At 41.8% G+C, this 288,358-nt stretch overlaps 4 protein-coding genes and 1 non-coding gene across 8 annotated transcripts in view; 2 read left to right on the forward strand and 3 right to left on the reverse strand.

Annotated features, from left to right (window-relative positions):
* The first annotated feature begins 46,966 nt into the window (after positions 1–46,966).
* CD40LG (CD40 ligand) lies at positions 46,967–58,315 on the forward strand. The gene is made up of 5 exons (XM_007183678.2): positions 46,967–47,122; positions 48,957–49,088; positions 53,148–53,205; positions 55,140–55,202; positions 57,939–58,315. The coding sequence occupies exons 1-5, from the start codon at positions 46,967–46,969 to the stop codon at positions 58,313–58,315; spliced, it is 786 nt and encodes a 261-aa protein (XP_007183740.2).
* An 11,057-nt stretch (positions 58,316–69,372) lies between these two features.
* On the reverse strand, positions 69,373–180,563 carry ARHGEF6 (Rac/Cdc42 guanine nucleotide exchange factor 6). 4 transcript variants are annotated; one of them, XM_057538400.1, is made up of 22 exons: positions 180,384–180,563; positions 179,189–179,272; positions 151,483–151,567; positions 149,188–149,312; positions 147,623–147,824; positions 132,872–132,942; positions 116,262–116,356; positions 113,167–113,262; positions 111,759–111,881; positions 92,042–92,180; positions 89,235–89,294; positions 87,113–87,259; positions 84,317–84,403; positions 83,431–83,509; positions 82,258–82,403; positions 81,064–81,189; positions 79,485–79,505; positions 78,209–78,302; positions 76,983–77,072; positions 74,677–74,776; positions 72,917–72,971; positions 69,373–71,791 (listed from the first exon to the last, which is right to left on the reverse strand). In XM_057538400.1, exons 1-22 carry the CDS (start codon positions 180,546–180,548, stop codon positions 71,651–71,653), a joined length of 2,331 nt encoding a protein of 776 aa, XP_057394383.1. In that variant the 5' UTR covers positions 180,549–180,563; the 3' UTR covers positions 69,373–71,650. The 4 variants fall into 4 exon arrangements, with proteins under 4 accessions (XP_057394383.1, XP_057394386.1, XP_057394385.1 ...); XM_057538403.1 differs by lacking the exons at positions 179,189–179,272; positions 180,384–180,563 and adding an exon at positions 170,469–170,524 and having other exon boundaries at positions 81,064–81,201; XM_057538402.1 differs by lacking the exons at positions 179,189–179,272; positions 180,384–180,563 and adding an exon at positions 169,343–170,058 and having other exon boundaries at positions 81,064–81,201.
* Positions 180,564–237,351: 56,788 nt separating this feature from the next.
* Positions 237,352–246,199, reverse strand: RBMX (RNA binding motif protein X-linked). The gene is made up of 11 exons (XM_007183679.3): positions 246,044–246,199; positions 244,681–244,809; positions 244,372–244,478; positions 243,724–243,895; positions 242,960–243,112; positions 242,587–242,701; positions 242,360–242,485; positions 242,172–242,254; positions 240,319–241,544; positions 239,355–239,444; positions 237,352–238,650 (listed from the first exon to the last, which is right to left on the reverse strand). Exons 2-9 carry the CDS (start codon positions 244,787–244,789, stop codon positions 241,234–241,236), a joined length of 1,176 nt encoding a protein of 391 aa, XP_007183741.2. The 5' UTR covers positions 244,790–244,809; positions 246,044–246,199; the 3' UTR covers positions 237,352–238,650; positions 239,355–239,444; positions 240,319–241,233.
* On the reverse strand, positions 244,557–244,628 carry LOC114238120 (small nucleolar RNA SNORD61). The gene has a single exon (XR_003623538.1). It is a non-coding gene; the product is annotated as a small nucleolar RNA SNORD61 (small nucleolar RNA).
* Positions 246,200–270,934: 24,735 nt separating the features above from the next.
* The window catches only part of LOC130706313 (transmembrane 9 superfamily member 2-like), an 81,735-nt gene continuing 64,311 nt past the window's right edge, over positions 270,935–288,358 (forward strand). The window contains 6 exon segments of the mRNA XM_057537704.1: positions 270,935–271,197; positions 271,335–271,435; positions 283,951–284,018; positions 285,150–285,243; positions 286,962–286,992; positions 288,322–288,358. The exon segment at positions 288,322–288,358 is cut by the window's right edge and continues 16 nt beyond it. Of these exon segments, the coding sequence (XP_057393687.1) occupies positions 270,981–271,197; positions 271,335–271,435; positions 283,951–284,018; positions 285,150–285,243; positions 286,962–286,992; positions 288,322–288,358 (548 nt within the window). The 5' untranslated portion in view covers positions 270,935–270,980.

Consider the following 288,358-nt stretch of genomic DNA (forward strand, 5'->3'; position numbering starts at 1 on the left):
AAACATTTAACATTGATGAAATATTAATAACAAACAGTCCAAACTAAGATTTCCTAAATTGTCTCATAATACTTTTTCTTACCTTTTCACTCTGATATCCAGTCGAGAATCATGTATTGCATTTAGTTGTCTCTTTTGTCTCCTATAAAATGGTGTCTACCCCCTTTCATCCCCTACCTTTGAGTTCCATATTTTGGGAAGAACTACCTGCTCTACAGCCAGAGTTCTTGTTACATTTTTCCCTCTCATTCTACTCTTTTTCTCTTTTTCTAGTGTTTGCAAAAATAAGTCTCCAATTTCTGCCATGATTCTCTATTGAACCCACCAAGATCAGGCTTTTGCTCCCACATTCCATATTCCTATCAAGGTCATCAATGACCTCCATGCTCCCCCATGGCCTCCACATTCCCCACTGACCTCAATGTTTCCAAATCCAATCATCATTTTCAAGCCTTATCTTCCTTGACCCATCAGTGCCATTTGACACAGTGAATTACTCCACTTCCTTGATAGACTTTCTTCCCTTAGCTTCCAAATCAACATTCCGCCCCTCTCCCCTTGGCTTTTTTTTCCCTACCTCACTGGCCATGCCTTAGTCTCCTTAGCTGGCTCCTCCTCACCTTCTCACCTTTAAACATTGGAGTGCCCCCAGCCTCAGACCTCTGTTTCTACCTTTACTCACTTGTCTGCTTCTACTCTAATCTCATACAGTCTATTCTCAAAACAGTAGCTGGAGTGAGCCTTTAAAACGCTTAAGTTAGACCATGTTCCTCCTCTTTTCTCCTCAAAACCCTACAGAGGCTGCTATCACAGGGTCCTTCCTCCATAGTTCCAGCTCTCATGGGGCTCCTGTAATGCTGTTTCCTCTCTTTGCCTCTTCAGGCCTAGGGTCACCTGCCCCTACCCCATCCCTGTGGTCTCTGTGACCTTGTCTCCTATTACCCTCCCCCTTGGGTCATTCTATTCCGGCCAGCAAGTCCCCTTGATGTTTCTCAAGTCTGTTTCTGCTTCAGATCTTCACTCTTGCCCCAGATAACCACATCGGTTGCCCCCACTTAATTAAGGGCCCTTCCCAAGTGTCACCTTCTCTGAGAAACTTGCTCCTCCACTGTCTGTAAACTAGCGACCCACCTCCACCCTGCTGGGCACTCCCCAGCTCTCTTATCCTGTCTTACTTTCTCCATATCATCACCTTGCCTATTATGAATTCATTGTTAATTTGTTTACTGCCTGTCTGCCTGCACTAAAATGCAAGCTCCAAAAGGAAGAGATTTTGTTTTTTTCACAGCTCCAAGCCCAGTGTCTAATCTGGCATATAGGAGGCCCTAAAGAAACATTTTTATGAATGAGTCATGTATGTATATAAAGGCATAGAAGAAAATCTGTGTGAATACACACTGAACTGATCATAGTGGTACCTCTGGGGAGTGGGATTATGGAAGGGGGACTTTCACGTCTGACTTCATACGCTTCTCTATTGTTTGAATTTTTATAGCCAGGACATATTATCTTTGTAATTAGAAAAATACAAACAATTGGCGCTTTAAAAAGAACAAGAGCTTTAAAAAGCCAAAAAGCTGCTTAGGAGAACGGGTTGGGCAGCAGGTGGCAGGGTTGTTTCAACTTTTTCTTCTCTCTGCCAGGCTTTTGTACATCAGAGCCCACAGACGTGCTGGGCTGCTCCTGGCAGAATGCCAGTAAGAGTGGTGTGAATATAGGAAAAAAAGGCTGCAATTACCATACAGCATAATGTGACCAGTGGCTATATCTGTGTGTGGGGTTACCACAGATATTTTTTTAAATCTTCTTTACGTTTTTGTGTATGTTTTGATTTTTTTCCATATGGACATGTAGTACTTCTGGAATATGAAAAAGAAAAGCACTTCGGTGTTTTTGTTTGTTTGTTTGTTTAATTAATTTATTTATTTATTTTTGGCTGCGTTGGGTCTTTGTTGCTGCGTGTGGGCTTTGTCTAGTTGTGTCGAGCGGGGGCTGCTCTTCATTGCAGTGCACGGGCTTCTCATTGCGGTGGCTTCTCTTGTTGTGGAGCATGGATTCTAAGTGCGTGGGCTCAGTAGTTGTGGCTTGCGGGCTCTAGATCGCAGGCTCAGTAGTTGTGGCGCACGGGCTTAGTTGCTCCGTGGCATGTGGGATCTTCCCGGACCAGGGCTCGAACCCGTGTCCCCTGCATTGGCAGGTGGATTCTTAACCACTGCACCACCAGGGAAGCCCTAGCACTTCGTTTTTTAAAAGAAAAAATTTAAAGGATGTCAAGTCCTGCCTCCACAAGCAGGAGACTTCCCCAGGCCCAGATTTTCGACACTTCTACTGCATTGCCCTGCCCATGAGAGCACCAAGGATGTGTCTTCAGCTAACTTCAGAACAATAAGCCAGGTGTTCAAAGTTATCAATGTCAGTAGATTGGGGAATCACCTCTGCTTCCAGTCACTATAAATTTCCCAGGACTTAGCTGAGGAGTTTGGAGTTATTGTTTTGAAGCCTTAGTAGTCTCACAACTACAGCCTGTGTACATCTCCATAGATACATATCTAAAGAAGAAAATCTAGGAAAATGTTTTCATCAGACACTTTTCCCTTACCCTTCTCCCCAAGCTTTTCTCTGCTTTAGAACAGCTGTTCTCACCAGAGGCAGTTCTAAGCAGCGTGGTTTTGTCCCTGCTAACATCAACCAATGATTAAATGAAACGTGCAGCTCTTCGTGGCTGAGGCGAGAGGCAGGAGGGCCAGGCAGTGCTCATGCTGCCAGCTGAGTGTGACCGTCACTTGTATCACTGGACTTCCAGGATCTACATGCTTATTTCACCTTCGGGTTAAGATTTTGTTGTTAGTGCCCCACCCCAGCCCCTGTACACATTAATGTCCACCAACAGAGGAATGGATAAAGAAGATGTGGTACGTATATACAGTGGAATACTACTCAGCCATAAAAAAGAATGAAATAATGCCATTTACAGCAACGTGGATGGACCTAGAGACTGTCATACTGAGTGAAGTAAGTCAGACAGAGAAAGACAAGTACCATATGATATCACTTATATGTGGAATCTAAAATATGACACAAATCTGTCTATGTAACAGAAACAGACTCACAGATATGGAGAACAGACTAAGTAGAATTTAATCCAAGAACATAAAGTTGATTCAAATTCAAAGACCAATGGATAAAGAAGATGTGGTATGTATATATATATATATATATATATATATATATATATATACACACACACACACACACACACAATGGAATATTACTCAGCCATAAAAAAGAATGAACTAATGCCATTTGCAGCAACATGGATGGACTTAGAGATTATCATACGAAGTGAAGTAAGTCAGACAGAGAAAGACAAATATCATGTGATATCACTTATATGTGGAATCTAAAATATGACACAAATGAACCTATCTACAAAACAGAAATATAGTTACAGATGTAGAAAGTAAATTTATGGTTACCGGGGAATAATGGAGCAGGGAGGGACAAATTGGAAGATTGGGATTGACACATACACACTACTATATATAAAATAGATAACTAATAAGGACCTACTGTATAGCACAGGGAACTTTACTCAATACTCTGTAATGACCAATATGGGAAAAGAATCTAAAAAAGAGTGGATATATGTATACGTATAACTGAATCACTTTGCTGTACACTTGAAACTAACACAACATTGTAAGTCAGCTATACGCCAACATAAAATAAAAATTAAACTAAAAAAAAGATTTTGCTGTTAGTGCCCCACCCCCGTACACCTACCACACACAGACATGCACACATGTGTACACACATGCAAGTGCACAAACACGTAGCTCTGGACAGGAAGCACATGAGGCACCTCTGCCCCTCTGTATTTTCACCTGTTACCAGGCACCTCTTTCATCTCCCAACTCATGCTGCCGGATCTCCCCAGGGCTTCCTGGCTAATGTCCATCATCCTATTGAACTTCTACGGCCCCAACCCTCCTCCATTCCCACTCCCAGCCCCTCACTCTATCTATACCATTCTGCATGTATTAATATTTCAGTCAGAGCTCCTTTGGATGCAAGGAACAGAGACCCACTCAAGCAGGTTCAACAACAAAGTGTGTGAGGGAGCAGGAAGGTGGGCACAAGTTATTGTGAAGAGACAAAGATCTCATGGTGCTCCCAAGAGAGCTGCCACAGTGGGACCTGGGATAGGAAATGAGGCAGCTGCAATTTTTGGCTCTCCTTCCAGAGGCCCACATTCTCTCTCCTGGTGTCTCTGCTCCTCTCCGCATATCTGTTCCATTCTTCTCTTTCTCTTGACTTGCTTCCTCCTAACTTTTGCTCAGGGATGGTCCCTCACATTTGGTCCAGCTCCAAGTCTGTCTTACAGCCTTTAGGTACCATCTTAGATGATGGCTCAGACTCTCGGCTCCCCAATACCATATTCACAAGAGGGGAATCTGATTGCTCAAGTTCATCTTCTTCAGCCAGGCCACAGGAGTCCTGCATAGGGCACTAACCTGCCTATGAAGGGGCCATCATTGCTCAAATGCCCACCAATCCAGCTGCAATCAGACAAGACTGGGAAGGGTTGGGTCTCATGGACATTTAGGGTCACAGGAGCGATGGGCTGGGCAGATTCCCTGTGGGTTGGCAGGCAAATTATTAACATCTCTAGTACAGCAAGCCTGGAAACTGTGCTCTGATGATAACCTAGACCAAAGGGCTCTGTCCATCTGCAAGGACTTGCAAATCCTGCATGATATTCTTGTGCCCAGTCTATTTTCAGAGACTCTTACAATTGTCTGGTCCTAAGGTCCATCAGACCTACTAATACCTGTCCTAGCCCCTGTCACCAGTCCCACACTGCCTCTATTTAAGTATCTTTGTTGAAACAAAATGTGGTATATTCCTACAATGGAATATAATTCAGCCATACAAAGGAATGAAGTAATGACCTGTGCAAAAACAGGGAGGAACCTTGAAAACATTATGCTAAGGAAAAGACACCCATCACAAAAGACCACATACTATATGATTCCATTCATATGAAAGTCCAGAATAGAGACATCTATAGAGACAGAAAGATTAGTGGTGGCCCAGGACTGGGAGTGGGGGTGGGGTAGGGGAGTGATAGCTAAACGGTATGGAGTTTCTTTTTGAGGTCTTGAAACTTCTAAAATTCTAGAATTTACTGTGAGGATAGTAGCCCATATCTGTGAATCTACTAAAATTCACATTTCCCCAAAACTCAAAGTGGCAGAACTGCAGAAAGACTTTTTCTTGGACTAATGAGAAATTGTTCAAGTGAAGGAAAAATATTAGACACCCTAACTTTCAGTTAACTTTGCCTCATCATGAGATGAGTCATGAAACACACAAAGATACAAATCCCAGCAAAAGATAGTCAAGCGTGGTAGTGAAATTCCATCCCAGAGCGCTCGGTCTTCCCACACGAGTTTGAAGAATGAAAGCATAAGGGGATACATGCGTGGATGATGGCATTAGATTCTGCCAAGGAGTCGCTAGAGTTTAACAGAGCAATTTCTGTTGCTTGTGGGAAGTGGCACATTTAGATGTGGGACAGGCTGTGGCCAGTAAGTCAGAACTCGTTTTGGAAACTCGAAAGTGGCCCAGCTTGTTTGACGGGCCCACGAGTGATGTTCCGTATCACAGCTGCATTTGTAGAACTTGTAGGATACTATCTCAAAGTATTTTTAAGGGTAAACAGAGCAGTAATATGTTTCCAAAACGAATAGCATAAAGAAACATAGGGAAAAGACCAGTGTAGCCATATAGGAAAGAACCAATGGTAGGGCAAGCTTTATCAAGGCTGACCTTCATAGAAGCTAATTTATATTATTCAGCTCTCCTTTTGAAAGTTCAGTGTCTCCTTTAGAAGTTTTCAAATGTATTTAACCATTAAATATTTTGAAAATTATAACCTATAGCTAGCACTCCAACATGGGCTTACGGATCACTCATGCAAATAGTAGAAAACATTACGTGGTTTACACAATTAGTTGGTGCTAAAAAAAATGATTTATATTAAGAATATGATTTATATGGTTTATATGCTGATTTAGCCATTATTACAAAATTTGAAAATGGAGAAACTAAATCACTCTACTTGCCACTAAAAAGTACAACATATAACAAGAAAAAGCAATACTTATTTACATTTTTGTACAAAATATGATATATATCACATGATATTTAAACATGAGAACAGTGAGGTATTCTTTTAAAGACATTCCCCACAACACTCACTTTATATTAGGAATGAAGTCCCATGATCCCTGTGTTAGGTATATTAATGTTAATAATAAAATATTAAGTTTCTTCTTGAACTTGTTTTCTTGCCTGGTGTTGTGAAAATCCTGTTTTACAAAGGTCTGCCTAGCAAAAGAAAGAGCACAAATTGGCAGCATTTGGAAACGCTTAGAATAGACTGCTCTGAAATTCATGAATTATTTGGTATTCTATAGTTGTTTCCCTCCGATTTTTAGAAATTGGGTTGGGATGGGCCATCCTCACTTTGAGGTATTCTGGCTTCTTATTTGCTTGATGCAGATACAGTTTGAAGACATAAATCTCTGCTTCTGGTGTCAAACTTCCTTCTTTCTGTCACAAGCTCACAGGAAATGAGTGGATGAAATAGACACATCGAATAGATAAGATATAATAAACAACAATATCACAAATACGTGCCACCAGAAGGACAGACACTGCCCGGTCTGTCACCTCTACACCCCAGAAGAATTAGTAAATCCTCACCCAGTTTCCCTTTTCAGAGACTGCAGGAGGTAGCCCTGCCCTGGAATTTGACCCAGCCTCCAAAATAAAGAAAAAAACTTTCCATTTCAAAGCTTCTGCCAGCTCTTGGAGTAGGTGGGTCTGTGATAGGTTTGCACAGTCTGAAAGCAGAAGGAGAAACAAAACACAGGCACTCGCTTTGGGTGACAGTGGAAGTTGGCAGGGCCAGCTGGACAGGTTTCGAGAACCTTTGGAAAATGTTCCTCTTCCTTAGTTTGAATTAGACTGGACCGTCCTTGATAATTAATGGAGACCTATGTTGATCCCAAGAGGGGCAGATCACCTCCTAAAGGTATAGGCTTTTTTTTTTTTTAAACAAGCATCTGCCTTTTTTTAAAAAAAATAAATTTATTTATTTATTTTTGGCTGTGTTGGGTCTTCGTTTCTGTGCGAGGGCTTTCTGTAGTTGTGGCAAGCGGGGGCCACTCTTCATTGCGGTGCGCGGGCCTCTCACTATCGCGGCCTCTCTTGTTGCAGAGCACAGGCTCCAGACGCGCAGGCTCAGTAGTTGTGGCTCACGGGCCTAGTTGCTCTGCGGCATGTGGGATCCTCCCAGACCAGGGCTCGAACCCGTGTCCCCTGCATTGGCAGGCAGATTCTCAACCACTGTGCCACCAGGGAAGCCCCAAGGTATAGGCTTCTGAACCCACTTGCCTAGGTTCACAATTGCCATTCACTAGCTGTGTGACTTGGAGCCTCAAATATGTCACCTGTATAATGTTGATAAAAATAGTCCTTACATGATGCAGTCATTGTGAGGATTAAATTTCCATATCTCACTGAGACTGAGACATCATCATTTGTAGGATAGACCATTATTTTATGTGCTACTAAAAGAGAAAAAAACAAACTACCCCTTAAACTCCATACGTCACTGATTTTGAGACATCCTGGTGGCAGAAATGTTAAAGTGTGAAATGTGCACATTTCCTAATTGTTGAAGCACAGCAGTTAATACTGATAAGGTGCTTAGAGCAGTGCTTGGCCTATAGGAGGTGCTCAAAGTTTGCTCTCATGGGGTGGAACGTCCCTCCAGGAAGATAGCCATTCCCGTCTTGAAAATGGGGGCCTTATTTAGAAAGGAAGCCCACAGCCTTCAATAGGGCAGAGTGAGACGAGGAACCGGGACGTGTCCACAGTGGACCCTTACGGAGGGGTTAATTCTTTCACGCTTTTCTGTTGAACACCACAAAGGCAAAAGCCACTTTTAGTGTGCAGTTTTGCATCCTCTCTCCGTCACTGTAATCTGTCTAGTCGCCCTCATCCCCAGCCTTCCAATACTCCTACAGAACTCTGCACGGTGGAGCCAGTGAGGAATAGAAGGGGAACAGGGCCAGCTCCACTTTCAGCTCTGAGCTCGGGCCCAGGCAGAAGAGTGGCAGCACACCGGGAAGGGCCATTGTCCAAGAGCCCCACGTGGTGACAGGCTAAGCAGTGAGCAGTGGCCTATGTGGGAGAGTGGCTGAGAGCGCACAGGCGGCCCCACGCCCAGAGAAGCGGCTGCTCAGTGGACATCCGACTGAAGAGCCAATGTGGGGGGGCAAACCTTCTTCCTCGGACTTTAGGAAAAAAGTGATCCTGGGGGTGGCAGAAGCGACTAATGCTTAGGACACATAGCTGATGAAATTAGAAGACGTCTTACACAATCCATAGCAGCAGTCACTGAATCAGATCAATAGCTTTACTCTATTTTCTCACTTTTAAAAAGTACATTTACACATTTCATTATTTCTGAAATCAGAATGTGTGATTATGATGATGGTGAGGTGACGATGATGATGATGATGATAATAATGATAGGGGGCTTCCCTGGTGGCGCAGTGGTTGAGAATCCGCCTGCCAATGCAGGGGACACGGGTTCGAGCCCTGGTCTGGGAAGGTCCCACATGCTGCGGAGCAACTAGGCCCGTGAGCCACAATTGCTGAGCCTGCGCGTCCGGAGCCTGTGCTCCGCAGCAAGAGAGGCCGCGATAATGAGAGGCCCCGCGCACTGCAATGAAGAGTGGCACCCACTTGCCACAACTAGAGAGAGCCCTCGCACAGAAACGAAGACCCAACACAGCCATAAATGAATAAAATAAATAAATAAAAATAGTGTTAAAAAAATCTGTTAAAAAAAAATAATGATAGCTAACACTTATATACAACTTAATGTGTGCCAGGTGTTATTCTAAGTGCTTTATCTATATCAACTCATTTATAACCCTAGGGATTAGATTACCCCCTCTTTGACAGTTGAGGAATCTGAGGCACAAAAAGGTGAAGTCGATTCTCCAAGATGTCTCACAGGCACACCTACTAAGTGGTAGAGTCATGACCCTAACCTGTCATGCAATTGACCAAAACCGTGGGATTTATGTTCTTTCCCCAAAGCTCTTTCTAAACCAATGGTGCCTCTTAAGATACCCAATAGTATCTTAGAATCGAGGAAATCCAAGTGGTGGTTAAATGGTCCCATTGGACTATGGTGGTTAAATAGTCCAATTCCAATCCCAGCTTCATGCACTGGGGACCTCTGAGGGGCAGTGTAGGGCAGCGCCAGAAGGCACAGCTAGTGGCCTCTCCCTGCATTTGAGCCCCCTATGCCACTTTTAAGCTAAGTGAGCTTGGGAGAGTTTTTAAATCCCTCTGATCCTCGGTTTCTTATAAAATGAGGACAATCATAACATTTTCTACCTCGCAGAGCTGCTGTGATGATAAAAAGAGCTAATCCATGTGAAGTTCCTCGAACACAGCAAGTGCTCCTTAAATGGAGACCATTTTCATCTTTCATTTGACATCTTGGTGTGCTCAGATGAGGGGCCTTCCCCTCAGTGTTCAGTGAAGGGAGTGGTTCTTACTCAGTGAAGACTAGCATCTTTAACTAATGCCACCCTTCAGTCAGCCCAGGCTCTATAGACTCTTCCAGTGGTTTAGAGGGTGCAGCAGTGGAAAGGGCTCCCTGCGAAGGCCACGAGGCACCCGGGGAACCGCTGCTACCACATGCCAGGTACCACTTCGTTCCAGATGGGAATGCATAAACTTTGCTTACTTAAACTCGAAAACAACTCCTCTAGATTTTTGTTTCACGTCGTTCACCTTTTGCGAATGTTTCAAACCTGACTTAGGTCTGTGAGACGCCCCAGAGGGCTTTGTTAGGAAACACAAATACTCAAGTCAACGGAAAACAGACACTGAAAAAAGACATCTTGAAGCAATGGGTGACCATGCCAAGAAATACACTCGAAATTAGTGATCCACGTGCTGAAGTGACACCGAATTAAGGACCAGAGGGGATGTTGGGAGTGAGCCCGTGGTAATCAGACAAACCCCCTTCTCCCAAGCTTATTTCCTCCTGTTCTCTCCGTGGAATAGAAGACAAGGCTTTAATCCTCCCCAAGGTAAAAACCCTTTTTATGGGTTACTATCATGGAATCAGTGAATTTTAAGAAGGGGTTGGAGAAGAAAAGTGTGGTCAAGAATGGAGAGAAAAAGGTGCCGGACGGCCCTAGTGGTAGGACATCTCTGTGGAAGAAGGGGAAATAGAATTCAAGGTTGCACTGTTGTTGCATTTTCTTTTATAGGAGACATCTTGAAATTGACCTGCGGATTATTGTAAATAAGTACAAGTTTGGCACCTAGCTCCCAGAGACTATCTCATCCCATTTTGCTACAAAGGTCAGTTAGGATGTGCCTCTCTGGTTTCTATTTTCACTTTGACCTACTCCTCTGGGAATGTACTTGGATCTTTGGTTTGAAGATTTCAGATTCTCCCCCTCAGCAAATGTCTCTAGGAGCAAGACCCAAACCACACCCAGCCATCATATCTTTGCCCCTAGTAGCAAACTCATGACCCTATCATTATCAGCACACTGCTTCAACCAGCTAACCAGGTACAACTAAGCCAACAAAGGCATCAACACAGCTAAGCCAACTAAGGCATCAAATCCTGCCTAAGAGCCCCAGGTAGGATTTCTTCCTCTATAGAATAGCTGAACTCTGGGATCTCATCCCAGTATTCAGCAAAATTTTGCTTTGGCTCAGCTTTTCTGAAAATGAAATCAGTCATCTCTGAAAGGTAGAGTGTCTGCTAGGGCCACCTCTGGGCATGGTGCCCACCCAACTCATAGTTTCCAGATAGTACTATGGTGCTCATTTGGCCTTCAGAAGTTCACAGCCCTGATTCTCTGAGGAAGAGGCAGGTATGAAAAACACTTGGGGGAAATGTGTGGGTGGGTAACAAATAATTATAAGCCAGACATTTCGTGAACTATTGTTCTAGGTGGGTTGAATCCTTAGAGGCTAAGTCACCACCTCCAATCTTTTCTGAAAGTAGTTGGGGAGAAGATAAATAATACATGAAATGAGCATCACAGGTAGAGTTTAACAAAAACACACAAGAGCAGCTAGAAACACTGAGAGCTGGGTAACACTTGTCACAGACAGTGGGAGAAACAAGAATAGCATAATGATTAAGAGATAGGCAGTGGAAGGGGGCTGCCTAGGTTTAGATCTTGCCTTGCTAGCCATAGGTCAGTAAGTTAGTTAACGTCCTTGGGCCTCAGTTTCCCAATCTGTAAAATGGGTATAGTAACAGGAGAGCTACCTTATGGAATTATTGGAAGATTAAAAGTGTTATTATATAGAAAATGATTCCAACACAGCTAAGCATATGATAAGTGCTCTATATCATTGTTTCTGAGTTCCAAATGTTTCTAGAGTGTTCAACTGACTTTGGCTGCTATGCCAGTTTAGCGAGCAGCCATTACAAGCAGAGCAATTCAAAGGCGGATGAGAGGAGAGCTGCTGTGAGTAAAACTTCCAAATTCAGGTCACCAATTACCGCCCGCAAAGTCTTATTCTTCTACACACCCACATTTTGGGGGCAGGGGAGAGTGGGGAGTGTTTCCACATGGAAATTAAAGATTGAAATTGCTTATTTCAGGAAAAGCAAAATTAAACAACATGGAGATACAACTGGGGCCGTCCCCCACCTACTTCCTAGGCAGCTTCATAGGAAGCTGGCATTGGCCCTTTGAGCAGTGCGGGGTCATTTGGGTCTGGTTCTGTCACACACCTACTCTTTTCTATTCCACCATGTAACAAAGAACCAAGTCACCATTCTTCGGTTGCCGATCACTTTGATGAGTGCAACTCTTCATTTCCTAGTAACCGTTTCCTTCCTCATTACTAAGCCCTACCACCCGAAGGCCTCTGAGCTCTTCCACTCTGACTCAGAACAAGAAGCCCGCATGGCAAGCCCAACGCCATGAATCAGAGCTTTTCCAGTGTTTGTTGATAGGAAGGGAAGAATGCAGATATGGCAACAGTGATCACAATGTCGACGGCTTTGGAAAACTCTCAAACCAATTTCTAGTTGCTCGTCATCTAAAGATTGTTCCTGAGGGGTAAAGCACCTTGATGTGAAGGCGGAAATGATGATGCAGAGACTACGAAGGGCTCCCTCTCTACCCCACCTCATCCTATGCCCCACTCACTCCCCTGGCCCATGTGTGCTTCATCCCTCTGGACAGGAGGAAAGGATTTGACACCAAATTCGCGTGAAGGTATTGGTGGTCCTAAGTGTGACTCCCTTAGGTAGAATTTACAAATTTGTTTTGGCCTCACCATGCAGCTTGTGGGATCTTAGTTCCCCGACCAGGGATGGAACCCGGCCCCCAGCAGTGGAAGCGTGGAATCCTAACCACTGGACCACCAGGGAATCTGCTGTATTTACAATTTGAAGGGAATCCCAGCTAGACTAAGGAATCTCTAGTGGTGGACACCCAAGCCTTTGTGACCTCTAGTTCCCAAACCCCAGAACGATATGAGCTAGTCTAGATGAGACCTTTCTCAATTATCCCAACTAAACCATTTCCCCCACCCTGGTCATTCTCTAACCAATGACCCCTTTTCATTTTCTTCATAAAAGTCTCATTACTATCTAAAATCGTCTTAATAATTTATCTATTTATTTGATTACTGTTTGTCTATCCTCTCAAGTATGGTTTGTTCAATCCTGTATCCTTTAGGGCCCAAAACAGTGTCTGTCACATAATAGGTGCTCCATAAATATTTGGAAAGTGAGTGAAAGAATAATGAACTGAAATGATTTTAAAACAAGTTCTCCTGAAAATAAATTGTTCACCTCCCCATAGCCTTTGGTAATTCAGACTCCGTACATTTTTTTATGGGGCAAACAAGACTACCCTCTGTCCCACCTGTACATTAAATTGCACATGGCTATGGCCATGATAAGGAGCACCTGTTATATTGTCGCCATCGTCACTCAAGGTACTTTTGGCGAGAGGTAAGCTGGAGTACTGGCTGCCAGAGGCCAGAACACTCTCCTGGATCTGTACACACCAACTTGGGGCTGGAAGGTAACACTTCACTTCTAACGTAACTGAAAGGCTGAAGAGGAGTTTGAAAGATGAAGATAACAGGTCTCTGCACGACAACCCCACAGAGCTGAAAGTTCAAAGGTTTCCACTTTGTTAGATGTACATCTTCTAATGATCCCCCGCTCTCTATGGCCTTTGCCTACAATAACCCTCACAATAGCAATAAAGTGTGTAGGTGGCGAGTATTATTAGGCCCATGTGCAGGTGGAGAAAGTGAGGCACGGCCAAGGCGGGGTGAAGTGAATCAACAAGCTGGCTTCTTGCGTACTCCATTCAAGTCACCGCTCACTGAGTGCCTGCCTTGTACAAGGCATGATTCTCCAGCCATGTTAACCAATAACCCATGTTATTGCTCCCTTTCAGACAGACCCAGGCTTGCTTGTCTCAGGACTGGAAGAGGCTTTTCTGACAACCTACGAGCTGAGCATACAGCCAGAAACCTACAGAGCTGGGAAGACCAGAGCCCCTGAGATGACACCCAGTGCTTAAGAGTGGTGGGTTTCCTGTGTAGAATGAAAGGAAGCTTCTGATTGGTTCATAAACACAAGGCTCACTCTGGAGCCAGGCACTGTGCTTCCCCTGCATTATCTCACTGGGTTCTCACAACCCTGAAGATATAAAGTATCTTTATCCCCCTTTTACAGATGAGGAAACTGAAGTTTACTGACTTGCCCAAGATCACAGAGCTAGTAAGTGGCAGAGCCACTTGAACATGAATCACCGTGTCTCCCTGATTCTGGAGCCATCCTTAAGGCATCTGTGTTTCCAGCTGAAGACATGCCAACCAGTTTGCTACAGCATTCGGGCAGAGCACTGGGAATCTGTCATCCTACACAGACCAGAAAGCTCATTCAGCTGGAGCTCCACACCATCACTGCTGGCTTCAATGGCTGCATCAACAGCACAAGCGCTCAAATGAGGAGCGAATGCATGAATCATGTTGGTCTTGAATTTAATCTTTGAGAAGATGAAACCACATATTTAGAGTCTTCTGCTGGAAAGTAACATTTTACGAAGATTTCTAGCCAACAGCAGGTATAATTTGTAAGTTCCCACACATAAAGGGCTGGCCTTCAGCTATGTGATAAATGAGCCTCTCTAGGAAAGTTTTCCCCCAATGGTTCTGGAAAGTTGGGATTGCTTGCCTCCACTGTCCTTCTTTTGTATGCAGTGACTAAGCAGGAGTAAGTTGCAGTGATCATGAGAAAAAGCTCTGAAGTCAGGCTGCCTGGATTCTATTCTTGGCTCTGATTCTTGTTAGCACTATAATCTTAGGCAAGTTACTTCATCTTTGGGTACCTCCATTTCCTCCTCTGTCTCATGGATTAACTGAGTTATTATCTGTAAAGCACTTAGAACCTGGCATGTAGCAACACTCCATAAGTTATCGTGCTGCTTCAAGTAAGAAATGATCCTGTGATGAAAAACTGGCCCGCCGACAGACCACCACATAAAAAAAGCAGAAGCAGCAAGTTGAAGTTTAAGCCTACAAGTTAAAACTTCCGTGCACCAAGTATTTCTCTTTTGCCTTTGCAGTGTTTGTTGTTGAATTCCAGAGTAGTAGTTAGATTGTGCCCCACCAGAAGCCATACTCTGTGACACCAAAACTCAGAATTGCCCACCTCCGTCTTCTAGCAACTCTGCATAGGTGACTCAGCACTCACTTTCTAATTCCCCCATAGAACTCTAAACCCGAGGCTAGCCTGAACCACAACAGTGGGTGACATTGGCAGTGTATTTTGGGTGGCCCCTCTCACTCCTTCCTTCAGCAACTTCCTCCTCCAATTCTCCCTGATACTCTGTGCTCTTGTAATGACCCTGCCTGGGCAGGGCTCCTTGCAAAGAGACACCCATCAGGCTATTGGTCTAGGGCTCCAGACCTTACCCAAATGGGATTCTGGTTGAGCAAAGCCTACATCCCCAGTAGCTAGTTGGATTCAAATAGCCTAACCCCACATTCATGAAACAAATAGACTCCACCTAAAATTGCTTCCTAGGGACTTCCCTGGTGGTCCAGTGGGTAAAACTCCACGCTCCCAATGCAGGGGGCCCGGGTTCAATCCCTGGTTGGGGAAGTAGGTCCCACATGCGTGCCGCAACTAAGGAGTCTGAAAGCTGCAACTAAGGATCCTGCAGGCCACAACTAAGACCTGGCACAGCCTAAATAAATAAATACTAAAAAAAAAATAAAATAGCTTCCTAATCTTTGTGAACTGCAGGACTGATCCAAGACAATTTTGTCATCACCAAGTTCTTTCTCTCCATCACCCCCTCATGATGGACTCCTTCCTCTTGCCAGGCCACCCTTGATAGGTATGACCTCTATTTTTTCAAGGTCAGCCATAGCAAACCACATCTTAGGAGCATCTGAATAGGAGGTCTATAACATCTCTATTATGTTCTCAGTGGTGAAATGTTTGATGCCGTTATATCTTTTTTTTTAATTTCTGAGATAATCTGTTACCATTTTTTCCCTGAAAGTTAAGAAATTTGGGGAATTTTATATTGGAAAGCTCTAAAAGATTGAAAAAAATTAAAAGGCATGATTATCTTTTTCTGGATTCAGAAAAGCACAAATTTTCAGTAAAATATAATATCAATTCATGCATGTGGAGAGTTTTCATGAAACGTTCATCTATTCTTATGAAATGTTGGGTTTTGTGCGAATAAAACTATATGGTGCATGATTTTAGTACTGAATTGATGGATTTCCTCCCTGAGATCTGAGTTGTCTTACTTAACAAACACTTCTCCCTTCACTCAGCAGCCCTATACTTGGATTTGTTTGCACTCTTCCGCTCCTCTACACTGCTCCCATCCCACTGCACTATCAGTTGCTCGTTCCTGTTTATTGTAGAAACAAAGAAAGATGGGACTTCCCTGGTGGTCCAGTGGGTAAGACACCACGCTCCCAATGCAGGGGCCCCGGGTTCGATCCCTGGTCGGGGAACTAGATCCTGCATGCATGCCACATCTAAGATCCAGAGCAGCCAGAATAAATAAATAAATATTTTTTAAAAAAAGAAATAAACAAAGACAACATGCTATGGGGTGAATTATGTCCCTCAAAATTCATATGTTGAAGTCCTAACCCCCAGTACTTATGACTGTATTTGGAGATGGGGGTCTTTAAAGAAGTAGTTAAGTTAAAAAAGGTCATGGGTGTGGGCCCTGATCCAATATGACTGGTGTTCCCTATAAGAAGAGATTAGGACACAGACGCACACAGAGGGAAGACTACGTGGAGACACAAGAGAAGATGGTCATCTACAAGCCACGAGGATAATCCTCAGAAGAAACCAACCCTGCAGACACCTTGATTTTGTATGTCTAGCCTCCAGAACTGTTAGATAATAAATTTATGTTGTTTAAGCACCCAGTCTGTGGTACTTTGTTACGGCAGTCTAGCAAACTACTACACTACATATACAGTCAAATAATATTATTCTTTTTGGATAGGTAAGGTGATCAAATATGCAAGTTTTTAATGACCTGTATATGCCAAGGGGCCAGGTATCCTGGGGCAAGTCCTCAAGAGGACAGATATATTCCAGGGCTCAGGGTCACTGATGTGAAATAGCTGTCTGGTTCAACCAACGGTGACTACAGAGCTCAGCACTTTGTCCTCACAGCCTGGCACTCTGGCCCCAGGAAAGTCTATGTTGTGATTCACTCCGTTTATGGGGAACAGTGAAGCTCAGGGGGACACATCCATTCTGTGGATGCCCGTCCCTTCCCAGCACAGCCCACCTCGTCTGAGGCATGTAGTGAAAAGAGGTACCAGCCGCAACTGGAAACAATAGGCCTGATTGCCTCGGCCATTGACATAGACTCAGGTGAAGAGCCCAGAATAAAGGAAAAGAACTCACTCTAGGACCACAGCAGAGAGGCAAAGGCCCTGGACTGAGAAACCTGGCTTCTTAATCTTGCTCTCAAGGACCTTGAGCAAATTACCCAACCTCTCAGGGCCTCTTTTTCCTTATCTGTAAAAATGGATGGGTTGTACCCCCTTCCTGCTAAGGCAGGATTTCTCAAAGTGGGATCAGCATGAACCAGCTGCAGCCCAATCATCTGGGATACTTGTTCCCAATAGCATCCTGGGCCCTAACCCAGACAAACTGAATCAGGATCTCCTGTGTTGGAATCTGCATTTTAACCCATTGCTCCAAGGTCTCTTTCAACCCAGTATGTCATGAGTCTATGACCTGTTACCTACTCCACCCCATCCCCATCATCCGTTTAGAAACAGGATGACTTTCTCCCCTGGACCCTTCGCTGCTCTTAGCTTCTGGTTTGATCCTTAGTGCAGCTAGTATTGTGCTTTCTGGCTCTAAAAGCCATATTTCTCCTTCCAGCAAAGGATGGCCCAGAGCAAGGAGAAAAGCAAAAATAAAAGTTTGGTGGGAAATAATTTCGAAACTTCTAAGTTAACATAAACTTTTGATATTGTCTGGCTTTTAATTTTCCAGAACTTGTTTGTCCTTCATGAACACAAATAATCAGTAGGTAGCCTCACTAAAAATTTCCTTGAACTGGTTCCTTTGACTGAAAAAACAACGGAGAGAAGGGTAGGTTCGCTAATCATTTGAGTTCTACCTCGCGTAATTGTTTTGCATATCAGTATTTTGGCCTTTCCTGCTAAAGTTCTTTCCTTGGGTTTGCAAACAGGAGTTTGAGAAGAGTCCTGGTACTGACTGAGCTTTCTTGGTAATGTCACAAAATTTCCAACCACAAAGTCAATTTTCATTTGAGTCAGAGCAATTAGAGGAAGACAATGGCTGTGGACAAAACGACTGAAATATTTTATCGAGGACGCCAAATAGGTAATTCGAATGGGAAAACGTCCTTTTTACAATGATGGGGTACAATCTGCCACCTTTTAGCAGCAAGATGCCCAGAAGATGTTCTTAAAGAAGAGGAGAAAATATGAGTATTCAAGACTCACTCTCCATAGGTTGTAGGGAATGGCATTGAAGGCTGCTTTCCTGGGTCCTTCTGTAACATCTGTTTTTCACAATGTTTCTATAATTCAAAGTTGAAACCTTGATTTCCAGTTGATTTAGCACTGCCCGTATTCCAGTGCCTGGGTTGGTGCCTCAGGGAAAGATGTTTATTTCAACTGGTCTAGCATACTATTGACCAGAGTCCCAAGATCACTAATACACATGATCTTGGCCTCAGTATAAAAACATACTGTAGAGTTAGCTAGAAGAATGCAGAAAAGTCATTTTTAGCCAAGCTGAGCTTTAACTAAAGGAGTGGTACGCTGTTTAGAAGTCAGAATAGCTAAAGCCACCAAACGTTCAAATGGCTCTTTTCACTTGAGAATTTATTCCTGAATAAATTTATTTCCTGAATCTGGGCAGCCAGCGATGAAGAATTCTTTGGCTGAAGGTCATGCTTTATTCATGAAATTCAGGATACTTTAGAGGGTCCATACTTTTTCCAGGAGGCCCACAATGCAAATGATTTGCATTGATAATGTTTGTGGAAATCAACAAACACAAATTATAGATAGCAAGAACGTCTAAACATTTACTGGTCTCTAAGTAAAAGGTAGGGTTGGACGTTTTCAGCGACATGACAAAATGCAGTAACCCTTATCAGAACTACAGAGTCTGGGTGACACCTCCATCAGCTGAGCCACTTAGAGTCAGGGAGTTTCCGCTTCTCACCTTAAGATGTAATGTGATACCCTTCAAGAGGCTAGCGTCTTCTCACTTGGTTACCACAGAGGAGGTAGGATATAAACCCATCAGGCCACCTTCTCCATCAAACCCACCAACCAGATTAAAAGGTGTGGGAGAAGCGTCCACATATACAAGCCCCACATCAAGGCCATCGAAACAGCTCTTTAGCTGGGAGTAGGTCATATAGGTGCCAATGCAGAATCGAACTTTGAGGATGGCAGATGTGGGTCACTGAAAATGACTCATCCCTTGGCACTCACATGTATTCCATTGCTCATGGAGGGGTACCTGTGTAGACGATCCTGAACCTGACGCTACTCAGGCCTTGGAGCTCCAACTTAAGGGTCTTTGCAGAAATAACTACCTCCACCAGAAAGAATAGAAACGGGCTTCCCTGGTGGCACAGTGGTTAAGAATCTGCCTGCCAATGCAGGGGACATGGGTTCGATCCCTTGTCCTGGAAGATCCCACATGCCGTGGAGCAACTAAGCCCGTGCGCCACAACTACTGAGCCTGCGCTCTAGAGCCCGCGTGCCTAGAGCCTGTGCTCCACAACAAGAGAAGCCACCACAATGAGGGGCCTGTGCACCGCAACGAAGAGTAGCCCCGCTCGCTGCAACTGGAGAAGGCCCGCGCACAGCAATGAAGATCCAACACAGCCAAAAATAAATAAATAAATTAAAACAAAAAAAGAAAAGAAAGAAGAGAAACGCTTTGAGAGCAGCAGCCATGTCTTAAACCTCTTAACTCTGCACTTACTGCAGAGCAATAGGAGAAAAACCACAGTCTCACAGTGGTGCGATGTTACTAAAAGAAGCATTCTATTATGTTGCCTTTTAAAACGGTGGTTATTAAAATGTGGGGTAACATAGAAAAATGCTTATTAGGAAAGGGTAAGTAAAGATAAACACATGAGGTGATGGAGGTGTTAATCTACTAGCTGGGGGAATCCTTTCACAAGGTATACATATATCAAATCATCACAACATATACTGTCAATATCTTACAACATTGTCAATGATACCTCAATAAAGCTTAAAAAGCAAAGGTAAGTTTACAAAAGCAGGATACAAACATGTGGCTTCTATAATTACAGTGAACATTTTTATGTGAAGAAAAGACGAAGGAACTATGACAACAGTGGCTATGCTAGAAAGGTAGGTTTGTGATTCATTTTATTCCTTTTCTCTTTCTTTTCTTTGGCAATATCATTAAAGAATGTGTTTTCAACATTTTAAGAGAAGGGTTTCTGTCCAGTTATTGTAAAGCTAAGTTCCCAGGCTGACAGCATGAGTTGATTTTTTCCCTTGCCTAACTCAGTCTTCCAGAAACGGAGAATCTCAGCGGGGTGAGCAATGCTTCATCCTAAAAAGGTTGCCTAGGAGAGGGGCTCAGCTGGGCTCTTGGCTGGCAATGAGTAGGCTCAGAGAAACTCGGAGTCACCCCAGAATGAGACCATCAGCCTCAGTCCCGTCAGTTTCTCTAAATTGAGGTCACGGTGCAGCCCATCCTTCTGTGCGCCTGCCGGTGCAGTCTCAGCTGAGCCAAAGGACGAGGATAAGGAACAGACGGAGGCCCCTGATTTCAGCTCCAAGGGGATGGGCCTGAAGTAGAGAAAAGGGACATGGGGCCTGTTGGGTGCGAGCTGGTGCTTCCATTTCTCGGGAAGGAATATGACCCTTGTGGCTAAGACTTGCCACTTAGAGCTTCCCCCGGTCCCCACAGATCATCCAGTGAATCACTAGGTTCACCAAAATATTTTGTGAGGGCTGTTCACTACATTGACAAAAAAGAAATCTCGAAAATACATTTGAATCAATCCAGCAATTGTTTATTGCAAAAAATGAGGGGTGGAGGAACAGGGCACCCAAGAAGCTTAATACCTAGTGCTTGCTGAGGACAAAAGAAACAGTTAAGTGCCAGTGCCTGGTGCTACAGAATTAAGTGCCACACGAATGGAAGAGAACTCCAAGGCTACCATGACAGCCTCCAAATTTCTCTGCTACCCGCTGGGCACTGGAGCTGATTTCATTTGATTATTAGGCTTTGGTATTTGATAGTTAATGGAATTTGCCTCTGAGAGCCAGGGCCCTCCACTTATGATTTACAAAACCAGTTCCTCATAGGGACAAATTGGGAAACAACTTAAATAGAAAGATGCTCACGCCCACACAGTGTTCAGGGGAAAAAGGGGTCATAAACTTACGTATTCAGTTGGAGTCCAGTGATGCATTATGTATGCATATTTATTTCTTTATTGAGAGAGAGAGCATGCAAGCTGGTGAGCCTAGAAGGAAATACTCCAAAATGTTATCAGTGGTTATCTTTGGGTTGTGGGTGCTTTTTGTTTCCTCCTTTATATTTTTCTGCATTTTAAAGTTTCCCACAATGAGCACTTATCACTTTTCTCATCAGAAAACCAGAGCTCCATCAGGCATCGGTGGGTGAAGCATTCTAAAATGTAGAGGTGTCTGTGAAAAATAATAAAATGGGTTTAAGAACAATTTTAAAGAAATCCCTGGCTAACTGAAAATGAATTCTTAATTAAGCCTTTAATTTAAGCCGTATCTGAGCATCTTGACAGATGGCCCAGGGCCTGAGCAAACAGGAGCTGAGGGCCTACTGTGTGCCCAGCAGTGCATGCGGAGGGCTGGGGCTGCCGTTTCTGCTCTCCATTGTCAGTGAACTCAACGCCCACTACTTAGAGGAGGAATTTGCATTTTATCTGACTACATCCCTTTCAGCATCCTCTACTGTAGTGAGAGCCATCATAGCACAGAGGTTAAAAGCACAAACCCAGGAATCAGACAGATTTGGATTTTCATCTGCTTTGGGCTGCTTACTAGCTTGGCCAATTAACTGGACCCTTCCCGGCTTGGATTCTTTTCACAAGTGGCTGCTGGGAGCTTCTAATGAGGTAAAGCACATCAACTCCTTAGCATGGTCTGGGCATGTAGTAAGTCGTCAGCCCATGTTCGTCCCATCCTATTTCCTCCCCACTCTCACCCCAAGTTCTGAAGTATTGCGGTATCTTGCCAAGGGTCAAAGAGGAAAGAATCTCAAAAACATAGCAATACAAGGCACCAGGTGAAGAAAGAGGATGGCAATGTGGGATGCAGTGAAAATATTTGATACCGTTTCCCAGCCATCCACACGAAGCACAGATTTTCTCTGTGTAAGGAAGGGCCAAGTTGTGTGGTAGATGATTCAGTTGCCATAGGAGTTTAGAGAAAAGAGAGCTTCCTGGAGGAGCAACTGCTGGGGTTGGCTCTTGGAGGGAGGGGTATGAAGGAGGTGTGAAAGGAGAGGGGGATCTGGCAGGTAAGGTGAATGAAAGTGAAGGCACAATGGGGGCAAGAAGGATGCTGGGCTGTCGGCCTAAATAAACAGCTTACTTACAGCAGCAGTTGGTGGGTAGAATATAGGAACAGCAGAGACCCTCGGGGAACATTCTGTGGTCCAAACTTCTCATTTTACATCAAGAAAAACTGAGACCCAGAAAGGGAAGGCCATGCGGTGATACAACTGGTCAGGAGCACAGCCAGGACAAGAAGCTTGGACTGGGAAAGCCTTGGGGGGCAGGGCCCCTGCCTTAGTCAAAACTGAGTGGGGGGGAATAGAGGGAAAATGGGGCATGACTGCTAAAGGGAATGTTCTAGAATTTGAGTGTGGTGATGGTTGCACAATTTGTGAATATACTAAAAAGCACTGAACTACACACTTTAAATGCACCCGATTATATGCTATGGGAATTATATCTGAATCAAGGTGTTATAAAAAATACTGAAACCCCAGGGCCCATCCTGGGTCGTGGCCCAGGACAGGGGTTCAGCTGCTGGGAGAGGAATGGGGCAGGTGAACGGCAGGACAGCAGAGTGCAGTACAGTTCAGACCATTTCGCCACTGCGAAACAATTCACACCAAGCAGAAAAGCCTGGGTGCCTCCTAGGTGAGGTATTGAATTCATTCTCTGAAGTTCTCAGGTTTGGCCTTAGATGCCATTTCTCCCCCTCCTTCCCTTGCTCAGGATGCCCTTGATCTCTTCATAAACACTTGAGATCAGAGGGTGCCCTGATCTTAGGGGCACCAGGTGTTAGGTTCCGGGTGCTGGCAGGGAGCTAGCTGGGGCTGTGGAGACCCTGGGGTTTGGGAACTACTTGGGCCAGCAGAAGCCCCAGGCAGCTCCCCCATGGCCTCTGGCAACACAACAAACCCCAAAGAGGGGTTCAGCCTTGATGTTCACCTGGGTTATACAGCTTTGCAGCTTTCCACAACTTTTTGTGAAGTTATAAGGGCTCCCTCTTGACCATAGTGGTAAGGTTTTTGGTGAATCAAATCACGTATCCCCACAACTATTTTTCCTTAGTTCTCTTTCATTCACTCACTCATCCCCCCAAACAGAAATGGCCCCTGCCCTTGTGGACTTTAGGATCTAGTGGAAGAAAGATCAATCAAATCATCATGGTGGTAGGCAGAATTCTAAGATGGCCCCCCCAAGATTCCCATGCCCTGGTGTACATGCCTTCTATAAATCCCCTTCCCTTGCACGTCAGCAGGATCTGTGACTACGATGGGACATCACTCCTGTGATTAGGTTACATTATACTGCAGAGGTGAAGGGATTTTGCAAATGTAATTAAAGTCCCAAATCAGTTGGCTTTCAGTTATTCAAAAGAGAGTTTATCCTGGTGGACCTGACAATGCATCACCAAAAGAAATTGTAAGATGACAATTGGGACAAATGCTACAGGAGGGGAACGCATGGTGCTATGAGGGTCTACAATGGGGATATTTGAAACAACAATCTAACATTCAGCATATTATGTTCTGTTTTCCAGGTGCTGTTCTTGGTGCCCTGTTTAGGGCTCACAATAGCCCTAGGAGCAGAGACCATTGTTGTCCCATTTCACAGGTGATGAGATGACGGCATAGAGAGTTTAGTAACTTGTCCAATGTTGTGTGCTTAGAGAATGATGGAGTTGGGATTTGAAGCCAGGAAGTGTGGCTCTTGTTCTGAGGGTCAAACCAAGCTGCTTAGCTCAGAAAACCATTCCTTGGGTGGGCAGGTGGGCAGTGCTTGAGGGGAAACAAGAAGTTTGAGCTTAATCTTTCCTGCATCTTTTCCCCTCTTTGGTTTCTATGGTACTGCCCAATCCTGATTCTCTATTCTTTGACCCTGCCTTGCTTCTCTTCTTTCTTGTACCTAATTTTGAGATTCCTCCAAGTTATGGTTACTTGCTCTCTGCCCTCTCTTTTTTTAAGTTTTCTTTCTTTCTGAAAGTGCATTCACTCTAATGATCTTTTAGGTACTGTGAGTCATTCAGTTAATTTTTAGTAATGAATCAAAGCTGATTTCAGAATCAAATGACGTACAGTCGGCCCTCTGTATCCTCATCCGTGGAATCCGCAGGGTTCCACACCTGCGGATTCAACCAGCCGCTGACAGAATATTGACCCTCTCTATCCGCAGATGCAGAACCACAGATCATCCACGGATACAGAGGGGGATCACTGTAAAGGACTTGAGCATCTGTGGGTTTTGGTATCCGAGGGGGGTTCTGGAACAAATACCCTGTGGATACTGAAGAGTGACTGTATATGTCAATTTGTGTAGAGGTAGTAAAAGTAACTTGGAGTGAAATGACTACTACACCAGTTTGCAATTCTAGCTACTCAGTAGAATCATGTGGGGAAGCTGTCCAGGTGATTCTAATGTGCAAACAGGGCTGGGAACCAATGGTTAATACAACCAGTGAAGCCAATCAGCACAATCTTCCTAAAGACCTTCTTAAAAGAGGGCCTAGGAGTTAGCATGGAGGGATAGTCAGGAAGTGTTACTTTGTTTACAAGACCATGCATGAACAAACAAGCTAGAGCAGCAGTAAAAACATTCTACATCCAATGGTACAACTGAAAAAAACAGGAAAACTGAAAATTGACAGTATATCACTTACCTTAGTGTGCTGCACACAGTGTTAATGAGTGTTTCACAGGTGAGAAAAAAGGCAGTAAGAGATGGGGGGGAGCTGAATCGTCAGACACTGAGAAGTATATATTATTATCACTATTTAAAATATTAGGAAACTGAAGCACATAGAGTGTGTGACATGCCCAAAGTTAGAGATAGTAAGACTGAAATATAAATTAACTTATGAATGAAGACTGTCACTATTCTTTCTCTTCTAAAAGCATTATCGGGGGGACTTCCCTGGTGGTCCAGTGGTTAAGACTCCACGCTCCCAATGCAGGGGGCACAGGTTCAATCCCTGGTCGGGGAACTAAGATCCGGCATGCCGCATGGTGAGGCATAAAAATAAATAAATAAATAAAATAAATAAAAACATTATCAGAAATTGATGTTGAATTTTTTTGCTTCTTCACCATTTATCACAATAGTGTTCTGTTACTAAAGGGAATTCGAATAATAGATATTCTAATATTAAGCTATTTTTGCATCACTTGAATGAGTCCCTCTTGGTGAAGGTATGAGTATATTAACATACTGCTAGATTCCATTTACTAATATTTTACTTAGCATAGTTTCAGAAAATATTTATGTGTGAAACTGATAGGCAGTTTAATTTTCCATGTTCTTTGTGAGGTTTTTAAAATTTTATTTTAACACAACACTGTTAATCAACTATGCTCCAATATAAAATAAATTTTTTTAAAATTAATTAAAAATATTTTATTTTATTGTGGTAAGAACACCTAACATGAGATTTACCCTCTTAACAATTTTTTAAGTGTACACAATTTTTAAAGTGTACCTATTGTGAGTATAGGTACAATATTTTACAGCAGATCTCTAGAGCTTATTCATCTTGCTTAACTGAAACTTTTGCCCATTGATTAGTAACTCCCCATTTCCCCCACCCCAACTCCTGGCAAACACCATTCCACTCTTTGATTCTATGATTTTAACTATTTTAGATACTGTATATAAGTGGACTCATGCAGTATTTGTCTGTCTTTCTGTGACTGACTTACTTCCACTTAGCATAATTTCCTCAAGGTTCATCCATGTTGTCCCATATTGCAGAAGTTCCTTCTTTTTTAAGGATGCATAGTATTCCGTTATATGTCTATACCACATTTTCTTTATCCAGTTGTCTGTCAGTGGACATTTAAGTTGTCTCCACATCTTGGCTATTGCTGCAATGAACATAGGAGTCCTAATATCTCTCTGAGATCCTTATTTCAATTCTTTTGGTTATATACCCAGAAGTGGAATTGCTGGATCATATGGTAGTTCTATTTTTAGGTTTTTGAGGAATTTTCATACTGTTTTCCATAGTGGCTGCACCATTTTGTATTCCCATCAACATGTGCAAGGGTTCCATTTTCTCCACATCTTCATCAACACTTGTTGCCTTTTATTTTTTTTTGAGAATAGCAATTGTGACAGGTGTGAAGTGATGGCTCATTGTGGTTTTGATTTGCATTTCCCTGATGATTAGTGACATTGAGCATTTTTTATGTATCTGTTGGCTTTTGTATGTCCTCTTTGGAGAAATGTCTATTCAAGTCTTTAGCCCTTTTTAAAATTGAGTTGTTACTTTTTTTTTCTTTTTTGGTAATAATTCCTTATATATTTTGGAGACTAACCCCTTATCAGATATATGGTTTGAAAATATTTTATCCCATTCTGTAGCTTGCCTTTTCATTCTTTTGAATGTTTTCTTTACTGTACAGAAGCTTTTTAGTTTGATATAGTCCCACTTGTCTACTTTTGTATTTGTTGCCTGTGCTTTTGGTGTCATATCCAAGAAATCATTACCAAGACCAATGTTGTGAAGATTTTCCCCTATGTGTTCTTCTAGGAGTTTTATAGTTTCAGGTCTTCTGTTTAAGTTTTGAATTCATCTTGAGTTGATTTTTGTGTATGGTGTAAGATAAGGGTCCAATTTCATTCTTTTGCTTGTGGCTATCCAGTTTTCCCAACATCATTTGTTGAAAAGACTATCCTTTCACTGTTGTGTATTCTTGGCACCCTTGTCAAAGAGAGTAGACAGTATATATGTGGATTTATGTCTGGGCTCTCTGGTCAGTTCCATTTATCTATATGTCTGTTTTTAGGCCAGTGCCATACTGTTTTGATTATTGTAGCTCTGTAATATATTTTGAAATAAGGAAGTATGAGGCCTCCAGCTTTATTCTTCTTTCTCAAGATTATTTTGTCTATTCAGGGTCCTTTGTGGTTCCATATGATATTTAGGGGTTTTTTTCTTCTACTGCTGTAAATAAGTCCATCAGGATTTTGATAAGGATACATTAGATCTGTTGATCACTTTGGGTATATGGACATTTTAATATTAAGTCTTTCAATCCATGAACATGCAATGTCTTTCCATTTGTGTCTTGTTTAATTTTTTTATTAATGTTTTCTAGTTTCAATAGACAAGTCTTTTACCTCCTTAGTTAAAGGTATTTTATTCTTTTCAGGGCTATTATAAATGGGATTGTTTTCCTAATTTCCTTTTCCAATAGTTTCTTGTTAGTGTTTAGAAATGCAACTGATTTTTGTGTGTTATGGGTCATGAAACTTTACTGAATTTGCTTATTAGTTCTAACAGTTATTTTTTTTTAACATCTCTATTGGAGGATAATTGCTTTACAATGGTGTGTTAGTTTCTGCTTTATAACAAAGTGAATCAGCTATACATATACATATATCCCCATATCTCTTCCCTCTTACATCTCCCTCCCTCCCACCCTCCCTATCCCACCCCTCTAGGTGGTCACAAAGCACCGAGCTGATCTCCCTGTGCTATGTGGCTGCTTCCCACTAGCTATCTATTTTACATTTGGTAGCATATATATGTCCATGCCACTCTCTCACTTCGTCCCAGCTTACCCTTCCCCCTCCCCGTGTCCTCAAGTCCATTCTCTACATCTGCATCTTTATTCCTGTCCTGCCCCTAGGTTCTACATAACCTCTTTTTTTTTTCTTAGATTCCATATATATGTGTTAGCATACGGTATTTGTTTTTCTCTTTCTGACTTACTTCACTCTGTATGACAGACTCTAGGTCCATCCACCTCAGTACAAATAGCTCAATTTCGTTTTTTTTATGGCTGAGTAATATTCCATTGTATATATGTGCCACATCTTCTTTATCCATTCATCTGTCGATGGACACTTAGGTTGCTTCCGTGTCCTGGCTATTGTAAATAGAGCTGCAATGAACATTTTGGTACACGACTCTTTTTGAATTATGGTTTTCTCAGGGTATATGCCCAGTAGTGGGATTGCTGGGTCGTATGGTAGTTCTATTTTTAGTTTTTTAAGGAACCTCCATACTGTTCTCCATAGTAGCTGTATCAATTTACATTCCCACCAGCAGTGTGAGAGTGTTCCCTTTTCTCCACACCCTCTCCAGCATTTATTGTTTGTAGATATTTTGATGATGGCCATTCTGACTGGTGTGAGGTGATACCTCATTGTAGTTTTGATTTGCATTTCTCTAATGATTAGAGATGTTGAGCATTCTTTCATGTGTTTGTTGGCAATCTGTATATCTTCTTTGGAGAAATGTCTGTTTAGGTCTTCTGCCCATTTTTGGATTGGGTTGCTTCTAACAGTTATTTTTAATGGAATTTTTAGGGTTTTCTATATATAAGATTATGTCATCTGAAAACAGGGATAATTTTACTTCTTCTTTTCTGATTTGGATGCTTTTTATTTATTTTTCTTGCCTAATTACTCTGGCTACTTCTAGTTCTATGTTGAATAGAAGTAACAATAGTGGGTTCCCTTGTCTTGTTCCTGATCTTAGAGGAAATGCTTTCAGCTTTCCACCATTGAGTATGGTGTTAGCTTTGGGCTCATCTTATATGGCCTTTATTATGGTGAGGTACTTTTCTTCTATTCCTAGTTTGTTGAGAGTTTTTAATCATGAAAAGGTGTTGAATGTTATCAAATATTTTTTTCTGCATCTACTGAGATGCTCATGTGATTTTTATCCTTTCTTCTGTTAATGTGGAGCATCACTGATTGAGTTTTGTTTGTTCAACCATTTTTGCATCCTGGGTATAAAGCTCACTTGGTCATGGTGTTTGATCCTTTTAATGTGCTGTTGGATTTGGTTTGCTAATTTTTTTGTTCTTTTTTTAATTTTTATTTTAACAATGTTGTGTTAGTTTCAGGTGTACAACAGAGTGATTCAGTTATATATACACATATATCTCTTCTTTTTCAAATTCTTTTCCCATTTAGGTTACAGAGCATTGAGCAGAGTTCCCTGTGCTATACGGTAGGTCCATGTTGATTATCTATTTTAAATATAGCAGTGTGTACATGTCAACCCCAAACTTCTAATCTATCCCTCCCTCCCCCATCCTTCCCCCTGCTAATATTTTTTTTGAGGACTTTTGCATCTATGTTCATTAGGGACATTGGCCTATAGTTTTCTTTTCTTGTGGTGTCTTTGGCTTTAGTATCAGGTATCATTATCCTGGCCTCAAAAAATGAGTTTGGAAGTATTTCTTTCTCTTCAATTTTTTGAAAGAGTTTGAGAATGAATGGTATTTACCAGTGAAGCCATCTGGTTCTGGGCTTTTCTTTTTTGGGAGATTTATCACATCTTCTTTATCCATTCATCAATCAACAGACACTTAAGTTGTTTCTATATCTTGGCTATTGTAAATAATGTTGCAATGAACATGAGGGTGCATATATCTTTTTGAATTATTGTTTTTGTTTTCTTTGGATAAATACCCAGAAGTGGATCATGTGATATAGTTCTATTTTTAACTTTCTGAGGAACCTCCATACTGTTTTCCATGGTGGCTGCACCAATTTACATTCTAACCAACAGTGCACAAGGGTCCCCTTTTCTCCACATCCTCACCAACACTTATTATTTCTTGTTTTTTGATAACAGCCATTCTAACAAGTGTGAGATGATGGCTTATTGTGGTTTGATTTACATTTCCCTGATGGTTAGTGATGTTGACCATCTTTCATGTGCTTGTTGGACATATTTGGAAAAATATCTATTCAGATCCTCTGCCCATTTTTTAATCAGATTGTTCCTTTTTTTCTTTATTGAGAGGTTTTTGATTATCAATTCAATCTCCTTACTCATATTCAGATTTTCTGTTTCTTAATGATTCAGTCTTAGTAGGTTGTATGTGTCTACGAATGTATCCATTTTTCTAGGTTATCCAGTTTGTTGGTGTATAATTCTTCATACTAGTCTCTTATGATCCTTTTTATTTCTGTGGCATCAGTTGTAATGTCCTTTCTTTCTTTTCTGACTTTATTTATTTGAGTCTTCTCCTTTTTTTCTTAGTCTAGCTAAGAGTCAGTCAATTTTGTTTCTTGTTTCAAAAAACCAACTTAGTTTTGTTGATTTTTTCTATTTATTTTTAATTTCATTTATATCATCTCTAACCTTTGTTATTTCCTTCATTCTGCTAACTTTGGACTTAGTTTTTCTTCTTTTTCTAATTCCTTGAAGTGTGAAATTAGGTTTTTCCTTTGTCAGAACTCAATATTAATATTATGCTGGCTTTGGTTTAAAAATGGAGATCTTATATTTCACTGTTCTAGAACACTTTTTTTTAAAGTAACAAGATTACCTGTTCCGGGCTTCCCTGGTGGCAATGTGGTTAAGAATCTGCCTGCCAATGCAGGGGACACGGGTTTGAGCCCTGGTCTGGGAAGATCCCACATGCCACGGAGCAGCTAAGCCCATGTGCCACAACTACTGAGCCTGCGCTCTAGAGCCACAACTACTGAGCCCGTGCACCACAACTGCTGAAGCCTGCGTGCCTAGAGCCCGTGCTCCACAACAAGAGAAGCCACCGCAATGAGAAGCCCACACACTGCAACAAAGAGTAGCCTCTGCTCACTGTAACTAGAGAAAGCCCGTGCACAGCAACGAAGACCCAATGCAGCCAAAAATAAATAAATAAAATAAATTTATTAAAAACAGAAAAAAGATTACCTGCTCCTTGAAAGTTAGAAAGAATTCATTTATGAAGCTGTCTGGGCCTAACGCTGTTTTTTTTTTTTAATTAATTAATTAATTAATTAATTTTTGGCTGTGTTGGGTCTTCGTTGCTGCATGCGGGCTTTCTCTAGTTGCGGTGAGTGGGGGCTACTCTTCATTGCAGTGTGCAGGCTTCTCATTGCGGTGGCTTCTCTTGTTGCAGAGCATAGGCTCTAGGCATGTGGGCTTCTGTAGTTGTGGCACGTGGGCTCAGTAGTTGTGGCTTGCAGGCTCTAGAACGCAGGCTCAGTAGTTGTGGTGCATGGGCTTAGTTGCTCTGCGGCATGTGGGATCTTCCCGGACCAGGGCTTGAACCCATGTCCCCTGCATTGGCAGGTGGATTCTTAACCACTGTGCCACCAGGGAAGCCCTCTAATGCTGTTTAGAAGAGTTAGCTAATTAAAACATTCCTGGTTCTTCCCTGCAGGTCCAGTGGTTAAGACTCCGTGCTTCCACTGCAAGGAGCAACGGCCAAAAAACCCCCAAAATATTCCTAGTTTATCCTATAGGGCTTAAGTCAGCCCAAGGAACCCCATGAGGGACAGAAGAAATTTATTCTACTCTATCAGGCCAAGTCTTTGCTCTTCCTGTTCACTTATTTACTCATTAGTGATATCCTTCTGTTCACCTGGTAAAACTTCTCTCTTCTTCTTATCCAAATATGGATTAGTTCTAAAATAATATTTACTGTGAAGCGTTTTTCCAGGGCTACATCTAGGGACATGATATACTTAGGGGCACTCCCAGTACAATGGGTTTGTGATGCAGATTCTTTATATATGCAGGCAACTTTTGAGTTAAAAATGTTCTGGACTTCCTGAGATTGACATTAATTTTTCTTCTCTGTTTCCTCTACATCCTTTTCCCAGCTATTGAATCAGATCCCCTGTGCTAGAGGAGACTGCTATAAGAAGAGGCACAGACCTAGGTGAGGGGGTGGGGAGAGAGTGGAAAACTATCAGAAACCTAATTGGGAATTATATTTTCCCTGCCTCTCCCCCTCCCACCCAAAAAGGCCTACAGTTCTTCCGGGCCATGGTTTGAGCCTGCCATTCTAGAATGTTCCATAATGCAACGATTACTTTCCTGCAGAGGTCATGAAACGTAGACTTTTGGCTTTCCGGTCTTGCTCAGAGATCTTCTTCATTTCAGTGAAATACCAGTCCAGAAGCTGCTTTGAAAGGTGTCATATGCTGTCCCCAGCCTCGGTTTAGGAATAACTTGTGCAAAAGCCACAATTGCTCTTCTTCACAAAACCTCTACTGTGGTTTTTGCACATCACTGCTACCTTGCACACAGCCTTTCCTCTTTCTTACAGGAGTAAGAGAAAGTCTTAGCACTAAGTCAGCTCTGTTCACATTTCCGGTTTCAGAGGAGCTAACTCTGAAAATGCAGTAATTTTCCTTGTTCACCAACTGTGTGGATACGCACCCCACAGCTGGAAAAGTCTTATGCGTCCTAAGCTGCAAATGACAATTTTGCTCCCAGTTGGGAGTAGATTTTGAGACAAGTCTTTTGTTCAGAAGTATGAAAATAGGAGCATAGGTAATTGACATTTTGTACCTGGTGGCTACTAATGATGTAAACCTTGGAATGCTGGGGGCAGAAGTATCCAGTGTCAGAGAAGAAGACAAATATTCTCTCGACTGTCCTCCCATAGAGCTCCAAAGCCTGGAAGACTTCCTTTCCCAGAATACACGTGGTTTGACCTGGACACAGAAATGTGTGATCTCTCGAAACACTTTTGCTAGACAAGAGAGATCACAAATGTGTGAACTCTCTTGTGTAGCAAATTAGCCAGGAATGGTCTTTAATTAAGACAGTGGTGCAGGGGTGTGAGAGTTCCTTTTTAAGGCAACTTCCTTACCTTCAGTTAATTGGCCCATAATTCTTTTTTTTTAAAAACCTTGCTCTTTTTAAAAATAATTAATTAATTAATTTTTATTTTTGGCTGTGTTGGGTCGTTGTTGCTGTGCATGGGCTTTCTCTAGTTTCAGTGAGCAGGGGCTACTCTTCGTTGCGGTGCGCGGGCTTCTCATTGCAGTGGCTTCTCTTGTTGCAGAGCACGGGCTCTAGGCACGCGGGCTTCAGTAGTTGTGGCACACAGGCTCAGTAGTTGTGACTCGCGGGCTCTAGAGCGCAGGCTCAGTACTTGTGGCACGCGGGCTCAGTAGTTGTGGCTCGTGGGCTCTAGAGTGCAGGTTCAGTAGTTGTGGCGCATGGGCTTAGTGGCTCCGTGGCATGTGGGATCTTCCCGGACCAGGGCTCAAACCCGTGTCCCCTGCATTGGCAGGCGGATTCTTAACCACTGCGCCACCAGGGAATTCCCCATAATTCTTTTTAAGCTTCCTTTTCTTGTCCTGGCTGTGTGGGAAAAGGTCAGGGAAGGGGAGAATTGTGAAAGCCTATGGGGTCCCCAGAGCTCTGCTCCTTGACCCCAGTGCTCAGAAGACCCCACGCCCTCCCTTCTCCAATTTCTTTGCTGGCTTCTGGGCTTCCGGAAACCCAGTCCTTCTCAGCCCTGAGAGTGGCCACACCCACACCCTGTCAGGCAGGGCAGGGAGCAGCCTGCCCTCTGGGAGCCCCCCCCCAACACACACACACAAGGCCTTGTGGGAAGGTGTCACCTGTGTGGAGGGCGGTGGGAGGGGATGTGAGAACTGGGGGTTGGGCTACAATGACAGGCAGCGGTGGGAGTGTTTTCTGCCTGCCTCACCCCACTTCCTTTTTCCCATTTGTTTCAAGAAGTCTTCCTTCTTGACTCACTTTTGGACATTTTCTGTACTTCTCATGTTCTCTTTCTGAACTGTGACCCTTCTCCATCCACCTTGCTGCCATCTCCTCTGTGTGAGCATGTCTCTCTCTGTGTCAATATTTCTTTTTTTTCCTTCAGTTTAATTTTTATTGGTATACAATTTTTAAAGGTTACTTTCCATTTACAGTTGTTACAAAATATTGGCTATAGTCCCCGTGTTGTGTGTTTATCTTTTCTAATTTTTTTTTTTTGGCTGCACAATATGTGGGATCTTAGTTCCCCATCCAGGGATGGAACCCACACCCCCTGCAGTGGAAGTGCAGAGTCTTAACCACTGGACCACCAGGGAAGTCCCTTGTGTGTCAGTATTTCTTTATGTGTCTTATTCCTTGTCCCAGTCCTATTTCTTGTCCCAGAACCAAATAAATCATTCTGAGGCTGACAAACCCACCCATCAGCAAAACCTGCCCTCCCCTTGACCCTGGATCTTTATGTTGAGTGGCATTTTTTTTGGACAAGGAGCCCTTTACAGACTGACCTTGAATGATATCCCTTAGGGGCCACCCTGTAGGTGATGTGAGAGGCCAGCCCTGGAAATTAGCTACCCTTTACTGGGGGTAGGGGTCAGAGGAGTAGGTTGTGTGGAAGGACAGAGATTGAGGAGAGAGTGGGGCCTCTCCAGCAGCCCTGCTGCCGTCTGCAGAGCACAACAGCTTGGTCTGAACAAAAATGCTCCTAGTAGCAGAAAATGCTTCTAGGGAGGAGCTTGCTTTGTTACATCCATTCACTAAAAAGGTACTGATCACCTACCATATACCCAGCACCATTCTAAGTGCTGGAGATACAAGGGCTAGGAGAACAAGACAGACAGACAGCATTGTCTTTATAGATCTTACATTCTAGAAACTGCTGCTGGACCAGTTGTCAGGACCATGAGTGCTAGTCACAGGCCCATGAGTTATTAGCTATGAAACCTTGGACAATTCTCTGAGTCTCAGATTCTTTATCAACCAGAGGGCTATGCAGTTGAACGGGTTGAATGTGTTGATGGAGATGGAGGTGTGCTCTTTGAAGAGTATCAAATACCACACAAATACAGGGTTTTATTATTGTCTACCCTCCCCACTGCCAGGGCTTTTCAGGAGTATTTCCTAGCCTTGGATCTACAAGAAATGAAGGTACTCTGGGGCTATTTAACTTGGAAAGATTCTGTGAGTGTACAAGCATACTAGTAATTAAAGATAGGTAGATGGATAAATAGATGACAGGTATATATAGATATATACCTGTTTTTTTTTTACCACGTGGGATACTTAGAAAATATTTTTTACCACGTGGGATACTTAGAAAATATAGACAAGTTAAAGCAAAAGGATAAAAATCTCCCAGAATTTATCACCCAAAGACAAATCTTGGGGTGCCTTCCAGACTTATTTCTCTACGCACATATAGACCACTGTAGAGCATAACCAGAGGGACCACATAGTCCCCAGGCTTAACAGTGTGTCCTCTGTTGATGAGCATCTTTCTCCTAATGTCTCAACTGGAGCAGCATTTCAGAAGGTGGGGCCATTTTTTTCTTCCATAAAAGTGTCATGTTAGTTTCCAATGGCCTCTGTAACACAGTGCCACAAACTGGGTGGCTTAAAACAACAGAAATGTATTCACTCACAGTTCTGGAGGCTGGAAGTCTGAGATCAAGGTGTTGGCAGGGACATGCTCCCTCCAAAGGCTCCTTTTTGGCCTCTTCCAGCTTCTGGTGACAGCCAGCAATCACTGATGTTCCTTGGCTTGTGGCCGCATCACTCCAACCTCCACCTCCATCTTCATATGGCCAGCTTTCCTCAATTTGAGTCCAAATTTTCCTCTTCATGTAAAGACATCAGTCATTGGATTAGGGCCCATCTTAATTCAGTATGGCCTCATCTTAATTTAACTAATATCTGCAAAGATTCTATTTCCAACTAAGGTCACCTTCACAGATTCCAGGTGGACAAGAATGTGAGGGGGACACTATTCAACCCAGTACAAGGGTCAATCCTGTTGCTTATTTAAACATGCTTCAGATATGGTTGGGTCCCCCATGTCAAGAGAGAGGTCTCCAGGCATCAGTGACCCTGTGACAATAGGAGGCCCCAGGGCTTCCTGCTCCTCCCAGTCAGAAAACATCTTGATGTCAAAATCCCTGACTGGATTAGCCGTTGCATTAGATGTAGATGTGCTCTGGTGGGAGCCGTTCTAAATCCACACTGGACAAGATGGCACCGTTCACTGTGGGACATTGTGAAGGAGGAAAGTTCTCAGCTCCATTTATTTGCAGGTGAACGCCTGTGTCGCAGCAGCTCTCCAAGGTTGTGGTCATTGTCAATTATTAATTTCTGGGCAAAAATTAACATGCAGAGAGTGGAGGGGAACACAGAGCTAATTGCTAACTACCACTCATAGGCACTTTGGAGACACTCTCAACTTACTTTTACACAAGTAGAACTATGGGAACATTCTATTTTTGCCATGATATTTGCACTAACCTTGTATCACAGCGGTCCTTCTAAGTCAGTAAATATATTTCTGTACCCAAATGGATTTCACTAGGAATCCTAAATCTTTTGCTACAACCCTTCCACCTCCCACCCCACCCCCGTGGGCCCTGACATCTTACCATTTCACTGACTCTCCCCGCCTTCTTTTGCACCCTCCACCCTGCCAGAGGAAAAAGTAGGCTTCCTACCCCTGGTGTCTCCTTAATCAGATGCAGACATGGCTGGATGTTCTTTGCTGGGCTGCTGAGTCAGAAGCCTGGACGGGTCAACTTCAGTCTTAGTGAAGTGGCTCAGGAAGGAAGTACTGAGAGAGATGGGTGCCCGGTGCAGTCCGTGGATGGGAGCTGACGGCAGCGAGAAGACCTGAGCCTTCTGAGAGGCAACCTGATTCCTGGGAAAGAGCATTGGCTGGAAGTCTGGAGGCCTGGGGTGGTCTCTGCTCTGTCACTAACTTGCCGCCTGCTGACCCTCGTAAGTCATCCCCTTTCTTTGAGCCTCAGTTTCCCCGTTTCGGAAACCTTGAGGCTGGCCCCAGGAGACACGGTGGGAGAACTAGAGGGCTCCTGAGTCAGTCCCCATGAAGAAGACAGTCTTCTGTGAGGAGACCTAGGACATGAGTCAGGACCAGAAGTGCTCATTTCAGAAATAGCCCCAATGGGTTGTCAGTACGGACCACAGGAGGGATCAGGGAGGGACTGCCCTAGTCTGGGGTCAGAGCTGAAGAAGGTAGCTTGGAGGACAGCAGTTAGAAGCTGGGGGAGGGGGAGAGAGAAGAGAGAACCCTGAACAAGTTAAGTCAAGAAGAAGGTTTAGGGTAGGGGTAGATTAGGGGCCCCAGGGAGAGGCTATGCGGAAGGGTTTGGGGCATAGGAGCTAGGAGCCAGCCTATTGAAGTCGTGGACTCTGGAGGAAATGCAGAAGGCAGTCTGAGATTGCAGTGAGGGAGGTAAGAAATGAGCTAGAACCACACAGACAAATATCATACATTCAAGCATATCAGGCTGATTTCTGAAGAAAGATGGGTGCCAAAAATGTACACGCTTGTACAGCACTTGATCCCTGAGACCCTTCAACCTGGAACAAAGGGGATGTTTTTACTATAAAGTCTTCATAAGGTGATGCTCCACCTTAAGGGCACATTGGAAAAACCTGGGGTGCTGTGCAGAGCCCAGAACAAGGCTGTGGTCCCAAGAATGCAGCCTCAAGAAGAGAAAGAGCCCCTGGTCTCCAGCCTCTGGGGCCTTGTACATGCTATTCCCTGTACCTGGAATGCATTCTTCCCTCACTCAGAAAATTCCTTCAGGGCTCTGATGTCACCTCTTCCAGGAACCTTCCTGGACCCTCTGGTGCCATCACCTTCCTTCTCTGTACACCCGCAACCCCCTGAACTCTCTCTATTGAGGTGCTTCCCCAATGCACTGTGGTTGACGCCATGCTTTTCTATCTCCTTAACTAGCAGTCCTTTCTTTCTCATTTTGGTTTCCCCAGACATAGCAGAGAGCCTAGTGCTTGCTAAGTGTTGGGCAAATATTTGCTGAACAGACACTGACTGCTTGATATCAGGCACAAGGGCCTCGTGCAGTCTTGCCATAGGAAACATCAAGGGGAAACCTTTGGGAATTATACAGAAAGATGCCATGGGGCTTGTGTCTTTCTGCTAGACACACAGCAGTAGGTGTTTAAATCATACAAGGGACGCAGTAGCATCTGAGAACCCAGTTATGACTAGAATTTCTTCTAGAATTTCCTTCAAAGCAGGCTTCTCCTGCTGTTTGGTGGTGGGGGGGCAGCAGGAAGTGAGGGCACAAAATGCTACCTCCAGGACACAACTCTAGAGTTTTTTCCCTTAGACCTAGAGAAAGAGGAATCATTCATCCATTCTCCCTCAGATACTAAGCCGTTGACTGCCTCAAGGACAACCTTCTCTTTCATGCCTTCTTTCCAGGCTTTGCCAAAAGGGCAGAGAGACACTGATGAACACTGACTCTGTCAGGCATGGAGCAGAGAGCCTTGCATAATTTTCTCATCTAATAATCCTCAGGCCAACCCTATGAAGCAAGAACTATTATTATCCCTGCTTTATAGACAAAGCAACCGAGGCACAAAGAAGTTCAATAATTTGCCCAAGATCCTACAACAAGTAGAGTAGTCTGAAACATCTGCTACCCAAATCTGGCTATTTCCACCACCCTAATCTGCCTCTCAGAAGAATTGTTACACCCAAAGAATATCCCCTAGTCTGGTTAATGGTGTTATTATCTTCAAACAATTTTCTTAAATGATTATGTTCTATATTTATGGAAGATTTTAGCATCCAAGAGGACATGGATAGCAAGTGAGCACATGCAGAGATTATCAACATCATTAGCCACTAGCAAAATGCAAATCAAAACTACAATGAGACAATACTACAGACCTATTAGAATGGCTAAGATAAATAATACTGATGATACCAAGTGCTAGTGAGGATAAGGAGCAACTGGAACTCTTAGTCAAAACCATTCTTTGGTGATAGAAGGCAGAATAGTGGTTACCTTTGTGAGAAGTGGAGGTGATTGGAAGGAGACAAGAGGTGGGCTTCCAAGATACTATTAAAAATCTACAAGTCTACAATTTGGGTGATGATTACAATGGGTGTATTTACTTTATGAAAATTCATTAAGCTTATGATTTGTGCACTTTTTCTGTATGTAAAAGTTTACTTCCATAAGAAGTTTATTTTAGGGACTTCCCTGGCGGCGCAGTGGTTAAGACTCTGTGCTCCCAATGCAGGGGATGCAGGTTCTCTCCCTGGTCAGGAAACTAGGTCCCATATGCATGCCACAACTTAAAGTTTGCGTGCCACAACTAAGGAGCCCACGAGCTGCAACTAAGGAGCCCGCCTGCTGCAACTAAGACCCAGTGCAACCAAATAAATATTTTTTTAAGTTTATTTTAAAAATTACAAAAGTAAAATATGCTCATTATAAAAATAATGCAGGGACTTCCCTGGTGGTCCAGTAGTTGACTCCATGCTTCCAATGCAGGGGATGGGGGTTCTATCCCTGGTTGGGGAACTAGGATCCCACATGCCACATGGTGTGGCCAAAAAATTTTTTTTTAATTTTTTAACAAATAAAAATAATGCAAAGGGCACAGAGGTATAGATTAAAAAGTAAAACTTGCTCCCCATAAAACTCCATTGTATTCCCAGTGGTAACCACTGTTACCTGTGTTTCTTGTCTATTTAAACACATAAACAAATACAGCTTTTTTCTTACACTAATGGAGAGTGGAGTCATGGTGCCTACAAGTTAGAAACAAAGAGTAGACATTTGCCAAGAAAATTCACCTTGGAGACATGGGATGGAGGTAGGCAGCTAGAGATTGAGGATCCTGATCATACTCTCAAAACTAATATCTGAAACCAGGCCAACACTCCAATTATCCCCATCTCCAACCACATTCATCTATGCTGGAAATGATTATCACCAACCCCCTCCTACTTTACTCCTCCTAAGCCTTTGGCATGTCAGAGTGAATACAGCTGACTAGAAAGATAACTGTAGAAGGAAAAGGGGTGGAAGATTCCAGACTAGAAAAGCCAAGGACAGTAGACAATGAACATGGGGATTTGTCAGTGGGGTGCTAGAAGTCAGGATACAAAGTTATGACAGGTGTATTTTCTTCTAGGAAGCCTTCCTGGACATTCTCTCTATCCTACTTCCCTGCTGGGTAGATACTCTTCCTTAACACTCCCACAGCATTCTGTGTTCACCTCTACTGTGGCACTTCTCACATTGTTTCATGGTTGTCTGCTCATGTATTGATTGGCTTCTCTTGACTGGGAGCTCCTGACAGGGTAGGGACTATCATTTTTATCTTTGTATCCCCAGCATCCAGCTCAGCACCTGGGCCACAGTAGGCACTCCGTGAATGTTAATTTGAGCAAATAAACTGATTGAAGGCAATGTCTCCTGAAAATGCTTCTTACCAATCTCGCCTGCAAGTGCAGCATCTGGATGGAAGCAGCAGAGATCACGTCATCTCTGGCTTTCTGCTGCAGACCTGCATGGAGAATCCTACATGGTGCAACCAAAATCGGCAAGGCCAGACAGGACTTTGCATTGGAAGCTTTAAAATGTAAGGCCTGGCTTGGAAGAGGGTGCATAACACAGACAATTTACTATGCATTGATCTGACTAATGGAAAGTAAACAATAGCTTTTATTTATTTTATTATTTTTTTATGTCTTTATTGGAGTATAATTGCTTTACAATGTTGTGTTAGTTTCTGCTGTACAACAAAGTGAATCAGCTATATGTATACATATATCCCCATGTCCTCTCCATCCCACCCTCCTTATGCCACCCCTCTAGGTCATCACAAAGCATCGAGCTGATCTCCCTGTGCTATGCAGCAGCTTCCCACAAGCCATCCATTTTACATTTGGTAGTGTATATATGTCAATACTACTCTCTCACTTCGTCCCAGCTTCCCCATCCCCCCCAAGTCCTCATGTCCATTCTCTACATCTGCGTCTTTATTCCTGCCCTGCCACTAGGTCCATCAGTACCATTTTTTTAGATTCCATATATATGCGTTTGTTTTTCTCTTTCTGACTTACTTCACTCTGTATGACAGACTCTTGGTCTGTCCACCTCATTACAAATAACTCAATTTTGCTCCTTTTTATGGCTGAGTAATATTCCATTGTATATATGTGCCACAGCAATAGCTTTTAAATTATCTTCCTTTGAGTGTGATGTGTTCGGGTTAACATGTTGATTGGTCAATGTTAAAAAGCATATATATATATGTGATTTTTAGCCTTCCAGATCCCACAGATATGCCTGAAAAGAAACTTTAAAAAGTGAATAAGTATAACTAAATCACTTTGCTGTACAACTGAAACTAACACAACACTGTAAATCAAATATACTCTAATATAAAATTTAAAAAATAAAAACAAAAAAAGTGAATAAGGACTTCCCTGGTGGCACAGTGGTTAAGAATCCACCTGCCAATGCAGGGGACACAGGTCCGAGCCCTGGTCTGGGAAGATTTCACGTGGTACAGAGCAGCTAAGCCCATGCACCACAACTACTGAGCCTGCGCTCTAAAGCCCGCGAGCCACATCTACTGAGTCCACATGCCACAACTACTGAAACCTGCACACCTAGAGCCCATGCTCCACAACAAGAGAAGCCACCACAATGAGAAGCCCACACACCACAACAAAGAGTAGCCCCCACTTGCCGCAACTAGAAAAAGCCCACGCGTAGCAACAAAAACCCAATGCAGCCAAAAATAAATAAATAAATTTATATAAATAAATAAATAAATAATAAACAAATAAAACCCCCAAATTCATGGGTCCAGCCCAGACCCCTACCCCCAAACTCCAGACTCATAAAAAGAAAAGTGAATAAGTATAGGGTTATTTGTTGCAACATTGTTTAATATCATATGACTGGAAACAACCTAAATGTTCATCAAGAGGAGACTAGTTAAATTATGGTGTGTCATTCATACATGGAATACTATGCAGTTGTGTAAAAAAAAAGGGAGCACTTTGCTGACGTGCAATAATCTCCAAGGTATAGTGTTAAATGAAAAAAGAAAGATGTAGACAGTATATTGTATACTACTGTGTGTAAAAAAGAGTGTCAGAGAATATCTATGTATTTGCTTGAAGGTGCATAAAAGCATCTCTGGGAGGTACATAAGAAACTGACAACACTGGTTGCCAATGAAAAACCGGGAGGAAAAGGCAGAAGGAAGACTCTACATTGCACACTCTTTTCTATCACTTACATATTTAACCATGTGAATGTATTACTCAGTCACAAATAAATGTAAACAAGAAAAGGTGACATCAATGTGAAATAAATTTTGAGGGATACCAGGAAGCAAGAAAGCCAATGAATTTGGGCTAACAGAGAAATCAGAGCAGAAAACATTGCAATTCAAGAAATCAGAAGTAACAGCGGGTTCTCTCAAGGAGGCAGCAATCTCAGAGTTGGTAAATGCAAAGAGCAGGGGTGGGCAGGGAAGGAATCATTATGGCAACTCAATAAAGAGCTGCAGTGGAACAGCTAGGACAGGTGGACCCCTTTTCTCCCTCTCTCCCTTCCCCAGTGGACCCTTTGTCAGCAGCAACATTGGGCCTTTGCCCTCAGGCTAACTTTGCCCGAGGAGGACTCTAGGGAGTGTGCTGAGACCTCCACAACGAATAGGCAAAAGAAAACAAAAGGAAAACCAGCCTCAGTCAAGAGCGAAACCCTCTAAAGGGCTCCACCCCCAGAGAAAAGCCCTCCTTACTTTATCAGTTGTGGGGGTCCCGGCCTTCCTGCTTCTCCACCCACATAACCTAAAGGGAAACCTGCCTGTTGACAAGCTCTACCCACTTAAACAGAACCCACAGTCGGCCCTCCCATTCCGGGGAGAGGTTTGTGGGGGAAACAGATCAATGCAATTGTAGAGGAAACCCATGCCATCCACCCATAAAAACTAACATAGATCTTCATTCATAAATATGACCAGACAACTAAGGGTCACCAGACGTTTGAGGAAAACTATCAACATGAAGGAGAAGGACCAAAATAAACAAATGGAACTGACCCCAGAGGAAAGAGAGATAATTAAGGGAATAGAAGAAAACGTAAAACAAATATATTGTGATTCGTATCGCCAGAGAGCCTGGCCAGTGCTGTTCTACCAGATTAGAATATTTTACAACTTCCCCTTCTATCCCCTGAAAAGAAAACTTAGTAATTGGGCAAAGATTTACTAATTCCTTACAATGTGTCAGGAAGCAAGGATTCTGAGATTTTTAATTGTCTTTCCTCTAGAAGCTAATGGTAGGGAAATCTGACAAGTCAGTTATGATGTAATGTGTCAAATTCTATGATAGACTGAGCACAGAAGAGGGCACCTTGTCAGCTGGAAGGGCACGTTTCACAGAGCGGGTATCTCTTCAACATTAGTGGATAAGAAAGGAGGGAGTCATGATGTTCATAGGGGACAGCTTGAACAAACACAGCACATTTGGGGAAATAAGCTTAGCCGGACATGGGTGATGCTCAAGTCTGAGCATGGGTGAGTGGTGGGGGATGAAGACAGAAAGGTGGGCAGGGGTCGGAACCTGTGCTGTGCTTACAATGGAAACACTATCCTCTAGGCTAGGGTTTTCCAGACATGTTCAGGGAAAAGAGTCCTTGAGAGGCCCTTTGTAGAACAAACAAAATGCTGATATATTTAACTCTTTCTTATGTACTGGAAATAACTTTCCTAGCAGAAACTCTGACTGTGTTCTAGGTTATCAATATAAAATCACAACCACAAGCCTAGTCACATCAGAATGCGTGCGATCCATTGTTTTTTTAGTTTTTTCCTTGATGCTTATTTGTTGCAGATCAATCACCAGCTAGAAGAAAATCAGTAGTAGAAAAGGGTGACAGAGATTTGAGAAAATTTTATGCAAGAAAAACTGAAAAATGAAACAATTCAATCCATTCACTTAATTCTTTCTGTGAAGTAAGAAAAAGATAGTCAATATTTGACTTTAGCTGCAGGCACTTTCCTGTACTCCCCAGGTCTACAGATTTCTTGGTAACCTAGTTTAAAAATCACTTCTGAATGCAATAGGCAACTGAAGATTTTTAAAGGGGACCCAACACCAGGGCCAGGCCACTCCTTGTTGGGGGAGAGACAGGTATGGGAGGTCCTGACACAAAGGACATCTGATACAGAATCAGAAAGTAGAGCTAAAATGTGGAAGCTGGATAGGTAGCCAATATTGTGGCAATCTAGAGGACCAGGCAGAAGAAGGATGGGAGAAAGAGGAGGCTTCAAGGATTACAGGACCATCAGGCTATTCCGGAGCTAATCCCATTCACATTGAACATGCCAGGAAACTGTCAATCTGCTTCCCTGGGTCTAATGCATAGTCTTAGGGGGGTAAAATCAGGTTAGATAATATGGTCACTTACAAGATTTAGAGTTAACATTCTTCTGGTGGTATGGAGGATGGATGGGGTGGGGCAGGAAGGGAAGCAAGGCAATCAATTAGGAACGTACAATTCAGTCATGCAGGAGAGAGGGGATGAGGGCCTAGACTAGGATGTTGCCCAGGGGGATAGAAAGGTGGCAATCGAGAAGCTTTGAGGAAGCCACTGGGATTGGGGAGTAATCTGGGCAAGAGAGAGGAAGGAATCCTTGATGACTCCCAAGTCTTGGACAATTATGTGGGTGTAGTAGTACCATTCACTGAGATGGGGAGAGCCTGGAGGGAGAACAAGTCTGGGTTGGAAGTGGAGTGAGGAGATGAGTTAAGTTTGAGGCATGCCAAATGTGGGGTGGCTTTGGGGTATCCAAGTGGACATATTCAGAGGTAGCTGCACTTAAAATCCACAGTTCAGGGCTGCAGTTATACATTTGAGGTTTATTACTATGAAGGTGATAGTGAAAACCATGAAAATGGATGGGAATCATCCAAGGCAAACATGTAGAATGAGAAGAGGGGAGGGGAGGAGCGTGAGGATGGGAGATACCAAAGTTTTAAGGGGTACAAGGGAAAATGGAATCACGTGAAGAAGGATTCTGAGAGGCAAGAGGGGAGAGGTTTCAGAAGGATGACAACAAAATAATAGGTCAACGGACTACTGGAAAGGTCACTAAAAATTAACTCTAAAAAGTATTCAGCCCAAGTGAGAGAGTGGCATGGACATATATACACTACCAAATGTAAAATCGATAGCTAGTGGGAAGCAGCCGCATAGCACACGGAGATCGGCTGGATGTTTGTGACCACCTAGAGGGGTGGGATGGGGAGGGTGGGAGGGAGACGCAAGAGGGAGGAGATATGGGGATATATGTATATGTACAGCTGATTCACTTTGCTATAAAGCAGAAACTAACACACCATTGTGAAGCAATTATAGTCCAATAAAGATGTTTAAAAAAAAAGAAATAAAAAGTATTCAGCCCAAACTATTGTGCTAATAATGGTGGAAGCAGTTTCAGGGGGATATTGTAAGCAGAAGTCAGGAAGTGGAGGCAGGGAGATTGGACAATTCTCTCTTGAAGTTGGTCACGTGAACAAACGTGGCATTGTCGGCAACTCTGGTCCCTTCAGCGACCTCTCCCTCGGGGCTTGACTGAGCTGATGGTCACAGGGTCCTTGCAGCTCTGGCATGCTGTCACGGTATGAAGCTGCTCCTGGAGAAGTCCTCGAGCCCCTTTTAGCTCTTGTGATAATTTTCCTTTAGTGGAACTAAGGTTCCTTGTCTAAGAACTGAAGCCTCTAACTTGACTGATCAAAGTTTATCACATGCATTGAAGCCACCTACTTGGCAGATGTAGTGAGATCTGCGCCCAGGACAGGATGCTGGGGCGTGGGAGGGGAAGACAGCAGGTGGTAACTATGCAGATAGCATGCCTATCAGAGGAGTTTGTTACATTTCCTATTTGTGTCTCAAAACAATCTTATAGGAATCACCAAAGCAATCTTATCATGGTTTCTAGACCAGGTTGGGATGTGGGGTAGGGATTTCCACAGCTACTTTTATTTCGAAGGCGATCTGATAAGACCATCAAAAGCCATTCAGAAATGCATAATTCTACACACTTCAATAATTCAATTCATTGTCAAGACGCTGGGTGTTTTTGATGTTGATCATTTGTTTTTTGCTAGTATGTAAGGAGTTGGCAATTATTTGGAAAACTCATATCATAGGCTAAACAAATAGCAAAAAACTCAAAGTGAGAGTGTTTTTCTATAGCTTAACGTGTTTCAACCATCTTTCATGCACATCTTTACTTGATTTCATAACAACCTAGAGGATAAGCAAGGTGGGTACAACTGCCCATTTGGATATGAGGAAACTGAGATCTGGAGAGGGAAAGTGATAGGCTCGAGGTCCACAGCAATTTATTGGTACACCAAGGACTAGAATTCAGGTCTCTTAACTGCAGCCTATTTTCCCTAGTCCAAATGGATACATTGGCATCAACAATTATCTGATGGATTGGAACAGTATAGACAGACAACTTGGCTAAATCTAGCTAATATTCCTACTTTAACTTCAATCCCAGAGTTTTGGCCTGAATTACCCCAAGACCCTACTTCTCTTGGCCTTGGAAAAGTGTATTTTTCTTGAATTATCTTTCCAGCTAAATTTTCTTTACTAATTGTCAGCACTCCTTTTTGCTTTACGCCATGTAGACTTGCCTTGAAAAGCCGCCGGGACTTCGTTGGGTTTAAAGATGAAAGAAATGTTAACAAGCAGTTAGCCAGTGGCAAGTCAGTCACAAAATCAATCCAAACTTTTGTTGATGTTTCTTTCTTTCCCCATCTACCAGGTTCCCGCTTTATATTAGTAAGATTGAAATTGAACTAATTCTATTGCTGGTGGATTCATTTGTCACTTTCCTTGAAACTGGTGAACCCCAAACGTTAGACAGCGATAGGAAAGTACTGCCATTGTCTGTTATGAAGTCTATGACATTTCAAGGCAAGAATGAATGTATGGAAGAAGAAACTTGTTTCTTCTTTACTAACGAAAGGGAAAGCCTGGAAGTGAATGATATGGGTAGGTAAAAAAAAAAAGAAAGAAAAAAAAAAAAAACCTTTACGTAACTTTTTTTGCTGGGAGAGAAGACTGCGAAGCACATTTTCCAGGAAGTGTGGGCTGCGACGATTGTGCGCTCTTAACTAATCCTGAGTAAGGTGGCCACTTTGACAGTCTTCTCATGCTGCCTCTGTCACCTTCTCGGTCAGAAGACATCATTTCAACTCGAACGCAGCATGATCGAAACATACAGCCAACCTTCTCCCCGCTCTGTGGCCACTGGACCACCCGTCAGTATGAAAATTTTTATGTATTTACTTACTGTTTTTCTTATCACCCAAATGATTGGGTCAGCGCTTTTTGCTGTGTATCTTCACAGAAGATTGGACAAGGTAAGTTGAACCGTAGGCCTTTATTAACTAAATTTGGGGTTCTTATTGATGTGTGTGTTGGTTGGTTTTAGTTCTACCCAAATGATGGACAATGGTAAGAACCCAAATAGATAAGTGGTCTTGTGGCATGGTGGTCGTGGTCTAGTTAGTGAGATGTTCTACTCTTTTCTCTGGTCAAGAGCCTTGGCTCTGGAGTCAGACTGCTGGGTTCAAATATTGACTCGGTCCCCTACTAGTTCTGTGATCCCGGGCAAGTTATTTGCCATTTCTATGCCTCAGTTTCTACATTTGAGAAATGGGGATGTTAATGGTACCCACCTCATAGATTAAATTCAAGCTAAGACCAGAGCCAGGCACAAAGTAAGCACTACGTAGACATTAGCTATAATGATTTGCTAAGGTTTCGCTTAAAAAGTGAACTATTTTTTTTTCTGATGGAGACAACTGTTTTTCTTCTAAATATCCAACTAGACAAGGAGAGCATCAATCTGAGCTGAAAATGCATAGTGCTTCAGGTTAGCATAGACATGGGTAAGTCCCTGAAAGTGGCATTCTCTGTATAATTCAAATGCTGATTGTAGTTGCAAGCTGCTCAGTTTCCCTCTGAGATGTCTTACGTTCTTAAATAGTTGGACATACAGAACAAAAGAGTGGAGTAAGTTAGCAGGTTGTTCTGCGTTCTTAAGAAAAATAACCATTAGGATTTATCCTGTTTCCATGCGTTTACGCACCTCCACTGATAAGAATTATTGGCTGTGTTGAAAAAATACCAATCATAGATGAAAAGGATAAATTTCGTCCAATATTTGACTGTTCCTAAAAGTCTAGATGTGGGAACTGTGGATGCACAGCATCTGGAGACTGCGTTTTCTCAGGGATGTGCGAGTGGCCATTATTGGGATGCCAATCTTGAATTAAGACCATGAGGTTTTCTATCAGGATAAGGTGGAGTAGGAGCAATTGAGGCAATTCTTGGGTTACCCAAATTTTAGGTTTCACTGCTGAGAAAAGAGCAGGGCTCTGGGTCTGGTTGTTTGTTTGTTTGTGTTTGGCCTGGTGGGCTCTGCCAATCAAATGCCTGGACATAAGCCTAGCCTCTATAGGGGAAATACTGACCTGGGTAGACTCAAATTTACCCTGGCACTTGGGTGTTCTCTTAATGACAGTGAAAGCCACCGGCTAGCTGGATCTTGTTTTGAATCTAAAAATGTAATCTGAATATAAGAAAACGGCACAGAATTAGTTGATTAAACAAGTGAATTTCATATATTTACTTATTCTAAGACATCGGAAAAGAAAATATCTCATTACCTTTGGGAATGAAAGATGATTTCTTTAAAAATGAAAATGTTTTCTGCAAATACTAAACTTAAAAAGAGAGAGATGTAATTAGAACTCAAGTCATTGACACACATTGCAAATTACCTTTTCCAAAGCACTGCAACACAAACACTAAAACTAAGTGGGCAAATTAGCTCAGCAGAAAACTATTTTATAGACTGTGTTTATAATGACCAATCATTACTGAAGCAATGGGAAATATGACCTTTAGAGAATGTTGCTGCTACAATACACAGGAAAACGTACACTTTGTGAAATTTCATTAGAATAGCTGTGATTTCTACCTAGCATTGCAGACCACATGACATTTTCTTTGCTGGCTTTTGTAGATTTTTTAAACTGCTAATACCGAATATCAGTAATCCAGTATACTAACTTGTTATTATGCCCCATTTATATCTGCAAAGTCCTCCTTGTGTCATTGAGGCCATGGAAGTGATTGTAGAGGCAGACAGAATTACAATGTCTCATGTCCCTGTTATTTCATAAATAGATAGAAGATGAAAGGAATCTTCATGAAGATTTTGTGTTCATGAAAACGATACAGCGATGCAGCAAAGGAGAGGGGTCCTTATCATTACTGAACTGTGAGGAAATTAGAAGCCGGTTTGAAGACTTGGTCAAGGTAAGGACCTCAGTTGTTGGGAAAAGTGTCATTGAAAAGTTTTGGTTGGGAAACCTGCTAGGTTGGGACACTAAAACGTGACTATGTAAAATTTAAACATGTGTTATATATATACTATAGATACATATCGCCATACATATGTACACACATGTATGTATGGGTATGTGTATCAGAAAAGCAAAAATGAAGCCAAAATCCTATGGTTAAAAGGGAAAGGAAAGTTGGAAGTGTGCTCGTTGATAGGAATGCCCTTCAGAAGAACAAAAGAGACTCTCTCTGGGGGAAAATACATACTCTCATGGACACATTCACACATGCACATGAGCTCAGACATGCAGATGCCTCAGGGAAAAGGATGAAGTCTACCAAGTTTGTTTTTTGCATTTTCTTATCTTTCCATCCAAACCTTGATGCCTTCCCACTGTGGACCCAGGGTCTGGTCCCCATTTCCCAGGGAAGCGATAACCATTGGCCACTGCAGCGTTGGCAGGCCACAGGTTAAGGGTTTGCCTTTACTGGGGGCGGTGGGGACTTCTGAACACTGATAGACTCTAACATAGGAAGGAACGCTTCTCTCATGATGGGATTTCAGGTGCCATGTAAGTGAGATCTTTTCCTTTTACTGTGAGGAGAGGTGTGGGCAATTGGCGATGGACCGTCTCAGTACCGCTCGAACCAGACCCCGTATCGTACCACCTGCTCATGGAGTCAGCCCCCTCTAGGGCCAATCAAGACCTGAGGCAGAAAGTCTGAAGCCTTCTAGCCCAACAGACTGGTGCCCAGCATGAAGTAACTGCAGTGGCCTATGATAGGTACCTAAAGCAGGAGTTTCTAGACCGTTTACTGAGGACATGCCCACAACATTAATTCCACCGCTGTAGACAAGGGGTCTAGGAGCTCTTTCTTCAGAAGAAGAACAGCAAGAAGCCTTTCTGCCTGTTTCCCCCTCAGAACACTGAGTCAAATACCTCGGGCCCTCAGGGGACTTGGGGGCCGTGGCTAGGAGGCCGCATCCAGGCTGAGGGCAGCGCTGTGCCAGATGGGTGGGTATCTGGAGAAACCAACAGGAGTTAGCTCTCACATGTGGATAATGTGTAATTAACCTGGGAGTGAAGGACCTGAGATCTTATTTCTGAGCTTATTTCTGTCCTCCTGTACTGTCCCCGGTGTGTCATTTAATCCAGTAGTGAGGACTCTGAAAGCTTATTCCTGGGTCACCTACGGGGATCAGAATGCAGCTCAGATCTGTTGCTGGCTTTTAGGTTCTTTACACCAATCTAGGTTTTAGAGAAAGACTCCTAACTCTTTATTTGCAAGGCCTGAAAATGATTTGAGTTTCTCTGGTTCTTCAAGGCTTCTGGCCAGTATTACAGGGTATTGGAAGGTGTTGCAAATTTAAATGGGAATAAAGCCACTTTGAGAACAACGCTTAAAAATCCAAATAGCATATTTAATGTGCTGGGCTGTGTGACCTTGGGCAAATGACTTCACCTCTCTGGGCCTCATTTTTCTCATCTATCCAATGAGAGGGCTGAGATGATCTGCCAGGGCACTACCAGCTCTGACATCCTGTAATTATGTGGTCAGCCTTCAGTTACCCCCAAAGGCAGTGAGAGTGGCTGTTGGTTTCTTTCCTCCCTCCCTCTTTCTTACTGAGAGTTTTACAGTTGTACTGCCAATTCCTCACGGCTGTATTTCAGGTTGGGTATGTAAAGCTTCCCAAATCAGCTACCCAGGACAAAAGTAAGGAAGAAAGTCAGTTTGACCTCTTTGCTTATGCTTGCATGAAAAAAGTGACAGCTCCCAAGTTTCATACTCTGGAAAGGCAGACCTTCTCAGGCATGTCCGCCAGGGCTCCTTCCGTGCAACAGAGGAAGCCCCTTGTCTCCAGTGCTGCGGGGTGGAGTCCGAGTCAACGTCATCTGCACCAACGATGCGCACGACAGTCAGACACAAAGTACTCCAGCTCCCCAGTCCTGCTCCAACGATTGACCCCCGTTCCAATATCCATTCCCCGAAACTTCTCATTCTAAAACAATATTTTGGACTTTTTTTTTTAACCCAACAGGCCAACTACAAAATAACCCCCAAGCTGGATTATTTATATTCTTAGCTAATGTTAGCAGCCTTTCTTTCTGGGTCACAGTCTGATTGGTTCAGAGCAACCCAAGGTCTGAATCACAGGAATGGGTCTTTTTGAAATCATCAGATCCAATTATTAACCCAGAGCTGCTTCTTCTCCCCACAGCCACTACCCAGTGGTCACTCAATCTCTGTTTGAACACCTCTAGTGACGGGGAACTCATTATTTCCTGAGGCAGGTCGCACCAAGCTGTCACTCTGGGTGCAAGATGGGATTCGGGGCTGATGTTAGCCTAGATGAAGGCAGCATTTTAAATAGTATAATTGCACATTAAAGCTTTCTCCCTCCCCCCGGCTCCCTGCTAGAATGATCAGTTCCATGATTGTCTGCTCGCCCATGCCCGAGGTGTCTTTGATAAGGTCAAAGCATCTCCTTTTCGAGTTAAAGGTCAAGCTATCCAACCCTGCCACATGGAGTCCCCACTAAGAGAGAAATAACTAATTCCAGATTTTCTGAAAGTCAACTTTCAAAAGTCTTTCAGTTGAGGTAGGGAGTGAAGCAAGAGGGGTAAAAAAGGCTCTGGGGAGTGTGGCTGGGGGAAAGTTCACAGAAAGGCAAGGCCGGGCGCATAAAGGACAAACTTTGCTGACTTCACGTTTTCATGTTGGCCAAGCCCTGACACCAATGCAACCACCTAGCCTAAAAGTATCTCACCCTCGATCACCACACTCCATCCTTTGAAAAGACACGAAATATTCACTTGTTTGCTTGTTATCTCACAAACATTTTCCTGTTGCAGCACTTTCACACTGCCACACTTCGGCTCAAGTGGAAAGTTGAAGCTCTGGGCCCCCATGAGAGTTTTGAGGCACGGGCTCCCGGTTAGGCTCTGTGACTTACACCCTCACATCTGGCACTCGAGCCGAGCGTACGAGGAACCCCTCAGCAGTAACAACACTAATTCCTTCTTGGGGAGGAACGAAAAGGAAGGGCGCTGTAGAAGTGGAAGGCACACAGGACTTTGATTATCAGAAGATGTGAAAATACTATTGTCTTCCTCATCTGTGTTCAGAGCACAGCGTTAAGCCCAGCCTCGAATGTGATCTCAGTTTCTACTGTCGGCTTCAGCCTCAGATTCCTTGGGTGACCTCATGCCTGCCAGTTAAGCCCACCGTGCCTTTTATTCAGTATCTTTAAATCTTTAAAATGGCAACAGCAGCCTTTATTACCTTCCAATCTGTGTAGATGGCACTCTCTGCTAGCTTCTTTAAGTGCCTCTAGCCTTCCTGCCGTTGCTAATGAGAAGAAACCCCTTAAGAAGTGCTGCGTTTGGCTTGGAATATCAGCCGCATTGGGAGATTACCTGAGTTTCCTATACGCTGATGATTCTGAGTAAGAACGGGCCACACAAGGCAACCAGCAACAAGAGAATCTCTTCAGCCCACTGACAGGGACAACAAAATTTTTTTTAAAAGTCTGAGGATCTTTTCATCGTCTGGGATTTCTTCTCAAGGTCAAACTTACTATTTCCATTTCCTAAGAGATTTCAGACCAATTTTATTCTAATAGATACACACCATGCTTTATGTTAATAATATTCTATAGACCAGTTCCTAGGGTAGAATCTGCTCCCCATTCAGCATTATTTGTCAATACTCGTCAAAGCCAGGGAGGTTGGGGTCATACGAGGGGTCAGGATGGCAGTCATTGGTCTGGACAGAGCACTGGAAGATAATAAAGCCCAGATTCTGTTTCCAGGTTCACCCCTGGGCTTTCTGGGCTGTCAGCTCATCTGTCAAAGCCATGGGCTCCTAATCGGTAGGATGGAATTAATGACAGGATCTGAGTCTACATGATAATCTTCACCAGAAACAGGCAACAGAGTAATGGCAGGTGCCAAATGAATGAAACCTCCTTCTAAAGCCCCCCGCCAGAGTTCCTGTCAAAATGACCTTTTGCCATGATTCTTATTTTAGGGTATGATGCAAAGCAAAGAAGTGAAGAAGAAAGAAAAAAACTTTGAAATGCACAAAGGTAGGTTGCTCTTTACCATTTCTACGAATACTTAAAAACTAAAAGGAAGCTTTAGGCCGATCATACTGAACAACCCAGTGTTGGATCAGGGAACTTGTAGCCCTGGAAATAAAACAGGAACACAATTGCCAAATCAATACCTTCTCTGGTGCCTGTGATTTAGAAAGGAGTCGTATGGACATATTTATAGGGAAGGCTGTGTTCCTTTAGTGCTGACAATACCAAGTATGAAGAAATCACATTATTTTCAACACCTTAATCAAAGCAAGCATACAGCCTAGTACCACCTACAGAGGATAAGATGACAAGTCGGTCAGCATTTGGTAGCGGTGTCATTCATCACTCAGTGATAACAGCTTTTTCATGGGGAAACACGGCCAGTGGAGCCTCAGAGACCCAGGAGTAATTCAGTGTGACAGCGCTGTTCTTTGCCCTGTTCTTGATGTCAGAGCATCTCAAACATCCCAGGGTTGGAAGGGACCTTGACGGTTCTCAAATCCCGCACCATCCCCGGATCACAAATCTCCTTCACAACAGCACTGACCATTGACTCTCTGATCAAACATGCCTAGACACCTTCTAGCTCATAAAGCAGCCTGGGCCATCTTTGAACGGCCCTAATAATTATAATAATAAGATTACTCTGTACTCGAGAGAAGGCTTTTCTCCTCTGGAGTTGAAATTTGTTCCTATAATCTCCACTCACTGAATCGAGTTCTGCTATTTGGAGCCGTACTAAACAAAGTATATAATTCCCCTTCTGCACAGTAGCTGTCCACATGTTGAAAACAGCAGTCATGGCCCCTGAGCCTTTTCTTCTCCAGGGTAAACCTCCTCAGTGTCTCCCACTGTTCCTCCTGTGACCCTTTCCAGGCTTTTTCCTGTCCTCATTTAGGTCCTTTTCTGGACACACTAACTTTCTCTGTTCTTTTAAGAATGTAGCACCCCAAACCAAATACAATAATGCCTGGAGTGACCCGAGCAGCTGAGTATGGGGAAAATGGAGTGTTGGTAGATGGGTGTTGTTAGACAAACTGCTATATCACAAAGTCAGTGTAAAAGATGGCATGGCTTGTGTAAATTTAATACACACACAGAAATACATACATACATACAGAGATACAGATACTGTTTTCTGAGGCAAAGAGCTTGCTTTAACCATTGGTCTGGATGCAAAGGGTCACCTGATTTTCATGAAGGCTTTGCTTTCAGAATGACTGTAAAATATGTTGAGTGGTACCATGTTGTCTGTTAATTGCTGTGAAATTTGAGGAAACAGTTCATGTGGGTGCGGCCTAGCAGTCTTTGGGAAAATGATACACTTAACAAAGCTGGTCATTTAGGTCATGCAGCTTGACTCGTTATTCATAGGACACCTACAAAGTGTCCAGCTCCAGGCTCATTACCGAAAAAAAAAAAAAAGAACTTCCACACCATGTCTGCACTTAGGAGATCAGCGCATCTAATTAAGGAGCAAACCTTTTACATGAGCAACAATTAGAGGTAGATATAATACTGTGGCCAGTGCTTGACCAAATCAGACACCATAAGCATTTTACTAGTTAAGTGTGCAGACACGACCTTTGGGCCCACTGAGATGACCAGTGGATGGGAGTTGTTCTTAAAATCAAGATTCAAAATGTGTTTAAGGAAGATCATTTTCTTTAGCCTGTGTCAATCTATGTAAAGCGGAGTCAAGTGCTGAATGACGCTTGGGAGAATGGGCTCGGTGGAAATAGCCAACTCAGTTGTTCAGATTTTAGAAACCAACATTTCCCTCTGGTTTCAAGGGATTTCAAGGCCATCTTACCCTTCCTTTCACATAACCTATTTAAGTACAGTCTCTATGACCCAGCTGCAGAACTAGACCAAATCGTTCTGTGGCCAGTTTTGTGTTTCTTTGGCCTGACAGTTGGTCTTTGGTTTCATTTCAGGTGATCAGGACCCTCAAATCGCGGCACATGTCATCAGCGAGGCCAGTGGTAAAACAGCATCTGGTAAGAGTCCAAAGCATCTGGGCATCAGCCACCCGAGGGGGAAGGCCAGGAGGCTAAAGCAAGGCAGCCTAACAATTAGGCGCCTCTCTTCCTCTGGGGGCCAATTTACAAAGCTACCCAGACATGCTTCATGCACTTGCCTTTGTCTTCAAAGTAGGCTCAAATGCACAGATGGGACTTGAAGGGACAAAAGGAGGTGGGAAGCAATCCCGATGTTCTCATTAGGTTCTTGCTCTGTGGCTGATTCTAAATGATGAATCACTGGGTGGAGGGACCATTATTCTGATAACACAGAAGAGATGGCACGTAGTGACCTCCTAACTGGGAGCATCCCTCATCCTAACCCCTCTTCCCTATATGCAAATGGGCCTCAAGGGGTATTTCCTGCCATCTGCCAATCCCTGTATGATTAACCCCAGCCTCGCTGGGGCCAACCTCAGGGAAATTAAAGGTAAAATCATTCTGCAAAGATCAATAGGTGCCAGGATGTTAGATTTTCCAATGAAGTAACAACAGACGACATACTGTAATCTTTTCAACTCTCAATGATTTTCTTTCCGTATACGTTCTGCCATGACTCTAGCCCTCAGATTTTTTTTTTCCCAAATCTGTACCTCACGATAGCTGGTGTTGGACAATATGGCACATGTGATAAATGGATGGAAACATTCACACTAGCATAAAATCCCCTATCTACATAAATGCAGGCCAAGCGCATCAGAGCAGTCTTTGAAAACTTTAACACAGCGCTCTGGAATGGAGTTCTAAGCAGTGTGTGTGTGTGTGTGTGTGTGTGTGTGTGTGCGCGCATGCGCGCGCGTGTGTGTGTAAGACACAGACAGAGATAGAGAGAGAGACAGAGAGAGAGAGAAGAAAGGAGATAGGACCTCATCTTGGAGGTGGTTTGGGCTTCTCAGTGGGCATAATGCATACGTGGTAATCCTGGATCATGGTACAGGAGTAAGGAGCACTGGATAGAAAGTTGTTGAACACTGAGATTTAAGAACCATGACTACCACTTGCTGGGTGACCTTGGGCAAGTCCCTTTACCTTCGCAGCAGTTTCCTGTCTCACTTACTTCACGGGGTGACTCTGAGCATCAAATCAGCTAATATAGAAGAAAGTTATTCTGTCAAGCGCTATACAAATGTAAGGTGTCATTCCTTAGCTACTTCACTGCAGTTTAGCTGTCAGAAGAGTAACATAAAGCCCTTTTTAATAACACTTACCCCACAATATTTAATAATTCTGCCAAGTACCCCTTTCTCATAAAATCCACTTATGGGAGAATATCACAACCATATCGGGTATGTCCAGGGTGGTCATCCACGTGACACAGTCTCATCCGGATTGGATGGATGCCAGCAACAGAGACACCTCCTAGAAGAATAGTTTGCCTTGCATAGAGTTCACAGTGCTCACATGTTCTGCCAAAAGGCCCATGATGGCTGTTGGTCCTAGCACGGTTAACAGTCCGCATCACAGTAGGTCTGCAGGGGATCAGGTGAGAAGAAAGTCACATTTCTTACCCCACAAGCCTCTCAGACCTACTTGGTCACGCTGCTCCAAACTTGACCTACATCTCACAGCAAGGACGAAAATTAGGTAAGGACTTACAAAGATCAACTTTGTGGACTCAAAGGTAGGGAACCTGCCCATGTTTTCTCAATCAGATGGTCCAAAAGTGAAAACATCATAATGAAGCATTTCTAGAGTGATCTGGAGGCCCAAGAAATGTCAGGCATTTCAGGATGCCTTTCCTAATTACTAAAGGATGAGTCTTAACAGGTGGGGTCTTGCACCCTGATAGGCCTAAGACCACCAAATAGGAGTTTTAAAAAAAAGCTCAAGGAAGCAAATGCATCAATACTTTCACTTCTCCCCACCCTCCACCCCCGGCAGTCTAGCTCTCTGTGGGAGCTGAGATTTGAAATCGGCTGCACACACTACTTTGAACCCACTCAACATCTCAGCCGAGAAAAATGGCACATTGTTGGTGGGTACTTCGGCTCAGCCACAAGAATACAGGCACTTTCAAGTTGGTGGCGCCCACTACAATGGGAGATCAAAACACACAGTGAAATGACAGGTTTATTTTCATACTTCCTCGCCTAATTTTAGTCCTTGCTGTGGGAGGCGGATCGGGTTTGCAAGAGCACGATCAGGTAGGAAGAAAGGGGGTCTTTTCCGTGTGCTGAGGCTGAGCAAGAGAGATCGGCAAGTCTATGACTCTGGAAAATTCAAGGAAAGCAAGATACGAGTTAGTCTTAGCAAGGACTTGGAGTATTTTGGCAGGCGTAATTTATGACCTGGGATTTCTAAGTCATTCACATTCTTTTAAGTTCAAGGGCAAATTGGCTTTAGAGCTCTTAAAGGGAGAAGGAAACTCGCTGTGCTCTGTTACTTGAGTTAATCTTCACAACAAGTCTCTGAAATAGGCTGTAATATTAGCCCCGTGTTACAGGTAAGGAACTGAGAGGCTCAGGGAGATTGACTTGCCCAAGCTTGAATAAGGCCTGGGTGGGAGCCCAGCTCCGTCTGACTGTGCAACCCATGCTGATTGGTCAGCCGCAGCTCCTCCATAGACTGAGGGCTGGATGGGTCCTTTCAAATCCCTGACGACCCAAACTTCCACTCCTACGTGAAGCCAGTACCCGACACGAAACCATGTTGTCTGTTAGAATCTGAATCATGTATGTTCCATCTCACCACGGATTTGTCCCCTCTCCATTACAGTTCTGCAGTGGGCCCCCAAAGGATACTACACCCTAAGCACCAACTTGGTAACCCTCGAAAACGGGAAACAGCTGGCCGTGAAAAGACAAGGACTCTATTACATCTACGCCCAAGTCACCTTCTGTTCCAATCGGGAAACTTCGAGTCAAGCTCCATTTATAGCCAGCCTCTGCCTAAAGTCCCCAAGTGGATCGGAGAGAATCTTACTGAGAGCTGCAAATACCCACAGTTCCTCCAAACCGTGCGGGCAGCAATCCATTCACTTGGGAGGCGTCTTTGAATTGCCACTGGGCGCTTCGGTGTTTGTCAACGTGACTGATCCAAGCCAAGTGAGCCACGAGACTGGCTTCACGTCGTTTGGCTTACTCAAGCTCTGAACGCTGTAAGCTGGCAGGTTGCGGCTGGGCTGATGCTGGCGGTCTTCACAATCCAGCAGAGCAGTTAAGACCACCCCACCCCACCCCGTTGAACTGCCTATTTATAACCCTAGGATCCTCCTCATGGAGAACTATTTATTATACATCCCGAGGCACGTAGGGCTGCAATGAGTGAATTACCGGGCGGAGGAAACCCCTGTCCCATAAGAGCTTATATTCTGAAGCAGCAACCCCACTGATGCAGACATCCAGAGCGTCTTAAGAAAAGACAAAGCCATTACGCACAGCTCGAATTCTGAGTAAGCAGCAGAAAATTAGCCAAGTTTAGTTTTGTTTCTTTGCGTTCAGTGTCCTTCAGTGGAGAATGTATTTGATTTCTCAGTGAAGATGCCGGAGGGAAACGGGGAGCCTCAGCTCACATTCAGTTACGGTGGATTCTGGGTCCCTGCGGCCGCGATGGAGGTGGGGCAGACTTTAGAAAATATAATGCAGTGGAGAACCGAAAACCCTGCCCCCGCCAATCACCCTGACACTCATTCTCATCCTTTCTTTCTCTCCTACACACACACACACAGAGTCAGGCTGTTGCTAATCAAGTATCTTATTTCAACCCTGTTCCTATCTCCACCACTGTCGATGGGGTAGGCGGGCAGAGAGGGCAGCTCTGAGGCTGCCCACTCCTTCCAGAGAAATGACTGGATTTAAAGGAAATCTATTGTATCTACCTGCAGTCCCCATTGTTTCCAGAGTGAACTGGTGATTATCTTGTTATTTATTTTTTGAATAATAAAGATCTCTTAACATTATTGTGGTTGTTTAGCATCTGAAGCCCCAGGCCAGGTTGGGGGGAGGGGGGATCATTTGGAGGGAATGTTCCCAACCCTTGTGATGCTTTCAGAAACTTGGTTCTGAAGCTTGTGGCACCACGAAATATCTTGGTGACAGCACACTCCCTGGAAGGCTGCGATAGCCTTTGATGGATGACAGGAAAGCGTATCTGGTGAAAAGCTTGCTCAGGAAAGGTTGCAGAGGATTGAAAAAAGGCTGGGTTTTTTTCTTGATTAATCACAGCTAAGCGAAGCTTAAACAAGAAGCAGTTGCTTATCTTTTTAATAGCTGTCAAGGCGGTTCCACCTTAGGTAAGAGGACGTGGAACTGGGACAAACTGAAGGGAAGCATTGGCCTCTCGGTCTTGTCACTTCCGGTCGAGGGGTTTTTCATGTAAGAAGCCCAGAGTGGCTTCGTCATCCTTATCGGTAGGGGGCCCTTCTTAAGGCAAATACCACGTGTCCAGGCAGAAAAATATGACTGTAGCAATAAGACAGGGGCGTGAGGAGAGTTGGGGGCAGCTCTTGGCCGCTGGCCCTGCTCTTCGGTCCTCTGGATGGCACAGTCCCTTCCTGGCTGAGTGACTTGGAAGGCCTTAGAGCATGAATTTCTAACACAAGGCTGGAGTCGTGCTAGACAGACTTGCTGGGTTGTGTATGGATACTTTCTCCAACAAGAGAACTTTGGTCTGAGCCCTCGTGACATTTGTGGATTCGGGGATTCAGTCAGGGATGTGTCCACAGTGCGATCTTGTCCTCTGGAGCAAAGATCCTTCTTCAGCGTTGCCCTCGGCACGGGAGACTTGAAGGAAGGGGGCAGCGAGCAGACACTGCTCATGATATTCTCACAGGTAGGCCAGGACCCAGTCTAGCTGATGGGAGGGCCTGGCCCAGTCCCGAGGGAAGAAGACAATACATGGGCCATCAATGTCCCTCCCTCAGGGTAGCTGAGCGCCCACTTTGGAGCACAGCCATGGGTGGGCAAGAGGGTCATAAGGGAACTCATGTCCAGCCTGGACAAACCTTTTATAGTCTTTATACACTCACATCCTCTGTTTAAACCTTGCCCCTGCACTTCACGCCCCCTTCTTCTTCTTCTTTGGAAATCATTATCTTCCAGACTATCTCTACCTCTAGTAACCAAGTGGCTATGGCTAACAATATCTGTTATCAGAAGGAATGCTATAGACACAGAAACTCGAATTTTCTAGGCGATCTCCTGTGCTCCCATGCTTTCTGCTGCCCTCTAAATGCCAGTTCCCGCAGCCCCAGCCCAGAACTTTCTCCTAAGCTTCAGCTTCACATAGCCAAGTGCCTTCAACCTCTCAGACGGCTTCCTCCTAACGTCACCCTTGCCCTTCCCAAGAACTCCAGGGCCCACCCCTCCCCTCTCCTCCTCCTGTCCTACCTGATCACAGGGGGCTGTCTCTCCCAGCGCATGGGTTGAATGACCCCCTTCGTGCTACTGACATTATGCCTTTAGTCCTGACCTGCCCCCTAGAGTGTGTCCCCTTCTGCCCGCATTTCCGAATGGTGGGCGCAGGAGTCAAATCCAAGGCATCCAAATGGAACCCTTGATCTTCCCCCCGCCCGCGATGGGACCCACTTTCTGTGTTGCCCATTCCAGTGAAGGGCAGCCTCATCCGCGCTGCTTCCTGAGCCAGAACCCAGGCTTGACTCCTCACTGCCCTCACTCCCACGTCCAATCCTACCAGCCCAACGCATCAACCTTATTTCTTAAATACCTCTGAAGCTACTTCTTTCTGTCTCTCCTGTCACGATCCTAGTCCAAACTCCTGTCATCTCTCTTCTGGAAGATTACAACAGCCTCCTAGACTCTCTGCCTCCACCCCTGTTCCCTCTCATCCATTCTCCATGTGCGGCCAGAGGCGAGAGCGAATTCTTTTTCTTTTTGGCTGTACCACGCGGCATACGGAACCATAGTTCCCTAAGCAGGGATCGAACCCGCGCCCCCTGCAGTGGAAGCAAATTCTTTTTTTTTTTTTTTTTTTAAGCAAATTCTTAAATACAATTCTGATGTCACCACTCCCCTACTTCTTAACGACCTCAGAATAAAGACCCAAATAATTAACTTATTCCTTCTCCTGCCGATACCTCTCTCAGTGTGTTAAGTTCCAACCCTCAGTTCCTCTAAGCAAGGCTACAAACGCCTTCCTGCCTTAGGAGAGATGGGAATGCTATTTTCTCTGCTTGTGGCTCCCCTCCCCTCCCCGCTGCCCCCCCCCCACCCCGCACTTAGGCTCACAGCACTTACAGGGTGGAGGTGTTTCCTCTGATGCCGGGAGCTGCTTCTAACCCAGGAGTCCATGAAATCATTCTGTGTGTTGGTTAAAGCAAGAATTTGCACCGCCTTAGGCCTTTAAAGCAGTCTGAAGTACTTGGAGACACAAAAAGGGAACATGATTTTTATTATGTTCTTTTTTTCTGTGAAGCACATCTAGGCTCCACAGACAAGTCATTTCCTCTCTTCTGGGCCTCAGCGTCCTCATCTGTAAAGTGGGGATGCTAAGAATACATGCTTTGCAAAGCTTAGGAGGATTTGATGAGACCGTTCCCAGAAAGCCCCCAGCAGAGTCTGCTCTCTGGAACACATTATCCTATAAAGAGCACTAAGGTGGGTCTCCACGCGGTCCCCAGCACACCAGCCTGCACCCAGTGGCATAGGTAAACAGGATGGCATCTTAAAATGATTGAAACCTCTGAGACCAAGGCGAATGAATGCCTGGCGGCCCAGGTACACATGAAAGGCCTTGCCCATGTAGTAGACCAAAGACCACACCCACTTTGAAGCAAAGTGAAAGCAAAAAAAAAGAAAAGAAAAAAGGCAAGATTAGAGTACATACCGAACACTAGAGCAGGTCTGTGTGTAGCAAAGACTCTTTCCTATAGTTTCCTTGTCAAAAACGATTAACCATCGGAGGCTGGGGGTTGCCAAATTTTTCAGTAGGCTTGAGCAGTTCCATCTTTACGACATTTAGGAAGGTTTAAAAACAAAACTACGAGCACTAATTCTCAATCTAGAGGATATCAGCTTATAAACTTCCCCCTTCCAAGATAAACAACAAGGTCCTACCGTATAGCACAGGGAACTATATTCCCGATACACCATAATGGAAAAGAATATGAAAAAGAATATGTATATGTATGTATAACTGAATCACTCTGCTGTACACCAGACACTAATACAACATTGTAAATCAACTATACTTCAATAAAATAAATTAAAAAAAAAAACTTCCCCCTTCCATACCACACTTCTCTGAGTAACCCCAAGAGGCAATTCAGCAACTTTCAAGAAAACCAGTTAAATATATAGTTGCTTTCCATTCCCCATTCCTGAAGTTCCACTGAGTTATCTGTCATATTTTTCCTGCTAATGTAACCCCACTTAAAGTCCAATAATTTTTGGTCACTAATTCTTTATCTTCTGTACCTCTCTGATGGTAAACCTCTTTGAAATCCAACATGAAACCTTTAACACATCTTCGATCTGATTCACATTATTTATTTATTTATTTATTTATTTATTTATTTATTTATTTATTTTTATTTTTTTATTTTGGCTGCGCTGGGTCTTAGTTATGGCACGTGGACTGTTAGTTGCAGCATGCAGGATCTAGTTCCCTGACCAGGGATCGAACCCCGGCCCCCTGTGCTGGGAGCGTGGAGTCTTACCCACTGGACCACCAGGGAAGTCCCTGATTCACATTTCTTATTACTAGGAGTTAAAGACTTGGTTTTTTATCCATTCACCCACCCATCCAACACTGACTGGGATGATACGTTCTGTGCTATGCACTCGATGGATATGATCCAGTCCCTGCCCTCAAGTAGCTTATGGAATTTTGCATCACAGGTGTGCAAATGTTGAAAGCCCAGCGTGAATGCTGCAGCGGGGGTCAGGACCAGTGTAACAGGGAAAACACGGGAAGGATATGTAACTCGGACAAGCGGGGCAAGGTAGGTGTCAGGAAAGGCTTTCCAGGACAGGTGGCACACACTGAGTCTTGAGGGATGTTGGGGGGGAGGAGGGGCCACAGGGAGGAAAGGAGGACCAGAGGGAGAGCACAGAACATACGAAAGCAGAGATTGTGAAGACGGATAAGAGGTTCAGGGGAGCAGCGAGGGCCTTGTGTGAGAAAGAATCTTGGTGTACAGGCCAAACAGCACCTGCTGAAGCCCAATCTAGGAAGAGCCTTTGTGCTCATCTGGCAGACAGAAACTTCCCTCCGAGCTGCTTGCCCAGAGGGGCTGGCTCTACAGCTTGGCCGAGGTCGCCTGCATGCCAAGAGCTGGGTCAGACTGGACCCTGCAGGCTTGGAGATTGCTGAAAGCTTAGAACCCCAGTGGCCTTCTGCTATTGGCACCAAGGCAAGTCTTCACAATTCTTCCAGACAAACAGTGGAGACCTCAAATTATGGGGAAAGTTGGCTCATTCAACAAATATTCTTGAGTAGGTTCTATGGGCTTGACCCTGTATTAGGCCCCGAATTTACATGGATGAAAGGAGCCTATTCCCCCCTTTTAAGGTAATTAACATTTAGTGTGGAAAAAGACACAAGCAAATAAAGTGCAGCGTGATGGAGTCTGGATTCCCTGAGGAGGCGATGCTTGAGCTTTTTTTTTTTTTAATTTATTTGAAAATTATTTCAAACTTACAGAAAATTTGCAAAAATAAGAATAGTACAAATAAAAAGTGATTTCTGAATCACTTGAGAGTAAGTTGTGTACCTCACGGCCTTCACCCCTAAATACTTCAGCGTGTATTTCCTAAGAATAACGATATTCTTGTTTATAATCACAGGTACAGTTATCAACTTCAGTCGATTTAACATTGATATTGATCTTCCATTTGTATTCCAATTCAGCTAAGTCATCCAATAATATCTTTTTTTTTTTTTATTGCTTGTTGTGCTTTTTTTTTTTAAACAAAGCAGTTTTTTGTGTGTGTTTCTTTTCAATTTTATTTATTTATTTATTTATTTATTTTTGGCTGTGTTGGGTCTTCGTTTCTGTGCGAGGGCTTTCTCTAGTTGGGGCAAGCGGGGGCCACTCTTCATCGCTGTGTGCGGGCCTCTCACTATCGCGGCCTCTCTTGTTGCAGAGCACAGGCTCCAGACGCGCAGGCTCAGTCATTGTGGCTCACGGGCCCAGCTGCTCCGCGGCATGTGGGATCTTCCCAGACCAGGGCTCGAACCCGTGTCCCCTGCATTGGCAGGCAGACTCTCAACCACCACGCCACCAGGGAAGCCCCAATAATATCTTTTATAGCATTTTCCCCTCCAGCACGGGATTCAGTCTAGGGTCGGTATTGCATTTAGTTGTCATGTCTCTTTAGTCACCTTTAATCTGGAACATTTCCACAATCTTTGTCTTTTTTTTTTTTTATAAATTTATTCATTTACTTCTGGCTGCATTGGATCTTCGTTGCTGTGTCCGGGCTTTCTCTAGTTGCAGCGAGTGGGGGCTACTCTTCATTGCAGTGCGCAGGCTTCTCATTATGGTGGCTTCTCTTGCTGCGGAGCACAGGCTCTAGGCACGCGGGCTTCAGTAGTTGTGGCACGTGGGCTCAGTAGTTGTGGCTCACACGCTCTAGAGCGCAGGCTCAGTAGTTGTGGCGTGCGGGCTTAGTTGCTCCATGGCATGTGGGATCTTCCTGGACCAGGGCTCAAACCCATGTCCCCTGCATTGGCAGGCGGATTCTTAACCACTGAGCAGGGAAGCCCACAATCTTTGTCTTTAATGACATTGACTTTTTAGACTAATATAGTAACAATCTGTCCCCTTTAAAAAATTTTTTTTTAAAAAGTGTTCCTTATTTTGAGTTTGTCTGATGCTTCCTCATGATTAAATTCAGGTTATGCTTTCCTGGATGGAAAACTACATAAATGATGTTCTGTCCTTTGCAGCATATCACATCTGGAGGCACATGACGGCCGTTTGCCTCCCACTGTTTTTTTTTTAAATTAATTACTTAATTAATTTATCTATTTTTGGCTGTGTTGGTTTTTTGTTGCTGCTTGCGGGCTTTCTCTAGTTGCAGTGAGCGGGGACTACTCTTTGTTGCAGCGCACAGGCTTCTCATTGTACTGGTTTCTCTTGTTGTGGAGCATGGGCTCTAGGTGCACAGGCTTCACTAGCTGTGGCATGTGGGCTCAGTAGTTGTGGCTCATGGGCTCTAGAGTGCAGGCTCAGTAGTTGTGGTGCACGGGCTTAGTTGCTCTGCGGCATGTGGGATCTTCCCAGACCAGGGCTCAAATCCATGTTCCCTGCATTGGCAGGCAGATTCTTAACCACTGCGCCACCAGGGAAGTCCCTGCCTCTCATTGTTGATGTGAATTTTGATCACTCAGTTAAAGTGCTGTCCAATTTCCCCACTCTATCTAGAGTTACTATTTTCCACCTTGCAACTAGTAAGCACTCTTTGGGGAAACACTTTAAGACCATACAAGTAACTTGCTCGTCATCAAAGTTTCCCTCTATATTTAGCACCCAATGATAATTTTTGCCTGAATCGGTCTTTGCTATGATGGCTGCAAAACGGGGATTTTCCAACTCCAGAGTTCGTTCCACGTTTACCAGTCAACCCTCAGCATGGTACTGTAAACAAGAGCCTTCCCCTTCTCCCCACTTATTTATTTATCGATATGGACACATAGATTTCTACTTTTTCCAATGTTTTCAAATTCATTACTGTATTTTCGTGCTCAAATTTTCCCTTATTTGGCCAGTAAGAGCCTCTTCAAGTTTGCATCTGTGTCTTTGTAACATGCCCCTATCATATTTCTGAGCATTACTTTCTGGCAGAACAAGCTGTTCCAGGCTCATCTTGTACCTTTCCTGCCTCAGCCGTAGAATCGGCCATTTCTCCAAGAAGCCCTCGTTCCTTTCAGTGCATAGTATAGTGTTTAGAAACCAAGTTCTGGGCACAGCTGTGTTCATTGCTATTAGGATGTCACTTCTTCTAGGAAATGTATGCGTTTAGATGCCTATGTATACGCATGTAGGTACTAAAGCTGTCAGCCTTAGCAAATAAAATTTCAGGGTAGGGACCTCCCTGGTGGCGCAACGGTTAAGAATAAGCCTGCCAATGCAGGGGACACAGGTTCAATCCCTGGTCCGGGAAGATCCCACATGCCACAGAGCAACTAAGCCCACGTGCCACAACTACTGAGCCTGCGCTCTAGAGCCCGCGAGCCACAACTACTGAGCCCGCATGCCGCAACTACTGAGCCCACGTGCCACAACTACTGAAGCCTGTGCACTCTAGGGCCCATGCTCTGCAACAAGAGAAGCCACTGCAATGAGAAGCCCGCACACCTCAAAGAAGAGTAGCCCCCGCTCACCGCAACTAGAGAAAGCCCGTGCACAGCAACAAAGACCCAACGCAGCCAATAAATAAATAAATAAATAAATAAAAATTCAGGATACCCAGTTATATTTGGATTTCAGGTAAACATTGAAAAACTTAGTATAAATATATCCCATGCAATATTTGGGACATGATCTATACCAAAACATTATTTGATGTACAGCTGAAACTCCGACGTAACTGAGCATCTTGTATTTTATCTGGCAACCCTAATTCATACAAACATACACACTACATACATATAAATGTACACATATACATGCAGAGATACATATGTACATGCATTTTAGAAATCAGGAGTTCACATAGATACTTGAGCTGACTCTAAATGGAAAGGAATGAATTTGCTTGATGGACAGGGATGGGAAAGGGATTCTAGGCAGGGCAAATGGCATATTATGGGACTTAAGAGAAATTCAAGGAGATCCAACTTTACTGAGTGTGGTGGGGAGTAGCAAGAGATCAAATTTTTAAACAGGTGAATGACATAGATCTTTTAGATAATCATTCTACTGGCACCAAAGAGGCCAGACTATTGGCACCAAAGAGGCTAGACTACAAGAGGCAAAGAGATGCATTAGTCCGAGGGAGAGATGATAAGCATCAAAAATAGGCAACGGAGGATGGGGAGAAGTTCAGGGGTTACAACAGAGTTAAAAATGGTAAGACTTGATGACTAGATGTATAAAGGGTTAATGTATAAATTTATACAGGGTTGAGGGAGAGGAAGGAATAAAGGACAATACTTGTTTTTCCGGTTCAGGCAACTAAGTGGCCAGGGGTGCTATGTACTGGGATAGGAAACATTGGAAGAGCAGATCTATGACTACAAATGAGGAGTACAGTTTGGGACATGCTGAGTTTGAGGTGCTGTAGGACATCCAAGCTGAGATGTCCACAAGGTAGCTGCATCCACGGGTCTGGACCTCAGGAGAAAAGGTCAGGATAGAAAAATATGGACCAGGGAGTCATCTACACTTTGATGAATAAAGTTATAGGAATAGACAAGGTTGTCCAGGAAGAGGCTATAGAAAGGAAGAGAAGAGGCAAAGAGCGTCAAGGATCAGCAACATTCAGGGAACAGGCAGGAGGCAGATCCAGCGAAGGAGACTTTGGGGTGGTCAGAAAGGTTGAATGAACGCCAGGAAAGCTGGGATCATGAAAGCCCAGGAAGGAGAGATTTATCAAGGAGGCAAGGGTCAGAAACTGCAGAGAGGTCAAGATGGGTATTGAAAAGCGTTCCCTGGATTTGTCAATAAGAGCTCATCAGTGACTTCAGGAGAGTAGATGGCCGAGGTAGAAGCTGACTTGGCAAGTATCAAGTGCAGAGGAGGAGATGCAGTAACAAGAGCATGGATTCGAGAGGCAGACAGACCAGGGTTTCAAATCCCTGCTCCACACATACTAGCATATTGTTCAAACACTGTACCTTTGTTCACTTGTAAGATGGGGATAACAATAGTGAATACCTCATAGGGTTGTTGCAAGGGTTACAGGAGCTTAACTATGTAAAAGAGTGCAGAGCCTAGCACATGGGGGGTGCCATGTTACAGCTATTGCTTCGGCTTCCTACACTGAGGCGATCTCAAGCAGAAAGGTAATATCAGGTGCCTATAAAATTGATGGCTACAGGGGCTTCCCTGGTGGCGCAGTGGTTAAGAATCCGCCTGCCAATGCAGGGGACACGGGTTTGAGCCCTGGTCCGGGAAGATCCCACATGCCACGGAGCAACTAAGCCCGTGAGCCACAACTACTGAGCCTGTGCTCTAGAGCCCGTGAGCCACAACTACTGAGCCTGTGTGCCACAACTACTGAAGCCCTCATGCCTAGAGCCCGCACTCCACAACAAGAGAAGCCACTGCAATGAGAAGCCCGCGCCCCGCAATGAAGAGTAGCCCCCTGCTCGCCACAAATAGAGAAAGCCCACACGCAGCAACAAAGACCCAATGCAGCCAAAAAAACAAAAAACAAAACAAAAAAAAACAGACGGCTACAGAAGTGGAAGTCAGGGGGCTTCCACTGACTATGGCTTCAAGGTCATAACACGGTAGCTGTGATCCAAATCCAGTTTCAGAAGATGCTGCTGCCACTACAGTCTGTCACCCATAGGTAGTACAGAAGCCACGAACATATCCTTGGAACCTCCTGCCAGCCAACAAGCCCTAGGAAGATAGCCTCTGCCTAACTGAAGCCTTTCAAGCATTGCACAAAGGCATCTCATTGGCAGAAGTGAAAATGTATCAGAACCCACACTGTATCGGAACCCTAGCTGCAAGGGAGTCTGGGCTAGGTGCTTTTTTAGCCTTGGGGTTGCGGGTGGGGGGAGGAATGGATGCTGAGTAGCAACAGATAATATCCAGTGCATCTATCTTGAGGGGGGAGCAAATATTTTCATCCTGACCGCTGACACCAGCATTCCACCTGTGGGCAAAATAGAGCAAAATTGACAAAATCCTGCAAAATATAAAGAGGGATGGAAACAAGACTAAAGATCAAGGGATAAGCTTGAACAAGAAAGTGAATATCTCTTTCTCTTATATTGGAAGGAAAATGGTGAGAAGAGGTACAGACAGTTTATAGGTTGTGGGCAGGAGGAGAGGGGTGGAGAAGTTACAGAAGATTCTCTCTCAAGAGATGTATTATCTTTTTAAAGTGGGGAACAAATATCATCTGCCCTGAGTGAAAAAGGTAGAAGGTGGTTCAGGGGCCTGATGAGCATGGATAGCTAATGAGGGAAACAGAAGAGGAAGCTGACACAGCATGAGAAATCTTTCTGCACACCAGCTAGCAAAAAAAAAAAAAAAAAAGAAAAAGAAAATGAAGAAGAAACACAGGACTTATTTTATAAAGCATTGTTATTCTTATTTATTGAAAATGTCCATTTTAAAAGTCTTCAAAATAAAAACAAGTTAGAAAATTTCAGCTGTGTAAGAAGGGACATGACAGAAGAGGAACTGAAAGGCCTCGAAGGGCAGCGGTATGACTACAGAGTAACAGGGACCCATTTATAGAGTACACAACTATGGAGACACTGCCGTCAGGTTACCATGGCTTCATTTCCCATATGGGATTATTGAGTGTGAGCGTGGACACCACTCTGCACAAGCTACGTTACCCAGAGTACTCAGGGCCTCTCATCAGAAGGGCCACATCCCCAAAACATGCATATGGACACGTCGCTTTAAAATAAAGACCTTTCAATATTTTAAGCAATCCTATATACCTTATCAACTAAAGTACTTTGTATTCACAAAAATGTTTCCTATGGATATAGTTTGCACATTTATTGCAAGCCATTGACTAACCACAGACAGGGCAGATGCTGTGATCTGTGCTGCTGTTATTGTTGTTTTCCATTTGGAGATGAAGGACGGCATCTCTAAACTGTTGGGCTAAAAACAGAACAACAGCCATTCCTAGCAATCTTGTTCGGTCTTCAGCTTCCAAAGACAGCTGTGTGTGGTTGGCTGAGATTGATCTGCGGGAACAGTCCATTTCCCGTGGATGGTGTAATTTCTGCTGTGCAGCAAGCAGTCAACAGCCCCGTACCATGTAGCTATGGGAATTGAGACCCACCCTGTACTAGAAAGGAAAAGGGCTTAACAAGCTGGGGAGTTCAAGCTTCAAGTTTGGTTCCTAAACAACATTCGCAAAACCCACATTTATAGGCACCCATCAAATGTATCTGGGAGACAACTTTGATCAGTCCACTGGTCCTTGGCCTCTCTTTCCAGCGATCTCCTCCACCTGGCCAAACTTCCCGTCTTTGGGACAGACAGGGGCAGGTTGCACTGCTCTGTCCTACAGCCCCAGGCCAACTTTCAACTGTGCTGAATTTGGATGTGTGTTGCCCTCTTGTGACCCTCTTCTAAACCTGGTTTATCACAGTTCTAATTTCTCAGATACTTACAAAGGCGAGGGTTTGATTCAACGAGCAACTTGAGTAAACCAGTTCCAAATAATCAGCTTCACTAGTAACCAGCACACAGCTACTAGAGGGGCCCTTTCTTTCCGGCTATACAAACTGGACCAACAGCACATTTCTGCAAATAATGCTTAGAGTCCTACTCGAAGAGGCCGATGACTATTTACAGCTTCTCACAGCATATATGGGAGAGCAATCAAGGGAATTAAAGCTGTCTGCTAGGGCACAACATCTCCTCAAGTGTAGACTGAAGGATGAGAAGTCGCAATTTGAATATGTGATGGAGAAAAAAGTAACTGCTCACAGTCTATATTTTTAAAAAGCAAAGCACACACATACCAGTTGACACACCACTTGGTATGCTTGGCTAAAAGCACTGGGGAAATAGAAAACTTACACACAAGGCAGAAGCTTAGGGACAAAACCTATCATGCACTGGCAAGAGATGGGCAACTCTGCTACTGAAGGGGAGGACTGTCCAGTGCAATTTGCTAATGGATTTGGTGTTGGCATGGGTGACCAGAGCTTCTGTCCCACAGAGTTAAAATGTAAACCAACACGAAAGGAGGGAGGGCACTACAGTTTTCTTGGTCTTCTAGACAAAATAGGGTAGTCATTAAAAAAAGTGTGCATTGAGGACGGCCCAGGGAAGGGCAGCTGGATCACTGGGCAAACGTGTCAGCCTTTCACCCTACGCCAGTCAGAGTTCCAGAAGTGTCGCCTTCAGTAAATCACGTACTGAGGGGCTGCCAGGCACAGGAAAGCACTGGGGGGAAAGTCAAGTTCACATTTAATAAGCCATGGCGGGCCACTTTGGGACAGCAGCCAGCCCAAAAAGAGTGACCCAAGATAATGGCTGGTAAAGAGGCACTATGAATTGAAAGCCATCTGAAGACCATGTAAGTCATTTGCCTACATGAGCTTCCCTTTGCTTACTGAATGGAAAAGACTCTGGGGAGACATTCACCCCCTCTTGCTTTGACCTCTGTCAAAAAAAATAAACAACCAACCAATAACCAAACAACAACAAACACTGAACCAAACACACACACAGGGAGAGAGAAAGAGAGAGAGAGAGAGAGACTAAGATACAAAATAAAAACCAGAGAAGTGAGCAAACTGAGTCAGATCACTCAGCTGGACATTTCCCGATGCCCTGCGGGCACCCTCTGCCAGCCGCACTGTGATGGTTATGGGAGAATGGAGGTCTTGCTACTGGACTCGGCCCGAATACACTCATCAGTTTGCTTCAACAGCCTCCGGACCAACTTTTCTAGGTCCCTTCTTGATTTCAACTCTTCCTCCAGGCACTGCTTCATTCTTTTATTCTCCTATGATGGGAAAAGGTTGGTTGGTTACCAGACAAAGGGACGCCACCTCAGGGCTCCTCCTGCCCAGTCTCTTGGCAGCCTTCACCACTGACAACACTTTCCTGCCTCAAGCGCCTCTCCCTCAGCTTCTAAGACAAGGCAGCCTCTTGATTGTTCTACTTCTCGCTGACCATCCCTTGAAATACAATACAAGCATTCTCTAGGGCTCTGGCCCTGGCCCTCTTCTAATTCAACACACTTTTCACTTAGTGTCTCTTCTCTTTCAACTCAAATAACTACATAGGGGCCTCCCCAGCCTCTCTGGTACTGACCTCATCTCAGCTCATGAGCACCAGGTCCACAGTCCCCAATGCCAACATAGATGTGTTACAAGCACCTTGGACTCATTATGTCCTAAAGTGAACTCATTATCTCCCCCACCACCCAAACTTCTCTTCCTCCTGTGGCTCTTGATTTCCGCGAAGGGCACCACCATATCAAAGTAGATACCCAGGTGAAAAGACTCATCTTCCATCCCTGGCTCTTTCTTAATCCCCACATCATGGCGCCATTTTCCAAAGGCTCTAACTCTGTGATGTGCCTTCCTTTACATCTGTGTCCCTCCTCCGCAGCTCAGGACTTTATCATGTCTCACCCTGAGTTTTATAATAACCTCCTAAGTGGTCTTCCAGCCTCTGGTCTCTCTCCCTTCAATCCATCCTTAACCCTGTCACCAGGTACAGTCACTCCTCAAACCCAAGGAAGAGTGTCCTTCATGGAGCACTGGATCAGATCTGCAGAGGAGCCCACAAATCATGATTTATGGTTCTGTTTACGCTTACATGCTCATGAATGACTTATCTTTTCTTAAATTCTGTTTGCAAAAGTCAGGGACCATGGAAGTTGTAACTAAGTTTGTGATCCTATTGTAAATCCCTAAATAGGTATAGAAGCAAGCCTCGGAAATTGAAACCCAAGGCCACGTGGTAAAATCAACAAAACCCACCTGGATGACACAAGGGAACTAAGAATTCCCACCTCACCACCTTGTTCCTGGCCTTCTCCTGAGGGCATATACCAGTGCACAGCAGGGAAGAGGGAGCAGGCCCGTTAGGACCTGAGAAAACGACTTTCGAATTTCATTACCTGTTTCAGCTCTTTGACCTCATCCTTCAAGGCATAAACAGTATCGACAAGGCTCCTAGGACACAAAGATAAAGTTGATAGATTAATAGATGGCACTGAAGTATTGTTAAGTGATACTTAAGAAGAAAAGCAGCTTTCTAGAAATACAGATCCTGAAAAGCGGTGGCCTTTCTGGTGGATAGGAAGAGATACTGCTATGAATGGTCCTTGTGTTTCTCATTTTTATGGGCTAACAACCGGCATCACACAAGCTCTTTCTAACACCGTGTCACCGCACATTTTCTATACTTCCCTCCTCCTCTGCTGCTCGCTTCCCAGCTTAGGCAAGTCCAAAAAAAAAATAAAACAGACTAGTGTATTGTACACCTGTAACTTATATAATATAGTACATCAACTCTACTTCAATTTTTTAAAAATAAATAAAAATAAAAGTCAAGAAAAAAAAGAGACTAGGGCTCCTCATAAGGTTTTGATTTCTCTCTCAGGGGCAGGAAGGACCATCACCTGACATATTGTAATGAGAGGTGTCACCAGGCCCTGCCTATCCCACACTATCTGTGCTATGGCATTGCCCTTCTCACCTATCTGACCCTACACCATCGTACATGACACAAACACAAAGTCAGGGGCATTATTTCTAAAAGATTCCATATATTCCAAAAAAGGATAAAGTGCCTTGGCAGAACTGTGGAAGAGTCACTTCCTCTCTGGCTCTCTCCCTGGACAAGGACATTGGAGATCTGGGCTCCAGTTCTGACCCTATGACTTACCAGGCCTCTAACCTTAGGTAACCAGTTTTCTTCTCATCCTCTCTTGGTCTTATTTTCTTCACATACAAAATGGGGATAATACCACATTCCCTGAAAACCTCATAAAGTCATTGTAGGGGTTAATATAGCTATAATAATAGTAATTATAACGATCATCATTTATTGAGTAATTATCATGTGCTAGCCTTTGTACTTCTTATTCCATTTAACCTCACAAAAACCCTGAAAGTATTACTATCATACCCATTTTACAGATGAGGAAACGGAGGCACAGAGAGGTGACGGAACTTGCTCCAGGTCACACGGCTAACAAGTACCAGAATCTGGAGTTGAACCAGGGCTGTTATTCTCTTGAGCCCAAGTGCTTTACCATTTGGTCGTATCACTTCATACACCAGATGGAAAAATACATTGACGATGCCAAGCACTGTGAAACACGCTGTCCTATGCAAATTTAGGCCTGACTTCAGAAATGACTCAAGTATAAACAAGTACTTAACCTGATTTTCCCCCGTTAGGTCACCCTCACTACTGTGCAAAGCTAGGTCAGGGACATAATTTCCCTGAATCTCAGTTTCCTCATCTGTAACAGTGGTGAAAGTAACGTTTATCTCCCAGGATTGCGGTAGGAGTTTAAATGAGGTCAAGTATGTGAAAGTCCAGTGCCTGAGTCAATAAATGTGAGAGGCATCCCTCTGGGCAAGGGAATTGGTGCTATGGCCTTCCCAATGCCTCCAAAACCCATGTGGAGTGGTATTCTTGCATGCCCTGAAGTCCCATCCTGACCTCTTCTGCCTCTCCTTCCCCCTTCCCTTTGTTGGGGGGCAGCACCCCCGAGGCTCCCAACTGCACAGTCAGCCAAGAGGGCCACATTCTCAGATGAGGAGGGACTGTCCTTCCGTGCAGGCTTGGCCAAAGCCACGTTGCCCTGCCAGAACTTTCTTTCCAGCCCCCAGAAAAATCAGAAAAGGTTTAGCCCACTCTACGCACTTTTCTTCAATGATGGTCTGGCCGTTGCTTCTGGTTTCTTCAATGATGAGTTTCTCTTCCTCGGGGAGTAAGACTTGAGGAACGGAATCCTTGCGAGCACCTACAGACAAGGGCGGCAAGAGGTGAGGGAGGGAGTTTACTAGGGGAGACTATTTGTTGGGGCTTAGTTCCTTTCTACTGTTGTTTTTGAGGGGTCTTTGTTGACGGCATCTGGCTACCTGGCACCCCGAGAATAGTCATCCAACATTTGCTGACGAAATCCTCCTGACATGAGAAATTCGAAATGGCCAAATACACTGATTCAATCCTGGGGGCGGGGGGCACATTTTGTATTCAGAAACACAATGTGAAAAGGCCACTGTGAGAACTGTCCTCAACTAGGACCCCATCCTTTCCTGTTTTGCCTCTTCCGGAGCAAAGAGCTGGCCAGTGACCATTCCTCCCTGTACATCTCTGGGGAATGGCACGCCACACCCTGTGGGTTTTGTATTTGAGTAAAGATCATGCAGAACGTAGCACTGCACTGGGACGCAGCATGCTTAAAGGGCCAGAAGCATCATTCACTCCCACTTGTTCTCTTCACCGTCCTACAGGGTGAAGCAGGGTCAGTGAAGACCACTTTGATGGAGGGTAGAGGGGGCGTTGGGGAGATAATCACAACAGCAGCAAAGATGCAGGCGTCCTCACTGCTCTCTGCTCACCATCTCCAGGCTCTGGGATGGAAGAGGTGACAGAGCAGCCATGGGACCTGACCAGACAGCTCTCCTGCACCTGCAACCTCCCCTTCCCTTCTGGATCCTTCTCTCAGAGCCACTGGCTTCCTCTCTTCTAAGCCAAGTTCCTTCAAGTTGTGAACACTCAGTGCCTTCACTCAACCTCCATCCCTTTCCCGAGGTGGATGTGTCTCTGCCTTCCTCGGGGGCCCAGTACTTCGTAGGTGCTTAATAAGTGCATAGCAGACTGGCCGACTAACCAACTGACTGGATGCAGCGAGAAACAATAGCGGCCGCTTCTAGGGGTGCAGGACTTCTGGCTGGAGAGGGATGGAGGGTATCGGTCACCAGGATGCGAAAACGTTTACCACGTGCCAAGCACTATGCTAGACACTTTCCACACATAAAAGGGAGGCCAGGGAGGACGGGGGGAAATGAGACTCTTGAGTCCAGAATGCCTGCCCGCACCTCTGAGCAAATCTCCCGTTCTATCAGTGTGAGGACAGAAGGCAGCAGGAGGTGAGGTCAGATTTCCTATGAGGGCTGCTGCTTCTGGCGTCTCCTTGCCCCCCTCTCTTTCCTAGTTTTTGCGATAAAAACTGCTCTCACTTTCTTTTCCTGACTCCTCGAACCTTGTTATCAGGGCTGGGCATGCCCAAAGCCAGAGGCAGGTTTGGTCTGAGAAGCAGAAGGTGTGACAGTCCCCCCTTCAGAGTCAAGTGTGTCAACTTCCACATAGAATGCTTTCCCCATGACGACCTGAGAGACATGTTACTTTGGAAGCATCGGTCAGGGCAGTCCACTGAGGAAGCCCTGCCCACGCTCAAGCCAGGGCTCAGTGGCTGTCCAGATGGAACATTATGGAGAGCTTATCTCTTACACAGATGCAAGACCCTCACCCCAGGTATCCTGAATGTCTATAATAATGAAAGGCCAAGGACATAAGCGATGTGACCTGGCTTTTCTAAAAGCACAGGGATGAATCAGAAAGTATTATCTCGCTTTCAGTTTGTAGCCTGAAAGTTGGTGGGGGAAATACCCTCACCTAATGGCTCCCTGATAAATTGTAGACATTCTCAACAGGGCCTGCTAAGCAGCTACATTTCCAGATTTTCAGAGCAACTCTGAAACTTGAGTTTGGTGAAGCTCTGTTTGCTTAAATATGCAGCTGATCAAAGATAGTATTTTGACTTCCTTTCCAAATCTGCCTATAAGAAGAGATTAGCATCAGTTCACAGACACAGGAACTCTCTGGGCTCTTTAATTCCTAACTAGTGTTGGTGAAGGTATCTGCGTACTTCAAAGGAGAGTGACTTTAAAAAAAAATTTTATTTTCATTTCTATCACCTCCAACTTTTTTACTCTTGCATCTCTCTTTGTCTCTGGGTGAAAAGAAACAGTGGGTAAACAAACCGCTTGGTAGCTAAAACCAGCTTATCTGAAAGATGCAGCCCTGTGCCCGCCCCCCTGCTGCAAGTCACCTGCTTTACACACCCTGCAGCCCGTCTGGGTTGCTTTTCTCTTTTTCTAAGCGGCGGTGAGCAGTAGCAAAGAAACATCGCTCATTAGAGAAAGTGGTTTGGGGGAACCTACTCGAGCCGTGGCCTTGTTGAAAGCTGGCACTGGTACAGTAGGCTTCGATCACTTTCAGAATCTGAGCGTCCTCTTCCAGAGCAGCCGTACCTGTCAAGTGTAATGAATCGTGACTCCTCAGGGAGATACATGCCTCTGGACCCCCGAAATGATGCAGTGCGCTCGGGTGCTAGGCACTGGCTTCTCTGACCAATGGTCTCAATGAAAGGCAGGAGACAAAGCTGACCGGCTGGCCTGGTGGAGGGGAGTGGCGCTGTCCCCAAGGAGCTCTGGGGTGAGCACCAGTGACTTCAGCACCGAGAGTGGCCTGCTCCGGAAGCCACCCGGAGTTCGAAATTGGAGGGTCCTGTCAGTGTCTCAGAGGCTACAAGGCCAGCACTGGGCTTGGCGCTGGCCTCAGTTCTCATCCCATACACCACACCCTTCCTCTCCATCAAATTTCAAGGCTCACTTTCTCTAGGAAGCTTTCCACCATTAATCCCACCCATTTTTTTCCCCAACCAGCCAGCCTAGTCACTGATTCTCCCTCTCATTCCCCCAACCCCCTCCAACTCATCCTAGAAATGACTGTTAACATGCTGATGTGCACATCCAGGGGTGAGGTGAGGGGTAGGGGAAGCAGAAGCTAGAGTCCAGCAAAGATTTATCCAGACTGTATTTCGGACTGATACACACAGCTCTGTCACCCCTTTGTGATACATCACTTACTCCTTCATGTGTGTCCCAGAGCACCTCGTTCCCAGAGAGGCAAATGTGTACATATCGATTGGCTGACCGACTTTGCAGCCGGCCTCTAAACCCAGCCCTGTTTCTATATGCCAGCAGGCTGCTTCCTTGACTAACTGAGAACATCACTGAACATTAAGATTCCAGAGGATCTCAGGTTTCGGGCCTATTTAGTCGATCTCAGTAAAGGCAAATATCTCAGGTGTCAGAAACTAAGAGGGAAGAAAAAAATGTATCCATAGCAAATGGGTCCCTTTAGTGGTTCTAAACCAGGTAGATCCAAATATTCAACATGAAAACTATATAGATGGTTTGTCTGCCTAAGACGACATGAAAAGCAGCGGGAGACAGCTTATTCCAAAATCTGAGAGGTGGCGGCCAAGCCTTCCCATGCATTTTTCTTCATGTCACAGGTGATGCTGAGAACACACTGCTTGAATCCTCTTCTTTCAAAAAATTCCTCATCCATAACCGACTTTCTAAAAGCACGGAACACGTACTTTTGCGGATGACATATTCCTCCTCCGATGGCTTTCTTTCGGTCTTTCTTTTGTGAAGAAACTTCTTCATCGTTTTGGGGCTTTTACCAGATTCCTGTAAGGATAGAGGTTTCTTTATGAATTAAAAATTTCCCCAAAAAACAAATTAGAAAAGCAAATGAAATTAAATAGAATGGCTCTCTCTTATTTTTGACAGTCTCACTTAGGAGGGTATCAAGATTTAATACTATACACAATAAAAATGGCTCCAATAAACTCTAAAAGGTTAAATAAAACCGAGGCAATGCTATTATCCTCTCAATTGCCATAGAGATGGGAATAAGAATGGTGTGGGCCTACTGCAGATACGGCTGCTTCTCTGGGAGGCCAAATGCCTTTAGGGTACCATCTGCAGAGAAAGTAATGGATGGCAATCCTAGAGAAATAACAGTATTCCTAACTTGGTTTATATTCCCCACTGATACAGCTTCAAGGGAATGAAATAACAATTGTAACTATTAATGGGGTATAGACCGCTTTTTGAAGAGCTTCAAAACTATTTAAATAAATTCTCCTTAGCGACAGTCCCACAAAGAAGAATATCAATTTCCATTTGTGAGACAGGAAAATTAAGGCAGAGAGACTAAGTAAATTCCCTGTAGTCAGAGAGAAGAGCCAAATGAAGGATTTCCTGATAAATAATTTGGGGTTAGGCATAACGTACCTACAGCAAGCTTAAACGTACATCTATAAAGTCATATTTTTAATTAGTAGATAAAAGAGAGATGAATTATTGGATTTGCCTTTGCCATATGAATAACCAGCAGGTCTAAAAAAGTGCTCATTAAGTACCTGAGTAAACAGCGATCATCTTATTCCAATCTCCCATGCAATGTATATACAGGATGCATGGATAACAATTACTACCTTAAAAATAACTGCAACAAAGAATTTAATTTCTTCCACTTAGCCTCAGTGATCCACTTAGACTTGAAAACAGACAGACATGAAAAACTCACATGTGACAAAAATAACAGGAAAAATAGAAACAGCATACAAAAAAACCCCACGGAAAACAGACATCTTAGAGGCATTATAAGATGACATTTTCGTACATATTTCACAAGAGCCTACTTTTTTAAAGAAAGTACTTACATGTCAGAATTGTATCTTCATATTTTAGCCACCAATTGTAACAAGGGACAAAACAAGCATAAAGGAAAGCTTCATTCATCAAAGGTTACAGCACAGCATTATATGATGTCACTGTACGCCAAAGATATCGTTCTACCCTTACCTTTAAGATATAAGACATCCTCTAAAGTGAATATGTAAAGAAAGAGAAGATGAGCGTGAGAGGTCGATGGTTATAATGACCAAATCCATTTATCAATAATTCTAAAACAACATTTGAAATGTTAGTGTTATCATAAATTACACAGAGAGAATATCATCATGTTTCCCACATTAGTTTCAGATGCAATATCATCATGCAAAAGCCCAAGGAATACAGTTCTGTGCAGAAAAACAAATGCTGAAAATAACTGAAATACACATCTCCCAGCAGAAACAAAGTGATCATGCCTTAGTTTTAATGGATTAGTTCTGTGAAGAATTAAGTCAACTTTACCCTTCAAAGCTCACCTTAATTTGAACTTAGTAACTGACAATTACAAAATATCCATCATTAAAAATGGGGCTTAGGTAACTATGAAGTGGCACTCCTGGTTTAGGTAATCAGAGGAGAAAATTGGATGACTGCAGGAATCACCCGGTCAATTTCCAAAGCCAACCTGTGGGGCTGTTTCCTGGCCAAATTCTGAATAGAGGTACATAATAAAGATTCAGCTCAAGGATTATTTCTCCTATCATGTCAGGTTGAAAGGATCAAAAAATCCTCCTATATCCAAATATTGTCCTACTTTTACTGCACTAAGAATTGGAGGCAACAATTAAGTGAAACAATTAAGTGAAGCATGGTGTTTTAAATCAAAAACTCAAAATTGAGCTAAGTCTGCGTCACTCATCAAAACACACATTTGACACAAAAATATATGCTGCCTTTGCACCATAATTCTAACACGCGTCTCATAATTGTCACAGGCTTAAATCTTCACTCGGTAAGACCTATTTAAAGAATAGTTACTAATAAATGAGGATCTTTTCCGAAAGCTGAAATGATGAGAAACTTGTTAGGGTAAAAAAAAAACCACCGTTTGGATGGAAAAGGTAACACTCCGCACAGTTACAGAAGATAGTGACTGACATTTCCTGACTACCGCTTCTAGACAAAAAAAAAAAAGAAAACCTTGAAATCTGCATTCTACCCAAATATCAGATGTCCTCTAGGGTTGTCGCTTAAAAGCCTCTTTTTAAAAGACACTCCTTTCATTAAATTCTTTTTCTCTTTCCAACTGCAGCAAATAATTCAGACTTTCATAGTTCAGACCCATGGCTTGGTCCCACAAGACTTTTACTGATTTGGTTTAAGAGATCAAAATGATTCAAAATGCAGAATTGGGACTGCTTGGTGAGCAATTCAATGGTAATGAGGTGGTATTTGTTTGAGATGTGTGTACATCATGACCTGTTTATAGAATTATCATATAATCATAAAGGCAAGCCAGAGGCACTCCAGGGGGAGACCTGGGAAACTCAGGCAGTGCACAGAAACCTTGTGGATATTCAAGAAATATGTGTAGATGGACAATGCGGAAATGGAAAATTAATTTAAAAAAATCACTGAGTCTGGCAATTCAAGATTGACTGACGTGTATCACCTATCATCAATTCTAGCACATTCCCACAGAACTCTTTGTAATAAGCTACGAAATCAGCTTGTCAGAAGCATTTTATACCATATGTAGCAAAATTACCTCTTTATAACCTAGCGCTGCTGATGGTCTAAGTGGAGGCGCAGGTCGCAGACAACTTAAGCTCCACGGTTTTATAATTTGAGGAGGCTCCAAGGGTCCTCGGGGCTGTCCGGTAGAGCTAAAAGACTGGGAAAATGTCTGATGAGATGCTGGCAATCTGCCATCTGAACCCGATCCTTGGGCCACACACTGAGAGAACAACAATAGCTTCGTTGCATCCGCAAAGGCAGCCCCAGAAAGGAAAAGATGGGAAAACAAGTCTCCAATTGGAGAACTGGCGTTTTCCAGTCAAGACTCTGGGGTCCCTAAGGAACAGCACAAAACTCACTCCACATCCCATGATCCTGCCTTCCCTCTGTCCTGGAATTTCACTCAAGTCAGGTGTTTTCTCCCCTCTAAGGGAGGAAAGTGGAGTAACAGTCAACATTTAATGAGTTTGGTCATGTGTGTGGCACTCAATTAGGCACTTAAATAGGTTATTTCCCGAGAAAACCTTAAGACAAACGTTAGCAAAGTGAAGTAACCAGCCAGCAATTGGCAAAGCCAAGATTTGAACCCAGATCGGGTGCCAAAAGCCCTTGTTCTTTCCACCACACACTGTGCTCAAAACTGGAATTTGGGCATCACAGGTTTGAGTGTTAACAGACAACACAGCACATCTTCAATACTCGGCAAGTACAGTAAAATCTCATCAATTCAAATTCCGTGAACTCTAAATTTATGATAAAATGGAAGGAGACGACGCTCAAAGTTCACCCTTAAAGGTTATTGAGGGAACGTGATGCATAAATGAGACTGCGTGGAGACGTTCAAGTACTTACGAAGGTAAACTCTTTCCTTTGACTTAGCACATTATTAACATGAACATAATGGTTGCTGATTAAAATAAATGCCGTTTATCATTAAAACATCTTAGCAGGACTTCTGGCTAGAAGAACTTTGCTAGCAGTTAGTTGGAGTACCTTAATACTGTCAAACAAAGCTGCACACCTCTTAAGTCAAACTCCGTTCATTGGGATGGGTCTCCCTCCATAACAAGAAACCAGAATTAGTGAGGTTTGACTGTACTTCAAACCCTATAAATACAGACTATCCAAAGGCTAAGGGCATGCTCACCACTTCTTGTAAGTCCTCAGCAGGCAGGATTTGACAAGAGACTCAATGATCCCTGGACAGGACAGACGGACTACTTACGGAATGAGCGCTACAAGATGACGACGATGTTTTGGATAACGAACTGCAAGAGGCGGGTCCTCTGATCAGCCTGTACAGATGCTCTAGCCAGTCCTGGAAGTCCTGGTTGTTGCCGCAGTGGACCACAATTCTCTCTACCATGTTACCTGCATCACCCAATTAGGAGCATTTGGAAACAGAAGGCAAGGAGGAGCTTGAGCTTGCCTCATTCATAAACACACTTCATTGCAGCTAGGACTTGGGTGTCTATTTTCAGGCATTTTCATACCTATGAGCTAACCCTGTTGAAACTTGTCTATCAGGAACAGATAAGCTCTGATGATAAAGACAAGACATAAATGCCCATATCGGATTTATAAAACCATCCTGGATTTCTACTGCTTACAGAATCTTGGAAGGAGTATAAAACTTCACTCTAAACAAACTCACAATCCAAAAATGTAAGCACAGGGTCCAGCCAGTTCATAGTCTAAAATGAGAATATTGTATTGCTTTACCCAATATCAAAGATGAAGCAAGATCCAACTAAGACTGGTTCCAATCTCTGGGCCAACACCAAATCTCGGGCTCCCTATTGGGAAAGAAGGGGGTAAAGCCTGCGGCCAGCATCCCAGTGTTAGCCATCGTGTCGTGTCAGTGCAAAAAGTGCAGCCATCAGGTGGATATCACACAGGTTTGGCAAAAGGGACAAGAGGCCAAAGTGTCACGGAGCATTATGGAGGTGTGGCATTTTGCTCAATTTGTGAACAAAGTTTCATGGCTTTTCAGCACTTTTTAAAAAGATGCCCGAATCTTGCTAATTCATAGGCTGGTGATAAAATGGCTGATAAAAGTCCACATCTTTGGCTCCTCTGCCACCAGGGAACAGATGACAGAAGAGAGAGAAAATTACATTTACATCGGTCCATTTTGTTATTTCTTAGCTCTAACAAGTAGCTCTTATGAAAGAGAAGACTGAAACCAATGGCGAAGCCGAGGCTTTTGAATGACCAGGAGGTTTCCCTGCTATCGCTGTAGCCTAATTAAGCCAGAAAATGGAATATGCTTTGCCATGCCCATGTAAAACTTGCTCATGGACTATAGAACAGAAAATAATAGCACTTATTTATTTAAACCCCATTGCATTTCAAAAAGAATTTGAAGTAGCTACATGAAGAAGAGAAAATTACCTACCAGTGATTTCAAGTGTGTAGTCATTCCCTTCAATTTCATCTAATCTAGTCACCACCATTCCTGCTATTGGTATTTTTCCCTACCAGAAAAAGAACATCCCCATTAATTCTGTGGTTATACATGTCTCTGCTTATTTATTAGATTTTCTGACCCTCTGAGGAATCACTGGTGAATTATGGAGAGACATATTTCTTTGGTCTGTCAATAGATAATATGTTTCCCGACTTTAAATTTTAATCAGACAAGAAAGCAAGGGGAAAATGTGGGTTGTGTTTTGCCAACACACCCTAAACCATAAGGTCAGGATTTAATCACAGTTTACTTTTCTAACGCATTTTCCTGAGAATCAGAAAACAAAGTAGAAACTCGAATTTCATGAAAATTAGTAATTGCTAGGCCAAGATAGGATAGGCAACAGTAAATTATAATACTCCGCGTTTTGGGAGCAGACTAAAGGAAGTTGAATTTCCTAAGGAGCTGAATGACTTCCAGCTCAGAAACTTTAGTCACGTGATGTGACTGTAATAAGACAACCATAGGGGCAAGTCTCAACTTTATATTTTCTCAGCAATAATGATATGATATGGGCCTGGAAAATGCTGTTGCTAATTCATCTAGTTGCAGACTTCAATTTCTATTTACACATTCATAACCTAGCTTATAACCAGAGCAGTGGACATTCAGGATAAACTCATTATGCTAACACATACGCCTCTGAGAGAAGGAACATCTGCTCTTATAAACTGTTTAATTACATGAAGGGTCAGACAGAACATTCTGTCTTTTCTGGCTGGAGCTTTTAATGCCGGAGTGGAAATATTGCATCTGGATGGAAACCTGTTTTCATTACGGGTCTTGCTATTTGCTTTATATGAAATCTACTAACCTGATAGATAAAGCCACTCATCCGAGGACTTGCAGATAACATTATCAAGACACTTGAAAATAACATGAGGTACCGCTCTTCTTTTTCCTGAAGTGGAAGGAAAAAGATTAAATGAAAAATATAAATTGCACATTTTGTTTATTAAGAATTTCTGGAATCATTTTTGTAACATAGATCTTATATAAGGCAATGAAACACAGTGATTTTTTTTAAAAAAGGATACCCAACTTAAAAGTACAAAACGCATTTAATTTTACTTTGAAAATGGATATAGGCCCCCAGTTTATCTGTGTCCTTCCTATACATAAGAGTTAAATACAAACAACCATGCTTGTTTCCCAAGCATGTAAGCCTGAAAAGTCACGCAGTTAATGCCTTCCTGCCCAAGTTGCAACCAGAGCACAATGTAAGTCTCAATGTTCCCAAAGTGGAAATGATTTTACTTTGAAAAGTGGCCCAATAAAGGGGTTTTCAGGTGATAGGAAATTTATTATGCCCTAACATGTATGGTAAACTCTTCCTAAAATTACCGTTAATCAATGACTACACAATAATTATTATACCCATATAAAACAAAGAAGGAAACACTTTTTAAAATGGCACTAAAGGAAATTTTACACACGAAGGCTCCTCTGAACCCCTTAAACAGATATGCAATGAGTAGATGCCAAAGATTGCGCTGGGCTCGCGCGTCCAGCCGTCTTAGCTACAATTATCCTCATGTCTGGCTCCGTCTCCTTTCTCCCGCTTGACAAGAGCAAGCTTTCAAGGCTAATTTTTCTAACAAGTGTTCTGCGTTCTCTCACATCTTTCTCTTGCTTGGTCTCATCTCCTGCTCTTGCTTCCAGCTGCCTCTCCTGTCTAACTGGCTTCTTCTGCTGCCTTTAGCATATGCACATCTCTTGTCCGTTTCATAAGCGTTCACTTGCCCCTGTGGCCCCTTAGACATAACACCCTATTTCTTGACATTTTATTGCCAAATTACTTGCTGCCTTCGTTTTCTCCCCATTGATCCCTCTCTAACTGCACCTCTGCTGCTCTCTCAAAGTCTTCAATCACTGCCTTCTAGAGAAATCCAATGGCTTCTTCCCGGTCTCCATACTCTTTGACCTCTGACCCTTCTACAGCACTCAGCAGGCTGACCATTTTCAAATGCTCCTCCTAGAATTTCCATGACACACCACACTCCCCTGATTCTCCTCTATCTTCTGCTTTGTCTTTGTTTCTTTTTTTAATCTTTTGGCCTCGTCGCGCAGCATGTGGGATCTTAGTTCCCCGACCAGGGATCGAACCGCAGCCTCCTGCACTGGAAGCGTGCAGTCTTAACCACTGGACTGCCAGGGAAGTCCCTGCTTTGTCTTCTTTTTCCGGCACTGATTCGTCCTTGCTTTACCCAAGAGGTTTATCCCAAAGGTATGAAAGACTGTTAGAGTCACTGCATTAACCTTCCCCAGGGTATCTGCATTTTAAATGAGATTGCTTTTTTTTCCAATTTTTTAATTGAAGTATAGTTGATTTACAATGTTGCAAGTGTACAGCAAAGTGATTCAGATACATATTCTTTTGCAGATTCTTTTCATTTTAGGTTATTACAAGATATTGAATATAGTTCCCTGTGCTATATAGTAGGTTCTTGTTGTTTATCTATTTTATGTATAGTAGTTTGAATCTGTTAATCCCAAACTCCTAATTTATCCCTCCCCGCTTTCTCCTTTGGTAACCACATTAACCCACAGTAATGAATCTCTGACAGAGACCTGTCAGGGAGTAGAGGAAGATGTCTGGGGAGGGAGAAGACGATTGTAATACCCCATAAATCACACCAGGTGATGTAATCAACCTTCTTCCCCTACCCCGCTCCCTTCCTAAAAGACATAATCCATCTTCAGGCTTCCGTGCTTCTCTCTGGATATTTACTTCCCAAGAAGGCACATCTGTCAGGGGCATGCCAGAGAACCTCTGCCTCTAACTCTGACCTCCTACCCACATTTCTATACTGTTTCAACAGCTGCCTACAAGTCATCTCCTCCTGGATACCCACCATCACTTGAAAGTTACCAGGTCTGCAGTGACATCCGTCATCTCCGCTAGCCTCTGGCTCACCACTTCCTATAGGCTTTCCCTTCTAAACAGGTCTCATATTTGCCCCTTAAGTTTCATTCTCTCTGCCACCACCTTCCTGGGGGGGGTACTTACCACTTTCCAACCCAGCTGGCCTGTCTCTAGCCTCATCCCCTCCAGTTTAGCTGACATATACAGCTGCCAGGTTGTCAGAAACACCCCTTTCGTTTCACCCCTGTTTCTCTACTACTCAGGCCTCGCATGGTTTCCTGCTGCGTCCAGCTGAACTATCCTTGCCTGACATCCGAGGTTCTTCACAAGGCCACATTCCTGCTCTCTCCTGAGATAAGAATGACCTCTCTCTTACAAAATCTTCCCCCTCTCTCTTCACGGCCCCCTCCTCAAGTCCTATCTGCATACAGTCTTTTCTTGGTCTCTCCCTTCTCTGAACTTCTATGGAATCTATTGTAGGGATGGCATGATGTGGCATTGACTATTTTGGTTGGTTTTTTAGTTGCAGCTTGGGTTTTAATCTGTCTCCAATGAGTTCTTTGAAGGCAGAGATCATGGCTGTCCCTGGTGATGGGACCCTGCTTGGTGCTGTGGGCTGGGCAAAGAACAGGTGCTCAGTTTCTGATGCAAAAAGTTTGCGCATTTGACCTTGATGGAAGAAGAAATAAAGGAAGAAATATACAAAAGACGGAAGAAAGGGTGTTGAGATTTGAAACCTCTTACCTCACATGTTCCATACTGCACCATTACTTGTGACATAAAGATCACATTTCCCAAGGTTTTAATATCCTCCCCTTCCCATGCCTGAATAGGTTCCGAAAGTATCTGCAACTCCAGCTGTTTTCTCTTTCTGAGATCTTGGCACTGCCCCTACAGAACCAAAGCAGAACATACTGAAATAGGAATTCTTCTGAAACAGACCTAAAACAAGGCTAAAGTAAGAAGTGGCTCTTGTCTATCAGATTTCCGCTGAGTCCCTATTCCTCATCACGAGTCCCATCACCAGGTCCGTTCGGGACAGACGGAAAGATCCACTACCTTAAATCTCTAGCCTTCAGCCCCTAAACATTTTGTAAGGAAGAGCCACTTCTCATTTTGCAAAACATCAAGATAAAGTGGTAGAAGGGGGTTGCCTCTCCCTCCCCACAAGGAGTAAGGGAAGACAAGTAGCAGAATCACATCCAGCAGGACCAGTAGGCTCAGATCTGGTGCTTGATGTCCCTGCTCGCTCCAGCTCCTCTCCATCTTGTCTACCTTTGCATAAATCGTGCTTTGTTACAAAGCAATTTTATTTTTCTAACTCAGTTTCCAACCAAGTGACATCTTAATTTACAAAATGACTCCAGGAGTTATCGAAAAAGAGAAAAAGTAAACTCCTTATGCCACAGTGAATCAAACTGATCTTATAATGAAACATACGCACTGCCCTATACTTTGTTTTGGGACCAGTAGTAGATTGCTATGAAAAAGTACTAAGTTAATTTTTATCCCTAAAAGGATTGGAAAAAGAGATACAACTGAATTTCACAAATACAAACTGGAAATACAAGCCAAGAAATAATATGTGGGGTATGACTACTATGTATTTGTATACAGTATATACTATGTACATATATATCTCACTGCTTCAGAAAATGTGAGGTTATCTTAAAATAATTTAACAGTATTCACTCCAAATCGAATATGAAAATAAGCATATGGTTAGTTATGTTCCTGTTTCCAAATGACTATCATAGTGTTTTGGGGCGTGTTTTCTATAAAATCTCTGCTGCCCCTTTTAGGTAAATGGAAACTTGAGGAAATAAATTCATTGTACACATATTTTTGAGGCCTAGAATGGGAATAAGTATACTATAAGCACCAAAGCAAGTTTTACAACATGTAAAATGATTAGAATGAAATATCATTTTTCAAATGAGACATTTTATATTCAGTTTACATAGGAAAAAAGAGAAGGGACACAAATAATTATAAATGCCATGGGTCTCAGCGGGCTGTTCCATTAGGCTGAACCATGTCAAACTGCCAATATTCCACCATTTTTTACCTACAACAGCAATTTTAACCTGATACCTTACACTCTGGTCTTCAACTTGCTGTTTAACTGTGGACACGTCAGGTACAGATCTTTTGACAGCAATAAAAACGAGGTGATGGTGAATGTTGCATCACAACCTTACAGCAAGAATCAATAACTGAGCGGTGATCCCCATCACTTGGAGTACTACAGAAATGTCTAAAATTAAGCTCGACTTAATCAATCACCCCAAATAACGTTTTCTTTCCTCCTAAAATGCCACCAAGCAGTTTTACATCAGTGGGTTCAAGAGGACATTAAGCCATTGTGCTCGAGATTCAAGATAAAAGGTAACTTTGATAGCACTCTATATACAGCAATTGTATTTTAGTCGGGTTTCTTTTTCCTTTTAGATTTGATGAAGGATTTCTTTTTCATATGCAAAGAATAGACTCACACCTTTCGGCCTAAGTAGATGAATCCGGTATTGATGCCAATCAGTGAAGGACGAGTTGCACAGACATAAGGTGAGTAACACGGGGGTGAAGACAAAGAGACAAAAGGAAACCCCCCACCTACACAGCCATGCTTAATGTGGCAGAGACTTCAAATGTGAGTGCTTTACACCCTCAGCCTGGCAACCTTTCACAGGTAAGCATGATGTTTGGAAAACAACATTAAATGAAACAATCACTGCGATACGGTCACTAGAGCTTATTGTTTCCACTCTAGAGACCTTTGCAGAAGGAAAGAAACATTACACACAAGTCACTCTTTTAGGAACAAAGCATACAAAATGGAGAATTATAATTTTAGAGCATCACCTACCATGAGAGTTTTGAATGCTATGATTGCTTTCAGAATATCCTGGTGATCTGGATGCGTATCCTATTAAAGGAATACATTTTAAAACAATATTAAAGGAGAACAGAGCAGTGATTGCAGGGGTTAGGGGTGGGAGGAGGGTGTGGCTGCAAAGAGATCCAAAGAGGACATTTTGAGGGATGATGGAATGATCATGATCAGAACAATGATCAGGATGATTGTTCTGTATCGAGACATTAGTGGTGGCAACTCGAATCTATACACATGTTAAAAGTCATAGACCTGTACCCCAAAAGAAAAAAGTCAGTTTTACCATATGCTAACTTGAAGATTAAAAAATCAAACAGCATTTGAGCATTTGGAATCTCAGCACCTCTAATGGTTAGGTGATGAAGAAATTAAGATGGCTGGGAACACATATATTTGGTAACAACATACTAGGTACAGTTATCGAGGCAAGAGCTCCCATTTGCCTTTTTGCTGTTATATCGTGGATAATAAATAATAATTATGTGGGGGGGCATCATTAGGTCATGTTGTTAGTAAATGACAAGAGATAGGGAATTGTAGAAACAAAGTGGTGGTTAGAGAGAAATCAATCCAATCTCATTTCCTACACCGCCTCCATTTTCTTTCAGCAGACTCAACATGGCAGACGGGAAAACATTCCAGGTCTCATACCATGTGCTCCGTCTTAAGCAAGCTGATTATATTTGGTCTGCAATTCCACGGTACTCACAACCCTGAAAAGTGAACAGGTTCAAAAATGGCTTTGAGGAATCCACATCTGCGTAACTGTTTATGAAGGGAAAGTAGGGCTCCTTGCGGGAGATGCCCAGCTAACCTCTGGAATTCAGCTGCAGTAACAGGAAGACAAAATCTGCTGTTCAATCAGCTTTGGGTGATAAAATACAGAGCTGAGTAGACCAAGGGTCTGACCCAAGCCAAGAACAGCATTGCTTATGAAAAGAAAGGTTGTACTCCTTTATAAATGTATCCTTCTGCAAATCGGTTGATCATTGAGGAGTTCAAGTTCTACTCTGCCATGAGCCAGCAGCCATACTCAATGATCAGAAAGCTGGATAAAGTGTCTCACCAGATGGTGAACTTGTACTCAGTGTACGTATTATCTGATGGTGGGAAACGAAAGGCAGCCAAAGGCAGGTGACCACCAGCACGTGGAGCAGGATGGAAACGGGCTCTGAGACAAGAAGGGCCAAGACAGAGGATCCAGGCAGTAGGAGCTCCTGGGATTTTATTTCCTCAAATGAAGTGTCTATTTGCACTTCAGCACTGAGCAGTTACAGAAACCGGGGCCACTCGTTTCTGGATTTTTGTGATAAACAAGGAGGGGCAAACCTCAAACGGTTCAGTGAACAGGTTTAGCTTTTGGAAAGCCATCCAGAGGTCAACACCGTCCTGGGCCCTAACTGAAATTTCATTCCGGCAGGCCAAAGAACTTGAGAACGTGCTTTCGCTCAGAGTACACGCTTTCAATCCTTACAAATGCTGACAAGACCGGCAGCGTGCAACCTTTTTCTTTAAAGATAATCAAACCCTTTCAAACCTCAAAACCTTTCCCCAGACACAGGAAGAACAAGTAGGGTAAATGCAGCTTCACCCCTCGGGCCCTCCTCATCCGCCCCCATCCCCTATGCTCCATCACACAAGAATGGCTCAAGAAGCTACCCCTGCTGATTGGCTTTTAATAAAGAGGATTTGGGCTCTTGAGGCAAAAATATTCAATTCTCAGGCCTCATTGCAAATCTGAATATTTAGAAAAGGTGATAGCTATGCTACAGCTGTTGCAAGTAAACTGTACATTTATAAACAAAAATGTGAGGGGGCTTTGATGGAGATGTATGGCTGCATAAAGAGAGAAACTGAGAGTGGACCCATTTATTCATCTTTAAAGAAATACCAGAATCTTCCATTGTAATCCAGAGTCAGAAAGCTGAATGACCACAGTGCTCTAGGGATAAACATTCCTGTCTATAATGAAAAATGTTCTGTACATTTTCTGATGCTGTTTTGCTTTGTTTAGCTCCCACAAGAAAGCTGGTTCATATATCAGAGCAACAGAAGATTTCTTGGTGGAAGATTTCTCTGTAGAACTCTACAGATGAGAGGGCAGAAGAAAACCTAAGTCAACCAGTGAGCAGAGACTTGAGGAAGCAACAGGACGGGGGCTGAGAGAAGAGAGGGGAGGGAGAATGATCATGAATATTTAATAGTAAAGTATGGGTATCTTTCAGTTATTAGATGAATAAGTCCTGGGGATCTAATGTACAGCATGGTGACTATAGTTGATAATACTGTATTGTATACTTCAAAGTTGCTTAAAAAAAAAAAAGAAAAGAAAAGATCTTGAAAGTTCTCAGTAAAAAAAAAAGGTAGGTATGTGAGGTGGTGGATGTATTAATTAACGTGACTGTGCTCATGATTTTACAATGTATGTGTATATTAAATCATCACGTTGTACACCTTTAAAAAAATCACGTTGTACAACGTAAATATATACAATTTTTATTGGCCAATCATACCTCAATAAAGCTGGAAAAAATAAGTAAAAATAAGTTTAAAAAAGTCTTCAGAGGGGGAAAAAAAAAAGAATGTCCCCTTCTTATTTTGCTGCATAAAGAGGAAAACTAAAAGCCTGGGAAGAGGGAAGACTGGATCAAGTAAATTTTGGAACCCAGGTTTTTTCTGAACTCCTCAGTAAGGCTAGTTTGGAGGTGGTACTGGCTGCTTCCTCCAGAGCAGAGGCTCACTCTTTGTACAGGAGCTTAAAATAGCTCGCCTTCCCTTACCTCCATATGCCGTTCCAACTCTTGCAAGAGAGTAACATACTTTTCCAGTCGCATGAAAGGTTTGCTGAGACTTGTTGTTAAAATGAGGATACCTGGGCTAGATGCACCTTGACTTTCCATAAATCGTTCCAGATCATCACTGGCAAAAGAACGAATATAGTTTTGTTACTGCTTAATATTCCATGTAAAGAGTTACCATCTGAACATGATTTTCCTGCATTTCACAGCATAGAAAACCAAATAAATTTTGTATCACCAACACAAATGCTGCCCAACGCACTTCAACTCAATTCAACCAGCATGGCGCACAGCACTGGGCTACAGCAGTGAACCAGGCACTTATGATCCTTGGCTTTATTTTCTCATCCAACAATTATTTATTGAGCATCTACTAAGTGACAGGCTCTGTTCTCTGTTGGGAATACAGCCGTGAAGAAAACCAAAACCCCTGCCCTTAAGAAGCCTGCACCCAGAGGCATGGGGCATACAATCTATCATACGACCTCAACGTCAGGTTTGAAAAAATCTTGTCTTAGTCACTGCAAACATTCTAGTTATTGGCTGATGAGATGCCAAGGGGAGTAACTCACCAAGTGCTCCCTATCACTGGGACACCCACTTGTAATGTGCCAGAATCAAGTCCTAAATTCAGATAGCAGCATGTTTGCATGACTAATCACTTAGCCTAGGATCTGAAAGCAGTGCAGCAGCCTACCCAAATAACTCAGCTTTAAAAAAAAAAAAAAAGACTGTAGGGAATTCCCTGGCGGTCCAGTGGTTGGGACTCTGAGCTTTCACTGCCGTGGGCCCGGGTTCAATCCCTGGTAGGGGAACTAAGATCTCACAAGCCGCGAGGTGTGGCCAAAAAAAAAAGACTGTATTAATATCTTAGGAACCATGTTGTGCAAATGTCTAAGTATAAGCCTCGGTTTTCTCTGCCCTTCAGCACCCCCTGGATTGTCTCCTTTCCACCAATAGGATACTGAGTCCTGGGGCTGCAAGATCATTTTAGTTTATATTTCTGCAAAATAGAATTAAAGAAGGAAACCTGCTTTATCTCTTGACCCCTCCCCCTCCTTGCTCACCCATGCATATCTAATCCGTCACAAGCCTTCTTGTGCCTGTTTATTCCTTTCCATTCCCACTGCCACTGACTCGGCTCAGGTCTTCATCTCTCCGGTCTGGTTCACTGCAATAGTCCAATGGACCCCCCAGCTTCCAGGCTTTCTGGCTTCTGAACCACCCTGCAAACCACCACTTTACTCCTGTTGCTTTCCTACTCAGGAACCTCCAACTGCCTGCAAGATCAAGTCTTAACTTTTTGGATTCCTACTGGCCCCACCAATCTCCTCATCCCTCTCCAAGAGGAACCCTCTACTACCAAATGACCTACTTATTCTCCTAGAATACATCTTCGACAGCGGTTCCCAACTGTGGCATGTTGCAAAAAGTTGTGCTGTGTTCAAAGAAACTTGCTATCAGTGATAACCTACTAGGGGGTTTGGGGGTGTGGTGGGTTGCAGGTTACCCCTACTATAGATACTCTCCCTCTGCTTGGCTTTTGCGAGCAGGAGAGAAAAAGACATTGTTTCAGCTGCTACACAGCAACCTTGAGTCACGCAGAATCACAGGGATGTCACGGAAGCTAGATCTCATCTGAGTGGTCACATCTAACCATCAATGCTACCTGTTTTATCAGATTTTGCAGTCTTGCTCCAGAAGCAGCCAAGGGGAGGGAAGTGCCCTGGACTTGAAATCATAAAACAGATTCAGTGACCCTGATCAGTTACCAACCTCAGCTGACTCATTTGTAAAGCAGAGATAAAACCTACTTCCTACTAAAATTGTGAACCTTAAATATTGGGGTTTATAAGACTAAAATCTTTCATGCTAAGATCTCTGCATGCATTTGTTCTTGTTTAATATTCACAACAACATTTCAACACAGGTGTTATCTTCATTTTACAGACGAGAAACATGAGACTCAGAAAGGGTGAGTGAAAGCAAGTAAATAGCTAAGTTAAGGTTCATACCCAGGTCTGTTGGAAATCACTACTGTCTGATGCTTGATGTGGAACACAGCAGTGGCATGGACCATCTCTGAGGTCTAAACCATGAAAAAAAGGAGGGTGGGAGCTGAGTTGACTTGAATAATGCAGGGAGAACTTCTAGAAGAAATAGTGTTTTGGACCTAGAGATTATCATACTAAGTGAAGTAAGTCAGACAGAGAAAGACAAATATCATATGATATCACTTACATGTGGAATCTGAAATATGACACAAATGAACTTATTTACAAAACAGAAACAGACTCACAGACATAGAAAACAAATTTATGGTTACCAAAGTGGAAAGGGGGTAGGGAAGGGATAAATTAAGAGTTTGGGATTAACAGATACAGACTACTATATATAAAATAGAGAAACAACAAGGTCCTACTATATAGCACAGGGAACTATATTCAATATCCTGTAATAAATCATAATGGAAAAGAATATGAAAAAGAATATATATCTATATGTATAACTGAATTACTTTGCTGTATACCTGAAACTAACACAACATTGTAAATCAACTAGATTTCAATAAAAATTTTTGAAAAAGAAATAGTGCTTAATGCAAGCGACTAGGGAAATACAGGTTAACCTGCCTCTGGGTCAGATTTGGCTTAGACTAAAAAATAATCATCACATATAAAATATAATTAGGAAAATAACTCGAAGTTGGAGAGTGCATTTGAGTATGTAATTTTGAGAAAATCACTTTCCTAATTTCTTTTCAATTTGGTAAACAAGTCTTATTTTTTCCTTTCCGTGAGTAAATCACTACCTGCATCCTCAACTTTCTACTCTAATTGATACAAGGGTTACAACAATTACAAGCAAATGCTAATGTGTACTTTATTACTTTCCATGCAGCATTCTAACTTCTAGGCTTGTTAAATATTACAAAAGAATTTAAAATTTTTTTTCAATATAACGTGAGATCACTATCTCAGAATAAAACACTGGCTATTGGGGAAAAAGTAACATTAGACTAGTGCAACAAAAGAACAAAACTGCCTTATAAAGCCACTGCCCATTATGATAAATAGATCCTCAAAGACACATTTTACTTAGCCAAATAAATTTAATGCACAAATTAATATCATACACAAATATAACATGCAAATATATATCATTATACCAAAACACAATCTGTCTTTCAAATGCAGCTTTTACGTTTTATACAGCCTGTTTGAAGTGCTTTTCAAGTTTAACAGGTTCTGTCTATGTGATGTGATACAATAGAAGCAGTTTTCAATGTATGAATGTTGTTTGAAACTCAACATACCCTTATAGAATGCATGGTGGATGGGGCTCTGGTATATTCTAGGTTGGGCTGGAAAACTGAAGAAAAGTATCATACATTATAATAACACTACAGGGCTTAACCATCTCATATAACAGTGTTTCTGTAGAATCTTTGCATAGATTTCCACTTTGAACGATGGTAACTCTAACTAGAGCAGCTAGAAAAGGACCAGATTTTCCCCCCTTTTCGCCTCACTCTCTCGCCACCAGCCTTTCGTGGGAATCACTGTGGTCTGGAAAGGGGAGGTGAGGCATGAGGAGCTGGGGGGCTGGGCGTGGCCAGTGGAAAATCCCCGGGGTTGCCGCTCACACTGGGTTGGGTGGATCTCACTCAGCCCTTTTTTCACTGATCCAGTCCCAGAAACTAGGCTGCCTGCTTCTTCCCCACCACTTTTTGTTTGTGGTCAGTCTCACTTGCTCCCTTCCCTGGTTCCTCAAAGACAGAACAGAATCTAGTCTCAGAATTTTTCCTATGTGCTTCGTCCCGGAAGCAAGTACACAGCTCTGAGTTTTTCTCAAAGTCTTCGTTGCTGACAACAGTGGTAAACAGAGAGTGAATAAAACTAACAAGAGGAAAAGAACACGTGGTGTTTGTGGTAGTCGCCGCAATAGAGCCGGAAGTGAGGTCCAGATCTGCCTGGGTGCTAACTCTCTCCTCCTCTCCCCCCTCTGTCTTTTCACGCTGCTGGGTTCCTCTCCCTTGTGAAAAGGATGGATGCCACAACGAAGCACGGGAGAGAAGTGGGTATTTTTGTAAGGGTGAAGTTACTCCCAGGAAGAAATAAGAGCCACAATAGCAAGCCAGAAGGGGAGAGAGAGGGGAAATCCCGAAAGACCTCACCCAGGGCCGAGCAAAAGACTGGGGCAGTCATTCAAATATATGTAAATATGGGGAACAAACATATCAAGATTGGGGTCTGCTTATATCTCCAAATTCAGATAATGCATCACTGCACTTTTCACAAGGCACCAACACACAGTCATACAATTTTCAGGCTGCGTCTGGTCTCATTGTCAATCGTCACAAGCATTTCTAGTATGATACTGCTACCTGCCGGCCGAAATGAAGAAGTTCACCTAACTGGCTTGCTCTGACTCAAGAGATTTTCCTGCTTCTAAGCATCTACAGCTTTAGCAGAAATCCACCAATGTCCCTATTTCAGCTGAAATCTTCATATAAAACAGGATTTTAATCTGAATTTTCTGAGAATTTCACTCAACTATGCTTTGCCTCTAGTATGTCAGCATAAATTACGACAAGATGCCTAGAAAATAGCTGAGATTATATTAGAAGCACCTCTGAGGATAACCCCAAGTATTTTAATTTAATTTTCATTCCTTACATGTAAATAAACCACTAAGATAAAAATTCAGTTCTATGGGACTCCAGTGAGTCTTCCATCATTTCAAGGGATATTATAAAATTCTCCAAAAAAATCACTAATCATTTATAAAATAGATAAACAAGGACCTACTGTATAGCACAGGGAACTATATTCAATATCTTGTAATAACTTATAATGGAAAAGAATCTGAAAAAGAATATATATCTATATCTATACATAGATATATGTACACTGAATCACTTTGCTGTACACCTGAAACATTGTAAATAACTATACTTCGATTAAAAAAAATCACTAACCAAAATCAAGCGAACAGGATATAATAATTTCCCCCCAAAGTTGAGAATCTTTCAATTAACTGTGCAACAAACTTTAAATCATAATGTTTGAAGGAATCTCTACTGTCATTTATACTTTAAACTCCTAACATGGGTAAATACCGAGTCAGTAGTATTTTAGCACACAGAATTACAACAGAAAATTCTCTAAACACTACAAAAGTCTGCCATCTGAGGTACACCGTTTCTTTCTGGTATTTATCCAGAATTGCTGTTCTCAGATCAGAAGAAAAAGAATACGTGCTCATATAAATGGCAAGCTAACATGATGGGATCTCTTTTCATTGGCATTAAGAAATTTACCCTTATCCACACAGGATGTTTACATAGCCATCACAGGAAAAATGCCTCTGAACCATATTTTTCTTTATTGAAGATAAGTAGTGAAGTATGAAAACATTCCTGGAAATAATAAAAACAAATTCAGGACTGAGGTTCCCTCGGGGGAGGGAGGGAGGAGAAGGAAATATTGGAAAGTATACACAGGACTCCAATTGCAGCTATAATTTGATTCTTAAGCTGAATGGTGGGTACGTGGGTGTACTTTATTTTATCTCTGTTCTTTGTATGCTTGAAATATTGCATAATTTTTTTTCTAAAAAACAACGAGAAGCTGGTAGAAGATGAATAAAGCAGACATGGGAGGTGGCAGCAAGTAGCTTGTGCTATACGCCGGGTACTTGGTACACATTATTTCATTGAATCCTCACACCAACCCTGCAAGGTAGGTGATTTTATCCTCATTTTACAAGTGAGGAAACTAAGGCTTAAATATTAAGTGAATCACCCTGGGTAACACAGCTTCTAAGTGGCAGAACTGTAAACTGAGACAATATAAAAGTGGGAAAAAGTTTTTAGGCTGACATCAAGGAGTGGCATGATGGGGATGGTGGCATGAGATGCTACGTGGACCCATCCCCCGGGGAAACAAGCAGAGCTAGTGGAACCTATAAAAACAACCATTTAAAGTCTCTAGAAAGTGTTCCAATGACATCTGGTAAATGAAGAAAACATTTATTCAAGAAAATATTCTAAAACTCAGTAAGAACAGGGAGAGCTTGGTATTTGAGCCATGACCTGCTCTCTCCCTCCTCCCTCCTCCCTCCTCCTGGCTCAGTTTGCCAGAAGGCACTCCAGGCAAGTGTGGACAAGAAGAGAGGGCTCCCTCTGCCCTCAACTCCCAACCCAAGGACACAATATCTCACTAGCGTATCTCAACTGCTCCAGCTCTGAGTTGAAGATGCTGAATGCCTAGTGAATGTGGCTGAGAGGTTGGATGGAGAGGGAGGACACAGGCTGAAAATACTGGCACCAAATTACCCTCACCCCAGCTCGCTTGTAGGGTAGAGGTTCTGTGCTGGGAAAGGTAAACAGAGAAGACCAGAGGCTACTGCCCTGCCCAGCACCCAGAGTAGTGGCTCAAAGATTTTGCCCAGGGGAGAGGCAGACAGACTATAGGAACAGAGAGCTTTCCTCAAAGGAATTGGTTCTAGTTGAAAAACAGTGTGGGGAAATTCAAGCCTAAGGTCTCTTGCAAAAGCAATGAAGATTTTGGTGGTAAGCAAATGAGAGAAGGCTGGTCCTCTTAATTAAGAACAACAAGCTACACAAGAGGCCAGCTAGGTCAGTAGAGAGAACGAGCAAATTTCAAAGACTGGTCTCAAAAAACTACCCCTAGAATGAAGAGCCCAGAAATAAACCCACAGGCCTACGGTCAATTAATCTTCGACAAAGGAGGCAATAATATACAGTGGAGAAAAGACAGTCTCTTCTATAAGTGGTGTTGGGAAAGCTGGACAGCCACATGTAAATCAATGAAGTCAGAACACTCCCTCACACCCTACAGAAAAATAAACTCAAAATGGCTTAAAGACTTAAATGTAAGACAGGACATCATAAAACTCCTAGAAGAGAACATAGGCAAAACATTCTCTGACATAAATTGTACTAATGTTTCCTTAGGTCAGTCTCCCAAGGCAATAGAAATAAAAGCAAAAATAAACAAATGGGACCTAATCAAACTTTAACCTTTTGCACAGCAAAGGAAACCATTAACAAAATGAAAAGACAACCTACAGAGAAAATATTTGCAAACAATGTGACTGACAAGGGCTTAATTTCCAAAATATACAAACAGCTTATACAACTCAATATCAAAAAAACAAACAACCCAATCCAAAAATGGGCAGAAGACCTAAGTAGACACTTCTCCAAAGAAGACATACAGATAGCCAACAGGCACATGGAAAGATGCTCAACATCACTAATTATTAGAGAAATGCAAATCAAAACTACAATGAGGTATCACCTCACACAAACAGTAAATAAGAATGTTAATAAAACAAATGCTATAAATATATCCTCACTCTCCTTTCTTCTCTCAGTTTCATTAATAGAAAATTATATTAATAATAACGATGGCAGGCTTCCCTGGTGGTGGAGTGGTTGTGAATCCACCTGCCAATGCAGGGGACATGGGTTCAAGCCCTGGTCCGGGAGGATCCCACGTGCCGCGGAGCAACTAAGCCCACGAGCCACAACTACTGAGCCTGCGCTCTAGAGCCTGCGAGCCACAACTACTGAAGCCTGTGAGCCACAACTACTGAAGCCCGTGCGCCTAGAGCCTGTGCTCTGCAGCAAGAGAAGCCACCTCAATGAGAAGCCTGCGCACCACAACAAAGAGTAGCCCCTGCTCTCAGCGACTAGAGAAAACCCACGTGCAGCAGCAAAGACCCAATGCAGCCAAAAATTAAATAAATGAATAAATAAATAAATTTAAAATAATAATAACGATGGCAATGTATTATTGGGTTCATAACATATAGACATAACATGTATAACAACAGTAGCACAAAAAGGGAAGTGGAAATACAGGTATACTAGGAGTAACATTTTTATATCTCACTAGAATTAAGTTACTGTAAACATGAAGCAGATTCAGACAAGTTAAGATATATATATGGAAAGCCTCAAAGCAAACACTAAAAAAATAATTCATGGGGGTGGGAGCAGGGATTGACTGCAATAGGCATAAGGGATCTTCTGTGACAGAAATGTTCTTAAATTGGATTGTGGTGATGGTTGCACAACTCTATACATTTACTAAATGTAAGTTAAACAAATTGGTTAAAAAAGCAAAATAAAATAAAATAATTCAAAAACCCATAAAAGGACATTGGGTTTCAGCTCTGACATCCAAAGAGCTTAGAAGTTATCATTACCATCCTCGCAACAAGAAAAACACTGAACAAACTGAAAATCAATTACTTTTCTTAGATCCACTGAGAATTGAGATCACAGGGAAAACCACCACCCCCAAATCTAGAAAGACAGGCAAACACAAAGAATTAGAACTGAGATCAACTTCCCTGAGGAGAAGCCACTGGAGCCAGTAACTGGCAGGACCACTCAAATGGAAATTGTGATGAACTGCACAAAGGGATTTTTCTGTGATCTTCTCCATGAGAACCTGCTTGGGTTCCTGGATGCAAAACCCACAAAAATTTTGGTCTCCCCAAGACTGGGTCCCTGGGAGTTTTTAATTGTCAAGCTAGTCCATGCTCATACAGAGTGAAGTAAGTCAGAAAGAGAAAAACAAATACCGTATGCTAACACATATATATGGAATCAAAAAAAAAATGGTTCTGAAGAATGGTCTTGAGGGCACGGGGAGGGGAAAGGGTAAGCTGGGACGAAGTGAGAGAGTTGCACTGACATATACACAGTACCAAATGTAAAATAGATAGCTAGTGGGAAGCAGCCACATAGCACAGGGAGATCAGCTCGGTGCTTGGTGACCACCTAGAGGGGTGGGATAGGGAGGGTGGGAGGAAGACCCAAGAGGGAGGGGATATGGGGATATACATATACATAGAGCTGATTCACTTTGTCATACAGCAGAAACTAACACACCAGTGTAAAGCAATTATACTCCAATAAAGATGTAAAAAAAAAAAAAAACGAATCCGCCTGCCAATGCACAGGACATGGGTTCAAGCCCTGGTCCGGGAAGATCCCACATGCCGCAGAGCAACTAAGCTTGTGCGCCACAACCACTGAGCCTGCGCTCTAGAGCCCGTGAGCCACAACTACTGAGCCCACGTGCTGCAGCTACTGAAGCCCGCAGGCCTAGAGCCCAGGCTCCGCAACGAGAGAAGCCACCGCGATAAGAAGCCCGCGCATCACAACAAAGAGTAGCCCCTGCTCGTCTCAACTAGAGAAAGCCCACGCATAGCAATGAAGACCCAACGCAGACAAAAAAACAACAACTCACAAACAAACAATGATGCCACAACTAAGACGTGGCACAGTCAAAATAAACAAACAAATAAATATTTTTAAAAAGTGATAGAACTGCAAAGGGAAATAGATAGATCCAGTATTGTGATCCATCCGTCTATCAGTAATCAAGAAATCCAGCAGGTCGAAAATTAGTAACGATGTAGTTGAACTGAACATTATCAATTCTGTGACATAAAACACAATGTAACAAATTTATAAGAATAGAAATCAACAAATGGTGCTGGGACAATTGGATATACACATGCAAAAGAATGAAGTTGGACCCCTACTGCATATCATATGTAAAAATTAACTCAAGAAGGATTAAAGAGCTAAACTTGAGTTAACAATATTAAATTCTTAGATAGGCATAAGTCTTCACAACCTAGATTAGGCAACAATTTTTTAGATATAACACCAAAAATATAAGCAAAATAGATAAAATAGATACATTGGATGTCATCAAAATTAAACTTAAAATTAAAACTTTTGTGCTTCAAAAGATACCAAGCAAACCCAGAAAATGAAGTTTTTTGCAAATCACACGTCTGATAAGAGTATATAAAGAAGAATATATAAAGAAATGTTGCCACTCAACAATGAAAAGATGAATAACCCACCTAAAAAAACGGACAAAGGGTTTGAGAGAAAAAATGTTCAACATCATTAGCCCTTAGAGAAACGGAGAGTGACTGCTACTGGGTAAGGGGTTTCTTTGTGGGGTGATGAAAATGTTCTGGACCTAAATAGTGGTGATGGTTGCACAACCTAATATATTAGCAACCACTGAGTTCTACACTTTAAAATGGTGGATTTATGGTATGTGAATCATATCTCAGTAATGAATCAAGTAACCCAATTTAACAATAGGCGAAGGATCTGAATAGACGTTTCCCCAAATGAAGGTACACCAATTGCCAATAAAGCCCATGAAAGATGCTCAACATCATTAGTCATTAGGGAAATGCAAATCAATATCAAAATGAGATATCGTCACTTCATACCCTCTAGAATGGCTATAATCAAAAAGACTGATGATAACAAATGTTGGTGAGGATGTGGAGAAAGTGAAACCGTCATAAACTGCTAGTAGGAATATAAGTTGGTGCAGCCACTTTGGAAAACAGTCTCACAGTTCCTCTAAAAGTGAAATATAGAGTTACCGTATGACCCAGCAATTTCACTCCTACGTATCTACCCAAGAGAAATGAAAACATAGGTCTACACAACGACTTGTACATGAATCTTCATAGTAGCACCATTCACAATCCATATGTCCACAAACTGGTGAATGGAAGAACAATATACAGTATCCATACAATGAAATATTTTTCACTGTATGTATGGCAATTTAAAAAAACAATGTACTGTTAAGTGCAACAACATGGATGAACCTTGAAAACATTATGCTGAGTGAAAGAAGCCAGACACAAAAGGCCATATGTTGTGTGATTCCACTTAAATGAAATGTTCAGAATAAGCAAATCCATAGTCACATAAAGTATTTTAGTGGTTGCCTTGGGCTGGCAATGGGGAGTGACAGCTAATGAGTATAGGTTTGTTTGGAGAATGAAGACAACCTTCTAAAATTGATCGTGGTGATGGTTGCACAACTCTGAATATACTAAAAATAATTTAACTGTACACTTTAAATGGGTGAATTGTATGGTATGTGAATTATATCTCAATAAAGTTATTATATTAAAAAAGAAACGGTAAAATTTTATTTCTTAAGCTGGGTGGTGGGTACATGGGTGCTCATTTTATGATAATTCTTTAAGTTTGCATTTAGATTATTCACTTTGTAGGTGAAATACATGTCTTAATAAAAACATTTCTTTAGAAGTCTGACAGACTTGGATTCTAATTCTGGCTCAATCACTTAACAGCTATGAGTACTTGGGCAGATTACTTAACCTTCTAATGTCTTATCTGTAAAGCAGAGATGGTAATAATAGTAACTCCCTCATAGGCTTTTACATCATGTGCCTGGCACATTGTCAGTGTTATTATTAGCTCTAAGCAGTTGAGCCACTTGCCTAAATAATCCAGAGTCATGGCTTCTCTTTCTTTAAACTCCAACTTCCATATTTGCTATTCCACAAGAGTTCACAACTTTCATCAGGGAAGTAAAATTCACCTTCAAGTAGGACCTACTGAATTCTACCTTCAAAATGCCCTTACATAACAGCTCTATAAAGCCAATCAAGCTCCTAATGAACCAGGACAAAGCCAAAGTTTCCATCACTTCTGAGGGTTGTTGTCACCTACTGTTCCAGCCTGGGTCTGGGAGTACAAGTCAAATTAAGAGAAGAATAATCTTTTCAGTCTTGAGCAGCCTCCAGAATCATGTCGGTTCTGAATCTAGTCTCCGAGTTCAGTCATAAGAGCCTCTGTGTGGGGAGATTAACCAAGATGGCGGAGTAGAAGGACGTGCACTCACTCCCTCTTGCGAGAGCTCCAGAATCACAACTGGCTGCTGGACAATCATTGACAGGAAGACCCTGGACTTCACCAAGGAGGATACCCCATGTCCAAGGACAGAGGAGAAGCCACAGTGAGACGGTAGGAGGGGCGCAATCAAAGTAAAATCAAATCCCATAACTGCTGGGTGGGTGACTCACAGACTGGCGAACACTTATACCACAGAAGTCCACCCACTGGAGTGAAGGTTCTGAGCCCCACGTCAGGCTTCCCAACCTGGGGGTCCGGCAACGGGAGGAGGAATTCCTAGAGAATCAGACTTTGAAGTCTAGTGGGAATTGATTGCAGGACTGTGACAGGACTGGGGGAAACAGAGACCCCACTCTTGGAGGGCACACACAAAGTAATGTGTGCATCGGGACCCAGGGGAAGGAGCAGTGACCCTGGGGGAGACTGAACCAGACGTACCTGCTGGTGTTGGGGGGTCTCCTGCCGAGGCAAGTGGTGGCTCTGTTTCACCGTGGGGATAAGGACACTGGCAGCAGAGGTCCTGGGAAGTTCTCCTTGGCGTGAGCCCTCCCAGAGTCTGCCATTAACCCCACCAAAGAGCACGGGTAGGCTCCAGTGTTGGGTTGCCTCAGGCAAAACAACCAACAGGGAGGGAACCCAGCCCCACCCATCAACAGTCAAGTGGATTAAGGTTTTACTGAGCTCTGACCGCCACAGCAACAGGGAGGGAACCCAGCCCCACCCATCAACAGTCAAGTGGATTAAGGTTTTACTGAGCTCTGACCGCCACAGCAACAGTCAGCTCTACCCACCACCAGAGCCTCCCATCAAGCCTCTTAGATAGCCTCAACCACCAGAGGGCAGACAACAGAAGCAAGAAAAACTACAATCCTGCAGCCTGTGGTCCAAAAACCACAGTTACAGAAAGACAGAGAAGATGAAAAGGCAGAGGGCTATGTACCAGATGAAGGAACAAGAAAAAACCCCAGAAAAACAACTAAATGAAGTGGAGATAGGCAACCTTCCAGAAAAAGAATTCAGAATAATGATAGTGAAGATGATCCAGGACCTCGGAATAAGAATGGAGGCAAAGATTGAGAAGATGCAAGAAATGATTAACAAAGACCTAGAAGAATTAAAGAACAAACAAACAGAGATGACCAATACAATAACTGAAATGAAAACTACACTAGAAGGAATCAATAGCAGAATAACTGAGGCAGAAGAACGGATAAGTGACCTGGAAGACAGAATGGTGGAATTCACTGCTGCAGAACAGACTAAAGAAAAAAGAATGAAAAGAAATGAAGACAGCCTAAGAGACCTCTGGGACAACATTAAACGCAACAACATTCGCATTATAGGGGTCCCAGAAGGAGAAGAGAGAGAGAAAGGACCAGAGAAAATATTTGAAGAGATTATAGTCGAAAACTTCCCTAACATGGGAAAGGAAATAGCCACCCAAGTCCAGGAAGCGCAGAGAGTCCCATACAGAATAAACCCAAGGAGAAACACGCCGAGACACATAGTAATCAAAGTGGCAAAAATTAAAGACAAAGAAAAATTACTGAAAGCAGCAAGGGAAAAACGACAAATAACATACAAGGGAACTCCCATAAGGTTAACAGCTGATTTCTCAGCAGAAACTCTGCAAGCCAGAAGGGAGTGGCATGATATACTTAAAGTGATGAAAGGGAAGAACCTACAACCAAGATTACTCTACCCTGCAAGGATCTCATTCAGATTCGATGGAGAAATCAAAAGCTTTACAGACAAGCAAAAGCTAAGAGAATTCAGCACCACCAAACCAGCTCTACAACAAATGCTAAAGGAACTTCTCTAAGTGGGAAACACAAGAGAAGAAAAGGACCTACAAAAACAAACCCAAAACAATTAAGAAAATGGTCATAGGAACATACATATCGATAATTACCTTAAATGTGAATGGATTAAATGCCCCAACCAAAAGACATAGACTGGCTGAATGGATACAAAAACAAGACCCATATATATGCTGTCTACAAGAGACCCACTTCAGACCTAGGGACACATACAGACTGAAAGTGAGGGGATGGAAAAAGATATTCCATGCAAATGGAAATCAAAAGAAAGCTGGAGTAGCTATACTCATATCAGATAAAATAGACTTTAAAATAAAGAATGTTACAAGAGACAAGGAAGGACACTACATAATGATCCAGGGATCAATCCAAGAAGAAGATATAACAATTATAAATATATATGCACCCAACATAGGAGCACCTCAATACATAAGGCAACTGCTAACAGCTATAAAAGAGGAAATCGACAGTAACACAATAATAGTGGGGGACTTTAACACCTCACTTACACCAATGGACAGATCATCCAAAATGAAAATAAATAAGGAAACACAAGCTTTAAATGACACAATAGACCAGATAGATTTAATTGATATATATAGGACATTCCATCCAAAAACGGCAGATTACACGTTCTTCTCAAGTGCGCACGGAACATTCTCCAGGATAGATCACATCTTGGGTCACAAATCAAGCCTCAGTAAATTTAAGAAAATTGAAATCATATCAAGCATCTTTTCTGACCACAACGCTATGAGATTAGAAATGAATTACAGGGAACAAAACGTAAAAAAGACAAACACATGGAGGCTAAACAATACGTTACTAAATAACCAAGAGATCACTGAAGAAATCAAACAGGAAATAAAAAAATACCTAGAGACAAATGACAATGAAAACACGACGACCCAAAACCTATGGGATGCAGCAAAAGCGGTTCTAAGAGGGAAGTTTATAGCTATACAAGCCTACCTAAAGAAACAAGAAAAATCTCAAGTAAACAATCTAACCTTACACCTAAAGAAACTAGAGAAAGAAGAACAAACAAAACCCAAAGTTAGCAGAAGGAAAGAAATCATAAAGATCAGAGCAGAAATAAATGAAATAGAAACAAAGAAAACAATAGCAAAGATCAATAAAACTAAAAGTTGGTTCTTTGAGAAGATAAACAAAATTGATAAGCCATTAGCCAGACTCATCAAGAAAAAGAGGGAGAGGACTCAAATCAATAAAATCAGAAACGAAAAAGGAGAAGTTACAACAGACACCGCAGAAATACAAAACATCCTAAGAGACTACTACAAGCAACTTTATGCCAATAAAATGGACAACCTGGAAGAAATGGACAAATTCTTAGAAAGGTATAAACTTCCAAGACTGAATAAGGAAGAAACAGAAAATATCAACAGACCAATCACAAGTAATGAAATTGAAACTGTGATTAAAAATCTTCCAACAAACAAAAGTCCAGGACCAGATGGCTTCACAGGTGAATTCTATCAAACATTTAGAGAAGAGCTAACACCCATCCTTCTCAAACTCTTCCAAAAAATTGCAGAAGAAGGAACACTCCCAAACTCATTCTATGAGGCCACCATCACCCTGATACCAAAACCAGACAAAGACACTACAAAAAAAGAAAATTACAGACCAATATCACTGATGAATATAGATGCAAAAATCCTCAACAAAATACTAGCAAACAGAATCCAACAACACATTAAAAGGATCATACACCACGATCAAGTGGGATTTATCCCAGGGATGCAAGGATTCTTCAATATACGCAAATCAATCAATGTGATACACCATATTAACAAATTGAAGAATAAAAACCATATGATCATCTCAATAGATGCAGAAAAAGCTTTTGACAAAATTCAACACCCATTTCTGATAAAAACTCTCCAGAAAGTGGGCATAGAGGGAACCTACCTCAACATAATAAAGGCCATATATGACAAACCCACAGCAAACATCATTCTCAATGGTGAAAAACTGAAAGCATTTCCTCTAAGATCAGGAACGAGACAAGGATGTCCACTCTCACCACTATTATTCAACATAGTTCTGGAAGTCCTAGCCACGGCAATCAGAGAAGAAAAAGAAATAAAAGAATACAAATTGGAAAAGAAGAAGTAAAACTGTCACTGTTTGCGGATGACATGATACTATACATAGAGAATCCTAAAACTGCCACCAGAAAACTGCTAGAGCTAATTAATGAATATGGTAAAGTTGCAGGTTACAAAATTAATGCACAGAAATCTCTTGCATTCCTATACACTAATGATGAAAAATCTGAAAGAGAAATTATGGAAACACTCCCATTTACCATTGCAACAAAAAAAATAAAATACCTAGGAATAAACCTACCTAGGGAGACAAAAGACCTGTATGCAGAAAACTATAAGACACTGATGAAAGAAATTAAAGATGATACAAATAGATGGAGAGATATACCATGTTCTTGGATTGGAAGAATCAACATTGTGAAAATGAGTATACTACCCAAAGCAATCTACAGATTCAATGCAATCCCTATCAAATTACCAATGGCATTTTTTACGGAGCTAGAACAAATCATCTTAAAATTTGTATGGAGACACAAAAGACCCCGAATAGCCAAAGCAGTCTTGAGGCAAAAAAATGGAGCTGGAGGAATCAGACTCCCTGACTTCAGACTATACTACAAAGCTACAGTAATCAAGACAATATGGTACTGGCACAAAAACAGAAACATAGATCAATGGAACAAGATAGAAAGCCCAGAGATTAACCCACGCACCTATGGTCAACTAATCTATGACAAAGGAGGCAAAGATATACAATGGAGAAAAGACAGTCTCTTCAATAAGTGGTGCTGGGAAAACTGGACAGCTACATGTAAAAGAATGAAATTAGAATACTCCCTAACACCATACACAAAAATAAACTCAAAATGGATTAGAGACCTAAATATAAGACTGGACACTATAAAACTCTTAGAGGAAAACATAGGAAGAACACTCTTTGACATAAATCACAGCAAGATCTTTTTTGATCCACCTCCTAGAGTAATGGAAATAAAAACAAAAATAAACAAGTGGGACCTAATGAAACTACAAAGCTTTTGCACAGCAAAGGAAACCATAAACAAGACAAAAAGACAACCCTCAGAATGGGAGAAAATATTTGCAAATGAATCAACTGACAAAGGATTAATCTCCAAAATATATAAACAGCTCATTCAGCTCAATATCAAAGAAACAAACACCCCAATCCAAAAATGGGCAGAAGACCTAAATAGACATTTCTCCAAAGAAGACATACAGACGGCCACGAAGCACATGAAAAGATGCTCAACATCACTAATTATTAGAGAAATGCAAATCAAAACTACAATGAGGTATCACCTCACTCCTGTTAGAATGGGCATCATCAGAAAATCTACAAACAACAAATGCTGGAGAGGGTGTGGAGAAAAGGGAACCCTCTGGCACTGTTGGTGGGAATGTAAATTGATACAGCCACTATGGAGAACAATATGGAGGTTCCTTAAAAAACTAAAAATAGAATTACCATATGACCCAGCAATCCCACTACTGGGCATATACCCAGAGAAAACCATAATTCAAAAGGACACATGCACCCGAATGTTCATTGCAGCACTATTTACAATAGCCAGGTCATGGAAGCAACCTAAATGCCCATCAACAGACGAATGGATAAAGAAGTTGTGGTACATATATACAATGGAATATTACTCAGCCATAAAAAGGAACGAAATTGAGTCATTTGTTGAGACGTGGATGGATCTAGAGACTGTCATACAGAGTGAAGTAAGTCAGAAAGAGAAAAACAAATATCGTATATTAATGCATGTATGTGGAACCTAGAAAAATGGTACAGATGAGCCAGTTTGCAGGGCAGAAGTTGAGACACAGATGTAGAGAATGGACATATGGACACCAAGGGGGGAAAACTGCGGTGAGGTGGGGATGGTGGTGTGCTGAATTGGGCGATTGGGATTGACATGTATACACTGATGTGTATAAAACTGATGCCTAATAAGAACCTGCAGTATAAAAAAACAAACAAAACAACTAATACTAAACTTTCATTGGGTTATTTGTATGGAAATATGTTAATATAAATGTTTCAGACATTACATGAAATTTCTAAAAATGTTATATTTGTATTTGTATGGAAATATGTATGGAAATATGTTAATATAAATGTTTCAGACATTACAGGAAACTTCTAAAAATCTTATATGTTCTGGTATAAGGTTATAAGTAATAATCCTAGTTATTACTTTAAAATGTATATCTCAGAAATAACTAATTTTCTTGTCAACTGCATTATTATGAACTTTCATCAAATCTTTAACCATGGTCATTTTTAAGTCTTCTGTCATTTACAGACAGTTCTGGGTGTACTCTGATGATTTTGCAAGTATGTTCCTATAAAAGGGTTTCATCTTCAAGAAATTCATGGAAAAGACTCTGACAAGTACAGGTTTCTGGTAACTGACTGTACTGCTGAACTGAATGACTAAGCATTTTCAGAACTCTAATGAAAAACTGATGAACTCATAAAAGTGCTAACAAAAGATCAAGATGAAAAAAAAAATTAATTACATGGGACTGAGTGAACTGATGAGGATGAGTATAATTTTTGTGACTTTCTGTCTGAATTAAAAAAAAAAAATCCCACAAGGACTCAGAGGCAAAGAATATACAAATCAATTTTCACTGCAAAGTAAAGGAGCTGTTACAGTGGAGGATTACTGGACTGAATGTCAATATTATGACATAGTATGAGTGTGTTTCATGTTTGGTAATTGCAATCATTGTTGCTTTTGTTGTGGTCATCCATGTACAATGCTTGGTGTCAGTCTATTTATCTCTTGTAAAAATAAAATACAGTGTGTGTGTGTGGAAAAAAAAAAATAAAATGAATGTATAACTGCAAAAAAAAAATCGCTCATGGTGTAACAACTTGTGAATAATACTTGTTTTATAATGAACTTAAGGGACACAGAATTTGCCAGATTCTCTATCTTTATTCCCTAAAGACACCAAGGCCATAGGTGGCCTTTTATTCCTTTGTCTCACTTGAAGGTATTGAACAGTATCCCTATCAAATATTTGATGAGTCACTGAAAATGTTTACCTATCTACAAAAACAACACTAATGCATACTAATAAAGGCAATGAAGAGAAAAAAAAAAAAAAAAAAGAGCCTCTGTGTGTTGTTCTTGCTATTGTCCCACCTGGATTCCTAGCACATGGCTTCAAAGTCCAAACTGTGTCTTCAAGCCTATCCTACAGAATTCTGGCCCAGATGAATGTATCAGTGAATGTGTCAAGGGTGAGTCATCAGAGGGTAAGGAAGGGTAGGAGAGATGTGAGCTTATCTGGGTCCCTTGCAAGGACTCTTAAAGGAGATACTGTGCTGCTGTTCCCCATGAATCTGAAACAATTTATATTCGTGTGTAATTGTCATCAGAGACCTTTGCTTAGAGTACCTGACACCCAGTTCACAGGCTTAGTTTCCTTCCACCTTTCCCTGCTGATACCTGCCTTTTAGCCATATTACTACTTGAGACTTCCTCTACCAGACAAAGGGAGAGTGAAAAAGAGATGAATCTAGGCAGCTTCCTCTGCAGCAACTTGGATAAAACATTCACTGGGATGGGGAAGGCTAAACCATTGGCTCTAAATAGAATTTTACTTCAAGAAAGCCTTCCCTGACCCTTCCTTCACTCCACACTTTGATACCATGTTCAAAGTCTCACAGCTTCCTTTTAATTACCCTTTTCTAATACAACATGTTTACAACATTTAATTTCATGTCTATTTCTCTCAAGAGTCTATGCCCCATGAGGGAAGGGACCTTCTCTTCCTTGTTCACTACTGTATCCCCATCAACTACTATAGGACCTTGCACATAGTAGGTGCTCAATAAATTATTTGTTACATGAATGGACAATAAATCCATATAACAATGAATCAATTTCTGGTATGATGAATGGGGATAATCAAGAGTTCAGTGGGAGATCTTGGATTTCCAAATGAGGTAGTCCTGGGAAAGGATATCATTGCAAAACAGCTTTTTGGGGGAAATGTTAATGATTTACCTGTGCTGGGTGAGTACATTTACAGCTGAAGGATGATTTGCACAGTAAGCCAGGTACATAGATTTAAAATGAGGCATGAGGTTCAGTAGACAACCACCTACTTTGTGTTGGTTTTCTGGAAACCTGTAAGCAAAACAGGTGAAACACAGAATGTAAAATAGGAAATGGGATAAAGGAAGATGATTCCAATTAAACCTGGCAACATGCAAACCTTATGAATTCTTTTGCCAAAGTTAAAAAGAAACTTCTATATTATAACCACTTTATCTATGAAATGCAAGTTCCTGGCCACTGTTTTAAACTCTAGCCACCAAACATAGCTCCAATATATAGGGTCAGATACTTATTTGGAATTACTAGGGTTTTTTAAGTTGCTTATTCAAATTATAATATTCAAATTTAGCCGGGCACACTAAAAATACTCTTGATTAATTTGCATGAAGTTCAAGTACAGACAAAACTAACTGAATCCAAAAATGACACATCACAAAGGAGTTTTATGTAGTCTTGGTGGCCTGGTGTTGCTAGGCAAGGTGACATCCAGATGTTTAGAATTACATGGCACCCATTTTAGTTTGCAGAAAAATCAAAAAAACACAAGAAAGAAAAAAAATTACTCGGAATTCCACCATTCAGAGATATCTATTATAACAATGTTGGCATATTCCTTGGACTCTCTTCTACAGGTTTCTATATAAAATGAAAAGCAAAGATTACAAATCTAAATAGTAATCTGCTCTTCTCACTTAGTCACCATCTTTTCATACCAGTAATATGGATCCCTATCAGCATTTGCAGCGGCTCCTCGGGTCTCTTTAGAGGGGGTTCTCACCAGCTTCGTCCCTGGACAACCACCCGTGTCTCATTAAGCTCAAGAAGCAGGCAATTGCCCCAAGTTCCCTATAGACGATGAAAGTCACCAGTTCTCCGTGATCCAGAAAACGAATCTTGCTCCAGAAACATATTGCCTGATGATCATCACAGGTCATTCTGCAGTATGAAGTTGAACACTTCAACGAGCTAGCTAGCCATCAATGATGCGTTGTGGTTCACATAAAGATATTACTTGGAAAAGTAATTCGCAATGTACAAAAGAAAAATATCTAATCGATGACAAAAGCATCATCCATGGTCAATTTAGACCTTATTTGTCAATATGATTTTTAAATAAAGTGAGAAATAACTGACCAGATGTAGAGTCCTGATAAGCAACTAGTGGGTTGACTCTGTGAATACCACCAGCTAGTAGATTTTCTCTGTACTGGGGCAATTTATCAAAGTTGTAATAAATGTATAAATGCATAATAAATATAAAGGGCCCCTATCTAAGACAACAGTTAAAAGAAAACAAAACACACCAAAAAACCCAATGTTGCTAGCTATCCTGATGGCGACGTGCGACACTTACTTTGAACATTCTTCCAAGGCTTGGCAGAGCGTCTGTTGAAACGTGCATACTTCCTCGAAGTTTCCCAATAAAGATGTAAATTCCACAGTACTCAGACTGAAAATATATATATATATGTAGTTTCAGTGAAGAGAACTTGGGGATGACTCTAGTTATCTATCTCTAGTCTAGTTAGCTGATAGTTTGCTAGTAACTGGCAAATGGGAGAAGGGAAGCAATCCCTATATTTTAACTTCTGTTTTTTAATTGACACCAACTCTGTGATCTCAAGCAACTTTCTAAAGCTTCTTTCCTTGATTTCCCTTTTCCATAACAAGAATAATGATCTTAAAGAAAATGAGTGTTTATAAGGGACATTTAGGTATTTTACAAAGCAAGGAGTAAATGAATAACAAGTGCTTGACATCTAAGCATCTACAGAGAACAGATTGGTGGTCGCCAAAGGGGGGGGTGGAATGGGGGTCAAAAGGTTCAAGCTTCTAGTTATAAAATAAGTAAGTCATAGGGACGTAATGTACAGCATGGTGACCATAGTTAATAATACTGTACTGCATAGTGGAAAGAGTTGCTGAGAGAGTAGATCTTAAAAGGTCTCATCACAAGAAAAAAAATTTTGTAACTGTGTGTGATGATGAATGTTAACTAGATGTATTGTGGTGATCATTTCACAATATATACAAATATTGAATCATTACACCGTACACCTGAAACTAATATAAAGTTATATGTCAATATATCTCAATAAAAAAATATCTAAGTATCTAAATGGGTAGAATACATCATAGCTGGGAATAAGTGTAAAAACTTTTGAATACTCTCCTCTAGAGGAGCTGGGAAAGTAATTGAAAGACATTACATATGCCATTCATAAATCAACTAAAGGAAATCTTGAGCGGAAATAGGAGGGAAGAAAATAGTACTGATGTGTTTGTTTGCTTTTGGAACGGAATGGAGTCAAACACAAACTGAACCATTTTAATCCAGTGCCTCTGTATTAAGAATTTTCTCATCCTTTCTTCCCCTACCAAATAATAGGTGATAAAAACAAGAGCCAGCACGAATACAGCGCTTAACACTGAGGTAAGCATTTTACAAATAACAACTCGTCTTAACCTTACAACAACTTTATGAGGTAGGTACTATTGCTGTCTCTGTTTTACACGTAAGGAAATCCAGGCACAGAGAGGTTAAAGCAAATCAGCCAAAGTCCCAAAGCCAGTGAATGGTGAAGCCAGAATTTGAACCCAAACATTCTAGCTCCAGAGTCCATGCTCCTAACCACTTTTCAAGAGAAAACTTTTCTGAAGATTTACTTAAAAGGCCAATGTCTGCCACATGTTCTTTCTCCTTAATATAATAATACAAGGGGAGGGTTTCCAGGAGAGTAATTTTTGCTGACAAAGAAAAGGAAGACCCAAACAGACGTTACCAGTAACCCCTAGGGTATAAAAAGCACCCAGTTCCTCTGCTCTGATGCCCTCCTGAACCACAAGCTGGAAAACCCCTCTCACGGGTGTCAAAAGCGAAACCCTTTAGCCAGCTTCCCTGGCTGCCGTCCCCCATAGCAGCAAGAACCTGACTGGGGGCTTATCTGGACCTTTCAGGATCAAACAATAAACAGTCCCCTTTGCTCAAATCACTTTGGGGTCTACGAGGCAGAACCAATGGAAAGTGACCAGAACTGCATTTTGAATTTCCTTGGGAACAGTGCAGTTCTGACTCGGGTCTCTCACCTCCTCTGCCGTGGCTCTTTTCTTTTCCTTTGACTATTTCTTGATTGCTAATCAGTCACTCCTTCATTTGAAATCTTACCATCTCCGCTGCCAGGGTTACCACTTCAGTTTCCCTCTCCTCCTCTGCCTGTCACTTCTAGAACACGGTACCACGTTTCACTCGGTGGCAGGAGACGCAGTGGGTTGAGTCTGGCCACTGACTGACCGTGTGATGGGCAGGACCGTGAGCCTCTCTGGACTTTGTGGGTTTTTTTATTTATTCAATGAGGATAGTCATTTCCTCCAGGGCGCTAGACCCAGTGATTCACTGAGGTTCCATTCAGCTCTAAGGGCTATGATTCACAGAGCACTTCATGTTTTACATAATAATAACAAAAGCCACTTTGTTGTTGATCATTTAAACTCTTACAAAACACAGGAATACAAAATCCTTTCATACTGAAGTAAGATTCCCATAGTGCCATGAAAATAACCGAGTAGGAAATTTAACAGGACATCATGCCTAAGCAAGCGTGATTTAGAAAAAGGGAGAAAATAGTGAAATACATTAAACTTATTTAAGCCTGAAGCCAACAGTTTAGGCAATTGTTTGGCAAAAATAAACTCTTAAACTGAGGTACAAGAAGAGGTTTCTGTCCTCCATTCTATGTATCGACTGCTAAATTTACCATTTGACTTATAGATCATAATCTCCAGTAAAGTTTAATCCATTAAAATAAAAAACACACATAAATGCAGTTAGCTACTATTTGTTACATACGCCAGGCCTACAAGCACTAAAAAATGAACAGCCAATATTTTTCTTTTGTGAAAAGTAAGTTTTCAGTTCAGGCCTTCAGATTTCTAAGACCAGGATAAGGTTTGAATATTTTTAACACCTCTTTCTCATTCACTTTTGCCTGGGTGAAATACTGGCTTGAATTGCTCTTAGGAACATTCACAAAATGCCACACTTTTTCCACTCTGGGAGCATGGGAAAGAGTTTCTGCCCTGGCAAGCCAAGGTCAGAGCGAGCACAAGAATTTCCCGTGTCTGTGCTTTCTGCATAAAAACACCAGCAAGTCCTTTTTCTGGAAGGTAAAACTAGATGTATCACTTCTAAAACGTACAAGATAAAAATGGTGACAGACAGAAAGGCAGATCGGCTCATTCCCTCCACAGCCAGAAGAGAAAGAAAGCCAAGCTCTCCAAAAGCTACATCTTGCATAATTTCTGTTGCCTTGACCATGTTCTTGGCAACCTGTGATCTGTGGAAATTCTTCTAAAGGGCAAAATCAATTATTCAGTGACATAAGAGTAATGACTCCATCTACTGATATTATCTTGCTTTGCTTAGCGAGGGGTTTAAAATATAAATCTTACTTGTTATTGGACTGCAGGGGTCTTAAGTAAGTAACAAGAAGAGACTGAAGTTCTTTAGCATAATCTTTTTCAGTGTCCAAGATATTCTGTAACACCTATGGAGAAACAAAGGTCAAGGTATTGTAACTGTCAGAAAAGTCCAAGGTAAAATAGAGTTTTAGATGTTTTAACCAAATTATCAGAAAAAGAAAGTCCTATTTACTCAGCTAGCACTGTAAGTAAGGAGCACAAAATCTGAATGCACTTTGTTTCATTCTAGTAAACTACTCTAATAATTGCATGACAACTGGTTATACTGCATAACTCATACGAACACATTTTTTCAGAATTACCCATAATTGGAGGGGCCTTGCCATTTACACAGTACTGCTCAGAATGCTTTCACGTGCTTTAAATCATTTTATCCTCAGCAAAGGTCTCAGCTAACAAAGGATCATCATTCCCATTTTACGGATGAGGAAATTGAGACCAGCTACCTCAAGACATAGAGATTCAGTGTCAGGATAATTTCATGATAACTGATGTCAAACATCAAAAAAGATTTTTTAAAATTACGTTCTTGAGAAAATCTTTAGGTGACAAAATCTGAGGACACTGAATTTTTAAGCAGTTAAAACTGGTTTTTTAATAAAGGTAAAAAGTGCTAGTATGAACATTTCAAAGAGAAAAAGAAGCTGAAATGTGAGGAATTTAACAAAGAAAATGATGCTTACTAGTATTATTAATGATAGCCAAATGAAAATCCTATCGGCAAAACAACCAATGTACAGGTCCACAACTTCTCTGCCCCCACCAGCCCTGGGGTCACACCTCATTTCCCAGCCTCTTCTGGAGGCAGCTGTAACCTTAATTCTAAGCTCCTAGAGATCACCAAGTTAACATTTTGGTGTATTTTCTCTCATATCTCCTAATCCATTCAACACAAATTTACTGAGTGCCTCCTTGGTGCCAAAGGCCATGCCTGTCCTCAGGGAGTTTCTACTCTGTCTTCAGAGGGAGACATTAAACACGGGCTCACAAGACAATGTGAAGCATTCTTAGCCAGGAGAAGCCCCTTAGCCTACCAATATGCCAGACATATACTCACAAAACAGTGCATGATGATCTGCTATTGACAGGTGGAGTGGACAAAGCAATTGGAGGTCCAGGTAGCTGTGGGTTTTTTGGGAAACAATTGGACTGGAGGGTGGTCGTCCAGGCTCTGCTACCAACGGACAGGTTGCTTCAGTTTTAAGGCTCATCTCAGATTGTGACATTTCACCTACCTCAGGGACCATTGTGAAGAGGTAAGTGTGAGACACTGTACAGGTAGGTGCTGGGTGAGTTGGGAAACAGTCCCTCCAATTTAAGGGGTTAAAAAAAGGTTTCTCAATGGCAGCACTATTGATATTTCACAGCAGATAGCTCTTTGTTGTGAGCAGATGCCCTGTGCACTGTAGGATGTTTAACAACATCCCTGGCATCTACCCACCAGATGTCAGTTGCATGCCACCCCCTACCCCAGTATGAAAACCAAAAATGTGTCCAGACATTGCCAGATGTCACCTGAAGGGCAATATCACTCCTAGTTGACAAGGACATAGACCACAGGGTGGCTTCAAAAGCTAGGGCTTAAGTTGTAGCCCCTCCTCCCAGCCACTCATGTCTACTTTCAGTTTCTCTATTCCTCAGGGAGGAATGCCTACTCTCTAAAGGTGTAAGTGTAAATTTAAGGGCCTGGAGGTACCAGTGCTCTGTGAAATTAATCCAGGGATGGAACAGAGATGTTCCCCTATAGAAAGTCGAAGCACAACAAAGGAAATTAGAAACTAACTTGAGATGAATAAAAAAGAAAACACAACATCAAAACTTATGGGATGAAGTTAAAGCAGTTCTTAGAGACTGTAAATAGCTGTAAATGCCTACATCAGAAAGAAGAAAGAGGACTTCTGGTTTCCAGTCCAGCATTTAAGGCATTTGGAAGTCATCACTCCATCCTAAAAACAAGTAAATAGTTGAACAACTAGAAAAAAACTTTGCTTACATCTGTAAGGGAATTGAGTTCACAGGCAAAAATGGTACACTTAAAATTGGAGAGACAGACAGGCAGATAGAGAATCATAACTTGCTGGACCAGAAGACCATGAGCAGAAGCCTCCATGGGAAGTGGTATCAGGGTAGGAAAACCTGAACTGTAATTGATGAATTGCTGGGGGCTCAGTGCAGAAACATCTGAGAGTTAAGAACTCTAGGGGGTCCAGTCACAGAGGAGCACACCCACACTTCTGTGAGTTTTACCTCCAGAAGCTGTACCAGGTTATCACAATGAAGATAGGAAGAAAATCTCCCTTGTGCTTCAGGAGAGGGAAGGGAAAAGTAGCCATTTTGAAATTTACCAGAGCATTCTGTTCTTCATAACAAGGTCTGCCCTCAAGAGAGAAAGTATTTTACCAAACCCTAACCTATTGGGGTTTTATCAGAGCCTAATATACCTAGGGGAAGAGAAATACCCTACTCCAGCTCCCTCTAGCCTTCCTGTCCTATCTAAGGGAGGGAAGAAAAAGACAGAGAAACACTGCTGAAGTTCACAATCTAGGGACATAAGCTCACCAAAAGACTGAGACCTAATCATAGGACTTGAGAACACTTCCCCTGACCCCATAACTTACCGCCATATTACTAAAGGCCTATTTACTGCAGTTCCTCTTACCTAGTACATCACATCTGGCTTCCAACAAAAAATTACAAGGCATATGAAACGGTAAAAAAAAACACAGTTTGAAGAGACAGAGCAAACATTAGAACCAGAATCAGATATGGTAGGAACATTGGAATTATCAGACCAGGATTTTAATATAACAATGATTAATATGCTATGGGCTCCAAAGGAAAAAGTAGACAACATGCAAGAACAGATGGGTACTGCAAGCAGGAATAAATACTGAGAAGGAATAAAAATGAAATGCTAGAGATCAAAAACACTCTAATAGAAATGAAGAATGCCTTTGATGGGCTTGTTAGTAAACTGGACCACTGAGGATAGAAGCTCTGGGCTTGAGGATGTGCCAATAGAAACTTTCAAAACTGAAAAGCAAACAGAAAAAACACCTGAAAAATGGAACAAAATATCTAAGAACTGTGGGACAACATCTAAAGGTGTAACCTATGTGTGATGAGAATACCAGAAGGAGAATAAAGAGAGGAAGGTACAGAAGAAATATTTGAAACAACAGTGACTAAGAATTTCCCCAAATTAATGTCAGACACCAAGCCACAGATCCAGGAAGCTCAGAGAAAACCCAGCAGGATAAATGCCCCCCCTGCAAAATGCCCCCTAAGCACACCATATTCAAACTCCAGAAAAATCAAAGATAAAGAAAAAAATCTTGAAAAAAGCCAGAGGATAAAAATACTTTACCTATAGAGAAGCTAAGATAAGAATTATACCTGACTTGTCAGAAAGCATACAAGCAAGAGGAGAGTGGAGTAAAATATTTAAAGTGTTGGGGAAAAAAACCCCCACCAACCTGGAATTCTGTATCTTGTGAAATTTTCCTTCAAAAGTCAAGCAAAAATAGACTTTCTAGGACAAACAAAAATTGAGGGAATATTCTTGCCAGCAGACCTGCTTTGCAAAAAGTGGGTTTTTTTTTAAAGTTCAGAGAGGGACTTCCCTGGTGGTCCAGTGGCTAAGACTCCGTGCTCCCAATGCAGGGGGCCCAGGTTTGATCCCTGGTCAGGGAACTAGATCCCCCATGCCGCAACTAAGAGTTCGCATGCCACAACGAAGATCCCACCTGCTGCAACTAAGACCCAGTGCAGCCAAATAAATAAATATTTAAAATTTTTAAAAATTAAAAAAATAAAGTTCGGGTGGGATAGGGAGGGTGGGAGGGAGACACAAGAGGGAGGGGATATGGGGATATAAGTATACATATAGCTGATTCACTTTGTTATACAGCAGAAACTAACACAACAATGTAAAGCAATTACACTCCAATAAAGATGTTAAAAAAAAATAAAATAAAAACTAAAGATCAGAGAGAAAGAAAATGTTATAGGTTAGAAACAGATCTACATAAATAAAGCATGAAAGAAGGAATAAGTGAAGATAAAATTAAAACTTATTTTTCTGTAAATCAACTATACCTCAATAAAAAAACTTTTATTTTTCGTCTTAATTGATCTAACAGATAACAGTTTGTTCAAAGGAATAATAGAAACAATGTATTATATATATATATATATATATATATATATATATATATATATATATAATGCTTATGTGTGCTTATGTATAAGTGAAATGAATGACAGCAATGATACAAGGGATAGGAAGGAGGAATTAGGAACACTTTGTTATTATAAAGTATTTGTACTTGTACCTGTGAAGCAATACAGTGTTATTTGAAAGTGGACTTGGACTAGTTCTAAATGTATATTGCAAACTCTAGGGCAATCACTAAAAAAGTTTAAAAAAAATTCTAAAAAGACACAAGCTACCAAAACTGACTCACAAAGAAGTAGAAAATCTGAATATCTCTATAACAAGTAAAGAGATTGAATTAATATTCAAAACAACTTCCCATAAGTTAAAGCCCAGGATGAGATTGCTTTATTGATTAATTCTACCAAAAAATTAAAGAATTCATATCAATCCTTCACAAACACTTAAAATCCTGGAAAAGAAGAGTGTACAAAGTTAGAGTGTATACTTCTCAATTTCAAAACTTACTAAAAAGCTTCAGTAACAAGACAGTTTAGTACTGGTATAAAATAGATATATAGACCAATGGAATAGAATTGAGAGTCCAGAAATGAACTCATGGTGAATTGATTTTTGACAAGAGTGCTGTGAACTTCCAATAAGGAAAGAATAGTCTTTTCAAAAAATGGTGCTGGCTAAATGGGAAAAGAATTTGATAAAGAATAGATACATGTATATGTATAACTGAATCACTTTGCTGTACCCTTGAAACTAACACAACATTGTTAATCAACTATACTCCAATATAAAATAAAAAGTTAAAAACAAAGGTATATAGGGCTTCCCTGGTGGTGCAGTGGTTGAGAATCTGCCTGCCAATGCAGGGGACACGGGTTTGAGCCCTGGTTTGGGAAGATCCCACATGCCGCGGAGCGGCTGGGCCCGTGAGCCACAATTACTGAGCCTGCATGTCTACAGCCTGTGCTCCACAACAGGAAAGCCTGCGATAGTGAGAGGCCCGTGCACCGCGATGAAGAGTGGCCCCCACTTGCCACAACTAGAGAAAGCCCTCGCACAGAAACGAAGACCCAACACAGCCATAAATAAAATAAATAAATAAATAAATAAATAAATAAAAATTAAAAACAAAAACAAAAAGAAAAAAAACAAAGGTATATAAAAAGTGGTGCTGGGACTTCCCTGGTGGCGCAGTGGTTGGGAATCCACCTGCCAATGCAGGGGACACGGGTTCGATCCCCGGTCCAGGAAGATCTCACATGCTGCGGAGCAACTAAGCCCATGCGCCACAACTACTGAGCCTGTGCTCTAGAGCCTGTGAGCCACAACTACTGAGCCCATGTGCCACAACTACTGAAGCCTGCGTGCCTAGAGCCTGTGCTCCGCAACAAGAGAAGCCACCGCAATGAGAAGCCCAGGCACCGCAATGAAGAGTAGCCTGCACTCTCTGCAACTAAAGAAGGCCCGTGCACAGCAACAAAGACCCAACGCAGCCAAAATAAAATAAAATAAATAAATAAATAAAAACAACAAAAAAACAAAAACAGAAAACACATGTACCCTTTGATTGTGCAATCCCTCTTTAAAGAAAAAAAAGTGGTGCTGGGACCACTGAATAACTACATACAAAGAAAGAATTTGCACTCCTACTTCACACCATATACAAAAATTAACTCAAAATGGATTCAAGAGTTAAAACTACAAAACTCTTAGAAGAAAACAGAGGAGGAAATCTTTCTGATCTTGAATTCGGCAATGGATTCTTGGATGACACCAAAAGCACAAACAACAAGAGAAAAAATAGATAAACTGAAATTCATGAAAATTGAAAACTTTTATGTATCAAAGGACATTATCAAGAAAGTAAAAAGACAACCCACAGAATGGGGAAAATATCTACAAATCATATATTTGAAAAGGTTCTACTATTCAGAATATATAAAGGACTCTTACAACTCAACAATAAAAATAATCAGTTAAAAGTTGGCAAAAGATTTAAATAGATATTTCTCCAAAGAAGATATACAAATGGCCAATAAGTGCATAAAAAGATACTCAACATAGTTAACCATTAGGGAAATGCTAATCAAAACCACAATACTACTTCACACTCATTAGGGTGGCTATAATAAAAAGAAAAAATAGAAAGAACAAGTGTTGGTAAGGGTGTGGAGAAACTGGAACCCTCATACATTGCTGGTGGGAAAGTCAAAAATTGTAACTGCTGTGGAAAAGTTTGGCAGTGCCTCAAAAAGTTAGACATAGAGTTATTACATGACCCAGTAATTCTACTCCTAGAGAAATGAAAACATATGTCTGTGCAAAAATTTGCACATCAATTTTCACAGCAGCATTATAAATAATAACCAAAAAGTGGAAATAATCCAAAGGTCCATAAACAAAACCTGGTATATATCCATAATATGGAAGATTTATTCTGTCATAAAAAGCAATGAAGGGGGCTTCCCTGGTGGCGCAGTGGTTGAGAATCTGCCTGCCAATGCAGGGGACACGGGTTCGGGCCCTGGTCTGGGAGGATCCCACATGCCACGGAGCAACTGGGCCCGTGGGCCACAACTACTGGGCCTGCGTGTCTGGAGCCTGTGCTCCGCAACGAGAGGCCGCGACAGTGAGAGGCCTGCGCACCGCGATGACGAGTGGCCCCCGCTCGCTGCAACTGGAGAAAGCCCTCGCACAGAAATAAAGACCCAACATAGCCAAAAATAAAATAAATAAATAAATAAATTTTAAAAAAAAATTATAAAAAAAAAAAAAAAAAAAAGCAATGAAGGGACTTCCCTGGTGGTCCAGTGGTAAAGAATCCGCCTTCCAATGCAGGGGACACAGGTTCGATCCCTGGTCGGGAAACTAAGATCCCACATTCTGCGGGGCAGCTAAGCCTGTGCACTCTAGAGCTTGCGTGCCACAACTAAAGAGCCCGCGCACTGCAACTACGAGCCCGCATACCACAACGAAGATCCTGCGTGCCGCAACTAAAACCCGACGCAGCCAAATAAATTAATTAATTTTAAAAAATACTTTCCTTCTTTAAGAAAAAAAAACAATGAAGTACTGATACATTCTACAACATGGATGAACCTTGAAAATACTATGCTAAGAAAGAAGTCAAACACAAAAGAACAAATATTGTATGATTCAATTTATATGAAACATCCAGAATAGGGAAAACCCATAGAGACAGAAAGTCGATTAGTGGTTGTCAAATTACTCTGAACGGGTACAGGGTTTCTTATTGGGGTGATGAAAATGCTGGAAAGTGAGATGGTGGTGATCATCACACAACTCTGTTAATTTACTAAAAATCAGTGAATTGTACACTTTAAAGTGGTGATATTTGTGGTATGTGAATTATGTGTCATTATAGTTGTTATTTTAAAGTCAAAGCACAAATTTCTCATCTGTTAATAGAAACTTTTCTGTTTTTTCTCTGACTCCAAGTCCTCATCCAGTAGTGTCCTTCCAAACTCAAATGTGTCCATCGTTAGCGGTCTCTGCCCAGCTGGGCTGCTGTTCACTGCAATGTGTTAAATAATCATTTATACTCATGCTCAGCACTAGGATTCATTTTTTTATTCTTAAAAATGGAGAGAGCTGCACTAGAATTCAACAGTACCACATTTTATTAAGAGGTAAAACTCATACGCAGACTACCGTTTTAGCAACATTTGTCTATAGTATTTGTATTGGAGGAAAAAGAGGATGGTGGCCTGGCTTCCCACTTATATTCAGGAGAGAATGAAGTCATCTCATCATCTCCTTTGTTCACATTTTTCTAAAGAGACCATGTCTGGTAATGAGCCATCTCACATCCTCAACCTTGCTTTCAAGCACTGTTGTCTGTAACTGTCACACTACCCAAAGTATAGTGTCCATTGAAAAAAAAGAAAAACAAAGTAAAAAAGAAAACAAAACAAAACACAGTCATTGCCTGAGGGAATTTTTAAATTAGAAAATTCACGGATATTATTTACATCATAAAATGTGATTTTTAAGATAATTAAACATCACTGCTTTAATCCCATGGTTGCTATAATTCAACATTCCTTCCCTCATTGAAACAGTTTTATTATTTTAACTTCCTTTAAAATGCTATCACAGGTAGTTCCTTTAAGAGAAAGCACTAAGATGTTGCAAGAAAGGCGCCAACTGTCCTGCTCCAGTGGATTTATCTGCTAGGCGAAGCAGCACACTTTCTAAGGGTTCCATCTGTGCTGGAACCAGTCACATGGGACAAACGGAGGTAGGAAGGCAGACACTCCCTGCTGCCTTTGAGTAAGTTCTGGAGAGCTGAATGGAAACATACACTAAACTCATATTGTTGCAAGTCTTGAGGGTGCCTGAATGCTGACTTTACAAGCTAAATTGACACAGGTGATTAATGAGTCCTTCATTAAATAATGCAAAATGTGTTTGAATGATGATGTACTAAATAGCATTGCCCTTGCTGTGGTTTGATTAGTAGAAATGCTCATCAGGGTGGATGCCTGGGATTCTCTCCCAAATTCACTTGGATTTTTATTGCTTTCCTCAATCTCAGAAGACCAACTGATGAACTGCGGAGACTGGTTCTTTATTTTTCAGGCCACAGGGCATCTACTGTAAAAGGATAAAAAGGGAAGCAGACAGAGAAGGCTATGTGTTCCCAAACAGAAGGCCTCAGTGGTGAGTCAGAACGCAAACAGTTTGGCAGGCCAACCAACTTCAGAGCAGTACAATCTGATCGAGATGAAATCCACTCAAATACTAAAATGGACTGTGTCCAGACATTGCCTTTGCCTCTCTGACTCCATCTTCACAAGGACAACAGAGTATCCTTTTGCTCAATTAACCTCTGACTAAATTCAGAATAAAACAGATGGTGAGAAGCCATAGAAAAAAGAGGTGGAGGCCTTTTGTACCTCCATCCTGGGCTATTGATTTTCCAGTAAAATATATTTCCTCCATTTCCTGGAAAGGCTTTAGAATGAGTTCATTTTTATAACTCTGTTTTCCATAAGGGAACAAGTCATATAAGTCTGAAGAAATTATTTTAAGAGGCTAAAATGCATAAACAAAAGCTGGAAACAGAGATACATCCCATGATAAAGGAAGATTATAATGGCCCCAGGAAACCTTAATCTAAGCAAAACCATCATATTATAGGAATTCTGAGATAAGTATGATGCCTGCAAAAACGGGTTCATGTTGGTAAAGTCCTAGGAGATGGGAAAAGGCAATACACTACTGTATTTATGTCATATTTGACGTATATGGCAGAAGAGCCCGCCTGTTTACATTCAAGTGCAGTGATCAGTTTCACTCCTCCAGGTCCTTGGTTTCCACAAAACAAGCAGCACTCTTGCCCTGTTATGGACAGATTCTGCAAAACAGAGATGGATTCTGAAAACTCTTGTCACCTCCCTGACCTCAGATGGAAGATATGGATGAGTTAGGCAGGAAATGGGTAGGTAAAAAACAATAGGGGATATGGAGAAGGAATAACTGGACAGATGTGTAAGGTAGTTTAGGCTGATGGTTTTAAAAAAGGGAGGGTGCACAGAGGTTTTTTAGGGCTGTGAAATTACTCTGAACAACACTGTAACGGTGGATACGTGTCATTATACATTTGTCCAAACCCATAGAATGCCCAACACCAAGAGTGAATGGTAATGTAAACTCTGGACTTTGGTGCTAATGACGGGTCAATGTAGGTTCATCAATTGTCACAAATGTCCCACGCTGGTGGGAGATGCTGATCCTGGGGGAGCCTGTGCATGTGTGTGGGTAGGTGGTATACAGGACATCTCTAATCTTTGGATCAATTTTGCTGTGAACCTAGAACTGCTCTAAAAAATAAAGTTTTTTTTAGAAGGGTAGATAAGCACTAGAAACGGGTAGAAAGCACTAGATAAGCACTAGAAACGGGTAAACAGAAGATGGGTGGCAGGAGCAAGAACTACAGGAGGCTTCCTGGGATTCTGATGTGATTGAACGGGTCTCAGATTTCTTCCCACCTTTCCGACTGCACGGAGGTTCTGGTAAGACATCTGCCACACGTTACAATAAAGGAGAAGAAAGTTAGAAAAAATAAATAATACTGGCCCTTACTGATTATATTTTCCTATTTGGATGTAGGGAAATGTCATCTCTCACTCTGCAGACAGATGCTCATCCCCAGAGTTTAGTACAGGCAGACCTCGTTTTATTGCGTTTTGCTTTACTGCGCTTCACGGATATTGTGGTTTTTCCACAAATGGAAGGTTTGTGGCAACCCTGCATCAAGCAAGTCTATTGGCGCCGTTTTTCCAACAGCATTTGCTCACTTCATGTCTCTGTGTCACTTTTGGTAATTCTCGCAATAGCCCAAACTTTTTCATTATTATTATATTTGTTATGTGACCAGTGATCTTTGATGTGACTATTGCAAAAAGATTACAACTCGCTGATGGCTCAGATGTTGGCGAGCATTTTTTGCAATAAAATGTTTTTAAATGAGGTGTGTACATTGTTTTTTAAGACAATGCCATTGCACACTTAACAGACTACAGTAAAGTGTAAACATAACTTTTATATGCACTGGGAAAACAAACAACTCATGTAACTCGCTTTACTGTGATGGTCTGGAACTGAACTGGCAATATCTTTGAGGTGTGCCTATATTAGGATTACTGTGAGTCTGGCCTATTTGTGGCAGCACGAGGGACCGCATTCTTACATTGGGCTGCACCAGTTGCAATAAATAAGGAATTTCACCCTCCGAGAGGCATTTTGATGGGGAGAGAAGAGAGCGCAGTCCATTCTGTGACCTGCAGGCACGCACATTCTTGCCTGGATGAACGTGCTCACAGGGTTCCCCCTGCCTGAATTCCCTTCCAGCTCTTCTCTGCTTATCTAAGTCCTGACATGCCGTCAATCCTCTCTCCCATTCAACCTTTCCCTTTATTGGTTCTCAAATTTTAGTTTAGTGAGTATCAGCATCACCTAGGGGGGATGGAGAGAAGGGGGCTGAGGGGGTGTTAAAATGCTGTTTCCTGGGACCTATGGCCAGAGATTCTGATGTAACAAGCCAGATGTGGAGAACAGATATCTGCAGTTTTAACAATCTCCCTGGGGGCCTTCAAATGCAAAAGATCCCCCAACCACATTTGGAGCAACTCATTTTAGGACAGTTTATAACTTGACATCATTGTCTGCCATGTGGCTTATACTATCATGTCTGTCCCGTCTTCCCAGTGAGACCATGGGGGCCAAGACCTAAGCACTGCATGCAAATTAAGCCTGACAACTAAGCTACATAGATTCCTCTTTCTTTTCTTTTCTTTTTTTTAGTTTTATTGAGGTCTAATTGACAAATAAAAATTGTATATATTCAAGGTATACAACTTGATATTTTGATATATATACACATTGTGAAATGATCACCACAATCAAGCTAATTAACACATCCATCACCTCTCATAGGTACCATTTTCTATTGTTGTGTTTATTATTTATTTTTTAATCCCTCCTGGCATGTAACATCAACTTACAATAGGCAAAGAGAGCCAATGAGCAGAAGATTATTAGAAAAATAATTCATAGAAAATGATATGCTTTTTCTCAGTAGTGAGAGAAGTTTAACAAATGGCAGTGAATTCTGAGGACAATGAAGGAACCGAGGTCAGGTGCAGCAAATGCCTCCTCTAGGCTGCCATGTCCCTAAAGGATGAGCTAAACTCTCATTCACAACAACGGGCCAGGAGAGGCCAAGCCTCAGTTAGATGCATTAAGCATGCCCCTCTGAAGAAGGTAGGAAGGGAGGAAACTACTTTTTGACATGTACTGTTTACATTATCATTCAGTGCTAAATCTCTTGTATTTCGTTGATGACTTCCTTTTAATCCAAGGTTTTTTGAGCTTTAAAAAAAAATGCCTCATGGCAGATGCAGGTCTGAGTTGGGTACCCCATGCCACTTGTGATGACACCGGAGAACTTCTAAACATTTCAAAACTGATGTGCCGCCAGAAGCATACCGAGGCCTAAATGGGGCTGAAATCAGCAGACAATCCCTTGGAAACTGAAAAAGGGGAGAGAACGTCTGCAGACTTGCAAATTCCAAGAGGTCTCTATCCTGCCCAAGTTTACAGGATGCGACAGTTAATTTTATGTGTCAACTTGTCTGGGTCACGAGGTGCCCAGATTAAATAATATTTCTGGGCATGTCTGTGAGGGTGTTTCCAGATGAGATGAGCCTTTGAATCAGTAGCCTGAGTAAAGCAGATGGTCCTCCCCAATATGTGTAGGGCATCATCCAATCTGTTGAGGGCCCATATAGAACAAAAAGGTGGAGGAAGGGAGAATTTGCTCACTCTGCCTGACTTCTTGAGCTGGGACATCAGTCTTCTGCCCAAGGACTGGAATTTACACCATTAGCTCTCCTGGTTCTCAGGCCTTTGGACTCGTACTGAACTACACCGCCATCTGTCCTGGGTCTTCAGCTTACAGATGGTAGATCGTGGGACTTCTCAGCCTCCATAATCACGTGAGCCAATTACTTACAGTAAATCTCTTTATATCGATCCTATTGGTTCTGTCTCTCTGGAGAACCCTGACTAATACACATGACCAAAATAAAGGAAGCATTTGGACTAGAAAGGACTCGCTGAATGCAAGAGCATAAGAACAGGTCTGGTCAGCGACAGTATTGTCAGGGTCTGAGAATAGAAAAATCTCCATGAAGGAGAAATAATGAAGAATACATAATTCCTGTTTAAAATATACACACACACACACACACGTCATAGGCTATATATATGTATATATGTGCACACGTGTGCACACACGCGCACACACGCACACACCCATACACATCTACCTCAAAGGAAGATTGTCATGCGATTCACCAAGATGTTAATAGTGATCATCTCTGAGTGGTGGGATTACAGGTGATATTTATTTTCTTCTTTATACTTTTCCTGAACTGTCTGATTTTTTTAAAAAAATCATTGTTTACATAATGTTATGTAGTCAGAAAAGAAATACTTCCCGTTTTAAAAAAAAATGAGGGGCTTCCCTGGTGGCGCAGTGGTTGAGAATCTGCCTGCTAATGCAGGGGACACGGGTTCGAGCCCTGGTCTGGGAAGATCCCACATGCCACGGAGCAGCTGGGCCCGTGAGCCACAATTGCTGAGCCTGCGCGTCTGGAGCCTGTGCCCCGCGACGGGAGGGGCCGCGATAGAGAAAGGCCCGCGCACCGCGATGAAGAGCGGTCCCCGCACCGCGATGAAGAGTGGCCCCCGCTTGCCGCAACTGGAGAAAGCCCTCGCACGAACCGAAGACCCAACACAGCCAAAAATAAATAAATAAATAAATAAATAAAATCAAGTAAAAAAAAAAAACTTTAAAAAAAAAAAAAAAAATGAAGTAAAAATCAGTCACTAGTGCCCTTATAGTACTAGCAACAGAAAATGTCTACAATTAATCACTCTTAGAGAGGATAAGAGTTAATATAAGATCATATGGGAAATAAAATTTGTTACATTTTTACCAAAAAAAAAAGATCAGATGGGGACACCTTACATGTGGGTGAACTTGATTTTCCAGGTCTCCAAATACTGTGCGTGAGCTAGAATTATTTTGGTTTGTCTAAGGTATTCAACACAGATTGGGAGGACAATCAGAACACTCAGAACATATTTTGAATTAGTTGCTGCTAAAAATTTGCCTAAATACTCAAAAATGTAAATTAGAAAAAAACACCAACAATCAACCCAAATCCCTTCACATGCCTATCTAGTTACAACAACATGTCTAACTGGTCTCAATAATTCAGCAATATTTACACCACAGCTCTACAGTTCCTTCCCAGGCCATCATGGGCTCTCCAAGACCTTCTGTTTTATTAAGTTTGGTTTGAGACAAAATCTATCAAAGTTTAAATACATATATATTTTTTTGGCTTAACAATTTAACTTCTAGGAATCCACCTCACAGATCTTTATATACTTTGCCAAAGTTACACATATAGGATGTTCACTGCAGAATTGTTTATAATAGTGAGGAACTGGAAATAATGTACATGAACTCCAACAGGAGATGGGTGATAGAAACTACAGTACAGGGGCTTCCCTGGTGGCACAGTGGTTGAGAATCCGCCTGCCAATGCAGGGGACACGGGTTCGAGCCCTGGTCCGGGAAGATCCTACATGCCGCAGAGCAACTAAGCCCGTGCGCCACGACTACTGAGCCTGCACTCTAGAGCCCACAAGGCACAACTAATGAGCCCGCGTGCCACAACTACTGAAGCCCGCACGCCCTAGAGCCCATGCCCCACAACAAGAGAAGCCACCGCAATGAGAAGCCCGTGCACCGCAACAAAGAGTAGCCCCCACTCACCGCAGCTACAGAAAGCCCGCGGGCAGCAAAAAGACTCAACGCAGCCAAAAATAAAATTAATTAAAAAAAAAAAGAAACTACAGTACATCCAGAGTTGGTATATAGTATATATGGGGTTTACATAACGCCCATAAGAATCACAGAGGTTAGTCTGCCTTGGATAATCCCAGCATTTTAAATTGGTAGACTCAGCAGAGGCAGAGAGAGACTGAAAGCAGAGCGATGGTGTGCTCAAGGTCCGCAGAGAGAAGCAGCTACGGTAACACTTTCACCCACCATTTGACTGTACCCTTCCATTAAAAATTAAATCCTTGGGGGTCGCCTGGAAGCTAAAAGTGGTCAGGACCAGAGACAGAGGGGAATTATGTGAAGGTGGTCAAAAGGTACAAACTTGCACTTATAAGATAAATAAGTACTAGGGATGTAATGTACAACATGATAAATATAATTGACACTGTTGTATGCTCTTTAAGACAGTTGTTGAGAGTAAATCCTGAGGAGTTCTCATCACAAGGAAAACATATTTTTTTTTATTTTTTAAATTTTGTAACTCTATGAGATGATGGATATTCAATGACTGATTGGGGTCATCATTTCATGATGTATGTAAGTCACATCATTATGCTGTACACCTTAAACTTACACAGTGCTGCATGTCAATTATATGTCAATAAAACTGGAAGAAAAAAGGAAATAGAAGGTAAATAAATAATTGAAAATGATATAATGTTAAGTGACAACTCAGGACACAAATTGTATATATAGTATGATTGTAACTATGTAATGATATATAGCTACATAGGTATAGGAAAAAAAGGCATCAAAATATTGCCAGTTTAAAAAGAAAAAGTGGTCAGGGATGAATGGAGAAGGGAGCCTAGCTCTGTTGGGTAACGTTTTAACCTCGGAAATGTAAGAGGAAGAACAGTGTCAAAATTATCCCCTATGATTATTGTCCAGGTTACCTATGAAGCTCCTACTTGATTTTTCATACCAACTACTGTTTACATCATCATTACGGAGCAAATTCACTGAAGAATGAAATTCCATTTTTTGAAACCAAATGTATAGAGAGATTTAAAAATTGTTTAGAGACTTCCCTGTCAGTCCAGTGATTAGGACTCCACACTTCCACTGCAGGGGGCATGGGTTCGATCCCTGGTCGGGGAACTAAGATCCCGCAAGCCGCGTGGTGCGGGCAAAAATAAAATAAAATTTAAAAATAAAAATAAAAACTGTTTATCCATGGACACGATGAAAGGAGCACGTAGTACAAATGCACATAGAGCATTGGGTGAAAAGTGAAACTGTATTTCAGCTGTGATGGGGAAGATGACAGGACTACCAGACAGGGAGACTTAGAGGTCATGATGACTTGACCTTTTCATTGCTGACTGGGCCAAGTCTGGAAAGGAGACATGGAGGAAAGCAGAGAGTAGATTAAGGAAAAGGATACGATTTCTTTTTCAAACGGGAACTTATCTTGAGTATTGCACATGCCCTATTTATAGCTAATATATTTTGACATATCTGTGTTCAAGCCAGAGCCATCTCATTCCTCCCTCTGTGCCAAAGGGCAGTCTTGCCTTTGGGCTCTCCTCAAGAACAAGGTTGATAATATTTCAGAGGCTATCATAACTGGTTGATTGATTCTAAAATAAAATCACAGTATGCAATCACTTAAAACGTATTGCATTAGAGGAACTTGGGAATTCACCTCCTAACTATCTGGTAAGGCTAGATCTAACTGCTAAAGTTCCCCATAATGTCTACATATTAGCTGATTTCTCTTTTGCTGCAGTTTAGTAGACCTTGCTCTGAACCTTCGTGCTACCCTTGAATTTCTCAGTACAGTGGTTGTAAAACTTCTAGACGTCTGTAACAAGCCTACAAATAAAAGAGCTCCACTGTCATTAGTGGAGACCCTTGCAATGCAACTTTCTCCAGTCTTCCACTGGTGTCACCTCAACACATCAGTGGTTCTCCATGTAGAGAATCAAGAAAATTTTTGTTCATCATCTGAACACTCACCACAGTATAATAATTCTTGGTAAGTGGAGTAGTTTCAAATCCTTTGACAGCCTTGGGGGAGAGAGGTCTCTCTGTGAAAAAGACATTTAAATTATGTTAATATTATACAGGTGTAAGATGAACAGTTTGTAACATAGGGCAACTAACATACTATAAATATTGTCAAGTAGAAGGCTCAATGGAGATGTACATTCCCAAATAAGTGAAAGTATAATCTTACTATAAACTACAGCTGGTCAAGCTAGAGTTTCTTAATGACAGGGTCAAGGCAAGAATTTCAGTTCCAGTTTAGGCTGTTTCTTCACTCCAGTCTGCCTCTCCATTCAACTTATTCAAAACAGATAAGCAAAGCCAATGCTAACCAAATATGTATATTTGTATCTTGCAACTTACTATACAAGAATAATAGCAGCCATCCTTTCTTAGGGCTGTCTATTGCACCAAAAACAAATAATCAGAATCCTTAATACACTGAAAACTAGCAGAAAATTCTTCTTTTATGTATCATTTTAATATCATTATGCTGTGCTATAAAAAGATGCCTTTCTTTTACAAAGTTCGTCTTACCCATATATACCCTAATATGTATAAAATAGATAACTAATAAGAACCTGCTGTATAAAAAATAAATAAAATAAAATTCAAAACTTCAAAAACAAGAAGCCATTTAGGTTATAGGTTCTCACTACACCTAATACCCTCTCTGAATTTTGCAAAGTGGTATTACTCAGGTACCAAGGGCCTACAGAAGAAAGAAGATTTGGGAGAATATGCAGCATGTCCCTGCCTCTATATAAGACTTCTTGGTTTCATAGCCAAACACTAAGCTGCTTTAAGACCCCCTAAGATTTTATTAGATAATTCAAATAATTTTAGTGCCACATCTCTATATGTGGTTTCTGATGAGTTCTATGAGTAAGTAAACACACACTTCTGTCATACAGTAGTTAAAGAAATACAGTTTATATAATAAATACTATATCTAGTGCAATAACCCACAATTTTTTTTTAAGATGAAAATAATGTTTTTATATGAAGACCACAATTTTATTAGAACTGAAAATCCTAAACAGACCTGACTGGTTTTCATAATATCATATACTATCCCCTCTTAAACACCACAGTACTCTGTGGCATATATTTACACTCTAAATGAAATAAATTTAGGGGCTTCCCTGGTGGTGCAGTGGTTAAGAATCCTCCTGCCAATGCAAGGGACACAGGTCCGAGCCCTGGTCCAGGAAGATCCCACATGCCGCGGAGCAACTAAGCCCGTGCACCACAACTACTGAGCCTGTGCTCTAGAGCTCGTGAGTCACAACTACTGAGCCCCCGTGCCACAACTACTGAAGCCCATGCGCCTAGAGCCCTGCTACACAACAAGAGAAGCCAATGCAATGAGAAGCCCGCGCACCGCAACGAAGAGTAGCCCCCACTAGCTGCAACTAGAGAAAGCCCGCGTGCAGCAACGAAGACCCAACACAGCCAAAAATAAATAAATAAATAAATAAAATCTATTAAAAAAAAGAAACCACTTAATAAAAATACAAGACAGTGATCATAAATGTTTAACAGTGTCACTACAGACCGTCTTCCCTACCCTCATTTTCTCCTTTGCTTCATTTTGTTTCCTATTCCATTTTTACCTTGCTATATCATATGCTGCTTTAAATTCTTTCTGGGGACTTCCCTGGTGGCGCAGTGGTTAAGAATCCACCTGCTGGGCTTCCCTGGTGGCGCAGTGGTTGAGAGTCTGCCTGCTAATGCAGAGGACACGGGTTCGCGCCCTGGTCTGGGAGGATCCCACATGCCGTGGAGCAACTAGGCCCCTGAGCCACAACTACTGAGCCTGCGCCTCTGGAGCCTGTGCTCCGCAACAAGAGAGGCCGCGATAGTGAGAGGCCCGTGCACGACGATGAAGAGTGGCCCCCACTTGCCGCAACTAGAGAAAGCCGTCGCACAGAAACGAAGACCCAACATAGCAATCAATCAATCAATAAATCTTTAAAAAAAAAACACACACAGAAATTATCTTAAAAAAAAAAAAAAAAGAATCCACCTGCCAATGCAGGCGACATGGGTTCGAGCCCTGGTCTGGGAAGATCCCACATGCCACAGAGCAACTAAGCCCATGCACCACAACTCCTGAGCCTGCACTCTAGAGGTCGCAAGCCACAACTACCAAGCCCGTGCGCCACAACTACTGAAGTCCATGTGCATAGAGCCCGTGCTCTGCAACAAGAGAAGCCACTGCAATGAGAAGCCCACGCTCCACAACGAAGAGAAGCCCCCCGCTCGCTGCAACTGGAGAGAGCCCACATGCAGCAACGAAGAACCAATGCAGCCAAATAAATAAATAAAATTAATTAATTAATTAATTTTAAAAAAACAACTCTTTCTGATGTATGGTGGAGTATAAATAACCAAATATTATCATCAGGACTTGATTTTTTTTCTTTTTAAAAACAATATTTTCTAGTTTTATATCTATTACATTCCTACCCTAAAAAATGCAAAATATAGAAAAGAAAAACCAACAGTTAACCCATCATCCAGAGCTAACCATCATCCAGAGTAACATTTTGAAGTACGTCTTCCCATTCTTTTTTTTTTTGCTATTAAAATAGATTTTTTCTTATTGGGGTATAGTTGTTTTACAATGTTGTGTTAGTTTCTACTGTACAGCGAAGTGAAGTAGAGTTCCCTGTGCTATACAGCGGGTTCTCATTAGTTATCTATTTTATACATATTAGTGTTCCCATTCTTTTTATACATGTGTTTGTGAACACACACACACAAACACACATAGATCTTTCTTATTTCACCTACAGCTTTGTAATCTCCTATTACAACATTATTTCACAAACATTTTCCCATTTAATCTTAATTTCTAATCATTATTATATTTAAAATATCCCTTATGTTTATTTGGCACTTAACTGCTTTTAAGACATTTTATTTGATCTTTACAACTACCCTGTAAGGCAGAAATGATCTCGTTTTGTAGAGGAGGTCACTAGGGTGCAGGAAAGTGATGTCAGCTGTTTAAGGGCATGAATTTGGGAAATGGCAGAGCCAAGACTGAAGCCCTGGTGTGTCTTGACAAAAGCCTGTGCTCCTAACCAACAGGACGTCCAGAGATGAAGCTACTGAAGGGCCCAGTCGATGGCATGAGCAGTGGTTTCCCCCGGAGTTCAGAGGGATCATCAGTTTGATCTGGGATGGTCAGAGAAGACTTTACTGGGCAGAGGGTACTTGATGTGTCCCTGGAGGGGAGCTAGAATTCAAATAGGCAGAGAAGACAGTAGAGAGTTTTCTAGGCAGGGAAGATTCCAGAAGCACAGCTCTAGAAATGGCAATGCTCAAGGCAGGACTGTTCCTGTGACAGTGAACTGTCCAGCTGGGCCGGGCTGGGTAAAGTGTAAATAAAACAAAAAGGCAACAATGAGGGCCAAATCTGGCACTCCTCAATGCCCCAAAACTGGGGCATAACCAGGTTTGGAAAGCTTTATGCAACTTCAGGGTCTGCCTGGATCCACATGGTGGCTTCACAAGGCTTTACTGGGTAAATGTGAGCACTGCAGAGCCACCCAGCCTATTACTTGAGATTGCAAATGGCGGAGTCAGGAATTGAACCCAAGTATTGTACTGCCCAGCCTGGTGTTCCCCCCAGCACACCATGGTTTTGCACTCGTAGGCATATTCAAAATCGACAGTTACCAAATTCTTTCAGTTTTTTATTAGGCAAGTTTTCTACAATGTACCCTTAATGCTACTTAGAACTCGGTTGTTTTGTGCAATTATGAAATTATGTAAACCAGTCTTGATAAAAATGAAACGTTCTAGAGAAACAAGCAAGATGTGACCACCTTTTGAAAGCAAGGCCAAAAGGAAGGCTAAACAGTAATGGAGAGCCCTCCAAGACAGAAGAGGAAAGGAAAGGCCACAGAAACTGGTCACTGTAACTGAAAAAAAATGTTAACTATGTGAAGTAGAACAGAGAAACATGAATTGAAAGAAAACAGTGGCTGCCATGGACATTCCTGGGTGGCTGAACAAGATGCAAAAAGAGCTGGTGCTTTGATAAGATCAATAAAATTGTTAACAAGGATTTACTGTAGGACTTCCCTGGTGGCGCAGTGGTTAAGAATCCGCCTGCCAATGCAGGGGACAAGGGTTTGAGCCCTGGTCCGAGAAGATCCCACATGCCACGGAGCAACTAAGCCAGTGCGCCACAACTACTGAGCCTGCGTGCTGCAACTACTGAAGACTGCAAGAGAAGCCACTGCAATGAGAAGCCCACACACCGCAAGGAAGAGTAGCCCCCGCTCGCCGCAACTAGAGAAAGCTTGAGCGCAGCAGCAACAAAGACCCAACACAGCCATAAATAAATAAACAAATAAAATATATATTAAAAAAAGGATTTACTGTATAGCACAGGGGACTATATTCAATATATTGTAATAACCTATAACAGAAAAGAATCGAAAAAAAAGAATATAGATATATACATATAACCAAATCACTTTGCTGTACACCTGAAACTAACACAATACTGTAAATCAACTACACTTCAATAAAAAAATATTACAGCAAAAAAAAATTTTAATAAAATAAAATTGTCAAACCTCTAGCAAGACTGACAGAGGAAAAAAGAGAGAAGACACAAATTACCAATAGGAGGAGTGAAGTAGGGGATATCATTATAGACTCTGGAGATGCCCAAAAGATAATAAAGAAATACCATGAACAACTTAAAACACATAAATTTGATAATTAGGTATGAAATGGAGCAATTCCTCAGAAAACCAAAACTACCACAGTTCACCCAATATTAAATACACCATTTGAATAGCCTTATAATTATTCTGGAAATTGAAGTTATAAATTTAAAACTGTGGAAAAAAGAAATCTCCAGGCCCATATGGTTTCAGTGGAGAGTTCCACCAAATGTTTAACGAAGAAGCCATAGCAATTATTCCCAATCTCTTACAGAAAATAAAGAGAAGGGATCACTTTCCAGTTCATTTTATAAAGTCACTATTAATTACACTGACACCAAAACCAGACAAAGACAGTACAAAAAAGAAAACCGCAGACCCATACCCCTCATGAATTTCTATGCAAAAAACGTTAACAAAGAATTAGCAAATAGAATGCAGTGATATTTTAAAAGAATGGTATACCATAGAATTCATCTCATGGATGTTGGTTAAATATTCAAAAATCAATCAATGAAACCCATGGTATTAATAGTCTAAAAAGAAAAATCACATGATAATAGCAATCGATGCAGCAAAAGCACAGGACAAAATTCAACACCCATTCAAGAAAAAAAAAACTTCCAGAAAAAAAAAGGAATAAAGAGGAACTTCTCCAACTCAATAAAGAGCATCTACGAAAACCCTACAGCTAGCATCTTAACTAGCAGTGAAAGACCTAAGGCTGAATACTTTCCCCCTAAGATCAGGAACAAGACAAGGATGCCTGCTCTCACCACTCTCACTCAGCGTAGTGCTGGAAGGTCTGGCTGTCCCTGCAGTCTTGGTGTAGGATGGGGAATCAATACCAAGATAAGAAGGAAGTCAGATTTGGAAGGACAACCTTGGAAAGTCTTCAAAAATGTAGTCCTTGCAAACAACTGGCCCCGTGAAAAAAATTCAAGAGGTGGATGCAAAGAGAAAAACACCAGCACTAGGTTTCAGTGACAGTTTTTTGCCTCTTGTACCTACTTTGCCCTCCACCACTGCCTACTCCCGCCACGTGCAGTTCTAGCTGAAACCCACCCTCGGCAACAGGCAGAGAAGGAATAAGAATGTGGACGTGCAGAGGAGACAAGTCCAGTCCCTGGGGGTGGTTCAAAGTGATGGGAGGGGAGCAAAATTTGCCACCCCAAAATGTCTCTTTGGCATGTGGACTATTTCGAGCTGAAAACAATCAAGGCTCTAAAGACTCAGGAAGTCTTTCTTTTCACCACCCCCTTAGCTGCCTAGAGAATTTAGGTAGAGGGCCTGTTTCTGGAACAGAGCTATCAGCAGAGACATATGCAAAGAACATGTGCTGGATGTGAGGGGGCAACTCTCAGAGATCAGAGTCCACTCTGTGTCCCACTGTCTCTGTCTGGCCCGGCAAACGTTTATTTACCAAACATTTGCTTTTCCATCTCTATGTCAATTGCCTTCCCGCCCCTTTGAAGTCCCAAACCCCTACCCCCAACATCCTCTTTTGTCTTTAGCTGAAGTTGGTATTTAAGGTGAGGGTTTCACCATTTTGGCGACTTATTCAATTCTCCTGGGTCTCTCCCATGTATACATGTTATTAAACTTGGATTTCCTCCTGTTAATATCTCATATTGGCTTAGTTCTCAGACCAGACAGAAGAACCAAGAAGGGTTAGAGGAAAATTTCTTCCTCTCCGATATGACCTAACATGAAAACATAAACCTTTTACATGGTGTTTCTAAGGCCATTAAAAAACTGGTCAATTCAATTCAATCAGTGGAAAAAAAAATAAGTCAATGTAGTGAAGAATTCAAACGGGTTATTTAGCATAACTCAAACAACAACAGTGTCACACAGGTATAGCCATAAGAAACCTTCCTAGGGCATTATGCTAAGTGAAATAAGTCAGACAGAGAAAGACAAATACTGTATGATATGACTTATATGTGGAATCTAAAAAATATAACAAACTAGTGAATATAACAAAAAAGAAGCAGACTCACAAGTATAGAGAACTAGTGGTTACCAGTGAGGAGAGGGGGTGGAGGGGCAAGATAGGAGTAGGGGATTAAAAGGTACAAACTATTAGGTATAAAATAAGCTACAAGGATATATTGTACAACATGAGGAATACAGCGAATATTTTATAACTATAAATGGAGTATAACCTTTAAAAATTGTGGATCACTATATTGTACACCTGTACAATATAGGTGTATAGGTATATAATATTATACATCAACTATATATTATATGATACAATTATAGGTATAATAATATTATATATATTATTAATATAATAATATTAACAATGTTATTAATATATTATACCTATCATTATAATACTATATAGTAATATAATATTATACATCAACTATATAATATATAATATTATACATCAACTTATATAATATATACAACTATACTTCAATAAAAAAATGTTACAAATGTCCAAAAAAAAAGAGAAACCCTCCTAATTTTTTCTTCTTTTTTTTTTTTTTGGCTGCGTTGGGTCTTCATTGCTGCATGCAGGCTTTTTCTAATTGTGGCGAGCAGGGGTTTGGGGCTACTCTTCGTTGCGGTGCACGGGCTTATTGTGGTGGCCTCTCCCGTTGCAGAGCACAGGCTCTAGGTGCGCAGGCCTCAGCAGCTGTGGCACATGGGCTCAGTAGTTGTGGCACACGGGCTTAGTTGCTCCGTGGCATGTGGGATTTTCCCGGACCAGGGCTCAAACCCGTGTCCCCTGCATTGGCAGGCGGATTCTCAACTACTGTGCCACCAGGGAAGCCCAACCCTCCTAATTCTGATGTAAAGATCCCTTTCCCATTAACTCTCAATTCATTCCCCTCCCTTGCTGAGGTACAGATTCCTATGCCTGTTGGTGGTGACAGGTCAAAAAGAAATCTAGTGATAACTAGCTTTCTCTGGACATGAAGCATCTATGTGATACACCCAGAGGATTAAAACAGGAAGTCTAAATATAAAGCCCAATCCTAGTTTTGGATTTTAATAAGTAGGAAGAGTCATTTCTTAATCTGCCTTAGTACAAATTTAATTAGCCATCTACCTAATCCCCTCACTTGACATCTATATTTACCTGAGAAGAAGAAGTTTTAGAAGGATTTAATGATCCCTTAACTGAATTAGTTGCAGAAAACAGAACTTGCTTAAAATATCTGATCCAATCATACTTGCCTCAATATTTTCTTGGCATGGACATTTTGCCAGGAAAATTTTAATGCAAAGTCCTGACAAAACATGTAGCCTCTCTCGGTAACAAAGACACAAATAAAAAAAGAGATATAGGGACTTCCCTGGTGGCGCAGTGGTTAAGAATCTGCCTGCCAATGCAGGGGACACAGGTTTGAACCCTGGTTCGAGAAGATCCCACATGCCGCGGAGTCCCTAAGCCCATACGCCACAACTACTGAGCCTGTGCTCTAGAGACCGTGAGCCACAACTACTGAGCCTGCGTGCCACAACTACTGAAGCCCGTGCACCTAGAGCCTGTGCTCCACAACAAGAGAAGCCACCACAACGAGAAGCCTGCGCACCGCAACAAAGAGTAGCCCCTGCTCACTGCAACTAGAGAAAGCCCGTATGCAGCAACGAAGACCCAACACAGCCAAAAATATTAATTAATTAAATTTTTTTAAAAAGAGAGATATAATTTACTACCTTACTGATGTAGTGGCACACATGACTTTGATGTATAAACAAGTTAATTTACAAGTTACCACTGATTTTGAAGAAAAGGACTGAAAATTGGATAAATGGCTAATTTTCTTATTTATAATGTATCTGACTCAAATGAAATAAAGGAGCAAGGGCCCTTAATATATCTTCTGTAGTTTATATAATGACTAAGTTATTCATACAGGTATTTTTCATGAAGATCCTTGAAAAAATATTTTTAGTCAAAATAGGGTTTATTTTTCTCATGTAACAAGAAATTGACTGGTAACAAGGGCTTCCTAATGTCACCAGTGTCCGGGTTCCATCATCCTTGGTGAGAGGCTTTTATCATCATGGTCATAAAAACCTACTCTATCTTCAGTCTTAAGCTCATGTTGAAAGGTTTGTTTGTGTGTGTGTGTGTGTGTGTGTGTGTGTGTGTGTGTGTGTAAAACATTATACTCAAATATTCTATTTCTTAACTTTCTACACTATTACACTGGTGGTTCTGTAGGTCCTCAGAAATCAACCTCCTCCTGAAGAGAGGAAGAAGCTGTCCCCAGGGCTTCGGCCATAATTATCTCTAGACAAAAGTTACAGTAGAATCTAAAGCGCAAAAGGCCACTCCCCAAGGGCAAACTTCCAGAGCATGAAATGCTCTTGTCAAGGGAAGAAAACACTGCACAGCTCTCCATGGCACAGGCATCTGCAGGGTTAAGGGCTGTCTGGGGCTAGGGTTGCTTCATTTGGTTTCTAAGACAATCCTAAAGAACCTGTAGTATCAGCCTGAATGGTACCCCAGGCTACCATGAACAAGTATGTCAGAATTCCTGACTACTTGAGTGACCTCAGTGTTACACATCTGCCCCAATAGTAAGCAAATGGTTCCATGCCTGATTCAACTTCATAAAGGACCCAGAAGTTGTATGGCAGAGGGGTTTAAAACTCCAAACTGAAGGTTTCGTTTCTTTGAGCTAGGCATTTAACTTAGAAATCATTTTTTTTAACTCTTTAAAAATAAATTTTCTTTCCTGAGCTTACATAGCAGTATGGACTTCGTGGAAAGAAATTCCAAAGTTGACAAGTATTTTCTAGACCAAGCATAAAACAGCACAACATTGAATTTATATTGTCCTTTAGCAGCATCCTAGGTAGGTTTTGGCCTGCTTACTGTTTTGTGGAGGCAAGACTTGGGTGGGAAAGAATTCAAGTCAGCAAAGACCTGACACCTACTTTCCCAGCAAGACCTTTGCATTACACCTAGCTCATCTCTTCCACGGTCCCCTAAACTCGCTCTGCTCACCTACCACAGCTCCTTCATGGTTTCTGATCTCCCCAACCAATCACTACAACTTAGATTGTCCTTCTGGGCCTATCCACACAGTCTCCATGTCTTTGAGGGTTCAGCTCAAGCCCTATCTCCTCCAGGAAGCCTCTCCCGACCTCTCCAGCCACAGTGTTCTCTGTCCACTGATGATCTGCTATGTATTTGAAGCTTCATCAGCCACCACTTCATACTGTCCATGGTCGGTTTCATCTGCAGCTCTTCGCACGCACACACACACACACACACCCTTCTCCTACCTTCTCTATTAATGGAGTTCAGCATGTATGTCTAAAGCACTGCATTAGGCGCTATGGAGATAGGAAGGTATACAAAGATGAATAATTTCCCTTTGACCTACATGTCAGGATGAGTTAGGCACCCCTCTTCTACTCACCACTCTCCAGAGTACCCTGTATTTGGAAGTTATCATTCAATATGCTAATGAGATCTTCCCCTCACTAGACTATGAACACCATGAGGGCAAGAGGCATGCCTTAGGTTTCTATGCCTGACCGGTGCCCAGGTCGGAGACCGATATCCTAGTCCTCTGCTGGCTGGCTAGGTGGATGACATCGCATGCCCTTAAGGAGCTCACCATCACCTGGACCCCGAGACTTGGCGTTATGCTCACCTCTTCCCTTTTCCTCATAGCTGATTATCAGCCAGTTTTCTTGATTCTATTTTCACAATATCTACTGCATCCATCCACTTTCTCTTCCTCTCCACTGTCGCCAAAGTCACCCACGCCACTATCTGGATTGCTGGGACCTCAGCAGTAGTCTTAATTCGTTTCCCCACATCCTCATTGGTTATCCCCACCACTTCCCTGCCATCCAGCCCCAACACCACCACTAGAAAGATCTCCCTAAACCACATGCAATCCCCTGCTTACAGCTTGTCATTGATACCATTCTTAATGTAGCTCCAGCTCAAGGCCCCACCCCTTCTCTTCACTCACCAGACCCTCAGCCCAAATCCTCCTACCACCCACTACATGCTTCCCTACTTCCCGGCTTTAACTTAGTGACTCCTTCTAACCTTCTGCCCATCATAAGCCTCTTTTCATCATTCAAGACCCAAATCAAGTGCTTTTTTCCTCTGAGGTTATTGTTAATCACATCGTTTCTTTACTCCTCCAACAGCTTCGTACGTAGAGCTTTGTCTGTGTGACTCTGTCCTATCCTGTCACGGTTGGCTGTGTACACACCTATCTTGACTACTAGACTGTAAGCTCCTTGGGGGCAGGGTCCATGAGGACAGATTTTTATAGTCCCCTCCCCACCAAGTACCCAGGAGATGCTCAATGAACAAGCTAAACAGAATTGAATGACCTTTTGATCCCTGGTCCGGGAAGATCCCACATGCCTCAGTGCCGCTAAGCCCGTGCGCCACAACTACTGAGCCTGCGAGCCACAACTACTGACCTGCATGTCACAACTACTGAAGCCCACATGCCTAGAGCCCATACTCTGCAACGAAGAGTAGCCCCCACTCGCCTCAACAAGAGAAAGCCCGCGCATAGCAACAAAGACCCAATGCAGCAGAAAATAAATAAATAAATAAATTTATTTTTAAAAAAAAGAATTGAATGACCTGCCCCACAATATTCATTGATTTTACAAATATTTACTGAGCCCAACAACACAGAAGAAACATCTCTGCCCTTGTGGTACTTACATTCTAATGGTCGGATACAGATGGTAAATGAAATAAATAAGTAAATGTACACTATGTTAGATAGAAAGAAATGGTAAACAAAAACCTACAAAAGGGAAGGAGGATAGGGGCAATGGGAATAGGGTTCAATTTTCTCCTGGGTGACCGGGGAAGGTGCTACCATGAAGCCAACGAGTGAGCAAAGACCTGAAGTAGGTAAGGGAACCAGCCGTGCTGATATCTGGGGAGAGTGTTCCAGGTGGAGGGACAGCAGGTGAGGCAGAAGCCTGTCTGGAACAGGCAACCAGGAGGCCAGTGTGGTTGAAGTGGGATGAGTGAGGGGGAGAGAGGTCAAAGAGAAGGCCAGAGGGGCCACCAGAGGCCAAATCCTGGAGGGCCTTGTAGGCTATTGGGAATGACCTTGACCTTTACTCTTTTTGAGATGGGGAGCCATTATATTACTCAAGTTACACTTTGAAAGGATCATTCTGGATCTACTGAGTTTAAATTAGATTACAGGGGTGGCAAGGACAGGAGCAGGGATGCCAGTTAGGAAGCTACTGCAATAAACTAGGTGAGAGATGGTCCATATTCTTCCAGTCTGAGGCCTTCCCTGACGAGCAGGCTTCCTGGCCCCAGCTAGCCAGACCTATCCTTGACAGTTGCATAGGATGCTTCTAAGGGTTAGGTTCCCTAGGTGCTCAAACCAGAGCCAGAAAGCTGCCAGGTGAGTTCTTAACTGAGTTGTAAACCAAAGAGAGTATAGGAAAAGCTCTAAGGGAAGGGGCCAAAGACCAGGACAAACAGCTCAGGGCAGTAGGTCCACAAGGCAGGGGCCAGACTATACGCTACAAGGCTACAAGGCATCTCAATACGGGACACTATAAGGAGTGCGTGCTGTCTGTCTGCCCCCCACAACCCCTCAAACAATGCTTGGGACTCCCAGGCCAGGAAGCAAGAGCTGTTCCTTTTAGTTTTACAGATGAAGCCAAGTTAGAGTGAATCTGTAAAATTATTTAGAGATCCTAACAACGAGATTACAGCAATTGAAAGATGCAGCAAGGGGTAAAAATTGGCTGTGAAAATCATCAAAACCAAGGAAATTTCAAGCACAGCCTGTGAAAATACTTCCGGGCTCAACAGAAACGTCTCGATTCCCAGTAATATTGCATTAGCCAAAAAGTTCGTTCAGGTTTTTCGTAACAGCTTAACGGAAAAACCCGAACGAACTTTTTGGCCAAGCGAATTAAAAACTGCTAAGACGGGCTTCCCTGGTGGCGCAGTGGTTGGGAGTCTGCCTGCCAGTGCAGGGTACACAGGTTCGAGCCCTGCTCTGGGAGAATCCCACATGCCGCGGAGCAACTAAGCCCGTGAGCCACAACTACTGAGCTTGCGCGTCTGGAGCCTGTGCTCCGCAACGGGAGAGGCCACGACAGTGAGAGGCCCGCGCACCGCGATGAAGAGAGGCCCCCGCTCGCCACAACTGGAGAAGGCCCTCGCACAGAAACGAAGACCCAACACAGCCAAAATAAATAAATAAATAAATAAATAAATTTATAAAAAAAATTAAAAAACTGCTAAGACATCTACACATACATATATAATTACAAATCTGTTACTAAACACTTATTCCATTAAAGGAAATGCCCCACCTTCACCCAACACACAACACAGAAAAGCGTGAAACTAAATTTTATCTCAAATGCTTTAGGGATAAGCTCCTCACAGTGGTTATCTGGGGGAGGAGGTGAAGGAGAGGGGAATTTTTATTATCTACATTATCTATTTCTATAAGTTTTAACTTATTTACAGTGAGCCTATAATTTTATTAAATAATAGTATCAATTTTGAGGCATTAAAAAAAGCAATAAAGGGACTTCCCTGGTGGCGCAGTGGTTAAGAATCTGCCTGCCAATGCAGGAGACATGGGTTCGATCCCTGGTCCGGGAAGATCCCACATGCCGCGTAGCAACTAAGCCCGTGTGCCACAACTACTGAGCCTGCGCTCTAGAGCCCGCGAGCCACAACTACTGAGCCCACATGCCACAACTACTGAAGCCCGCACGCCTAGAGCCCGTGCTCCGCAACAAGAGAAGCCACCTCAACAAAGAGTAGCCCCCCCTCGTCGCAACTAGAGAAAGCCCGCACACAGCAACAAAGACCCAACGCAGCCAAAAATAAATGAATAAAAATAAATAAATAAATAAATAAATAAATTTATTTTTTTAAAAAAGCAATAAAGACATTAACCAAAGGAAAAAATATACTGAGGCGCTAACTACTTAAAAGGAGCCCTTGGGTAAATAGCTTTGAAGAGTGAAGAGATTTAATAATGTGAATAACTGAACCTTATTTTATCTGTGTCGTGACATTTTTATAATGCTAGGGATTTTTTTTTAAATATAGGCAGGACCTAGTTTCTTCCTTTTTTTTAATTAATTAATTTATTTTATTTATTTATTTTTGGCTGTGGTGGGTCTTCGTTGCTGCGCGCAGGCTTTCTCTAGTTGTGGCGAGCGGGGGCTACTCTTCATTGCGGTGCACGGGCTTCTCATTGCGGTGGCTTCTCTTGTTGCGGAGCATGGGCTCTAGGCACGCGGGCTTCCGTAGTTGTGGCTCGTGGGCTCTAGAGCGCAGGCTCAGTAGTTGTGGTGCACGGGCTTAGTTGCTCCGCGGCATGTGGGATCTTCCCGGACCAGGGCTTGAACCCATGTCCCCTGCATCGGCAGGTGGACTCTTAACCACTGCGCCACCAGGGAAGCCCAGGACCTAGTTTCTTAAATAATAAGAGGCAAGTACGTTACCCAAGAACGTTCTAGAAAGATTACTGATGAGTGATTAGATTGCATTCTCTGGGTATCATTAATGAGTTAAGGGCAATCTTTTTCAGAATCAAAGTGGCCAGACAGCTTCCTGCAGTCCTATGATTATTATTTCTCCTACACATCTCTGAGACATTTAGACTTAGGTCTGCTCAAAGAGCTTAGGGCTAAAAAAGGAAGTTAGCACATGGCCTCTCTTATTGTTGTATTCTGCCATGGTGATTCTTAGAGTAGCGGGAAGGGCTTTGTACTATGTTACACGGGCTAGAATTAGTAGACAGAAGGGGACATAGTTAAGGTGGAACAGTTGTCTGAGCTTTGAATTCTTTTGCTTTTTTAGGTTTTGCTGCCTCGATGTAGTCTAAGTACAACTTGGTTTCAAGATATCTAATCATAGATTTTTTTCCCAGTTCTGTTCTCGTCTTATTTTTGACATACACATACAAGTACAAACAATTCTGTTAACCGAAGAAAACTACAAGATTTTTGGTCCGAAGACCAAGAAAGTACAAGAGTCGCAGTCAAAAAAGCTTTGAAAAGATTGACTTACCACTGGATTTAATTTCTCGGACATAATTACTAGGGAACCAGCCTGTTCTCCCATTTAATGTGCCTTCCCACCAGCCTCCTTCTTCAACTCTAGTGACATAAATGATGTCCCCTTTACAGACAGACAGTTCATCTTCATTAGTCTGCTTAAAGTTGAATCTCGCCTTTACTATCAATTGGTGACTTCCATTTTCCGTCATCTCCTGGAGAAACAAAAGTCACACCAGATTAGGCGCTCATCTCAATGAGGCAGGGGCAGATATTCTATGAATTTAGGCAAATAAAGTAGGGTGACCAAGGATAAAACCCCAGGTCCATATCAGTCTTGAGTTTTTAACTTAGGAATGGGCCTAACATGGGTAGGCCTTGGGGGAATGAGGGGAAGGGGATTAATAAAGCCCTCAAAATTGTAGGCAAACTTTTGCATTTGTGAGAATGTGTATTTTGGAGGGGGTCATAGCTTTTATTTCCTTCTCCCCCACCAATTATCTAAAGATACTTCTTTTTTTTTTTTGGCCACGCCGCTCGGCTTGCAGGGATCTTAGTTCCCCGACCAGGGATCGAACCCAGGCCCCTTGCAGTGGAAGCTCAGAGTCCTAACCACTGGATTGCCAGGGAAGTCCCAAAAGATACTTATTTAAATGAGCCAGGAAACAAAGTAGAGTCATAAACTATCCCACTCTGCCTCTACCCAACACCCGAAGTCTTACATAATTATGTGACCAAGATTAGGTACCAACCTCCTCTCATAAAATCTGCCTCCCCCTTCCAATTACTAAGAATATCTTAAATTGTCTAAGACTTAGTCATATGCAAAGATCAAATATCCCACAGTTACCTAAGTCTGGAGTTCTTAACCTGTCACATGTCCCTTTGAGAAGCTGATAGCACAATAAGCCTTGACCCAAAACACAGACCAGTTAAGTTCACATACAGGAGATTTTGCATACAATTTGAGAGGGCCCAAGGGGTATGGAACCATAAAGTGTTCATCAGCTTCTGAAAGAGATCTGCAATCTCAAAAGATTAAGTGCTTTGGAAGTAATTAAAGTACTTTGGAAGTAATAGCTCATGATGGCTTAAAGCAAGTGGGTGGATTTTGACAAGGAATAAAGGTCTCAAAAGAGCAGAAGCTAGGGCGCTCCCTCCCAAATGAAAGCTCCCATTAAGACCAAATGCAAAGATAACCGAGCTATCCCAATATAGGAGCTCGTCCTGGGCTCAATAGGAATGCAAAGAGAAAAAGAAAATGACAGTGGCAATGATGAGAGCAAGTAATATACATTGATTGCCTTCTATGTGCCAGGCACTATTTAGTTCTCCTAATAAGCCGGGGCGGGGTGGAGGGGAGAGGGGAAATAACAGCAAACTTCCCTCCGGAAGTCGCCCTAATGACTGACATTTGAATTAGCATTCTCAGTTGCTCAGTTCCAGAAAGGGACAGGACTTTGGGGCTTCAACCCCAATTTTCAGACTCTCTGCCCCACATGCCTTTGATTTGTGCCCATGGGCCAGCCTGAATTACAAATTTTAAAACAGGCAGGGGGAATTGGGGACCAGACTTACCACTGGCTTTGACTGCCTTTGCAGCCCTGGAGCTGTGCTAGAAACTGCTCCCTGTGGGTTTGTCTGAGAACTATTAGCAGCGCTAAGAGAAGAGGAACGTCCACATGGCCTTTCTGAGAGCTGATCTGTGAAAAGAGGAAAAGGCACCGTAAAGAGAACCTCTTGTGTCAGAAAAACATCTACAGCTTAATATTATCTTTCACGGGACATTATCAAAGGCACCCTGATCATAATTCTAACTGTTTTATGATGAACATGCCGAGCTTATTTCATTCCCACCCCCTCCCTTTTTGGTGGCCAACTTCTTTTTCTTAACCTTACTGGCCATTGCTCTCCAGTAGAATGAAAAACAGCGACAGAACCACATTTTCTCTTAACCCATTTCCCTACAACTCTTCCCTCCTGAACCCGTTGCAACAGTATGCCCTGTTAGCCCAGGCAGAACTATATTGGGTACCAAACAGCTGTTTGTGGCTCTTATTACTTTGAAATATTTCAAATTTCTCGCTTTGTTTTTTGGCCTATAACTGAGTGGTTCTTTTCTTCCTCACATGGAACAGTCTGTGTGGCACATATAATGTAAAATCCCTCTTATGCCTGGGGGAAGGGGTGGGGAGAATGAGAATGAGAGAGAATGTGTGTTTGAGAAAGATGCAATCTTGATACTGGAATTATTTCTTTAAAAAAATCAAACTCAAGAGTCTTCTCTTGCTTGAAACCTTGTGAAATTCGATCAGCCCAGTGCCGAGCTGGGTGTTTTCAGTATGCCAAGAGCCGTACTAAAGGCAGCAGCTGGCTTCCTGACAAATTCAAATGAGGGTTCTTTTCCTCTCCATTTATTTTTAAAAGATATAAACTGCAAAAGTCTAAAGCCCAAACATTCCCGAGGCGACAAGCTCAGTATCCAAGTAATTTCCTTGATGCTGTGGGTTTTAACTTTCACCTCCTTGTATTTTATAAATATCTATGGCAAGGGAAGAGACTGTAAAACTTGCTAGGAGAGTTTGGCAAAGGAACATATAATTTGTATGGCATAATGTTCGAATTATACGATCCTCCCTGCCCAGAACTGGATAGTTGTCATGTGTGTTAAATATAGTTACTTGAATTAGCTGTACTTTCTGCTATACGCCTTGCAATAGCTCCAAAGCATTTTCTTCCAGAGAGCAAAAGAACAACTTCAGAGAAGTATTTTTACATTTATTGCTATTATATACAGCTCTTTTGACTAAAACTATAATTACTCGATAGCTTCCTAGATGCTCCAGCCTATTTGGCACTTGATTATATTGTCTGTTCTTGTTCTCTCATTGTTCCACGTGGGTAAGTTGAGTCTCCCTAAATAGACGGTAATTTTCTCCAGGGCAGGGACCAAGTCTTACACTTCCTTTGTAGCACCTGGCAGTGCTGGGCATACAGCCTGTTGACTCTCCAACGGTTTGAGCATCAGGACCCGTGATGGAGCATCAGGGCTCTGGAGTGGGTCAGATGTGGGTCTGAATCCCAGGTCTGCTGCTTACTTTCTACTTGGGCCACTATGGGCCTGACTTTCCTTATCTGTAATACGGACCTAATACTAACACCTACTCCCAGGCTTGTTTCAAAGATTGAATGAGACCACCGATGACTCTTAGGACAGCCGAGACCCATGGTAAGGGCTCAACACATTTTAACTATGGTTATTCCTGCCCAGCTGTAGGTAAGATACTATATCACGGAAGGAATGAAGTTATACTTTAAGGTTGTCATCATTTGGTTCGCATTTACTAGGATTTATATTCCATTCCGCCAACGTGATGGATACTAAACATTTAAGTAAATGATGTTCTTTTCACTCACTATGAACCTGAGGTTTCATTTCCAGTGCAAGGTTACTGAAGGGTTCCTTAACATGGACAAAGACATACAGAAAACTATGAGAAAAAATATGTCTCTGGTGGGCAAAGGGAAGTAACGGCTGCATTTTGTAAACTTTATGAAAAAGGGAACTGATCTTTTTTCCTTTTTATTTTCTGTCTTGTTATACTCCGTTGCCTATTCAATAGCGTTGAAAGAAATTGTTTCTTGGTTCTTATTATATTAAGGGCATTAGAATAACCTCTGTGACAGTTATGTTTAAATCCTAAACTATGACAGATTAAAGTATCTGGCACCCATCAGTGTTTCTTTAGGGGGAGGAGAGAAGTCTGCCCCAATCACACAATCCTGGCCATAGATAGTTGGCTCCTAGGGTAATCAGAGACATGTGAACCCAAATGTGTCACCCAGAACCCATCTGTCCCAAGCCCTACTTACCTTCTGTTGCTTTGTTGACAGCTAAAAGAGTGCTCAGAACCTTGGAGAAATTGACCCCTGCATGAAGGTCATCAGGATCAAATACCTATGAGAAAGGAAATTGAAACTGTTAAGACACTGTAAGTATTCAACTCAACAAACCAAACTATCAGAAGGCCACTTCCTCTAGCTCTCAGGAGAAAAAAAAAATGTAAAAGCCAAGACCCAAACCTCTGTATACCTTTGGGGAGAAATGAAAGCAGCAGCTGAGCCGCCTAATGACATGTGGCGGGCCATCAGTGAGTAAGAGAGAAGCAGTAATGGGAAATGAGAGCCACGCCGAGTCCAGGGCCCACTAGGAAATGCACAGACCTGCTCTTCTGACCTGAGCCCATCAATACTTTCAGCCCAGTTACTGGAAACTCTGTGCTGGGTTACAGTCAATGCCCATCACCTACAGAAGGAGGGGAAGCCTTTGCGACACGCTTTCCTCTGTACAGTTTATTCACTGTTCTCAGCCAGGGCACTGTCTTCAGGGCCTTCCTCTCTGCTGCCCATCCTCCCCAAGGCCACCCACTGGGTCCCAACTCCATGTCGCCCAACTTTCTGCCCAGGCCTGCCTCTTACTCCCAGCCTCAATGCCCGTTTTCTGCCCCTTGACCTTGCCCCTCTCAGCTCATCTTCATGGATTTGACCCTTGGATGGCCTGAGCCTATAGGTTCTTCCTGGCCTTAGGTGACTTTTCCAGATACGACCTCTGACCTTCCTGGTATTACTCAACTGCCAGCAGCAAAACGTTAAAGAAATACAATATTTCACTTGGCCTGTCACAACCATCATTCTGGTATCCCACTGTCCCTAGGGAAGATACCAAGCAGTTGTTATTTGAAAGACAATTGTAAGTTTAAAAATGTATTCAGGGCTTCCCTGGTGGCGCAGTGGTTAAGAATCCGCCTGCCAATGCAGGGGACACGGGTTCGAGCCTGATCCGGGAAGATCCCACATGCTGCAGAGCAACTAAGCCCGCGCGCCACAACTACTGAGCCTGCACTCTAGAGCCCGCGAGCCACAACGACTGAGCCCACGTGCCACAACTACTGAAGCCCCCGTGCCTAGAGCCCGTGCTCCCAACAAGAGAAGCCACCACAATGCGAAGCCTGCGCACCGCAATGAGAGTAGTCCCCGCTCACCAAACCAGAGAAAAGCCCTCATGCAGCAATGAAGACCCAACGCAGCCAAAAATAAAATAAATAAAATAAAAATAAATAAATTAAAAAAATAAAATAAATGTTAAAAATAAATAAATAAAATGTATTCAATATCTTGTAATAACCTATAATGGAAAAGAATCTGAAAAAGAATAGATATATAGATATATAACTGAATCACTTTGCTGTACACCTGAAACACTGTAAATCAACTACACTTCAGTAAAAAAAATTAAAATTTTTAAAAATATAAAAATTAAAATGTATTCAATGTTTTAAAACGTATGGAGGTGTCTTCTAGTCTCATAAACGTGTATTTGAAACGAGAAGTATGCTCAAGCACAGGCACAACCTATTAATCTGCCAGCCAATGATGCCAATCTATATATATCTATAGGTAACCAGATGCCCACCTTCTGGATGGAAATACACCTTCAAAAAACATTTCATTCCAGGATGTCTAGAAGTTTGCATCCTTTTTTTCCCCCAATGTGGTGATGGGAATAAAATGTACCTTTGCACATGGGACTTGGTTGGTAATGAGCCTAAGATTTTGAAGGATTTGTCTTCCCATCAGGTAGAGACATTTGTTCCATTTCTAATCCTCATGTTTTCTGGGAGCCGCGTCAAGACTCAATTTTATCTTCTTTGTGTACATATTCTAGAAGACCTAAAATCTGTCTCTCGAATGAAAATATAGAGTATCTATTTTTTTTCAAATTTAGGGGGGGCATCAGTATAAACAATATATGCAAATGTGTGCCCCTTCTGAGACTTACAACTCTTTTTTTTTTTTAATAAATTTATTTATTTATTTATTTTTGGCTGTGTTGGGTCTTTGTTGCCGCACGAGGGCTTTCTCTATTTGCGGCGAGCCGGGGTTGTTCTTGGTTGCGGTGCGCGGGCTTCTCATTGCGGTGGCTTCTCTTGTTGCAGAGCACGGGCTCTAGGCATGTGCGGGCTTCAGTAGTTGTGGCACACGGGCTTCAGTAGTTGTGGCACACGGGCTTCAGTAGTTGTGGCTCGCAGGCTCTAGAGTGCAGGCTCAGTAGTTGTGGCGCACGGGCTTAGTTGTTCCACGGCATGTGGGATCTTCCCGGACCAGGGCTCGAACCCGTGTCTCCTGCATTGGCAGGCGGATTCTTAACCACTGCGCCACCAGGGAAGTCCCCACACTCTTTATTCATTTAATCAATGAATGCTTTGCATTCAAACTTAAAATGACTGAAGAGCCCAATCACATCTAAAAATGAAACACTAATACACTTCTAGCAAAGGGGGAATGTCGATATTACTAAAGAGTTAAATGACACTACAATCCAAATATGTTCCTGAACGCTACAATCTAAAATGCAAACGTTGGACTTCCCTGGTGTTCAGTTGTATTGGTACTTGGCTGAATTTGAGAACAAATAAACTGATCAGAAAATGAAACGTGCATCAACAAGAGGCACTGTGTCTGCTTGAGGGAAGTTGCCTGCACTATACACAGTTCCCTTTTTAGAAAACCTCAATACACTAGAATTTACCCACAGATGCTGTTCTGAAGCACTCGGAACTACATAGGAAGAAGTTGGAAGAGGCCTCTCGGGACTAGCAGAGAAGGCAATGCCTGAGGGTTATGATTTCCGAGCAGATGGAAGGTTAGATAGAACCATGAACGCCCTCTACGGCACTCCACCCTCACAAGCCTCACATGGAACGGTACCGAACATTCCACCCCAGACCTTTCTTCCATGCACTTGAGATTGGTCACCTACTAAAATGGAAATATTATTTGGAGAGAGTGCAATACTTTCAGCTGTTATCAGTCTTTTACATCTTAGTGGAAACGAGAGGTGTGAGACCAAGTTTAGAGACGATGATGTGGAGAAAAACTAAGGGCACTGGCGCCCAACTGGGAAAAAGCAAGGGAGATTCCCCCAGCATGGAGAGGGTGCGGGGAGAGCAAAGAGAAGTAGATTCCAATACAAGCCACTTGCCTAGGCCTAATCCCAATCATTTATACGTGCAAAATGGAGAACCAATTCCCCTTTTCTATCTGCAAAGCAGTGGGATGGTTAAAAGGTAATGCAAATTTGTACTTTGACGCAGTTAGGCGATTTCACAATACAAAGTCCCGATGACACTCATCTCCCTATACTCTGTGCAAGCCTCACTCGCTTGTTTAGTGTCTCTGGTATGAAACTGAGTCCCAGATTAGCTGAACTTTCTTGATTCCTATTTTGGTGCAGAAATTAGCTGCTTAGTTCCAGTTGGATCTGTGAAGGTCAGATGAACAGCAGGATTCCCTCCCTCCATTTACCACTACTGTGAGGCAGACAGGAAAGAAAGGATTGCTTCTTAGACTACAGCTCGATGGTTTCAAGGTCCCACGCCTGCAGTGGGATGAGGCAAGGTTCAAGTATAACAACGACAAAAAAACATTTACTTTACATTGGGTAAGCAATAGGAGAGACAAGGATTAAAGTTCATTCAAGATTTTTTTTGTTTAAGTATTTACATAGAGCCAGCCTAAGGTCTAATCCTACATCGGCAGCTGAAATCAGACAAGGCATTTCATTTTTAAACGTATCCCCACATTTTTCCATTTTGGAGATCCACAATGACAGCAAAACCTATTTTCCATCCACTAAACACCAGGTGTTAATTCTGAACCGTTGGGGATCTGCCAGTATAAGCTGCACAGAAGTTAATATTTATATGGCTTTACAAATAGATCCTTTTTGGAGGAGTTTTCAGTTTCAACATGTATGCTATTTTATGACATTTTCCCTAAACTGAGAAAAGCAAGGAAGCACAGGAGAAGACACTCCCCCCAGCCACTTGGTAATCTTACAGCTACGATTTCCTGACTTACCGAGCGCTTGCTATGCGCTACATGCTGACACCATGCTTGGAGTCTTCATTGCCCTTGATTCTCCAAGCAAGCCTGTAATGTGGGTACAATTATTTCCCCCATTTTATAGATAAGTAAACAGTGACTCAGAGTAAGTAGTTAAGTCACAAAGCAAGAAAGTGATGGAACCAATAAAAATACACAAGAAAGTGCTCCAAGAGGCATTTTAGCCCTGTATGCATACTTTTATGTTTTCATGAGACATGAAAGAGATGAGAAAGAAATCTGTGAGTTTGTACACAAAAAGAAATCCCTTGCCTCTGTCGATATGGAATCCCTTGCAGCATCTGTACCATACGCAGCAAGTTTGTTACAACCTCTAAGATGACTTAATTCAACTAATTGTGACAAAGAGAAAATGGCCTATATGAGAAAGCCCCTGTCTCCCCAGGGGCTTTGCCTAACTCATGTGCTGTCCTTCTCATTTCAAGGGGCAGCCCTGACCCAGCAGGCACCTGGTCATGTTTGCCAGAAGGGGGTTAGGGCTGCCCTGAGTTACTTCTATTTGTTCATCTGGTTCCATCGTCCACATAAGTGAGGTGTTAGCTGGTGGGGGGGGGGGGGCAGGGGGAGGGCGGCATCCAGCCCATGGTTATAGGACCAAGCGAAACCATTCCTTGGCATCATGCTCTCAGCACCGGAGGTAACCAGTCACGACCCCAGCCACATCCTTGTTAAGAGAAGAAGCCATACCGCATGCTAGTTCGGATGCCTAGTGATGGCTCTAATGTCACGTGGCTTCAGTACCACTCAGCGAACTTCATTTAAAGTTAATTTAGGGTTTGAAGTGATCACAATAGGCTCCATCACTCAACTATTAAAGTCTAATCAACTGCAAAGCAAGTGATTCATTGGGACCACATGGACATAGCTTATGTTTCAGGCCCAGTTTTTAAAAAAATTCCAAATACTTCAGGAACATTCCATCTCTTCCTTGTTCTTACTGAATAAGATCTTAAATTAACTTAGCCCGTCTTGAATCACATTCTCTTATCCTCACAGCTGAGCACGCTGCCTCTGTTAACCCCTGAACTTGGAAGGAAATGTCATTACGTCGTGCAACAGAGCAAGCAAATCTGAGTTGCTTAGTCATATTTCACCGGGTGGCAGTGCTCCTGGCTCTGTGGACACGACCTGGGACGCTTCTGCTCAGCTCCTACTAAAAGCAGTCACCAAGTCAGCGACAAATAATGCTCTCAGCTCAGAAGCTGGACTCAATTCGCCACTGGAATTCCACTTACTAGAATACAGTGGATGGCATTTGTACCCTGCCTGGTTTTAAATAATAACTGTTCCAATTTGATATGGAGCAAACCCTGCTCTCTACTTCTCTCTTATTTCCTTCCTTTCTCTCCATTTCAGCAATTTAGGGAACAAGATCTGACTTATGCATGCAGTTGCAATAACATCAGTATACTGAAAAGAGCCCTGATGTGAGGGTCAGGAGACCTTGACTCCAATCCCAGATTTGTCACTGCCGAGCAGTTGTGAGGACCTAAGGAAAGCAACACTACTTTCTTTGTGGCTCTGTTTCCCATCAGGACAGTGAGAGATGTCTTTGACCAAAGGAGCGCAGGAAAAGGCCTGCTGGTCCATCATCTGAATAGGGGCTCCCAAAGGCAGCATCTTGGCTGGGTCTCCAAGGTCCAGAATCTGGCCTTCAGTTCTCAAGGCTCTTGAAAATGGACTCATATTAACCACGTTCACAAAAGGCCAATGCATAAGCCAAAATGCCAATTTACTAATTTAAAAAAAAAAGAACCATGAAGAGGATTGGATACTCCCATTTTATGGGCCAGATCACTCTCTCCCAATAGAGAAATTTACATAGTAAGCCAAATTACAATTAGAAAGTTGTCGGATAATACAGAATCAAAGCAAAGGGAGTCTGGGGTATCACGGCCTAACATAATTATTACCTGTTTATAGTTGATTTTTTCAAAATGTCATTTTTTAAATGGCCTATTTATAAATTCTGGCTTTATCTTGCCACCACTGCCTCGTGGGACTCGGATTGCAATTGTGGACAGCTTTGACCATCTATGTCCTTTTGTCTCTGTGGATTTATATAGAGTCACTTTAGATAACTAATACGGGCTTCTAGATGACTTGGACCTCATCTCATCCAGAGCTAGGAAGTCCAGCTCCACAGAGCTCCTGTAATAGGAGCAAAGATCTGAGCGTAATTGTCACTGCTCACACCTCATCGAGAAGTTTCCAAATCCACTCCGGGAGGCTTCCTCAGCATCACCGACATCAACGTATCCCACCTTATGATCGCCATCTTCCTTGTTAGCACTCACCTAGGGCAAGAACCTCTTTCTCCACAACAGAGATCTATCTTCAGTTGAGTAGCAAGTGTTGAGGAAAGTGGCGAATGAATGAGGAATGATACAGGCATCTTGGTGGGGATGGTCCCAGGATTAAAAAGAGAAAGAACAACTGGCTTCGGAATAATCTCACCGAAAAGAGAGTAGGCACGAAGGAAAGGGAAAGATGAAATCTCTCTTGTCAATAGCGTTTGCCAAGCCAAGGGTGGGAAGCCAGAGGCTTAGAACCAGCTGCCTCTCAGCCCGCCGGCCGCTGTGGCCCTCCCCCCACCCCCACCCCCCCGTGCCTCTGTCACTAGAGCCACACTGGCTGCCAGTTTTGAGGGATGCGGGCGGATGGGTGATGCCCCAGCTGCTGGACCGCCTGTGCACCAGAGCTGGGGGTGTCCTTCCCAAGCCCCAAGCCACCACCGTGTCGGAGAAGGGGACTTACTTCTTAGTTGTGCAAACTGGAATGAGGAACACATTTTCCCGGGGACACAGTGTCACCTGCGCCACCTAGTTTCTATGACATCCATAGTTCAGCCACATTAGTTATGAAACTAGCCGCTGTGGGCCAGCCAGAAAACAGAATCACCACGTAGCACCTTGGTTCTATGGGAAAATGTGTTCTGTGTTCCTAACAATAACTTAAAAACAAATATTTGGAAAATAATCCATTTTTATACTGAAGAATGCCTGAACGTGGGGTCACAGATCAACGTCCTCATCCTTTATATTTCTTCCTTGTCCTTTCACGTAAAGGATGAATTAAAAAAGGAGGAATTGGGCTTCCCTGGTGGCGCAGTGGTTGAGAATCTGCCTGCCAATGCAGGGGACACGGGTTCGAGCCCTGGTCTGGGAAGATCCCACATGCCGCGGAGCAACTAGGCCCGTGAGCCACAACTACTGAGCCTGTGCGTCTGGAGTCTGTGCTCCGCAACAAGAGAGGCCGCGATGGTGAGAGGCCCGCGCACCGCGATGAAGAGTGGCCCCCGCTTGCCACAACTACAGAAAGCCCTCGCACAGAAACGAAGACCCAACACAGCCATAAATAAATAAACAAATACTTTAAAAAATAATGACTCCCTTCTTTAAAAAAAAAAGAAGGAATTAAAAAGAAAAAAATACCCTAGACACTCGAGTACTATTTATTTTCGAACTCCCCGTGATGAGTCCAGCGACACGTGTGAAGACCATGAAAATAAGCTCAGAAAGTGTAAGAGCCGCTCCTGCCTGTTTAACCGTCCAGGCGGTTAAGGAGGAGACTCTCCTGTGAAGATAGGGTTCCTGCAGCCCCTGTTTTCCTAGGAGCCTCCTGTGATTTAGGGTTGGAGTCCGAGAACCTAGCAGAAGCAGCTGCTTCAGGACAAATTCCATGCACAGGAGAGACTGGTGTTAAATGAGCCCCACCCAAAGCTGAGGGAGGGAGGAGGGCAATGGACACAGGAGCCCCTCCTCCAGCGGTCTCATCCGCTGCCTTCCTTAAAGTCCTCCACCACCTCACCCTCACCTCTCTTTCTTCCAAACAGCTACAGCCTTGCAGTCTGGGTAGATGTTGCACACATGCACTCTCAATCACCTCCCACTGTAATATTCTCTATTTATTCTGTGAGGGTTAAGATTAGCCCTGGCTTTCCCATTGGAAAGCCAACTCTTTGCAGTGTAAAGGGCCCCCCAGCCCTGGTCCAGCATTCAACACATGAGACACTCAATAAATAGTCATTCATTGGTGGCTTGACGGGATGGACTGTCAGAGAGACTTAAATATAAATTGCACCTAGAATGTAAGCCCCATGAAGCCAGTTCTTTCCAACCTTTTTCATGGCTGGATCCTCAACATCTAGAAGAGTGCCTGTCACACAGTAGGCGCTCGATAAATGTTTGATGAGTTAATGAAAGTTTAGAAGCTCTCGCCAATTGGTGATTAATTATAATTGAGGAAAAGGCATTGCCGAAATTACAGTAAAGGCAAAAAGAAATATCATTAAGGAAGAAAAAAAAATCCATTTCCATGTGACTTTTCAGGAAACATCTGTTATCTAAAATAATATACACCTGTGCTCATCTGCAAACTGAAGCCCTGTGACCATGACGTGACCAAAGATGCTTCAAACTCCATGGTGGTGGATTTCATTAACTCGTCTGCCAATGCGATTACTGGCCTGTCCCAGGTAGTACAGGTTCCTTTTAAATCTCTTCCCAAAGCACCATGATGTGAGCACTATAGAGAAGGGACACTGGAAAGAACTGTGAGATTTTACTGTCTGGCTGGGCTGGGCTATCTTTTTTTTTTTTTTTAACTGTTTATTGTAAAATAGCTTAAATGACAGCCACTAAGAGCCACATTCACCTGTTCATCCCTTGCTCTAAAAGAGGCTCTGAGTCCCAGCAGGGCACAGTGGGATGTGGCAAAACACGGCAAAGTAACCCACGAGAAGCAAGAAGAGGTGATAGGCAATTGGCAAGACTACAAATCACACACCTGAAGTCCCTCTTCCACCAGCTAATCCGGGTGGGAAGGATGTTGTACCAAAGTTTCTCCTACTTTCTTTCAAGATCACCTTCAACCATTCATTTGGCACTTTTGGTGCACTTTGCTTACGTCTCTATGTGAGTCACTTTTTCAAGTCTGCCCTTTTTAGAGATGCCCATCAATGCCTAACAGACATCAATCAACCAATTAATTAACTAATTAATTAATTAATTAATTTTCCTCCACCTGACCCCAAACAGGATCTGTGCCTAGGAAACCATCCAAACACAGGAAGGTGGGTGTACAGGAGCTCAGATAGCCAAGCCATCAGGAATGGTGCTTTCAGTTAAAATCCACGTCTCTCAGCCTAAGGTAACCCAGCCTGTAACTGCCTACAAGGTCAAGTCCACGCTCTTCGAGCCAGCATTCAAAGCCCTTCTCAAGCTGGTCCCATACCTAGCAAGCCCATCGTTTCTCATCATCACCTCCTCGTATGCCCCAGAATCCTTTGCTTCCTTCACTGTGCCTCTCTCTGCTATGCACACTTCTCCTTATGAAAAAGTTCCCTCAACCGTCTGAATCCTAGCGGTCCTTAGGAGCCCATCCTCCATCACTCTCCTCCACGGGGTCTTCCCCCAACACTACACCTCAGTACACAAAGGGCTTCTCTTTCTCGCAACTCTGTATTATGCTCTAGATTCTGGAAGCTTGGCTACCTAGCCATCCACTTCTACACGCTGCGAAACTCCACTATTTCCCATACACATGCTGCTTTTTTCCACAATTCTCAGTACTCACCATGTAGACGGTGCCCAAGCACTTGCTGACTATTCCTCTTTCCTTTCAACCAAAAACTTAAGCAGCCATTTCTTCCACCAGAAACACCTGTCCTTTGGTCATACCTTCCCCAGAAGGAAAGACAGGGAGAAGGTAATTTTTTTCTGGTAGAACTTGATAAATCAGGGCTCATATATTTTCCATCACTTGGGAAGATAGATGCTTCTTTTTGAAGAATATGATTGAGAGAAGCGAAGAATGCTGACAAAGCATTTACCTCACCCAAAGGAAGTGAAGTTACTACCTGGGCTCACTTGGGAGAATCAAAGTTACGGAGTCCTGGATGTGCAAATCTCACACGTGGACAGCCCAGTGAAATCGAGAGAGTTTGGGTAACATAAGGAATAAGAAGTGACCTGAGCACTGAAAAGGCAGAGAAGGTCTTCCAAATGACATCGTGGCACCTAATCTCTCATACCTTTCATTTTCTTTTTTTTTTTTTAACTTTTAAAAACATGAAACAGTTGCTCCAGCTTGACATAAAGAAACTGAGTAATACTGTATTAGGAAGGACCCGGCTTTCGTTTTAGCCTTATTTTCATCCACTAAAGAGTCATTTCTATGAATAAAGTCAGCTGTTGATAATCTACATATAGACTGTTAGATATTCAATCTATCTAAAATAAATTTTTAAAAATTCATCCACTCATTACCCATTCAACAAATATTTACTGAACACCTGGTATATGCCAGGCACTAATACATAAATTTGTTTTAAGATAAGAAATAAATAGGATGCTATATAAAATCTAGCAAATAAAATCACCCACAGGTATACCAACTGTCAAACATTGTTGTTCATTCTGTTCTCTTTGCTTGAAGATGATTTTTTAATCCCCAATCAGGATTTTCCCCAATCCATTCCCAAATACCAGCATATCATCAAAGAATGCAAACTGGTCATTTTACAGTAAAAATGCTGATTTACACTATCACAACACACATTTCTCCAAAGAAGTGGCTAAATTTCTTTTGTTAGTAAAATACCGCATTCTCTTGGTTTGCAAACATTTCTCAGGAATTATTGGTAAGTAGCCCCAGTTTGCTGGAAACCTAGCCATGAAGAACAGACAAATTACAAGACAGAATGTTCCTCAGTGTTGAGACCTGCTTCACAGGCCGGGCTCTTCATAAAAGCTGTTAAGAGCTTGACCCCTTCGAGATGCCTCTTAAAGTAATATCCATGTGCTTCCAAAGCATAAGGAAACCTGTATGTTATTGTCTAGGGTGAGAAGTCCTTATAACACTTTCACTCACTGCTTTGCAAACTGCTGCATTTCCTCCCACCTTAATTTAATTCCTTCTCTTCCCTATTGCCCTATTCAATCCCTCAATTGACATGTCTGATCTCTGTAATAATATTCAAGTCCCCAAGAAAGTATAAAGCTGGGATTTTACTCTCTTTCTCTAAGCAGAACTAAGTTAGGAAGGTAAATCTTCTGCCAAGAAGTCAATAAAAATGACACGTGACTATTATGTCATCTGGGCTGATCCACAGCTCTGAACCCACACGCCCCTCTGTGTGGAAGGGTCCAGTTTGCCAGGGGATGACAAAGCGGGGAGCTAATTAGACAGATGTCTGGTGTTGTAAGTCTATCTTCCAGATGACAACAGAGGAAGTGGCAATGCCAAGGTTGAAATGCAGATATGGAGCAGCTTCTGGACTGAGTGGACATACACTTCCTCTAAAAACATAGGTAAGCAAAGGCCCTAAGCAATAGGCAAGTGCCCTCACTCTTCTTCATTTGCAATTCAAAGGCCAGACCTTGTACTTCCTTTTGGTACTAACCCCAAGGTCATCACCAATGGCTCTGCATACCTTATGCTGTGCTGGCAATGTCTTCACCTCTCAGATTGATCCTCGGGGGTCGCCTCAGTGATAACATATGACCAAATTAGAATGGGGCTGGAGTAGGGGAGAGTGGCCAAGATTGCGTGATTTGAATAAAGGGCTGTATTGTGCTCTGTTGCCCCCAGAAACAGCCTGGATTAGAATCAACATTAAAACCAAATTAAAGGGGCTTCCCTGGTGGTGCAATGGCTAAGAATCTGCCTGCCAGTGCAGGGGACACAGGTTCGATCCCTGGTCCGGGAAGATCCCACATGCCGCGGACCAACTAAGCCCGTGCGTGCGCCACGACTACTGAGCCTGCGCTCTGGAGCCTGTGAGCCACAACTACTGAGCCCACGTGCTGCAATACTGAAGCTCGCGTGCCTAGAGCCCGTGCTCCACAATGAGAGAAGCCACCGCAATGAGAAGCCCGCTCGCCGCAACTAGAGAAAGCCCGCGCGCAGCAACGAAGACCCAACGCAGCCATAAATAAATAAATAAATAAATTTAATTTTAAAAAACAAATTAGAGTTGAGTTAGATTTAAAACAAGATAACTTTGACATCTCCCATCAGGAAGATTCAATTGATCAAATTTTGTAATAAAATGCCTTCCTTTTGGTATTATCAGCATACATTCAATCCAATTCAGAAACTATATTTTTCCCTTTTAAATATTACATATCGTGGGGTTTTTTTGTTTCTTTTTGTTTTGTTTTTGTACAGAGGCAATTGATTTTTATTTTCTCCCCTCGACTATGCCCAAATCAACAGGTTTATTACTTATTTCCTGGGAGCAAGGGGGAAAGTTTTTGTCAGTCATAACCAAAAACAAAAAACCATTTGTTGAATTGTTTAATTCAACTAAAACAAGAAGCATCTTGCTCTGGGGTGGATTTTTAAATTTCAAGCTATCGTAGTTATAAAACAAATGCATTTGTTTTAAAAGACACACCAACCATTTCATCCAGGTAAACAAGAGAAACTGAAAATATCCTTTTTACACATTCTCCTAGTTTATGCATAGACTAGAAAAGAGTGAAAGGCTTTCCTGATTTTTCAATTCCAAGAGGAATCCGTCCAAACCGTTTCTATTATTAGCACACAAAATGGTAGCTAAAGAAGTTACTGTGGTTAACAACTGAATAATTCATAGTCTCAGAAGAATTCAGTCGCTTTGTCTTCTCCAGTTCCTCTTTAGAACTGGATCCCCAAACATATTTCTTATCCTGAGTTGTTATAAAGGCAACCATATACAAATTCTTCTCAGCACTTAAAAATTGGCCACACTAAGCACTGAGAACTACAGCAAGACATTAAGCTGGAGACTTAACAGGAACTCTTATAACCAGTTCATGAAACTCTTAAGATTACACATACATTGTCAGAAATTAGAGTCACAGGTTCCAGTCTGTGTCCCATGGATATCACTGGGCTATAACATCACTGAAATTTAAACTGCCTTTATGCAGTCTTCCAAATAAAATATGTAAACACAGTAAATATGACCTACAAATAATTTTAAACACATTTCAACACCCTCTAATCTAAATTCAAATTATTTTCTATGAAGTGAGGCACTGAGAATCTCAAGTCTAGAAAAAGAAAAAAAAAACGCTTCAATTAGTGAGTCAAAGAGGTTAATAATGTTGACAGGATGAACATTTCTGCTGTTCACCATGAGAACAGAGGTCAAGCCCGCCACCACTCTTCATCTAAAATTCCCAGAAACGGTCAACTTTATTTTGTCTTCAGAAGAGAGATGTTAAGAATTAGAAAATATGTGGGGATTTTAACCTTTGACTTTATTTTCCAAAAACGTTTTTCCAAAAACAAGCGATCTTTGCCAAATAAAGCACAGACCTGAGAAACAAAATGGCTGGATTTTTTTTTCCTGGTTTAAGTTTCATCCCCGTCTAAATTCTCAATGTGGGAATTCCCTGGCAGTCCAGTGGTTAGGACTCCGTGCTTTCACTGCCAAGGGCCCCGGTTCTATCCCTGGTCGGGGAGCTAAGATCCCACAAGCCGCATGGCGCGGCCAAAAGTTTAAAATATATATATTTACATTTTATATATATAAATTCTCAATGTAACTAGTGTAAAACCTCAGGACCCCTGGAGAAGCCATCATTCCCCAGAGCCCACAGTTTACCTTCTCCTGTATCCAAGGTTGTTTAATGTTAAGATTCCTAAAGGAAATCTTTCTATAAAGCACGACTCACTTCTTAAACGGAGTTTGCCTAACGTAACTGTCAACAAAAAAGTGAACTTTTTTTTTGGTAATGCAATGTTATCATTTGTGAACACTAGTCTACTGGGATACATTAAAATTCCAATTAGGAACTAGCTTTTATTGAGCGTTTACTCAGTGCTAGGCACTGGTGCTAAGTGCTTTACTTGCCTTCTCTCATTTAATGCTAAGAGGTGGCATATATCTAATTAGCATATACCTAATAATAATAAAGTAATATATACCTAATATTACCTACCACTACCACCAAGGAAATTAGCATATACCTAATAAGTGACCACTTCAGGTTAGTTCAAGTCCAAGGCTCAAGCTCTTAGCCACTGTACTACTATACTACTTCTCAAGAACAAAGGTTCCCTGACGGGGAATCAGACCCAGACCAAGGCAGAGAAAGTTAGAAATTCTGGCCACTAGACCACACAGCATGTGTTGGGTTGCCTGATCCCACACCAAAAAGGCCCTGATGGTTATGTTTGGCAGTCTGCTTTTTATAGTTTTTGTCTCCTGCTGATTTCATTGCTTCCATGTTACACATAGATACAGACTCATTCTGCCATCGCCAGCAAGTCTAATCTAGAGCAACTTCTCTCTTCTCCCTTTATCACAACTTTCTATTTAAATGCTGTTTTCCAGTTTACAAAGCGCTTCCACATTCCTTATCTCATTTAATCTAATTTGCTATTTCTAACCAGTTTGGGGATGAGCAACCAGATTACCCATAATTCCAACAGGCTTCAATAAATAAAAGTAATTAGGCTCTGAGTGAGGGTCTGAGGCAGTCTCCTAGGAATAAAAGTGCACAAGTCTAAGGACAAAGATGGGGCATCTCTTTTGCAGCCCAGAGCTTCCCCGACCATTCAGTCATTCCAGCAATCATTCATTTAATAAACATTTACTGAGCACCTGCTATGTGCCACGTTCTGTACTGATTGCTGGCGTTATATGATCAAGTTCTGGTTCCTGCCTTTGAGAAGCTCCAAGGCTAGTAGAGACGGAAATGTGTCCACAGATTACCATGGTGAGAGGGGGCAGGTAGCTGGTAGCTGGGCACAAGGGATTATGGGAAAATGGATGCTAAATGCCCAATCCAGCAGAGAAGATTTCCTAGACAATCCGAGGCTGAAGAGGTTCTCAGCTTGGTGGCAGACACTAGAGGTTGCTAGATGGCTGAACTCTAGATAAACCAGGGAAATAGCTCTCGACTCTGGCTGCACATTAGAATCACTTGGGGAGCTTTCAAAACCAAATAATAACTTCAGAAAACGTTGGGGCAGCACTTACTCAAGCCAAACATATACACACCCTATGGCCCAGCAGTTCCATTCCTATGTATAAACCCAGCAGAAATGCGCACCAGAAGACATGCGCAGGGATATTCATAGTAGCATTGTTCATAGCAACTCCAAACTGGAAACAACCCAGATGTCCATCAACAGGTGAATGGATAAACAAAATAGGGGACATCCACGTGGTGGAATACTACTAGCAATAAAAAAGAAAGAATGCCATGGGGAACTCGTACAAATATTACCCTGAGTGAGAGAAATCTTATACAAACAGATACATACTATATGATTCCACTCATATAAAGTACAAGACAGAAAAAAAGGAATCTATTGTCTTAGAAGTCAGGGCAGTGGTGCCCACTGGTGAGGGGTAGTGACTGGGAAGGGGCACAAGGCGGGTGGCTTTTGAATGCTGATGATGGTGTGTTTCTTAATCGGTGTGCTGACTATACAGATGTGTTCAATTTGTAAGGATTCATCAAACTCTACTTAGGATTTGTGCAGTTTCCTGAATTCATGCTATATGGCAATATAAAATTCATTTAAACATTAAAAAAAAGAACAAGAAATACCAAGGCCTGGGTCTCACTGCAGACCACTTAACCCAAAAGCTCAGTGTGGGGAGACCCCAACATTTGTATTTTTTAAAAACACCCCAGGTGGCTCTAATGTGCAGCCATGTGTGCAAACCAGGGTTAGGTGTTCCTGTATTTATCAATAGCTCCTCCGGGGGGACAGCCTGGCACGTAGCAAAGGGAACAAGTTCTGAAGTAAGGTACATCAACGATTACATTCTGGCTCCGTTTTGCACTGGCATTTGTCTGGATCATCCCCAAACCTCAGTATAATGGGAACAATATCCCCTCCCTCCCAGGATTGTTGTGAGGATTAAATAAAATAATATACTTAAAGCACCTAGCACTGTACCTAGAACACAGTAGGTGCCTGAGAAATGGTAGGTACTCAACTCCTTTTCCTCCTTCGTGTCTAAGTTCCAGTGATGACCAGATTGCTGTTAACGAACAAAACTCACGCTCTCCAGTTTCTCCTCCTGAATGAGTTTCTTTGTAAAGACTGAAGTAATATTATACTTGGGCTAGTGATGTCAAACGAATGTCGGACATTTCTGGGCCCTGGTCGCTCACTCTGTTCAGCACCTGCTACCCCCGAAGGTGAACGGAGGGGCGGCAGACTGTAGGTAAATACAAACCACAGACCCTCCTTTGGAAAGCTTTGCCCCTGTCCTCACTCCTAAGAACAGCGCCAGCCATGTGAGTTGGCAAAAAGAATAGAAAAAATTAATAGCTTGGAAGACATACCACCCATGAAATGTGCCAAATGAAACACTTTTGTATAAAATGTAATGTTTTCGTAAAAACAAACAAACAGAACAGAATCCTGGGCTGAGAGCAGGAGATTCAGGTGAGAGTTTTGATGATACCACCCGTCAGCTGTATGACTTTGCTTCACTAAACTTTTCTGTTTCTCTGGCCAATGAAAGTAATGCCATCTCTCCTGCCGCCTTTACAAGGGCACAGTGAGTTTCAGATAAGATAAATAGAAAGCTTTGCAAAAATTGAAGCAGCAAAGAAAGGCAAGACTGGAAATTTACTTTTTTCCAAACTCCAATCACCAACCACCACCCTCCCTCCCCAAGACTGAGAACTCTCTGATATTAACTGTTCCAAGTGCACGCAGAGACTCCACCAGCCTGAAGCTCGCTTATGTAAGAAGAGACTGCAGCACTGCTTGGCATGTAGCATAATACTTTGCTTAAGAGAAATCCTTGGAAATGCCTCAGCTGAAGTACAAGGGCAAGCCCAGGCCTTACGTTTTGGAGACAGGCGCTCTCAGTCACGGAACACCAGAACTGTGGCTCGAGCAAATGATGTCATCCAAGCTCCTCTTACCATGGTCAATGTCAAAAATTAAGACAGGAAGTTCAAGGACAAATTGTGGGGTTCCCAGGCAAATATAAGTTAGAAAAGCAGTTTGGACCTTAGAATCTTGCCTTAAAAGTTGTCTCCTATTCTGTAATGGTTTTTGGTTTATGTGAAGCTTTTCTTGACAAAAATATACATAGTTGCATAGAAAAATATATTCCCTTAGGACTCTATTTTTACTCCCACTACGCATTAAGAAAAGAAAAAAAAAATCATGTGAGTCACCCTTAGATCCAAAAACAATATCAAACCAAAAATAAAAATATAAGATTCTCGAAGAGACAGAGATAAACTTAAGGGCTCTCCACTCTAGAGCTAAGAAACGAAATCGCTCACATACCTGTTGGGTTCCTAAACGACTGGAAAATGAAAACTCGAAATTAACCACAGGCACGTTGAACACCTTGGAGATACAGGACTTTCCCCATCCACAGACCATTCCTGCGACAGACCTGTGTACTCAACACCGAAAATATCCCCAAATGTACAGATGCCGGGGGTTGGGGGGTGGGGGGAGGTCAAGTTAGTATCAAAAAAAATAGTACTGTTGACTCCCGCCCTGGTTCCGGGGGAAAGAAGGAATCCGGTCTGATGCGAAGCTCGCGGCCAGAGCCGGACAACTCGCCCCTAAGTTTGGCGCGTCCCAGCTCTCCGCCCGCGGCCCCCGCCCCCGCTCCCCGCACCCCGGAGCTCAGAGCCCCGCGAGGCCCTGGCGGAGGACGGACCCCGCGGCCACGGCCCGGGGAGGAAGGGCGGCTCCTCTCCAACCGGGGTCCTTCGCCCCCACCTCAGGCCCTCGCGCGCTTCCCTTCCCCTGACCCCCTCGCCCCGGGGCAGGTCACCTGGCTCGGCCGCTGCCCGCTGGTCCTCCGGTTGCTCGCTCGGTCCAGCCGCGCCGCCGCCGCCTCCGGGAAGCCGCTCGCCCTCCCGAGTCACGGGGCCGACGAGCGGGCGGCCGAGCCCGTGCCAAGGCTGCGGGAACCGTTCCACCCGGCCGGAGCTGGGACCCTGCCCCGAGCGCGGCCGCCACCAGGGCGAAACTGGAGAGCTGGGCTCGGCTCGCCGGGGCGGGGAGGGGCGGCTGCAACTTTGCTCCTGGACACGGGCGAGGAGGGGGCGCCCGTCTCCAAACTCCGTGCAGCGCCCGCAACCTCTCCAGTCCGGGGATTTTTTTTTTAATGTCCCTCCCCCTTTTTTTAATATAAAGGGAAGCCAGATTCTTGCCCTCAAGTTCTGGTTTCCAGAGCGGCGGGGCCGCTGGGAGGGCGGGAAGCTGGGTGCGGGAGACGCGCCCCGCTGGGTGCGCTGGCGGCGAGCCGGTCGAGGGCGCGAGGGGCGGCGGCGGGCGGGCAGCGGCTGCCCTGGGAAGCCGCCTTCGCGGCCGCTCCGGTCCCTGCTCTCAGTACCTCGCTGGCCCCCTCCAGCCCGGAGCCCAGAGCCCGGGAGGGAGAGCGGCCTGGAGGGACCGGGCCAGCGGCGTGGAAGCAGTGACCCGGACCTGGATCGCCGAAGTAGGAACTGGAAGTGACAGCGGCGCAGGGTAGAGCAGCAGCCGCCGCCGCCGCCGCCCGGGTAGCCGTGGCAGCAGCAGAAACCGCGGAGCGGCGGCGGCGGCCACACTGCGCATGCTGCTGCCGCCCGGTTCGGCCCCGAGCCCCGGGCTGCCGCCGCCTGGCCTGCAGCGGGCCTCTGCCAGAGCCTCGGGTGGGAATCCCGGCCTCACAGAGCAGCCCTGCCTGGTGGCCCGCTTCCTCCTCCAGCCCCCGACGCAGCTCGGACCCCCCAAGCTCTATGGTGAGCCTCTGAGACACCCCAGCAAGGAAGCGCTCTCCAGCGGCCCTCCACATCCCTCCTTTCCCCCAGCTGTCCTGGCTGCCCTTCCCGGACTCTCGGATAACAGGCCCCACATCAGATCGTCTCTTTGATAGAGAATGAAAAGGTTCGTGATAGATGGGAAATATTTCCGACCTTACTTGAAGTCCAATTTTTACAGAAATACAATGCAGTCGGTAGATTAGGATGGCCAGTCATGGGTGTCATTTGATGTAACTCACGGCAATTCCAGTAGGAGTGTCAGATTGGCTCAACAGAAAGAAAAAAAAAAAAAAGACCAACAACTTACAAAATCCTCTTTAGTCTTCCCACTAGCTCAAATTGAGCGGCTAAATATACAAAGCTTTCCCCAGCGGAAACTGATGGAAACGGGCCAGTTAAAAACAGTGTCCAACAGTGAGACATTACCAATCACTACTCCAGTCTCTTCGTTTTACAGATGAGTCAACCGAGGCCGAGGAAAGGGGACTGGAACTTCTCCGAACGAAGGTGGCAGGTGCAGGGTCTGAAGGAAGGTCTGCTGCTACCCACTGCAGCTACTGCTTAGTTGGCTGGCCTTCTGCCTCACTCCAGGCACTTGGCTCCAGGGAGGCTTTGCTCTCCTAGAGCCGGAGCTCTCTTACGGGAGATTTTGCCTTGACTCATGATCAGAGCAGCCCCTGGGAAATGGCAGATCGTCCATCCCACAGGCCCCACTTTGGGGAGGGCGCCCCTGCTGTTCCAGTGACAAGGCAGATGGGGTGACTCACGGCGACAGGAGGCAGTGAGCAGGTGGGGGCAGAGAAAAAGCCATACTGATACCAGCTGATGAGAGAGAAAGAGAGAAGGAGGGAGAAAGAGAGACAGAAGCGCTAACTGAGCCTCATATACATTCAACGATATCCTTCATGAACAAAACATCTTTTTTACAAAGTAGGGTTGGCCCAGGAGCAGAATAGGAGATGGTAGGGTATCCCTGGCAATGTGTGGGTCATAAGGGTGGCAGGTGACAAAGCAGAAGTACCTGTTGAGGATGAGGCAGGGAGAAAGGCTGGCCGAAAGGAAAACCAGAGGACTAGAGCTGAGACAGACCAGTCCTTCCTGGGGCTGTAGCCAGGACCATGCAGTCCGAGAGGTAGCACCCTGGCCACTCTCAAATGATCGCAAGAACTGTATCTGTCCCTGATTCCCGCCAAGTTCAAAGGCAGAACAAAGACAAAACTAGCATTGCTAGGACAGTGTTGTCAAGGGGCTTCCTGGTCACATTAGTGACACTCTACCTAGATATGAGGATTCTTCCATATGTTCTGGAAGATTTTCTCTTGAGGCCTGAGTGTCCTCCCTGCCCTCTCCATTCTGTAAATAAATAAGAAAGATGTATTTGGTTTGCAGAAAAGGAAATACAAATGAACTATAAAGGCATGAGAGATATCCAAACTCACTAGGAATCATGAAAGTCAAATTATAGCAATAAATGAAATACCATTTTCACCTAACGTTTTAGCAAACATTGAAGATAAATAATATCCAGGGCCACCAGGGACATGAAGAAGAAGGCACTTTCTACACTATTGGTAAGAGTATAACTTCAGCATTTTTGTAGAGGAATTTGAGAGTATCAAATTTTCACACAGTAATTCCATTTCTATGAAGAAAGATGCGTCAAGAATAATGACAGATGCGCACAATTCTCTATGTGCATATACAACATGATCCATTGGTATTTATCCCAGGAATGCAAGATTGATTTAACAGATGAAAATTAATCAGTGTAATACAACATATCAGTATAATAAAGGACAAAATCAGTGGTCATCTTAACAGATGCAGAAAAAGCATTTGACAAAATCTGGCACCCTTTCGTGATAAAAACACTCAAAACCTAGGAATAGAAGGGAACACCTTCAACCTGATAAAGAGCATTGAAAACCCACAACTATCATGATACTTAATGATGAAAGATTGAAAGCTTCCCCCTAAGATCAAAAACAAGACTAGTGTGCCCACTCTCATCACTTCCATTCAACACTGTATAGAAGGTTTCAGCCAGGCATATTAGTCAAGAAAATGAAATAAAAGCATCCAGATTGGAAAGGAAGAAGCAAAAGTATCTCTGTGCACAGATGACATGATCTTGTACAAGAAAACCACATGGAATCCAATAAACTATTAGAACTAATGAACAAGTTAAAGTTGAAGGACACAAGATCAATATACAAAAATCGACTGTATTTCTATGCACTTAACAGTGAACAACCGGAATATGAAATTAAGAAAAAAATTCTATTTGTAGTAGTATCAAAAGGAATAAAATACTTTGGAATAAATTGGACCAAGGAGGTATAAGGCGTGTACACTGAAAATTACAAAACATTGTTGAATGAAATTTTAAAGACCTAAATCAACGGAAAGACATCCTGTGTTTATGGATCAGAAGACTTAATATTGTTCAGATGGCAATATTCCCCAAAGTAATATACAGACTGAACACCATCCTTATTAAAATTCCAGCTGGCTTTTTTGCAGAAATGGACAGACTTATCCTAAAATCTATATGGGCACACAAGGGATCCAGAATAGCCAAAATTATTTTGAAAATGAAGAACAATGTTGGAGGGCTCACGCTTTCTTATTTGAAAACTTACTACACAGCTACATTAAGCAATTCAGTGGGGGAAAGAATAGTCTTTTCAACAAATGGTGTTGAGACAACTGGATATCCACATGTAAAAGAATGAATTTGGACACCTATCTCACACCATACACAAAAACTAACTCAAAATGGATCAAAGAACTAAATGTAAGAGCAAAAACTTGAACACTCTTAGACAAAAATGTAGGAGTAAATCTTCATGACCTTGCACCAGGCAATGGTTTCTTAGCTATGTTACCCAAAACACAAGCAACAAAAGAAAAAAATATGAATTTAACTTCATCAAAATTTTAAAATTTCATGTTTCAAAAGATACTATTATCAAAATACCAATGACATTTTTCACAGAACTAGAACAAATAATTTTAAAATTTGTGTGGAAACACAAAAGACCCCAAATAGCCCAAAAAATCTTGAGAAAGAAGAACAGAGCTGGAGGAATTATGCTCCCTGACTTCAGACTATACTACAAAGCTACAGTAATCAAAAGAGTATGGTACTAGCACAAAAACAGACGCATTGATCAACAGAATAGAGAGCCCAGAAATAAACCCACACACTTATGGTCAATTAATCAATGACAAAGGCAGCAAGAATATACAATGGAGAAAAGACAGTCTCTTCAATAAGTGGTGCTGGGAAAACTGGACAGCTACTTGTAAAAGAATGAAATTAGCACATTCTCTAACACCATACACAAAAATAAACTCAAAATGGATTAAAGGTTGGATACTATAACACGCCTAGAGGAAAACATAGGCAGAACACTCTTGGACATAAATCACAGCAATATTTTTTTGGAGCCATCTCCTAAAGCAAAGGAAATAAAAACAAAAATAAACAAATGGGACCTAATCAAACTTAAAAGCTTTTGTACAGCAAAGGAAACCATTGACAAAAAGAAAAGACAACCTACTGAATGGGAGAAAATATTTGCAAATGATATGACCAATAAGGAGTTAATATCCAACATATATAAACAGCTCATACAACTCAACATCGAAAAAACAGACAACCAAATTAAAAAATAGGCAGAAGACCTGAATAGACATTTTTCCAAAGAGGAAATGCAGATGGCCAACAGGCACATGAAAAGATGCTCAACATCGTGCTAATCATCAGAGAAATGCAAATCAAAACCACAATGAGATATCACCTCACACCTGTCAGAATGGCTATCACGAAAAAGAACATAGATAACAAATGTTGGGGAGGATGTGGAGAAAAGGGAACCCTCCTACACTATTGGTGGGAATATAAATTGGTGCAGGGCTTCCCTGATGGTGCGGTGGTTAAGAATCCGCCTGCCAATGCAGGGGACACGGGTTCGAGCCCTGGTCTGGGAAGGTCCCACATGCCGCAGAGCAACTAAGCCCGTGCGCCACAACTACAGAGCCTGCGTGCCACAACTACTGAAGTCCACGTGCCCTAGAGCCTGTGCTCCACAACAAGAGAAGCCACCACAATGAGAAACCCACGCACCACAACAAAGAGTAGCCCCCGCTCGCTGCAAGTAAAGCCCGTGTGCAGCAACAAAGACCCAATGCAGCCAATAAACAAATTTAAAATAAATAAACAAATAAACAAATAAATAAATTGGTGCAGTCACTGTGGAAAACAGTATGGAGGTTTCTCAAAGACAGAGTTTTGTAGAAATGTAGAAAATGTAGAAAACATTATATATTAGGTTTGTAGATTAGGTTTGTAGGTTTGTATATTAGGTGTATGTTAGGTTTGTAGGTTTGTATATTAGGTTTGTAGGTTTGTAGAAATGTAGAAAACAGTATGGAGGTTTCTCTAAAAATAGAACTACCATGTGACCCAGCAATTCCACTCCTGGGTATATAACCAAAAAAAGCAAAAACACGAATTTGAAAAGATACATGCACCCCAATGTTCATAGCAGCATTGTTTACAATTGCCAAGGTATGGAAGCAACCTAAGTGTCCATCAACAGATGAATGGATAAAGAATATGTGATATATTATACACACACACACACACACACACAATGGAATACCACTCGGCCATAAAAAAGATGAAAATTTTGCCATTTGCAGCAACATGGATGGACTTGGCATTATGCTAAGTGAAATAAGTCAGACAGAGAAAGACAAATACTGTATGATATCACTTATATGTGGAATCTAAAAAATACAACAAACTAGTGAATAAAACCCCAAAAAAGCAGACTCACAGATACAGAGAACAAACTAGTGGTTGCCTGTGGGGAGAGGGACAGTGGGAGGGGCAATATAGGGGTAGAGGGGAAAAAAAGGGGTTATTATGGGATTATATGAAATCATGTGTGTGAAACTTTTGAAAATTGTAAAGCACTATAGAATTTAAAGGATTTTTCATTCAATAAAAAATAATTTTTAAAAATTAAATTAAATTTAAAAAAAAGAAAAAGAGGAAATATTAGAAAAAAACAGAGAGAGAGAGAGAAACTATCAAAGTCTGGGAGATGCTTCAGAGATACCTTTGTCTCCCAGGTGTCTCAGCAGACTTCCCTGACCAGTTGCTAGCTGTGTGATCCCCTAGAGACCCTAGGACATTGTAGCCATATGAGAACACAAAGATGGAGGTCACTCGCAGAGGCCAACTGGCCACCCAGAGGGTCAGAAGGCAGCAGCTCTTTCATGTGGTCACTGTGTCCCACAGCCAACACTCAAATTGTCAGTGTTCTGCTGCATCTCCAGCTTCATTTTTCTACATTTCCAAGTTGACCATTTCAAGCTGCCACTCTTTTTTTATATAAATAATAGTGTGTTCTTGGCAATAATCAAGCCCTGCTCTTCTTGCTTTTCATACATTAACAGTTTTATAGCATCAACAAAAAAGTATTCAGCATGCCCTATACTAGGCACTGTCTGAGAGATACTCTATCTAAAGTGACAAGATACGGAAACAATCTAAATGCCCATCAATGGGTGAATGGATAAAAACAGATGTGGCATATACACACAATAGACTGTTATTCAGCCATGAGAAAGGAGGATATTCTGCCATTTGCGACAACAGGGGTAGACCTGGAGCACATTATGCTAAGTGAGATAAGTCAGACAGAGAAAGAAAAATACTGTATGGTCTCATTATATGTGGAATCTAAAAAAGTCAAACATAAAAAAACGGAGAGTCAAATGGTGCTTACCAAGGGGTGGGGGTAAGGTATGAAAAGTGACGCTGTTTAAGGGTACCAACTTGCAACGAGTAGCAAATATGCCGTAGTGCTCTAATGCCCGCTGTAGTGAACACAGAGAACAATATTATACTATACTTAGGTGATGTGAGCTACAACGGCAGTCATATTACAATATATAAATCTATCAAAGTAACACAGCGTACACCTTAAATTTACACCATGTTGTATGTCAAATATATTCAATTTTAAAGTAATTAATTTTTTTAAGTTTGCAAATATTTATGTTGAGGTCTGTCTCCCTAGCTACTTGGGAGCTTGAGACTGGATGGTCAGTATTCTTGGCTGCTTGGGTACACCCCAGCTGGGCTTTCAGTCTCATTCCTTATGTGCTGATTTTATTAGGCTTCCCTCAGGGTTCTAGGAGTGCCTTGGTATGGCTGCTATACACCCCTTACAGACATAATTTTGCTTTTTTTTTTTACAGGCATAATTTTGTGTACAACACTACCTAGTAATAACAGTGTGAGCAGCTATTATGCGTGTCTTATGTGCAGTGACATATGAAGTGTGTCTTAACTGCATTATTTTATTTGATCTTTAAAACAATCCTATGCAGTAGATATTACTAATGTCTCCATTACACAGATGAGGAAACTGGAGCAGAAAGAGGCCAAGTAACTTTTCCCAGAGTCACACAGTCAGAGCCAAGACTCTGACACAAGTCTGTCAAACTAGAGAAGGTATGTGCTTAACCATGATGCCAGATATTGCCTCCTTACAATATTCATCTGATGCTCAGGCCAGCCTGAATTATCAAAAAGAAATCAAAATATGCCTGGTGCCTTTCATGTAAGAAATGAAAATTATGTTATACTTTTTAAGAAAGATTTGTATCCAAAGTGGCTAAAAATTAATGGAGTAAGCATTAGTTATCAGAAGAATCCACTTATGTGAAATGACTCATTCTCCAACAATGCCAGACCCAGGAGGTGTTCCTTTTTTTTTTTTTTTAAATTTATTTATTTATTTATTTTTGACTGCTTTGGGTCTTCGTTGCTATGCACGGGCTTTCTCTAGTTGCAGCAAGCGGGGGCTACTCTTCGTTGCAGTGCGCGGGCTTCTCATTGCGATGGCTTCTCTTGTTGCGGAGCACGGGCTTCAGTAGTTGTGGCTCATGGGCTCAGTAGTTGTGGCTCGCGGGCTCTAGAGCGCAGACTCAGTAGTTGTGGCACATGGGCTTAGTTTCTCCATGGCATGTGGGATCTTCCTGGACCAGGGCTCGAACCCGTGTCCCTTGCATTGGCAGGTGGATTCTTAACCACTGCGCCACCTGGGAAGTCCCCCAGGAGGTGTTTCTGTATCATCTAGTATTCTTAGAACCACAAAGAAGCTCGGTATACCTTCTGGCAGCTTCAGAGTGCATAAATCACTGGCAACCTCACCATGTTTTTATTTATCAAATAAAAAAGAAAATACCATGATCTGCTCATAGCAGACATGATTCCATAAGGGATATAGAGTAGGTTACACCTACCTCAAAAGCCATACACACTCATGTGCTCATGCACACACACACACACAGAGTGCTAAAATTTGGCAATAGGGAAATCTGGAATAAAATATTCAGAGACAAGCATAGCTTGATGCTATGGCTAACTTTAGGAAAAATTCTGAAGGAAGCAAAGTTTATCTGGGGCAAAGGTACTTGTACTACTACTACTAATAGCTAACACTTGGAGAAGACTTACTACGTACCATGCACTCTTCCGGGACACAAATTCATTGAAATCTCACACCAATCCTATGAGACAGGAGCTGCTATTCTTCCCATTTTACAGGTGGGGAGACTGAGGCAGAGAGGCGTAGTAAAGTAACATGCCCAACGTCATAAACTTACTAGTGGGAGAAAACTGAGATTTGAACCTGAGCAGTCTAATGTCCGAATCCAGGCTCAAACCACTACTAATACTTCTCCACAAGTAATACTACTAATGCACATCTACACTTCTTATGTCCTTGATCCTGTGCTGAGCACTCTACATACATTACTTCACAGATCTTTGGAGGTTGGAGGTCTTAGCTCTAAATTATTATGCAGTATCTCATTTGATCCTTACCACAACCCCTGTAAGGTAGCTATTATTGTGTCCATTTTACAGATAGAAACACTGAGGCACAGAGACATTAAATAATTTGACACATAGGCAAAAGTATCACCTCCTTTTCAGCAACACCCCCTATACTTACTGTAAGGATCCACATAACATAAAAGAATGCAACGTAATTTAATTTACAATTTCTACCTCAGGGCCAGGTTCTTTCAAGGCCTCTGTTCTAAAGTGTTAGTGGGAAAAAGTGACAATAAGCTTTCCAGTCTTCCCAACTCAGGGGGATTACAGTAACCCTCTGCAGCAGCCAGTGGCCTGCTTTGGGCTCCACTTAAGTAGGGACTCACACCATACAAGCTCTGGTACCGGAAGCCTGCTTTCAGGGCTTGGGTGCTGTTTTTTAAAGGTAACATATTTTGGTTTTGTTTTTTGTTTTGTTTTTAATTGAAGTATAGTTGCTTTACAATGTTGTGTTAATTTCTGCTGTACAGCAAAGTGATTCAGTTATACATATACATACATTCTTTTTTATATTCTTTTCCATTTGGTTTATCACAGGATATGGAATATAGTTCTCTGTGCTATACAGCAGGATAAAAGGTACCATATTTTGCTCTTTTTTTCTTTTTCTTTTCTTTTGTTTTTTGGTGGCATGCAGGATCTTAGTTCCCTGACCAAGGATCGAACCCTTTCTCCCTGCAGGGGAAGTGCAGAGTCTCAACAACTGGACCACCAGGGAAGTCCAGAAGGTACATATTTTGAATTTTTATTTTGTTTTGTTTTGGAATTGGTTTCTGGAAAGGACAAACTAGCAAGCCACGACTGGGGACCACCGATCTTAACCATGGTTTCCATAAAATGCTTCCTCTGTTTCACAGTGAAAATAAACCAAGTACTTTTACTACAACACCATCTTCATTAGCAGAGTGAAAAACGATGACCACGAGGAAGGCAACCTGGGTGGGCTTACCTCCACTTGAAGGGCTGCACATCCTTTCAGGAAGTCGTTGATGTTGTTGGTGCAGTCAGCTTCAGTTTGGGGCTCCAGACAGTACTAGGGAAACACAGTCAAATGTCACTTGGAGACTGTCATCACATGCGGGTCACATCATTGCATCATTCACTGATAAGTAGATAAGGTAGGCTTTTTAAGGCGGGGCCAACGTTGCTGTCAATCCAGGAAGAGAAATTAACCACTGAAGGAAGCGATGCAAAAATCTAAACGGTCGGTCTTGTTTCAAATGTCACCAAACCCTCAGTCCCAAGCCGTCTCTACTTACAAACTTTTTCTCATGCTTTCTGCCAAAGCGTAGTGATAGCAAATTAGAGAGACCCTGAAAGTTTTTTGATCCTGGTTCCTGCTTTCAACCTATTACCACCCTCCGTCCTCCTCATGATAATTTATTAAAAAGTATATTTTCCCCTTCACTGTTCTCTACATTTGATCACATTTCTCAACATTTTCCCACCATTTTATCACTGTTTTTCAAGTTTGAGAAATTATAAGCAAAAGAACTGTACTCAACATCACATTCCCTGCTGACCTTAAGAAAATAATAGTAGGGCTCCACCTTTAAACTTACTTAAAGTGCCCACTTTTTTAATCACATCCTCCTGACCATGGGTTTCCAACATTCACAATTTTGGATTTTTAAAAGAGAGTAAGGTTAGTTTCATTTTGAACACACGTTGCATTTGAAACGTATATTTGGTTTCCATTGTTTTAACAGAACGTGTTGTAACATTTTGGATTATTTCTCCAGCTTGCTAAATAGCCTTTCTTTCTTTCAATGGATATTTTATTTCTTGGTGAAGAAAATCTTCACTGAATTTAGTCATACCGTCAATAGGCACCATCTGTATCTGTTATTAATCATCCCATTTTTCCTCAGACTCATATGTACCCCAAGTTCAAAACATGTCCTCAGTACACAGGGAGGTATAACCAGCGGTGTAACAGGTTTTTACTGTACTAATCTTCGGTGGCCAATTACTAAAGGATAACATTTCATTTTCCAACTACAAAAACAGAAAGAAAGTCGAAGTCTTAGAAAGAGATTAAAGTAGGAGCATCCCGTGACCCAGGCAATCGAAAATCTCCAGAGTGACATTATTGCTGCTCTCTGGTGGTAAGCAACCCCAAAGATACTGCAAATTTCCCTTACCTTTTCTATAGAGCCAGGCCTAAGTCTGTTGATCAGTTTGCATAGCACTACCCCATTTTTCAGCGAGGACTTCAAGAACTCCTCCGGATCACAGATGGTCTTTTTGGGGGAATCTAATACTCCCAAAGATATAAGCCATGTCACGATGCGTTCTTCTGGATTCATTACTGAGGACTGTACACTCCGAACAGCTCTCTGAGGCAGCTGCAAGGACTAAGCCACATCCGCGATTGCATCTGCTGTTGTCTTCCTTTTTATGAGTTCTCTTCTCGTGCTTGCAGCGCAAAGCTCTAAAAGAACTTTTCTTAGACAACGGTGGAAGCCACTCCAATTATGGGATTTGAAAACCACAGAGCTCACACTCAAAGATGTGGAAATAGAATGAATGGGGGGGAAAAAAGTCCTGGATAACACTGGGTTTCTTTTTCAAAATCTGCAAAACAAATTCATTGGGATTAAAAAAGAAGAAGAAGAAATACATACACACACACACACACACACACACACACACACACAAAACCAACGGGTGCAAGAAGCTGTAAAGGAAGGAAGTGAGGAGGATGCCGGGGAGGGAGGAGAGAGAAGGAAGTGAGCGCTCTGGGAAAACGGAGGTGAGCCAGCACTTCAGGGGACCTTAGAAATGAGATACTCATGGGCCAGTCTGGGAAAAAGCTATCAATATATAGTCTAGCCCCAGTGAAAATCTGGTTTCTGACAAGAGGAAGATGCCAACTGGCTCTTAGGTCAGACAGATCTGAGCCTCGTGGGGAGCTGTGCTGGCAAAACAGGGCTCAAAGAAGGTAGGCTGGGAAATTCTTCCAAGAAATGGCCACATGTCCTCATACTGTCTCACCGAGATGATATGTCACAATCATGCCTTGCAAAACATGTTGAGTTGCACGGTGACAACATGCCAAGCAGAGGAAGATTGTGCCTGCTGTCAGCCATCACTGTGTATAAGCACAAGCTAGAAGAATGGCATTTTACTTTGCAGCCAAAAGGCTATGTTGAGGGAAATAGACTAAGGATAACATCTGACATCCTGTTTACTTGCATTCTTGAGTGATTCTTTTTCTGGACCTGGTTCCACTACACAATCCAGCTGCAGTACCCTTAGCAAAGGCTCAGACACAGTCACATCAACGGGTAAAAAACACTTGAAAACAGAGCTTTTGAGAACAAAAGAACACTTGTCCTCTGTCTACACTACAGTCTGGAAAGTTGATGTTTCCCCAACAAGAAACACTGCCTTAAAAATACTGCTCTGGGAAAAAACTGGTCTATAACAAGAGATCTGAACTATTCTTAAACATCTTCATAACCAGTTGAAATATTATTGGGAAATGTATGACAAGGCCGACAGTATAGCCTCATCTGGGCAAATGCGTGGTACCCAGCACCACCACCCTCTCCTAGCGCATGGGATCCTGCTAAGCTTCAGAATCTTTTCAACACAGTTTTAGGCATCTACTACCGAATAACCAGCTTAGATAATCCTGCTGCCTGTTTTCAAGGCTTCCCCTTCTTACCCTGTAGTAACACTTACCAGACTTTACTATTATCACTTATCGATCTGTCTCCTCCACCAGAATGTACCCTCCCCTAGAGGAGGGGTCTTGTCTGCCTTAATGAACACTGTCCCCAGCAGAGTGCCTGGTACACAGTAGATGTTTTAATGGCTTAAAACCAACATGTTTTCCTTGTTAATGATTTTTATACTTTTACTGAGATATAATTGACATAGTGAATTGCACATATTTAAGATGTATGATTTAATGAATTTTGACATATGTATACATCCCGTGATACAATCACACACACACACACACAATTCAGATAAATCTTTCCATCATCCCCAAAAAGTGTTCTTGTGCCCTTTCAACCCCATCTTCCCTCCCTTCCCCCAAAATCCCAGACAACGAACAATCCCCTTTCAATCCCTATAGATTAGTTTGCATTTTCTAGAACCTTATATAAATGGATGCATACAGTACGGAACTTTCTTTTGTCTGGCTTCTTGCACTTAACATCGTCACTTTGAGATTCATTCATGTTGTTGTGTCTATCAATAGTTCTACAAGAAAGATTTGACCTCCAAATATTTGGTTTGATATAATTATATTTATGAACAAAATAAGTACAGTCAATCAGAAGTTATAATTGACTTTTGACCCATGACCAAATGTATGTAATGGAAATAAAACCAAAATCCATGTGTTGATCAATAAAATTCTTAAATCTGACCTGCTTAAACATATTTTGATATGCCATTTGGCCAGTTTTCATGACTGCTCATCAAAATTGTACTCTATAGACAAACAAATCTGGCAGTATTATTGAGGTATCACTTATATTTTTTGGTGAAGAACAAAACCTGAGTAATTTCAGGAACCCAGTCCAGTCCAAAATAGCCTTGAGCCCACTGGGGTCATCAGGGTGAAAATCTGCCTCATTTTAGACACTGGCTATAGCAAATTACTGTAAATAATAATCAGAAAGGCAACTCCACCTCCTCAAGGCAGAAGAAACAGTTCTACTAGTATAAAGATTGGAAGTTAGGGTTGGTATGGTCAAATGTCAAGAAAGCAAGGCATTCCAGGACAGTAGCAAGCATACGGGTGAAATGACTAACCATGGAACACAGGGAAATGGAAAGGAGTTGATGAACTGGGGGAACAGAGTGGGGGGTTGAAAGACTGGAGATCACAGTGGCACAAAGCACAGACTTTACACAAGAGTGTGAAAAAATAAAGTAAAATATAACAAAACAAAATAAAATAAAATACTATGCAAAAGTTACCTTGTCAAGATTGGAAGAAGAGAATGGCAGAAGTAAAGGTGGAATAAATGTATCCTGGACTTGCATGAAATTGCATCCGTGGCTCATTTAATTCAATAAGAAGCCTAAGTTTTCTCTTCCATTGTATGAATATGTCTATCCATTTTGATGAGCAGCATTACCTGCTCTCCTTCTGCTATACAGAAATCTACCAAACATTTTATCTAAGCACACAACATAATACCAAATATGAAATCGATTTCATAGTAAACTTAAAAGGCAGACATTGAACTTTCTGAAAAGATGTTTTAAGTCCAAGTTTTATGAACTGGACTGTAATTTTGAATTTCTATAATCTTGGTATTGTATTCCAGTAATATTGCCCAGATTGGTTAAAAGGTGACCAGTATGGGGATTTCCCTGGTGGCGCAGTGGTTAAGAATCCGCCTGCCAATGCAGGGAACACGAGTTCGAGCCCTGGTCCAGGAAGATCCCACATGCTGTGGAGCAACTCAGCCCGTGAGCCACAACTACTGAGCCCACACACCACAACTACTGAAGCCCACGCGCCTGGAGCCTGAGCTCCGCAACAAGAGAAGCCACCACAGTGAGAAGCCTGTGCACTGCAACAAAGAGTAGCTCCCACTTGCCGCAACTAGAGAAAGCCCACGTGCAGCAACGAAGAGCCAATGCAGACAAAATTTAAAAAAAAAAAAAAAAAGGTGACGAGTATGTGCTCTATTTTGCAAACTGTATTTTTTGCAGATTTTTTTCAAGTTAAAATTATACATAGCTATCACCCAAAATAAAGTGGAACATAAATTATGAGCATATTTTTTTTAATGTATTTATTTATTTTTGGCTGTGTTGGGTCTTCGCTTCTGTGCGAGGGCTTTCTCCAGTTGCGGCGAGTGGGGGCCACTCTTCATCGCGGTGCGCGGGCCTCTCACCGTCGCGGCCTCTCTTGTTGCAGAGCACAGGCTCCAGACGCGCAGGCTCAGTAGCTGTGGCTCACGGGCTTAGTTGCTCCGTGGCATGTGGGATCCTCCCAGACCAGGGCTCGAACCCGTGTCCCCCGCATTGGCAGGCAGATTCCCAATCACTGCGCCACCAGGGAAGCCCGAGCATATTTTTTAAAAAGAGCAAAGGTCTGTGGTTCTACTTCAGATCCTTAGTACCACACACCCTGGGCCACTGAACCTCCCTCCTCATTGGCTTTCCCACCTCCATCCTCTCATCCTAATGAACTCTCTGGCAGAGCACAGTTTGGTTGATTTTCCAAAGCGTCTGTTTAATAGTGTAATATTCCTGCTCAAAAACTAAGGCTCTCCACCACCTAAAACCATGATTTACAAACGACAACGTACAAAAATAATCACCTCTTGCGAGGGAGGGAGGAGAAAGGCATGACAGTGGAACCTGAGCCAAAATCGCTAATATTATATTAAAAATAAAAAGACCTACAGGAAATAAGGCAAATGTTAACATTTGTTAAAAGTGATTTCTGGGTACACTGGAACCTATTATATTACTTTCTTTACTTTTCTGTATTTGGAATATTCATAATTGATTTTTTAAAATTTTAAACCTCCTGGGGCACTTGTTAAAAAGATTTGGGGGCTCAGTTCTCTAATACCCTAGTTGAGAAGATACACAATGAGAGAAAGGAATCTATATTATTAAAGTATCCCTTTGATTCTGAGGCAGGTGGACCAAGGTCACACTTGGAGGAACAAGTTGGTTTATAACCTTACACTCCACCAAAATTTCTGCCAACACCTGGGTCATTTCAATATTCACAAGAACAACAATACAACATCAGGACCGCTCAGTTTCTTGACCTCCTGTACCTGTAATTGATATAGTACCTCTCAGCCCCTCTCTATGCTGTGAAAATGGATCTGGGGCCTTTCAATATATTTTCCCTTGCCAGTTGGTGCGATATGAAGTTTTATCAGTAGATGGTGGTGGAAAGACCTGGCAGGAAAAAGGGGTTTTAATTGCTGTGTCCTGTGTGCTCCCCCCATGGGCTCCTGCCGAGACCACCCCCTTTCCTAGTGCTTGGCTTCTGTGCACTGGCTTCCTCAACGCACAGCGGGGAGCAGCTTCCCCTGGCACCACCCTTGGGTGGCTCTGTAGCAAAGTGTCTCTGCTGAGACACCTCCCCTGTGAACGGGAAACATCTTAGAGAGGCACATTTTCAGCAAGTTCCAGAGGGTGGATGTCCAGCAAGTTCCACTGACTCAGCACCACAGGCGACTCCTCTAACAAGGCCTGGATATCAGCTGTACACGGAAAGAGGGGTTATCACCGCTCTATGGGTAGTGACTATTATATATTGTTTTTATATTGTCAGCTATTGTATATTATAACTGGTATTCCTAGAGTTCCCTTTAATTCTTACTAGCCAATCTCTTATTATCCAATCCCCTATTATTGTTAATAATTCTTGATGTTAAACTTTTCCTCTTAACATCCCCCTGTGGTTTCTCTGTCCTGATTGGACCCAGACTAACATGCGTCATCATCTTCGGTGAACACACCTCCACTTTAGCCAACCACTTGCAAGGTCACACCCTGTACTTTGTCATCGCATAAACTTCTCTGCCTCCTGAATCATGAATTCAAACACTACATTTTCTAACCACAAGCTACTGTCTTTCCAGCTTGTTTATTCAGCTACTCCCACTACGATTAATCCCCAGCGTCATAGGGATCCTCAAAGCATGGTTTTCCAAGATGATTATACAAATTTGCATTCCCACAAAGCAGGGTATGATTTCCCATTGCTCCATATCATAGCTAACACTCCATATTATAGACTTTTAATTTTTTTTTTATTTTTGTAGGTGTGAAATTTACTTTTGTATGATTGCTAATAAGGTTGAGCATTTTTTCTTTCTTCTTTTCTTTTTTTTTGGCCGCTCCGCACAGCTTGTGGGATCTTAGTTCCCCGACCAGAAGCACAGAGCCCTAACCACTGGACCGGCAGGGAATTCCCGAGCATTTTTTCATATGTTGATTGGCCACACATATTTCCTCTTCTGTGAAATCTTTGCTCATTTCTATTGCCCACTTTTTACTAGGTTGTTTGTCTTTTTGTTATTGATTCATAAAATTTGTCATACCAGGAATCCCCTGGCCACCCAGTGGTTGGGACTCCATGCTTTCACTGCGGAGGTGGGTGTGTGTGAGGGGGTCCGTGTTTGTTCCCCAGTAGGGGACCTAAGATCCCACAAGTCACAGGGTGCAGCCAAAAAAAAAAAGTTTGTCATACCCTATGGATACTAAACCAATGTCAGTTATTTGTGTTTGCAAATATCTTCTTGTACTCCTGTCTTTCGTTCTATAGTATATTTTAGGAAACAGAGGTTCTTGATTTTTTTAAATAAGATACTTTAGCTCACCCTCATGTAAAACAAATGCAGAATTTGGCAGTCCAAGGCTAGCATGCAGCTTCCTAGGCATCAGAGACCCAGGGTTCTACTCTCTAGTTACTTCACCATTTTTAGCTTCCCACCTCATAGTTCAAAATGACTCTTTGCATGAACTTGGATTAGGCAATGGTTTCTTAGATATCACGCCAAGGCCACAAGCAACAAAAGAAAAGAATAGATAAATTGGTCTTTATCAACACTAGAAATTTTTGTGCTTCAAAGAACACCATCAAGAAAGTGAAAAGACAACTCACATAATGGGAGAAAATATTTGCAAACCATATATCTGACTAGGGACTTATATCCAGAATATATAAAGAACTCATAACTCAATAACAAAAAGACATCTAAAATGGGAAAATTATCTGAATAGACATTTCTCCAAAGAAGATATACAAATAGCTAATAAGCACGAGAAAGGATGCTCAACATCATTAGCGTTTCCAGAAATGCAAATCAAAACCACAATGAGATTCCAGTTCACACCCATTAGGATGGCTATGATCAAAAAGACAGACAATAACAAGTGTTGATGAGGATGTGGAGAAATTGGAGCCCTCATACACTGCTGGTGGGAATGTCAAATGGTGCAGCTGCTGTGGAAAACAGTTTTGCAGCGACTCAGAATGTTAACATAGTTATCATACGGGCCAGCAATTTCACTCCAAGAGAAATGAAAACATGTCCACATAAGAATATATACACAAAGATACATAGCAGTATTATTCATAATAGCCAAAAAGTAAAAACAACTCAAATATCCAATTGAATATTATTCAGTCTATATAAAGGAATGAAGTACTGACACATGCTACAACATGGATGAACCTTGAAAACATATGCTAAGTTAAAGAAGCCAGTCACAAAATATCATATATTATATGATCTCACTTATATGAAATGTTCAGAATAGGCAAATCCACAGAGATAGAAAGTAGAACTGCAGTTGCCTAGGACCAGGGTGAGAGTTGAGGGGAAATAGGGATTGACTGCCAATGGATATGAGGGGGATTTGGCGGAGGGGGCGGGGAGTGAAGAAAATATTCTAAAATTGATTTGGTGATGGTTGCACAACTCTGTAAATATACTAAAAGCCATTGAATTGTACACTTTAAATAGGTAAATTATACACTATCTTAATTATGTCTCAACAAAACTGTTATTTTTGAAAAGGCCATTGTGGGACTTTCCTGGCGGTCCAGTGGTTAGGACTCCATACTCTCACTGCCGAGGGCCCGGATCAGTCCCTGGTCGGGGAAGTAACATCCCACAAGCCTCGAGCTGTGGCCAAAAATAAAAAATAAATAAGTAAATAAAATAAAAAGGCAACTGTGATGAGCAAAAAAAAAAAAAAAAAAAACGACTGTTTGGGCTCTAGCCATCATGTCTGCATTCCAGCCAGGAAGTCAGGATGGGGGGCTAAAAATGAAACTCCTCCCTCCCCACACACAGTTTATTAGGCAAAATTTATAACATGCTGAAAGATCGAAGGAATATGATGATCTCCTTTGTCCCCACCATCTAGATTTAATCACTGGTAACATTCTGCCATATTTCACTTGCCTATATAGGTGCAGTGGCTATATTTTTTTAAAATAAACTATTAAATAAGTTGCAGACATCCTATCACTTCACCCTAAATACTTCAGCATGCCTCTGCTCAAATTAAGGACATTTTCAACATAACCAAAGATCTATTATCACAATTAAGAAAGTTAACAATAATTCACTAATGCCATCCAATTTTCAGTTCATATTAAGACTTCCCCGGGACTCCCTTGGTGGTCCAGTGGTTAAGACATCACCTTCCAATGCAGTGGGTGCAGGTTCGATCCCTGGTCAGGGAGGTAAGATCCCACATGCCTCACGGCCAAAAAACCAAAACATAAAAACAGAAGCAATATTGTAATAAATTCAATAAAGACTTAAAAAAAAAAGACTTTCCCATTTATCCCTAAAAATGTCTTTCGGAGCTTTTTTTTTCAAAGCAGCATCCAATCAAGTTGCCCCTACTCATGTCATAGAACTGAATTTGCTTCTAGGCAAAAATCTGAGTGACCATAGGGTTCGTCCCCATTTGTTTCCCTTCTCTTGGGATCAAAGTCCTGTGCTGCCTGTTGTCTCAATTTCTGGAAAGAGTTGTTTCATATATTCTGACTAGTTTTCTAGTTGTTTATATTGGGAGGACAAGTCCATACCACATAATCCTTCATGGGTAGAAGCAGAAGTTGGCTTAGTCTACTTTTAATTACATCTTCTACATCATACAACAAATGAGACCTAATATAGTTTGTTCTTGTTAATTTATAAGGGCTCTTTAGATATTAAAGATATTAACCTTTTGATATATATGTTTTAAATTGTTTCCTAGTTAGTATTTGCCTTTTAAATTTTATTAATTTCTTAGCAATTACTATATAGAAGTTTTAAATTTTGTATATAATTAAATATACCAATCTTTCCCTTTATGATGTACACCTTTTATATCATGCCTAAAGTTCTCCCTCAAGGTCACTTTAGAAATTTATCCTAGAGAAATAATGCCAAGTTCGGAAGACAATAAAATCACAATCTACAGAACAACAACAAAAACAAAAAATTAAGAAATTAGGCCTCATCAAAATTAAGAACTTTCGGGATTTCCCTGGTGGCGCAGTGGTTAAGAATCGGCCTGCCAATGCAGGGGACACGGGTTCGAGCCCTGGTCCGGGAAGATCCCACATGCCACAGAGCACCTAAGCCTGTGCACCATAACTACTGAGCCTGCGCTCTGGAGCCCACGAGCCACAGCTACTGAGCCCACATGCCACAACTACTGAAGACCGGGCGCCTAGAGCCCGTGCTCCGCAACAAGAGAAGCCACCGCAATGAGAAGCCCGCGCACCACAGCAAAGAGTAACCCCGCTCACCGCAACTAGAGAAAGCCAGCACGCAGCAACAAAGACCCAACACAGCCAAAAATAAATAATAAGTAAATAAATAAATAAAATTAAGGACATTTGCTCTTTGAACGCCCATTTGAAGAGGATGAAAAGACAAGCTACAGACTGGGAGACACTATTGCAAACCACAGATCTGATAAAGATCTACTATCTAGAATACATTTTAAAACTCTCAGAACTCAACAGTAAAAAATAAACAATCCAATAGAAAATGGGCAAAAGACATGAACAGATAGTTCATGAAACAGGATATGTGGATGGCAAATAAACACATGAAAAGATGTTCAATATCACTAGCTACTAGGGAAATGCAAATTAAAACCACAGTGAGATCTCACTACACACATATCAGAAGAGCTAAAATAAAAAACAGTGACAACGCCAAATGCTGCTAAGGATGCAGAGAAACTGGATCACTCCTACATCACTGGTGGGAATGTAAAGTGTTACAGCCACTCTGGAAAAGTAGTTTTTAGTTTCTTAAAAAACTAAACATGCACTTGCCATATAACTCAGCAATTACACTCTTGGGCATTTATTCCAGAAAAAATGAAAATATAAAACCTATACATGAATGTTCATAACAGCTTTATTTGTAGCAGCCCAAACTGGAAACAAACCAAATGTCCTTCCTTTAAAAGGTAAATGGATAAACAAACTGTGGTCCATCCATATCATGGAATCCCACTCAGCAATAAAAAGGAACAAACTGTTGATACACACAACCTGCATGAATCTCAACTGAATGATGCTGAATGAAAGAAAAGGCAATCTCCAAAAGTTACATACTGTATGATTTCATTTATATGACATTTTTGAAATGACAGGTGCCCACAAGTCTCACAATGCCAGAGGTACAACATACGTATAAAAACTTTGCTGCTGAGAAATAATGCAAAGACATACAGGATTATATAGTATGCTCTCCGAAAGGGAAGTAGATTCTCTCCTTGTGGAAGGCCAACTTGGAAAAAGTCATCATATATATCCCCAATCGAGCCATTAACTTTGCCTTTAAGGTTAAGTTTAAGCACGTATTCTGAGGATAAGTGGACAAGCACATACAATCTTGGAGATACTTTGCTGACAATCTGGCCTCTAGTGATATATTGGAAGTCATTTCTTTCAGCTTTTTTTCTCCTTAGGTTTTGCCAGAACCCATTTGACACTCAATATTGGGAAATCTGTCAAGGAAAGAAAATTCAGCTTTCTCTCCCTTTCTCCACCATCATGGTGTGTATGGTTGACTGTTCCTGCCATGTCTTCTCACAAGACTTTCAAGAACAAGTGATTCCTGGCCAAAAAACAAAAGCAGAATTATGTTATTCCCCAATGGATTCTGATGAAAACTGGTAATGAAATCAGGTATAACTCCAAAGGGAGATATCAGCGAAGGGACTTCCCTGGCGGTTCAGTGGTTAAGACTCTGTGCTTCCACTGCAGGGGGCCCAGGTTCAATCCCTGGTCAGGGAACTAGATCCCATATGCATGCTGCAACTAAGAGTACACATGCCACAAATAAAGAACCCTGGAGCCACAATTGAGGAGCCTACCTGACGCAACTAAGACACGGTGCAACCAAATAAATAAATAAATATTTTTGAAAAAAAGCTGGTTGCTAAAATCTAGTAAGCCTCTTGGTGAAGTACACCATATATTGGCAGCAATAATTCACTGCATACATTTCTGAATACTTGTAGAGCTCTCAGGATGTATTTAATTTTGTCAATAATGGTCACCAGTAGAGAATGCAGTTATCCAAAATTAAAATTTATTAAGAACTACTTAATGTCTACAATGTCAAAAGGAAACTGTCATATACAGTGATTATTTCTATAGAGATAGAGCAAGTCACTATTGAAACTGTCATAAAGATTTTTGTTTTCTAACAGTGGTGAAAGTAGGCAACCTTGTCTTCTTCCTGACCTTAGTGGAAATGGTTTCAGTTTTTCACCATTGAGAATGATGTTGGCTGTGGGTTTGTCAGATATGGCCTTTATTATGCTGAGGTAGGTTCCCTCTATGCCTACTTTCTGGAGAGTTTTTATAATAAATGGGTGTTGAATTTTGTCAAAAGCTTTTTCTGCATCTATTGAGATTATCATATAGTTTTTATCCTTCAATTTGTTAATATGGTGTATCACATTGATTGATTTGCATATAATGAAGAATCCTTGCGTTCCTGGGATAAACCCCACTTGATCATGGTGTATGATCCTTTTAATGTGATGTTGGATTCTGTTTCCTAGTATTTTCTTGAGGATTTTTGCATCTGTGTTCATCAGTGATATTGGCCTGTAGTTTTCTTTCTTTGTGACATCTTTGTCTGGTTTTGGTATCAGGGTGATGGTGGCCTCGTAGAATGAGTTTGGGAGTGTTCCTCCTTCTGCTATATTTTGGAAGAGTTTGAGAAGGATAGGTGTTAGCTTTTCTCTAAATGTTTGATACAATTCACCTGTGAAGCCATCTGGTCCTGGGTTTTTGTTTGTTGGAAGATTTTTAATCACAGTCTCAATTTCAGTGCTTGTCATTGGTCTGTTTATATTTTCTATTTCTTCCTGGTTCAGTCCCAGAATGTTGTGCTTTTCTAAGAATTTGTCCATTTCTTCCAGGTTGTCCACTGTATTGGCATATAGTTGCTTGTAGTAATCTCTCCCGATCCTTTTATTTCTGCAGTGTCAGTCGTTACTTCTCCTTTTCCATTTCTAATTCTGTTGATTGGAGTCTTCTCCCTTTTTTTCTTGATGAGTCTGGCTAATGGTTTATCAATTTTGTTTACCTTCTCAAAGAACCAGCTTTTTGTTTTACTGATCTTTGCTATTGTTTCCTTCATTTCTTTTTCATTTATTTCTGATCTGATATTTATGATTCCTTTCCTTCTGCTAACTTTGGGTTTTTCTGTTCTTCTTTCTCTAAATGCTTTAGGTGTAAGGTTATGTTGTTTATTTGAGATGTTTCTTGACTCTTGAGGTAGGACTGTACTGCTATAAACTTCCTCTTAGAACTGCTTTTGCTGTGTCCCATAGGTTTTGGGTCATTGTGTTTTCATTGTCATTTGTTTCTAGGTATTTTTTGATTTCCTCTTTGATTTCTTCAGTGATCTCCTGGTTATTTAGTAGCATATTGTTTAACCTCCATGTGTTTCTATTTTTACAGTTTTTTTCATGTAAGTGACATCTAGTCACATAGTGTTGTGGTCGGAAAAGATACTTGATATGATTTCAATTTTCTTAAATTTACCAAGGCTTGATTTGTGTCCCAAGATATGATCTATCCTGGAGAATGTTCCATGAGCACTTGAGAAGAAAGTGTATTCTGTTGTTCTTGGATGGAGTGTCTTATAAATATCAGTGAAGTCCACCTTGCTTAATGTGTCATTTAAAGCTTGTGTTACCTAGAGACCTTCAAGATGGCGGCAGAGTGAGACATGGACATTGCCTTCCTCCCCACAAATACATCAGAAATACATCTACATGTGGAACAATTCATAAAGAACACCTACTGAACGCTGGCAGAAGACCTCAAACTTCCAAAAAGGCAAGAAACTCCCCACATACCTGACTGTGTGGCTGACAGGGTCTTGGTGTCGGCCGGGTGTCAGGCCTGTGCCTTAGAGGTGGGAGAGCCGAGTTCAGGACATTGGTCTACCAGAGACCTCCCGGCTCCATGTAATATTAAATGGCGTAGGCTCTCCAGAGATCTCCATTACAACGCTAAACCCAGCTCCATTCAACAACCAGCAAACTACAGTGCTGGACACACTAAGCCAAACAACTAGCAAGACAGGAACACAATGCCACCATTAGCACAGAGGCTGCTTAAAATCATAATAAGGTCACAGACACCCCAAAACACACCACTGGACGTGGCTCTGCCCACCAGCCTCATCCTCCAGAACACAGGCACCAGTCCCCTCCACCAGGAAACCTACACAATCCACTGAACCAACCTTAGCCACTGGGGGCAGACACCAAAAACAAAGGGAACTACAATCCTGCAGCCTGCGAAAAGAAGACTGCAAACACAGTAAGTTAAGCAAAATGAGAAGACAGAGAAACACACAGCAGATGAAGGAGCAAGGTAAAAACCCACCAGACCAAACAAATAAAGAGGAAATAGGCAGTCTACCTGAAAAAGAATTCAGAGTAATGATAGTAAAGATGATCCAAAATCTTGGAAAGAGAATGGAGAAAATACAAGAAACATTTAACAAGGACCTAGAAGAACTAAAGAGCAAACAAACAGTGATGAACAACACAATAAATGAAATTAAAATTTCTCTAATAGCAGAATAACTGAGGCAGAAGAATGGATAAGTGACCTGAAAGATAAAATGGTGGAAATAACGACTGCAGAGCAGAATAAAGAAAAAAGAATGAAAAGAATTGAGGACAGCCTCAGAGACCTCTGGGGCAACATTAAATGCACCACCATTCGAATTATAGGGGTCTCAAAAGAAGAAGAGAAAAAGAAAGGGACTGAGAAAATATTTGAAGAGATTACAGTTGAAAACTTCCCTAATATGGGAAACAAAATGGTTAATCAAGTCCAGGAAGTGCAGAGAGTCTCATACAGGATAAATTCAAGGAGAAACATGCCAAGACACATATTAATTAAGCTATCAAAAATTAAATACAAGGAAAAAATATTAAAAGCAGCAAGGAACAAACAAAAAATAACATACAAGGGAATTCCCATAAAGTTAACAGCTGAACTTTCAGCAGAAACTCTGCAAGCCAGAAGGGAGTGGCAGGATATATTTAAAGTGATGAAAGGGAAGAACCTACAACCAAGATTACTCTAGCCAGCAAGGATCTCATTAAGATTTGACAGAGAAATTAAAACCTTTATAGACAAGCAAAAGCTAAGAGAACTCAGCACCACCAAACCAGCTTTATAACAACTGCCAAAGGAACTTCTCTAGGCAGGAAACACAAGAGAAGGAAAAGACCTACAATAACAAACCCAAAACAATTAAGAAAATGGTAACAGGAACATACATATCAATAATTACCTTAAATGTAAATGGATTAAATGCTCCAACCAAAGGACATAAACTGGCTGAATGGATACAAGACCCATATATATGCGTCTACAAGAGACCCACTTCAGACCTAGGGACACATTCAGACTGAAAGTGAGGGGATAGAAAAAGATATTCCATGCAAATGGAAATCAAAAGAAAGCTGGAGTAGCAATTCTCATATCAGACAAAATAGACTTTAAAGTAAAGACTATTACAAGAGACAAAGAAGGATATCACATAATGATCAAGGGATCAATCCAAGAAGAAGATATAACAGTTGCAAATATTTATGCAGCCAACAAAGGAGCACCTCAATACATAAGGCAAATGCTAACAGCCATAAAAGGGGAAATCGACAGTAACACAATCATAATAGGGGACGTTAACACCCCACTTTTACCAATGGACCGATCATGCAAAATGAAGATAAATAAGGAAACCCAACTTTAAATGACACATTAAACAAGATGGACTTAATTGATATTTATAGGACATTCCATCCAAAATAACACAATACACTTTCTTCTCAAGTGCTCATGGAACATTCTTCACGATAGATCATATCTTGGGTCACAAATCAAGTCTTGGCAAATTTAAGAAAATTGAAATCATATCAAGTATCTTTTCCGACCACAACGCTATGAGACTACATATCAATTACAGGAAAAAAATCTGTAAAAAGTACATGTATATGGAGGCTAAACCATACACTACTTAATAACCAAGAGATCACTGAAGAACTTAAAGAGGAAATCAAAAAATACCTAGAAACAAATGACAATGAAAACACAGTGACCCAAAACCTATGGGCTGCAGCAAAAACAGTTCTAAGAGGAAGTTTATAGCAGTACAGTCCTACCTCAAGAGTCAAGAAACATCTCAAATAAACAACCTAACTTTACACCTAAAGTAATTAGAGAAAGAAGAACAAAAAACACCCCAAATGAGCAGAAGGAAAGAAATCATAAAGATCAGAACAGAAGTAAATGAAAAAGAAATGAAGGAAACAATAGCAAAGATCAGTAAAACAAAAAGCTGGTTCTTTGAGAAGATAAACAAAATTGATAAACCATTAGCCAGACTCATCAAGAAAAAAAGGAAGACTCAAATCAGTAGAATTAGAAATGAAAAAGGTGAAGTAACAACTGACACTGCAGAAATACAAAGGATCGTGAGAGATTACTACAGGCAACTATATGCCAATACAATGGACAACCTGGAAGAAATGGACATATTCTTAGGAAAGCAAAACCTTCTGAGACTAAACCAGGAAGAAATAGAAAATATAAACAGACCAATGACAAGCACTGAAATTGAGACTGTGATTAAAAATCTTCCAACAAACAAAATCCCAGGACCAGATGGCTTCACAAGCTAATACTATCAAACATTTAGAGAAGCTCTAACACCTATCCTTCTCAAACTCTTCCAAAATATAGCAGAGGGAGAAAAACTCCCAAACTCATTCTACAAGGCCACCATCACCCTGATACCAAAACCAGACAAAGATATCACAAAAAAAGAAAACTACAGGCCAATATCACTGATGAACATAGATGCAAAAACCCTTAACAAAATACTAGCAAACAGAATCCAACAGCACATTAAGAGGATCATACACCCTGATCAATTGCGGTTTATTCCAGGAATGCAAGGATTCTTCAATATACGCAAATCAATCAATGTGATACACAATATTAACAAATTGAAGGACAAAAGCATATGATGATCCCAATAAATGCAGAAAAAGCTTTTGACAAAATTCAACACCCATTTATTATAAAAACTCTCCACAAAGTAGGCATAGAGGGAACTTACCTCAACATAATAAAGGCCATATCTGACAAACCCACAGCCAACATCATTCTCAATGGTGAAAAACTGAAACCATTTCCACTAAGGTCAGGAACAAGACAAGGTTGCCCACTCTCAGCACTATTATTCAACATAGTTTTGGAAGTTTTAGCCACAGCAATCAGAGAAGACAAAGAAATAAAAGGAATCCAAATCGGAAAAGAAGAAGTAAGGCTGTCACTGTTTGCAGATGACATGATACTATACATAGAGAATCCTAAAGATGCTACCAGAAAATTACTAGAGCTAATCAGTGAATTTGGTAAAGTAGCAGGATACAAAATTAATGCACAGAAATCTCTTGCATTCCTATACACTAATGATGAAAAATCTGAAAGTGAAACTAAGAAAACATTCCCATTTACCACTGCAACAAAAAGAAAAAAATATCTACGGATAAACCTACCTAAGGAGACAAAAGACCTGTATGCAGAAAATTATAAGACACTGATGAAAGAAATTAAAGATGATACAAACAGATTGGAACATTGTGAAATTGGAAGAATCAACATTGTAATAGTCTTTATTTTAAAGTCTATTTTGTCTGATATGAGAATTGCTACTCCAGCTTTCTTTTGATTTCCATTTGCATGGAATATCTTTTTCCATCCCCTCACTTTCAGTCTGTATGTGTCCCTAGGTCTGAAGTGGGTCTCTTGTAGACAGCATATATATGGGTCTTGTTTTTGTATCCATTCAGCCAGTCTGTATCTTTTGGTTGGAGCATTTAATCCATTTACATTTAAGGTAATTATCGATATGTATGTTCCTATTCCCATTTTCTTAATTGTTTTGGGTTTGTTATTGTAGGTCTTTTCCTTCTCTTGTGTTTCCTGCCCAGAGAAGTTCCTTTAGCATTTGTTGTAAAGCTGGTTTGGTGGTGCTCAATTCTCTTAGCTTTTGCTTGTCTGTAAAGGTTTTAATTTTAATTTCTCCATCAAATCTGAATGAGATCCTTGTTGGGTAGAGTAATCTTGGTTGTAGGTTTTTCCCTTTCATCACTTTAAATATGTCCTGCTACTCCCTCTGGCTTGTAGAGTTTCTGCTGAAAGATCAGCTGTTAACCTTATGGGGATACCCTTGTATGTTATTTGTTGCTTTTCCCTTGCTGCTTTTAATATTTTTTCTTTGTATTTAATTTTTGATAGTTTGATTAATATGTGTCTTGGCGTGTTTCTCCTTGAATTTATCCTGTATGAGACTCTCTGCACTTCCTGGACTTGATTGACTATTTCCTTTCCCATATTAGGGAAGTTTTCAACTATAATCTCCTCAAATATTTTCTAAGACCCTTTCTTTTTTTTTTTTTTTTTTAATAGCACTGCTCCAGGATAGGAGAGGAAGATGGCGGAAGAGTAAGACGCGGAGATCACATGCCTTCCCACAGATACAGTAGAAATACACCTACACGTGGAACTGCTCCTACAGTACACCCACTGAACGCTGGCAGAAAACGTCCGACCTCCAAAAAGGCAAGAAACTCCCCCCGTACTTGGGTAGGGCAAAAGAAAAAAGAAATAACAGAGACAAAAGAATAGGGACGGCACCTGCACCAGTGGGAGGGAGCCGTGAAGGAGGAAAGGTTTCCACGCACTAGGAGCCCCTTCGCGGGCGGAGACTGCGGGGGGGCGGAGGGGGGAAGCTTCAGAGCCACGGAGGAGAGCGCAGCCACAGAGGTGCGGAGGGCAAAGCGGAGAGGTTCCCGCACAGAGGCTCGGCGCCGAGCAGCACTCACCAGCCCGAGAGGCTTGTCTGCTCCCCCGCCGGGGCGGGCGGGGCTGGGAGCTGAGGCTCGGGCTTCGGTCGGATCGCAGGGAGAGGACTGGGGCTGGCAGCGTGAACACAGCCTGAAGGGGTTAGCGCACCACAGCTAGCCGGGAGGGAGTCCGGGGAAAAAGTCTGCAGCTGCCGAAGAGGCAAGAGACTTTTTCTTGCCTCTTTGTTTCGCTGCGCGCAAGGAGAGGGGATTCAGAGCGCCGCCTAAACGAACTCCAGAGAAGGGCGCGAGCCGCGGCTATCAGCGCGGATCCCACAGCAACAGGGGCGCAGAGGGAAAATCGGAGAGACTCCCGCACAGAGGCTCGGCGCCGAGCGGCGCTCACCAGCCCGAGAGGCTTGTCTGCTCCCCCGCCGGGGCGGGCGGGGCTGGGAGCTGAGGCTCGGGCTGCGGTCGGATCGCAGGGAGAGGACTGGGGCTGGCAGCGTGAACACAGCCTGAAGGGGTTAGCGCACCACAGCTAGCCCGGAAGAAGTCCGGGAAAAAGTCTGCAGCTGCCGAAGAGGCAAGAGACTTTTTCTTGCCTCTTTGTTTCGCGGCGGGCAAGGAGAGGGGATTCAGAGCGCCGCCTAAACGAACTCCAGAGAAGGGCGCGAGCCGCGGCTATCAGCGCGGTTCCCACAGCAACAGGGGCGCAGAGGGAAAATCGGAGAGACTCCCGCACAGAGGCTCGGCGCCGAGCGGCGCTCACCAGCCCGAGAGGCTTGTCTGCTCCCCCGCCGGGGCGGGCAGGGCTGGGAGCTGAGGCTCCGGCTGCGGTCGGATCGCAGGGAGAGGACTGGGGCTGGCGGCGTGAACACAGCCTGAAGGGGTTGGCGCACCACAGCTAGCCGGGAGGGAGACCGGGAAAAGGTCTGCAGCTGCCGAAGAGGCAAGAGACTTTTTCTTGCCTCTTTGTTTCGCTGCGCGCAAGGAGAGGGGATTCAGAGCGCCGCCTAAACGAACTCCAGAGAAGGGCGCAAGCCACGGCGATCAGCGCGGACCCCAGAGACGGGCGTGAGACGCTGGGGCTGCTGCTGCCGCCTCCAAAAAGCCTGTGTGTGAGCACAGGTCACTCTCCACACCTCCCCTCCCGGGAGCCTGTGCAGCCCGCCACTGCCAGGGTCCCGGGATCCGGGGACAACATCCCCGGGAGAACGCACTGCGCGCCTCGAGCTGGTGCAACGTCACGCCGGCCTCGGCCGCCGCAGGCTCGCCCCACCTCCTCCGTACCGCTCCCTCCCCCCGCCTGAGTGAGCCAGAGCCCCCGAAGCAGCTGCTCCTTTAACCCCGTCCTGTCTGGGCGGGGAACAGACGCCCTCAGGCGACCTACACGCAGAGGCGGGTCCAAATCCAAAGCTGAACCCCAGGAGCTGTGCGAACAGGGAAGAGAAGGGGAAATCTCTCCCAGCAGCCTCAGAAGCAGCGGATTAAAGCTCCACAAACAACGTGATGTGCCTGCATCTGCTGAATACCTGAATAGACAGCGAATCAGCCCAAGTTCAGGAGGCGGACTCTGGGAGCAGGAGATATTAATTTTTCCCCTTTTCCTTTTTTTTGTGAGTGTATATGTATATGCTTCTGGGTGAGATTTTGTCTGTATAGCTTTGCTTTACAATAGCTTTATTTTACTTCACTATATTATAGCCTCTTTCTTTCTTTCTTTCTTTCTATTTTTTCTCCCTTTTACTCTGAGCCGTGTGGATGAAAGGCTCTTGGTGCTCCAGCCAGGCATCAGCCTCTGAGGTGGGAGAGCCAACTTCAGAACACTGGTCCACAAGAGACCTCCCAGCTCCACGTAATACCAAACGGCAAAAATCTCCCAGAGATCTCCATGTCAACATCAAGACCCAGCTTCACTCGACGACCAGCAAGCTACAGTGCTGGACACCCTATGCCAAACAACTAGCTAGACAGGAACACAACCCCATCCATTGGCAGAGAGGCTGCCTAAAATCATAATAAGGCCACAGACACCACAAAATACACCACCAGACGTGGACGTGCCCACCAGAAAGACAAGATCTAGCCTCATCCACCAGAACTCAGGCACTAGTTCCCTCCACCAGGAAGCCTACACAACCCACTGAACCAACCTTAGCCGCTGGGGACAGATACCAAAAACAACGGGAACTACGAACCTGCAGCCTGTGAAAAGGAGACCCCAAACACAGTAAGATAGGCAAAATGAGACGACAGAAAAACACACAGCAGATGAAGGAGCAGGCTCAAAACACACTGGACTTAACAAATGAAGAGGAAATAGGTAGTCTACCTGAAAAAGAATTCAGAATAATGATAGTAAGGATGATCCAAAATCTTGGAAATAGAATAGACAAAATGCAAGAAACATTTAACAAGGATGTAGAAGAACTAAAGAGGAACCAAGCAATGATGAAAAACACAATAAATGAAATTAAAAATACTCTAGATGGGATCAATAGTAGAATAACTGAGGCAGAAGAAAGGATAAGTGACCTGGAAGATAAAATGGTGGAAATAACTACTACAGAGCAGGATAAAGAAAAAAGAATGAAAAGAACTGAGGACAGTCTCAGGGACCTCTGGGACAACATTAAACGTGCCAACATTCGAATTATAGGGGTACCAGAAGAAGAAGAGAAAAAGAAAGGGACTGAGAAAATTTTTGAAGAGATTATAGTTGAAAACTTCCCTAATATGGGAAAGGAAATAGTTAATCAAGTCCTGGAAGCACAGAGAGTCCCATACAGGATAAACCCAAGGAGGAACACGCCAAGACACATATTAATCAAACTGTCAAAAATTAAATATAAGGAAAACATATTAAAGGCAGCAAGGGAAAAAAAACAAATAACACACAAGGGAATCCCCATAAGGTTAACATCTGATCTCTCAGCAGAAACTCTGCAAGCCAGAAGGGAGTGGCAGGATATACTTAAAGTCATGAAGGAGAAAAACCTACAACCAAGATTACTCTACCCAGCAAGGATCTCATTCAGATTCGATGGAGAAATTAAAACCTTTACAGACAAGCAAAAGCTGAGAGAGTTCAGCACCACCAAACCAGCTTTACAACAAATGCTAAAGGAAATTCTCTAGGCAAGAAACACAAGAGAAGGAAAACACCTACAATAACAAACCCAATACATTTAAGAAAATGGGAATAGGAACATACATATCGATAATTACCTTGAATGTAAATGGATTAAATGCTCCCACCAAAAGACACAGGCTGGCTGAATGGATACAAAAACAAGACCCATACATATGCTGTCTACAAGAGACCCACTTCAGACCTAGGGACACATACAGACTGAAAGTGAGGGGATGGAAAAAGATATTCCATGCAAATGGAAATCAAAAGAAAGCTGGAGTAGCAATTCTCATATCAGACAAAATAGACTTTAAAATAAAGACTATTACAAGAGACAAAGAAGGACACTATATAATGATCAAGGGATCGATCCAAGAGGAAGGTATAACAATTGTAAATATTTATGCACCCAACATAGGAGCACCTCAATACATAAGGCAAATACTAACAGCCATGAAAGGGGAAATTGACAGCAACACAATCATAGTAGGGGACTTTAACACCCCACTTTCACCAATGGACAGATCATCCCAAATGAAAATAAATAAGGAAACACAAGCTTTAAATGATACATTAAACAATATGGACTTAATTGATATTTATAGGACATTCCACCCAAAAACAACAGAATACACATTTTTCTCAAGTGCTCATGGAACATTCTCCAGGATAGATCATATCTTGGGTCACAAATCAAGCCTTGGTAAATTTAAGAAAATTGAAATCGTATCAAGTATCTTTTCCGACCACAATGCTATGAGACTAGATATCAATTACAGGAAAAGATCTGTAAAAAATACAAACACATGGAGGCTACACAATACATTACTTAATAACGAAGTGATTACTGAAGAAATCAAAGGGGAAATCAAAAAATACCTAGAAACAAATGACAATGGAGACACGACGACCCAAAACCTATGGGACACAGCAAAAGCAGTGCTAAGAGGGAAGTTTATAGCAATACAAGCCTACCTCAAGAAACAGGAAACATCTCGAATAAACAACCTAACCTTGCACCTAAAGCAATTAGAGAAAGAAGAACAAAAAAACCCCAAAGCCAGCAGAAGGAAAGAAATTATAAAGATCAGGTCAGAAATAAATGAAAAAGAAATGAAGGAAACAATAGCAAAAATCAATGAAACTAAAAGCTGGTTCTTTGAGAAGATAAACAAAATTGATAAACCATTAGCCAGACTCATCAAGAGAAAAAGGGAGAAGACTCAGATCAATAGAATTAGAAATGAAAAAGGAGAAGTAACCACTGACACTGCAGAAATACAAAAGATCATGAGAGATTACTACAAGCAACTCTATGCCAATAAAATGGACAACCTGGAAGAAATGGACAGATTCTTAGAAATGCACAAACTGCCGAGACTGAACCAGGAAGAAATAGAAAATATGAACAGACCAATCACAAGCACTGAAATTGAAACTGTGATTAAAAACCTTCCAACAAACAAAAGCCCAGGACCAGATGGCTTCACAGGCGAATTCTATCAAACATTTAGAGAAGAGCTAACACCTATCCTTCTCAAACTCTTCCAAAATATTGCAGAGGGAGGAACACTCCCCAACTCATTCTACGAGGCCACCATCACCCTGATACCAAAACCAGACAAAGATGTCACAAAGAAGGAAAACTACAGGCCAATATCACTGATGAACATAGATGCAAAAATCCTCAACAAAATACTAGCAAACAGAATCCAACAGCACATTAAAAGGATCATACACCATGATCAAGTGGGGTTTATCCCAGGAATGCAAGGATTCTTCAATATACGCAAATCAATCAATGTGATACACCATATTAACAAATTGAAGGAGAAAAACCATATGATCATCTCAATAGATGCAGAGAAAGCTTTTGACAAAATTCAACACCCATTTATGATAAAAGCCCTGCAGAAAGTAGGCATAGAGGGAACTTTCCTCAACATAATAAAGGCCATATATGACAAACCCACAGCCAACATTGTCCTCAATGGTGAAAAACTGAAACCATTTCCACTAAGATCAGGAACAAGACAAGGTTGCCCACTCTCACCACTATTATTCAACATAGTTCTGGAAGTCCTAGCCACAGCAATCAGAGAAGACAAAGAAATAAAAGGAATCCAAATCGGAAAAGAAGAAGTAAAGCTGTCACTATTTGCAGATGACATGATACTATACATAGAGAATCCTAAAGATGCTACCAGAAAACTCCTAGAGCTAATCAATGAATTTGGTAAAGTAGCAGGATACAAAATTAATGCACAGAAATCTCTTGCATTTCTATACACTAATGACGAAAAATCTGAAAGTGAAATTAAGAAAACACTCCCATTTACCATTGCAACAAAAAGAATAAAATATCTAGGAATAAACCTACCTAAGGAGACAAAAGACCTGTATGCAGAAAATTATAAGACACTGATGAAAGAAATTAAAGATGATACAAATAGATGGAGAGATATACCATGTTCCTGGATTGGAAGAATCAACATTGTGAAAATGTCTCTACTACCCAAAGCAATCTACAGATTCAATGCAATCCCTATCAAACTACCACTGGCATTTTTCACAGAACTAGAACAAAAAATTTCACAATTTGTATGGAAACACAAAAGACCCCGAATAGCCAAAGCAATCTTGAGAACGAAAAATGGAGCTGGGGGAATCAGGCTCCCTGACTTCAGACTATATTACAAAGCTTCAGTAATCAAGACAGTTTGGTATTGGCACAAAAACAGAAATATAGATCAATGGAACAGGATAGAAAGCCCAGAGATAAACCCACACACATATGGTCAACTTATCTTTGATAAAGGAGGCAAGCATATACAGTGGAGAAAAGACAGCCTCTTCAATAAGTGGTGCTGGGAAAACTGGACAGGAACATGTAAAAGTATGAAATTAGAACACTCCCTGACACCATGCACAAAAATAAACTCAAAATGGATTAAAGACCTAAGTGTAAGGGCAGACACTATCAAACTCTTAGAGGAAAACATAGGCAGAACACTCTATGACATACATCACAGCAAGATTCTTTTTGACCCAGCTCCCAGAGAAATGGAAATAAGAACACAAATAAACAAATGGGACCTAATGAAACTGAAAAGCTTTTGCACAGCAAAGGAAACCATAAACAAGACCAAAAGACAACCCTCAGAATGGGAGAAAATATTTGCAAATGAAGCAACTGACAAAGGATTAATCTCCAAGATTTACAAGCAGCTCATGCAGCTCAATAACAAAAAAACGAACAACCCAATCCAAAAATGGGCAGAAGATCTAAATAGACATTTCTCCAAAGAAGATATACAGATGGCCTACAGACACATGAAAGAATGCTCAACATCATTAATCATTAGAGAAATGCAAATCAAAACTACAATGAGATATCATCTCACACCGGTCAGAATGGCCATCATCAAAAAATCTAGAAACAATAAATGCTGGAGAGGGTGTGGAGGAAAGGGAACACTCTTGCACTGTTGGTGGGAATGTAAATTGATACAGCCACTATGGAGAACAGTATGGAGGTTCCTTAAAAAACTACAAATAGAACTACCATACGACCCAGCAATCCCACTACTGGGCATATACCCTGAGAAAACCATAGGTCAAAAAGAGTCATGTACCAAAATGTTCATTGCAGCTCTATTTACAATAGCAGGACATGGAAGCAACCTAAATGTCCATTGACAAATGAATGGATTAAGAAGATGTGGCACATATATACAATGGAATATTACTCAGCCATAAAAAGAAATGAAATGGAGGTATTTGTAATGAGGTGGATGGAGTTAGAGTCTGTCATACAGAGTGAAGTAAGTCAGAAAGAGAAAAACAAATACAGTATGCTAACACATATATATGGAATCTAAGGGAAAAAAAAAAAAAAAAAAAAAAGGCCATGAAGAACCTAGTGGCAAGACGGGAATAAAGACACAGACCTACTAGAGAATGGACTTGAGGATATGGGGAGGGGGTGGGGTGAGATGTGACAGGGTAAGAGAGTGTCATGGACATATATACACTACCAAATGTAAAATAGATAGCTAGTTTGAAGCAGCCGCATAGCACAGGGAGATCAGCTCGGTGCTTTGTGACCACCTAGAGGGGTGGGATGGGGAGGGAGGGAGGGAGGGAGATGCAGGAGGGAAGAGAAATGGGAACATATTGTATATGTATAACAGATTCACTTTGTTATAAAGCAGATGCTAACACACTATTGTAAGGCAATTATACTTCAATAAAGATGTTTGAAAAAAAAAAAAAAAAATAGCACTGCTCCAGGATGGTAGGGCCATCAGAAAGCAGGTTGCTTTTTTTTGTTTTTTTTTTATGGCTGTGTTGGGTCTTCGTTTCTGCATGAGGGCTTTCTCCAGTTGTGGCAAGCGGGGGCCACTCTTTATCACGGTGCGCGGGCCTCTCACTATCGCAGCCTCTCCTGTTGCGGAGCACAGGCTCCAGACGTGCAGGCTCAGTAATTGTGGCTCACGGGCCCCCTGCTCCGTGGCATGTGGGATCCTCCCAGACCAGGGCTCGAACCTGTGTCCCCTGCATTGGCAGGCAGACTCTAAACCACTGTGCCACCAGGGAAGCCCCTCTAAGACCCTTTCTTTTTCTCTTCTTCTTCTGGGACCCCTAGAATTTGAATGTTGGTGCATTTAATGTTGTCCCAGAGGTCTCTGAGACTGCCGTCAATTCTTTTCATTCTTTTTTCTTTATTCTGCTCTGCAGTAGTTATTTCCACCATTTTATCTTCCAGGTCACTTATCCATTCTTCTGCCTCAGTTATTCTGCTACTGACTCCTTCTAGAGAATTTTTAATTTCATTTATTGTGTTGTTCATCATTGTTCGTTTGCTCTTTAATTCTTCTAAGTCCTTGTTAAAAGTTTCCTGCATTTTCTCCATTCTCCTTCCAAGATTTTGGATCATCTTTACTATCATTACTCTGAATTCTTTTTCAGGTAGACTGCCTATTTCCTCTTTATTTGTTTGGTCTGGTGGGTTTTTACCTTGCTCCTTCATCTGCTGTGTGTTTCTCTGTCTTCTCATTTTTCTTAACTTACTGTGTTTGGGGTCTCCTTTTCGCAGCCTGCAGGTTCATAGTTCCCGTTGCTTTTGAAGTCTTCCCCCGGTGGGTAAGGTTGGTTCAGTGGGTTGTGCAGGCTTCCTGGTGGAGGGGACTGGTGCCTGTGTTCTGGTGGATGAGGCTGGATCTTGTCTTTCTGGTGAGCAGGACTGCATCCAGTGGTGTATTTTGGGGTGTCTGTGAACTTACTATGATTTTAGGCAGCCTCTGTGCTAATGGGTGGTGTTGTGCTCCTGTCTTGTTAGTTGTTTGGCATAGGGTGTCCTGCACTGGAGCTTGCTGGTTGTTGAGAGGAGCTGGGTCTTGCTGTTGAGATGGAGATCTCTGGGAGAGTTTTCGCCAACTGATATTACGTGGAGCCGGGAGGTCTCTGGTGGTCCAATATCCTGAACTCGGCTCTCCCACCTCAGAGGCTCAAGCCTGACACCCAGCCGACACCAAGACCCTGTCAGCCACACAGCTGGATCCACATCAGAAGAGCAAGGAATAGGAAGGTGTTCCTCAGAACTAAAAGCCTCACTGTTGGTCTCCTGGCTGGGTCTCTGCAACATGTAATCCCTTACATCATGAACTGATGGCCAGTCCAAAGCATTGCTCTCCTCTGACTGGCTTCCTAGAGTGGCTTCCTGAGTTGCCGTAGTCTGCTTCGCAACAGCAGCTGCCTCAGACTGGAAGCCTTAGTTTTTTATTGTTACAATTTAATGGCTTCGAACAACACAAATTTGCTGTCTTACAGTTCTGTAGGTCGGAAGTCCAACATGAGTCTCACTGGACTAAAATCAAGGTGTCAGTAGGGCTGTGCTCCTTTCTACATGCTAGGGGAGAATCTATTTCCTTGCCTTTTCCAGCTTTTAGAGGTCACCGACTGCTATTGTCTGAATGTCTGTGTCCAACCCCCAAAATTCATCTGTTGAAATCCTAACCCTCCAAGGATGATGGTATTAGGAGATCAGGCTTTTGGGAGGTACTTAGGTCATGAGACTTCACCCCTCATAAATGGGATTAGTGCGTCATTTTTTGTTGTGTTTTTTTGTTTGTTTGTTTGCACTGCAAGGCTTGCGAGGTCTTAGTTTCCCAACCAGGGATTGAACCCAGGCCATGGAAGTGAAAGCGCCACGTCCTAACCACTGGACCTCCAGGGAATTCCCAGGATTAGTGTCTTATAAAGGAGGCTCCTCGTCCCTTCCACCATGTGAAGACAGTGTGAAGGCGGCAGCTATGAACCAGGAAGAGGGTCTTCACCCAACCATACTGGCAACTTGATCTTGGACTTTCCAGCCTCCATAACTGTGAGAAATAAATTTCTGTTGTTCTTAAACTACCCAATCCATGGCATTTTGTTATAAGAGCCTGAACACCATTCCCTGGCTTTTGGCCCCCTTCTCTGTCTTGAAAGCTAGCAACAACTGGTTGTCTTTACATCACCTCTCTGACCCACTTGCATGCCTCCCTCTTCCATTGTTTAAGAACCCATGTGATTAGATTGGGCTCACCTGGATAATCCAGGCTAATCTCCCCATCTCAATGTTCATACCCTTAATCACATCTGCAAAGTACCTTTTGCCATGTAAGGTAACATTCACAAATTTCAGGGATTAGCACATGGGCATCTTGGTGAGGAGGGCATAATTTTGCCTAAGTTGGAGAAATAGGATTAAAAACAAAATCTCTCCAAACTCAGAAATCCCTTCCACAATGGTAGTAGAGAAAGAAAACCATTTTCGTTACTGAATAAGCATTAAACCAGAATGTGGTGTGGATCACAAGTAATCTATTAAGAGATCGCAAAGACTGAAAGCAATCTCACCATTCTGTATGGCCAGGCAGATACAACCTATTACATATATGTTCTTTTTTTTTTTTTTGGCTGCGCCACGAGGCTTGTGGGATCTTAGTTCCCCAACCAGGGATTGAACCCAGGCCCTCAGCAGTGAAAGCAAGGAATGCTAACCACTGGACAACCAGGGAATTCCCAGGAAATAATCTTTGAATATATCATACCTATAGTGAAGAGTTAAATCAGATTCTTTTTTTTTTTTTTTTTTTTTGCTGCATTGGGTCTTCGTTGCTGCGCGCAGACTTCCTCTAGTTGCGGCGAGCAAGGGGCTACTCTTCGTTGTGGTGCACGGGCTTTTCATTGTGGTGGCTACTCTTGTTGCAGAGCATGGGCTCTAGGCGCATGGGCTTCAGTAGTTGTGGCATGTGGGCTCAGTAGCTGCAGCTCGTGGGCTTAGTTGCTCCATGGCATGTGGGATCTTCCCGGACCAGAGCTCGAACCTGTGTCGTCTGCATTGGCAGGCGGATTCTTAACCACAGCACCACCAGGGAAGTCCCTAAATCAGATTCTTGATTCACACAAAAAAACACACTTTTTACTCATACATTAATTTTACAAATTGTTATGATGCCTTTATTTCTTATGCTTTCAAATGATTAACTATTGACTATTACTTTGTAGTTCTTTATGAGTTCTTTCCCATTCCAAGCCTAGGGAGTAGCTTAACTCAGGAGCCTGATCATTTAAATTTTTAATTAAGGGACTTCCCTGGTGGTCCAGTGGTTAAGACTACATGCTCCCAATGCAGAGGGCCCGGGTTCAATCCCTGGTCAGGGAACTAGATCCCACATGCATGCCGCAACTAAGAGTTCATGTGCCACAACTAAGGAGCCCGTGTGCCACAACTAGGACCTGGCACAACCAAATAAATTAATTTAAAAAAAAATTTAATTAAGAGTTTTCCTTTTAGAAATTGAAGATGATGTAAAGAAATGGAAAGATCTTCCATGTTCTTGGGTTGGAAGAATTAATACTGTTAAAAGGGGCATACTACCCAAAGCAATCTATAGATTTAATGCAATCCCTATCAATCTACCCATGGCATTTTTCACAGAACTAAAACAAATAATCCTAAAATTTATATGGAACCATAAAAGACCCAGAATTGCCAAAGCAATCCTGAGGGAAAAGAACAAAGCAGGAGGCATAACCCTCCCAGACTTCAGACAATACTACAAAGCTACAGTAATCATAACAGCATTGTACTGGCACAAAAACAGACATATGGATCAATGGGACAGAATAGAGAGCCCAGAAATAAACCCACACACCTATGGTCAATTAATCTTCGACAAAGGAGGCAGGAATATACAATGGAGAAAAGACAGTCTCTTCAACAAGTGATGTTGGGAAAGCTGGACAGCCTCATGTAAATCAATGAAGTTAGAACACACCCTCACATCATACACAAAAATTAACTCAAAATGGCTTAAAGACTTAAATATAAGACACGACACCATAAAACTCCTAGAGGAGAACATAGGCAAACATTCTCTGATATAAATCATACCAATGCTTTCTTAGGTCAGTTTCCCAAGGCAATAGAAATAAAAGCAAAAATAAACAAATGGGACCTAATCAAACTTATAAGCTTTTGTACAGCAAAGGAAACCATCAGCAAAACAAAAAGACAACCTATGGACTGGGAGAGAATATTTGCAAATAATATGACTAATGAGGGCTTAATTTCCAAAATATACAAACAGCTCATATAACTTAATAACAAAAAAAAAACAACCAATTGAAAAATGGACAGAAGACCTAAATAGACATTTCCCCAAAGAAGACATACAGATGGGCAACAAACACATGAAAAGATGCTCAACATTGGTAATTATTAGAGAAATGCAAATCAAAAGTACAATGAGGTATCACCTCACACCAGTCAGAATGGTCATAATTAAAAAGTGTACAAATAAAAAATGCTGGAGAGGGCGTGGAGAAAACAAAACCCTCCTACACTGTGGGTGGGAATGTAAATTGGTGCAGCCACTATGGAAAACAGTATGGAGGTTCCTCAAAAAACTAAAAATACAGTTGCCATATGAACCAGCAATTCCATCTACTGGGCATATATCTGGAGAAAACCATAATTCAAAAAGAGGGCTTCCCTGGTGGCGCAGCGGTTAAGAATCCGCCTGCCAATGCAGGGGACACGGGTTCGAGCCCTGGTCTGGGAAGATCCCACATGCCGCGGAGCAGCTAGGCCCGTGCACCACAACTACTGAGCCTGCGCGTCTGGAGCCTGTGCTCCGCAGCAAGAGAGGCTGCGATAGTGAGAGGCCTGCGCACTGCGATGAAGAGTGGCCCCCACTTGCCACAACTGGAGAAAGCCCTCGCACAGAAATGAAGACCCAACACAGCCATAAATAAATAAATAAATAAAATTAAAAAAAAAAAAAGATACATGCACCCCAATGTTCATTGCAGCACTATTTACAATAGCCAAGACATGGAAACAACCTAAATGTCCATCAACAGGTGAATGGATAAAGCAAATGTGATATACACACACACACACACACACACACACACACACACACACAATGGAATACTATTCAGGCATAAAAAAGAATGAAATAACGCCATTTGCAGCAACATGGATGGACCTAGAGATTATACTAAGTGAAGTAAGTCAGAAAGAAAAAGATAAATGCCATATGATATCACTTACATGTGGAATCTAAAATATGACACAAGTGAACTTATCTACAAAACAGAAACAGACTCACAGACATACAAAACAAACTTATGGCTACCAAAGGGGAAAGGGGAGGGGGAGGGATAAATTAGGAGTTTGGGATTAGCAGATACAAACTACTATATATAGAACGGATAAACAACAAGGTCCTACTGTATAGCACAGGGAACTATATTCAATATTCTATGATAAGCCATAATGGAAAAGAATATGAAAAAGAATGTCTATATATGTATAACTAAATCACCTTGCTGTACAGCAGAAATATTTTTTTAATTTTTATTAGAGTGTAGTTGATTTACATACAGTAGAAATTAACACACCGCAAATCAACTATACTTCAATAAAATAAATGTTTTTTAAAAAAGAGTTTTCCTTTTAAGGCCAATAAATTTCTCCTGAGTTTCCACTGATTACACAAGTAGCATCACATTTACATGATAATTTAGGCCCTTCGGTAATTGTTCCATCTTTCCAAATAATTTTTTCAGATGTGAAATACAAATATACCCATGTCCATCGTCTAGTGTCAAAGTCTTATGAGACACCAGTTCAAGAGTACAGATGGAAATTCTAGTGTTTAATGTACATGGTTCTAATGTTTTAAGTCTTGAGGGCAAACCCATCTTATGGGCCATTTTTCACATTGGCTTAAATCAATACTTACATTATTATAACAGTAAACTGAATCTCTATAGATAATAGGCATCCACCTTTGTTTATCCAGCCATATTGGGACTGGAGAGAACTTGCCTCCCAATGTTAATCAGACCTGTCTTCTGCAGTTTCTATCTGTAGATGCCAGCTTTCTGTTTGCTAATTAGATGGTTTTTTTAATTACATCAACCTTCCAGTCAAACCAGTTAACAAGACCTTCCTGTGTTAAATTTACAGTTCAAGTACCTAGATGCATACTAACTACTTTTACTTTGTTACAATCAAAAATTACTAGTGAAGATGGGCCCACATGTACTCTGCCAATAATTGTAATGTTAGATTTTAAATGGAGATCGTGTCCAAACCGAGAGCACAATTTAGAGCTGATTGGGAATATGTGGTGGTGGGAATCATTTGAGTGCAAAAAGAAAAAGTAGTGTCACAACATTTCTTTTCTTAGTAAATGTGATTCTTAAAGTAACTGGAATAACCGCTGCTGTGAGTAGGACAGCATGCAGCTTATGAGAATAGTAATCAATTTTCTAGACTATCTCTTTTCAGTTGAGTTCAGTACCAATATCCGTTACTCTAGAAAAGTCCTTTGTGGAAACCACAGTGCAGTCTTCCTGCGATGCTGGTTTCACATGGAAAGCATGAATCCAACTAAGTTTCTCCTTTACCTTGATAGCCACATGGGTAATCAGCGTGCTTAAAAGCGTCCCTTTCAACTCAGCCCACCTTTCCTCTGGAATACCTTTATGTAGATGAAATTTTCCAGTTGATAGAGGTGGAAGACTTCCTCAGGTGGGTCCTTCCAGGTCCTATGACCTTAAGTTTCAAGGTTTCCAGGGAGGAGAGAAGCCTTTTTAAGTACTGAACATGATTATGAGAGGATTCAGTTAAATCAGGCACAGGACCTGGTCTCAGACCCAAATTCACAGACCTGCCAAACTAAGTTCAAAGGGAGAGTCCCTGCTTGATTGCAGGTGTCACTAATTTTGAATAAGGTAGGCCATTTTAACATGGTAGATGGCTGAATCTTAGCAAGGAGTTTGATTCATTTGCTCTACACATCCAGAGGACTGAGGTTTACAGGAATCTACAAACATTTGCATAATTCCTGAACAACGAAGAAATAAAATGACTTCCTCTGTCCTAGTCAATATGCTCTAATATCTCAAAAAGGGGAATTCTATATGTTAAGAGAGGCTTTACCACTGCCTGAATATTGGCTTTTGAAGTGGGAAACATTTCAGGCCATCCAAACGTCATACATACCATAACAAGACAAAATCTCTTACTTTTCACAAGCATTAGTTCTATGATAATCCTATTGCCACCAGGTGCCTGGTAAAGTTGGTTAAGGAGATTTTCCTGTGCTCACCTTGGGAGTAGCCTGTAAAGAATTCTGCTGACAAATAGCACACCTCTTTAATGTGTTCTTGCCTTTAAAATCCCTTTTTTATTCAGATGGTTTTGTTAATGACATAACACTAACCGGGACATAAGGATTATTGTTTGGAGTCTGCCATGTTTTAACAGAAGTTTTTGCAGCTCTGGCAGCAAAGTGAACTACTGGCACCTGAGTAGGTAGTTGTAAGGCCCCTAAAAATCAACTATCAGTTTTTGGTGAGTTTTTTTTTTTTAGTTCTTAATAAAGTAAAATCCTCCATTTTTAAAATTGCCCGGTTGCATGATGGACACCAAACATAAATTTATTATTAGTAGATACATTATATGTTTATTTTAAGTCCAGAGCCAAGAATTGTAGCTCTAGTAACTGGTATTAACTTGTCTGCTTAATTCCGGACAAGACATGAGCTTCCAAGGCTGTATCATGTCACCACAGCATTGGAGGACCTAAGTGGACCACTTTTAGCCACAGTACATTGCCCATTGGTAAATATTATTAAATCTGCTTTTTTTTTTTTTGGCCACACCACGCAACTAGCAGGATCTTCGTTCCCCAACCAGAGACTGAACCTGTGCCACGACAGTGAAAGCACGGAGTCCTAACCACTGGACGGCCAGGGAATGCCCTAAATCTGCATTTTTAACAAGAACGTCAAATAACTCAGGTCAGAGTTTTCAAAATTTGGACTCCTCAAAGCTGGGGGAGAGGCTATGGTCAATTTCAGTTGTACAAAAGCCTCTTCATATTCTAAGGACCAACCAGAAGGTCTGGAGGAGTATCAGGCAATTGCTTCATCAGAGGTTTCATCCCCTCTGCAAAAACTGGAATCCACTGTCTACAACTTTTTTGTACTAGTCTCAAAATTATCTAAGTTTTTTTAGTAACTATTAGATCTGCAAAATGCGCTGCCTCCTAGACTGTCACACTCTGTGGCCTACAGCTGACAACAGATGTCCTGTTTTACCTCAGATCAGCAATACTGCAATTTGTCTAGTGAAGCCTTATGTCCTTGTGAAGCAAAGAATTGTACCAAAGCCAAAGTATCAATTAGTTTTATATTGCTCCTTGGTTTCTGAGACTAGCAGCAAACCATCTACATTTTGAAAATTATAAATCCCTCTAGTGGAACAAATTTCTCTGTTTTCCTGTAAATGACTAGAAAAAAACAGAAGGGGAGTCTCAAAACCCTTGAGGAACTCTTTGCCATAAATACTGGACTCCTTCATAAGCAAAAGCAAATAAAAACTTAGATTCATCCACTAGAGGAACAGAAAGAGAAAGGAAGGAAGGAAGGAAGGGAGGGAGGGAGGAAAGAAGGAAGGAAGGAAGGAAGGAAGGAAAGAAGGAAGGAAGGAAGGAAGGGAGGGAGGAAAGAAGGAAGGAAGGAAAGAAGGAAGGAAGGAAGGAAGGCAGGGAGGGAGGAAAGAAGGAAGGAAGGAAGGAAGGAAAGAAGGAAGGAAGGAAGGGAAGAAAGAGGGAAACAGGGAAGGGGGAGGGGAGGGATGTGAGCCAGGGCTTATGGTAGAAGATGCTATTACAGAACTGGACTCCCTAGTAGCAATAGAGGTGTTAAGATTCTGGAATATGTGAGGTCAGCTGGTAGCACTTAAGCATCAGAAGCAAGGTGGGTATAATTATTGTAATGCGCAGCAAGGTTAGAATCTCACCAAAGTGTGCCTGACCCACACATCTCAAATGAGATGATTCACAGAACACTGTGTTCTTAGGAGCAAGATAGAAGAACAACAAGGGTATTATGTGCTTCTACCTCTCTCACTCTCTCTCTCTGTATATATATATATTTTTAAATATATATATATATTTTAAAAGATATATATATACACATATATATGTATATTTAAAAAGATTAAAAGTAAGCAGAAGTCTGAGGTTGCTATAGACTGAATGTTTGTGTCCCTGTCAAAATTCATATGTTGAGGGGCTTCCCTGGTGGCGCAGTGGTTGAGAATCTGCCTGCCAATGCAGAGGACACAGGTTCAAGCCCTGGTCTGGGAAGATCCCACATGCTGCAGAACAGCTGGGCCCGTGAGCCACAATTACTGAGCCTGCGCGTCTGGAGCCTGTGCTCCGCGACAGGAGAGGCTGTGACAGTGAGAGGCCCGCGCACCGTGATAAAGAGTGGCCCCCGCTTGCCACAACTAGAGAAAGCCCTCACACAGAAACGAAGACCCAACACAGCCATAAATAAAATAAATAAATAAAATTTAAAAAAAAAAATTAAAAAAAAAATTCATATGTTGAGGGACTTCCCTGGTGGCACAGTGGTTAAGAATCCGCCTGCCAATACAGGGGACACAGGTTCAAGCCCTGGTCTGGGAAGATCCCACATGCGGCAGAGCAACTAAGCCCATGTGCCACAACTACTGAGCCTGCGCTCTAGAGCCCACGAGCCACAACTACTGAGCCCACGAGCCACAACTACTGAGCCCACGTGCCACAACTACTGAAGCCTGCGTGCCTAGAGCCCATGCTCCACAACAAGAGAAGCCACTGCAATGAGAAGCCCGTGCACCGCAACGAAGAGTAGCCCCCGCTCGCCGCAACCAGAGAAAGCCCGCACAACAACAAAGACCCAGCGCAGCCAAAAATAAATTAATTAATTTAAAAAAAATTCATATGTTGAACCCTAATCCCCAATGTGAGGGTATTAGGAGGTGGGGCCTTAGGGAGATGATTAGGTCCTGAGGGTGGAGCCCACATGAATGGGATTAGTGTCCTTACACAAGAGACCCCATAGAGATCCCTCACCCCTTCTGCCATTTGAAGTTACAACAAAAAGATGGCTGTGAACCAGGAAGTGGGTTTTCACCAGGCAACAAATCTGCCATCTCCTTGATCTTGGACTTCCCAGCCTCCAGAACTGCGAGAAATAAATGTCTATTCTTTATAAGTCACCCAGTCTCTGGTGTTTTTACAGCAGGTCAAACGGACTAGGACAGAAGTCAACTGCCCCAGTGGAAAGTCACAACTCCATTCCCAATTTCCAGAACTAAGACAGTTCTCAGACCCCAAAACCCATAAAACGAAGGTGAGGCCAGGTTCCCATGAGGAAGGACCCTACAACAACATGGCAAGTATACCCAGTAGTGATTTCCCCAGTCTGTCTCCAAAAGGATCTACGACCGTTTACTCAGCTGGAGAAAGTGGAATATAGTTTTGAGGTCAATTGGAACCAGGAAATAAGTAGACACTAATATCCAGGAGCCCAAAGTGCTACTGTGGCTGCCCTGTTAGACGGGGGTTTATGAGGGTCAGGTAATAATAAGGAGATAAAGAGTCCTGGCTCAGATCTGTCTCTGTAAGTCCAGTAGTCATCTCCATGGCTCCCAGATGAATAATTGCAATGAATATATTAGCAGTTAGTAGAAATCTTACATCAGTTCCTTGATCTATAAAGTAAGAGGTATTGTAATAGGAAAGGCCCTATGGAAGACCCTGAAACTCCTCCCCGCAAAAAACCCTCCAGTGGCCAAAATGGTAATTTTTTTTTTTTTAAATCACATCCTAGGCAGGGTGCAAAGATTAGTGTCACTCTCAAAACATTAAATGATGCAAGAGTCATGATCCCCATCATATGCCCATTTAATCAGTCTGGCACCTGCCCAGTAATAGTCCCAATTACATTTACTGAGCTGGATGTGGTATCTTTACTACAGCAGATTAACACAGCCTCTGGTAGGTAGCAGGTGGTCACAGATTTGGGCAAATATATTCTTTCACACACATCAGGAAGGAAAATCAAAAACAGGTTCCATTCATGTAGGACAGATACCAATATATATTCACAGTCTTATCCCAGGGCTTGTTATTTCTCCTGCCCTCTTTCATAATATAGCACAAAGGAAACTTTACCATCTGGATACTTCATAGAACATCATATTGGTCCACTATACTGATGGTATCATGTTAACCGGATCTGATGAGCAAGAAGCAAAAGTACCGTGGATGCCCTGATAAGACACACACTCTAGAGAATCAGAGATAAACCCTACAAAGATTCAGGGGCCAGCCATATGAGTGAAGTTTTTAGAGATGTAACATCTGGGGAATGCTGGGACATTTGCTCCAAAATGATGGACAAATTGTTGCACTTTGAACCTCCTACCTCTAAGAAAGGCTACAAAGTTGGGCCCCTTTGGGTCCGGAAGCAACATTCTGCACTTGGGAATACTGCACTGGTCCATTTATTGAATGACTTAGAAGTTTTGAATGGACCCCAGAGCAAGAAAGAGCTCTGTAGCAAGTCCAAGCTGTAGTAAACACAATCCTACCACTTGGGTCATATGATCCAGAAAGTTCCATGATTTGAAAAGGAGCTCCTGGCATGCTACTGGGCCCTAGAAGAGATTGAACATCTGAATTTGGGACATCAAGTGACCATGTTCCCAGAAATGCCCATCATGAGCTGGATTCTATCAGATCTACCCAGTCACAAGGTTGGGCAGACCCAGCAGAAATCCTTTCTAAGACAAAATGGTACATCCAGCAGGACTAGGCTCAGTCAGGGGACACAAGGAAGCTGTAGGGACAGGTGGTCTAGACACTTATGTCACCCACCACTATTGCACTGGGGCCTCTCCCTCAAATCCCACCTACAGGCACATGAAAGGGAGCATCACTTGCGACCAGCTGACATACAAGGAAAGAGCTCAAACTTGGTTCCTGGATGGGTAGGCTCAGTGTTTGGGTACAAGCTGAAAATATGCAGCTGCTTCCCTACCGCCCCACTCAAGGATGTCCCTGAAAGACAGTGGGGAGAGATTTTGGTGGTACACTTGGGCATCCACTTTGTGTGGAAGAAGTGGCCTGAAATTATAATACATATTGGTTCACGGGCAATAGTGAATGGCTTGGTTTGTTGGTCAGGGGCTTGGATGGGAAAGATGGAAAGATTGGGGTCAAGGAGGTCTGAGGAAGAGGCATGTGGGTGGACTTATGGGAATGGGCACAAAGTGAAGGTCTTTGTCTTTTCACGTTAACACCCACCAGAGAGCATCCACTGCAGAAGAAGCACTAAACGACCAAGGAGACAGGATGACCTGGCCAGTTGATATCAGCCAGTCTGTCCTCTGCCACCCAGTCCTTGAACAATGGGGTAGGCACAGTGGCAGTGATGGCGGCTATGCATGGGCCCATCAGCAAGAGCTTTGCCGATGTACACATTGCCATGGCCAAATGTCTAACCTTCCAGCAACAGAGACCAACACCAAGTCCCCAATAAGGCACCATCCCTTGAGGATATCAACCAGTCTCTTGCTGTCAAAATGATTACATTTGACCCCTTCCCTTTGAAAAGGTCAACTGTTCATTTTGACACACATGCCAAGTATGGATTTGCCTTTATCGGCCCACAGGCCTCAGTCAGCACCACTATCTGAGGGTTCACGGAGCATCTGATCTACCAACATATGCCAAATTCCTAGTCCCATGGGGAGAAGTAAGTGAGGGGCACAGAGAAGCCTGGAGTGTTACTTCAATAGATATGTCCCTCCACCTGCAAACTGGGGGAATAAGGAATAAGTAACCCCTTCGTCTTGGGTTGGGTTCCCCTGGAGCAGTTGCTGAAATGCACATTCAATTAACTTAAGGAAGTGCTCCCAGGACAACCTGATAAGAGAATAGAGAAAGTGGGACGGGAAAGGGGAAGAAGCTAAACAGATGTGTACTTTCTGGCAACATCTTGTGGAGGGTTGCTTCAGCGTGATGCAACAGGGGAACACAATGTAAATTCTGCCTCAGAATTCTTGTCCCAACTTGAGGCAAAGAAACTACATTTTCCTACTCCCACAGCAGTCACTGGGCAAAGACCATCAGCGGCTTGCAGGTGGGGAGGAAAGGGATTGTGTAAGGATGACTGTAAACTCACAGGCTATGCAGCTCTCTGCGTGTGCAAGCAAAGCAGCTCCATTAACCCCAAAACAGGCTTCCAAGAGCATTAGAGACACAGATGCAGGCCTGTAGAAGAAAAGAGACACAACAGCCAGCAGAATGGTACTCACAAATTGTTAAAGGGATTGGAGGTATGCGGAAAAACACTTCTGTTTTCCTTTACACACTCACTACTCTCAGTACTACTCACCAAATATGTGTGGAGTTTTCCCACACCAAGCAATTCTGCGACCCCAGCTGGGTGTCCTACAATTTAATTCAATTCTATCACTATCTGCAGGTAGATAGTGTCAGATCCAACAGGTTAAGGGCTCAGTCCCACAAGATTGTCCCCATGTCAGGGGCTAATCAAAAATCCAGGTTGTTACTTGTGCTTCTGACCGACAGGCTATAAATCGGAGGTTCCCACGACCCTCTACTCGGGTTTATTAATTTGCTAGAGTGGCTTACAGAACTCAGGAAAAGAGTTTACAGTTGACCCTTGAACAACACAGGTTTGAACTGCGAGTGTACACTTATATGCAGATTTTTTCAATAATAAATATGACCATACTACACCATCCACCATTGGTTGTATCCGAGATATGAAACCTTGGTTACGGAGGAACCGCCTGCACAGAGCGGATTTTCAATTGCTTAGAGGGTCGGTGCCCCTAACCCTCAAATGGTTCAAGGGTCAACTGTACTTACTATCATCAGTTTTACAACTTACAACTCAGGAATATCCAGATGGACAAGATGCGTTGGGCAAGGTCTGTGGGAAGGAATGGAGAGCTCATGCCCTCTCCAGGCATGCCATTTTCCCAGCACCTCCACGTGTTCACCTGGGCAGCTCTCTAAACCCATCCTTTTGGGTCACTATGGAGGTTTCATTCCTTAGGCATGAATGATTAAATCATTGGTCATTGGTGATAGATTCAGGTTCTACCCTCTAATCACAAGGTTGGTTCCCCTGGCAACCAGCCCCATCCTTAGGGGCTTTCCAAAAGTCACCTCATTAACATAAACTCAGATGTGGTTCAAAGGGGCTTGTTGTGAATAAGAAAAGACACCTTAATCTCTCTTATCACTTAGGAAATTCCAAGGGTTTTAGGAGCTCTGTGCCAGTAATGGTGAGGAAGACCAAGTATATATTTCTTATTGTAAATCACAATATCTCTGGAGGGAATCTAGGCAGAACAACAGTAACCACTGCACATCCCTAACATTCCTCAGCTTTTTAAAAATGTACGTTCATTGGGAATTCCCTGGCGGTCCATGGTTAGGACTCTGTGCTCTCACTGCTGGTTCAATCCCTGGTCAGGGAACTAAGATCTCATAAGACGAGCGGCGTGGCCAAAAAATATATATTCTTTTTCTTTATTGATGCATATTTTACATATCATACAATTTACCTATTTCAAGTGCACAATTCAATGATTTTTGGTAAATTTACCAAGTTGTGTGACTATCACCATAAATCCATTTTAGAACATTTTCATCACCCCAATAAAATCCTGTTTACTGTTAGTGCTTGTTCCCATCATGAGGCCCATGCAACCACTTTCTGTCTCTATGGATTTGCTTGTTCTGGACAGTGCAAATAAATGGAATCTTACAACATGTGTGATACAATATGTGTATCAATATATGTAGATACAATCTGCAAACTTTTGTGTCTGGTTTCTTTCACTTAGCATAATGTTTTCGAGGTTCATTGGCATAGTAGCATGTATCAGTACTCCATCAATTTTTATGCGTGAATGATACTCTACTGTATGGGTATATCACAGTTTGCTTATCAATTCATCAGTTAGTGGACATTTGGTTTGCTTCTACTTTTTGGCTATAATGAATCATCCTGCTTGGAACATTCTTGTACTAGTCTTCTCTTGGGTATTCATTCACCCTGGGAAATAATTTCTGGGCCATATGGTAAACTTATAATTAAACATTTTAAGAAACTGCCAAACTGTTTTCTGTGTACATTCTGCCCCATGTACATTCCCACCAGCAATTTATCAGGTTTCTCATTTCTCTGTATCTTTGCCAATTGTTATCGTCCACCTTTTTTATTTTAGCCATTCTAGTGGATATGTGATGTTATCACATTGTGTTTTTTTGGTTTTTGGGTTTTTGTTTTTTTGGCCGTGCTGTGTGGCTTGCTGGATGTTAGTTCCCCTGACCAGAGATTGAACCCCTGCCCTGGTCAGTGGAAGCACCGAGTCCTAACCATTCGACCACCAGGGAATTCCCTTGCATTGTGGTTTTTGCTTTTTTTTTTTTTTGGCTGCATTTGGGTCTTCTTTGCTGCACGCGGGCTTTCTCTAGTTACGGCGAGCAGGGGCTACTCTTTGTTGTGGTGCGAAGGCTTCTCGTTGCGGTGGCTTCTCTTGTTGTGGTGCACAGGCTCTAGGTGTGTGGGCTTCAGTAGTTGTGGCACGTGGGCTCAGTAGTTGTGGCTCACGGGCTCTAGAGCGCAGGCTCTGTAGTCGTGGCACACGGGCTTAGTTGCTCCACGGCATGTGGGATCTTCCCGGACCAGGGCTCGAACCCGTGTCCCCTGCATTGGCAGGCAGATTCTTAACCACTGTGCCACCAGGGAAGTCCCTTTATTTTTTTATTAAACACATATTTTCTACTGTCTCTTTTTCATTCCTTTGTTAAATAATTTCTCCAGTTTTTAAATTAATTAATTTATTTATTTATTTATTTTTGGCTGTGTTGGGTCTTCGTTTCTGTGCGAGGGCTTTCTCCCGTTGTGGAGAGCAGGGGCCACTCTTCATTGCGGTGCGCGGGCCTCTCACTGTCACGGCCTCTCCCGTTGCGGAGCACAGGCTCCAGACGCGCAGGCTCAATAGTTGTGGCTCACGGGCTGAGTTGCTCCGCAGCATGCGGGATCTTCCCAGACCAGGGCTCGAACCCGTGTCCCCTGCATTGGCAGGCAGATTCTTAACCACTGCGCCACCAGGGAAGCCCTCCAGTTTTTGAGTTATTTTTCTTAGTGGTTGCTCAAGTCTTTTGTAGTAACCTACATATTACTTTTTGTGGTTCTCTTTATTTTTTTCTGTGGTTTCAAGTTACTGTTTGGTGTCATTTATTTGCTCCAATATAGTTTCATTCCTTCTCCCCTCCATCATGATACTATTACATACATCACATCTTTATATGTTAAAAGCCCAAGAATACAATTTTATAAGTTGTTTTAAAAATCTATTCAGATGAGAGGAAAGAATATAATACATATAATTTCTGCCTTTTTATAATTGCCTACATAATTACCTTTACTATGCTCTTTGCTCCTTTGTGCAGATTTGATTTAATCTCTGGTATCAATTCCTTTCACCCTAAAATTTTCTTTTGATATTTCTTTTTTAATTTAATTTAATTTATTTATTTTTGGTATTTCTCGTAAGGTAATTATGCTAGCAATACATCCTCTCACTGGTTGTTTATCTGGGAATTCGTTTTGCCTTCAGTTTTTGTTTGTTTAATTGCAAAATGATCACCACAATAAATCTAGTTAACATCCATCACCACACATAATTAACAATTTTTTTTTCTTGTGATGAGAGCTTCTAAGATCTACTCTGTTAGCAATTGTCTTCAGTTTTGAAGAATAATTTTTTCTGGATATAGGACTTTTGTTTGACAGATTTTTCTTTCAGTACTTTGAGTCTCATCCCACTGCCTTCTGGTGGTCATTGTTTCTGATGTGAAGTCAGATATAAAGGCACATGTTTATCACATGTGCAGATTCACAAAACCATCACCACAGTCAAAGTGTAGAACTGTTCCATCATCACAGGGTTCCTCAAAACCTTCCATGCCCCATTCCCCAATCCTTAACAACTACTAATCTTTTTCTCATCTCTATAATTTCGTGATTTTAAGAATGTTATATAAATGAAATCATATATTATGTAACATTTGGGATTGACTTTTTTCACTTAGCATAATGCTCTGGAGATTATGTAGTTTGTGGCATGAATCAAGTTCATTCTTCTTTATTGCTGCATATTATTCCATGGTATGGAGGTAGCACATTTTGTTTAATCATTCACCCATTGAGGTGCATTTGGGTTACTGCCAGTTTGGGGCTATGATGAATAAAGCTGCTTTACACATTCCAATACAGGTTTCTCTGAGAACATAAGTTTTCATTTCTCTGGGATAAGTAGTGAAGAGTATGCTTGCTGCATCATATGGTAAGCGTAAGCATAATTTTAAAAGAAACTTTTAAAATGTTTTCCAGAGTGGCTACACCATTTTACATCACCACCAACAATGTATGAGTGATCCAGTTTTGGTACATCTTCACCAGTATTTGGTGTTATCACAATTTTTCATTTTAGCCAAGCTGACAGGTGTATAGAGATATCTCATTGCAGTCTTAATTTGTGTTTCTCTAATGGTTAATGATGTTGGCCATCTTATCAGCGCTTATGTACCATCTGTTATTTTCAGTGAAATGTCTGTGCATATCTTTTGCCTAATTTCTAATTAGATTGTTTTCCTACTTTTGAATTTTGAAAGTTCTTTATATATTCTAGATACAAGGCCTTTGTCAGATATGTGGTTTGAAAATATTTTCTTCCAGTCTTTAGCTGGTCTTTTCCTCCACTTAACAGAGTCTTTTGCAGAGCAAAACCATTTTATTTTGATGAGGTTCAATTTGTCCATTGTTTCCTTTAAGGACTGTGCTTCCGAGTCAAGTCAAAAAAAACTCTCCACTTAGCCTTAGGGCCCAAAGATTTTGTCATATTTTTTTTTCCTAAACGTTTTATAATTTTACATTTTATATTTATGTCTGAGATTCATTTGGAATTAACTTTTGAAAAGGTGTGAGGTTTAGGTAGATCAAGGTTAATTTTTTTGCCATAGAGATGTCTAATTGTTTCAACATCGTTTGTTCAAAAGGCTATTATTGGGACTTCCCTGGTGGTGCAGTGGTTAAGAATCCACCTACCAATGCAGGGGACACAGGTTCGATCCCTGGTCCGGGAAGATCCCACATGCCGCGGAGCAACTGAGCCTGCACTCTAGAGCTCACGAGACACAACTACTGAGCCCATGTGCCACAACTACTGAAGCCCACGCGCCTAGAGCCCATGCTCAACAAGAGAAGCCACAGCAATGAGAAGCCCACACACCACAAAGAAGAGTAGCCCCCATTCTCTGCAACTAGAGAAAGCCCACACGCAGCAACGGAGACCCAACACAGCCAAAAATAAATAAATAATTTTTTTAAAAAAAGGCTATTATTCTTTCTCCACTGAATTACTTTTATGCCATTGTCAAAAATCCTTTGGGCATATTTGTGTGGGTCTATTTCTGGGTTCTCTATTCTCTTCCATTGATCTATTTGGCTATCCCTCCATCAAATACTACATTGTCTTGATTACAGTAGCTATGAATTAAACCTTAACATCAAATAGAGAAATTACTCTCACTTTACTTTTTCGAATTTGTTTTAGGTATTTTAGGACCTATGCCTTTCCATACAAACTTTAGAATAAGCTTATATGTATGTCTGTGTCAATTTATATGATCATATGATGTTATTCCTTAGTCTGTTGATACAGTAGATTATGTTAATTGATTCTTGAATATTGAACCAATCTTGTATTACTGGAATAATCCCACTTGGTTGTGGTGTATGATTCGTTTTGTACATTGCTGGACTTGATTTGCTAATATTTGAGTATTTTTGTGTCTAACTTCGCGAGAGATATTAGTTTATAGTTTTCTCTTTTATGCTATCTTTGCCTGGTTTTGGTATCACAGTTAACACTGGTCTCATAAAATGAGCTAGGAAGTGCTCCCTTGTCTTCTATTCTCTTGGGGAGATTGTATAATATTGATGTTAATTCTTTAAATCTTTGGGAGAATTCTCCAGTAAAACAACACAAGCATGGAGATTTCTTTTCCTTTTTTTTTTTCATAAATTTATTTATTTATTTATTTATTTTTTAATTTTGGCTGCATTGGGTCTTCATTGCTGCGTGTGGGCTTTCTCTAGTTGTGGCGAGCATGGGCTACTCTTTGTTGCGGTGCGCAGGCTTCTCATTGCGGTGGTTTCAGTAGTTGTGGCTCACTGGCTCTAGAGTGCAGGCTCAGTAGTTGTGGCGCACGGGCTTGCTTGCTCTGCAGCATGTGGGATCTTCCCGGACCAGGGCTCAAACCCGTGTCCCCTGCATTGGCAGGCGGATTCTTAACCACTGCGCCACCAGGGAAGTCCTGGAGATTTCTTTTTAAGGAGTTTTTTTAGTTTGTGAATTCAAACTTCTTTCCTGGTGAAAGGACTATTCAGATGATCTATTTTATCTTGGTTGAGTTTTAGTACAGGCACACCTAATTTTACTGTTCTTCACTTTATTGCACTTTACAGATGTGTTTTTCACAAATTGAAGGTTTATGAGCATCGAGCAAGTCTATCGGCACAATTTTTCCAACAGCATTTGCTCACTTTGTGACTTTGTGTCACATATTAGTAATTATCACAGTAGTTCACACTTTTTCATTATTATATTTGCTATGGTGATCTGTGATCAGTGATATTTTATCATTACAAAAAGATTATGACTCACTGAAAGCTGAGATAATGGTTAGCATGTTTTAACAATATATATATATATATATGTGTGTGTATATATATTCTTTTTTTTTTTTTGGCTGCACCACACGGCTTGCAGGATCTTAGTTCCCAGACCAGGGATCAAACATGCGGCCCCGGCAGTGAGAGAGTGGATTCCTAACCACTGGACCACCAGGGAATTCCCCTAGTGATAAAGTATTTTTAATTAAGGTATGTACATTGTTGTCTTAGACATAATGCTATTGCACACTGTATGGTCAGGCCACTCAAGATGGCTGTTCTCTTGCTCTCTGTACACCCCCTGCCCGACCAGTGCCTGCTTCATCTACACCCTAAGCACATGACTGACCTTCTTACATACTTGCCCCAGGCCCCAGCTAGTGACTGTTCTTATAAAAGGGGCGGTGAGGGGCGTGCCCCTCTGCTAGTTCCCCTGGTAACCCATGATCCAATCTGACGTCAATTCTCCCTATAATTGGCAATCTCCCCTCCATCCGCTGCGTACAGTGGGGTGTTGCTCCAGGACCTTGCTTCAGACATGTAAGCTCCCCCATCCATCAAATGAGTGATGTCTCTGTCACTGATTCCAGCCCCTTTCTTTGGTCTTGAAGCTGGGCAAGCACAGGGCTTGTAGGCTGGTGAGGTGCAGCCCAACACACATTTAATAAACACAGTATAGTGTAAACATAACTTTTCTGTGCACTGGGAAACCAAAAAATTCGTATGACTCTATTACGATATTTGCTTTATTGAGGTGTCTGGAACCGAACCTGCAATATCTCTAAGGTAAGACTGTACTGTTACTAGGGTTCTCCAAAGAAACAGAACCAACTGGATATATATAGATATACAGAAAGAGATTTATTATGAGGAAATGTCTCATGTAACTATGGGGGCTGGGAAGTCCCATCTCCATCTGCAAGCCCAGGAAAGCTGGTGTTACAGTTCCAGTCCAAACCTGAAGGCCCAAGAATTAGGGGAGCCAATGGTGTAAGTCCCATTTCAAGTCCAAAGGCCTGAGAACCAGGAGCACAGATGTCCAAGGGCAAAAGATGGATTTCCCAGCTCAAGTAGAGAGCAAATTCATCCTTCCTCTGACTTTTTGTTCTTTTCAGGCTCTGAATCTATGATGCCCATCCACACTGGTGAGGGCAGTCTTCTTTACTTAGTCTACCAATCCAAATGCTGATCTATTCCAGAAACACCCTCACAGACACACCCAGAAATAATGTTTTACCAGTTATCTGGGCATCCCTTAGCCCACTCAAACTGACACATAAAATTAACCATCACAGGTACCTTGGGGTTTTGAAAGAGTTGGTACATTTCTTCTGTTTTCAAATTTATGAGTGTCAAGTTGTTCCTAATATTCCCTTTTTCATCTTTTCAGTGTCTGTAGGATCTGTAGTTCTAGCCCTTGTTTGACTCCTGATATTGGTATTTATGTCTTCTCTTTTTATCTTTGTCAATCTTGCTAGAGGTTTATCCATTTTATTGATTTTTTTTGGAGAATCACTTTTTGTTTCATTGATTTCTCTATTGTTTTCCTGTTTTTAATTTCAGTGATTTCTTATTATTTCCTTCCATCTGTTTTCTTTGGTTTCATTTTGCTTTTTGTTTTCTAGTTGCTTGAAGAAGGGAACTTAGATTATTGATTTGAGACCTCTCCTCTTTTCTAATGTAAACAGCATTTAGTGTTATAACTTTCTCTTTGGTGGGATTGTAAAATGGTGTAGCCACTTTGGAAAACACTGTTGTGTTAACTCAACATGGTAAGCAATGAGTTACCATATGACCCAGCGGTTATTACCCAGCAGTTTCACTCTGAGGTATATACCCAGGAGAACTGAAAACATGTTCACACACACAAAAACCCACACAGCATTATTTATGGCAACCAAAAGGTGTAAACTACTCAAATGTCCACCAGTCATTGAATGGATAAACAAAATGTGTTATATCCATACAATGGAATATTATTTGACAAAAAAGAAAGTTCTGATATATGCTACAACGTGGATGAACCTTGAAAATATGTTAACTCAAAGAAGCCAGTCACATAGGGCTACATATTGTATGATTCCATTTACATGCAAGTAAAAAAACAGGCAAATCCATAGAAATAGAAAGTAGATTAGTTATTTCTAGGGCCTGGGAGCAGGGAGGAATGGGAAGTAACTGCAAATAGGTATGGGGTTTCTTTTTGGGGCAATGAAAGTATTCTTAGATAGTGGTAATGGTTGCACAACTCTGTGAATACACTAAAAGCCACTGAACTGTACACTTTAAAGGGGTAAATTCTATCTCAATGAAGCTGCTATATAAAAAAAATTTCCCTTTCAGCACTGCTTTAGGTGAGTCCCACATATTTTGATACATTGTATTTTCATTTTCATTCAATTCTATGTATTTTTTAAAAAATTTTTCCTTTGAGAATTTCTTTTTGATCCGTGGGTTATTTAGCAGTGCTAAAGTTTTATTTCTAAGTGTTCATTGATTTTCCTGTTGCTTTTTCTTTGGCCGTGCCCTGAGGCATGTGAGATCTTAGTTCCCCAACCAGACCAGGGATCAAGTCCATGCCCCCTGCAGTGGAAGCACAGAGTCTTACCCAATGGAGTGCCAGGTAAGTCCCTCCTGTTGTATTTCTGTTATTGATTTCTAGTTTGGTTCCATTACAGTTAGAGAACATACCCTGTGTGGTAGGCAGAATAATGGCCCCCCAAAGATGTCCATGTTTGATCCCCAGAACCTATAAATATGTTATATTTCATGGAGAAAAGGAGTTAGAGTTGCAGATGGAATTAAAGTTACTAATCAGTTTACATAAAATAGGGAGATTATTCTGGATTATCTATGTGGGCCCAAACTAATCACAAGAATCCTAAAAACTGGAAGAAGGCAGCAGAAAAAGAGAGATGCAACATGACAAAGACTCCACCTGCCATTGTTGACTCTGATGGCGGAGGAAGGGGGATACAAGCCAAGGAATTTGGTAGCCTCTAGAAGCTGGGAACATCCCTCAGTTTACAGCCTACAAGTAAACATGGACCTCAGTCCTATAACAAGGAAATGAAATCTACCAACAAAGCAAATGAGCAAGAAAATGGACCTTCTCGAGCCTACAGGGAGGAATGCAGCCATCCTAACACCTTCATTTTAACCTGACAAGACTTGGACTCCACCTCCCTGTGTTGCAGTCAGGAAAGTGTCCCAGGCCAGAAAACTGGAGTGAATATGCAGCTCCCCTCGTGCGTTTCTCTTTTCTCCAGGATTGTACTCCTGTGATACTTACTGAGCAATGCCTGAAAATAGCTGTCTCCTTATACTTTGTCCAGTTTTACAGTTGTTTACGGTGAGAAGGCAGGTTCAGTACCAATTACCTCATTATGGTCAGAGGTGGAAGTTGCTTTGTTTACTTTTCTGTTAACACTTTTTTTTTTAATGTTTTTTAAAAGTTAAAGGAAGATTACTACAACACACAGGTAGTTGGACTCCTCAGGAATGAAGGTTTAGGTTATACCACCAAGTAAAATACCATTAACTGGGGTAAAAGGGTATATAAAATGGATCTCTTAGGGAGAATATTATAAATACCAATTATGGCCCTGTGACTAGTTACCTAAGCAAGGGTTGTAGATTCCACTTGAATTTTGTCCCTTGCTGTATGAACTCTTGTTTCCTCCCAATACTTTATATAGAACGTTTGGGGATAAATTTAACATTTTTAGTTCATATCTAGGAGAACAGAGAAGATCCCAGAAATTCTGCATTTGGAGTTGAATGCAATTATTCACAAAACTTTGGGGTTGGCCACAGAGCAGTATATTTGGGGGCATGTGTAAAATAGTCAAAGTGTGTTAGGCAGAGAGACATTTTTAGAAGAGTACCTAAGGGGAGAAAAGTGTATTCAATCAGTCAACATATTCGTTGAACCCCTACTCTGCCAGGCTTTTGAGACACATCAATAAACAAACAGGTAAAGTTCCCTGATCTCACGGAGGTTATATTCTAACAAAGGAAGACCGAAAATAAGTAATGGATGTAATAGGTATATAATATAGTATGTAAGAAAGTAATAAAAGTTATGGGGGGGAAACTAGAATAGGGTAATGGAGTTCAGGCCTGCTGGGCATCGGGAGAGATGGGATGGGCAGATTGCAGTATTAAATAGGACAGTCAGGATAGGCCTCATTGAGGGGTGAGATGAGCAAAGGCTTGAGGAAGATGAGAGTTAATCAAATGGATGTTTCAGGGTGGGGTGGGGTTGGGTGCAGTGGATCAGAAGTCCAAGTCAGCCCTATTAGGTTCTCTGCTTAGGGTCGCTTAAGGCTAATATCAAGCCATTGGCTGGGTGGGGCTATTCTCTTAAGGTTCTGGGGAAGAATCAGCTTCCAAGCTCATTTGGGTTGATGGTATTATTTAGTTCCGTGTCCTTGCTGGCTGTCAGCCTGGGGCTGTTCTCAGCTTCTAGAGGCTACCCGTATTCCTTGACATGAGTCCCCTCCATCTTCAAGCAAGTAATGGTACATGAAATCCTTCTTATGTTTGAATCTGACTGCCTCTTTTGCTACCAGCTAGAGAAAAATCTGTTTTTAAAGAGCTCATGAGATTATATCGGGCCTACTCAGATAATCTCCCTTTTGGTTAACTCAGAGTCAACTAATTTTTTTTTAATATTTATTTATTTATTTAGCGTGTGCCGGGTCTTAGCTGCGGCACGTGGGATCTTCATTGCGGCATGCATGTGGGATCTAGTTCCCCGACCGGGGATCGAACCCTGGCCACCTGCATTGGGAGTGTGGATTCTTACCCACTGGACCACGAAGGAAGCCCCAAAGTCCGCTGATTAATAACCTTAATTATATCTGCAAAATCCCTTTTACCATGCAACATAACAATCATGACTGTGACATATCATATTCACAGTCCTGGGGATTAGGCAGGGAAATTTGGGGGGCCATTTTGGAATCCTGCTTACCACAGACACAAAAAGAAATAGAAAACCTGAATAGACCTATATCTACTCAAGAAATTAAATTTGCAATAAAAAAATCTGCCCACAAAGAAAATTCCAGGCCCAGATGATTTCATTAGTGAATTCTATCATTTAAGGAAAAGACAGTAGTACCTATCCTGAACACTCTCTTTCAGAAAACAGAGGAGGGGGGAATTCCCTGGTGGTCCAGTGGTCAGGACTCCTCGCTTTCACTGCTGAGGGCCCGGGTTCAATCCCACAAGCCTCTCAGCGTGGCCAAAATAAAAAAGAGTAGAAAACATTTCCCAATTTATTTTATGAGACTAGATTTACCCTTCACACCAGTTATCAATTTATTGCCTCTCAGCTCCAAATTCACTCTTGTTGCTCGTTCTATGAAAATGAACCTGAGCCTTTAGATATTTTTCCTTTGCCAACTGGCATAACATTATGTAAAAGGAAAACTTGATTCCTCTATACTACTACTCTCAATACTTCTGGCCACCAAATGCGTGGGTTTTTTCCCACATTGACCTATTCTCTGACAACAGCTGGGTGGCCTGCAATTCAATTCTATCTACCTGGAGTTAACGTCAAATTCCACAAGTTAAGACCTCAGTCCCACAAGACTGTCTCCACTTAAGATGCCAATCACAAGTCTGGGCCTCCTGTACTTCTGACTGACCAGCTGTAAACCAGGGGTTCTCACCATCCCTTCCTCCGGTTCAGTAATTTGCTAGAACTGCTCACAGAACTCAGGAAACTGCCTTTACTCACCATTACCCATTTATTATAAAAGGACGTAACTCAGGAACAGCCAGATGGGAGATGCGTAGGGCAAGGTACAGGGAAGGGGCATGGAGCTTCCATGCCCTGTCGGGGCACACCAGCCTCTCAGCAACTCCACGTGTTCACCAACTGGGAAGCTCTCCCGTTACCCCGGTGGTTAGAGTTTTAAGAAGGCTTTGTTACAGTACGCATGATTAAATCACTGGCCACTCCTCTCCCCTCCCTGAGGTCAAGGGGTGGGGCTGAAAGTTCCAGTCCTCTCAACACCCAGTTGGTTCCCTGGCAACCAGCCCCAAAGCCTTAGGGACTTTCCAAGTCATTTTATTAACATAAACTTGGGTGTGGTTGAAAGGGGCTTGTTATGAATACGAAGAGACAATCCTTTTACTTTTACTACTCTAGAACTATTTCAGGAACTGGGAACAAAAACCAAGTATTACAACAAAAGATGCCCTTTTCACCTTTATCACTCTGGAGCTATTTCAGGAGCTGGGAATGAAGACCCAAATATGTATTTCTTACCATATCACAACATCACATTAGGTTTTGTCAGTAAAGGACATTGGAGAGATTGCAAGAGGAAAAAGGGCTTTGCCTCCTGGTTGAGGTAGGCTCGCTTGGCAGGCTCCAGGAGCATGTGCGTCTCCAGCCTGGGCAGCTTCTCCTGGTGGAGGTGGGCATCTCCCGCTTCAGGCCCTTACTGTGCTCACGGCTCCTGCAGTGCGCCACGGGCAGCAGCTTCCCCCAGAAACTCCCCTCCCTGGTCAGTTTCACAGCCAGAATACCACGGACAGACACCTCCCTACTAAAAGCCCTAAGGGATAGATTTCTAGCAAGTTCTGTGGGTGTGCCACCACAGCGACTTCCCTACCATTCAACAAGCCAAAGCCATGCCTCTCCAACAAGGTCTGGATTTCAGCCCCGGGGTGGTTATTATGTTATTCTACTACTGTATCTGGTATTCCTATACTCTTTTAAGAGTTCTCTTTAAGTAATCCCTCATTATCCTATCCATATTAAATAATTATTTATATCAAACCTTCCCTGCTCAAAAGTACTGTGAAGTTTCCCTCTCCTGATTGGACCGAAATAAATACTGAATTGGCCTAGAGATTGACCCTGGAGAGTGACAACTGCAAACCCACAAAAACAGGATTTGGGGATTGGTTTGTTCATGCCTTTGGGCTTGAGGGCAGTGCTCCTTGCAAATGAGAAAAAAAAGGATGCTGGTGATCCGTGGCCTACAAGGACAATCACAATGAATCAAGTGCCAACTGAAGCAGTGCTCTGGAAGCTCGAGTAGCTGCTGCACCCAACCGTTATACCAGTAATGACGACCATCAAACTCTGGTGTTGGGTGGATTTTTCTGAGTTCATCTGAGTGCTGGTCCTGCAGTATCTGTAGAAATAAATCTCTCTCTGCTTAAAACTCCTGTGATAACTTCACCTGGGGCAGATTCCTTGAAAGGGAATGGTATTCTCCTTAAGATCCACCACAACCACTTCCAACTGCCATTAAACCCATAACTAGGGTCAAACCTCAGGATGCTCCAGGCGGCCAGATACACACTACAACCCAGGAAGAATAGCTTACACGCCAAACTGGGAGAGTGGACAGGCAAAACTGGGGATGGGGCTTCCCTGGTGGCACAGTGGTTGAGAGTCTGCCTGCCAGTGCAGGGGACACGGGTTCGAGCCCTGGTCTGGGAGGATCCCGCATGCCGCGGAGCGGCTGGGCCCGCGAGCCACAACTACTGAGCCTGCGCGTCTGGAGCCTGTGCTCCGCAACAAGAGAGGCCACGATGGTGAGAAGCCCGTGCACCGCGATGAAGAGTGGCCCCCGCTTGCCGCAACTAGAGAAAGCCCTCGCACAGAAACGAAGACCCAACACAGCTATAAATAAATTAATTAATTAAAAAAATAAAGTATATTAATAAAAAAAACCTGGGGATGCACACCTTCAAATACTATGCTAATTAGAAGCAACGGATTAGATATGTATTTGCAACATCTTCAAAACATGGTGGTGAGAAGTTGTAAGAAACAGATATACAATACTATACCATTTAATTTTAAATATATGCATATAAAACATTGATATACATTCAATAAGAACATATACAAACAAAAAGGATATACATTAAATGCATTATAATGGTTGCCACTGGTGGGCAGGGAGTGGGAATAAAAAAGTGAAAATAAAATGAGAAGGGTCTTGTGTGGACTAATCACAATTAACAAAAATTGAGGAGTATGACTCAAGAGAGAAAGAAGGAACATTGGCTTGTAGTAGGGACTTTCAGTCCTTGACAAGATGCTGATCTAACATAAGGTGCTGGCTCCCTCCAATTCCAGCCCTGAAGATGACACACAGAAGGAAAATTGACAGATAATGATGAAATCTCCTACTTACGCAGCATTTACCATGTACCAGGCACTCATTTAATCTTCCCAGCCAATGCTATATTATTAACCCCATTTTACAGATGAGAAAACAAGTACAAAGAGATTAAGTAACTTGCCTAAGGTCACACAGCTGGTAATGCTGGAGTTGGAGTTCTAACACAGATAGTCCAGATAAAACTGAGGAATACCGAGACTGGAGAGAGCAAGTCTGGGATGGGGCTGGAGATCAGGGGCCAGTGGCCTAAAATGAAAGAGGGACAAGCACCACGGACAAGAGAGGCCAGAGGGGACTTCCCTGGTGGCGCAGTGCTTAGAATCTGCCTGCCAGCGCAGGGGACACGGGTTCGAGCCCTGGTCTGGGAAGATCCCACATGCCGCGGAGCAACTAAGCCTGTGCGCCACAACTACTGAGCCTGCACTCTAGAGCCTGAGAGCCACAAGTACTGAGCCCATGTGCTGCAACTCCCGAAGCCTGCGCGCCTAGAGCACATGCTCCACAACGAGAAGCCACCGCAGTGAGAAGCCTGCGCACTGCAATGAAGAGTAGCCCCTGCTCCCCGCAACTAGAGAAAGCCGGTGTGCAGCAAGGAAGACCCAACGCAGCCAAAAATAAATAAATAAATAAATAAATTTATATAAAAAAGGATACACATTAATTTTAAGTACAGTAATGGACCTAGGTATATATGGTTCCTGCAGATACTGAGGTAATTCAATGCAAGAGTAGTCTTAGCAACAAAAGATGCTAAAATAAATTTAAGTCCATATATTAAGAAGTAAACTTAAACCCCTACCTCACCATAAAAAAAATCAATTCAAAATGAATCATAGACCTAACAATTTAAAACTACCAGACTTTGTAGAAAAAAGGAAAAAAATCTTCATGACCTTGAATTCAACTGACCTATCACAGGAAGCAATAACCATAAAATGATTAGATTTCATTTGCTCATCAAGAAAAATAAGAAAAGGCAAGACAGACTAGGAGAAAATATTCATAACTCATGACAAAGACCTTGCATCCAGAATATACTGAGAATTTTATATTTAAAAGAACTGTTAAATGGACAAAAGACTTGTACAGTTTTTCAAAGAACGCATAAAATTGGCTATAAGAACATGAGAAACTACCCAATATGAAATAGAATGTGAGATATTAGATCCTGGAACAGAAAGAAGACACTAGTAGAAAATTTGTGAAACTTCAATAAAGTCTAGTTTAGTTCATTGGTATCAATGCTAATCTCTTAGTTTTGACAAATACACCATGCTTACGTAAGATACTAAAGTTAGGGCAAACTGGGTGAAGGATATACATGAACTCTGTTATCTATGCAACTTTTCTGTAAATTTAAAAATCATCCCAAAATAAAGTTTTTTTAAAAAGTGCTCAGCATCATTAGTCATCAGGAAAACGCAAATTAAAATCACAATGTGATACCACCCCACCCATCCACTAAAATGGTTAAAATGGAACAGATCAACAGCAGCAAATGTTGGAAAGCAACCAGGACTTTCATAAATTGCTGAGGTACATGTAAGATGGTAGTCACTTTGAGTAAAATATTTGGCAGTTTCTTAAAATTAAGCATGTATCATCTACCCCATTACCCTATCAATTCCACTGCAAGGTATTTCTCCAGGAGAAATGAAAATATGTCTAAGACCTGCAAAAGAATATTCACAGCAATATTATTCGTCATAGCCCAAAACTGGAAACAGCTCAGATGTCCATCAATAAAATGGATAAAACTACACTGGAATTCTACCCTGCAACAAAAAGGAACAAACTACCAGTACAACTATATGGATGAGTCTCAGACATGCTGAAAGCTAAACACAGAAGATACATTGCTGTAGGATTTAATGTATACAAAGTATTAAAATATGCAAAAATATCCTACACCAACAGAAACCAGGTCAATGTTGTTTCTCTAGGGGGTGGGAACTTCCTGGAGGGCAATGTTCTGTCCTGATGTGCAGGTTACCCTATAAAACTAAGTATTTTTCAAGACTAATCAAACTGAACACTTGACATCTACGCATTTCACTGTAAATATTTCAATTTGAACAATTTAAGTGCTACTCAATTCATTGGAGATACACAAATTTAAACCACAATGATACACACAAATTTAAACCACAATGATACAATGTACCCAATGGCTAAATTTTAAAACGCCATACACCGATGGGGTCCAGAGTAACCAGAACTCACATTGTTAGTGCTAATAGAACTTCAGAAAAATCGTCTGGCAATTTCTTGTAAAACTTTCTTACAATCCAGCCATTTCATACCTGTTTTCATCTCTAATCATGTACAGACTTGCATAAGAACATTCATTCGCAGGGACTTTATTTGTAATAGCCAAGAGCTGAAAAAGCCCAGGTTTCCAGCAATACGTAAACCGTACTTTGCTCATACTCATGTGCGTATACAACATGGCTGTATCTCAAAAGCATTTTGCTTAATGAAAGCCTTATACAAGGACCCGTATTTTTATTACATTTATGTTCAGGAACAGGCAGTTCGTCTTTATCTCTAGGGGATAGAGGCAAGAATCGTCGAGGAAGGGCCACAAGGTAACTTGCTGGGGTGACAGCAACATTCTCTACTTCGATAGTATGTATGCTTTTACCAAATCTCATAGTATGCTTCCAGTTGAAATTTCTTTCAAAATTTATGAACATTGAGCTTGTTATTGTTGTGAATGTTTGTTTTCAGGTTATTGACATGTGCAACTGAACAAAAACTGGTGTGATGGATTTTAAGTTTTTCTGGAACAATTGGTACAGAGCTGAGGTTATTTACAGAATGAGAGTACTGAGGCTTTTTTCTGCAACCCTAATGCTCAGCTAACACTGCTTTTCCATGTGATGAGTTCCTTCAACTGGCTATATAGCCCAATCACAATACCCTGTTTCACATGCTGATAAAGTTAATACATATATCAGGACCCACAAAATGAAGGCTGCCGGCAGTGGTCTGGCCCACCTCAAAGGTAAACCTAAGTCAGCACACACTTACAGGAAAACATCCCATCAAGGTGACCTTTAACATACACCCATCACAATCCTCCAACTTGAGCTAGCTCACCTTCCCCGAGAAAACAGGACCCCACAGCCAATGATGCCTACTCTGTAAAACTCTTGCCCCAAATGCCCTGGGAACAGTGCTTCACTGCTTGTAAGGCACTGCACTCCCAACCCATCGATTGTTCTCCCTTAAATAAAGGACAATTGTCACTAAATTAGTTTTATCAAGTGCAAACGAACATGAGTCAGATGTACATAGAACAGTAAAGAAACTTACCAATAAAGCAGCACACTAATCATGTGCTGGTTTAATGGCATCCCCGAGGGACTTGGTCTGAAGTGGGACTCACTGCCAAATCGAATTAACCTGCCTTCTCCCAGGAGCCAGCAGGAAATATCAAAAGCACTACAGTACATCTTTGGTACTTTAGCTTCTAGTGCTTTGGTGTTATTGCTCCAATTTCAGGGTAAGGATTAAATGAAATCATCCGAATTACCTTGATGCCTACCTGAAACTCCCTCTCCTAATGAAGGAAGCCTAGCCATAGGCTACCTCAGTGACTATGTTCCCTGGCAACTAACTGCGAGGGCTAACAGTGCCTGAGAACTAGGGTTTGGGGGAGGGGAACACATGGAGATCATTAGTTAAAAGCCAAAATGAATTCCTTATTATAAAAAAGAACCCAGGGCTACAAAAAAATGCATGTTAAGTTTTATTAAGGTTCAAATACAAAACATTCCAAAAAGAGAAAAACCATTATACCTAAGTTCTATATTCAACTACCAGTTAAACAAGAAAAACATGTTATTCTGTTTCTTTTACAACCAGTATAAAGCCAGAAGAATCAAGACAGATTCTTTTTCCAACAGGAGCAGCATTAAGTCTGCTGGGTCAACGAACTATTTGCCAAACAGCTGTCTGGTTATTAAGCGTTCTTCAATTTAGTATTCATGTTTACTATGATTAATCTCTATGTTCTACACTATCTTCAAGATAACCTAAATAAAATCTCAAGAGCCAAAAGGTCCACGGAAGCATAAACCCAAGTATTTAGATTACAGAATGACTGAGGAAGACAGCTACGTAAGTGCAATGGCTTTTTAAATTTGGTCAATACCCTGATGGTCTGTGATTAGAAGAGCCCATCAAAATGAGGGTTAAATTTCTTGATTATTTTCCATGATTGCAATGTTAAACATGATAGTACTGATATTTACTAGGTAAAGATTCAGAAGGCGAGTTGGTTTCTTCTTACCCAACAACTCTAATCTGTTTCCTTTGAGAACATTAGCTTTTACACTATTGGCTCTAGTCTCCAATGCAATAAATGACAAAGCTGTACTGTATCTTGATTTGTTTCTAAGATATGAAGTGGGGTGAGGGGTAAAGTAGGCTTACAAAACAACTTAAAAAAAAACAGCAAAAGCCAAACGGCCCAATTTTGTTTCCAGTTTTTAAGAAGTGTGCTTTTGAGCATCTTATATGTTTCCAGTTACTTTAGTTTCCAGATATTAGTCTTCCCTTTAGTTTTAAGACTAAATCTCTCACTCCTGGATAAACTAACACAAAGAAATATTTTACCTGCTGAAAATCAGACACTTTACTGGATAAAGTCACCTCTTATGCCTTTCATTTTTCTAATCCGACTTTCTGACAATCAGTGGTAATTAGGAAGTTCTAAATTGCAGTTGTCCCTATGACTTTGGCTAAAGGAAATGAAAGTCAAAGCTGTAAAATCTACATGAAGAACCATGAAAACTTCCTGACTACCTCCACTTACCAATTTCTTTAATTGCTCCCCTTTCTCCATCTGGTCAATTACTTTTTAAGTAACTGCCACTCCCTAGTTAAAAGTGCTAACCAACGTTGATGCCTTCCTTAGATCCACAGGAACCCTGGAAGGCAAAAATCTTGACTGCACCAAACCAATTCTGATGAGTACTGCTTATGCAACTGTTGTGCCTTAAGGACAATCAGCATTCTTCTGCTTCAACAACTCTGTAAAATGAAAAGCATGTTATCACATCACAAGGTATTTACTGTTTTATACTGGTAATTACTGCCCCCCTTACCTATTCTTTAAATACATTATTTTGTTGCGTTTTTAACTGGCAACATGTACAACATTTGCTTTAAATTACAAACTCAAAAAAGCAACCATAAAAACCTATCAGAATTCCTGTAAGCATCACTTTGGTAATGAAGACAATAACTATGTCATCATTTCACTAATAAAATCGTTACTCAAACTAGGGACTCAGTGGCAGCTGCACCTGTTCACCCTTCAGCCAGTCTGTACCGTGGCCAAGCAAACAATCAGGAACTGAAAAGGGTGTCCTTTTACAAAACGCACAGGATAAAATTTGAACCTCATACAAGTTAAGTCTGCTTACACGGCAAAACACTAACTGTAGAGCTCCGGCCAACAACTGCTTCTGAAAACAGTATTAGCAAGCTGTATACATTCAACAGAGCTACTAAAAGCATTGCATGACTGAGCCACTCATGGAAATATGCCCATTTAAGATAACGTCACCCCACATTCGAACGAATAATGGGCCAGGTGTTACACATTAGAGCACTTTTTATCCTTGTAATCCAAGGATTAGATTATCCCATTACAGGTAACTTACCAATATCAACATATGCAACATGGCAAAGCTGTATTTAAACCTATAAAGTTAACTGCTTTCAGAACTTACCTTAGCATTGCATTTCTCTTGCTGCCAGCTTATCTATTGTGAATCAATCAGCACTCCATGACCATCATGACCATGACCAAAATTCTCAACCTGTAAAAATTAAATAGGTAACTAGTTATCCCTCTTAAGGAAATTCTTCAAAACTTGCCTATAACTGCCCCCTTTTCCAGAAAGAAAAGGCAAGTTCAGACTTGCAGCTTAACGAATTTCATGTTCTACTATTTCTCTTAAGTGGTGGAAGCTTCACTGGCTTGGGATGGACTGGAATGGCTTAAATGGTTAAGTCGCATGGCTTATGGATCCCCATTCTGTTCCAATGGTGCACTGCCATGTTAAATCCATAAGTTGAACGGACAAAACTTATTTGAAGGAATAAGTGCAGTGTAAGGATTTTTAGTTGGAGGTCTTCAAGTTTACTATATTCAAGAGCATCTTTTTCAACTTCATGGCTGGACCTGGGTCATGCTGCCTCAGGTTTTGCTTTTTAAAGACCACTTGCAATAGATTTTCTCCATACAGTGTAGTTTCACAGAACTAAAAACAAGTCAGGCATCCAACTAAATGTCAGGTTTGCAATGGCTTACAGGGGTAAAGAGAGGGGGACCCCAAACTTAAGCCATTTCCTACATTGACTAAAAGACTAATTTGAAAAATGTTAAAACAGGAAGCATGTTTAAAGGTCTTCATCAAAAATAGATTAAAATACCCCCTCCCAAGCCCCAGATCGCTATTGGTAAACAACAGCTGTATTAAGGCCTTTAAGTGTCATACATGCTTTAAAAAAAATCCAAGTGTTGAATTTGGAGGACTTCTAATATGCTATCGAACACTTTGTTTTCCAAAAGTTTTTTTTTAATCTAGAAAGCATTTCCATTGCCATGAGGTACAGTATGTTTCACTGTACTATGAGGAAGGTAAGTGTTCAATTTCGACTTAGACGGAAAAACTAGTTTGCTTTGCTTACCATCTTTGCTGTTTCACAGGCATTTGATGCTTTAAATCTGATGTGGAATGCTGATAGATTCACTTTTTAGAAGTCATAAGCCTTTGAGAAGTTGGAGATAACTTCATTGCTTATCTATTTTCTCCTTTGCAATCAAGCTGTTCCTTAAAAGTGAGACACTACAGAGTTGCAAAAATTTGAAACAGTAAGAGCAAGCATCGTTTGCAGCTTCATGGTTGGTTTTGGCCAAACTTTTTATTTAGTATTCTGTAGTTGCTTAACACACACTTAAATGGTCTTATTGGGGAGGGGGAAAGGGGAGGTTCTTGTAGATTCCCAAGGAAATGTCAGAAAAGCAAAATATGGCCAGCATTATCCATTTGCTTTTTTGGGTTTACTGGGCGAATAGCATTTTCCTTACAATATAAGCATCTGATCTCAGGTTTTTCATACTGAGAACATTGAGATTTCAGTTTGAAGACACTCTGAAATCCTAAGAGTAGCATACCCCGACCACCCTCTAATAGCTAGCTTGTTTGTACAGGCAGGAGGATTCATCTTTCCATTTTAGATGAATAGATATTTTGTGAAAGATCTTAGAATTGCTTGCCTCATCATTTACTGGGGAAAATCTTATAGAAAGTGGCCTTTAGGGACACTTTTACTTGGAAAATTACAATACTAGTACACATGTCAAGTCTTAACACACTTATAACATTTGCTTGTTGAAAGCAATGTCATAAAATCAAAGATTAAACATGTCTTACTCTTTTTCCTCACAAGAACATAAAAATTATGGAAGGGGAACTTAACAGGAAATTTAAAAAAGGTAACACAATCTTTCCTTTTAGTAGTCCTTGGGTAGTTATGATAGAATAGGTTCCACTTTTGTTTGTTTCTTTGAACAGGGATTTTGGTCCAAAGTTTTGTTTGTTTTTAATATCTGCTTCTGCCTCCCCCTCTATCAGATCGGCTTCCTCCACGGCCACCACCTCTTGGTGCTCCGCGGCTTGAACTGCTGTAGGAATCTCGTGGAGGAGGGTACCCCCTTTCCATAGAAGGGGGAAGCCCTCTTTCTTGTCTGCCAACCCGATCACGACCACTTGAGTAGAGATCACTTCGGCTGCTTGAGTAACTGTCTCGACTTCCACCATATCCGTCACGTGAGCTGCTGTAATCATCATAGCGACTGCTTCCACCATAAGATGGCGGGGGCCCTCGTGTAGGTGGAGCACTACGTGAGTTACCTGCAGGGTCAATGGTCAGGTAATATGGCAACACTATAAATTGTATATATACAACATTTAAATCTGAATTTACAGAATTCTTGTATTAAACGTTTACTTTCTCAACTGGGAGGTTTTAAACTCTGCCATTGCTGGCCATTAACAGGGATTTGCTCATCTGCTGAGATACGGAAATGGATGGGTTTTAATGTTTGTTTGAAAAGACTGAAGACGGTGTGTATTTCAAGAGGATATTCCAGACAGCTTGTTATTTTATAGTAGACACTCAGCCACTTTCCAGTGATAAGTTGCAATTTTGAACTGTAGACTTTCCTTCATATTGCAATGGTAAACATTTGATCTTGTTAATAAAATTTTTAATTGTATTTTCACTGTTGGGGGAAAACACATAAGGCTGCCAATTTAAGCAAGCAAAATCCCCTCCAAAGCAAGCCAACAGCCTCAAAAAAAACTTAGAAAAAACAAAAGCCCCTCACAAGACTAGGAAAAGCCCAGCTGATTAAGTTACCCCCTTAAAAGCAAGCAAACATCCCTTTAAAAGCAAGCACCACAACAGCCTAATAAACTGGCTCATGAACCTAAAAACTCAAGCTGGTGATATTCAAAGACCCTCAACCAAAATCTTACCATAACTCTCATATGAATCTCTGTAGGAACCTCCACTTGGATGATCTGAATAGTCACGATCACGACCATAGCCATCTCTATCACTAAATCAAAGGAAAAAAATGTATTACAAGCCCCAGAACATCAATTTTTACAGCAAAAAAAATTTCTTTACACCAAGCCATGGCAGCAACAGCAAAGTCACTTACCTATAGCCTCTTGATGGATAGTCATCACGTGAACTGGAATGACCATAATCACGGTAAGTATAATCTCTTGGTGGTGGTGCATAATCTCTTGTATCACGAGAACTTGGGTAATCTCTGCTTGAATAGCTAAAGAAACAAAAGTAACTTGGTTCATATTTTTGATGAGCTCTCCCCTTCAACCTTAAGTATTAATATTAGAGACAAAAACTACTATGCTTTTCTGTTACCTGTCTTTAGTAGAATATCCATCATCTCTTGGAGACAAATAGACATCTCTACGAGAGGGCAGGGGCTCCCTTCGAGGTGGACCTCCATAACTATCTCTTCCACGTGATACAGGAGCTTAGGGAAAAATGTCCATTTTAAAAATACACCCAGTGAAAAGTCAAAATGTCAATTTACATTCAGGCAATGAAAAGTAGTGATTCAACCAAATATGACAATATGGATGTAAATGAGGAAATCCTCTTTAAAATTTCTTACGTACACCAATCTTTTCAATGATCTAGGTACAGTTTTAAGCATCATTTTTAGGATTCGTCTCTCAACCCTTCCTTGTGTTATGGTGATAGGATAGACTGTCATAAATGGACCATTTACCTCTTCCTCCCATTCCACTGCTGCTGCGAACTGGTCCTGAAGGGGCAGATCTTTTAGGAGGAGGACCCCCACTTCGTGGCGGTGGTCCTCTTTTTACTGGAAGTGGTCCCCTGGAAGAACTCATGTTAAAATTCATGGAATAGCCACCATCGTCTACGTTAGAAGAAAAAAAAGGAAAATCATGTTAATACAAGTACTAAGAAAAATCTATCGTTTTCTTTGCTTAATCAAGAATATGACCATTTCTGTTTAGTTGGGGAATCTTGAGTTCTCACTCATACATGACTGAGCATGAGAACTGTATAGTGTATATAGTGTATGCACAGAAAACTACACACAAGGAACTATACAAAGTGTATACAGTTCTATACAGTAGTCATCTATATAAGTCTGCATAGATTAGCAAAGTAGAACTGAAGGGTTCTCCTGAGGGTTCTTTTCAAGTTACTTCAAAAAAATATACACATTGTTTCATTTTCATATGACCAACACCTAATACCTATCAAAATTTTTCTGCAAGTGTTTTTTCCTACAGAATGAATTCACCTGGATAAGGAATAGCTAATTGTTAATTATTTCAAGACATTGTAATTTAACTTAGGATGGCGTCTATGTTTTCCTTAAGTCAATCACTTTGGTAGATGAACAAGTGTTCTCAATTTCAAAAGCTAGGGCCTTTAAAATACTTATTAACCAAAGCACACACTGGTGTGTTTACAGTTCCTAACTTATACACCAAGCCTAAAGTAAACCTAAGTCATTACCCATGTGCCCTCCACGTGAGGGAGGTCCCCTGGTTCCTCCACTTCCTCCTCTTCCGCCTCTAAGGCCTCTTGGAGGGCCTCTGCTTCTTGGAGGTGGAGGTGGTCCACGTCTACCACTTTCAAATGATGGTTTAGTGGCTTGTTCTACCTTGATGGCTTTTCCCTCTAAGGACTAAATAATATCAGTGGTTAATTACAGAAATTTAAAAAAAGAACTTGCAGATCCACTATGCACTGTGACACTAGTATGTCCTTCCTTCAAAATGTTGTACCTTTCTGTTTAGCACTTAAATGCCTAATCTTTTAAGATACTGCTTATTCGAACTAAAACCTAAGGTGGATCCACTGTACTGCTATGTCGGTAAAGTTTGAAACAATGCCAGACAATGACCAACTTATTAAGACAAATAACCAAAAAGAAAAGCCAAAGATCCCAGACGAAATATAATACAGAATATTCTAAAACGGAAAGATTCTTGTCAAGAATACACTTTACAAAATTTCGTTCTAAAATTACAAAGGGCTAGGATAAGAGGGTCCTGGAAAAGTATATACTCAGTAAAATTCAAGAGCTGCCCTAGACCAGACTTGGATAACATTGTGCTATTTTACGTACTAGGAAACATGGTATTGTGCAGACAGTCTCACCTTTCCATTCATGTCTCTAGCTGCATCCTTAGCATCTGCTGGGCTTTCAAAGGTGACAAAAGCAAATCCTCTCGATTTGTTGGTTTCACGATCTTTCATCAAGAGAACTAAAAAGTAGTTTTCAGGGGGAAAAGGAGTGTTACTCTAGTTCAAACGGAAAAACAGAAAGTAAATCTGTAAAAAGAAAGCTCAGAACTTCTTAGAGGACAAAGCACGTTATCATTTCATATGATCAATGCAATCAAATTCATCACAGCTTACCTTTTTTTAAAATTACAATAAACCTGCATATACTTTCAGATAACTCACCTTCCACTATTCGTCCATATTTGCCAAACACTGCTTCAAGAGCTTTCTCATTTGTTTCTGTATTGAGGCCACCGATGAAGAGCTTTCCTGGGCGATCTGCTTCAACCATTTTTTCCCTCTGGTGAAAGTCTGTTGGAAAAAAAAGTGTTACCCTCCCTGGAAAAGTTTACCCAACGTGTGTATTGGGGCTCATTTTTCTTGTTTACTAAAATCATTCCTTAATAGCATAATACACAGAAAGCAACTTTTTCTGAGCCTCACCAGGAAACCAACTTAACTAGTTCAGTGATAGCTGTTTACATTAAACTGGTTTAAAAAGCCAACTTAAGGGAATTTCCTGGCGGTCCAGTGGTTAGGACTCTACGCTCTCACTGCCGAGGGCCCAGGCTCGATCCCTCGTCAGGGAACTAAAACCCCACAAGCGGCGCGGCGCAGCCAAAAAACAAAAGCCGACTTAACTAATGCCGTTACCCTTAATCCACTTCGGCAGTCTTAACCAAGTAACTACAACATTTCAAAAAGTGAATTTTAGCTTTAACACTAGATTTGTTGCCTTTTAAAAACTCAATCACATCCCAATTACCCTAATGATTTTTTTAAACTGACTCAGTCAAGGTCACAGACCAAACGTGGGTCTGTAAGACCAAGCCCTCTCCCAAGAACTTTGCCTCCTTTCATTGGGATTCCCTAGTAAATCTAACGACCAATTTAAAGTTTTAATCAAGTTATGACTCCCCTTCTTCACCAGCCCCTGCCCCGCTCGCTAGGTTGTTGACTTTTAAAAAGCGTCAATATCATTTCAGACGAAGTAACGGAACGTGGAAGCGCGCACTGTAACACTTAGCGCTCCATGACTGCAGCGGAACCCAATTAAAACCCGTCATTAAAAACCGCGTGGAAAACACAAAATGGCGACACTTGGATTCAGCCCAGAACCACCGCCGCGGGTCAGGGGAGTAACTTTTCCCACCAGCGGAGGCTGAGAAAACTCAAAGGGCTTCCGCTCCAAGGCCGCCAATGAACAAGGACCCCGCGCAAAAGTGCACGTGCCCGCCCGGAGCGCCAGCGCCATCCCAATGCAGGTAGCGACCACGGAGGCGCGGTCCCTCCTCGTCCCGCTCAGGCCCCGACCTCCGCCACCCCCCGCCCCCAGGGGCGACAGCCAAACTTTCTGGAGAGGTACACTACGAAGTGGCACCCCAGCGTCTGTTCTCCTTCGACACTCCCAGCTTTCCCTAAATAGGTCGGCACCTCTGGGTTCTTAAAATGGCGCCCGCCACCCCCATCTCCAAGGAGATAATCCCAAGTTATAACGTGGCAAGAGTGAACGAAAAACAGACTGTAAAAGAGAGGACTCACGTACCGGAGGGGTGACGACGGTTTCAAGCTCCTACGAGCTCGCCGACGGCGGCTTCCTAGCAGCTCAGCACGCTGGAGGGTGGTCGGTCCCGAAAAAGGAAGCGAGAAGCCGCTCGCACTACTGCGCAACGAGGGCGAACAAAGGAGACAGCAAACTTTATACTGCCCGGGAACGAGGCTCAAGGACCCGGATGGAGGCGGAGCTTAGAATTTAAAACGCGAAGGGTGGGGAGCGGTTCCCAGCTTCCCCATTAGCTGCCTCCGCTGTTATTCACTCTTCGTTCCTCCCCTTTTCCTGGGCCCTCAGCTCTCCAGCCGGCCCCGATTTCTAACCGTTTTCCCAACCCCCACCGGTGCTCCACAAACCCGCGTTTTTGCTTTCCGCTAAAATGGTTCACGGGCTGCATGTAATAAAGAACTGAAATTTTTTGCGTGTTCCGGTGGGCCAGGCATGGTGCTAAACTTTACACTCATTAACTCATTTAATTCTCAAAACAACGTTGATGAGGATAGAATTATGCCAGTTTTGCAGAAATGAAAAAGAAAGAAGTTTAGAATTACTGTATTAAAAATACATTTTCCCCAAATATCTTTAACAAGAATTTTTAGTGAATGGGGAAAATTCTGATAAATAAGTATGAGGTGGGGGAAAAAAACTGTACTAAACAGACAGATTATCCGTTTACATAGAACAATTACTGAGCATCTACTAAATGGCGGGCAGGCTCTGGGCTTGGCCGTGAGGGTACAACCCAGCAAAGCGAGACAAGGGCAACGCGCCTCATTGGTAAGGCTGCCAGACTTAGCAAATGAAATACAGGATGCCCAGTCAAATTTGAATTCCAGATAACAAAGACTTTTTTTTCAATATAAGTAGATCTCAATATCATATAAAGTAAACTTATTCACTATTTATCTGAAATTCAACTGTAACTGTGTTTTTTATCTGCCAATCCTACTCGTGGAGGGGATTACAAAAATTTCTGATTTTCTAATTTCTTTACAAACTAAAGACATTTAAATACAATTAACAAAACAATTGCATCTTGTGATTAGTGCCAGGGAAGACGTAAACTCGGGGCTTTAATGGACAACATTTGGGAGACCAAATTCGATTTAGCCCTCCGGGAAGGTCTATCTGAAGAGGTGACTTTGGAGATCAGATCTGAAGGAAGAAAAGAAATCCGCCACGGGAAAGCTGGGGTGGGGGTGGGAGATCCGAAGCTTTTCAGAAAAAGAAGCGCAAAGTGGAGGGAAAGAGGTTGCATGTATCAAGGGACAGAAAGGGATCCAGGGCGACCGGAATTTAAGGGGCATAAAATGAGGGAGCCAAGGTAGGCAGAACATTCGAACCCATTAAAAGATTGCAGGGGGTAAGTGTGGAAGCAGGGACACCACTGGGGCTGTGCGAACAGACCAGGAGAGAGAAGACAGTGCCTTGAATTAGGGTTCAGCAGTGGATCTGGGGAGGAAGGAACAATTGCTAGGTGTATATGGCAGGTAGCATGGACAGGATTTGCTAATGAATCAGATGGGAGAGCACTGGGGTGGAATTCAAAAAACAGGGTAAGTCATTATGGATGACTAACTATCTGGTATTAATAGGTGGTGGCCATTTATCAAAATGGCTGCAAAGGAGCAAGTTTGGGAATGTGGGCGAGGGTGAAGATATCTGTGCTCAGACCAGAGATCAGGGCTAAATTTGTCACTTTAGAAATAGTAATAAAACTCATCAGGGTTAATGAGGCCACCAAAGAAGAGAATACAATGGGGGAAAAGAAAAGAAGTCTGTATTAACTACTAAAAAATACATGTGGAGAGGAAAACACTAGAAGGAAATATGCTAAAATGTTACCAGTTTATCTTGGGGGAGGAGTAGAATTTATGGACAATTGTCACATTTCTTCTACACAGTTACAGTTACTCTGCCCTGGTGAATTATGGTATATGCCAGGCAGGTGGTAGTAAATGATGCTCAGGTCATGGGTAAAAGCTCCAAGGAGCTTTGGAACCAGCTCTGAATTATGAACAATAATGGAGGGAATAGTACTCAGTACAATAAGAATATTTGTCCTTTTTTCTTTTCCCAGCCAAATAATAACAAGTAAAGCAAAAGTCACGTCCACTTGCCTTCAGAATGAGTTATGTAAATTATTGACTCGAGATAGTTGGGGATTGGCCAGGTTGGCAAAAAGCACTTAAATGCTCGCCTCAGCAAACGGAGTCTGCACCCCCAGGCAGAACTGGGAGAAATCCCTCCCCCTGGGCCAGCAGGTGCTCTTTCTCTGTCTCAGATCCAGGCAAAAGGACTAGAGGGCCTCTGCCGGACTAGGGGAGAACGGGGCTGATTTCTACCACAGACGTCCTTGTCCCCCTGGGTCTCGGGAAGGAAATGTGCCTCCCAGTGGCACAGATTACTCTGGTCTTTGCAGTTCGTGCTCAGGAATGTGGGAGGTGGGGAGTGGAGTGCTCTAGACTAGGGGGCCAGCACTTCCAAGGACCCGAAGAGAAAGGGAGGGGGTGGGGAATGGCTAGTTGAGGAATCTGTAGGAGAGCATCATTATGGCTGTAGCTTAGAATCTAGAGGTGAGACACAGAGGACAAAGCAAGTACCTGGAGAGGGAGGCAGAGAGCCTACTGACCTGATCAGAGGGCACTGGAGAGGGGAGCCTTTTTAAGAGGTGGAGGAAGATAATCAGATTTCACCTTAAAGAGATCACTGTGGCTGCAGTCCAGAGACTGTACTGGGGAAGGGAGGGGCAGGAAGCAGGGTGTTGCTGATGTAGTCCCAAGAGAGAGGGGATGTGGGCAAGCTAAGTGTGAGCAGCTCTGGCCAACAGGCAGTCGGGTAAGCAGGTCTCTCACTGCCCAAAACTAATCTCTGAATCCCATCCTTCCCCTTCATGGATCTTCTAGATTTTTCCCTTTACTTATTTCTTTCTATTTACTCCTTTGGATTATCATTAAGTATAGTTATAATTTTCTTTTTACTCTAAGTTTTCCTTTGCCTCATTGTTTCTCTCCAGATGCCATCTCAATGATTGACCGATGATCTGAGTCCAGTGATGTTACTTCTCCACTAGGTGTCCTTGGAATATAATCAGTGCTAAATAAATGTCGGCTGAATGAATTACAAGCTCTTTTTATCCTCCATGTTACTTAGTATGAGATGGGTGCATAGTAAGTATTTAATGAATACTGGTGGCCTTGTCTTAAATCCCAATTTACCTGAAAAGGGCTCACATTTTTTTTTTAACCTAACAAACAACAATAAAACAAAAACACTCCATAGTTTTAAAAGCTTCAACCTGTTAAATAATTAAGAAATAACCTTCAGTCATCAAGCTAGGGATCACTCTGAGATGAGTAAATTGAAGCTCTCCTGTCAGCCTTGCATTTTTACAGAAAGGGCAGATGTAAGGTCACTCTGCAGCCAGTTATGCCTGTTTTCCAAACTACAGAAAGATATCCTGCCACATGTTCTAAAAACGTATGTTATCTGGTATGAAGCAAGGAGGAAGGGAGGGAAGAATTGTATGTGATTAAAGATTGGGAGGCTTTCCAAGCCACTGTCCAGAAGATAGCCTACTTAACTACAACAAGCAAGGAAAAAAAACTTTTTAACCAATGTACGGCTCTGATATCTATATAGGAACTGGCAGAATGAGTGAAGATATAATTCTCCTGTATCTTTCTCTACGATGAAGGAGATGATGACTTTTAACCAAACTTCATAGTCCCTTAAAAGGAACTGAAGTATGACTTAAGAAACATTTCAAAATGGCTGGGAGCGGGAGGGGGGTTGGGGCGGGGGATGATTGATTTTTCAATAAATTGTGTCAAGACAATTAGAAAGCTGTTTGAAGGGGAAAAAAATCCAGATTCATACCACACTTTTTACTTCAAAATAAATTCCAGCTTAAAGGTTTAAATGTAAAATGTGAAACCACTGAAGTACTAGAGGAAAAATGGGTAGATGCTTTTATAATCTTGTCATGAGGAACATCCATCCTTTCATTCATTTATTCATTTAACAAATATTTATTCAGTGCCTATTATGTGTCACCACTGTTTTGGGTGTTGGGAATACATCAGTGAACAAAAAGACAAAAGTCCCTGCCTACCTGAAGCTAACATTTTAGTGAGGAGGGCTAGACAATAAACAATAAACCAAATAAATTATAAAGTGTGTTTGAAGATGAAAGACACTAGGAAAGCAATAGAGCAGAATAAGAGGGGGAGGGTGTCAGGAGTACAGGAATGGAAGGGTGCAAAATTAAAAGGGTGGATCAGGGGCTTCCCTGGTGGCGCAGTGGTTGAGAATCCACCGCCAATGCAGGGAACACGGGTTCGAGCCCTGGTCTGGGAAGATCCCACATGCCGCGGAGCAGCTGGGCCCGTGAGCCACATTTACTGAGCCTGCGCGTCTGGAGCCTGTGCTCCGCAACAAGAGAGGCCGCGATAGTGAGAGGCCCGTGCACCGCGATGAAGAGTGGCCCCCACTTGCCACAATTAGAGAAAGCCCTCGCACAGAAACGAAGACCCAACACAGCCATAAATAAATAAATAAATAAAATTTTTTTAAAAAAAGGGTGGATCACAGTTGGCCTCAACCAAGAATGTGACATTGAAGTAAAGGTAAAGGAGGGAGAAAGCCAGCTGGGGGAAGAGCCATCTTGGGAAAGAGCATGCCAGGAAGACTGAAGCATACCTGCCCCATTCTAAGAACAGCAAAGAGGCCAGCGTGGCTGAAACTGAATGAGCAAAACACAAGAGTAGTAGAACCTAAGGCTGATAAGTAGCAGAGGGGCCAGATCATGGAGGGTTTTGTAGGCCATTGGTAAAGACTTTGCCTTTGTTGAGGAGGAAAAATAATTTTCCCTCTACTCTTCTAGGTTCTTGGCTAAGACCACCCCCCCAAAAAAAAGACATTGATAGAAGAAAAACAAACAGAAGTTTAATAACATGCATACCTCCTGTATACATGGGAGATAGCCATGAAAACTGAGTAATTCAGGAAATGACTCAAGCCATCATTTTATTTTATTTTTAAATTGAAGTACAGTTGATGGACAATATTATATGTTATAGGTGTACAATATAGCGATTCACAAGTTTTAAAGGTTATAATCCATTTAGTTATTACAAAATATTGGCTATATTCCCTATGTTGTATAATATATCCTTGTAGCTTATTTTATACAAAATAGTTTGTAACTCTTATCCCCTACCCCTATCTTGCCCCTTCTCCCTCAAGCCATCATTTTAAATACCATCTTCAGCTAAAAGAGAAGTTGTAGGAGCCGGTTATGGGAGGCTATCAAGCAAAGCACAATAAACAAGAATAGGGTTGTGATGCAGATAGAAATTATTACATTCTCCATTGATAAGAGTTTCTAGAGATAAGACCATCCTCCTCTTCCTGGTATAGAGAGGAAGACACTTACAAATGGAGATTTCCCTTATAAATGTAAATATCTCTTACAAAAGGGTAACTTGTCGATTTTCAAAGCTTCTCCTGTGTCTGCTGTTTCTTAAAAATAGTCAGCTCAAAATAATCCTCATGCCAAAGAGGCATATTTTGACTTTGACGTGGCCAGTTCTGCTCCCCTTCACCTTTTACTGTGATTGAAATCAGGAGCCATTGCAGGGCCTTGAGCAGAGGAGGGACACATCTGTCTTACCCCAGAACAGGATCCCATTGTTGCTCTGTGCAGGATACACCGTAGGGAGTGTCAACTGAAAAAAAGTACACAACCTAAAAGTTGAGAATTATGTTTTATTTGGCAGAATTTCGAGAACTTAAGCCCAGAGGACAGCTTCTCAGATCTCTCTGAGAGACAGCTCCAAAGAGGAAAAGAAGGAGCCAGGATATATAGGAGTTTTTTCAACAAAACCCAGGTAGTTGGAACATCAAAAGATTACTTTTAATTAAAGAAAACCAGACATCCCAAGTTAATGAACTTAGCGTTTTTTCTATGTATGGGAAGATGCAAGTGTCTGGGCTCATTGAAATCCCTTTGATATGTACCTTAACTATCCAGGGCCAGTATCCTGTTCTTTCCCATTCAGGGTGCACTTTTGCGGTTGGCTAAAGATCCTGCACACGCAACTAAGACCCGGTGCAGCCAAATAAATAAATAAATATTTTTTTAAAAGCTATTGTAATAATGCCTGGATGGTGGGGACAGCAGTGCCTGTGGTGGTGAGAAGTTGTCTGATCCTGCATATATTTTAAAGGTAGAACCAAAAGAACTTCCTGACACAAAACCCAGATGGCATGAATGAAAAGACTCATTCATTTACCTATAAAAGCTTTCATTCATTCTCCAACTGCTTTGGTGGCTCATTCATCTTTTTTTTTTCAAACTGCAAACTAGGGAATTCCCTGGCAGACCAATGGTTAGGACTCCACGTTTCCACTGCTGAGGGTGCAGGTTCGATCCCTGGTCAGGGAACTAAGATCCCACAAGCCATGCGGTGCAGCCAAAAATAAATAAATTAATTAATTAAATAAATAAACTGCAAACTAAATATGTTCAACAGTGGTTCTCAAAAGCCTTTGTTATTTCTGTAACTTTATTAAAATTAAAAAACTAAATATATATATGAAAAAATAACAGAAAACTAGGACCTCTATCAGCTTTATTAGCTGTGATAATAGGCATTATTTGTAATTATATATTATAAATTAGAAATTACATGTAACACATAATTATAACAAAAACTTTAGTTTTCAAAAAAGTTTTATTCAAGAACTTTCTAGTCCATCTTTTTTTAATTGACATGTATTCACACATACACACACAAATAATACACATACATAACATTTTTCTGAATGATTCAAGAGTAAGTTACTTGCATAAAGCCATTCACCCCCAAATATTTCAGTGAGCATTTCCTCTAAATAATAATATTCTCTTACATTTACACAGTAGAGTTTTCAACTTCAGGAAATTTAATATTGACACAATATTTTTATCCAAGCAAACAACCATATGCTAATTTTTTAGTTCACCTAATAATTTCCTATGTAGCATTAATACTTTTTTTTTGAATATTTGAATTTTATTTTTTTTTATACAGCAGGTTCTTATTAGATATCCATTTTATACACATCAGTGTATACATGTCAATCCCAGTCTCCCAGTTCATCACACCACCACCACCACAAACCCCCGCTGCTTTCCCCCCTTGGTGTCCATGCGTTTGTTCTCTATCTGTGTCTCAATTTCTGCCCTGCACACCGGTTCATCTGTACCATTTCTCTAGGTTCCACATTTATGCATTAATATACGATATTTGTTTTTCTCTTTCTAACTTACTTCACTCTGTATGACAGTCTCTAGATTCATCCACGTCTCAACAAATGACCCAATTTCGTTCCTTTTTATGGCTGAGTAATATTCCATTGTATATATGTACCACAACTGCTTTATCCATTCGTCTGTCGATGGGCATTTAGGTTGCTTCCATGACCTGGCTATTGTAAATCATGCTGCAATGAACATTGGGGCGCATGTGTCTTTCTCAATTATGGTTTTCTCTGGGTATATGCCCAGTAGTGGGATTGCTGGGTCATATGGTAATTCTATTTAGCTCTTTAAGGAACCTCCATGCTGTTCTCCATAGTGGCTGTATCAATTTACATTCCCACCAACAGTGCAAGAGGGTTCCCTTTTCTCCACACCCTCTCCAGCATTTGTTGTTTGTAGATTTTCTGATGATGCCCATTCTAACTGGTGGGAGATGATACCTCATTGTAGTTTTGATTTGCATTTCTCTAATAATTAGTGATGTTGAGCAGCTTTTCATGTGCTTCTTGGCCATCTGTATGTCTTCTTTGGAGAAATGTCTATTTAGGTCTTCTGCCCATTTTTAGATTGGGTTGTTTGTTTTTTTAATATTGAGCTGCATGAGCTGTTTATATATTTTGGAGATTAATCCTTTGTCTGTTGATTCGTTTGCAAATATTATCTCCCATTCTGAAAGTTGTCTTTTCATCTTGTTTATGATTTCCTTTGCTGTGCAAAAGCTTTTAAGTTTCATTAGGTCCCATTTGTTTATTTTTGTTTTTATTTCCATTACTCTAGAAGGTGGATCAAAAAAGATCTTGCTGTGATTTATGTCAAAGAGTGTTTTTCCTATGTTTTCCTCTAAGAGTTTTATAGTGTCCGGTCTTACATTTAGGTCTTTAATCCATTTTGAGTTTATTTTTGTGTATGGTGTTAGGGAGTGTTCTAATTTCATTCTTTTACCTGTAGCTGTCCAGTTTTCCCAGCACCACTTATTGAAGAGGCTGTCTTTTCCCCATTGTATATCCTTGCCTCCTTTGTCATAGATTAGTTAACCATAGGTGCGTGGGTTTACCTCTGGGCTTTCGATCCTGTTCCATTGATCTATATTTCTGTTTTTGTGCCAGTACCATATTGTCTTCATGACTGTAGCTTTGTAGTATACTCTGAAGTCAGGGAGTCTGATTCCTCCAGCTCTGTTTTTTTCCCTCAAGACTGCGTCGGCTATTTGGGGTCTTTTGTGTCTCCATATAAATTTTAAGATTTTTTGTTCTAGTTCTGTGAAAAATGCCATTGGTAATTTGATAGGGATTGCATTGAATCTGTAGATTGCTTTGGGTAGTATAGTCATTTTCACAATGTTGATTCTTCCAATCCAAGAACATGGTATATCTCTCCATCTGTTGGTATCATCTTTAATTTCTTTCATCAGTGTCTTATAGTTTTCTGCATACAGATTTTTTTCTCCCTAGGTAGGTTTATTCCTAGGTATTTTACTCTTTTTGTTGCAATGGTAAATGAGAGTGTTTCCTTAATTTCACTTTCAGATCTTTCATCATTAGTGTATAGGAATGCAAGAGATTTCTGTGCATTAATTTTGTATCCTGCAACTTTACCAGATTCATCGATTAGCTCTAGTAGTTTTCTGGTGGCATTTTTAGGATTCTCTATATATAGTATCATGTCATCTGCAGTGACAGTTTTACTTCTTCTTTTCCAACTGTATTGCTTTTATTTCTTTTTCTTCTCTGATTGCCATGGCTAGGACTTCCAAAACTATGTTGAAAAATAGTGGTGAGAGTGGACATCCTTGTCTTGTTCCTAATCTTAGAGGAAATGCTTTCAGTTTTTCACCATGGAGAATGATGTTTGCTGTGGGTTTCTCGCATATGGACTTTATTATGTTGAGGTAGGTTCCCTCTATGCCCGCTTTCTGGAGAGTTTTTATCATAAATGCGTGTTGAATTTTGTCAAAAGCTTTTTCTGCATCTATTGAGATGATCATATGGTTTTTCTCCTTCAATTTGTTAATATGGTGTATCACATTGACTGATTTGTGTATATTGAAGAATCCTTGCATCCCTGGGATAAATCCCACTTGATCATGCTGTATGATCCTTATAATCTTTTGTTGGATTCTGTTTGCTAGTATTTTGTTGAGGATTTTTGCATCTATATTCATGAGTGATATTGGTCTGTAATTTTCTTTTTTTGTAGTATCTTTGTCTGGTTTGGTATCAGGGTGATGGTGGCCTCATAGAATGAGTTTGGGAGTGTTCCTTCCTCTGCAATTGTTTGGAAGAGTTTGAGAAGGATGGGTGTTAGCTCTTCTCTAAATGTTTGATAGAATTCACCTGTGAAGCCATCTGGTCCTGGGCTTTTGTTTGTTGGAAGATTTTTAATCACAGCTTCAATTTCATTACTTCTGATTGGTCTGTTCATATTTTCTATTTCTTCCTGGTTCAGTCTTGGAAGGTTATACCTTTCTAAGAATTTGTCCATTTCTTCCAGGTTGTCCATTTGGCATAGAGTTGCTTGTAGTAGTCTCTTAGGACGCTTTGTATTTCTGCAGTGTCTGTTGTATCCTCCTTTTTCATTTCTAATTTTATTGATTTGAGTCCTCTCCCTCTTTTTCTTGATGAGTTTGGCTAATGGTTTATCAATTTTGTTTATCTTCTCAAAGAACCAGCTTTTAGTTGTATTGATCTTTGCTATTGTTTTCTTTGTTTCTATTTCATTTATTTCTGCTCTGATCTTTATGATTTCTTTCCTTCTGCTAATTTTGTGTTTTGTTTGTTCTTCTTTCTCTAGTTCCTTTAGGTGTAAGGTTAGATTGTTGATTTGAGATTTTTCTTGTTTCTTTTTTTTTTTTTTTTTTTTTTAAAGGATTTTCTTTTATTTATTTATTTATTTATTTGTTTATTATTTTTGTCTGTATTGGGTCTTCGGTTCGTGCGAGGGCTTTCTCCAGTTGCGGCAAGCGGGGGCCACTCTTCATCGCGGTGCGGGGACCGCTCTTCATCGCGGTGCGCGGGCCTTTCTCTATCGCGGCCCCTCCCGTTGCGGGGCACAGGCTCCAGACGCGCAGGCTCAGCAATTGTGGCTCACGGGCCCAGTTGCTCCGTGGCATGTGGGATCTTCCCAGACCAGGGCTCGAACCCGTGTCCCCTGCATTAGCAGGCAGATTCTCAACCACTGCGCCACCAGGGAAGCCCTTTTCTTGTTTCTTGAGGTAGGCTTGTATAACTTTAAACTTCCTTCTTAGAACTGCTTTAGCTGCATCCCATAGGTTTTGGATCGTCGTGTTTTCATTGTCATTTGTCTCTAGGTATTTTTTGATTTCCTCTTTGATTTCTTCAGTGGTCTCTTGGTTATTTAGTAACGTATTGTTTAGCCTCCATGTGTTTGTGCTTTTCACGTTTTTTTCCCTGTAATTCATTTCTAATCTCATAGCATTGTGGTCAGAAAAGAAGCTTCATATGATTTCAATTTTCTTAAGTTTACTGAGGCTTGATTTGTGACCCAAGATGTGATCTATCCTGGAGAATGTTCTGTGCGCACTTGAGAAGAAAGTGTAATCTGCTGTTTTTGGATGGAATGTCCTATAAATATCAATTAAATCTATCTGGTCTATTGTGTCATTTAAAGCTTCTGTTTCCTTATTTATTTTCTGTTTGGATGATCTGTCCATTGGTGTAAGTGAGGTGTTAAAGTCCCCCACTATTATTGTGTTACTGTCGATTTCCTCTTTTATAGCTGTTAGCAGTTGCCTTATGTATTGAGGTGCTCCTATGTTGGGGGCATATATATATTTATAATTGTTATATCTTCTTCTTGGATTGATCCCTTGATCATTATGTAATGTCCCTCCTTGTCTCTTGTAACATTCTTTATTTTAAAGTCTATTTTATCTGTTATGAGTATAGCTACTCCAGCTTTCTTTTGATTTCCATTTGCATGGAATATCTTTTTCCATCCCCTCACCTTCAGTCTGTATGTGTCCCTAGGTCTGAAGTGGGTCTCTTGTAGACAGCATATATATGGGTCTTGTTTTTGTATCCATTCAGCAAGCCTGTGTCTTTTGGTTGGAGCATTTAATCCATTCACGTTTAAGGTAATTATTGATATGTATGTTCCTATTACCATTTTCTTAATTGTTATGGGTTTGTTTTTGTAGGTCCTTTTCTTCTCTTGTGTTTCCCACTTAGAGAAGTTCCTTTAGCATTTGTTGTAGAGCTGATTTGGTGGTGCTGAATTCTCTTAGCTTTTGCTTGTCTGTAAAGGTTTTGATTTCTCCATCGAATCTGAATGAGATCCTTGCTGGGTAGAGTAATCTTGGTTTTAGGTTCTTCCCTTTCATCACTTTAAATATGTCATGCCACTCCCTTGTGGCTTGTAGAGTTTCTGCTGAGAAATCAGCTGTTAACCTTATGGGAGTTCCCTTGTATGTTGTCATTTTTCCCTTGCTGCTTGCAATAATTTTTCTTTGTCTTCCATTTTTGCCAATTTCATTACTATGTGTCTTGGCATGTTTCTCCTTGGGTTTATCCTGTATGGGACTCTCTGTGCTTCCTGGACTTGAGTGGCTATTTCCTTTCCCACGTTAGGGAAGTTTTCGACTATAATCTCTTCAAATATTTTCTCGGGTCCTTTCTCTCTCTCTTCTCCTTCTGGGACCCCTATAATGCGAATGTTGTTGCATTTAATGTTGTCCCAGAGGTCTCTTAGGCTGTCTTCATTTCTTTTCATTCTTTTTTCTTTATTCTGTTCCACAGCAGTGAATTCCACCATTCTGTCTTCCAGGTCACTTATCCGTTCTTCTGCCTCAGTTATTCTGCTATTGATTCCTTTTAGTGTATTTTTCATTTCAGTTATTGTATTGTTCATCTCTGTTTGTTCTTTAATTCTTCTAAGTGTTTGTTCTTTAATTCTTCTAGGTCTTTGTTAAACATTTCTTGCATCTTCTCAATCTTTGCCTCCATTGTTTTTCCGAGGTCCTGGATCATCTTCACTATCATTATTCTGAATTCTTTTTCTGGAAAGTTGCCTATCTCCACTTCATTTAGTTGTTTGTCTGGGGTTTTATCTTGTTCCTTCATCTGGTACATAGCCCTCTGCGTTTTCATCTTGTCTATCTTTCTGTGAATGTGGTTTTTGTTCCACAGGCTGCAGGATTGTAGTTCTTCTTGCTTGCTGTCTGCCCTCTGGTGGATTACGCTATCTAAGAGGCTTGTGCAAGTTTCCTGATGGGAGGGACTTGTCTACTCCATCTTTAAATATTAGAGTTTCTTCAGTCTCATTGCTAGAGCTTCTTGTTTATTCATTCTATCCTCATCCCTTAGGTAATCTCACCCATTCCCAGGGGGTCCTCTACAATATTATCTCTATAGCCTCAGGCTGGGGATTTTTTTGTTTGGTTTTGTTTTGTTTTTTGTTTTTTGCTGCACCTGCGGCTTGCAGAATCTTAGCTCCCTAACAAGGGATTGAACCTGGACCCCCTGAAGTTGATGCGTGGAGTCCTATCCACTGGACCGCCAGGGAATTCCCAGCCCCAGGGTTTATATATCTGTGCCAAGTCTCTCCCTTGGGCTCCTGAACCTGCATATCCAGCTTCCTGTCTGACATCACTACTCGGCTGCCCCCAATTCATTAATTCATTCCCTTGCCAAATATCCACTGGGTACCTACTCTGTGTTGGTCACTATGGTAGGGACTGGTATACAATTCTGAATAAAATGCACTTGGTCCCTGCCCTCATGAAGTTTACATTCTATTGGGGGGGGAGGGTGTAAGAAAATAAACAAGAAAACAAACAAAAAATAGTGAAAACCACTACTTTTTTTGAATTTTTGAATTTTATTTTATTTATTTTTTTATACAGCAGGTTCTTATTAGTTATCTATTTTGTACATCTTAGTGTATATATGTCAATCCCAATCTCCCAGTTCATCCTACCACCACCCCCCACCACCACTTTCCCCCCTTGGTGTCCATTTGTTTGTTTTCTACATCTGTGTCTCTATTTCTGCCCTGCAAACTGGTTCATCTGTACCATTTTTCCAGGTTCCACATATATGCGTTAATATAAGATATTTGTTTGAAAACCACTATTTTTTGAATAAAATAAGTTGCAGTAATAGAGAATTTTTTTAAAAAATGTGTGTGCAAGTGTAGGAGGCCTACTTACAATAGCAAGGGAAGATCTCCCTGGAGGTACTGTCATGGAAGCTGAGAGTTCAAGGATGAGAAGCAATCGCTCATGGGAAGAACATTCTAGATAGTAGCAACAGCATGTGCAAAGGCCCTGCTGAGGAAAAGAATGAGAAGTATGTGAAGAACTTAAAGGAAGCCACTAACGCTGGAATGCGGTGATTTAGGGAAAACAATGACAGTTAATCTAGCCAGAAGGTTAGGAAAGTGTCAGATTATCCAGGATTCTTTAAGTCATAGCTAGGATTTGTGGGGTTTATGCTAAGAACAATGGGAGCCACCGAAAAGCTTTAATCCAGGAGAAGCACTTGAGCTGATTGGTATTTTTGAAAGCTGACTCTGGCAGCTCCGTGGAGAATGATTGGTAAAGGGGCAAGCATGGAAGCTGGAAAAAGGACTTTAAGGCTGTGTGAGCTATGGCGTGGCTTGGACTAGGATAGGGGTTGTGGACAGGGTGAAAAGTGGATAGATCAGAAAGATAGTTGGGGGAATTCCCTGGCAGTCCAGTGGTTAGGACTCAGCGCTTCCCTGGTCAGGGAACTAAGGTTTCCCCAGGCCCCGTGGCGTGGCCAAAAAAAAAAAAAAAAAAGTTGGGAAGTTGAAACAGTGCAGAAGAGTCTACCTAAGAACTAGACCCTGGTGCTAGAATGTCTGGTTTGAAGCCTGGCTCTGCCACTTCCTAGCTGCATGGATTTGGGCAAATCCATAATTTCAGTGTCCTCATTTATAAAATGAGGATAATAATAGTACTTATAGGAAGTGTCAGGATAAAATGAGTTAATATACACACATGTTTACAACATTTCTTAGAGCATAGTAAGCATGATTGATATTAAGTGTTAGCTATTAATATTAATGATGCATTGGTGATGCGGGGTGAGGGAGGAATCAATGGTGATGCCAGATTTCTAGCATGAGCTACTGGATGTCTTCTTGAGACACTAGAGTAGCAAAACTTCAGTCTTGGGTAAAACTGATGTTTTACTTTCTCCATGTCTACTGGAAAAAGTCACACAATTGGGCAGATTGAGCCTATTGTAAAATCCATGATCATAGACCTCAAATGAGACTTCAATATGGCCCAGGAATTTTACTACATATTTTTGGTCAATTCACTCACCTGCCTTCTGCAACCATTTTTTACAACTTTCTCCACTCTCCTCTAACCTCCTACCCCAGCACCACCTCCCACCTGCTCCCACACGTTCAATATTTGACCACAACTCTTATTTCATAGAGAAAATAGAAACCGTTAGATAGGAACTCCCGTCATCTTCTGGCAACCAAACACATGTATCTACCCATCTCTACACCCACCCTACCTTCCTTTCCCCCTGCTACATAGGATAGTGGTTCCCAAAGTGTAGTTAATTCCCCAGAACAGAACAGGAGAATCGACAGTGCCTGGGAACTTGCTGGAAATGCAGATTTGCAGACCCCACTCCCAAATCTACAGAATCACAAACTCTGGTGGAGGAAGGGGCAGCAACCTGTTTTAACAAGCTCTCCAGGGAATTCTGATGCACAATCCAGTTAGAGAACCAGTGCAAGAGAAGAATGATGCCTCTTCTCCTTGAAGGCCATTCCTTTACTTGTGCTTGGATGATGTCCTCCCCTGCTTTCCTGAGAATTTTATGTCATTAATTATCTCTTTTTCCTCATGTATATTCAACCTCTCCTTCTCAACTGGAGCTTTCTCATGCACATTAAAACATGCTCTAACACAACATTGTAAATCAACTATACTCCAATAAAAATTAATTTAAAAAAACAACAAAACAAAACAAAAAAATAAAACATGCTCAAGCCTTTCTCACACACAAAACTGTCTCTTTCAACCTTTCATCCCCTTCTGGCTACCACAGGATAGTTTTCCTCCCCTCCACAGCCAAACATCTTGAAAGAGTCGTTGCTGGTGTGGGATAATGGGTAGTCAATAGTCTTATGAGACTCCCACTGCTGGTGGGAGGGAAAATTGGTACAGCCATTTGGGAGGGCAGTTTGGTAGTACAGTAACTATTAAAATATAAAAAGTGCAAGCAGTGTCTATTAAAATTTAAATGAGCATTCCCTTCTTGTTGCCTTCTTTGACAAGGTGAGTGTATATAAGGCAGTATTCTGCAGAATTGTGAGCGACTGGGGAAAAAATAGAAACAACTTAAATGACTATCAGTAGAGGAATGCCAAATAAATTATGATACAGTATGTAATATCGGTAGTGCGTTAATTAAAATAATGAAGTGGTTCATTCTATACATCATGTTATACTATATAATATATGTTTCTGTAAAACATATGCACATGTATATATATTTGTCTATGTTAAATTATGTTATTATCTATAACATTAATATGTTAATACCCAGAAAAAGGCCAGGAAGGACACACCAAACAAATAACTATGGTTACCTCTGAAAGGTGAGGAAGAAGACCAGGATTGGTAGCAGCGGTCAAAAATGATTTTAGTCTTGTCTGTAACACTTTCATTTTTTAAAGGAAAATATATTTATGTATTACTTATATAATTAAAAGTCAAATAAAAGAAAGAGTTGTCAAAAAAGAAAGAGTTATCTATACCAGCTACTCCATTTTATCACCTCTCACTCAATTCTTAACCCACTCCAATCTGGCTTTTATCCAGATCATTTCCCCGAAATAGCTCTCTTTCATGTCGAAAATGACATCTGTGTCACCACATCAAAAAGATAAGATGTTTTCTGCTATTTTACTTGGCCTTTTTTTGTCCTTGACCACTTTCTCCTTGAAACACTTTCTTCCCTTGGGCTTCCAAGCTCTTTTATATTTAACAACACATTCTTCTGGCTTTCCACCTACATCTCTGCCTGATCTCTCTCTAACAACTCTGCAGCTTGCCTATCCTTGTCTACTAGACTACAAATTTGTTGAATTTTTTTCAAAGACTTGCCCTGGATCCTCTTCTCTTCTCATTCTGTACTCTCCCAATAAGTGATTTCTTTTATCATCCATAAGCCATCAACTTCCAAATCTGTATCTCCCATTCCATGGCTATATGTTCAGCTGCATGTTTGATATCTCAATTTGTAACTCTCAGAGTCTCCTCAAGTACAATAGGTCCCCCCAAAACCCCTCTTAATCTCTCTCTATCCCCTTAAATCTAGTCCTCTTTCAATATGCCATGCCTCAGTGAATGGTTCCACCATCCATCCAGTTGTGCAAGCCAGAAACCAATGAATCTGCCATGACACTTCCTTTTTCTCTCTCTCTCTTTTTTTTTGGCCACACCAGGTGGTATGTGGGATCTTAGTTCCCAGACCAGGGATCGAACACCGAGCCCGCTGCATTGGTAGTGCAGAGTCTTACCCACTGGACCACCAGGGAAGTCCGTGGTGATCATTTCTCAATGATCCCTGTAATAAAGGAATATAGGTACCCTTTTGATAACAAGTTGATATTGGTGCAGAAATACAATTCACAGTCAGAAACTCCATAGTATCAGGGAAAAAACTAAAACTCTCCATTCTCACCATATCACAGAGCATATAAATTATGAGAATAATTACTCAGATGGAAAACTTAATCTTCAAAGTGTTAAACCTGTGAAATCAAGCTATTTCAATGGCTGCCTTGCTGTACGAAAGTGGTAGGTGTGGATAAAAGGAGAAGATCCAGAGTTAACAATTGACTAAATGGGGGAGGCGGACAGAACTTTAATACAGTGTGAAAGTGACAAATCACAAGTATACACAGGGTGTAGTGGGAGCACATACAAGGGGCACTTAATCCAACTCTGTGTGGTATGTGTGTGTGGTGTGGTATATATGCGGAGTGGGGGGCTGTCAGGGAAGATATGCTAGGAAAGGTAACTTTCCAAATTAACTGAAATATACAAGCAAGATTTCAGCCAAGCAAAAGGTGGGAGAGGGGGTGGCAGGGTCTGCAGAGGCTACTATACCAAGGAACAGCAAGGATCAATTTGTTCAGAGGCTAGAGAGAACGGCCTCTTCGTGTAACTGAAAGTAGTTCTTTGGAGCAGGATCGGAGAGTAGATTGACTATGGGAGTGGCGTCTCCATCCTCCACCCTCCTCCCCTGCACTAAATTTTGATGCCGGAGCGGTGTATGTATGTGAAGGCGAAGGGTTAGGTCATGCAGGTCTTCCCGAGCAAAGGCAGAGTTTGCACTTAACCCTTAGGGCAATGAAGAACCAGGAGAAGATGTTTTCCACTTTTTATTTCAAGAGAATTTTAGATTTACTGAAGTGTTGCAAAAATAGTACAGAAAGGTCTCATTCACTGAAGTTCCCTTAACATGAACATCTTACATAACCACAGTAGAATGATCAAACTAAGAAATCAAGGTTGGTACAATACTATTAACTGCACTACAGACTTCATTGGGATTCCACCAGTTTTTCCACTAAGGTCCTTTTTTTGTCCAATCCAGGACCCACATTGCATTGAGCGGTCCAGCGAAGGATTTTAAAGAGGAGTGTGACGTGATCACATTTGCAATGTCAGTTTGAGAGAAACATATTTAGATTTTGGGCAATGGGGAAGGAAAAAGTGAGTCAAGTTAGGAAGCCCAGGGAATAAGCTAGTCTGGCCCTGTTGGCACCCTATGAAAGTTATGATGTAGCCTCTGGAGCTGACATGCTGGCCTACCGTGGCACATTAGTTCCCTTTTTGATGTTCCGATATGCTGATTTAGAAACATGGTTTAACTAGAGCATGATTCCACTGGATCACAGTATTCCTTTGTTCTACTACTCAGTTTTGGTATAGACACATTGAAGTGAACTGGAAAGAGGATGGGAACTGCAGCTTGGATATTTTTAACTCCAAATGGTTAGAAACATGAGGAAAAATAACTATTAAAGACTTAGTAGTTGCATTTTCTTTAATGTGGCCTGAAGCATCTGTTTTTGTGAAGTGCCATTCCTTCTGTTTCCCTTTACAAAATTGTCTGAGTGACACTGCATGTCACGAATTGCATGGTTAAATCTCTCTATGTGCCATTGTCAAAGATAGCTCCTAACTTGAGATTTATATGCTTTGTTCAGTCCTTTACTTGCTTGTTTCTGGAACATTCTTAGTTGATGTAGCTGGAAGCGTAACAGCTACGTTATAAAATGAGTTTATTTCTTTTTTATTACCAGACATTTTTCACTTCCTTTTTTTTTAATTTATTTTTTTGGGCCACACCATGTGGCTTGTGGGATCTTAGTTCCCTAACCAGGGATTGAACCTGGGCCCCCTGCAGTGGAAGCACAGAGTCCTAACCACTGGACTGCCAGGAAAGTCCCTCACTTTCTTTCTTTTTTTTTTTTAATATTTATTTATTTATTTTTGGCTGCATTGGGTCTTCATTGCTGTGCATGGGCTTCCTCTAGTTGTGGCGAGTGGGGGTTACTCTTTGTTGCAGTGCGTGGGCTTCTCATTGCAGTGGCTTCTCTTGTTGCAGAGCATGGGCTCTAGGCACGTGGGCTTCAGTAGTTGTGGCACGTGGGCTCAGTAGTTGTGGCTTGCGGGCTCTAGAGCGCAGGCTCAGTAGTTGTGGCACACAGGCTTAGTTGCTCTGTGGCATGTGGGATCTTCCCGGACCAGGGCTCGAACCCGTGTCCCCTGCATTGGCAGGTGGATTCTTAACCATTGCACCACCAGGGAAGTCCTTCACTTTCTTTTAATACCATTATTTTTAAGAACTATATTAGATATCAGGAGACCTGCTTTCTAGCCTTGAGTTGGTCATCTATTAGCTGTGTGACCTTGGACGAGCAAATTAACTTCTCCTGTTCTCAGTTACTTCACATTAAATAACTACCCTTTCTACTTCATATAGTCACGTAAAATAATGGATGGACACAAACTTTGCAAACTCTACTGCTACATAAATAAAGGGGGTATTATCCTTGTTATCTACATTTACTCACATCTCTTGATTGCATCCTCTTTTGATTTCCAAATGAGGTAAAACATATAAAATGTCTATGACAGTGTAAGTGAATTCATTCATTAATTCATTTTTTCATTTATTGTGAATCTATGTATTATGTTCTAAGTGCCCAGATCTGCACTATGGATTTGAAGATAAGCAAGAAATGGATCCTGTGCTCAAAAGCTTACTTTCAGTAGAGGGAGAGATACAAGTAAGCAAATAAAATTAATAAAGTGTTTGTTCTTTACTTTTCCACCAAATACTCTTAATGGCACAGGAGAGAGAACCCATGTCTCCCTGGAGTTTGGGGCATAGCCTACATTAATAAATTAATTTCTTTGAAATGGAAAGATATCCCATGCTCTTGTATTGGAAGAATTAATACTGTTAAAATGGGTATACTACCCAAAGCAATCTACAGATTTAATGCAATCCCTATCAAATTACCCATGGCATTTTTCACAGGACCAGAACAAGTAATCCTAAAAATCATATGGAACCATAAAAGACCCAGAATTGCCAAAGCAATCCTGAGGAAAAAGAACAAAGCAGGAGGCATAACCCTCCCAGACTTCAGACAATACTACAAAGCTACAGTAATCAAAACAGTGTGGTATTAGCACAAAAACAGACATATGGATCAATGGAACAGAATAGAGAGTGCAGAAATAAATCCACACACCTATGGTCAATTAATCTTTGACAAAGGAGGCAAGAATATACAATGGAGAAAAGACAGTCTCTTCAGCAAAGTTGGGAAAGCTGAACAGCCGCATGTAAATCAATGGAGTTAGAAGACACCCTTACACCACACACAAAAATAAACTCAAAATGGCTTAAAGACTTAAATATAAGACATGACACCATAAAACTCCTAGAAGAGAACATAGGTAAAACATTCTTTGACATAAGTTGTACCAATGTTTTCTTAGGTCCGTCTCCCATGGCAAATATTCTCTGATATAAATTGTACCAATGCTTTCTTAGGTCAGTTTCCAAAGGCAATAGAAATAAAAGCAAAAATAAACAAGTAGGACCTAATCAAACTTTAAGCTTTTGCACAGCAAAGAAAACCATAAACAAAACCAAAAGGCAACCAATGGACTGGGAGAAGATATTTGCAAACGATGCAACCAACAAGGGCTTAATTTCCAAAATATATAAACAGCTCATACAACTCAATAACAAAAAATCCAAACAATCCAAACAAAAGATGGGCAGAAGACCTAATTAGACATTTCTCCAAAGAAGACATACAGATGGCCAACAGGCATATGAAAAGATGCTCCACATCACTAATTATTAGAGAAATGCAAATCAAAACTACAATGAGAGCACACCTCACACTGGTCAGAGTGGCCATCATTAAAAAGTTGACAAATAACAAGTGCTGGAGAGGGTGTGGAGAAAAGGGAACCCTCTTACACTGTTGGTGGGAATGTAAGTTGGTGCAGCCACTATGGAGGACAGTATGGAGGTTCCTCAAAAAACTAAAATTAGAATTAGAGTTTTGTCCAGATATATGCCCAGGAGTGGGGTTGCTGGATCATATAGCAACTCTAATTCAAAAAGATACATGCACCCCAGTGCACTATTTATAATAGCCAAGACATGGAAGCAACCTAAATGTCCATCAATAGATGAATGGATAAAGAAGATGTGGCATATATATATACACACACAATGGAATACTACTCAGCAATAAAAAAGAACAAAATAATGCCATTTGCAGCAACATGGATGGGCCTAGAGATTATCATACTAAGTGAAGTGAGTCAGAAAGAGAAAGACAAATACCGTATGATATCACTTTTATGTGGAATCTAAAATATGACACAAATGAAATTATTTATGAAACAGAAACAGACTCACAGACATAGAGAACAGACTTGTGGTTGCGAAGGGGGAGGGGGGGTGGGAGAGGGATGTACTGGAAGTTTGGGATTAGCAGATGCAAACTATTATATATAGAATGATTTTATAAACAACAAGGTCCTACTGTATAGCACAGGGAACTATATTCAATATCCTGTAGTAAACCATACCGAAAAAGAATATGAAAAAGAATATCTATCTATCTGTCTATCTATAGATATATATATATCTGAATCACTTTGCTGAACACCAGAAACTAACACAACATTGTAAATCAACTATACTTCAATAAAAAAAATTATAAAAGAAATTAATTTCTTTGAATTTTCTATTTTAAAAGCCTTACAAATTTGCATTCGACACCACAGTGTAGTCCTGTTTATTTTGTTATTGTTTTTTTTTACACAGCAACCAGCCAAGTGGGGTTTATTCTGTAAATACAAGCCTGACTCAATATTTTAAAATCAATGTAATGCATCATGTCAATAATCTTAAGAAGAAACACAAAATTGTGTCAATTGATGCCAAAAAAATTGGATAAAATTCAATAACCAGTCATGATAAAAATTTTCAGCACACCGGGAGAGAAGGGAACTTCGTTAACCTGATAAAGGGCAGCTACAAAAAGCCTATAGCTAATATGCTTAATGGTGAAAGACTGAATGCTTTCCCCCTAAGATGGAGAGCAAGGCAAGGATGTCCATTCTCATCACTTCTATTCAACATTGTATTGGAAATCCTGGCCAATAGAAATAGAAAGGTCCCTGTTTGCATACAAGATGAGAAGGTGTACAGGGCTGGCTGGAGATGGCAGGCAGGCCTTACTCTTCTGTAAGACTTGGTCAAATTGGCTCATGGTGGGAGGGGAGGCTTTGGTGTTGGGGAAAACCAGGCCTGCCTAGAGGATACTCCCACAAGGCTGCTCTGGGGCTTCTGCATCTTCTAGGGTGGTGGGGAAGCAGAAACAAACTCTTAGAGCCCCTGTAGCACAGAGAATATGCTGTATCTCTGGGACCAGCAGTGGGCCGGAACGGGTGATAATCACTCACTGATGACACCAGGAGGGCTGTGTCTTGTTGCTGACAAGGGGGACGTAGCCTTCGGTGATGCTTTACTCCTTGAGGTTAACAGAAAACAGCCCCGCAGGGAGCTTTAATGGAAGACCTCAATGGCACTACTGGAGTTGTAGAGGATGAGGATGGTGATACGCTGACCACTGCTCTTTCCTGCTTCTCAAAATCTCTCTGGAGAGTGCGCGGAGGGGCGGGGGCAGGCGTCCTGCTGGTGATCTGGGTGGCACACCTCCTCCAGGGAGTGCCCAGAACCCGCCCCCTTGCTTAGCAGGATCCGCAGGCGCTTGGCAGGCTGCCCAGTCCCGCAGCAGTTTACGCCTGCTGGGTCCTAGCACGTCTTCTAGATGTTCAGGCCCAGGCCTGAGAGACTGGAGGAGCATCCCGTTTATTTTCATTTATACTCTTTTTCATCCAAAGGCAGGCCGGAGAGAGGTGGTCACGCAGTGGTGAAACACAAAACTTTTATTCAAGCTCTGGTTACTTCCAACCATGACCATTCTCTCACTTACTAGCTCCCTTTTTCTGGTCCGCTTCTCAAAAGTGGTGCCCCTTCTGATCGTGTTATCCTGTTTTCCAAATCTTTACAGGGATGTCTCCAGCTCTTTTGGTCAAGTTCAATCTTTTTTTTAAATAAATTTATTTATTTTTGGCTGTGTTGGGTCTTCGTTGCTGCACACGGGCTTTCTCTAGTTGCCACAAGTGGGGGCTACTCTTCCTTGCGGTGCACAGGCTTCTTATTCCAGTGGCTTCTCTTGTTGTGGAACATGGGCCCTAGGTGTGCGGGCTTCAGTAGTTGTGGCACGCAGGCTCAGTAGTTGTGGCTCACGGGCTCTAGAGCACAGGCTCAGTAGTTGTGGTGCACTGGGCTTAGTTGCTCTGCGGCGTGTGGGATCTTCCTAGACCAGGGCTCAAACCTGTGTCCCCTGCATTGGCAGGCGGATTCTTAACCACTGTGTCACCAGGGAAGCCCCCACGTTCAATGTTTTTACTAACAGCTCCCCTAATTCTGATCATTGGTACATTTTCTCCATCCCTTTGTCCTACAACTTTTTCTACCCCTCTAGTCCAGGAGTTAACTCGCTAAATTTCGACCTGCCTCTGCTATTGGCCAGTTAGCTGCCTTTGTTCTGTCTTGAATTGCCCCCCTGCCAATCAGCAGAAGATGCAGACCTTTTGGAGCCAGGGAACTTGCACAGAAAGGCCCTTGGGGAGGCGCACACGTCTCAGCATAAACAAATGACCTCTTGTTCTCCAAAGCTCTTGAGACATAAGGAGGAAAAATAATACGCTCTTCTACTATCTTTGTCCTATGATACCTACAATACTTTCTAGGTCCAAATACAGGCACTTTGCATTATAAGACAGCACAAGGAGCAGAAAGTAAGGGCGACAAGGATTCTTACAGAGGTCGCAAAATAAGATCCCTGCCGCTAGGAGAAAGAAAACTTTAGGAAATTTAAGAGCAACCCCCTGTCTTCCCCTCTCTCTTCTTCAGTTTTTTTCCCTTTCTTCCCCCTTCCCCAGACCTGCGCCGTCCAACAGAAATATAACTAGAGCCACATATGTAATTTTAAATGTTCTAGTAGCCACACACAAAAAATAGAGGGAGGGATAAATTAGGAATTTGGGATTAAAAGATGCACACTTATTATAAAATAGATAAACAACAAGGACCTACTGTATAGCACAGGGAACTATATTCAATATCTTATAATAACCTATAATGATGGAAAAGAATCTGAAAAAGAATAGCTATATACACATATGTATAACTGAATCACTGTCTTGTACACCTGAAACTAACACAACATTGTAAATCAACTATATTTCAATAAAAAAATTAAGCCACAAAAAAGAAACAGGTGGAATTAATTTTAATGTTTTATTTAATGTAAGAGACTCCAAATATTATTTCAACATGTAATCAATATGAAGTTGGAGAGGTTTTGCATTCTTTTTACCATGCAAATTCTTTGAAACCTGTTGTACAATGTACACTTCCAGATATCAGTTTCGGACTAGCTGCATTTCAAGCGCCTTATAACCACCACACTGGGCAGCAATGCCCAGGAATTCCCCTCCGCCCACCCTGGCAGCAAGAACTGAAGATGGCGGGGCGGTAACCCTGCTATTGGTACTAAGATAGGCAAAATCAGGAGGACGCGACTCTGTGATGCTGGGAAGTTGAAACCTCTCAGGCTGCTTGCCCCCTCCCCCCCGCCCCCCGGACACCGCGAGGCAGCTCTGAAGGCTGCGCGCGAGGAACCGCCAGAGCCGCGGGAAAGTGCTGGGCTGGGGACGCTGGGAGGAGAGAGAGGTGGCGGGGGAAGGGAGGAGGGGTGAGGGGCGGTGGAAGGCGTGGCGGGGACCCGCACGCATGCGTACTCCGCGCGCTCACAAAGCCAGCCAGGCCGTCTAGCCACCGGGCTCCAAGCCAATGTCTCGCCCGAACAAGTGGCCTTCCCTGGAGTTCTAGTCCCACCAGCCGGTCTCAGCTTTTCCCTGTCCGTCCACGGTTCTTCCTTATCATTTCCGCTTCTCCCCTCCACTGGTTCCGATCTCGCCCATGGTGTATGTCCTCAAGCGCTGAACTGGCTCCTAAAATGTGTACTCGTGGTTTCCGCCTGGGAACCAAGCTCTGTCGCCTGTGGTCCACCCTCCCCGGCCTCAGGTGGCTGCTGGGGCTGGGGCTGCTCCCGGTGCTTAAGACCGCCCGCTGCGCGGCTTTTTATCTTCCCGGGTTGGCTCCGGTCAACTTCTGCGAGGCAGACCGAGACTGCTACCTGCAAGGTGAGGACTAGAGGGAGGAAGTGAGATGTGAGGGGAGGCTTCGGGTTGCGGTATGGGGCACACCGGGGCCGACCAGTGCTGGGAGCTCTCAGACTCTGACCCGGAATGCCAAAGCCCCCTCTGTGGGTGTGTTTCAGGGTCTCAATCGCTGAGCCTCGCACTTGGCGGATCCGGACCTCTCTTTTTCCCTGATCCTCTTTCCCTCCCTCTTGGCTCCTCCCCCATCGTCTCTTCTCCTGTAACTCCCTCTCAGCTTCTCCTCCGTCCACCTCACAGCTCCTCCTTTTACGTTTTTCTCTCCGCTCCTTGCCCGCGGTCTCTGGCTTCTTCCTTTCCACTCCCTCTCGACTCCGCCCCTTCCCTTCCCCTCTTTCCTCTAGGCTCCCCCCTCCCTCTCGGCCCCGCCCTCTTCTCTTATCTTGGTCCGTCTAGTTCCTGCTCCTGCTCTGTCCCGCCTACTCCCTCTCAGCCACTCCCCCTCCCCTCGGTTCCTATCTCTTCCCCCTTCCAATTGGCTGCTCCTCCACCTCTCTCTTAGCTCCTCCTCCATCATAGCTCCTCCCCTCCCCCCTCCCGCTCGAAGGTTCCTTCCTCTCCTACTCTGTGTCGGCTCCCTCTCTCCCACTTCCCCTCCCTACTGTCCCCCTTATACTGAATATAATCTGCCTTTCAAGACTCACACACTCACTAGGTCTTCCTTAGATATAGTCCCACCATGTTTCTGTCACCCCTCACTCCTGTGGTCTCAAACTTTTACCTCCTTAATTCTTGTTAATTCACGTTGGTTTCTCCTGGGCCCTCTCCACAAACAGCAAGATAATATTGTTTACCTCTCAGACTTGTGAGAATAAAATGAGACAACGTATGAAAAGCACTGACAAAAACACCTGGCACCTGGTAAGCCTTAAATAAATGGTAACCATTATCATTATGAGTTTTCTCTAGCCAGAGATTTCTGGCACAATTCCTCTTCCGCATGTCCACCAAACCCCGATAATTTTTTGACTCCCTTCCTTGACAGTCTAGTTTTTGTAACTGTAAACTCACTCTAAAAAAATTTTTTGCAAGTAATCAATTCAAAAAGTATTAATGAATAGTAAGACTTATTTTCTGGCCTCAGGTTGCCCAGTCGAGTGTGTGGGGTAACGTTCTCTTAGAAGGAACCACAGAGGCATTACAGAGTTGAGAACAGTGCGGGGTGTGGTTTGACTATAGACTTAGCCAAGTTGAAAGTTGGGGTTTTTAGAGGCCAGTTCTAGGTGCAGCAAACTTGCTCTTAATCCTGGAGCTTGCCTTTTCCTGTGAGAAGTATTGATGGTGGTGTTTTGAGCCATCATCTTGTCAAATATGTGTAACTAAGAAATAGCATTTAAAAATTATTTTACACCTGCCTTTTCTCTGACTGGTAATACCTAGTCCTGGCTCTTTATTTCAGCAGGCTTCCTAGCAAAGAAATAAAATCTTTAACGAATTTCTTTCTTTTCTTTTCTTTCTTCCTTCCTTCCTTCCTTCGTTGGGTCTTCGTTGCTGCACGCGAGCTTTCTCTAGTTGCAGCGAGCGGAGTCTGCTCTTCCTTGTGGTGAGTGGGCTTCTCATTGTTGTGGAGCACGGGCTCTAGGTGCGTGGGCTCAGTAGTTGTGGCACATGGGCTCAGTAGTTGTGGCTCGTGGGCTCTAGAGCACAGGCTCAGTAGTTGTGGTGCACGGGCTTAGTTCCTCTGCAGCATGTGGGATCTTCCCGGACCAGGGCTCGAACCCGTGTCCCCTGCATTGGCAGGCGGATTTTTAACAACTGCACGACCAGTGAAGTCCTGGAATTTCTTTTCTGTAAGCTCTTTTATTTTTAGGCAGCTACTTGCCAGCCTAAATGTGTTCTACTTTTTTTTTTTTAACATCTATATTGGAGTATAATTGCTTTACAATGGTGTGTTAGTTTCTGCTTTATAACAAAGTGAATCAGCTGTACATATACATATATCCCCATATCTCCTCCCTCTTGCGTCTCCCTCCAACCCTTCCTGTCCCACCCCTCTAGGTGGACACAGCATCAAGCTGATCTCCCTGTGCTATGCGGCTGCTTCCCACTAGCTATCTATTTTACATTTGGTAGTGTATATATGTCCCTGCCACTCTCTCACTTCATCCCAGCTTACCCTTCCCCCTCCCCGTGTCCTCAAGTCCATTCTCTATGTCTGCATCTTTATTCCTGTCTTGCCCCTAGGTTCTTCAGAACCTTTTTTTTTTTTTTTAGATTCCATGTATATGTGTTAGCATACAGTATTTGTATTTCTCTTTCTGATTACTTCACTCTGTATGACAGACTCTAGGTCCATCCACCTCACTACAAATAACTCAATTTCGTTTCTTTTTATGGCTGAGTAATATTCCATTGTATATATGTGCCACATCTTCTTTATCCATTCATCTGTCGATGGACACTTAGGTTGCTTCCATGTCCTGGCTATTGTAAATAGAGCTGCAATGAACATTGTGGTACATGACTCTTTTTGAATTATGGTTTTCTCAGGGAATATGCCCAGTGGTGGGAGTGCTGGGTCGTATGGTAGTTCTATTTTTAGTTTTTTAAGGAACCTCCATACTGTTCTCCATAGTAGCTGTATCAATATACATTCCCACCAACAGTGCAGGAGGGTTCCCTTTTCTCCACATCCTCTCCAGCGTTTATTGTTTATAGATTTTTTGATGATGGACATTCTGACTGGTGTGAGGTGATACCTCATTGTAGTTTTGATTTGCATTTCTCTAATGATTAGTGATGTTCAACGTCCTTTCATGTGTTTGTTGGCCATCTGTATATCTTCTTTGGAGAAATGTCTATTTAGGTCTTCTGCCCAGTTTTGGACTGGGTTGTTTGTTTTTTTGATATTGAGCTGCTTATAAATTTTGGAGATTAATCCTTTGTCAGTTGCTTCGTTTGCAAATATTTTCTCCCATTCTGAGGGTTGTCTTTTGGTCTTGTTTATGGTTTCATTTGCTGTGCAAAAGCTTTTAGGTTTCATTAGGTCCCATTTGGTTATTTTTGTTTTTATTTCCATTTCTCTAGGAGGTGGGTCAAAAAGGATCTTGCTGTGATTTATGTCATAGGGTGTTCTGCCTATGTTTTCCTCTAACAGTTTTATAGTGTCTGGCCTTACATTTAAGTCTTTAATCCATTTTGAGTTTATTTTTGTGTATGGTGTTAGGGAGTGTTCTAATTTCATTCTTTTACATGTAACTGTCCAGTTTTCCCAGCACCACTTATTGAAGAGGCTGTCTTTTCTCCATTGTATATTCTGCCTCCTTTATCAAGGATAAGGTGACCACATGTGCATGGGTTTATCCCTGGGCTTTCTATCCTGTTCCATTGATCTATATTTCTGTTTTTGTGCCAGGACCATACTGTCTTGATTACTGTAGCTTTGTAGAATAGTCTGAAGTCAGGGAGCCTGATTCCTACAGCTCCATTTTTCTTTCTCAAGATTACTTTGGCTATGTGGGGTCTTTTGTGTTGCCATACAAATTGTGCAATTTTTTGTTCTAGTTCTGTGAAAAATGCCATTGGTAGTTTGATAGGGATTGCATTGAATCTGTAGATTGCTTTGGGTAGAAGAGTCAGTTTCACAATGTTGATTCTTCCAATCCAAGAACATGGTATATCTCTCCATCTGTTTGAATCATCTTTAATTTCTTTCATCAGTGTCTTATAGTTTTCTGCATACAGGTGTTTTGTCTCCTTAGGTAGGTTTATTCCTAGGTATTTTATTCTTTTTGTTGCAGTGGTAAATGGGAGTGTTTCCTTAATTTTTCTTTCAGATTTTTCATCATTAGTGTATAGGAATGCAAGAGATTTCTGTGCATTAATTTTGTATCCTGCTACTTTACCAAATTCATTGATTAGCTCTAGTAGTTTTCTGGTAGCATCTCTAGGATTCTCTATGTATAGTATCATGTCATCTGCAAAAAGTGACAGTTTTACTTCTTCTTTTCCAATTTGGATCCCTTTTATTTCTTTTCTTCTCTGATTGCTGTGGCTAAGACTTCCAAAACTATGTTGAATAATAGTGGTGAGAGTGGGCAACCTTGTCTTGTTCCTGATCTTAGTGGAAATGGTTTCAGTTTTTCACCATTGAGAACGATGTTGGCTGTGGGTTTGTCATATATGGCCTTTATTATGTTGAGGTAAGTTCCCTCTATGCCTACTTTCTGGAGGGTTTTTATCATAAATGGGTGTTGAATTTTGTTGAAAGCTTTTTCTGCATCTGCTGAGATGATCATATGGTTCTTCTTCAATTTTTTAATATGGTGTATCACATTGATTGATTTGCGTATATTGAAGAATCCTTGCATTCCTGCGATAAACCCCACTTGATCATGGTGTATGATCCTTTTAATATGCTGTTGGATTCTGTTTGCTAGTATTTTGTTGAGGATTTTTGTATCTGTGTTCATCAGTGATACTATAGTTTTCTTTTTGTGTGACATCTTTGTTTGGTTTTGGTATCAGGGCGATGGTGGCCTCGTAGAATGAGTTTGGGAGTGTTCCTCCCTCTGCTATATTTTGGAAGAGTTTGAGAAGTTTAGGTGTTAGCTCTTCTCTAAATGTTTGATAGAATTTGCCTGTGAAGCCATCTGGTCCTGGGCTTTTGTTTGTTGGAAGATTTTTAATCACAGTTTCAATTCCAGCCCTTGTGATTTGTCTGCTTATATTTTCTATTTCTTCCTGGTTCAGTCTCGGAAGGTTGTGCTTTTCTAAGAATTTGTCCATTTCTTCCAGGTTGTCCATTTTATTGGCATATAGTTGCCTGTAGTCATCTCTCATGATCCTTTGTATTTCTGCAGTGTCAGTTGTTACTTCTCCTTTTTCATTTCTAATTCTATTGAATTTCGTCTTCTCCCTTTTTCTCTTGATGAATCTGGCTAATGGTTTATCAGTTTTGTTTATCTTCTCAAGGAACCAGCTTTTAGTTTTATTGATCTTTGCTATCATTTCCTTCATTTCTTTTTCATTTATTTCTGATCTGATCTTTATGATTTCTTTCCTTCTGCTAACTTTGGGGTTTTTTTGTTCTTCTTTGTCTAATTGCTTTAGGTGTAAGGTTAGGTTGCTTATTTGAAATGTTTCTTGTTTCTTGAGGCAGGATTGTATTGCTATAAACGTCCCTCTTAGAACTGCTTTTGCTGCATCCCATAGGTCTTGGGTCATCGTGTTTTCATTGTCATTTGTTTCTAGGTATTTTTTGATTTCCTCTTTGATTTCTTCAGTTATGTCTTGGTTATTTAGTAGCATATTGTTTAGCCTCCATGTGTTTGTATTTTTTACAGTTTTCTTCATGTAATTGATATCTAGTCTCATAGCGTTGTGGTCGGAAAAGATACTTGATACGATTTCATTTTTCTTAAATTTACAGGCGCTTGATTTGTGACCCAAGATATGATCTATCCTGGAGAATGTTCCATGAGCACTTGAGAAGAAAGTGTATTCTGTTGTTTTTGGATTGAATGTCCTATAAATATCAATGAAGTCCTCATTGTTTAATGTTTCATTTAAGCTTGTGCTTCCTTATTTATTTTCATTTTGGATGATCTGTGCTTTGGTGAAAGTGGGGTGTTAAAGTCCCCTATTATTATTGTGTTACTGTTGATTTCCCCTTTTATGGCTGTTAGCATTTGCCTTATGTACTGAGGTCCTCCTATGTTGGATGCATAAATATTTACAACTGTTATATCTTCTTCTTGGATTGATCCCTTGATCATTATATACTGTCTGTCTTTTTCTCTTGTAATAGTGTTATTTTAAAGTCTATTTTGTCTGATATGAGAATTGCTCCTCCAGCTTTCTTTTGATTTCCATTTGCATGGAATATCTTTTTCCATCCCCTCACTTTCAGTCTGTATGTGTCCCTAGGTCTGAAGTGGATCTCTTGTTGACAGCATATATATGTGTTTTGTTTTTGTATTCATTCAGCCAGTCTATGTCTTCTGGTTGGAGCATTTAATCCATTTACATTTAAGGTAGTTATTGATATGTATGTTCCTACTACCATTTTCTTAATTGTTTTGGGTTTGTTATTGTAGTTCTTTTCCTTCTCTTGTGTTTCCTGCCTAGAGAAGTTCCTTTAGCCTTTGTTGTAAAGGTTTGGTGGTGCTGAATTGTGTTAGCTTTTGCTTGTCTGTAAAGGTTTTAATTTCTCCATCGAATCTGAATGAGATCCTTGCTGGGTAGAGTAATCTTGGTTGTAGGTTTTTCCCTTTCATCACTTTAAATATGTCCTGCCACTTCCTTCTGGCTTGCAGAGTTTGTGTTGAAAGACCAGCTGTTATCCTTATGGGGATTCCCTTGTATGTTATTTGTTGTTTTCCCTTGCTCCTTTTCATATTTTTTCTTTGTATTTAATTTTTGATAGTTTGATTAATATGTGTCTCGGCGTGTTTCTCCTTGGAGTTATCCTGTATGGGACTCCCTGCGCTTCCTGGACTTGATTGAGTATTTCCTTTCCCATATTAGGGAAGTTTTCAACTATAATCCCTCAAAGATTTTCTCAGACCCTTTCTTTTTCTCTTCTTCTTCTGGGACCCCTAGAATTCGAATGTTGGTGTGTTTAATGTTGTCCCAGTGGTCTCTGAGACTGTCCTCAATTCTTTTCACTCTTTTTTCTTTATTCTGCTCTGTGGTAGTTATTTCCACCATTTTATCTTCCAGGTCACTTTTCCTTTCCTGTGCCTCAGTTATTCTGCTATTGATTCCTTCTAGAGAATATTTAATTTCATTTATTGTGTTGTTCATCATTGTTTGTTTGCTGTTTAGTTCTTCTAGCTCCCTGTTAAACATTTGTTGTCTTTTCTCCATTCTATTTCCAAGATTTTGGATCATCTTTACTATCATTACTCTGAATTCTTTTTCAGGTAGACTGCCTATTTCCTCTTCATTTGTTTGGTCTGGTGAGTTTTTACCTTGCTCCTTCATCTGCTGTGCATTTCTCTGTTTTCTCATTTTGCTTAACTTACTGTGTTTGGGGTCTCCTTTTTTGCAGGCTGCCAGTTCATATTCCCATTGTTTTTGATGTCTGCCCTCAGTGGGTAAGGTTGGTTCAGTGGGTTGTGTAGGCTTCCTGGTGGAGGGGACTAGTGCCTGTGTTCTGGAGGATGAGGCTGGATCTTGTCTTTCTGGTGGGCAGGACTGCATCTGGTGGTGTGTTTTGGGGTGTCTGTGAGCGTTAGTTTGATATTAGACAGCCTCTCTGCTAACGGGTGGTGTTGCGTTCCTGTCCTGCTAGTTGTTTGGTATAGGGTGTCCAGCACTGTAGCTTGCTGGTTGTTGAATGGAACTGGGTCTTAGCATTGAGATGGAGATCTCTGGGAGAGCTTTCACCATTTGATATTACGTGGAGCGGTGGTGTCTCTGGTGGACCAATGTCCTGATCTCTCCCCTCCCACCTCAGAGGCACAGGCCTGACACCCGGCCAGAGCACCAAAACCCTGTCATCCACACGGCTGCTACTGTTGGCAGGTCTCCTGCAGAGGCGGGGGGTGGCTGTGGCTCACTGCGGGGGCAAGGACACTGGCAGCAGAAGTTCTGGGAAGTACTCCTTGACGTGTGCCCTTCCAGAGTCCACCATTAGCCCCACCCATGTGTTCTACTTTTTATTCTGAGATTGCACCTTCTTTCCTTTGGTGAGTCTCTCATTTTTATGTTTAACACTCCAAACTTCCCTAATTCGGTAGTGTCCAGGCCCTTGATTTCTTTTTTTTAAATTAGTTTTTAAAGTTTTACTATTACAAAAGCAATAACATGAATGGAAGATGGTTATAAAAGGCAGATAGGCAAAAATAAGGAAAGAAAAACATTTCTAACAACTAGAAAATTGGCATTGTTGATACCTTAGAATATATTCTAGATTTTAAAAAATACATATTCATATCCAGATTTGTACTTTGAATAGACTTGATTTTTTAGAGTAGTTTTAGGTTTGCAGCAAAATTCAGCAGAGTATAGAGTTACCGTATACCCCTGCCTCCACACATGCATCGCCTTCCCCATTGTCAACATCCCCCACCACAGTGGGACATTTGTTACAATTGGTGGGCCTACACTGAATCGTCGTTATCACCTATAGTCCATAGTTTACATTACAGTTCAATCTTGGTGTTGTACATCCTATGAGTTTGGACAAATGTATAATGACGTGTATCCATTATTATAGTATCCTACAGAGTAATTTCACTGCCCTAAAAGTCCTCTATGTTCTCTGTTTATTCATCCCAACTTCCCTTTAACCCATGGCAACCAGTGATGTATTTATTGTCTCTATCGTTCTGCCTTTTCCAGAATGTCATATAGTTGGAATCATACAGTGCGTAGCCTTTTCAGATTGGCATCTTTCCCATAGCAATATGATGAAAGGCTCCTCCATGTCTTTTCATGGGGGTCTAGCTCATTTGTTTTTAGTACTGAATAATATTTCATTGTCTAGATGTACCATAGTACATACATTCATCTATTCACTTGCTAAAGGACACCTTGGTTGCTTCCAAGTTCTGACAATGATGAATAAAGCTGCTATAAACATTGTGTATAGGTTTTTGTGTTTACATAAGTTTTCAGCTCCTTTAAGTAAATACCAAGGAGCAAAATTTCTGGACTCGTATGGTAAGAGTATGTTTAGTTTTGTGAAAAAGTGCCAAACTGTCTTCCACAGTGCTGTACCATTTTGCATTCCCACCAGCAATGAATGAGAGTCCACATGCATTTTTTTTACCAAAATAAAATCATAGTATACATGTTATTTTGTAACCTGCACTTTTCTGTTAACAACTCCATCTTTCCACATCAATACCTTTTAAAATCTCATCTATTACCCAGTTCACAGTCAGATTTCCCCAGCTATCCCTGAACTATCCAAGCCAGAATCCAATCTAGGACCACAAATTGCATCTGTTTGTTATATTCTTATGGCTTTTTAAATCAAGCACGTTTTTCCCCTTTTCTTTTCATAACAGTGACTTATAAAAGGGACCAGTCTGTTTTTCTTGTGGAATGTCCCTCCTCTTGGATTTGTCTGTTTTCTGCCTTGTGATAGCATTTAGCTTGGTTTAATGGTTAAACTCGAACGCTTTGGAAAGTAATTTGAAATATGTATCAAAGTCTACAAAAATGTTTATCCTTCTTGATTGTAGTGATCCCACTTAGAATAATATGCAAGGACACAGGCAGATGAGAGGATTTCTCTGAATGTCTCATCTATCTGGGTCCTTTAGTCACATAAGTACACCTCCCTGGAGGGCACCAGTTTCTTGAGAATCTTTCTTTTTGTGAATATACAAATATGTTTTTATATTCTTTTTTCCTTCCCCCCTTTTTACACATATGGTAGCATACTGTTCTCATGTCATGTTCCTTTGTTCATTTAACAATAAACTTGGAGATTGTTTTATTTAATTGCGTAAGAAACATCCTTATTCTTTTTTAATGGTTGCATAGTATTCCATTATAAGGATGTGCTATAACTGATATACATACTCCCTTATTTATGTATTTAGCTTGTTTCCATTCTCTTGATCTTACCAACCATTGCTGCACGTGGGAATATATCTGTAGAATAAATTCTAGGAATGGAATTGCTGGGTCAAAGAACATATGTTCTTAACAATTTTTTCTTTATTGAAGTATAGTTGATTTACAATATTATGTTAGTTTCAGGTGTACAGCAAAGTGATTCATATGTATGTATATATATATATATATAAATATATATATATATTCTTTTTCAGATTCTTTTCCATTATAGGTTATTACAAGATATTGAATATAGCTCCCTGTGCTATACAGTAGGTCCTTGTCGTTTATCTATTTTATATATAGTAGTGTGTATCTGTTAATCCCATACTCCTAATTTATCCCTCCCCCACTGCACTTAACAAGTTTGATAGTGCCAAATTGCCCTCCATGGAGGTTGTGTTAATTTGCACTCCCACCGGCAGTGTGTTAGAGTGCCTGTTTCTCCACAGTTTGACAACAGTGTGTTATCAAAGTTTTAGATCTTTGCCAATCCAATAGGTGAAAAATTGTGTGTTGTGGTTGTAATTTGCATTGCTTTTATTAGGAATCTTTATTGAGAATCTTTTCATGTAATTAAAAGCCAGTTGTATTTTCTGTGAACTATCTGTATATCCTTTGCTGATTTTTATATTAAGTTGAACATTAACAGTTTTCTTTTGTTTAAAATTTTATTTATTTATCTATGTATTTATTTATTTATGGCTGCCTCGGGTCTTTGTTGCTGCATGCGGGCTTTCTCTAGTTGCGGCGAATGGGGGCTACTCTTTGTTGCAGAGCATGGGCTCTAGGCATGCGGGCTTCAGTAGTTGTGGCACGTGGGCTCAGTAGTTGTGGCTTGTGGGCTCTAGAGGGCAGGCTCAGTAGTTGTGGTGCACAGGCTTAGTTGCTCCGTGGCATGTGGGATCTTCCCCGAACAGGGCTCGAACCCGTGTCCCCTGCATTGGCAGGCGGATTCTTAACCACTGTGCCACCAGGGAAGTCCCGCATTTTAAAATATAGTTGAAATCTTATGTACTTTGTCAGTTTTGGGACTCTAGATGAGAACTATTATCTTTAATTATCTGCTGTCCTTTAGAAACCTTTGCCTATTCACCTTTATAAAACTATAACTCATATATGTTGCTATTGCTAAATTTCTGATTAGATTTCACTAAGTGTAGATCCAATTCTCTTGTTTACAGAGTTATAGTAAGGTTATTTACATGTGTTCCCAAGTGAGATAACTTTCCATGTCCTTGTCTTTAAAAAAGAAAAATCTAACCACATGGTATAGATGATAGCAGATGTTCAATTTTTTAAAAAGCAGGGTATGAAATTTTGAAAAAGAATAAAGGATTACCCAAGTTCTGCTGTTTTAGTGATTTAAAAAATCCTGTCTGGTAAATTATCAAGAACACAGCTGAGATCCAGGGAAGTAAGCAAAAACGTCCTGTGAAGAGCCAGAAGAGATGTTATAATGTTCATGAACTAACTTCATGCTCTCAGACAGTCTTTTTGACATAGGCTTTCTTTTTGGCCTTGCTGTGCGGCATGTGGGACCTTAGTTCTCTGACCAGGGATGGAACCGAGGGCTCCAGCAGTGAGAGCGCTGAGTCCTAACCACTGGACCGCCAGGGAATTCCCTCCATTTAAAGTTATTATAGGACTTCCCTGGTGTCGCAGTGGTTAAGAATCTGCCTGTCAATGCAGGGGATATGGGTTCGAGCCCTGGTCCGGGAAGATCCCACAGGCCGTGGAGCAACTAAGCCCGTGTGCCACAACTACTGAGCCTGTGCTCTAGAGCCCGCGAGCCACAACTACTGAAGCCCGCACGCCTAGAGCCCGTGCTTCGCAACAAGAGAAGCCACTGCAATGAGAAGCTTGCGCACCGCAATGAAGAGTAGTCCCCGCTCGCTGCAACTAGAGAAAGCCTGCGCGCAGTAACGAAGACCCAACACAGCCAAAAATAAAAAATAAATAAATTTTTAAAAGTTACAAGATATTGGTTATATTCCTTGTACTGTACGATATATCCTTGCAGCTTATTTCTTTTATACACAGTAGTTTGTATCTGTTAATTCCCTACCCCTATCTTGCCCTTCCCCACTTTCCTCTCCCCAGTGGTAACCACTAGTTTGTTCTCTATATCTGTGAGTCTGTTTCTGTTTTGTTATATTCATTCATATTACTTTTTAGATTCCACATATAAGTGATATCATACAGTATATGTCTTTTTCTGTCTAACTTATTTTATGAAGCGTAATACCCTCCAGGTCCATCCATGGTGTTGCAAATGGCAAAATTTCATTCTTTTTTATGGCCTTTTTCACATAGTTTTAACAAATCTGATCATTTATTACACAAATTGAGGGCTTGCCCTATACCAGATTAGGGGGAAAAAAAGAAGGGAGAAAAGGCATAATGACAGCTGACAGCCAAAATGAAAGAGAAACTCTTTACAAAAAGAAAGGAAACTCTTTACAAACAAGTTTATGTTCTTTGGTAGGGGTGGGGGGGTGTGGGTAGCAGAGGTGTAAATAGTTATCTCTTGCCATTCAGTTTTGGGGTAAGTAGCTGTTTTCATCTCATTTGATACTGGAGATGTCACAGAGTCAAAGCAGGTGCAATGATTGATGCTCAAAATGACCCTGAGTCATCAAGGAAGGTTAAATTGTGATCATAATGTTTTGTTTAAGATAGGAAAGAGTGAAGTGTATTTTAGAATAATTCTTATAAAAATGGTTACAATAATGCAAGAAAAGCACTTATGCTGGTAGCTTTAATTATTTCAAGTTCTTAACTTGAGTTCCATGGACCCTAGAGGCCCTATGAAGCCTTTTAAAGCTGAACAGGGAATTTGGTGAATATGTGTGCTTTTCTGGGGCAAGGAGCCATAGCTTTCATCCTATTCTCAAAGGGTTCTATAATTAAAAAAGGTTAAGAATGGCTGAGGTATCTGAAAAATGTATGTATTCAAAGACCCCGATGATGCCAGATAAATGAAATGTTATGAATTTATAGCTATACTGTTTAAAAAATTTATAAGTGTACTGTGTTATAAATTTATAACACTGTGCTAAGTTATAAATTTATAACTATACAGTTATAAATTGATGGGAGCAATAGACCCAATTACCTTTCAGTTACTTCATTATGTATTTTGCAAGTACTGCCTTATTTTACTTTGTATTATTAATGATTTTTTTTCCCTTCTTGTAGTCATCAGTAGCACTATTTGTAAATAGACTGGACTCAGTGGACTCTGTGCTACCTTATGAGTATAATACGTAAGTTGTAAGTATTATAATTATATCCAATATAATTGATATCATTGTGATTAATTTATATCATAATTATGATATAATTGTGTTAAAATGTGCCTTAAGTTTTTAAAGTTAGTGAACAAAAGCCCTGAATATATTAAGAAATGTAGTGGTAATTTTATAATCAACGTAACAGGAAAAAATGATTAGAATAGAGAGCTTTCAATGTGAGACAAATGCTTAAAAAATTAGGAAGTTGCCATACTTGATTTTTCTTTCTAAGAAAGGCAAATTATAAATTTACTACACTTTGAACTTGAAAAAATATCTTTGCAGAGTTGTATCTTATTTCTAAAATATCAAATACTAAGGTAGGTTTATACTAAGGTTTTTAATGGATGAAGGTGCTTAGTTTAGTAGTGAGTAGTTATTATAAGATTCAGTATGATCGTTCATTTGAGAATAGCAACAAATGATATACTTCTTAGAAAAAATGATTGTAGTTCCCTTTGGTATTACTTTATTTCTACTAATTAAGCAGAAATAAAATCAGGTCTGATTTTCATTAAAATACCAGGTGTAAATGTAGGGTGTTAGTATGAGAATTTAAAACATTACAGAGGCCTACCATTTATTTTATCTTCTACCTAAGCCATTTTACATTCAAATTTACTTGAAGGTAATTGTAATTCTTTTCACCTAGTAACTGTTTGATTTGTGAGTATGTGGGAATGTGTTTGGAGGTGTTTGTTTTTTAATTCCCCTTTGATCAGAACTGATAATTACAGTTTCTAAATGTCCCAGGTTAGAATCAGTACAGACTTTAAGCCATTGTTTCCTTATTTGTGCTTATATGTAATTTGAAGTTTAATCCTAAAAATAGTGTTGTTTTCTTTTTGATTGTGATTAGCTGCATTACAAAAGTCAAGAGCAGTACCATGAGCATTTTAAATAATGAATTCATAATTATCAGAGGTTAAACAGTTTAAAGAGAAACATATAATGAGGTCTATAAATCATAAATAGAAAGATTCTGGGTCATAGTTTTAGAAGAATCTACCATTAAAAGTGGAGAGGCTAGATAAATTATAAGGACTGATTTCTTTGCTGATTTTTTTTTTTTACCTTACTTGAACCTCTCTTTCTTTTTTTTTTCTTTGACTTCTGTCAGGACTCCAGAAAGAAAAGCCCTTCTGAAAATCTTGGACAAGTACTGTTTGGAGAACGAATAACATCATCTCCTTATGAGGTTATTCAGTTGATCTTATTTTAAATCTTATTTTAAAATGAATCTTCTCAAAACTGACTACATATACAGCCATCCCTCAGTATCCATGGGGGATTGGTTCCAGGACTCACTGCAGATACCAAAATCCACATATGCTCAAGCCCATAGTCAGCCCTCCACGTAGGCAGGTTCCGCATCCGCAGATTCAACCAACCACGGATTGTGTATTAAATTTTACGTCTGCCATCCATGGTTGGTTGAATCTGTGGATGTGGAACCCGTGGAATCAGGGTGCCCACTGTATATTTATTGAAAAAAATCTTCATATAAGTGAACCCGGGTAGTTCAAACTTGTGTTGTTCAAGGGTCAGCCATAATTGTACCAGAGTCTTTGCTTTAAAAGAAGGTAAAGAAAAAGGAAAGGAGGTAGAATCTGGCGTTGCCAGAAGAATACATTAATACAGTTGGCCCTCCAAATCCAAGGGTTCCTCATCTGAAGATTCAACCAACCTGGAATCGAAAATATTCGGGGGAAAAAATTCCAGAAAGTTCCCAAAAGCAACACTAGAACTTACATAGCATTTACATTGTGTATTAAGTATTATAAGTAATGTAGAGATGGTATGAAGTACAGTTGACCCTTGAACAACACAGGTTTGAACTGCGTGGGTCTACTTATACCTGGATTTTTTTCAATATATGATCTGTGGTTGGCTGAATCCCTGGATGTGGAACCTGATGCAGAGGAACCATCTATGTAGAGGGCCAACTGTAAGTTACAGGTAAGATTTTCAACATCAGGGAGGGTTGGCCCCCTAACATCTGCATTGTTCAAGGGTCAACTGTCTAGGGGAGGATGTGTGTAGGTTATATGCATATACTCCACCATTTTATATGAGGGACTTGAGCAATGGTGGATTTTGGTATCTGTGGATTTTGATATCCTTGGGAGTTCTAGAACCAATCCTCCACTGATACTGAGGGATGACTCTATATGCTCTTTAAGCTATCTGCAGTAGTTGGTGGTTCCACACAAAGGTTTTGCCTTTCAAGTTTTATTTTTGCTTCATAAAGAAAAAAAGTTTAATTTTTTGTTCTTGCATATTTTGGGTAGGGTGATATAAGTAGATGTAATTGGACTCTCAGCGTCTATTGATATTGCCCTTGATATCTTAATAGATATGGGGATGGAGTAAGGATGTTTTCAAGAGCAGTCACGGTTATGAAGGCACTAACTTTTTTCTTCTTTTTTCTCAACTTCATTGAAGTATAACTGAAGTACAATAAACTACACATATTGAAAGTGTATAATTTGATCAATTTTAATATATGTGAAAACATCAGACGTTAGCTTGTTTTACAACTTTTTATTTTGAAATAATTACAGATTCACAGGAAGCTACAAAATAATGAACAGGGAGGTCTTGTGTACCCTTTAACCAGGTTTGCCCAATGGTAGCATCTTGCATGACTGTACAATAGCAAAACCAGGGAATTGACATTGGACAATGCACAGACCTTTTCAGATTTCACTAGTTTTACATGCACTCTTGTGTGTGTGTGTGTGTATGTGTGTGTGAGATGCAGATTCGTGTACCCACCAGCACAGTCAATACACAGCATAGTTCCATCAGCACAAGGCTCCCTCATGCTGCCCATTTACTGTTCTTTTTCTGTTTAGTTTTCAGAATTCTTTGTATATTCTATCAATAGTTATGATTCCTTTATTGCAACAGTAGTTTGCAAATAGTTTCTCCCAGTCTGTGGCTTGTGTTTTCTTCTTCTTTATAGGGTCTTTCACAAAGCAAATGTTTTAAATTTTATGTGGTCCAGTAATCAAGTTTTCCTTTTATGCATCATGCTTCTGGTGTCAAGTCTAAGAAGACTTTGCATAGCCTTAGGTCCTGAAGACTTTCTTCAAAAAGTCTTATAATTTGACTTTATATATTTAAGTCTGATCCATTTCGAGTTATTTTTTGTATAAGGTGTGAGGTCTGGGTTGAAATTCTTTTTTTTTTGTCTATAGGTGTGCAATTCCTTCAGTACCATTTGCTGGAAAGACCTTTTCAGCAATTTCAGTTCTTCCTCCACTTACTTGCTTTTGCACCTTTGTGAAAAAATCACTTGGGCCTAGTTGTGTAGGTCTATTTCTGGGTTCTCTATTGATGTGTTCCGTTGGTCTGTGTGTCAGGCATTCGCTTTTCGATGATTAAAGTTGCACACAATTCCCCTGTGGAGTACCATTGTCCTAAGAGAAAAGTGCGCCTTTTCAAGAAATGCTGTGCTTTGGACGGAAGAAACATGACAGTTTAGTTCAGTTGCCAATAAGGAATTTTAGGGTTAATATTTGTATGATTTCAGGATATGAAGTGTTAAATTTTCATTGTTTATTCTTGCTTATTGTTTTCTGATGAACCGTATTGGCACTTCATCTTGATAATCTCCTGTAGCTAGACTTTGTAAATAAGAGGTTTCATATTAAAAGTATCAAATATTTTATTATCACTTTTTTGGTAACAGCTTTATTGAGAGCTCATTCACATACCAAATAATTCACCCACTCATACGTGTCCAATTCAATGCTTTTTAGTATACTCATGGAGTTGTGTAACCATCACTATAACCAATTTTATTATCAGTTTTAAGTGAAGGGTTGTAGATCAAGGTAGTTTTTAGAAAGCTACAGTGGATTTTATTTATTTATTTATTGGCTGCACTGCGCGGCTTGCGGGATCTTAGTTCCCCAACCAGGGATAGAACCTGCGTCCCCTGCGGTGGAAGCCTGAAGTACTAACCACTGGACCGCCAGGGAATTCCCGCTACAATGGATTTTATACCCCACCTTTTATAATACTGAAGAAGGCAAATTCTTCTGTTTAGTGGTGAAAGCAGTGTGTGTGTGTCTACTGTAATCATTTTAGGTATGAACTGAAGTGTAGAGGAGATAGTGCTGAGAATGATGGCATACTGAAGTCTCTGAAGAAAAGTTTTATTTGTAAGATAAAGTGCTTGTTTTGTGACATTTGATTTATACAATTTAGTCAAATCTCTTAATATTTTTAATTTTCTTTCTTAATAGTTTTCTTTTAAGACAGAAAGCTGTAAAAGTTTGTGTAAAATCTTATGATACAGCAAA

This window comes from Balaenoptera acutorostrata, chromosome X (genome assembly GCF_949987535.1).
Source record: "Balaenoptera acutorostrata chromosome X, mBalAcu1.1, whole genome shotgun sequence".
In the NCBI taxonomy this organism is placed as follows: Eukaryota; Metazoa; Chordata; class Mammalia; order Artiodactyla; family Balaenopteridae; genus Balaenoptera; species Balaenoptera acutorostrata.

Bases quoted from the DNA above. Each gene is read 5' to 3' on its own strand.
- CD40LG (XM_007183678.2), top strand. From the start codon at position 46,967: ATGATCGAAACATACAGCCAACCTTCTCCCCGCTCTGTGGCCACTGGA. The intron at 49,089-53,147 runs GTAAGGACCTCA...TTCTTATTTTAG, and splicing joins GGTTTGAAGACTTGGTCAAG to GGTATGATGCAAAGCAAAGA. The intron at 55,203-57,938 runs GTAAGAGTCCAA...TCTCCATTACAG, and splicing joins CAGTGGTAAAACAGCATCTG to TTCTGCAGTGGGCCCCCAAA.
- RBMX (XM_007183679.3), bottom strand. From the start codon at position 244,789: ATGGTTGAAGCAGATCGCCCAGGAAAGCTCTTCATCGGTGGCCTCAAT. The intron at 243,896-244,371 runs GTGAGACTGTCT...GATATTATTTAG, and splicing joins CTAGAGACATGAATGGAAAG to TCCTTAGAGGGAAAAGCCAT. The intron at 242,486-242,586 runs GTAACAGAAAAG...TTGTTTCTTTAG, and splicing joins GGATATTCTACTAAAGACAG to CTATTCAAGCAGAGATTACC.
- ARHGEF6 (XM_057538400.1), bottom strand. From the start codon at position 180,548: ATGAATCCAGAAGAACGCATCGTGACATGGCTTATATCTTTGGGAGTA. The intron at 116,357-132,871 runs GTGAGTGTTCAG...GTTTCTCCATAG, and splicing joins CCAAGAATTATTATACTGTG to GTGTTACAGAATATCTTGGA. The intron at 78,303-79,484 runs GTAAGGGTAGAA...CTATCCTTACAG, and splicing joins GGATGTCTTATATCTTAAAG to GAATCTGGTAAAAGCCCCAA.